Genomic DNA, 288,358 nt, shown 5'->3' on the forward strand with positions numbered 1-288,358 from the left:
CTCTACTCACATCAAAACTGCCCTTTCAATCATCCCAATACACATGTAACCCAATTGTTGTCTCCACCCTCAAAATTTGGTCCCAATTTAGATGTTCTTTTGGACTCAAAGGATTGTCAAATCACAGCCCCATACATAATAACCATCTTTTCCTCCCCCCCAGCATTGATAATGCCTTTTCTCTATGGCAGAGTTCAGGCCTTGTCAGGCTAAGTGACCTTTATATAAATAATGTCTTCGCTAGCTTCAGCTAATTATGTGATAAATTTAACCTTCCCAAGTCTCACCTATTCCGATATTTCCAGGTTCGTGACTTTGTTAAATCAAACAGCTCCTGTTTCCCCAATATTCCACCTAACTCAGTAATTGACTCAATTTTGGACATTCCCACAAATCAGAAAGGCCTTATTTCAAAAATTTACACCTTAATATCCCATCTCAAAGAGACATCTCTTGATAAAATTAAGAAAGATTGGGAACAAGAACTTGGCAGGGTTATCGATGACGGGGACTGGGACTCAGCATTAATTCGTGTAAATAACAGTACATCTTGCTCCAGGCTTAATCTGATACAATATAAGGTTGTCCATCGTATCTATTTTACCAATTCCAAACTCTCCAAACTTTATCCCAATATCACGGACACATGCAATAGATGTCACTTGTCACCAGCAAACATGACCCACATGTTTTGGTCCTGTCCCCGTCTGCAAGCTTACTGGACGGCCGTTGTTAAACATCTTGCAGATGCACTAAATATGAAATTGATGCCTTGTCCAGAACTGGCTATTTTTGAAGTATTATCAGACCGTTTAACTATTAGGAAAAAGGTTAAAGATTGTGTCGCTTTTGCTTCTTTATTAGCACGCAGAAGAATTTTGTTCAAAGTCAAAGTCAAAGTCAAAGTAGCTTTATTGTCAATTTCTTCACATGTTAAGACATACAAAGGAATCGAAAGGACGTTTACCTCTCCAGCGGTGAAACATATAAAGTGCACACTGCTCAGGCACGACAGATAAGACAAGACAAGACATTTCCTAATGCTAAGTATACATTCAATTCTACATAAATAGGATGTTTCCTAATACTAAAGAAATAAATAAAAATAACTAAATGAGATACGTATAACTGGGAGTAGCAGCAGGAGTTTCTGTGCAAGTTAGGTTATTGTAGTGCAAAGGTGATTCAGTAAAGGCAGCAATTTGACATTAATAGTGCAAGTAGAAAGTGGATAGCAGCCAGTTTCAGTTCGTGTGGTAAGTGGTCATATAAACGGAATACAGGTAACGGAAGTGCAGGGGACAGAGTCCTGAGTGATTTTTCCTTTCGGGGAGGGGGGGGTGTCAGCTTCCTGTCAGTCTGGGGGGTATGGCTGGGGGGAGTGAGGGGAGAGAGTTTAGCTTCTTGATAGCTTGGTGTATGAGGCTGTTGCTGAGTCTGGTGGTGCGGCAGCGAAGGCTCCTATACCTTCTTCCAGAGGGTAGGAGGCTGAACAGTCTGTATGCAGGGTGGTTGGTGTCGCTCGCCATCGAGATGGCTTTCCGGGTGAGGCGGGTGGTATAGATGTCTTCCAAGGAAGGGAGTGTGGCACCAATGATCCTGCCAGCTGTGTTCACTATGCGTTGCAGTGACTTCCTGCTGTAATCAGTGCAGCCACCGCCCCACACAGTGATGCAGCTGGACAGGATGCTTTCAATGGTGCCCCTGTAGAATGTGTTCAGGATGGGTATGGGAGCTTTCGCTTTCTTCAGCTTGCGGAGGAAGTAGAGGCGCCGCTGGGCTTTCCTCGCCAGTGATGCAGAGTTGGTGGCCCAGGAGGCCCCCAGGAATTTGGCGCTGCCCACTCTCTCCACAGCAGCACCATCGATGGTCAGTGGTAGGTGTTCAGTGTGGCTCTTCCTGAAGTCCACCACAATCTCCTTTGTTTTGCTGACATTGGAATGGAAGTCACCAGCTGCTCCCAAAGCTTCCCTGTGGCTTAAGGACCTCATGCTGTACTTAGACCTGGAGAAAATTAAATACAATCTGAGGGGGACACCTGGTAAATTTGATTCAGTATGGGGCTGCATGATTAGTTACATAGCTAAATTAAAGACACTACAGGACAAATGAGAAAATATTACTTCTCAGTTGGTGTTGTTTTAATTTTTTTTTTTTTAATATCTTCTGTTATCTGTTATTTTTTATTTATCTTTATTCTCTCTGCGTACTAATGTAGTTGCTTGTCTGTTTACAGTAAGAAGGAAGGATGTGTGTTAATAATCTGTAACTAAATTTTGTAGGACTGGGAGGGGTAGAGGGTGGGAGGGAATACGTGGTTGTTTTTGAAAAAGGAAAAAATCCTTATTTCTCAATGTCTGTACTTTTGCCTGTCAAATGAATAAAAACATAAATTATAAAATTGTTTTAGACAGTTGATTCCATTGTCTGATCATTTTAGAGGATGTAGTGTGAGGAGCTATATTAGATTATAAAGATAACTGTTTCTGTTCTTTAGCCTGCCTTCATGGGTATAAATGAGGACAAAATAATAAACACCTCAATGCCACGGGGAGTGTCCTTTTGTAGCAGTAATGTTGTGTTGGCATATTGGTTCCAAATATCAGTTATCAATTGTCTTGACTATGTGACGAGGTTTTATTGTGCATGTTTTGTTTACCAAATTGTTTTGCATGTTGTGTTGTTTTGTGTGTTTGTTTATAGAGTTTTATTATTTTGGGTTATATTGAGTTGCATGTAGTGTTTCGTTTTTTCCAACTGACCATGAACTGCAATGAGCCACAGGTGGTGGCGATCGCATTTTGCAGCCCTTTTATATAGGAAGCAGCCGTAAAGAAGAGCGAGGGAGCAAGAGAGAAACGGAAAAGGACCCGAGCCAACAGCAGGCAGGAGACGCCATCGCTGCGAGAGCCGCCTGAAACGCAGTAGCCGCGTCGGTTAGGCGGGATGACTCCAGCCGGGAAAAGGGCTGATCGAGCGCCGGATCGTGGGACCCGAGGAACGGAGTACGGACTGCAGGTGGAGAGGAGGGTGACTTCCAGCACCGGTCAGAGTCGAGGGGAAGCGCCGTGGGCTTGTAGAGGGGTGCTGTCGCGACACACCCCTCTTTCAGCTAAGTACCCTTTCGATCTCTTTTAAGGATTTTAAATAAGACTCGCCTCTGGTTTTAGCCTATTTTATTCTGACAACTGATGTGTTTCTTCTTCTTCTTCTGTCTCCTGTGCATGTGCTCTGGAGGACTGAGGCCTGTTCCACCCTCTGCCTGTCGCTTCAGCTATTTGGAGAGGGAGAGGACCCAAAGACTGTGGGATCCTTGGGCGAAACTTTGGGCTGGGGTTATTTATTTTTTAAACAATAAATTTTATGTACACTGTTGGTTGGACTCTTGGTTTCTACCTCTGCTCAACCCTGATTTTAAATTAAGAACCTGCGTGTCTAGAGTCCGAGGCTCTCAAACCTAGGTGGCGTTTTTTTTTTTTTTGTTTTTTTTAAATTACTAAATCTTTTAATATTAGACGTTCTTTTAGCCTCGCCACAACTACAAATTATCAGCGTCAAATGTCTGCACTGCAGCTGGGCAGAGCTGAAGTATCCACTTTGACTGCTTTTTGGCCCAGATGTGACAAATCAGACAGCGCCCTAACACACAGAGTGTTTAACAACCTTAACCGTCATACTGTTTTTAATTCTGACTGACATCTGTCTCAGCACTACCCCACTCCTGTCCACAATGATGAACATCTCTCTCTGAGTCCTGCGGAACACTACTCCCACAAACAATGTACCTATTAGGATCACATTAAACTGCACCACTTACACACTCAGCTGGTCTCCTAAGTTGACAATAAGAGCAAACTTAGTTCCCATTCCACTCACTCCTGCTTTTATTATGACAAATTTCATATTAATGTCACTGTATAACAGTAAGATGTGTGGTTATCTGTTACGTCCCTGAGGCCAGGGGATGTGGGGAGTAACAACCATTCAAACCCCGGGCGAAAAAGGAGAAAATCGGAGATATACAAAAAGAAATAATTTATTTACAATCATCAACACAAAAGGAACACCAACAGAAAATGGACTTCCTCGGAAGGAAGACGCCAATCTACCTGCAAAGAAACAAAAGGTTAAGCCAAAATCAAACACTACTGAATCCAGTACACAATTGCTGCTCACAGCACGCGCACACACAGCACTCAAGGCTGCCCAATGCCCCACTGGCACTGACTGGGTTCCTCCTCCAGCTTTAAGCCACCCGATTACTAGAGTGAACACTGGTGTGTTCACTTACCATGAGAACGGGGGAAGGGAAAAAGAAGGCGGATACCTGGGACGAAAGGAGGGAAACACACAACCACACCTATACATGGCCCAACAGCCATAACACCCTCTACCATAAGAGTAAACGTTCCGTTTGCTAAAACTACAGATGGATCATCACCATAGTGGCACCCCACAATACATAGCTAACACATCATGTTACCACTCACCACCAGATTTCAGGAAGGACAAAGTAACACGGTCCCCTTACCCCTAGGACAGCGTGTCAGCCACTACATTGTCTGACCCCTTTTTGTGTCAGATCTCGAAGTTGAACCCCTATGCCAGCAGAGCCCAATGCATCAACCGCTGGTTGTGGTTGTACATTTGAGACAGAAAAACCAGAGGATTATGGTCAGTATATACGATCACCGGGGAAGGGCTGGAGCCAATATACACATCAAAGTGTTGGAGAGCAAGGAGCATGGCCAGCGTCACCTTCTCGATGGTGTAATAATTTAACTGATGTTGTTTGAACTTGACGGAATGGTAACACACAGGCTGGTTTATCTCATCTTCGCGATCTTGCAGCAGCACTGCACCAGCTCCGGAAGCACTGGCATCCACTTCTAGTTTAAAGGGGAGAGAGAATTTAGGAGCAGCCAAGACAGGAACACTGCAGAGTAGGGACTTAGCAACATCAAAGGCATGTTGACATTCTTCATCCCACATGAATGGAACAGCCGGACTACACAGTTTAGTGAGTGGAGCCACCACCACTGAGAAGTTTTTACAAAAACACAGATAGTACCCTCGTTAAGGGTCAATGAGGTCTCTGCCAGCCGCCTGAAAACTTCTGCCAGACTAGAAAGATGATCTTCCCAGGTGTGGGAGTACACCACTACATCATCGATATACACATTACACTGGGGCACATTCCCCAACACCAAATGCATCAGGTGCTTAAAAGTAGCCGGTGCATTTCTGTTACCAAAGGCCATCACTGTGTACTGTAAAAAAATGGTCAGGTGTTACAAATGCAGAGATGTCCGAAGCTCTGGGGGTTAAAGGAACCTGCCAGTACCCCTTTAGCAAATCTAGCTTTGTGATGAATACTGCTGGACAAATGCTGTTAATACAGTCCTCTATGCAGGGCAAAGGAAAAGAGTCTGGTACTGTCACTGTATTAACCTTACGGAGGTCCATAGAGAAGCGGGGAGTGCCATCAGATTTAAGAGCTAGAAGACACGGGGAGCTCCAAGGACTATGACTGGGCTTGGCTAAACCGTTTTCTAACAAGTACTCAACCTCTTTTTTCATTACTTCTCTTTTTTCTACTGGACAACGATAGGCATGCTGTTTAATGGGCGTGGCTGAGCCAACATCAATGTCATGCTGTAACACACTGGTACGAGACGGCACATCACAGAATGTTGATTCCTGGGGCAGGAACGGAGCAACTGAACTATATTTTCCTGCTGATGCTTGGGCAGGTAGGACAGTTGTGACTCAAAAGTGGACAGAAACTCACTCAACTTGGACAACCTACCACACAGCTGACTCTCACAGAGCTCAGTCAGACAATCATCCTCAGGCCAGGATTCAATGCAAACCAAAGAAGAATGCCTCACTGGGAGGAGCAGTGTCTGGAGTTTTTTCCTGCTTCCCCTGAGCAGCCTCTCTGGAATGGTTCGGCGTTAACATGGCACAAACGTGTCTTCCTTCTCTGCTTGGGAGTGTGGACAACATAATCAGTTTCAGACGCTTTGCTTTTCACTACATAAGGGCCTGAAAAATGGGCAGTGAAGGCAGAGCCAGGGACGGGTAATAAAACCAATACCTGGTCTCCAGGTTGAAAATGGTGGGCCACTGCTTTTCTGTCAGTGTTTTTTTCATGCCAGCCTGGGAGGAAGAGAGGGCTTCTTTTGCTAGGGTAGAGGCATAATGTAACCATTCCCTACACTGAGAGACAATCCAAAACAATAGTCTCTGAAAGAGAATCAGACATGAACTGTTCCTTTAGCACTTTCATAGGGCCACGCACATTGTGACCAAACACCAGCTCAACCGGGCTAAACCCCAGAGACTCCTGCTTAGCATCTCGGATAGCAAAAAGAACAAAAGGTACTCCCTCATCCCAGTCTTGTCCTGTATCATAGCAGTATTTTCTCAGGATTGATTTTAGAGTCTGATGCCAACGCTCTAGTGCGCCTTGTGATTCAGGGTGGTATGCACTGGAGACTGAGTGAGTGACACCAAGGGACTGCAAGGTTTTCTGTAAAGTTTTAGAGAAAAAGTTAGTTCCCTAATCAGTTTGGTAGCCCAAAGGTTGTAAAGAACTTGATTAAAGCCCTAATGACCGCTTGTGCACTGATTTTCCGCAATGGAATGGCTTCAGGGAACCGGGTGGTCAGTCTCTACATGCACACGGTGGAGAGGCGCAGGCACAAAACTCATCCTGATACCTCTAATCACAGTGCTTACATCACAGGCAGACTCCACGCTCAAGGGCAGGACGCTGGAAAAGGATGAAAGACTGTGAGCCCCCAGTGTCCCGCAACACAGTGACTGGGCGCCAGTCCTCTGGCTTACCTGTGGGAGATAAAGGGTTTAAAACATTCGTCTGGCACCTTAAGAGCAGTGGTCTGACCATAGGAAGATTCTGTTTTAATTAACCCAACCCCTTGGCCGCTCACTGCTTGTGTTTCAAAGTTAGACAGTCAGCCACTAAATGACCAGGCTTGTGATAACAAAATGTTTTTCAGCCTTCACACCAGACCTGGGTGAGGTGGCATAAGAGACATCCCCAGGATGCTGAGAAGAATCACAGGTAGTAGAATTGCGTTTGGTAAACACAGCTTTGTGTGTAAGGGCAAACTCATCAGCCAGAGAGGCAGCCTGCTGCAGGGTGGTTACCTTCTGCTTATTTAAATAAACCACAGTGCGCTCAGGTTCGCAGTTCTTGAACTCTTCAAGCAGCATAAGCTCACGCACTGAAGCAAGGTCATCAGCCTTACACACTGAACGCCAGTGGCCAAACAGTAGCTCTTTCTCCCTAGCAAAGTCAGCAAATGTCTGGCCCGACGTTTTCCTAAGACTCTGAAAACGCTGCCTATAAGCTTCGGGCACTAACTCATACACTCTTAAGATTACACTTTTCACCTTATCGTACACAAGGCTGTCTTCTACAGAAAGAACAAGCTTCCTGAGCCTTACCAGATAACTTACACTGTAAAAGTATTGCCCACACATCTTTTGGCCAGTGTTAAGTGTAGCACCGGTATCACACCACTTACTGCACCACTGGACCAGTTCTAGGTTCTAAGGAGTGGGGAGCAAGAATAATTACACCAGAGACTGTTGCTTTAAATTCAAAAGGCCGGCAATTTACTGAATGCAAAACACACATAAAATACTGTACACAAAACAAAAAATATCCTGCAGGTTCCTAATATTGAGGTAAGTATTATTATGAAAAGGTATTTCAGTCTCTTTGTTCTTTAGTTCACACAGTTTATTTCAGTAAAGCTAATCTAAGTTAAGTTAGACCAGTCTCTTTTCTCCTAGGTTGCATCTATTTTAGAATTGTAAGTCCAAATGTGAGTTCAAGTGTTCAGTTCAATGAAAAGTTTCAGTTCGATGCAGTCCCAAAATAATAATTCAATCAGTTCTCAGTTCAGTTCAGTTCAGTTCAAACTAATTCCTGATACTTCTACCACTCTGGCAGTGAGTCACCATACGCAGAGGATTTCCTCACGGATGTAATGGAGAAGAGTTGAAGGTCTGGGTCTGGCTCGCCATCTTGAATCCTGCCTGTGCATGTGCACGCCCGCACACGGCAGACCAATCCTCACTCCGACCGAGCTTCAAACCAAGCAAAAAATCTGACCTGTGTAACAGACACAATAAATCTCTTTTTAAATCCTCAAATTACACAAATGTTTCACAGTCTTCATAAACCCAAAATATTAACTGGTAAACAGTTTATGACGGAGCATTTCCTTGTAAACAGCTACGTTTTTAGTGTTGGCTCTCCGCCAGAGAAAAAAAATACAACACGGTAAAAATGCAAGAAAATAAACACAAAACTCACCAAAACCGGTGTGGCTTAGTTCTCATAAAATCCCCGTCAGTTCCCGACCAGGTAAGTTATGTTTTTCAACTGCAAAATCAACTTTTTTCACACTCTGCTTATTAATCGCCGCTCGTTTTCTCCAATTTCTCCTCTGCTCTCTCCCTCAGGTCTCTGCTGCAGTGTCACAAGGTGCTGCATCTAGCATCACTAGTCCCTTAAAGGGGCAGCGACATGAATTTTCTGTTAGCTTACTTTTAATCTTCAGCATTAAATTATTGTTGTATTAACATTTAATTAACTTTGATGAATTAATTTACACTAAATAGATCACTTTTAACTTTTAAACTTATTTAAGCAGCTTTTAAACTATTCATTCTTATTTATGTCATATTTTAACATGGGTTACAAAAGCATTAGCAATGCGCTCAAATGCACCAAAATAGGATTCCCCCTCAGATTCGTGAAAAATAGGTACCAGGAACATATATTTACTCACATCAAAGGTGGGAGCTGAATCTGGGACAGATCGTGCACTAACAGGAGAGCCTGCCTCGGCCCTTCCATAGCTCTAACTCAGGTATCCTAATCGCAGTTTCTGCCTCCAACCTTTTTAACTCCAACTCCCTCCTGAGCTGGAACTCACACTCCTCTCTTTCTCCATGTTCAGACGAGCAATACGCAGTGTCACCCAGGCCCCTAACCTGGAGCCAGGAGATGACTCAGCAGAGTCTGGATCGAACTGTGGCAACTTGACCGGCTTTTTCCCTAAACCAGCCCCCTGCACATCGGGAGTAACAGCAACACGCTGCAGTTGGGTCACTTCCCCCACTGGGGAATCAGAGTGGCCAGCACCTGAAAATACTGTGGCTATACCCTCGACAGCTGTACCAAGATTTTCAACATCCAAAGGCAAAATTAAAACACCTTTACTGGTTAAACCGTTTAAGAGTATGGTTTTCAGGTCACTTTTACGTAGAAAAGTGAAGACAGGAATGCCATAGAAGTCAGCAATAACGCCATACTCATCTTGAAACAAAAAAATAGGCTACCATACACATGAACGCCACCGCAGGGTCCACCACGTCAAACAAACAAGACTAGGCTAGGCTAACACAATAGCCTGACTACAGCAACTCGCCATACACACCACACCACGACCAGCAGGTGACACAATGATCCTGATGCCGGATTCCACACACAAAATGCCCAGCCTTAGAAAAACAAACTTCCCCAGATCCTGCATATCTTCTGAGGTGTACTGGGCCCGAGGTGACTTGAAAGGCAAAAACTTCAACGTCTGAAACCCTGAAATGCCTACTCCCACCAGGGAACTGGATCCCCGCCCAGGATTACCTCAACAATAAAAAAGGAAAAATAATAAACGAGGGTCTGAAGGAAAGGCTGACACCGCCCAGCTGGACGCTCATCTGTCTAACTGAGGAAGCTGTCAACGTTAGGTAAGGCCAGAGAACAGACACCAAACATCAAAACTCACTGCAACAGCCACCAAAGATAAAATACAAAGACTCAAACTTAACAATGACAATAATTCAGGCTTTCCAGCCTTCCTTTTTCAGATCCCAGCTGGGCCCCCAATTATGTTATGTCCCTATGAGGCCAGGGGATGTGGGGAATAACACAACCATTCAAACCCTGGGGAGAAAGAGGAGAAAATCGGAGATATAGAAAAAGAAATAGATCATTTATTCACAACCATCAACACAAAAGGAACACCAACAGAAAATGGGCTTCCTCAGAAGGAAGAAGCCGATTTACCTGCAAAGAGATAACAAAATGTTAATTGAGAACTAAGGTCAAGGTTAAGCCAAAATCACAAACTACTGAATCCAGTACACAATTGCTGCTCACAGCACACACTGACTGGGTTCCTCCTCCAGCTTTTAATTCCCAAGCCACCCGATTACTAGAGTGAACACTGGTGTGTTTTTCATATCCATATCTCCTCACATCTTCAGACCTGCACAGTAAAGCCAGATAAATGGAGACAATGAGGAATGGCAACCAGGTGGCAAATTGCGAGTGTGAGTCCAATAAACAGCACAGATCTTATTTATTTATTTATTTATTTATTTTACAAGATGTGCCAAGCAGATTACAAATCTCGAAACCATCCACATACAAACTCAGTAACACTCGCAACTCACCTCCCGTTTCCTTGAAAAACAAACCATCTCTAAAACACCTGTATACCACTTCTTCTCCTCTTTCCTCTGATATGAGACTACTATCTAACACTTTATTCAGAGGTTGACGATCAGTGAAAAGCTGCTGCAAAACCTTTAATACTAGAACATATTGCAGTGTTCTTCTGCCTTTTTCATCCAAAATATTTTCTCTGGGTTCTGTGCTTCATACTTTTGTGTGACTTGACGGTACTGTATACGTTGAATTTGTATTCACAGCCTTTAAACATACAAGTAACTGTCTCATTGTTTTTCAGACGATGGGTTATGTGTGCAAAATGATCACACTCTGTTCCATGTTCACTAAAACCACATAACTGACGGTAAAATGTAAATTTGTCTGAGTGTATAGAATTTTGAAGGTGGGTATTCTAGGTGGAGACTGTCCTTTAACTCAGTGGCTAGTCGGTTAGGACAAAGAGCATGAGGGCCACTGCATTTCATTCCTTTGTTTAATAAGGTGTTTGGATAGGTACAAATATAATACAAAATGATACATAATATCAGTTCATATAAGGTACATTTCCACATTTCAATAAAGGATATCCTACAGGAAATAAATATATTTTTTTAGGTTTCTATAACTATTACCATTAAATAATAAAACTAACTAAGGCAAACACACATTGTTTCATGAACTCAATCCAAACTGGTAGGATGGGGCCTCCACCATGAGGCTGGCCAGGTTCTTTGTTCCGGGAGAAAGGGATGACTCAGGTGTACTGGCTGCTTATAAGGCCTCTGTGGGTGGAGCTACAGGCAGCAGTAAGCCAAGTGAGGGGGTGGGAGTAGGAAACCTGGGGGGTAGAAAAAGGATTTATTAGATGGTTGCAAGTATGAAGATACTGAGCTGTCTCCAGATGAAGATTATTAGATTATTTTAATGTTATTATTATTTTAATTATTAAAATGATACCATCCCTTTCATCCATTACTCCATGTGCAAGTTATCAGGGCTTTATGTCAGTTCCAGGAATTGACTCAAAACCCCACAGGTTATCCTGCTGTGTTTAGTGATCTAACTCCTATGCACAGAAAAAAAATTCAAAATCAGTCAAGAGATAAAAAAGGCATTAAATTAATAAGGTCTTTGTGACTATGTGCATGTGTGGTAGCTGCACCACCAGGCATCCATTTGCAGTAGAAAAAAAATAGCAATATTAAAAACACTGACAATTTCACAGGCTATGGTTGTAAATAACCATTAATATAAGTTCTTAGTGAGGACATGCAGAGTTACAGATGCAAAACACTTTCCTGCTCTCCCCATCATCACACTGTCAAACTGATGAGAAACAAACAGACACAGGGTTTACTCCAAAAAGCAGGTTTAACAAACTGTCTCTGACCCTGAACTCTGAGTGGATGAACCCTGAGATAGGAAAGTTTTCAGTTCCAGAACAGCTGATCTGAGTCAGTTCATGTGGTTAACTCGGAGTGAAGTATGTTCACTCCGAGTTAACCACGTGCATGAGGAATATAAAAAGCCATTATAAAAAATATATATATAAATACATGAAAAGCCTCCAATTTAATCCACTGGAGCCAGAAAGATTAATGTGTGACGTTAAAGCATGTTTCTCTTTCAGAAACCAACATCAGCAGTGAAAGGGTCTGAGCTGGAGAAAAGAGTCAATAAGTTCAAACTTATTCAGCGACATCCACTAGATCACATTATTTAGCAGTTTTTTATTTCTGGATATTGTGCTGGATTGTACTGCTTTGTTAGATTAATATTTAAATATATTTATTCAGCTGTGACCTAATCAGACAGAAGTTTATAAATCTGTGATATCCTCTGATTTCTGACCCATGAACAGCTTCATGATTTTGGTGATTTTCAGTTGAAAAAGCATTGAGGTAAAAGCTGAGTGTAAATTTTCATTTGTGTATTTTACCTTTAAAAATCTTTGCTCAACAGCATCCATGAATACATTTATATACAGTAACTGAAATGCTGTTAAAATAGTTTCAGACTATGTGCAGCCTATATTGAAACGCTCACTTTTAAACTACATTTAGTCCAGTTTTTAAATGTTAAAGTATTTTCAGCTGCACTACTGTCATGCTCACTCAGAAATAACACATCATCTACAATATGACATGACAGCTATGACAGAACTGCTCATCAGTGAAACCAATCAGAACAGGAGAAATGATTATTCATAGATCAGAGTCTGAGTCTAAAGCTTCATACAGATCGTTTTTTTATTATTTTATTTTTTTATTTACAGCAACGAATGTATAGTAAATGTTTCAGTGCAGAGGAACTGACTGACAATCTGACAAGTGTCTTAATGTCCACAGAGTCTCAGTGTTACAAAGACAGACAGTGCAAATTTAAATCTGAGTTGAGGATGAAGCCTCCATGTGTAATATCTGAATGTCAAAGATCTGTCTCTGTCCTCACACTGACTGATCCATCATAAAAGAGGTCATGTTCGTACAGACAGGACTCAGGTAACAAGCTAAAGTCTAATCAGGATTTTAATCTCCTCCCAACATAAATTCATTAAATGAATGCGCTCCGATCTGCACTTTGATACAGACAGTATGAATGAAGAAATTAGGTGCCAGAGGCTTCTGAAAGTGCGACAGGACAGGCAGAGACAGGCAGAAACTCAGGGTTTGTTGAGTGGCAGGTTGACTTGACAGAGTAAGTTACTGCAGGAACTGACTCAGAGTTAAAAGCTCAGCCTCACAGAGCCGTTAGCACAGCACCAGATGGCTCCACCTTGATCGATGATGCATTTAATGTGACTTTGAATGACTTATCGCATGCCTTCTGTTAACCCCCCTCCTTTCATTCCTTGGCTGGGTTCAGTCATTAAGTTACACCATTGGTTTTTCTACTGGCCGTTGCTCTTTCAAAATGATTAGGCACAAACACTTTCTGTTATGTCATCAGGAGGCATTTACAGCGCATGCACAACAGGTTTCAACTACTGTATTTTTTTCAAAAAGTGAACTTTATTTATCTGACCTTCAGAAGGTAACAGGCCTTTATTAGAGGCAGACATGTATTAGAGGCAGGTCATTATTTGTAATTACGTCTGATTGATATGCATAATTGGTTTACTATACTATACTATACTTTGCAGCAAGAAAGAGAAAACAGGAAGATCTAATGGTAGTGCTAATATTAGTGCTATAAGTTCTGTAGCTATCTGCAACATAATGTAGCTGCCGCTAACCTCCATTTCTCATTGTAAAATGGACAGACCTTATTGTCCACGTCTTCCCAGCCAAATGCGTGTCCATATATGCCACTGCCTCCTTTTTTTTGGACATTTCTGCACAGAGAATGGCACAAATGACCAAGGCAGAGCGTTTCTCGTTGGTGAGCACCTCTGAAATCACCAGTTCCCGTGTTCTGGGTTTGAGAGTCCAACGTTTTCGCACATACAGTGAGAGCAGTCAAGTCGCAGTCGACCATTGGACTGTACAGTGTGAGCGCTTAAATTGTGAGCTTTGGCTTTTCATCACATGCAATTTACTTGTACAGTTTGAGTTGGAATTTTAAAAAACGATATAATCACACAGTGTATGTTCAGCCTTGCACATTAATACAAACTCTACACTTCCTGTAACCATTTCAAACTAAATTAAAAGCCCTCTTGTGTTTTAGTTTTAATTCCTAATTACTATTTCAATAAGAAATACTGTACTGTCCAACACTGCAAATGCCCACGTTTCAAACTCTTAATGTTCCCCAGCTTGTAACAACAGAAATGTGTAGTCTGAAAAAAAAGCAAGAAAATTAGAGGCACTCATCCGATCTGGTCAGTATTTGTTTATTGAGGCTTACAAATGTGTGCAAATGCTTTTTCTATCATTATACATTGTAAATATATAAAATTAAGTTCCTTTGTATTATTCAAGTGATAAAAATTTTGATTTGTACTGATAAAACTTTACGTCCACTAAGCATTTGGATAATATCAAAGTGAAGTCATCAGTCTTAGCCAATCAGAGTACCTCACTTAGTTTTTTGGTGTTCTGACAATCTTTTAATGGATGGGGGGACCAGGCAGGCTGCAGGGGAAAAGCTTCTCCCAAGTGGGAACTGATGTTCTTGGATGCAGATGGCGTGCTGCCAAAGGCGCATGATGTTCTTTTCGAATTGAATTCATATTTCTGCAGGCCCTGAATTTCCTCTCATATCTTGTATTATTTTGTCATCTCCCTCCAGTTTGTTTTACACAATTGATTAAAATGGTCATGTTCACTTAATCCATGGCAACACACACACACACTATAATAATGCTACAACAGCTAATACTGTAAGTAAATCTAATACTCAGTTGAAGATACTTACACAATTACATTAATTTAAAGATAATCCCATTGTATCATTTTTATGATCATTATCATAAACTGTTATGGTTTTGGATGAGGAGGCAAGGAGTGGTGAGCTCTAGCGGTCCAGATGAAGCTGAGCGATGCTGACTGGAGAGGAAACTGATATGCCCTGAAGGTCTTTGATGGAGCTGTGTGAAATCCTGTGTCCAGAATATCTCACTGATGCTGCTGATCATTTTCACTTTGTGCATTTGGATGCTGTGTGGAATACCAAGTTTGATGTTTGAAAATGCACAGAAGTTATTTTGTGGACCCTGCTTGTTTCACCCTCATGGATGAGAATCGTGCATCTGTTGAAGGGATTACATAAATCTAAACAATTGTGGTGTTTGTTGTCAGTGTTTGATGATCAAACTCTAATGTTACTCTATGTTTTTGCCCAAAAATTTATGCGTAGATTTATTTCTGGCGTTTTATCTTTTGACAATTTTTTTTATCATCTCCATTGAGAGGAGAGAAGATCATGGCAAAAACAAATAAATAACTCTTGGTAGACCTGTGATTATGCAGCTACCTGCTATTCATCTTTGAAGCTTTTTCAAAGACTGAATTAAGCCAATTTATAAAACAGATGAAGCTTTGCAGCAAATGCTACAATGACAGTCCTATTATTAAAGCAGCAGTCGGCAGGCTTGCGAAAATCCAGGCATGGGCAGAAAATTTGAACAGACACAAGTTTCAGGTCCCTCCCCCACTTTTCGCCGAGCTCCAAAACTATCTTCCAAGTCCCTCCCCCGACTACACATCAGGTAGTGCAAGTGTGGCCGGAGCACGGCTTACTCCTCCTCACAGTGGGGCGCTGTGTCACCCTGTGGCACTGATTTGTGGGCGGGGAGCGCACCTTTATATATAGGGGCCTGGGTACACCTGGCACGCTCTCTCTCTTCCTGTTCCGCTCGTCCGTGGTGGTGGCTGTGGCCTGGAGTGGCGTGGTGAAGCCATGTGGCGTGCTGGCACCAGAGCGTCTTCAGCGTTTTGCCATAATAACGCACGCTCTGCCCTTCAGCGCAGTGCGCGTGCCCAGCATCAGTGTTGCTTTGGCGTGTCGCCAGAACGACGCGCGCTCTCCTTCGGCGCACGGGTAAGGGGCATTGGCGCCCACTGCTGCTTTCTCTCCCACTCACGTGTTGACTGTTTGGTGATATGGCTGTTTCTGCTGCAGTGTGGCGGACTGCTGGAGTCACGGGGCTGAGCTGCCCTGCTGGGGGCCGGTCGGCGTTGTGGCACGGTCTCCACGTGGTAAGTCGGCGTTGTCCGCCTCTCGTTTCAGCCTGTTATGCTGCTCCCGACTGATTGTTTTGTCCTGCTCTGTTGTCCTAGACCTCTCGGCGCTCTGTAATGCCCTGCTGGTGAGGCCCAGAAACTATTAAAGCCACCATTTCCTGGACCCACTGCTGTTTTGGCTGCGTTTGGTTCACCCTGACTGTTTTGGCTCACTGAAGCCGTTTTGACTCCTCGGCTCTTCTGAGCTGTGGGGAAGCGACGTACTAAGGCTCTTCACAGAGCTGGTGTCAGGGCCTATTGCTACTTTAAGGATTCTGTTTAGTTCATTAATCAACCTTGAAAAGATTTATTTTGGATTCATTTGTTTAATTTGTTGAACATTATTGACTGTTTGTTGTTTAAGGAACATTATTTACCTTTGTTTGATGGTTTGTTTCGTTGTTTTTAATTACTTAAAGTATATTGTGTGTGTGTGCGTGTGTGTTTGTGTGTGCGTGTGTGTGTGTGTGTTAGGTAGCAATCAAGGGCCATATTAACTGGGAGGCCAGTTTTATAACTTGCTTTCTTGTCTTTGCGGACAGGTGCGGAGGGCCAGGCGGCGACCCAATTCCTGGTGGTGGTATTTTCTTCACGAACCCCTTGTGGGTGTGTGTGTTTGCAATGTCACGGGTGTTTTTGGTTAGTTATTCCTCCCCCTTGATTTGATTTTGGGCCACCGTAGCCTCCACAGCCCTGTTCATTCTGCTCTGTGGCCCCAGTACGTAATTACGAGCCAGTACTGTTCAAGTGATATTTTAATTGGTTGTAAAATAAATCATTTTTCTACTTTTCCAAATACGTCTCTGCCCGTGGTATCCGGACCTGTGTAGACCTGTGTATAGTAAATTTAACCATCTAACCATCTCATATAAACTATCTCCTGTGGCGAAATTCCCCAGGTGGCGTTGTCGGTACACCCTTTTCCACCCCTCCACTCGCCACACAAGTCAAAGAGCGTGCGAGAACTAGTCTATTCTACTCTCAGATAACGTCAGATATTGACTTTATACTTTAAGTAAGACTCAGCGTTTCTGTTTATTCAGCAATAGTCAACTTTGGGATAAAAGTAAGGTTGTGATGTTTCTGAAAGTACAGCTTGTTCACAGAGCCTAGGTTACCGATAAGTAACAGTCAGCGTTCACTGCAGCGTTTTACTCACTGGCACTTTGATAAATGGGACATTTTTACCTGTTGATGTGGACAGAGGTTTGAGACCGAGGCACAGGCCTCAGAGGAAGAGTAACATCCCCTCAGCTGCTTCGACATGCTGACGGACGGGTACAAGCCAGAGCCGTGTAGCAGGCGCATCTGGCAGCGTGCACCAGGGAGGTGGGGGGTAAACCTGTCTGCAGCGTGTGCACGAGCTGTGATTGACAGTCAGCCAACACTCCCCTTCGGTCTGATTGGTGGTATCAAACCAGGAGCGACTTGCATAACAAGCTGTAGGTGGAGCCAGAGGAGCCAAAATGACCTGCTTCATGTACAACTGTCAGAATATAGTGACAGGTTCAGCAAATAAGACAAAAACCGGTTAGTGTTATTTTGCTCAGATGGGTTCTTATTGGCTGTGTCAGGAAATTAAGACTTGCAAGTGGAGAGAGGGAATAGGTCCCACCCCTTCTAGCTGGAAGCTTGATGGTACAGCGTAAGAGAAGCAACACAGATGAGCAGTACTGAATAACTTGGCCATAAACCCTCTTTTATCTGACCATTTTCTGTTAACATTTGAGTTTTCAGTCAGGACTACACAGCATCTGGGGAAAAAGTCCATTACAGCAGGGGTCTCTCTGACAATACCATTAGCAAATTTAAAGAAAGAATCCCATCAGTACTTAGCCCACTGCCATGTATCAATACAGTAGGGAACAGCTCTCTTAACTTCACATCCACACAGGTTGATGATCTTGTTGACAGTACTGTAGCCTCACTGCGTGTAACTCTAGATACAGTAGCCCCTCTGAGGAAGAAGGTAGTGAGTCAGAGAAGGCTAGCTCCATGGCACAACTCAGAAACATGAGCTTTAAAGCAAAGTTCAAGGAAACTAGAAAGAAGGTGGCGTTCTACTAACCTGGAAGAATCTCTAAAGGCTTGGAAAAACAGCCTATTGGCATATAAAAAAAAGCCTCCGAAAAGCCAGAACATCCTATTATTCATCATTGATAGAAGAAAACAAGAACAATCCCAGGTTTCTGTTCAGCACTGTAGCCAGGCTGACAGACAGCCACAGCTCTGTTGATCCATCTATTCCTTTAGCCCTCAGTTGCAATGACTTTATGAGCTTCTTTACAAATAAAATTGTCTCTGTTAGAGAAAAAATTCACCATCTCCTCCCCACAGCTGGCTCAGATGTACTGTCCAGTTCAGCAGCCTCAGAGTCCACTGTAACTGGCTTATATTTTGACTGTTTTTCTCCTGTACATCTCTCTGAGCTCGCTTCAACAGTTTCGTCATCTAAACCATCGACTTGTCTTCTAGACCCCGTTCCAACAAGGCTGTTCAAAGAAGTTTTTCCTTTAATCGACACCTCTATATCAAGTCTGATTAACTTATCTTTATCAACTGGTTATGTACCGCAGGCTTTTAAAGTTGCAGTAATTAAAACTCTACTTAAAAAGCCTACTCTTGATCCAGATGTTTTAGCCAATTATAGACCTATATCCAACCTCCCCTTTATTTCCAAAATCCTTGAGAAGGTCGTTGCAAACCAGTTATGTGATTATCTGCACAGAAATGGTTTGTTTGAAGATTTTCAGTCAGGTTTTAGAGTCCATCATAGCACAGAAACAGCTCTGGTTAAGGTTACCAATGATCTCCTCATAGCCTCAGACAATGGACTTGTCTCTATACTTGTCCTGCTAGATCTTAGTGCTGCATTTGACACCATCGATCATAAGATTCTATTACAGAGACTAGAACATATGGTCGGCATTAAAGGAACTGCACTAAACTGGTTTAAGTCATATCTGTCAGATAGACTCCAGTTTGTTCATGTTAATAATGACTCTTCTATCATCACTAAAGTCAGTCATGGAGTTCCACAAGGTTCTGTGCTAGGACCAATACTTTTCAGTCTATATATGCTTCCTCTAGGAAACATTATTAGGAGGCACCAGATAAATGTCCATTGTTACGCAGATGACACCCAGTTGTACTTATCCATGAAGCCTGGTGAGACTAACCAGTTAGCCAAGCTTCAGGTGGACCTGAGTAATCTCTTACCTGAGTAAGAGATTACTGGATGACCAGTAATCTCTTACTCTTAAACTCAGACAAAACTGAAGTTATTGTAATTGGCCCAAAACACCTCAGAGATACACTATGTGATAATATACTGAGTCTGGATGACATTACCTTGGCCTCCAGTGCTACAGTCAGAAACCTTGGTGTCATTTTTGACCAGGACTTGTCCTTTACTTCACATATAAAGCAAGTCTCTAGGACAGCCTTCTTCCACCTGCGCAATATTGCAAAAATCAGACCCATTCTCTGTCTAAAAGAAGCTGAAAAACTAGTTCATGCATTTGTTACCTCAAGACTGGACTACTGTAATTCTTTATTGTCAGGATGTCCCAAAAATTCAGTAAAAAGCCTCCAATTGAAATGCGGCAGCACGAGTACTGACAGGAACTAGGAAACGAGATCCCATCTCTCCTGTGTTAGCTTCTCTGCATTGGCTCCCTGTAAACTCCAGGATAGAATTTAAAATCCTCCTCCTCACCTACAAAGCCATTAATGGTCAGGCATTAAAGGTTTAGTAAAGCTTATAGTTAGGGCTGGCTCGGGTATGTCCTGACCCATCCCTTAGTTATGCTGCTATAGAGCTAGACTGCTGGGGGATTCCCATGATTCACTGGGCTCTCTCTCTCTCTCTCTCTCTCGACTACTTTATGCCATTAACTTTGTATTTTTTTCTCTCCCGTAGTTTGTGCTTCTCCTCTCTCTCCCTCTCTCTGTCCTCATTCTGCAGGTATCTCTGCCTCTGGAGCAGCAGGATCCAGATCCACCACTACTCATCATTACTATTAACCACTGTCAATAGTTTTTCCTCCCCCCTGTCGCCAAGCGCTTGCTCTTTGTGGGAACTGTTGGGTTTTTCTCTGTAACAAAGTAAGGTCTTGACCTCACCCTGTTAAGTGCCTTGAGATAATGTATATTATGATTTGCCGCTATACAAATAAAATTGAATTGAATTGAATTGGTCCTAAATATATAATTTTGTAAACACTAGTTTGGTTACAATAGCATTTGATCTTTTCCCCAAAAACAATTCTTTGACTGTCAGGCCATTCCAAATTAAACACCATGTTCAACCCTGTTTGGATTTCTCCTCAATTTTCAATTTTTGTCATATTCCTGTTCATCCGTTTCAATTTTTGTCAGTTTCCAGCAGTGCTGAGTTTCTTGTGTCATACGTGTCTTTCTCTGAAGTTCTCTCAGTTCAGGATGCGTAAGCACTCTCCCACTTCATCACCAACCTAATCCACTGGTATCCCTTTGATCATTCAGAACTTTGTTCTCTTGAGAGAAATCAACACGCACTGTGACAGTCACATTTAGGTTCCCATTGCTTCCATTGCTTTCTCGCACCAAAGCAGGCGAGAAAAGATACGTTTTGTTTTTGTGTTTGTTTGTGATGTGTTACAAAGCAAGGCTCCTTTCAGCTTTATAAGGCTGTAACTGTTGTGTAAGGTGGCTTCTTATTTGTGTCTCAACACACACAGTCTATTCAGAGAGTCTTCAGACCACTTTTTTCACATTTTGTTATGCAAAAAAAAGTATATGCAGCCATGTACTAAAATCATTTCTCATCAATCTACAATCAGTAGACCACAATGACAAAGCAAAAACACAATTTTAGAATTATTCAAAAGGAAAAACTGAAATATCACATTGATATAAATCAGACGCTTTGCTGTGGCACTTGAAATTTAGCTCAGGTGCCTCCCATTTCACTTTCTACAACTTGGTTGGAGTCCATCTATGGTAAACTGAATTGATTGGACATGATTTGGAAAGACACTTACCCATTTATATAAGGTCTCACAGCTGACAATGCATATCAGCCATCAAACCGTGAGAAGAACTGCAGACAGGATTGTGTACAGAAGCATTTCTGCTGCCTTCAGGGTTTCCAAGAGCACAGAGGCCTCCGAGCTCAGCACACAGATCTCCTTAATGAAAACCTGCTCCAGAGAACTCAGGACCTCAGACTCGGCTTGAGATTCACCTTGGACACTTCTCTCTGAGCTTACTCTTCACCTGGTGGCTAAAGTGGTTCGAGCTATTTCCCCTTTGCACCTTTACTATCACTCCAAAAGGGCACACCCAAATGTGGCTCATACGCAGGCAAGGCAAGACATATGCAATCACACTGATCTGGCTAAACTGAGACATAAATGTGTCAATGTAGATGACGGTGTATCGGATTATATCAGGACTAAATGTGGATATGAGATGCTTGAAATAACAAGTGTAACTGGGTCCTCTGGTTATACTTTATGTCCACTTTGTTCCTAAATGTTTTTATTAATGTTAGTCATTGACTACTGCATGGAGGCTTTCTGATCTCTCCATCCTCCTCTGCCTGAACCTTCTGAAAGCTCCAGATGGAAGCAGAGACTCGAACCATGTCAGTGAAGTCACTAACAGCATCAAACAGCTGGTGGACATGTGCATTAGAATCTGTACTGTAATTACAGCCCCACAACACCGTGCGAAACGAGAAGAGGTTTCATCTTAAAAACTCACAGTTCAGAGGATTTTATGACAAAAGGCACCTCTTATTTCATGACTCAGCTGTACTAAGGATGCAAATTTGTCTCACCAGTATTTGAAATTGTACAGCCTGTGAATTTTTTTATTTTTGGCATTGAAATTATGTATCTGAATTTTTTTTTACTGAAATTTGACTGGCCAAATTCAGACACAGAGACAAATTCGAATTTTAAATCTGAAATTGGCCTATTGAATTTGAGCAACTTGAATATATATGATTTGAATTTTATAAATCTTGAATTTTTCATTCTGAATTTGTGAACATTGAAAAATTAGTTCTTGAAAAATTCACAAGTTAAATTCACACAAATTCAGATACATCATTTCAATGCAAATATATATATATATATATATATATATATATATATATATATATATATGTTATAAAAATGTCACACCTTACTGTAAAAAATGTATTTTGTAAAAAATGTATTGGAAAAGTGTGAATATGTGATGGATTTAGTGCCTTAGAACATTGTCTGGATTTCTCTTTCATTTCAGCCCATGTTTGCTGATCTGCAAAAGATGAATCCAAAGGTCAAGTTTGTTCACTGTTTACTTGGTTCTTTTGAAAGTCAAAAATCGAATCATCAAGTGCACTTGCTTATTCTGGACAATGTTATTCCTCAATTGGCCGACTATTCTGAAATTATGAGAATCTGTACACAGCACAGACATCATAGACATATAGGCACCATGTTTCTAATGCAGAATATCTGCCACTGAGGTAAATACAGCCACATCATCAGCAGTAATTACCTCATCTGGTTTAAAAATGCTTGTAAAGTTAATCAGGCATTTCCTGGACACAAACAATGTGAGGACACTACCAGAAACACCCTCAGTTATTTAATGAAAGACTTGTCTGTCCGGGTGAGTTTTAGACAAAGAATGGGGATTCTACTGAGAGAGACATCCTGTGTGTATTTACTTCGGAAAAACTAACACGTCTAAACATTTGGCGACGCAAAGCCGTCTTGGAAGGATGCTCTGCTGATTTCTCTGTTGTATGAATCTTTTGAAAGGAAACATCCCTGTTACTGTCTGTCAATACAAAAATCTAAAACACTAAAAGAAAAGAACAAAAAACAAACCCCGGCATAACCAAGACATGAGTTTTAGTTACTCAAAAAGGTGAATTTTTTTGTTGCCTCTGCTCACTTCTGTTTTGCCCTTTGTGGGCCAACTTGTCAGCACATTCCCTCCTAAGTAAATTTGATAAAATGGTCTGTCCACAACTGCCTACAGGAGGAAATATAGACAGAAGGCATAACCTGGATGACAAAATGAGATAGACTCTTAATCAAAAAGGATTATCACCTGTTGAGAAAATCAGACTGAAACAAAAGGATGCTCTTCCTAAGGAGTCTGTAATGAAAGAGGAGAGGAAACAAGGAGAGGAAGAAGAAGAAGAAAATGTTATCTTTGACAAACTAGAGAGGAACGTTGATCCTTATGTTAACAAGGATTCAGGTTATATTGTGTGTGAAATATCAGGCTACAAAGGTGCGAGTAGATGGAACACGGACAATGAGGTGCTCTTGGGAATCTCTGGGGGGAAGTTCAGAAAAATAATTAAAAAGAACTAAATTCTTTCTCTAAGTTGTTTTCACACTTAAGGGCAGCTGGACAAGCTGTAAACACAACATTGACAAATGATAACTATATATAGTGGTTAGAGTTGCCTATTTACATGGCAAGCGGATACAGAGCAATATTACCATTCATTTGGAGTCATGTTTGTTTCCACTTTATGAATGTAAGACCACTATTCTCTCCTCTTTTTTGCTCTGTTTTGGTCTCCACCAACTTGTGAAAAAAAAAAATCTGCCTCTTAAGCTGCTGAATTCTCCACTATGTTAACTTTATCTGTCTGTGTTGTTTCTTTTCCAGCAGCAGAAGGCAGCTGTATTCAGTGAGAAACCTCTGATAAACTGACTGCAAGCTTCCTGCTCAGCATCAGAGGTGACCAAAAAAGAAAACAGAAATAAAAAAGACTAAGAGGCTCCATCAAGCTGAGAGGGTCGGCTGATAATTCTCCATAGGAGAAATTCTACATTGGAAACCTTTCGCATTACATACACACAAAAATTGTGTGTATGTAATGTATGTAACAAAAATATTACACAAAAAAAAAATGGCCAAATTGCATTATCCTGTATCCTCTGCCTATCTTGTTCTGTTGATATTCAAAATTCATAATCATGTGGTCTTATGTAGCTCAAAAAGGACAGCGTGGCTGTAATCCTAGAGAGTTAGACACTAAAAATATTACGAGAAGTTGTAGTGGTGAGAGACAGTGTATATAAAAGGGTCTACCAAACGGCATACAGTCTGTTTAAGTCCTGCTGATGAACGTACAGTAAAGCATGAAGAACAAAGAAAAAAGAATTAAAAATTATAACTATAACTGTACACTCACATATCCTTCCTTTCTCATGTTTTCTCATCATGACCTGTGTGTAGCCGGCTTAGTGACAACTGAAGTCTCCACATGAGGTAGTAATTATTTTTCAGTGCCAGTATGGCAGACTCACACTCATTCAGCACTTTGTTAGGAACACTTTATTCACCAACACCAACACTAACACTGGGTAGTTCCCCCCTTTGCTCTGAAATAGCCTCAGTTCTTCATGCCACTGATTCCACAAGATGTTGAAAACTTTTCCTCTGAGACTCTGCTCCGTGTTGACATGACTGCATCACATCATTTCTGCAGATTTGTCAGCTGCACATTCAAGCTGCTGATCTCCTGTTCTAACACATCTTAAAGGTTCTACTGGATTCATGTCTGGAGACTGCAGAGGCAGCTGAAGTTCAATGAACACTGAACAGTGAGGGCACCAAATACATCCAGGCCATCAGTGCTGCTGGCAGTCTTGGGAACACAATGGATTTGTTGGGGCTGCTGTCGTCGATCTGCTGCATGTGTGGTCACACTGGCTGCACGTCAGCTGCTACTGCCAGCTCTATACTACTCTATACTTGAATGTTGGATTTCTCTTCATTGTAAATTAATTTCAGATTTATTTTTGATACAAAATGCCACTGTCTCCACATTCAGCTGCTAAAATGGTTAAATAATTAATTCTATTTTTTCTCATATCTATGACATGTTCAGATTCAGCCTAGACATAGTGACTATAGTGAAATTGCTGGTATGGCATCAAAATGACTGTCAACAGCTATTTTCTCTGTCTAATTTTGCTGCCTGACATCTCGTCACACGTGAAAAATAGGCAAGCCACTGAATCTCTAGATCACATGACGCAGCTGCCTCTCACGCAGGCAATGCCATACTGGCATTGCTCTGATCTCTGTCAAAGTACAGTCTGGAAACTGCAACGTGATGCTGAGTCAGTGTCAATCCACAAACATAAAAGAGTTCAGTTGATCAGAGCCAGCAAAGAAAGGTATCACTGGTGACATGATGCCTCCCGGCAGCGTGAACTTGACACACAGACACACAAACATGCGAAAGGAGAACAATCCGACACTCACAAACCAGCATGCTTCGGTTAAAGAACGGTGACATTTTGTCATATTGAAGTGACATCCCCTTCCTCCATCAGAAAGACTCTCGTCTCTCCTCAGTGGGCATCATTAGTTCAACACATGCACAATCAAATGCTGCATACCATTCCTCCTCAGATGAGTATTGAGTATTTAATTTATTTGCCTCAGCCTCAGCTACTGACAACATTAAAATGCTGCTTGCACATTATTGCATTAGTCATGAAAATACAACAAAATATGTGATAATATAACAGAGGCTATTCTGCATAAAGGGTACTTTACTTCTGATTGTCTGAATGTTGAGCCAACACAGTGATTTTCTGTATAGGTTTGCCATCTAGTGGTCTAGGTCTGAAATGACTAGTAATCTGCACAGTTGTTGGCCCTGTTTGAATTACAAAACTAGTGGATGCTGGGAAGTCCGGTGTGCTAGTTTTGTTTCTTTAAAACTACTACTACTTTAAAAACTTCATTTAAATTACACTTTCATTCAACTCATTTTAAATCAAAATTTCAATTTCAAAAAGATTTCATTCTCAAATTAGAACAACTAATTTTTACAAGTTTGAAAAGAAAAATTAGACATTTTAAGTTTAATTCATGGAAAATAACAGAACGTTATTTAAATTTAGATTAAGTTAATGAGAAAAGACTGATTCCAATTCATTCTTGTATGATGTTTGACAGCGTAGGACTTGGAGAATGCTAACATGATGACGTACTAACCTCAAATCTGCACAGCTTTCTCAGTGTAGCACTGCTTGTGCTTTTTAACTATTTTTTATGAAAGACTTGTCTACCATCCCAACTGGCTGCCTGTAGATTGCTGTCACAAACCAGCTGGCCAAAAATATAGTTTCTCATGCATGTTATTAACTACATATTTTTGGTAAAGTGACGTATGTTTGGATACTGGTGTTTGCTCCCTCTTTTATAAAAGCAACATGTTTTTTTCTCTTTTGCCTATCTACAGATGCAGGTGTGTTTAGGGGTGAATTATGAAGGGACTGTTTAAGACAAAAAAAAAAAAAAAAAACTCTACCGGTTATTACAAAACTTATGTAGGGCCATAAATCCGTTTTGAATAAGGAAGCGATAAGAGACAAGAAAGACTCTTCCCCAAACTGTTGCCACAAATTTGGAGCCATACTGTTGTCTAAAATATCATTGTGTCCTGGAGCAGACAGATCTCCTTTAACTGGTATAGTATCAGCTGGAAAAAACAGACTTTGGCCAGAAGTACACAGAGGTGGACATCCCTGTCTGGATACTTTTGGCCACTGTATTTATGGCTGTATTATCTTGCTGTGACCAGAAGAGAGCACACAAGCTGTACCAGCAGTCTTAAGGCAACTACTTCTTTGCTGGCTCAGACAGATACTACCAATACTGACACTAACCAGTATCAGTCTGCTAATGATTGGTATGATGGCAAAATGTCTCTTTGAAAATAACATAATGTCTATAATGTTGCTATAATATACAACACAAAAGCCATTTGATCAACACCATGTTTCTCTTGCATGTGTCCAGTCACCAACTGTTGTCATGGAAGGAAGCATGATCTGATACTAATCAGGATTGCTGTGTATGGGCCCAAGAGACTCTGTTTGAAGTGGCTGTTATTAACAGCTCTTGATGTAAAAAGTTCAGTTCATTTTTTTTTGCCCTTTTCCATCACACATCCTTAATGTTCAAACCAAATCTGATTCTGTATTAAATTTTGATGCATTTTTGTCTTGTCCTATAAAAATGCAGGAACACAGGGCCACAGTAAGCCTTTCTTACTATAATGTGATATAGTATTTTGCATAACACTTGCATGCAGCAGTGTCAATATGGATCTGCTATATGGCAGGCTGCTTTCGAAAGGAGCTAAACTCCCCTCTTGAATGAAGCAGAGCTTTTATTTTTCTTTATATCATGGCCACTGAGAAATCTCGATTCTGACTGGCCTCTTATGATGCTGGTGTTTGCTTGCAGTTCAAACTGTGGATAAAAATGGCAACAGTGAGGCTTAGGTAAACAGCTTTGGAGTTGGGGTTATTTGTGTCATTTCTCAGTCAAAAAACCACATTGAATTTAAAATGATTTCAATAGTTGTGTAAATCAGTGCAAAGCACCAATTTGCATCAGAGTTTAGGCTCTGTGTCATAAATTACAATCATGTATAACAGGGGTTCTCAAATTTGATATTCAAATCTGAATACGAGATAGGGTCAAAGGTCCGGAACAACTAATTATAAGCAAATCCCTTTTATTACATTTTCTCACAACTTCAAACCAAAAGAAATGGCACCGTTTGCCTACAACTGTTTGCTTTTGAACCTAAGCTGCTCTAACTTTTGACAGAAAAGCCTAATGTGCACTGTAGTTTTATAAGAAATTTCAACTTAAACTTGATTAACTTCATTACTTTTCATGCTTCAACAAACAAGAATAAATATATGAAACAGTGCAACAAAATAAGACATGTTGACATGAAGCCTGATAACTGAAGCGCATCAGATTGACTTGCCTTTCAGTCCGGATCCAGATCGGAGTCTGGACTTTGAGAATTGCTGATGTACAGCTTGTCATATATTATCCTTTATGTGCCCCGGAGCTCATTATCTCATAATCTACTTTACTTACTTTGTTCTCAATTCAAGCTGTTAATTTAAAAATTGTGTTGAACAGTCTTCAGTTGACCATGGTAGGCTCATGTACAAATTAACTTCCTACATAGTGGTAGATTTTATGGTAACATGAAACAGAGTATAATTAATTAACTCCACAGTCAGAGGTTTGGACCTCAATGAAGTCATAAGTGATACTGAAAATAAGATTTAACAGGATATTATTCAAATTATTCAAAGATCATCTAGAGGGTTATTAGTTTTTGTAGCACGTAGCATTTTATTATACTAATTAACATGTAAATGTGAATAATAAAAGAAAACTTTTAAAAGAAAAAAAAAAAAGAAAAAAGAAAAAAGTTTCCAACATATCTACCACTCCACCCAAGATCTCAACACTGGTAGGGACACAAAACCCCCCTCACCCCTTCAAAACAAAGAGGACCTTTTCATGCTGTCAACAGAATGGTTAATTATCTTATACAATCTGTACTTACATTAAATAAACAATAACAGATCAGAGACTAAATGAAAGTAAACTGTAGGAAATTAAATGTTTCAGAGAAGACAGAAAAAACAAACTATATTTTTGCATCCACATTAACATTTTTACAGCAAAATCTTGCTAACAATCTGATGATGTAAAATGGAACAGAATATCAGTCACAAACACTGCAGGCATTTTCACAGTGGCCATGACAACCATAATGCAGAAGTGTGCTGAAAATGACCTGGATCTGAATGGTTGCCTGACTGCAACAGTAGTGGAGGGAGCAACCATCAGCTTTGGAAGGACAAATGGTGTCTTCACCAAACTAACAGAATCTGAGCCACAGATGTTGAAAATGCATTGCTTTGCCCACACACTGGAACTGCGTCTGAAGGATGTCTTCAAGGGTACATACTTTGAACAGGTACATTATTGTTGCTTCTGCAAACAAACTATTTCAATTTAAGCTTTTTTTTAATTTTTTTTTCCTTTACATGTTTTGCAAGCAGGGTGTGGAGTTTGTCATGTCCAAGTGTGGCCGGAACACGGCTTACTCCTCCTCACAGTGGGGCGCTGTGTCACCCTGTGGCACTGATTTGTGGGCGGGGAGCGCACCTTTATATATAGGGGCCTGGGTACACCTGGCACGCTCTCTCTCTTCCTGTTCCGCTCGTCCGTGGTGGTGGCTGTGGCCTGGAGTGGCGTGGTGAAGCCATGTGGCGTGCTGGCACCAGAGCGTCTTCAGCGTTTTGCCATAATAACGCACGCTCTGCCCTTCAGCGCAGTGCGCGTGCCCAGCATCGGTGTTGCTTTGGCGTGTCGCCAGAACGACGCGCGCTCTCCTTCGGCGCACGGGTAAGGGGCATTGGCGCCCACTGCTGCTTTCTCTCCCACTCACGTGTTGACTGTTTGGTGATATGGCTGTTTCTGCTGCAGTGTGGCGGACTGCTGGAGTCACGGGGCTGAGCTGCCCTGCTGGGGGCCGGTCGGCGTTGTGGTGCGGTCTCCACGTGGTAAGTCGGCGTTGTCCGCCTCTCGTTTCAGCCTGTTATGCTGCTCCCGACTGATTGTTTTGTCCTGCTCTGTTGTCCTAGACCTCTCGGCGCTCTGTAATGCCCTGCTGGTGAGGCCCAGAAACTATTAAAGCCACCATTTCCTGGACCCACTGCTGTTTTGGCTGCGTTTGGTTCACCCTGACTGTTTTGGCTCACTGAAGCCGTTTTGACTCCTCGGCTCTTCTGAGCTGTGGGGAAGCGACGTACTAAGGCTCTTCACAGAGCTGGTGTCAGGGCCTATTGCTACTTTACGGATTCTGTTTAGTTCATTAATCAACCTTGAAAAGATTTATTTTGGATTCATTTGTTTAATTTGTTGAACATTATTGACTGTTTGTTGTTTAAGGAATATTATTTACCTTTGTTTGATGGTTTGTTTCGTTGTTTTTAATTACTTAAAGGTGTGCGTGTGTGTTTGTGTGTGCGTGTGTGTGTTAGAGTGTTAGGTAGCAATCAGGGGCCATATTAACTGGGAGGCCAGTTTTATAACTTGCTTTCTTGTCTTTGTGGACAGGTGCGGAGGGCCAGGCGGCGACCCAATTCCTGGTGGTGGTATTTTCATCCCGAACCCCTTGCGGGTCTGTGTGTTTGCAGTGTCACGGGTGCTTTTGGTTAGTTATTCCTCCCCCTTGATTTGATTTTGGGCCGCCGTAGCCTCCACAGCCCTGTTCATTCTGCTCTGTGGCCCCAGTACGTAATTACGAGCCAGTATTGTTCAAGTGATGTGTTAATTGGTTGTAAAATAAACTATTTCTATTTTTCCAAATACATCTCTGCCCGTGGTATACGGACCTGTGTAGACCTGTGTATAGTAAATTTAACCATCTAACCATATAATCATCGCATTTAAACTATTTCCGGGGGCGAAACTCCCCAGGTGGCGTTGTCGGTACACCCCTTTCCCACCCCTCCACTCGCCACACAAGGAAACATAACTTGAAATCTGAAATTTGTTTAGCAGCATAATTATCCTCCCAAAAGGATAAACCCTTAGGTTAAAAAATGTTTTATTAAAATCATGAATTTTCCTTTAGTGCCACCATCAGGCCAAAAGTCAACCTTGCATGTGATAAATATAATCTCAATCTGCTAAGAGTTGGGTGCAGTCATACTACTGAAAACATATGTAGGGAGAAATTCAAGAAAATCCTTCTACAAACCTGTCTCAAGTTTTGTAGAGAACAAAAAAAAACCCCAAACAAACTATTAAAACACAAAAAAATTTTGCCCACCATTTATATCTTTCACTTTCAACTGGAGTTAAACTCGCTATCATTTACTTTCCCCATTTATCCTTTTGTTGTTTCTCTCTTTATATTTTACTGCTGTCCTTTTTGCCATTTTATTACTCTTTTTTGTCAACTTCCATCTCAACATGTGTACAAGCTCTCCAAAATAAACTTCCATCCCAACATGAAACACCAAAATAAAAGCAACACGAACAGTAAAAACAAAAATCCCAATCTACACATGCAAAACATAATGCACTGGGGTGTCATTTATGTCTTTACTTTTTAAACATGTATTTAAGCATTGTCTCATCTTTGTCTTTAAACACTTTTCACCATCTTTGAGTACAAATCACAACATACATTGTAGGGCCTTTTTGAGCAATTTGACCTACTTACAAATTATTATTGAACACAAAGTAAATTGGACAACAAATGAAATCATTACTGCACACCATTCACAGTTCTGCTTTTCATATCGGCTCCTATTGTGCGTAAATTCTTTCCATGTAGGTATTTTGTTTGCTGACTCCTACCTTGGTGGGAACAATGGACCTGCATTTTTGATGCGCATAGACGGTTGATGCTTGGATGCACTGTAGAAAGGCATAAACGTAGATCATCCTCTACTTTTAATCAAAGTCAAGGAGGAAAGCCTGCACTCACACAGGTATGTGGTTCACTTTTATAGCCTTTTTGGACAGGTGGAGGAACTCAGTCTCCACAGACACCCAGAAGTGTGCAAGTGACACTTCACACATCTTTTGTTTTAAGCCCATATTAGAGTTCAGCTCGACTAAGACCTCTTCAGTTCATGTCCTCCATGTGCTTCACCAGTGGGGAGGTGATGTGCATGAGGAAGCGCCTCCCCTGGACATTGCCCCAGGACAGCCACCGCACCTCGGAGTGCGGGAGAAGCTGCTGGAAGTGAGCGCCCATCTCACTGCAGAGGATGGAGAAGAGACAGGCATTCATGCTGCGTGATTTAATCAGGTTTACTGAATTTTTTCTTCCTCGTCCAGGACCATGTGCAGCTCTCTGGGCATCTTCTTGGTCACCGAGCCCTGGTGATGAATGATACAGTGCTTGCAACTGCTTGCACCTGTTTCACCAGACCACTGTCACACCTTGTCATTGCCCTGGCGCCACCAGTACATATCCCACAACAGCAGCCCCAATCAATATGAGTATCCTGAATAAAATCATTCAAAGCCTTGAATATTTCTTCTGCTGTGGTGCAAGCTGGAAGAGAATGAAAAAAACCAAACCTCATCCTGGACACTGAGCTCTTTAACATAGTGCACATACCATTAGCTGAGCACAGTGTCTGGCTGAACAGAGAAGAATGGGCTCTCAACAATACTGTCAAGCACCTGTTCCTTCATATCAGATGCCATGTCTGAGATGCGGCACTGGATGCTATTGTCAGACACTGGGATCGCATTTAGCTTGGCAACAAAACCCAGAGTTTCCTTCATCTCAGGCTTAGGAAACTCAGAGTTTTCACTAAACCCACTTTCTAGAATAGACTCTCAAACAATCTGGTGACAAGTGGCTGGAGAGCTGGGGTTCTAATGCTGAGCTTGATGAGTAATGACAAACAGGTGAGTCAGGTAGCCAGTCCTGCGCCACGCCCCTGCTGAGAAACACACACGTACACACACAGACAAGTGGGAGGAGACACAGGGAAAACAAACATCAGCAGTCACAGAGCTGTTGGGATTTGCACCATTGCTGACCATTACATCAAAATAAAATCCATTGTTTACAGTAATACATTAGATTCAGCTAATTTTTTAGGAACTATATGCTGATGATTTGTATCTGATTTTCAATTTACCAATTTGTAATCCTCTTGGTCCCAAAGGCTAATGAAACTCAGTGTTCCTACTATTTTTTACCACACTGTACTATTATGTATCTACTTTATGGATACCCTTCTGTCCAGACTAACTTATTAATATTTGTTTTAGCTAAATACTTTTAAACATGGCTGTAGCAAGGATTTTAGAAAGTCATGAGTCAGTGTCTCCCCAACAGCCCCAATTACAGACCTATAAAGTAAAGTATTACCATTTCACCCTCCCAGGAATAAAACTAATGGAGAAGAATAGTCTGAGTCCAAAAAATGCTTCAACTGTTCAACATAGATGCTTCCAACGTTCCACATATTGATTTATAAAATACATTGGGTATTACGTCAATGCCCCCACTGATAGCCTTGGACCTGCTTTCAAAACAGTTGGGTTTTCCCATTTTGCTATTCTGCCCAGATCTTCCAGCTGGACTGAAAATTAGAACCAGTGATATTATTGTTCTTCAACCTGCCGCTAATTGATGACCTTGTAATGCTAAAGAAACACTGGTAGCAACATGAAGTAATTAGTTGCACCCCACGGTTTATTCTGTTGTCATGAATGCAAGAAAAACCTAGTGAAATGGAATGACCAGTCTCCCCTACTTTGGTATTGGACAGAATTCAGCTAGCCGTCGCAGCCGTCAGTCTGCTCTCACATAGGCAGCCAAGTTCATTTGTTAAATGAGGTGTTCTTACAGCCAGCAGCAGAGAAAATATCAGCATTTATGTGGTCTACTTGTTTTATAATCATTATTGACTTTATAGTTTGTACTGTATATTTCAAGTAACAACTGCAAATTTAAGTCAATTTTGGTTGTTGCTGATGTACCATGATACAGCAGTTGTTCAGTTGTTCAGCCAGCTCAACCATGTTCATGAGCTCTCTTTTGAAGGGGAAGTGATGTTTATTAGGTTTCCAGTTTAGCAGTTTGCTTGGAACATATACACAAAGTGGTACTCAGCATGAGGGTCAGTAAACTATGGGAGCCTTTTGGAAAGATTTCTATTGATATGATACAAATATGCTTATTTCTTGCAGGACCACCACAACAGGGCCAACCCTGTTGTTGCAAATTTATGTGATAATTGTTCCACCACTGGTCAGCTGAATGCCACCAGAGTGAGTTTGAGTTTGGCAGTGTTGCCAAATTAGTGTGCTTGTGGTATGAGTCGATCAGCAGATGTTTCTACCTGGAGTCCACTTTGATCTAGAGCCAGACATCTTGTCAAATAACTGCGAAAACTGATGCTAATGAGGAGATTTTCCGATCATCAGGTCAAATATCTGTTGTACATGAGAAACATAACTCTAAATAGCAGGTTGTGTTAACTGAGCACATTTTCACTCCCCTGAGGATGAACACTTTTCATTTTGGACACTATGAGCTTCCATCTAACACACAGAGCCAACCGTCAAGTATACACACAAAATATTTAACAGCTAAATTATGTAGTAGACAGATTGCTGTAAAATTTCTTGGGTACATTGATGTTCCCAAGGAGATTCATTTTGACACAAACACATGCCTTTCCTCTCGTGCCATCTTCAGGATAAAGATTACATTTGTAACCCCAATACTGGCAAGGCTCAAAGAAAAGCAAGGCAAGCTTGAGCAGTGTTTTTTTTTTTTTTGTTTTTGTTTTTTTTTTACAGTGTTTTCTTGTTGATTTCTTTGAATAACACACAGTGGACCAAAGTATGGACCAAAGTATGACAAGTAGATCATGGCATGACAAGCAGAAACTAATCATGAGACATGTCAGGATAGACCACAGAGTGGAGTTAATCAAGAAAGACGGAGCAGACCATGGTGTCATAAGAGGATCAAAGAAATCAACAACAAAAGAAATAGCAGGTAGACCAGATGGACCAAAGTATGACAGAGTATCAAGTATGACCCAAGTATAGCAAGAGGACCACAGTGTGACAGCTGGACCAAAGTATGTCAAATTAACTAACTCTTAACTGGTTAATCAAAGTAAAACAGGTTGACTGAAGCATTCCAGGATGGACCAAAATATGTCATGTTGTCTAAAATCTTAAAGGTGAAGCAAAGTGTCACAGATGGCTTCAAGAAACTGGGCCAGAAGAGAGGTCACTTAGCTATATCACTGATTGAAAATTAATTACACAAATTGATAAACAATAGGATGGAAGTACAGTGCAAGACGACCACACCCATAACCACCTAGAGACGGGTGACAAAATAAGGAAAAACCAGAAAAATAAGTGGAGAAACAGGATGACAATGCTTCCATTCACAGGACATGAGAGGTCACTGAATGTTTTGTTGAGTATGAAAATGATCTCAACATTCATAACCCCACTGTTTTTTAAACTGTTTTTTATATCATTTGTCACCAGTGTGTAGTTGTAAAGACAAAACAAAAAATAACTGGATATCCTGGGAATTTAATTGTCTCACAGCAGCATTTTCCTTCTTTTTAACTGTATGCTACAAAATCCAGAAACAGGCTGATCCAATGACATGCCCAGATTAGTAATGGAGGAAGTGAGTGGGTCGGTGCTGGGGGGTGAAAGAGCACAGAAAGGACAAGCAAATAATACATTTCTGTATTTGTCCTCTTTGGCTTGGGCTGAACCTTTGATACGGTTTACAGGGTGGATCAAAGAGGGGAAATCAATACCAATATTTCTGCAGCCTGACCAGCTGAACATCTGTTTAATCACGTGAATGCCTGATCATCCACCTTTCTTTTAACTCTCCTGTCTGTCTGGTGGCCTAATTGAATGTATGTTTATTTACATACCTGTTTGTCTGATGGCCTCATTTACTTGTTATCTGTTTTTTTCCCTATCCAGCATGTTTGGTTTGGGTCTGTTCTATTGGATGTCTGGTTTGCTTATGTGTTGTTTTTTATGTGGCTGGATCTTTGATTTGCCTCTAGCGTGCTGGGTAACCATGCTTTCTTCAAATTATCTTCAAATCCTACCATCTGCATTAGTAATTATACTAAAAGGTTTTGTTAGATACATAATGTTGTTGGGATTATATTTTTTATCAACACAATACAGAAACATTTCATACTGCAGTTATGGTTGGCAGAGTTTAATTCTGATACCCCTGGAACATTTAGGTAATTAGTTTGTATATGTAAGGATGACAGTGGGGTTATGAATGTTGAAGGGCATTCACAATGAAGTAGGAGTAAAACTTTTTATCCAGTGCATAACTGGATTTAATGAAAAAGTGAGTTAAAGAGAGGGACAAGGAGAATCAGGCTGTAACAAATGTTGAGTTACAACTGGGTGGGGCAGGAATTACCTGGTCAAAGCTGTCAAATAATCACAGAATACACATCTAACAAAAAATGGGGGGGCAAGACCACAACAGGGGTTTCCCACTCTGTTCCAAAACACCAAAAGGGCTCCCACTATTATCCACGGCAAACAGTTTAATTTATCCACTGCAACAGTAAAACCCAGGGCTAGACGCTCACGCTGACACCCTCGACTGGAGGCACCACAGGCGTGGACTAACTTCCCTGCTGTGCTCCCACCCCGCACTGCCACAACATTAAAAATACACAAGGTAAGAATATAAAAAAAAAAATTTACAGAGTGGGCTACTCAGCTCATCCGGTCGCCCGTCTTCACTGGACTGTGTAGATGGAGCCTGGCTGGATGGGGCCCGAGACAAGGAGTGATGGCAGCACAGCACTCACTATAGCCCGGCCCTGACTATCTACAGGAGGCATCTGACCTCCCCTCCTCACACAGAAAAGACCTTCTTTTCCCCTTCAAGGCAATCTCCTGCTGGCCTGTCTGCAGAAAGGAGCCTGATTGTGCTTCAGTATGTAGCAGTGTTTACAGTTCTACAGCAGCATGAGGGAACCAGAGCACTGTGAAAACAAAAGAAGCAGATGGAGGGCTGTAAATGAAATGTTAATGTCGCTCTATTGTTCTTTCTCATCTAATTGTTCTCTCTCAATCTAAAGGGGACACAAGATCAAGACAACATCTGACTAACTAAACTCTCCTACAAGCAAAATCAAAAGAGGGTGAGCCTGTAATTTTTATGTAAGGTTCCATCAGCACCGTTTCTTAAAGGCTGGTGCTAATATCAATCCACCAAAGTGTTTGATATGCTCAGTAAGAATATTTGGGCATAAACGGACACTGAGACAAATATAATGAGCCAGTTTATGGGTTTTTAGATTTTCTATTGAAATGCTGATTAATAGATGAATAGTGTGAAGAATATATACAAACAACAAAAACCAAACCAAACAATAAAAAAAAATTTGGAAAAAAAGAAATTGGAAAAAAAATTACTTATCAAGTGTTTAACCTTGTTAACATGTCCATATGATGTTTTTTATATAATACAAGACATCATGAGTGAAATAACCAGTCAACGCTATTCAAGTATTTCAACGTTGAATCTGCAGTGAACTGATGACAGTCTCATAAAATCGGATTCAGAAAGCCAGTCAAATAACCTATGGAGCCAATCCTTGCAGAAATGGGGAGGGCAAACAAAACCTGAAAACTTGTCAGTACAGAGATTGAGAGTTTGTACATTAACCATTTGTGTGAAATTTTGTCATAACTTTTTTGTGAAATCTTGATTGAATGCTAATAAGTGTTTTGTGCAGTCACACTGACCTTGACCTTTTATTGCCAAAATCTAATTAGTTCAGGCTTGAGTCCAAGTGAACATTTGTGCCAAATTTGAAGAAAATTTCACTAGGTCTTACTGAGATACCACGTTTGTGAGAGTGGGACAATGATGTATGGACAAATGGACAGAAAACCCCAAAACCTAAAGCAGTGGCACAAGGCCTGATCCAGGATCTCTCAATGAGGAAGTAATTGTAGATGTGCTTTCTCTCTATTTTTATGAGACATTGGAATAAATTGTTAATATTAATCATAGCAGGAGATTTTTACAAAGTTTGAAACATGTCTAGAAATGAACTTTAGATGAACTTTGCCCTAGTGAAATCAGCATAAATGACAAAGTAATGCATTGGCCAATCACTGTAAGTATATTTCAAATGAAATGGTTGGATGGTCAAACAGTGTTTGGAACCCTCTCCTCCTATGCCTACACTGTCTGATGTCAGAATTGAAGACCTGAACTCCATTACTGAACCCAGTAATGACATGAATGCCTTTGAGGAGAGACTATTTGAAAGCGTCCGTTGTTATCTCAATTTAGAAAATAATGGCAACTCACTTTTCTCTGACCCTTTCTTTGATGCTGAAGACCTAGAATCATTCGCTGTCAGACATGTTCGAACAGCATGATGTACAAACTACATTTTTTCAAGTCTATCTCTGCTTAACATCTACACCTTGTCTTCAGTTTACTCCAGTCAGATTTGTAAACTCCTGACTCAGCATTAGACACTGCGCTACCTTTCTAGATTGTATTTAATCTTTACACTATTCATGCCCCCTCCAACACAAACTCATGCATTCTTTGAACATGAACAACTATTTTCCTGAGCTTTTACGAGTTAGTAAATTATGTGCTCTTTCACTTTAGGCCAGGATCAATTGATATATTAATAAAATGCTCATTACAATGGAAGTTCTTCACCTTTTTTGAGAGAAATCTAGGAATTCTGTAGAAGAAAAATCTACCTTACCAAGGTTGTTCTGTTGTTACAAGTACAAGGTAAAATCAAGAGTTGTTGATGAATGATTGCTGATAGCTTATGTCTTTGCCAAAGTCAAAGGAATATTTGGCTTGTGTCCCATTAATGCATTAACTTATTAATATTATTATTATTTTATTATTTGAAGTCTTAAAGTAGTCTCTTGCTTGTTTTACATAATTATGTCTCTGGGCTGTCGATAGCCAGGGAGCTGATTAAATTTTGGTGGTCAAAGGTCAAAGGTCAAGGTCAGTTTGACTTCAAAAAACACTTATTACCCATTACAAGACTTCACACAGCAATTATGACAAAGTTTCACACAAATTATTATTAGGTTATTATGCTATGTGACTCTGGATAAACAGGGATTTGATCTGAAACTAGTCTGAGTTGCGGAGGCATATAACTGTGAGGCGGTAATTCTACTGCTAAATATAATTTTTTGCTTTAACGAGAGAGAGAGAGAGAGAGAGAGAGAACTGCAAGCCCTAAATTATGAGGGGCTGTGAGGGACATTATCTAGAATCACCATGCATATGCACATATGACATACTACATTGACATACTACACTGAAAACCTCACAGACATACAAGTGAAAAGGTTTAACACACACTACTGAAGCCTTCTAACACGAACAACTGAAACATTATCCTCTCTCACACAAACAACTGAAAACCTCTCATAAAAAGACATTTTAAGATGACATTTTTAGCGAGAGGTTTCTCTGTCCAGTGCATAGAGGTTGTTATTCATGGTTGCAGCGTTTCTACAATAAGAGAAGATTCTTTAAAGCAAAGCAGTAGAAACAGCATCCCAATAATGTATTACTATTTTAATTCCCCACCATGACACTATAGAAAATATCATAGTGCAACTGTAGAATTTTAGATGCCTCTCTTCACCACACATTTAAAGACCTACCTCGTCCTTGTTTATAGGGGAGATTTAAATCTCAGAGCCAAGCTGGTACAAGCTCTTACTCCCAGTCTAAGACATGTTGCTGGCTCCACTATGAGGCGATTTTGTTCCAGGGGACAACTGTGCCAACTGTTCGTTTCATCATAGAGCTAGAGACTTCTTCCTTCCTTGTGTGAGAGGCAATGCTGTGCATGTTTGGCATGTCTCATGGTCTTATGAACCTTCTTTGAGCTTAAATATAAACTGAATGTTTAGAATAAAGTATGTGGGTATGGTCAGTAGGACTCAGTTTTACACATAAATGATGCTGAGGATGATTTCTGCAGTGTACTTGAAAAAGAATGGCAACCTTGTTTAAATGATGTTTGTCTATGGTTCAACCAATATGAAATCAAATTAAAGCATTATTCATTTTGTCAGGGACTACTGAATACAATTCGAGGCCCGTACAGCTCAGATTCCAACTACTACTGTAACACAAAAATTGTGTTCTGAAAATATCAAATATACTGACTTCTTTTGAACTTAAAAAGTATGATGATTTGACTTGGCTCTCTGAACAATGATACCTCCTTTCAGGCAAATAGTAAAAAATAAAATAAGACATACAATACATAGACTAAGAAACAACACCATGACAATAGACTGCAGTTTTTTTCCCAGGTGACTCTGCAATACTTTCCCTAAACAGACAGTTCACTTACATTAAGTTGCATCCCATATTTTGACTTTGACAGTTCAATTTACCATGGTTTCTCTTTGAGATTATTCCCTCCTCTGTGTGATCGCTAAACATGCCTTTCTGAACGATTGCCCTGTGAAAGCCAAAAGTATAAATCCCCCCTAAAGAAGCCTCACTGAGCAATTCATTGTGCAGCTGATACGAGGTAGAAATGTACTGTCTCACAGTCTGAAGATGGATCTCTGTAACAGAAGGCTGTGTTGGAGGAGGCTGCCTTGTTATTGATTATCCACATCACTATGAAAATGGAAAGTTCACAGATTCACTAAAATAGGCTGAGGTGAAATGTCACTGTCATGAATGTATTTTCTAGATTATTAAGATTTTTCTTTCTCATTTCTGCTTTATATAAGGATTAAGGCTGTCAAAGTTAGCGCGTTATTAACGCGTTAACGCAACATGCCTTTAACAGGATTAATTTTTTTAACGTGATTAGCGCTTGTGACATTTGAACCTCGGGCCACTCCGTAGCTCGGGAAATCAGGAAGCAATGACCGAGATCGATGCCGTCGTGAGCAGTAATGGATGAAAAAGATGTTTTGAATGGCAAGTTCAGCTTCAAAGTCTTGCCAGATGGCTCTCTTGACAGGACAAAAGTCATTTGTATTTATTGTCGCGGTGAATTTACGTACCAGCGGAGTAGGGTGACCAGGCGTCCGGCTTTAGGCCGGACAGTCCGGATTTTCAATGCCCTGTCCGGCCGCTGTGTGTTTGTGTAGCCTATTCAGCGACACAAACATCATCTTTAAACCACTCACAATTGTACTATAAATGAGAGTATACTAGAGTCCTATGTACACCATAGTAATTTACTGATATGCCGCATAATGTCCTCCTTTTTGGTGTTATGGAAATGGTCACCTTACACCGGAGTACGTCTAGTCTCGAATACCACCTGTCGGCCAAGCACACAGCGGATGCACAGAGCCCGGCGCCCCCTCCTCGCATGAAGCAAACCATATTTATTTCAGCATCTTGTTTTACAATGCAGTTTGCACATGTTAGTTACTTGAACTGAGAGTATTTCTCATTGTAGCAATAAATAAACATGACTTTTTTTGCATAAAGCAAGCATTTGTCTATTCTCATGTTGAAAAGAGTATTACAATCAGTTTAAGATACATTTAGAACAGATTAAAAATATGCGATTAATCATGATTAACTGTGATCACTCATGCGATTAAATATTGTAATCATTGACAGCCCTAATAAGGATTCCATATGCTGGTTCTAAAAAACCTGACTTGCATCGCTTTATTAAAAACTGAATAAGTCATCAAATTTCTGATGTTTGATTCAGCCTACAGTAGATAGATGTCCATTGTCATTGGTGTGTAAATGTAAGTGTACTGTGTAGCAGGTAGTGACAGATAACTGTAGAAAATAACAAAAACATTTAACTTGGGTGTTTCTAGTCTGTCCCTGTCCTTGTTTTCAATTTGGAAGAACCCAGATTTGCACATAAATGGAACCTATTTTTAACAGAATATGGCAGCATAAAATTATCACTGAATTGATCCACACACAGTGTCACAGTGTCTCTGTGTAACCTCACTACTGATATAATTTATTCACAATATCTTTTTATTCTACAAATGTTTTTGATACATGCAAAAAAAAAAAAAAAAAAAAATCTAGATATACAGATCTTTTCTACAAATGTAAACACTGGAGCCAATCTCAGCTGACATCCGGCTCAGTCACAGGGCTGACATAGAGAATAAGCATTCATGCTCACATTCACACCTATGGACAATTTAGAGTCACTGATTAACCAGTATGACTTTAGATTATGAGAGGACACTGGAGCACCTGCAGGAAACCCATGCAGGCACCAGGAGAAGATGAAACTACTTTAAACTTCAAACGTTCTTGCTGTAAGCCTTTCATTCCATCATTGAGCAACGGTTGCTTTTTTAGTCTTAGGTTACATAATTAGGCTGCTGTGTAAAGTCTACTCTGTGCACTGGACTTGATGGATACTTGCTGAGGTGACAGATTGCACACAGATTACACAATGCAGAGAAGCCCGGAGGTGGGTGTTCAATAAGGAAGTATAAGAACCAAAATGACCAAATCAGTATGCATGTGATTCAATAACCATGAACAGGAGGAAGGATGCTGAATATGTCTGCTGAAAAAAGACAGCATATATTCAACCTGTTCTCAAGATATTGTTTTTGTACAGAAGACCATGCAAATTAAGATTTAGCTTGATCCACAAAAACCAACAGCAAGACAGAAAAAGAATGCAGAGGGTTTTCTATTCTAGTATCTCCCATCATTCCAATTATAAAGGGACTGTAGGGCACAGGGTTCAGCCTGTTGGATTATATTTACAGCTGAAGCAGGTTGTGTGTGTGTGAGAAGGGATGAAGAGACTATTTTCCCTACACATACTTCAATTTTAAAGTTATATTTAGTTTGTCTCTTAAAGACAAAGATCTTCTGTCCGTTGGCACTGAATCACCATATGTATAGCTGACCCAACACAACAACAACAAAAGGAAGCTGCTGCTCAGGACCCAATAACCAGCAAATAACAAGCATGAAGTCGTTGTTCATTCTTTGTCATTTTGCCAAATATATAACTTCAAGATTTGTTTAGGTGCATGTTTTTTAGATTTGTGCTTTCTATTTGTGTGATTGTTGTTTTGCATATTTGTACATTGTGAAGGTAAATAGAAACTTGAAAATATAAAATATGATTAGTCTCCCACCTTTAGTACCTAGTTTACCGTGTTCCTATTCGCTATTCACTATCACTCAGACTTATGTTGAGGTTTCAAGTTACTGGTGCTTCTTAAATGTGCGTGTGTGTGTGTTCACCTCCTCTTAAGGGACTGTATATGTGTTACAGTATGATATCAGTAGGGGTTGCTCATTCTAGATACAGCTTTGCACAAGTGAATAGATGTGGCTTGAGATGTGATGTGAGATGTGCTTGTGATGTCACACCAATTGCTTTGAGCCCGATGATCATGGTTCATAATGGTTTTATGCTTTTGTATCACCAATCTATGTAAAGAATATAGTGTTCTGCTTGCAGTATGAGAGGAGGGAAGGCAGAGCTGGCAGCTTATTCTACCAGTTGCTCAAAGTCTGATGAACTGCTGTGAAACAATGTGCACCAGGAAATAAAAACCACAAGTCATTAAAATGCCCAGGCCACATGTAACAAGTCAAGCCTTAATATTTTTATCAACAGCTCATCACTGTGATGTGTGTGTGTGTGTGTGTGTGTGTGTGTGTGTGTGTGTGTGTGTGTAAGTGTGTCTGACTGTGCTGTCTCTACACTGACAAAGTCCAAAACACTCCCATGACACTGAGTACAATATTTTGAACTATGCGCCTTTTTGAACTATGCACTTTAAACCACACACTTTGGACCATTAAAATAGAGTCGCAAATCACCAGCTCCACAGCTCACCATCCCTCTGCTTACAAATTTGGAACAACCCAGACGTCTCGCTCATTAAAAAAATTTAAAAAAATTAAGTTTCATACCTGGAAGCATAAAAGAATCACACATCTTCACCATAACATTCAAAAAAATACCATTGTCAATTGTCAACATTTATTCCAGAGGTTTGGCATTGAGAACAGGGAACAGTTTGTACAATACCTGCAATTAAAATCAACCATCCTATCATCCAATCCCAATAGAGAAAACGCTTAATCTCACAGGACCAAAAAAATCCTATCAAGAATCTATATAACTCAGCAACCCAGAAACCTCTGTATCTCTCCAAGTCTCCTAGTGTGAATGAGACCTGTCCATGAGTATCAATGCTGACTTCTGTGTCCAAATCTGCCAAAATAACTTCAACAAGAGCAATGAACCAACTTACAACTCACACAGTACAAAGTTATTCATAGACTATATTACATTAGTTATTATAGAAATTACACAAAATTGGATTTACTGAATTAGACAGATGCACACACTGTTCACAAAGCACAGCTAACTCTTATTGGCACAGCTCATCAATCAGGCAGTTGTGGCTTCAATCCAGAGATCAATGGACTCACTTACAGGACTGCCACATTCCTTTTTCCCCAGATGTTTGCATCCTGGGTGACCTATCAGAAATACAATTACACAACACTGCTTCTAGTACTCTCCTCACAGCTGTACTTAGTGCCGAGAAGACCATCCTTTTAAAATGGAAATCAAAAAATAACAGAAACATCACACTAATAGATCACTTATCCTTGGAAAGAAAAAACAAAACCCTAAGCCTATCTCCCTGAACCATAGAACAAGTGATTTTTAATAAAACTCACCCCACAGTCATCAATAAATTAATTTCCACCATTGCCTGATCTCCAAGCCACAATGCAAAGATGAACACATCCTTATATATTAATACATGAATACACATTAACACACATGCTCTCTCAAACACGATTGATTCTGCCTCACTTAGCCCAATTTTCGCTCAGGGGTCACATTTTCCTACACTTCCTAAATTCAGTGGCTTGTTTTCCGTCATTTTTTCCCCAGATAGCATATCCCACAAATTTCCTTTCAGACCACACACCTGGGGCCGGATGCATAAATGATGTATATACATAAATTGGCATTGATGAACACAGAAAGTTTAAGATGTCTCTAATACAGACAAACAAAGTTCAGAGTAAAACAGGACTTTACAGTTGCAGTTATTGCACTAAAGTGAACTGATGCGCTCCCATTTGTAATCCAACCAACAAAAGTTCTACTCTTTTGTCATTCTTTTCTGTGCCATGCCTGATAACTTGTGGCACAGACAGTGTTTCTGTTATGTAAACTGATCAATTAAAAGGAGTTTCTTCATCAATTCATGGATAACTGTGGGAATGGAAATGAGGCTCGTTGGGCCCCTGATCGGTGTTCATCACTGGCATTTGTCTGCTGTAAGACGTGAAATTGTAATGCCTTGACAATAACGGCTCCTGTGACAAAACTTATGCAGGGTTCAGATTGTGCTATATGTTACAAATAACTCACAACAGTCGGTTTGCTTTTTTAGGCATGGTATTCAAATGAACTCTTCAATTCCCTTGAATGATCCATTAGTACAACAGGGGAATACAATTTTACGAGATTGTGGTTTTATTTGTTTTGATCTACACACTTCTACTGAACAGTGTGATAGCCTAAAAATACAGCTTGAATGGACAAGAACCTTGTGTGTACAGTAGACAATTATGATTTTGTACGTTGTGCATTACTGCCCCTGTGGGATATGATAGTGACTGGCAATGTGTGATGCTGAATTTGAATTATGGGCTAGCACTGTCTAACTTAGTATATGCTGTTTTCATTTTACTGCAGGTTTGCTTTTCTGTTAAGATGTAATTCATGCCCTGAGACTCATCTTGACTCAGACCACTGTCACTGCAGGTATCAAGACCTTGTTAATATCATAAGTAACACCTGTGTTGATCTGCTTTAACATTGCTGTATGATATGTCCTGCTAGGAGAGGACACCATGGCTGACAGAATCTGCTGGGTCACTAGCCGCTGTTGAGATGCTGGTTGCTATGGTGACTTGGACCCCCAAGTGGGAAGAGGGAAACAAAAGCATGGTCTCTGTATCTTTGAGAGGAAGGAAAGACTGCCTTTCAAAATATTTCTAAGATGGTAAAAACATGATTGAACCAGCTGCGTAATATTCTGACCAAAACAAATTACCATTAAATACAGCACCAACATTTCTTGAAACAGGCTTGAAAAATATTGAACCAGCAGATGGCAGAATTTCTCTTGTTATGTGTTGGGAGTCAAACACGAGGATCATTGTTTTCCTGGTGTTAAGCTGGAGAAAATTTTCTGACATCCACTTTTTGACATTGCATAGTCAGTCCTGCGAGGAACTGAGCAAGCCAGGGAGATAGATCTGAGTGTCATCTGCATAGCAAGGAAAAGAAACCCCATACTGTATCTACAATCATCTGTTCCAGCTCTAACATGTATAGAGGAAATAAAATTGATGTACCCCTGAAGCACACTGGGCATAATGTAATCCTGTTTGGAACCAGGAAAAGACTGTGGTCAGTTGTGTCAAAGGCTGCACTTAGGCCCAGCAATACCAGAGTGGAGCACATGTCTGCATCAGAAGCCATTAGGAGATCATTAGTAACCTTCAGAAGAGCTGTGGTGTTTGTAAATGCCAAACTGACATTTTTTCCATTGAATTATTTTCCACAGCAGCTTAGTCAACATTTTTTTCAAATTATTTTTCTGACTTTTTAGGCCTTTATTTTATAGGTACAGTGAGAGAGAGACAGGAAAGTCGGGGAGAGAGAGAGGGGGGATGACACGCAGCGAAAGGGTCGGATCCGAACCCCGGTCAGGACCAAGCCTCAATGGTATGCGCTCCTCCAGGTGAGCCACTGAGGGGCCCCACTTAGTCATAATTTTTGTATAATTTTTGCAATAAAAGGCAGCTTGGAGACTTATCTCCATCCTACGAGAGAATTCCAGCGCAGTTTTTTTAAGCGGTGGCAGACTAGCCGTTAACTGTTAAAATGTTAAAAACAGAAAATAAATGGCTCAAAAGATTCCAAGACTTAATGGCATTACATCCAGAGGGGTGGAGGACATTCTCATTTGCAATACTATATCTAAGAGTTCAGGGAAGGTGATAAGAGAACAGGCTCTTTTGCCCTTTTGGTCTTTTTGCAATCAGAACCATATTCAGCAGGGGCAGTAGGTAGTGTTGAATCCACCAGTAAATCAACTGTCTTAAAAAAAATTGTTTTGGGTGGTGTCGGTAGGCAGAAATAAGTGTAAGTAAGAAATAACTAGGAAATAAGATTATGCAAATGTTATTATTTGTCATATTTCTCATGTGCTGTCCTATTGAGGCCACAGCTTTCTGTGTGATGCAGAATGATATGCAGCAAAGGACCAGTCAGGTCAGGAGTCAAACCAGGGACTCGCTGCTCAGAGCATCAGCGTCCAGGTTTGAGCCACATCGCTTCATCATACTTTATTGCAGGAAAATGGATGAAAAGGCTCTGGAGTGATCTGCCTGATAAAAGCAGGTTGGCTGAGTCAGTGACATCCTTTAAATTCCTTCCCAATCCTTTCTGCAATATCTGCAAATGGCAAATAGCCAATGGCTCATGTTTCGGGTTAGGTTTCATTAAAAAGGTCTGTGATGGGACAGACCTGCGGACGCTCATCCACCACCCAGACCTCCACACCCTTAGTTTTCCACCTGGCTACTTTGTGCATTGGCACTCAACGTAGGGACTGGATGTAAATTGTGAGATGTACTGTGTTTATATGGACTTCAGTCCTTAAGATACTGAGCTTGGTGGATGGTGATTGTGATGAACATTTTGATAGTGGCCACATACTACGGATTCATGTGGACACACCATTTGTTTCATGGTGTGAGAACTCATTATTTAGGTATGTAGGCAAAAAGACACAGACTTTACATCTCAAATAGCTCTTAAAGACCAAAACAGAGCTTCAGGCTACAGCACAGAGAGAATATTTTCCTTTTTTCTTATTTTTTTCCCCCCGGATTGACGTGCAACTCATACAGCCTCTTTGTCATATCTAGTCATATCTAGATTTCACTAGAATTAACCCTTTCATGAAAGCTTCCACAGCTGAGATTGCTGTTCCATTTTCCCCAATGACTTGGGTCACTCGTGGCCAAATTTCCTCTCGAATCACTCTGTAGACTCTCTAAATGAAGAAAATTCAATTCATATGACGTTTGTGTATTTTCTTTATACCTCTGTACAGCTGTCAAATAAAAAAAAACCCAATTCTGAGCACCTCTTTTCCTGCTTCTCTGCGGACATTATCTTTTAAACTGTAAAAAAATCAACCTGTTTCGATGAAACTGCAGCAGCTGTATACAGGACAAATATTACAATCCTCCTCAAAACTGTTTGGCCAAAATCACATTCTCACTTGGAGTCCCTGCTTTTGATTCTGATTCTCCATAGCAACAAACATTACTGCATCTAATCATCTGTCACTGCACAACACTCTGGTCACCAGGCAGACACGCTGTGTGTGTGTGTGTGTGTGTGTGTGTCTCCGTCTGCGTGTACAGCTTTGCATGTATGTGTTTGCATGTGCTGGGTGTGAGTGATGATGGCTGGCTGAGGAATTCTGGCTGTCTGACTCTGACAGTCCAGACAGACTGAAGAGTAATTGTGATCAGTCCTTCAGCATCTTTCAGCGGGGCATCAGGTGAGGACAGAAGGCTTTAATAGACAGGATGATACGACAAGTGAGTCCAACAGCTGAGTCCCCTGCCTCAGATGCTCATGCGAGTAATACTGAGAGGTGGCATGACTGTCATAGAGTCAGAAGAAGTAGAATGTAAATATCTTGATTTTGGCTGTGCACCAGCAGAAATGCTGTCCTGTCACGTCAGAGTTGTCTAAACTTGTCTTAATGCTGATTTGTGAAGATGTTCTCATGCAAGTGCTTGCTGCATAGACACATGGCTGTCTGTTCTGTTAATGTCTGTGCAGTCTTGAACAGGACTCCGCTCAGCTGTCAGGAGGCAGCAGCTATCAAGGAATTACAATGAGAACACTGTCATTTTCTTACTAGAGTGTCAGGAAACATCAAGGTGTGTGTGAGGTGCAGCAGTGCTTAGGGGAGTTTGAGTTGCAATGCTGAGACCTGCATGAGGAAAGTAATATTGTGCCCTTCTGCAACTGTCTTTCCTGGCCTCTGAACATTTCTGATTCTAAGCTGCTAAATCAAAACCTGAAGTCTTTAACTCTGGTGTGATCACCTGTGTGGGAAGAACCTCTGTCTCCTTCACACTACAGGACTGTGATAGTAATGCTGAATTTTAGCATGATTTTTTAAGACTGAACTACTGATTACCTTAATCCATCCATGCTGATCTTGGTCACTGTCAAGGGAGGAGTGATATGTAAAATTATGCAAGATAATTTGGTAACCATGGTAACACATATTTGTGTCAGCTTGTGTGTGCTGGAATTTCCCTTGATGCATAAGAAATTCTTACAGTGCAATAAGCCTCTTTTTTGTCCTTTTTCTACCTGTCTGTCATGATTTATGAGATATGAGGTCCAGTTTCAGTTTTGAATAACAATGCTCATAAAAACTGCACATAACCATTTATTCCTTAGAATGCTCTCTGTGACACCTGAGAAGATAAATAAACACACCTGGGATCCCCGAACAAACAACTAAATTCAACTAGTGAACAAATATTACCAACTGCACAGAAAACAACCAGGAGAGTGACAACCAGGAAACTAGCATAATGGCAGCAGCACAGGAACACCTGGGGCCAGATGCATAAAACTCTGTGTAGAGTCATGACTAAAATTATCCACAAAACCAGAAATATGCATTACATGTTGTTTTCGTCAAAGTAGTGTGATTCCACATGATTCCATTTTATAAATCTCACTCGGGCGCACGTGGACAACCCTCGTATCCACTCCCACAGTCAGCCATGGTTAGGTGAAGATTCTCCCTTAATCCATCAGTTTGCCAGTTTGTCAGGCATGGCACAGAAAAAAAAAAGATGAGAGAGAAGCGCAATTTCACCTATTGTTGTTCAAATTACAAATGGGAGCTCATCAGTTTACTTTAAGTAAAAGAAGAATTCCAAGAATTCCAAGAATTCCAACTGTGAAGTCCTTAGCTTCATTTGTCGGAACTAGAGACTTAGGCTCCAGACAGGCTTCAGAAATTGTGATGTTCTGTTTGAATACTATTTTAATATTTTTATTAAATAGATATAATAATATAATTATATTAAGATAATATTATAATATATTGAATAGTATTGGTTTACAGTTTACAACAGTTAGTGTTTTGTACACCGTTGACACTCTTAAACCTATATGCACCTAATTATGATGATGAATCCTTTATTTAGGATAGCTTTCACACCAGATTGACAAAAAATGTACTCGCAGGGGGTGACTTTAATTTTTGCTTGGACTCTACTCTAGGTATGTCAACCATGAGAATATCCAAAACTACACTGGCTTTTATGAAACAACTAAATTTGGCAGAAGTGTGTAGAAATGCACCCCCAAATCAGAGAGTACTCCTTCTACTCCAGCACTCACTATTCCCACACTAGAATTGACCCTTTTCTGCTCATTCATAGAACATTAGACTGAATATTTATCTAGAATCTTTTCTGATTACCTTTGACACTCTCTATCCTGATGCCAGAAAAATCTGCTAATTCATATTGTTGGAATTTGAACCCCACCCTTCTTCTAAAACCAGATTTCTGCAAGTTTATTAAGGAACCAATTTCGCTATTCTTTGAGACACACTGTACCGTTTTTTGTGCCATTTTCTATTACTTTACACGCTTAAAACTTACTTAAGGGGACAAATGATTTCTTATACAAAAAGTATTAAAAAGAAATACATGGCAGAGATTGAAGAATTGGAAGCAGAGATCTTGGAATTGGAGAAGGAGTTCCAACGGTCTGGGTCCAAAATATTACACCAATTGCTTGTAAATAAAAAGCTGAAATACAATACATTACACACTTGTAAAATTGAAAAAAAAAACATTTCAAGAATCAAACAAAGATATTATCAACTGGCATGGCAACTGAGAACAGAGGAAAGCTCAAGGACAATAAAGGCAATTCAACCTAAAATGTGAATGGCTTTATTTTGAAACATTCATCAGCTAACAATCTGTGTAGGCTCTTTAATATTACTGACTTAACAAAATCTAAAGCCGAGCCTATATTGCAGTAGCTTTAGATACTGAGAAGGCATTTGACAGGCTGCTCTTGGCCAGGTGTGGGTTTGGCCAGTTGTTCATTAATTGGGCAAAAACCACAATAAAATTAGTGCCCTGTTTCTACATTCATGTGGGTCTAATCCAGACTGTCAATTATCCAAAGACAATCGGGGGGTCACCTTTTTCTCGGGGGGAGGTGGGGTGTCAGCGTAACCATAGTAACCCACTCACACACCTTCCTGCATGCACACAGCATGAGAGGAGCAGCAGCATGGAATCAATGACAATAACAGATTTGTGGATATTTCTGACTTTGCTCTGATGGTCTGAAGAACTCTCTGCTGCTCTGTCACATCTGTCTGTGCGGTGTCAGCGACCTTAAACTTACCGCGGACCAAAATCACTTTACCGAGTGTCTAATTGTGCTACTCGCGTCGTTAGAGACTGTATAAGCTGCACAGATCAACTCCATTGGGCTTAGGCCCAATTTAACCCCTGTGAGCCACTGATGGAGTGAGGCAGGTAGACAAGACGTTTCCATAACCTAACGTAAGAAATGGTATGGTCCACTTTAGGCGGGGTCTGAAATCGTATTGCAAGATTCTTCCAGGCATTAATATGAGAAATGTAATATTCACAATAACAGGTAAGAAGGATATATAAACCCAAACTGTTGTTTTTACCTCTTATGGGGGAAGGGTCTAAGCCTTAATCAGGGGGTCAGACCCCCCCAGACCCCTCCATAATTCAAACCCTGGTCTAAACTATGATGGTGCGTTGCTTTAAATGTTGCCCTTTGTAAAAAATGGTTCAGTGTATCCTTTGTTAAAAGAAGACAAGATAGGGAGCATTGAAGCTCCTTTCCTCAGCATTTAGAGAATTCTACCAGTTTTTATCATGGCTGCCACTGAGATACTTGCGGGTCATTTCACTCAGTTAGGAACCTTCCTAAGCAAAAAAGACTTTCAACCTACAGCCCATGACATACTGTCAGTCCCCATGACTTCAAGCTTCCTCCTCTTGGTTCGTTAGGAATAACACTGACTCCTAAGTAGGCATGATGTAGCCGAGGCTATTCCAGTGTTTCAGAATGAAGATGTCCTGACCTGCTCCATGCACCAGTGAAGAGGCTGAGCGACCCTGGCTCGATTTCTGCAAAAGTTTCACACACTTGTGGCACCTTTTTCAACAAAGTCATATCATGTTTTAGATTTAAATCTATGAATTTACACATGGCTATAGGTGCTAACTAGATTGTAAGACAATGACAATGAGCCTACAGTAAATATAATGCTGTACAAATGATAGATAGATAAGATTCTTTATTAATCCCTTGGAGAGATTCAGATTGTCAAGCAGCTCACTAATGTATTCAGTTAATATTTAAGTCTGTGTCATTATCCACTGCCTTTGTCTGAGGTATTGAACAGTCTAATGGCAGTGGGTACAAAGGATTTACTGAAACACTCAGTGTTGAAGCGCAGCAAAAGGAGAGTGGCTGCTGCTGTAGCTGCTTCTCTGGCCTGCAAGGATGATATGGAGAGGGTGGTTGGTGCATCTTACAGAGCATGTGTCTCTCCACAACAGTCCTGAGTGAGTCCAGACTCCTACCAAGCACAGACCCAGCATTTTTAAAGGTTGTCCAGTCTCCTTGTGCTCTTGTTTGACATGCTACTGCCCCAGCAGACTCCAGCATAGAAGAGGACACTCTCCACCACTTACTGATAAAAAATGTGCAGCATTGGACACAAACTCTTTGAGTCACTCCCCTCTGGCAGGAGGCTGCGGTCCTTCAGGACCAAAACCTCTTGCCACAAAAACAGCTTCTTCCCGTCTGCTATCAGTCTTATCAACAAGGCTAGAGAGCCCCACTGTTGCTGATCCCCCCGATCCCCAATTGCACCAATCACCAGCACAAATTCCTTGTATGTGGAAACATACTTGGTAATAAAATTGATTCTGATTCTGATTCTGATTTTCACTGCAGACATCAAAGGACTTGAGCTTCCTGAGGAAAAAGAGCAGACTCTTCCTCTTCTGGTAGATGGTGTCTGTGTTCAGGGACCAGTCCAGTTTACTGTCCATGTGCACACCTAGTTATGCACCACGTAAACGTCCTTCCCTCGAACATTGACTAGTGGAAGGTTGGCCCTAGCCTCTTAAGATTCACCTGTTTTTAACCTAATTTCCACAAAGTTGCCTCTGTAAATGTTATAAGCTTGTAACAGATGACCTGTAAGGCTGAAATGTATTTATGATACATCATTTGCAAGGTAACATCTTGTAGTTTCTGAAAATGTGCTTGCTATGCATCTGAATAAAACCCAAACTACACTACATCAGCTCATACATGGTATTTTTAGTCCTCGCCTGAAATGTGATATTTGATAACTCAGTTCTCAGGTTTCAGACCTCTGGGCCTAATGTTATGGTTTCAGTGGGAGTTTTAGTTCATTTTTTCACAGGTGCCAATAAAACCTCTCTAAAAGAAAAAAACGGGGGGAAATGTGCTTTAACTCTTTAAAAAGAAACAGTAGAAAACATTCTGAAGCATTTTGATACCTAAAAAAAACATTCAAAAAACAGCAGATCCTAGGCCCTGATCAGACCTGGTATTAACATGAATCTTCAGTGTGGTCAGCTCTGAGTATGTCTGTTCACATCTGTTCATCTCCTGTGGAGATGCTTTGAAAAGCATCTCCACTTGTGATTGGATCTCACTTCTCCTCTTCATACAGGTAAGCAGTGTTGTTTTTAGCCAATCCAGCAGATGGATCAGTTGTCAGGCGCCTCTGTGTGTCTGTGTGTGTGTGTGTGTGTGTGTGTGTGTGTGTGTGTGTGTGTGTGTGTGTGAGAGAGAGAGAGAGAGAGAGAGAGAGAGAGAGAGAGTACGGTACGGAGGGGTTGAGCGAGTCAATGCGCTGCTCACAGCTCTACAGTGCCATAGTTTAGCCATATAATATTTTCAGTTTATTATGAAACTGTGACGGGACTAATTAGACTGTGGCAGAGGACATCAGTTGCGGGGGCGGTCCTTCAATGTGGCCCCCCATTGTGTTTGTTTAAACTTGTAACTTAGATGACAATCAGATCACATTTTGTGACCAGTTATTGCAGAAAACCAGGGGGTTTACATATTTTTTCTAATGAAAGGGAATACTTTGTTCATACCAGCGAACATCTGAATAGAACTGAAAATGTCTATTGCACACTTTTGGCAGTTGTTTTGAAACCAGTAATTATGGAAACTTCAGATTACAAGAATCGCAAGGACAAGAGTCCTAACTAATTTTAGGCAAGGATGAAGAGTGTGTGGGAGAGTAGAGGGGAGAGTATAAGTGAGGAGGAGAGATGGGGGATAGGAGGCAGTGGGAGCCCGAGACAGTAAGGCCCTGTTCAGATCTGGTATTAACAGCCATCCTGAGTGATCCGATCGCAAGTGGTCAGCTCTAAGTACAGGTGTGAAGGTATGAGGGGCCGTGAGGGACATTATCCAGAATCACCACGCATATACACATATGAAACCATACTCACATACTATACTGAAAACCTCTCACACAAACAACTGAAAAAGTATGTGCTCACAAACACAACTGAAAACCTCTCACACACACAAATAAAAAGCTTGCACACATGCTCGTAGATTTAAGGTAAAATGGAAGGAATTTCGGTTGAAACAGAAGGTGGTTCACTATAGACTACGCACGTTTCGTTAAATAAATGCCAAACTAATGTCTGCTCAGCACCATTCAGACGGCCTAGGTGACATGGAGTAATTAGCCTATAACAACGAACTGAACTTAATTTATCCTGTACATAGCTCTATTTTATATATAATGAATGTGTATACTGCACGATGTTGAGTCCAAGAGAAGTTGAATCAAGGGCAACTGGACTTGGTTGCAGATACTTGAGGTTTTTGATGTAGTCATAGGAAGCCTTATCCTTTCATTTTGCACTGAGAATCAATTAGCAGAAAACTTGGCTGTAGAGCAGATTGTGGAGGACTTTTGTGGTGCACCACACTCACACAGTGAAGTTCAGACAGGTTAGTGCAGCAAATGACTGATTGACTCGCTGTGCAGAGGAGAGCATAAACAACTGCTGTGTTGCCTAGCAACATATTTTGTCTTTTTGTAGGCAGCTGCCCTGTGGAGTCATTTTCTAACCTCCGTACTTTCAGCTGCTTTTTTCCTGTTGTTAATTCAGTAAGAAGTGGCAGCTGCCTGGTTTATGAAGCTTGATATGACTATATAAAGTAAATGGACACCTGTGTGGTGTCCTACTGTTTTAATTGTTTTGTCCCTTTATATTAATGATGGTACGCCACATAAGAGAGACACCTCTCTATACAATGTAATAAAGTTCAACAGCACCACACACAGTTGAATCAACTCACTACAACAATTGTAATGAAAAGTGGACAGGAAGTTTTACTGCATGACTGTTGTATAAGAGTGAAATAGTTTTAGCCAGGTGTTCCTAATAAATTGCATGACTTGGTTTATATTTTTAATTACAGTTGTATGCACAGGCTGAAGTGTCTGACTGGAATTTATTGGTTGCTTCCACTGCTATTCTCACCTGGGAACAGTGTATATGCATTGAAATACCGTACATCTGCATAGGCAGCCTTACCCCTCTTCTTCCCCCTCTTAAAAATGCATTGCAGTAAAACGTTCACATTTAAACTGATTGTCTTTGTAGTTTTATCTAAGTACATTTACATCTACATCTAGTTAAGTTAAATTTATTTAAAGTAGCACTACTTTTCCTTGAGTATGACATTCCAGGACATTTCTTGTTCCTCTATCACAAATAGTGATGTACTGATGGATGATGATCTTGGAGACTGACAATCACCAGAGTGATTGCTGATAGCTTATGTCTTTACCAATGTCAAGATGACATTTGTCTCCTTCTCCCATTAATGTAGTAACTTGTTGTCATTGTTTGTAGTATCAAGTTAATATTACATTTAATTTGCCCTGCCACATTTTAAGTATATAACCGATGCTTTCAATGCCAACAATAGGTGCTGCGCTGTGATCAAACAGTGGAGGAGATTGACAGACAGGACACATCACTTAGTTCGGTTTCTTAGCTGCGGCTTTTCATGGTTGACAGTTGTAAACAGAACTTTTGGACAGTCAAGGAGAGAGAACTGAAAGCCATAAACAGCTGTTTCTATGCACCTCCCCCTGTTGTCTTAGAGTGAATATTGTAAATGCTCTGCAACATAAATAATATTTACATTGCTAAAATGCTGAATATAAAAAAAACATTTTTAATTGAGAACAGCCTTGAGTATTTAAACATCTAAAATGTTATATACACAGTATGTCAGAATCCACAAAGTGCTTGAATCTGGCCCTAGACCCCAAAAGGTTAACTGGTGATACTTCTGTCCATGAAGCTCCTGTTACCATGACCCATCACCCATTATCGACTCCTTTCTGGCAGGTCTCTGAACCAACCCTCCTCCTACCTAACGTAATGTATGTATTTCCTCTTATGTCCTGCCAAGATATAAAAAAGAACAACAATGAAAAAAAGTAAATCTCTGCAGGTTGGAGAGAAAATGCGTAATATGAATATAATATATAATTTTAGACAGTAGAAGGGTCAGTTCCCAGCCAGTGCAGGCTTGATAAGGGATCATGGTCAGTATTTTGGTCTCAGTATTTGGTCAGTATTTTTAATATTGCCATAGTTAAGATGTAAATGTTTGTATGATGTTCTGCTGCTGTGGTCCCTGTAGCATATTATTATGTACGTATTATTACCTAGATTCATATATGTAGGTATGTATGCTGTGCATATACACAATGTGTGTGTATATATATATATATATATATATATATATATATATATGTATGTGTGTGTGTGTGTGTGTGTGTGTGTGTACTTTAACTTTTACTTCCCTCCACTATTAGACAAACCATGCTTGAGTGAATACAAATACAAATACAAATACATCTGTCCTACACGCACTCAAACCATTATACGGCAAGAGACTTGTGATCAGGTCAAGCTGCAGCACATGCTTTGATGTTCAGCCTTAGATGACTGTCTGCCTAAACAGCTCCTCCCTGGTGGCTTTTAACAATTTGAAGGGATAACAGGATAGCAGCATCTGTGGCCTAGATTCCCCACAATGCTGTGCTTGGCCTTGAAAACAGTTCTGTCTCACACCTGGGAGCAGGACATTATGAGACATATGAAGAGGTCTGAGGATGAAGCATTTAGCTTTACTGCAGAACTTTTCTTATTACTGTCATTATTTTTCTTTTTTGGGTTATTGTTTGAATAGAACAGAATAGAAATAGAACAATTCTAATGTTCAGTCTCTATACAGGATCTCAAATCTCATTTTAATACAGCTCATAATTTTCACAGTTGCAGGGGTGCATCAGGGTTCCACTGCTGTGTCGATCCAATTAATGACTGGGTTTATTATTTAAGCAGTAAATAAATAAGATGCAATTTTACATTTATCTAGAACAAATACTTTGCTGTGTGGTGTGATTGGTTATGATCCTGAAAACAGAGCAAGACCTCTAGTCAACCTCTATGCTAGTGGCTCTTTAAGGCTGTAGCTACAGCAGTGCTAAATGCTACCATCAGCATGCTAACATGCTCACAATGCTGATGTTTAGGAGGTGCAGGTTTCAGCGTTCACCATCTTGGTTCAGTGTGAGCTTGCTGGCATTGCAGCTAAGGCTGGGAATGTCATTAATTATCATTTATGCTGAGTGGCACGGCCATATCCACATATCTTTAGGTGTGGTTCTGTGAGGAAGTTATAGTCATTTAGCTATAGTCAGTGTATGACCTGCAGATTCAGATCAGCACACTGCCTGTTTAGAGAAGCAGCTGGGAGCACAGGCACAGGAGCTAAGTGATGTGCTGCTGTGGATGGGACCATCTACAAAAGCATGTTTTAGCTTCTCAGCCAATATAAGTTTAAGTGTATGTTTTATTTAGAATATTTCCACTTCTTTATCTTTCCGTAAAACAGCCTGTTGAACTCCCATATTACGATGCACTCTCTGGAAGCTAACTGGACCGTTGTATTTATCATTTATGTGTAAATAATAATATAATTTCCGTGGGCGTGACCTCATTCCTGTTGACAAAAGCTGGGGCTTGTCAAGCAGAGAGGAAAGCAACATTATTCTGAGGTTTGTGCATTGAGGATAATCCTGGGATCTGTGATGGGTGACTAACTACAGCTTGTCAAGCTGTCCTTGACTCAGCTTCTGCTGTTTTGAAGCATTTATGATATTGCAGCATTATACGTGCGGATGTGTGTGGGAACTAAATTTGCACATTCACCATAAACTGGCAGCAACAAGCAAGTTAGACTAATTTATCATCTCTGTACAAAATCTGCAGTAAGTTTGAGAATTTGAGACAGAATATTGTTACACTAGTGCAGCTCCTTTCAGGAATAGGTAGAGTGTGTAATGAGAGAGAGAGAGAGAGATAGAGAGAGAGAGAGAGAGAGAGAGAGAGAGAGAGAGAGAGAGAGGGGCAGAGAGCGGTGATGCTGGTGACTGGGGGTTAATTGGCTGCTCAGCTCTGTATGCCTATCTGTAAAAATCACTGTACACTGCCTCACACAGCGCTACGTCAAATAACCCCAAATATCATTTCAATACATCCGTAGTACAGCCTCACAGAGCTGCTGGCATTGGGGTAGACTTTTTAATCCATGCTCTTACTCTTTCAGTCAAACTGTGACTTTGGAATATCACTTCCAGATCAACCACAAACCAGACAACCAAACATTTTTCTTCAGATTTTATAATGAGTTTTTTCACTTTTGGTTCTCTATGTTCTTTCTGGGGCTGTCTCACTGCCTCCCACCCAGCTCCTCCATTTCCTCTGTGGCATGATTTATTTTTATTGGTTTGAGTAGCCTACTTTTTGTGTGAACACACTATAGACCCAAGAGCAGATTGGAATCACTTTGTTGAATGGCTTTAGAAAACTCTTTTATGAGCTATGAGATTTTTTCTCTATTATCTGCCTCAGTGAAATACATAATTTTGTCTCTGATGATAAGCTAAAGTACTGGTGAGTCATTTCATTCATTTGCAGGTAACTTGCAGTTACTTGGCAGCAGTTGGCAAATAAATGCTTTATATAATGCTTTATTCTATTTTATTTCTAATTATGGTTTTTTGTAAATTGTGTTTTGCACGCACAGTACAGCACAGTTTCCACATATAACTTCACATTCGTGTTTGAGTACTACACCGCAGATTTTATATTATAAGGTTTTGAAGAACAAACATTTTGCATATTCAAAAAACATTTCATCTTGTGGTGTTGAGATTAACAAGGTTCTGGCCTACTGCAGGGATTAAAAGGATTATGTGGTCTTCACAATACCATGATGGGTAAAACAGGCATTATAATAACCTTGTTGTTATGCATGAGTTTTGAAAAGGATATTTTTGATTCAAGGACATCGTCTTGCTCTTGAATTTACCACATTTGAAATTCTGATGCATTAGCTGTCAGTGGGAAAGCATTGTCTTCTGTGTTTCTATACATTTGGACAGCCAGAGTGCTCCAGGCTAAAATAGAGGATCATTTTAGAAAAATAAATTCTATCCCATATTCAGAGACAGAAAAATACAGATTTTCTAAGATTGAGAATCTACAGGTTTATTAAGATCTGATGTCTTTTACACATCTGAATTCAATTTTCAAAGTTACTTGAATTCAGGAAAAATAAAGTAAAACATTTTTAGATCCTTGAAATTGGAAATGTGTTTAATAACAGGTGTATAAATTGTAAAGTGAATCCAGGTCTATCCCAACCAGAAGCCCTGGATGACAAAAGAGGTCCAGAGCCTGCTGAAGGAGAGAAACACCTAGTTCAGGTCTGGTGATGGGGGAAAATACAGTGCTGCCAGAGCCAACCTGAAAAGAGGCATCAGAAAGGCCAAGGCAGAATATAGGAGGAAAATACAGGACCACCTTAGAGGCAACAACACTAGGCAAATGTGGCACGGGGTTCAGCACATCACCAGCAACAAGTCCAGCAACCTCTCAGATGCTGAGGGGGACGTCTCACTGAACCTCTTCGAGGTGGAGCTACTGGAGGCTGCTGCATCACACCAGCCCACATACTCACAGTGGAGGAGCATGAGGTGAGGCACACACTGAGGGCTGTAAACCTGAAGAAAGCTGTGGGACCTGACATGTGCTGAAGGACTGTGCGGAGCAGCTGGCTGGCGTCTTCACTAGGATCTTCAACCAGTCCCTATCCCAGTCCACCTTCCCACCTTACCTGAAATCCTCTATTATAGTCCCACTGCCAAAAAAGTCCACCGTCAGCGGTCTGAATGACTACCAACCAATGGTACTTACATCAATAGCTATGAAGTGCTTTGAGAAACTGGTACGGAGTCACATCATTTCAAGCCTGCCGCCTGCATTGGATACACACCAATTTGCCTACAGAGCAGATAGATCTACAGAGGATTCCATGCTGCTCTGACCCACCTAGAGCAGCAGGGGAGCTATGCAAGGCTGCTCTTTGTGGACTTTAGCTGGACATTCAAGACCACCACAGATTGGTGTCCAAACTGGCAGACCTGGGACTCCCCTCATCCATCTGCCGCTGCATTTTGGACTTCCTGTCGGATCACTCTCAGAGGGTTAGAGTTGGCCCCCATACCACTACAGCTATCAGCCTCAGCACTGGCTCCCCACAGGGCTGTATGCTGAGCTTCCTACTTTATACCTTCTACACCTATGACTGCACCCCAGCAACACCATCATAAAATTTGCAGACGACACAACAGTGGTGGGACTCATCTCTTGGGGGGATGAGTCGGCATACAGGGACAAGGTGGAGCGGCTGACTGGGTGGTGCAGAGACAATAACCTGGTCCTAAACACCATCAAGACCAAGAAGTGGATTGTGAATTACAGGAGGAACAAAACAGACATCCAGCCATTATACATCAGCAGGGACTGTGTGGAGAGGGTCTAAGATTTTACGGTGTCTGGGCGTCCAGATTGAGGAGAACCTGACCTGGAGCACAAACACCACAGTGCTAATCAAGAAGCCACAGCAGAGACTTTACTTCCTGAAACTCCTCAGGAAGAACCACCTCAACCAGAAACTGCTTGTGGCCTTCTACCACTGCCTCATAGAGAGTGTGCTAACGTACTGTATATGTGTGTGGTATGCCAGCTGCACAGTGGCAGAAAGAAGAGCACCCCAGAGGGTTGTCACCACCGCGGCTGCCCTCTCCCCTCCTTGGAAGAGCTATACAGTTCCTGCTGCCTCAAAAAAGCTCAAAACATCCTCAAGGACCCATCCCACCCAGGACACCACCTGTTTTAACTACTGCCTTCGGGCAGAAGATACAGGACGATTAAAACAAAGACAAACAGGTTAAAAAACAGCTTTTATCCAAAAGCAATAACTGCAATCGACAACACGAACTGAGAAATATGCTAAGTGCAATAGAAGAATTGTGCAATCGGTGGAATGCCCTGTGTTTACAGTGTCTGTTAATGTTTAAGTGTGTCTGTTCTACCTGTTTTATGTTGTGGTTATGTTGTGCATATATGGCTTTTTTTTAAACTTATTTATAGGCTCTTTTTTAATTCTTACCTTTTTTACTCACTTCCTGCACTGAGACGAGTTGCATTAAATTTAGATGTACAATGACATAATAAAGATTCTATTTTATTCTATTCTATTCTAAAGTGTTACAGTCAAATAACTTGGTGCCTGTCTTTTATGTCTGTCCAATGTCCAATATCTATGTCTGTGCCTCCACCCACTTGCCTTGCCACCACATCCAGCTGCTCACCAGACATCCGCACCGGCCTTTTATATAAGGCAATATTCATCAGAAACAAATATCTTTTTCTCCTAAATGCTTTCACTTAATTTGGTTTTTTGGGGACAACTGTGGGAAAGCAGGAGAGTGATGCAAACAGGAGCAACATCGTGTGTGTCGTGAGCTGCCGTCAGCACAAGTCTCCAAGGACTCTGGAGCAGAGGCAGGGCGTGTCCGGTCCAATGCGTCCAAATTTTAAAAACAGCTCAGATCAGATGTACAACACCACTAGAAAGATCATTCAGTTTTGAATAGCCAAAGAAATATCAAGTACTCACATTTGTGTTTAAAGGATAATTAATATTTTTCACCTCCCTTTGAACGCAGCACAGGCCTTAAATTACAAAATAAAAAAAGCATAACACATCCACAAACATCTGCCCTTGTATTACACTTGCACATAGTAATTTTGCAATTCTAAACTTCAGTACTTCGGTGTACAGGATATTTAATTGCACAGCATTTTGAGAGGTACACATCAAGATGAAGCCCTCAACTGTTTTAGGGGCACTGCGAGTCATAAGACGATTGTCTGAGGGTATTTCACACGCTTGTTGTTCCACACACGTGGAATTGTTATGTTGATTTCATTAAGTCACAAAGTTTCATATGTCACAATATGACACAAATACAGTGCTTTGGTAGAAGACAAAGAGTCTCTCACCGTGTGAATATTGTTGTTTTTTGCTGTGCTGAGCTGCAGATTTCAGCTCTGGCACACACTATTACTCAGCCCAGAGCAAGAACAGTTTGATGCCCATTCTTTCTGACATATATCATGTCATAATGACACAGTGTCAGCCTCATACCAAGCAATGGTACCTTTGTTTACCCTCTCCAAACATTAAGCTGGCACAGATCAGCATCAAAGACTGCAAAATAAGCAATTAAGGAGAACTGGGTGGCAGGTCACTTAATCACTCTGTTAAACATCCATCTTGTCTCTCTCACCCATCCACACTTACACCTGCCAAATAAACAGTCCTCATCTGCGTGTGATAAAGTGTGAGGTAGGAAATGGAAAGTGAGTATGTGCCAATGATGTTGGCACAAAGGAACCTGGCAAACATCAAGGTATTAGGTCACATTATTGGGTCCTACATCAGGACTAATATTGCCCTGACTTTAGTATCATGGCACCTCTCTAGAACATTTTTGCATTCACTATCTGATCTTGTTGGTGGGCTTGATTTAGGTCAGAGAGCCATGGTGGATGGAGAACACATGCCAGAGCTGCAGACACTTCACAGAGTTCACAAACAGAGAAACTCTAAAACAGCAGCAAGAGGTCATGTTAAACTGGGGTTTATTGCTACTTTACTGCATATTTGTTTTGAGGCATAAGCAAAGTATGGCTGCATTTTGACAGTATTAGTTGTAGATCATTGTTCACTGTTCACAGTCCGAAGATCCACCGGTCGAATGCACGAGGGGGATCCCCTGGGAACTGAGAATAAGGAGACGAGGAACATGAGCAGGAGTCATGGAGAGAAACAAGAAGATGGAGAGGAGAGGGAGGTTTGACTCATCAGCACAGAACAACCCTCCCTCCACCTACTCCTCCATGTCCCCACTTAGGCTACATCCACACCACTACGGTTGGGGGCAGGGGGCAGTCTGTCCTCTGCCGTACCCCCAACTACCCTGAAATAAAGACCAGCCAGACAAGTGTTTTTACTCCATGTCAGAAACGATCTGCGTCCCTGCTAACACACCTTAAAACACATGCATGTGTGGCCGTTCAGGGACACTGGGCATGTGCAAGCTGGTGTAAACAGGAAGCAGATTGTCCACTCTCAGGTGTGCTCAGCTGATTAGTTGCAGCAAATATTACAAACAAGGAAAGCAAAGGCAGTTGTCGTGTTAACATGAAGAATTTTACTGAACAACAGCTGATAGCAAAGACAACAAGGTCAGTAACACTTGTTATTCATGTTTTCACTGCTGGTTGTCATGGCTGATAAGACCCAGTCAGGGAGTGATCCATTGTGTCTACATCATCATTCCCAAAGGTCTCCATTTTCGCCTGTCCAGACTACAAGTTTGACCCTAGAGTTTTCAAACTAAAACGGGGCCAGCAGTGTTTCCAAAATGCTCAATTTTTAAGGCTTGAAACTCAGAAATAGTATGGATTGGAGTTGAAAATGTAGCAAAAGAGATTCCCATCTCGCCCTGGCTGATGACAGGACTCCACAGCCCCTGGAGAACAACTTCACTACCTACGCCTCCAACCACCCAGAGGCATATCATCAACTCATCACCATAACCCAACTACCCAGATAATAAAGACCAGCCAGGTGAGACGGCAGAACCAGAACCAATAAGGCCAGAGGTCCTGACAACATAAACCCAAACGTACTCAAGGTGTGTGCAGAGCAGCTGGCAGGAGTGTTCAGGCACCTCTTCAACCTCTCATTGACATCCTGCATTGTCCCCTTGGCCGAAAAGGGACATCCCAGCACTACCAATGACGTCAGACGTGTGGCCTTAACGTCACACGTCATGAAAACTTTGGAGAGGCTGGTCCTTCAGCACCTCATAGCCTGGTATGTGACCACCTGGATCTGCTACAGTTAGCTTACCAGGCTGGCATTGGTGTAGATGATTCCATCATCTACCTGCTTCACAGAGCATACACACACCTGGAGAAGCCACAAAGGACCGTGAGGATCATGTTCTAGGATTTCTCCAGTGTGTTTGACATTGTTTAACCACAGTTGGCTGAGAAGCTCTCTGTGATGCAGGTGGACCCGGACCTTGTGACATAGATCATCAACTACCTCACTGAGAGGCTGCAGTATGTCAGGCTGCATGGCAGCTTGTCAGATGTCGTGGTGAGCAACACTGGGACACCCCAGGGAACTCTCCTGTCACTGTTTCTGTTCACCCTTTACACCTCTGACTTCTGCTTCAACTTGGGAACATGCCATCTACAGATGTTTTCAGACAACTCCTCCATTGTCAGCTGGTTGAGAGCTTTGTGGGATGGTCTGACAGAAACCACATGCAGCTCAACATCGGGAAAACCAAGGAGCTGGTGGTGGACTTCCAACACATAAGGAGACCCCCCACCCCTGTTGGATGGTGGATAGCTACAAGTTCCTGGGAGTGCAATTCACTAACAAACTGGACTAGTTGGACAACACTGAGGCCCGCTACAGGAAAGGACAGAGCAGGCTGTTTTTTCTGAGGAGGCTCAGGTCTTTCAAAGTGTGCACTAGACTGCTGCGCATATCTTACCAGTCTGCCAGTGTCATCTTCTTTGCTGTGGTGTGCTGGGGAGGAGGCAGGTACAGTGGCCCTGAAGGTCAAAACACAACATTTGACAAAACACAACAACTATTCACAAAACAAAATAACGTTTCACACTGAAATCCTACAAGTTGGCCCAAAATCAAAAAGAGAAATAATATTTAATAATCTGGGGAAATTAACTCCCTGGATTAAATCTAAAAATATAATGAGGACGATATTGAGGTGGAAGAAATATCTTATATCTCAGAACAGCTTTCTGTCCCATAAAGGATCTGATGCCTGTCCTTCATCATGTTATTTATCGCCCACTCGTGGTGGCAAACTAGCTTGACTTCCAGCAGTTGTAACTATCATTTCTGTCATTTTCATGGGTGTGACTTTGTCCGGTTGACAAAGGCTGGAGCTTGTAAAGCATAGAGGACAGCAGCACTGAGGATAATTCTGGGATCTTTGACTGGTGATTAGCAAATAGCCAAAGTGTGCTTGTCAAGCTGTCCTTGACTGCAGCTCTGCTTGCCTGTCTGTGAAAGTTGGGTCTGCCATTGGAGAGGGATACAGAGACAGCAGTGAGAAGAGGATCAATATAGTGAAGTGAACAGCATGAATTAGTCGGTTTTGCAGTATTATGTTTTTATACAATACTTTGCAATGCTGAGGTTCACCATAGAAAAGGCTCTGGATTTCATCATTGCCTCGTCTGCAGACAGTGAAAACAGTGAGTATACCACAGCTCATGTGGTAGAAAATGTGTTTCCTATGCCAGTAAAGCCCTTTCAATTGAACTGTATATTTTGCTAACTGTGCATTACATTTTTTTTGCAGGCTGGTAGAAGATAGCAGTGAGAACTGAGAGCCTGACACAGAGCTCACTTCATCTAAGAGAGATCAGGGGACACTGCTGCCACCACACCCACCACTGGACAGGCCTGTGGTACCAGAGGTGCTTGGGGTAAAGGTAGAGACGGAGGCGGAAGAGGAAGGTTGCAGACAGCTGCTGACTCTCCTCATGCCCCCCAGACCAGCAGTGGCAGACTGGTAAGAATGAGGACGAGGAGCCTGTCCCACTAACATTCACACCAGCAAGGCAGCCAGGACTGCAGAAAGCCGCCAGGGCTGCTCAGACACCCCTTGACTTTTTAAAACTTTTTTTTACTGATGCTGTGCAGGGGTGTTTGTTGGCAAACACAAATGCATAGAGTGCCAGGAAGCAGCAGGGGAAAAACCCCATGGCGTGACCTTACCATCAAGGACCTTCTGTCGTTCCTGAGCCTCAAAATGTACATGGGATTGGTGAAGTGCACGTCACTTGGAAGAAGCATTAGCAATGACTCTATGATGTCGCTCATGGACTTTGACAGCCTGGGTACTGGTTATCATCTTTATGTTGACAACTTTTACACCAGTCCAGCTGTTCTAGGACCTACTGGCAAAGCAGAAAGCCTGTGGCACTATCCCTTCCAACCGAGCTGGTTTCCTTAGATCCCAAGCCAACAACTTCACCAGGGGTACTTCCCAGATCCATCAGGTGGATCTGTTGTGATGTGATCCACCATTTACAAAGCTTTCTGTGGTGACACAGCCAGGAGGAGGGTGAAGACGGCTGGACACTGTTCTTAAGGTGATGACATGTAAGAGCCAAGCTCAATTTCATAATGTTGAAGCTGCCCATGAAACATTTAGTAGATGAGTGCCCAATTACTTTTGTACCTCTGTTTTGTAGTAGTAAGAATCTGAAAAGTAACTAAAGCTGTAAGAATAATGTAATGAAGTACAAAGTATAAAGTAGTATAAAATGGAAATATTTAGTCAAGTATAAATGCCTCAATTGTACTTAAGTAGAGGACTTTAGGAAAAGTACTTAGTTACAATCTACCACTGCCTTAAAGATTAGTCTTACCTGTAACAGTACACTACAGTGGATACAGTATACAAGTCTAACACAAAAAAAAAAAAAAAAAAATAATAATAATATTATGATGAATGATGACTTGGAAATTGTTGGAACTACTGTTATGATGTTTTAGGGAATTTTTTGTTGTAAATTTGTTGTATTTGTTATTTAGTTCTGCCAAATCAATGTGTTTTCATTGCACAATAAAAACAAGCAAAGCGTATCATTAGCTTAATCATTAGTATTCATTCTGTGAAGACCCTAAATCAATTTAATCAGTTGTTTAACTGTCAAGCTTTGTTGAAAACATTTCTGGAAATAAATTGGCAGACTGTGTTTGCTATGTTTTTTTTTTTTTTCCTGGGATGGTATAGTCACAATTAAGGACTATTTAGAATTGAATTGCACACTTGGTTGCCAATCCCATTTGAGATTGGGCAAGAGGCAGGGTACACCCTGGGCTAAATACAGTAATTGCAAAGTAAGTGTTGACAATTTTTCTCCCCACAGGCACATAGATAGAAACTATAAACTGCTGAGGTGGAGAATGGTCTTCCATGGATGCATTGAAAGCTTTAGTTGGACCATCACATACTTGTCATGCCTAAATAACAATAAGGCCTTAAGTGTACTGGTACTGTTTTGTACTGGTGTATGGAGCTTTGGCCTTCCCTTAAGGGTACGCTGTGACCATGGTAATGAGAAGACAGGGGTTGCCAGGTATATACTGGAGAGAAGGGGGTTAAACAGAGGCAGTGTCATTATCGAACACAATGTCCACAATCAGAGGATTGAACAGCTGAAATCAAGTATGAATTATCTCTAAAGGGGCCTCCCGTAACAAACTGAATTGATCAGACAGTCTAGAAAGACACATGTCTGTGTATGTTGAAGGTCCCACAATTCACAGTACATGTCAGGATAAAGATGGCCAATGACCACTCCATAGACCTCCATTATAAAATCATGGATAACAATCGAAAAGGGCAATGGTATAAAACAATTTCTAAAGCTTTTGAGTGTTCCACCAAACTAAGAAACTGGGCAGACGGATGAGCATCTCAGCAGCATTCCATCAATCAGGCCTAACAGTAGAGTGGACAGACAGAAGCCACTTTGAGTGGCTACAGTAAAAAAAAAAAGATTCTCTGAAAAATTGCGCTGTTCTTCACCTGGATATTACTATCCCTATGATGAAGCAGGGTGAAGTGTGACATTTTGCTGTTATTTCTGTTTGGGCCCTTAGCAGATTCATATACAAACAAGGTGAATTGACAAAAAAAATGAAAGAGTTTATTGTCACAAGCCTTGATAATCGTGAGTCAATATGAGTTCTGTGGGGGGGATGCCGAAGTGCGAGGGTTACAGAGGTTAATGGAGGGGATCCGCAGGCGAGTGGCATCGTTGGTTATGGTGGAGGGGCGTGGAGGAAGCAGGTGAGTGGCCTGGCAGGTTATGGTAGAGTTTTCCCAACAGGAGCAGGCTGCAGCACTGGAGCAGGGAGGGACACTGGTCAGGAGTAATCCAAAAACAGAGACAAATGATCAATCTAACTTGCAAGAAGCACTGGAGAGGTTAAGTGGCCTGGAGAGTTACCACATGAAGAGCAGAAAACAATCTGGTGATGACTGAGTGAGGGTTTTTCTACTGAGCTTGATGAGAGATGAATTGCAGGTATGTCCGCTAGCCAGTGCTGTGCCATGCCCCTGTTGGAAAGCACACATACACACACACATATACACAGTCTCTACAATCTTTGCAAACCTGCATTTGGGCAGTTTATCCCATTCTTCCAGCCAGATCCTCTCAAGCTCCGTCAGATTGGATGGAAAGTCTCTGAATTGCCATCCTAAGGTCTCTCCTCAGATGTTCGATGGGGTTTAAGTCTGGGCCTTAGCTGGGCCGCTGAAGGACAGTCAGAGACTAGTCCCGAAGACGCTCCAGCGTATGCCTTCAGTCATGCTTTTTTGTGCTACCAACAGTCTCAAAAATAAATTTAACTGAAAGTCTAATAATTTTTGTGCAAAATATTTAAACAATTTTTGGCTTAAACTAAGTTATCTAAACACGATCAGCTATCAGTTAACTTTGTGGGACAAAAAGTGACTTAAATATAAATAAATGAATAAACCAATAAATGCAGAAATAAATAATTAAATACATAAATAAATGCAAAATAAAAACATTTTGGTAATGAAAAAAAATCTATATCTGTATTTCAATATTTATTTATTTATTTCTGCATTTCGAGATTTATTTATTTATTCATTTCTGCATTTCTGTGTTTCCACATTTTATTTATTTCTGTATTTCTGTGTCCGTATGTTAATTAGGTGGGTGTTCCTACTTCAGTCTGAAGCCAGATTGGTTATAGGTGTGATGATCGGATGGGCCTGCTGCTAGTTCCGCCAACTGACACTGGATCTAACGACTCTTTAGACCTCTTTAGTGATGTTTTATTCATAAAGTGACAAAATCTAGTGAGTTTTGAGACAAAACTTAAATTCTTTCCATAAAAGAGAGTCACAGTAGTGCCCTGCGAGAGGCACCTCTCTCTGCGTCTTCCGTGCTGAGTGACAGGCAGTGCAGCACTTTCATTCTATACAGCAGCTGACACCGACGTGGAAAGTCTTTTATGTATTCATGTCGTAATTGTATATAATTCATCCATTTTCTTCTACCATAGACTGTAAATAAAAACACTTAACACAGCCAAATTCCCACTACAGCTCTTCTCCTTTACATGCTTTTCTGTTTCGGCTCTCAGACAACTGAACAAGTATGAAATACTGAAACACAGCCCATATGATCTACTTTACAGATGAATTGTACAGATCGCGTCATTAAAAGCTGCCACATGTCGATATTTGACTTTAAAGGTTCAGTCGCTGCTAACCAGCCTGTTGTTAACTGCTAACCTGCCACTGCAGCTGGAGACAGCCGTCCTAGTTTTGCAAGTCTCCACCACAGCAGAACGAGAACCACCATTGCCAGCTGCAGGTGGAGTTACAGCGCGGCTACAGCCAAGAGACCAGGACAAATGGAGGTGGGACAAGCTGGAACAACGGCTGAGCATTCAGATCAAAACACATATATATGGTATCCAAACTCATAAAAAAATGAGGGAAACCGTGTGAGTGGTTGTGACAGAGCAGGGGTGAATAGGGGTGAGCAGACAAACAACCGTAAGAAACGTTAGAAGGTGTCTCTGTCAGCTGTAGTGTGGACTGTGCTGCTCTGCCTCTCACTCAGCACAGCTGCCGCAGAGAGAGGTGCAGTGGTGCACTAGTGCGATTCTCCTTTATAGAAAATAGTTTAGGTTTGTCCCAAAAGTCACTAGAATTGTCGCTAAGTGCTTTATGAATAAAACGACTCTGAAGAGGTGTCAAAAGTAACTAAATCAAGTCTCATACTCTCTGAATTGGCAACACCGGAAAGGCAAAGCTTCTATGAACAAATCAAGGCAGTAGTTCCATCCAATCACTATGACCCATCCAGCTTTAGACTGAGGTAGGACTGCCCACCTAATTAACATAAAGACACAGAAATACAAAAACAAATAAATATAGAAATACATAAATAAATTAATGTAGAAATGCAGAAATAAATAATTGAATAAATATATAAATAAAAAGTAAACAAATAAATTGCATTTTTAATTTATTTTTCATTTACTGATGTATATAATCATTTATTTCTGCATTTATTTATTCATTTTGTTAATACTTATGTCATTTTTTATCCCTCATAGTTAATAACAGTCAGTTTGATAAACCTAAATAGTTGGTTTGTTAGCCTTACATTTCTGACGGTAGCTAGCTGGCTAATGACATAAACACATGGATGACTTACAGGAAATTGAGAACACTTGAGAAAAAAGCTTTAATTGTCACATAGCTGTCCAATAAGACTTTAGCTTCCCATTGTCTTGCTAATACATAACAAGAAACAACTTATTTACAAGGGTGCAGACTGCAGAAGTGTCTATGCAAATGTTGCTTACTGCTATTTCTTTATGTAGTTTTCATTTGGAGGAGTAAAGATTATGAATGTCTCCAATGTTTTTTCATTTGCACTTGGTGTGATGTTATTTGAAGTATGTGTGTGATCTGTTCAAGTCGTGTGAAGTGGTTACGTGTAAGGGCTTTTAGGCGGTTTTCCTTAGACCCAAGTTTTTTGTGGCTGTTTGGTCTTTACCTGGCACCAAAAGTACTTTGCATTTAATTGTACCTTGCTCTGATCAGGCCAGATCTTTTTGCAGACACATGGCAATTTTCCTGTGAGTTTTTAAGGGGACGAGAGTTGTTGTTTTGATTGGCTTATTTATTATTAAAAGCCTGCACAACTCCACCTTTGCATAATGTATTCTTCCCACTAATAATGTAGTCAGCTCCAGCCTCTTTCCCAATTTGCACCCAGCTGTGCCTGGCTGGTGCCTGAACATGTGGTCACCAAAATTTCAAACTAATTGCTTGTTCCTATTCATGTTTGCGCCTGGAGATTTTGCTTGCCTTTGTGTCTGCACCTTATTTCAGGAAAACAGAGGCCAAAACACTGACTAAATGTTTTTTCTTGCAATGACAGCAGATTTTCTGTCCATCAGTAACTTTGTATTTCAACCTTGATATTCTCTTACAGATGCAGAAAAAAAGGAAAAACCTGAAAAAACGGCAGTAAAATATATAGTATAAACTTGATCTGTATGAAAATAAATCATATGTCATGGCTTTCACAGTCACCAGATCTCAACCCACCTGAAACACCTGGGAGATTTCAGACCATTGTATTAGACAGTGCTCTACACCACCTTCACCAAAACACCAGATTAGAAAATGTGTTTTGGTGGAATGTTGCTCACCTGTCCTGTGGAGAAACACACACGTGGAGAACCAATGACAAATAACACTTGTTATTGTCTTTGTTATGTCACCCATCACCAGCAATGTAATCTGGTGTCTACAGTGAGGTTATGGATAACACATACTTCCTTGCAGCTGGTTCCATCACAGATGTTGGGGAAAGTGCTACATGTTTTTATGAATGACTGCAGGAGCATTTCACTCTGAAACCTGCTTTGAAATCATCAGTTAGGTTGTGTCCCTCCCAGTAGCCCCTTTCATGTTAGTACTAATGCAGAGTGTTGAGACATTTCTTTTAGTGCTCTTGTCAAACATGCACACACACACACACACACACACACACACACACACACACACACACTCACCCTCTCAGTTTGATACTTGCATGACAGGATAATTAATTATTAGTGCTCCCACAGCACCATGCCATTTCCCCCCAGGAGAATGTTCATTATTGACTGAGTAATTGCAAATATTTGAATCTCAAAGCTGAGTGCTCAGGTGACTGCTATTAATGGCTTCAAACAGGAACAGGAAGCACTTTAACAACAGTTTATCCACTTGCCTGTTGCCACATGGAACATTAAAACAACTGTTAATTTCCTTCACATCGTCAGTTTAAATCATTAATTTGCAACCGTGAAACTGTGGACAAATTTACTCTCGGTGATGAATGGGAAACACTGTGGTGGATTTACCAGGTAGTAACATCTCTGCAGAGCCTCATTTACGTCCAAGACACATCCATGATGCATGACAATGTTGTGCAATATGCAATATGCCACAAAGCATGCTCTGAACTTCTCTGACTCTCTTTATACTGTACCCTTAAAATAACAGTGAAATATGCCGCTGACTTCAGACCAAGCTTTTGTTGGTCAATTGCAAGTTTGCTTTCTGCTGTCTCAACAATGCACCCGGCCACGCCACAGTTTTAGGCTACATCCACACTACTTTGTTTACGTTTTAAAATGGTGTTTTAGAATGAAAATGATCTCTGCCCACACAAACATTTTAGCTCCATCAGAAACGATTTGCATCCATGCTACATACAGTGGTATGAAAAAGTTTAGGCACGCCTTTGAGGCTGCATAATAATTTACTCTGTCTTCACAGAAAATGATCACATTGGCATGCCATTCATTTTCTAATAAAAGCTGAGTACTGGGGTATTTTCCAGACAAAGATTTTTAGTGTAGCAATATTAAGTTGTATGAAATTAAATCAGATGTGAAAAATAGGCTGTGCAAAAATTTGGGCACCCTTGTCATTGTGTTGATCTGAACACCTGTAACTACTTAGTTTTTTTAGTTTTTAGTTTTTTAGATTGGTTTGGTGAGATCATTAAGCCTTGAACTTCATAGTCAGGTGAAATTCAAGGCCAGGTGAGAAAAGGTATTTAAGGTGGCCAATTGCAAGTTGTTCTTCTCTTTGACTCTCCTCTGAAGAGTGGCAACATGGGGGCCTCAAAACAACTCTCAAATGACCTGAAAACAAAGATTGTTCAACATTATGGTTTAGGGGAAGGCTACAAAAAGCTATCTCAGAGATTTCAGCTGTCAGTTTCCACTGTGAGGAACATAGTGAGGAAATGGAAGACCACAGGCACGGTTCTTGTTAAGGCCAGAAGTGGCAGGCCAAGAAAAATAACGGAGAGGCAAAGGCGAAGGATGGTGAGAATGGTCAAAGACAACCCACAGACCACCTCCAAAGACCTACAACATCATCTTGCTGCAGATGGTGTCACTGTGCATCGTTCAACAATTCAGCGCACTTTGCACAGGGAGAAGCTGTATGGGAGAGTGATGCGGAAGAAGCCTTTTCTGCACACACACCACATACAGAGTTGCTTGAGGTATGCAAAGGCACATTTGAACAAGCCAGCTTCATTTTGGAATAAGGTCCTGTGGACTGATGAAACAAAGATTGAGTTATTTGGTCATAACAAGGGGCGTTATGCGTGGCGGCGAAAGAACACAGCATTCCAAGAAAAACACTTGCTACCCACAGTAAAATTTGGTGGAGGCTGCATCATGCTGTGGGGCTGTGTGGCCAGTGCCGGTACTGGGAATCTTGTTAAAGTTGAGGGTCGCATGGATTCCACTCAATATCAGCAGATTCTTGAGAATAATGTTCAAGAGTCAGTCACAAAGTTGAAGTTACGCAGGGGCTGGATATTTCAACAAGACAACGACCCAAAACACTGCTCAAAATCTACTCAGGCATTCATGCAGAGGAACAAGTACAATGTTCTGGAATGGCCATCCCAGTCCCCAGACCTGAATATCATTGAAAATCTGTGGGATGATTTGAAGCGCGCTGTCCATGCTCGGCAACCATCAAACCTAAGTGAACTGGAGATGTTTTGTAAGGAGGAATGGTCCAAAATACTTTCATCCAGAATCCAGACACTCATTAGAGGCTATAGGAAGCGTCTAGAGGCTGTTATTTTTGCAAAAGGAGGCTCGACTAAATATTGATGTGATTTTTCTGTTGGAGTGCCCAAATTTATGCACCTGTCTAATTTTGTTTTGATGCATATTGAACATTTTCTGTTAATCCAATAAACCTCATTTCACGACTGAAATAATGGTGTGCCCATCAGTTATTTGACTGATCAAAATGAAATTGCTGATCCAAGCACCCAATGATTTATAAATGAAAATAATGGAAATTGTCAGGGGTGCCTAAACTTTTTCATACTACTGTATGTGACCATTCACGGACACTGGGCATGCGCGAACTGGTGTAAACAGGAAGATGATTGTTGACTCTCAGGTGTGCTCAGCTGATTAGTTGCAGAAAATACTACGAATCAGGAACAGCAAAGGTAGATGTAGCGTTAACATGCAGGATTTCAATGTACAACAGCTGATGGCAAAGACAACAAGGTCAGTAATACTTGTAATTCATGTTTTCACTACTGGTAGGGGAGGGTGAAAAGACCCAATCAGGGAAAGACTGGGTGTGTCTACGTCATCATTTCCAAAGGTCTCTGTTTTTGCCCTGTCTAGACTACAACGCAGCCCTGGGGTTTTCAAAATAAAATGGGGCAAGCAGCATATCTGAAACTCTCTGTTTTCAGGGCTCGAAAACTGCGGAGCAGTGTGGACAGGAGATGGAAATGTAGCAAAAGAGATGCGTTTAGAAATGAATGACGTTGTAGTGTGGATGTAGCCTTAGATCAACAGGCCAATGAGGGGTCAGATGGGCGCAAGTATACTCGCTATTTCATAAAAATAGCACACTTGTAGCATCAAGGTAATAATCACAGTAAGTTAGGTAAAACATTCTCAAGATTTTAGCTTTATGCTGCCCACAGCTTCATATTTTAGGAGAATAATGACACACAGTTAGTGTGTCCTGCACCCTTGTGGCCTGAAAGATGAACACACAATACTTGACACAGTTATACTGACATAATATAATACTCAAATCTCCCGGCACTAAAACGCTCCACTTTTGCAATCCAAACAATAATTGGAGTAGACTGTTGTGGTTCTTCCACCCTTACCTAAAGTTAGAATTATAATATGTAACTTTTCCAAATTCTAAAAAGAGGGAAAGTGATTTTAATCATGGTAACTCTACATTTCATTTGGTCGCCTGACAATGAAGTCATATCCCCCAGGCACATGCATCAGCGTGGTGGTTCTCCTGCATGTTTTTCAATAAAGATTTTTTTTTAAGCATGTTGCAGTTTTTATCCTGTTTTAAGGCACATTTCCAGATACACTTTTTACACCTTGGTTGTTTTCAACTATATATTTTAACTGGATGAAGGATTTTAGTCACCGGATGTCTAGATCTTCAGTAATCAGAGAAAACAGCCAGGCAAATGACAGCTCGGGTCCCATCCACTCATGGATGTCCATACATCAACTCCGAAGAAGGTCGACGAATCGCTGATTTCTAAAGTGAAACTGCTTAATTTGTTGTTTCTTTTAATCCCCTGGTGTGTTATGGCGAGGAGGAACCTCTGCTGAGTGACAGAAACACGGGGAATGACATGCAGTAAAGAGTTCCAGCCTGCTTGGTGGATTAGTGGCTATGTGGTGTGTCTGTAAAAATATCCTGAATGTCTGGGTTCACAAGTTATCAAAGAAACAAAGGTAAGGAGTCTCCAGCCATTCCAAGATGTCTGCCGAAAATGACTGATTTTTAGAGTGACACTGCTTTATTCTGTGTTTTCACCGGTATTAAATTCCCGGGTTCATTTGATATGGAGGGGAGTACACCAGATAATTTAGCTGCTGGTAAGAAAAACTCCAGAACATCTGGTTCATAAATTAGCAGTTACTTAGATTGGCAGTTTTAGCCCCCAACTCTTTCCTGATGTCTTGTTTCTGCCGTACAATGTCGGTGAATCACTGATTTTTAAAGTGACACTGGTTTATTTGGTGTTTCCACAGGATTTAATGCACTTGTTACAGAAAAGAGGGCACTTCTGCGGGTAATTCAACTGCCGGTAAAAACCTCTTGAACATCTGGTTCATAAATTAGTTGTTAGTTAGTTGGATTAGCAGTCTAAGCTCCTAACCCTTCCGTGATGTCCTGTGTCTGCCATAAAGCCCTGGCAAAACACTTTAAACGTGAAACTGCTTTCAGTGCTCAGTTATCATCAGCGACCGTTAGAATCACCATCTGTTTATTTTGGAGAGGAGAGATCTAAAGAGAGACCTCTATAGATAATTTGGCTCCAGGTGAAAACCCCCTGTACCACTGACACTGAAGAAATTAAAACCAGGAGAAGCTTACGGCAGTGATGGTGAAGACAACAACTCCCATGATCCCACACTATTTCATGACGTCACCAAAGCTGTCTTTTGTTATTGTTTTGATTCGACAAAATAAAAAAAGAGACAAAATAAAAAATGCAATATTTGTTCTACAAGACCCACATGCTCAAGGGTCACTGATGCAGACTCAGCTTCAGATATGTCTTCCCAAAGATGTGTTTTCCCAAAGACACATCTGACTAATAATTAGGTGTATTTTGGGAAATGTGTCACAGGGGCAAGGATTAGGATTAGAGAGTAGCTTCACCGTGATTGAGGTGTGTCTGCCAATGTGTCACCAGGCTATTGCTATGCTTGAAAACACACAGCCTCAGTCTTAAAATAGCTCAAGCCTCTGGCATTTATGTAGTCGAGGTGTGGGGCCTTTTCTTTGCTCGCTAGTGACATTGTGACACTTTGTGCTCCCTTCAGCATGGAAAGCTTCTCCTCAAGAGTGTAACTTGTTTTTGTATAGCTTTAAATTGATTGTAAATGTAAGTGCAGCAATGCCATGCAGCAATTTGATTTGTCATGATTTTGTTGAAGGTGATTTAGAAGAGAAAAATGTATCAGAGAGCTACACGGTCTGACTTCATGCAACATTTCCTTTCAATTAAAGAGAACAAAAGTGGAAGTAACATGTAAATTTGTTCTGCTCTGAATGCAGTACAGTTATCTCCACAAATGGAGTAATGAATTAAAGATACCACAATCCAGTTCATTGGCTACACACACACACACACACACACACACACACACACACAATCTTTGCTCTAACATAGGATTTAACTGTTTTCACTACTCCGAGTAACCCCTCTACCGTCCAAGAGGGGAGGGCACAACTCCTTCTAGTCTACCTGAGCTCTTTGTTCATTAAAAAGTTTCAACTGAAACTAAAGGACAAGGTTTTTCTTTTCCCAGAGGGAACAGCAAGAGCCCCCAGATCAATGTGACACTACAGTTCATTAAGAATGCTGACAGGCCCACTGCCATTTTATTACCAGCCATTTTCTATCTTTGGCTGTACCAGCCTGACACGTTAACAGAATAAGAATGTGTGTAAATGCAAGTGTGTTTGAGAGTAACAAGACATAGAGGAAGAGGGCTAAAGAGTAACCAAGGAAGAGAGATACAAAGACAGTCAAGAAAAACCTCTGTGAATTCTCATTAAGTCAACTTTAGCTTAATCAGTATCTGCCTTTAGAAAAAAAACAGCCTCAAGCTTAGAGTGTATATAAAAATGGACACAGACTCTGGGTCTAAAAAAGTGAAACCAATGCAGAGAAACCATACACCTGCATTATTTCTAATGGCCAGCAGGGGTAGACTCCACTGGTTCCAGAAAGTGTGATCACAGAGGTAACTGTGAGAAAATGTCCCAACTTCTTAGAGGAGATAGATACTGTGAATCATTTTTCATTGCTTTCTCACAAAATGCATTCACTGACCACATTTTCCAAAATCTTTTCCCATTCATAGCAAAACACTATGTATTTACGGTACATTTTTTCAAATGCTAACAAACCATTTTAGAACTATTAAAAACACATGCAAAACAAAAGACTGATGGCAAATTTCATACACTTCTGCAGTAACCATATTGAAATATATAAAAAATCTTTGTGGAATACTGTGTTAAAAAAAAAGACATCATAATCATTCCAAACACGCATGAGTGCAATTTTAGCATTTTAGGAATGTGAATATGGTCAGCAAAATGACAACAGCCAGAGTACTAGAGAAACATAAAATAAGGATGAGGAAAATGGTGAACGTGTGAACGAACTCCGGTATCGATATGTTCAGAGAAGATGTCAGTTCAGTAACCAAACAGGATACTTACACAGCTCTGCATAATGTAGAGTACTGTTAAACTATGGATTTGACAGACTGAGCATACATTCATCTTTGTGGCTGAAGCTGGAAGCTTTATGACCACCATCCACTTAACCAGATGTCCTTACTGGATGCCGTGAATGTGGGCTGTGGAGACACTTCTCCTGAAGACTGCCAGGGTTGGATTAGACATAAAATGTGATGATGATGAGAACTTGTGTCCAAATACAGGAGAAAGGGAGGACTAGAACCCTCACAGTACTGAATAGTATGAGTTATTGTGCTATAGGTGTTGTTGAAGTTTTTTTTGTAATTATTATTGCAGCCCTGGAAGTTCAAGGATTAGTTTTTCTTTCAAATTTTTACAGTATTTTGCTCAAATAAATTACTATATGCAATGATATACAAAAAATATTGATAGCAAATTGCTGCATTTCTGGTTCATTCTTGTTACATATATTTTAGTGCAGTCAATAAAGTGAAAAGGTGTTATTATTCTATAATGAAAACTGATTTATGTGGAAAATGATTAAAACTTCAATGATGAAAGTTAATTTATGTGATACAGCATGACCTTGACTTTGACTGCACTGTCAAAATAAAACATCACATAAAGCTCAGTGACAAAACGCCAATTCTCTTCACCGATTGTTGTTGTCAGGAAGAAGACTCTGCATAGACTAGAAAAGGCTCAACCTCCAAACACTGAAAGATCATATGCCTTACAAAACCTGGAGGAATCTTTTTCAGCATTGAACGGATCAAAGTGGTTTTCTGTGTTGGATCTGAAGTCTGGCTTTTATCAGATTGAGATGGAAGAGTCAGACAAACATGACTGGATTCATCTGCCCACTTTGGTTCTTTGAGTTTAAGAGGATGCCACAAGACATTACAAATGCCCCTAGCACATTCCAAAGGCTCATGGAGCGTTGTATAGGAGAAATGAACTTGAAACAAGCCCTTGTTTTCATGGACAACCTGATAGTTTTCTCCTCGATGCTCGAGGAACATGAGGGAAGGCTGCTAAATGTGCTCAACACATTGAGGGAGTATGGCCTGAAACTGTCTCCTGACAAATGCAAGTTCTTCCAAAAATCTGTTAAGTATCTTGGTCACATTGTGTCTGAAAAAGGCATTAAGACAGATCCTGAAAAGATTACCACCCTCAAGACCTGGCCAAACCCAAACAACCTGAAAGAGCTAAGAACCCTCTTAGGGTTCTGTAGCTATTACCACCAGTTTATGAAGGACTACTCAAAGATCATGAAACCTCTAAAAGTACTCAGTGCTGGATACCAACCACTGTGGAAGCACAGTAACTCCAAAGTGAACAGGGAGAAGTACGATAATCCTAAAGATGTCTTCAGAGACAGATGGACGACAGAATGCCATGTAGCATTTGAAACTGTTATCGACAAGTTGACAACTGCTCCTGTTCTTGGGTTCGCTAACCCCAACATTTGATTGGGACTGACCAATGACTTTACACCACAGAAAGAGATGGAATGAAGAGACAGTTTGCACAAAGGCACTTGTCTGAACCTGAACACCCAAACCCGATGACTGAGAGCACAGTCAGAGCCATCGGTGAGACACTTGGTGAAACACTTGGTCCATTATGATGTTGATGATGAGCCTACAGCCACATCGCCTGATACCAGCTTGGTAAAACAAGCCAAACCAGTAAGCTTCACAGATGAAGATCAGTTTGGCAGACTACCTGTCATCCCCCATCTCAAAGTTGCTGAGCTAATGGAAAAACAAAGAGTTGATGCCGGTATCCTAAGAGTGATCAGCTAGATAGAGTCTGGAGAAAACCACCACCATCTGTTAGGAAGGAACTCCGTGAACTTTGCCTGCTTGTAAGGGAGTGGAGTTTTGATGGCATATTGTACCAAAAATAACAGGGCGGTGCACGGATGACTTACCAGCTTGTGCTACCAGAGGCACTTGCAGGTTTTAATTTGGAAACTGAAATTATTTTCTTCCCTGTGTTAGGAAAAAAATGGGAAAAGGAGTTAACTCAAGGAAATATTGAAACCGAAAGAGGGACCTGTTAATCTAAATTAAGTAATTATTCATTGACTGCTTGATCTGAAATAGAATGAAATGAAATGAACCATTCAACCTAGATGGATTATCCAAACTAAACTATTCCTGAACTGAAAGAAAAAAACGGAAAAAAGAGAGGAAAGTTTATTTTACTTACCTCATATTTGCTGTTTTGTTACCTGCAGGATTGTTCATTGAATTTAATGTGTACCCTTTTTTTGTCTCTGTCTACCCTCAGCAAAGTGCCAGCTTTTGTATTTAAAGTGCACGGTCTCTGGTTTAATTTTATACTGTTACCCCACTCCAGGAGAGTCTAGAACTGGTCCAGTAGCTTAATTAGTGTGTCTGGTGGACACAAGTGCTACATAAAGCAAAGGTCTTTTATTTTCAACAGGTTGGTGGTGAGCGGTGGGGGAGGCATAAATCTTTAGGTTGCAGGCAGCTTTAATGATTATGACTATGATTGTGACTAAGACTGAAGTGAAAGTGTGGCACACTCACAAACAATTTGGTGGTTAATAATGTGAGCAGGTGATTGCTTGATGGCAGACCAGCGTGCTGTGATTGCAGATGCTTTGCATGCGTGCAGATGGAGAGAGCGAGAGAGAGAGAGAGGAAGCAGACAGACAAAAAACACACACCCCACTTGTACAAAAGGCAGAAAAATTATAAAAAACACATTCACAACAAGCAGACAGAAGATTTTACTACATGATTTGAGGTTAGTGGGGTAACTTCATGGGTAAGTCTGGGTTTTCAATCCTATGATGGTGATTTTCTTACTGCAGTAAATCACCATGGTAACTTATAGCAAACTTTTAACCTGCTCCAGAGTAGGATACCCAGGATAACTTTATATTATCTGGCTTGACTTAACCTGAAAATTGCTATCAGGCTAAGTGGTCAACTTCATAACCAACCCAGGTCTTCCTGATCAAGACATGAGTGCATTCACATAAAAGGGGCGGTGTTTGCAGCATATGAACAATCAATAACATGTACAAGACTGAAGACCAAACCATTATATCACCTCCTCCTTTGCTACCATCATAATTACTTCTCTTATCATAAAACGTAACTATGGGTGGTAACAAGCTGCTTGCACAAAGGGTAATTTTTTTATGGGATCTCCAAACTCCTGATTTTATCAAGGTATCTGACACAAGTTTCTCAGAAACTCTCTTCCCCCACTATTCAGTACCACTCCCTCTCTTCAAACCAACAGAGTGGTGGCAGTGCTGATTTCTTCCTCATAAGGCAAATGTGACTCTTCATTCTGAGTGTGCAGTAGAGAGCAGAAATTACAGAGTCCTTAGGTTTGAGTTCAGATAATGATGCATCTCTCTCTTTATCTTCAGCTCCCTGTCTTTCTGTTTGTGTTATTACATCAGTTAGATTCTCTAAAGCCACATGACTCACAGTACAAAATAACAGCAACAACTAGCTAGAGAAAGTGCAGCATTTTTGAATTTTGAAGGGCTCATGGTCTCCTCACATAAGCAGGAAACAGTAAGGCATGATGGAAGTTAATGAGCTCTTGTGCTCTGTTCTCTGCAGGGCTTCAGGACAGGGTTTTAAAATGGGGAACTGCACTTCTTTCTATCTGCCAGTCTTTAGAATAATCTCTTGCTCTTTCCTTGTGCCTTTCACTTTCATACTCCATTCATAAGGCCACTCTCCTCTCTCATTCTCTCTCCCAATCTAATTTGTTGCTGTCTCCCTCTCCCTCCCCTGTGTTAAGCACTCAAACTTCCCAGCTCTTTTCCTCTCTGACCTTCTCCCTCCACCCTCAGCATCATTTATCTTGTTTGATGAGAGTTTGCAGACTGGATCACGATAGAAAGCAGCTGCCAAAGCACCACTTTTCACTTCCCAAGGATAAAGGGGAAATTGGTTTCTGCAGATGGGGCACCAAAATTAGCTAGCAAGTGCACTAATCACATTTGCCAGTTAGTTTTCCCACTTTGTTATAATCTCTTCAAGAAACTGTAATTTGTCTTAAAACATGAAGCTTTTTTATTCATGTGACAGAACACTTCCAGGGTGAGAGTCTAACTGTGATCATTAGAAAAGAAAAATGAAAAAAACAAGCTGTAAAGCTTCACTAATCAATGCTTTATTATTAACAGTAGGTCAAATAACTGTGTTATACAGAGAATTATCAAATCAGCAGCTCCCTTCAGCCCTATGGAGTCTTTTCATGTGTTTCACTCAGTTTTGGTTTGACAGCTCACAGCTTTACTGCTCGGTCTCTCCATTCTAATCAACCGAGAAAAAAAAGAAAAAAAGAAAAAAAAAGAATCCCCAAGACCACATTCGGCAGCTTTCTCGGCTGCATGTGGCCACAGTGTGAACGCAAATGTGTCCTGGGCCACACTGAAGAATCACATACTCAAGTGATGTCCTTTGCCGGAGTCTAATTTGCCCCGCACAGTTTCATAATGAATAGAAAATATTTTTTCGCTTATCACAGTGAAACACATACATTGATTTATTTGTGGCGGTCCATCACAATATTAACAGTGATCACCACATTGATTTTCTTTCTTTTTTTTTAGCAGCAGTCAGCTGCTTGGTGGAGAAGTATAGTCTGGCACTGGGTGAACTGGTTGGGTACCGCAGTATAAAATCAGCCTCTTGAACAGCGCAGTGGTTATTTTTCTTGACAGCAGTGAGATAGGATTTCTGTCTGTCTAACCGTTGAATGACTAACTTTTCAGTGATAAACTCCTATTGGTGTTGAAATCAGTGTTAGCAGATTCACTCAGTCTCTTTCTGTCACAACTCAACAGGCTTCTCTAGTGGTAATATTATATCATATTGTCATTTCATGGGAAATTAACTTATTAACTTAACTGATCCATAACTTGTGAACTATAAATTAAACAAATGCTTTGACATTCAAAAAAATCCCATTTAAAAAAAATAGTGCAGGAGAACAGATGGACTTTTACAAAGGAATAATCATAAAAAATAACAATAATTACATCTCAGGATGGTGATGCTCCTTGTGCCACCACACATGACTTTTCATGTCAACATTTTTAGGGCCTTTATGTGTCCTTATTTTTTTCCTGTGGGGAGCAGTAGACCATGTCAACAAGTCAACAGCTCTCTCCCTTTCTCACTGTGTGTGGGTTACTTCCTTTTCCCGGTGTGTTTCTTATCAATCCTTGCAGCACTGAGTAGCTGTTTGTCTTTCAAAACACTGCAGTAAAACTGTGAACAGGACTGCTCAAAGTTGAGAGTGATCACGAGCTCAGTCCTCATGAGCTCCACAGAGCACCTGTTCCTGCCGTCTCTCCATTTGTTGGTACATTCTGGAAAAGATCCGTTCAAGATATGATGCTGGGATGCTCAGGATGTGGCTGACGATGGGCAGCGTGCAAGGCAGGTCAGCCACTTGAAAGAGAGCCACCCACCTGGCAGCCATGTCTTTGGACTCCCATCCATCTTCTGCACCTTCTCTGAGCCCCTTCAGAGTGGTATTTGCTATGGTGCAGTCATCATAGAGTTCATCCATGTTGACTTTTTGGATGAGGTTGAGCTTATTAGTGACCCTCTCAGTGTTGCTGAAGGAAAGCATGCCATGTTGTTTTCAAGGCAAACAGCCAGTTGTCCTCTAAAAAATTCAAAATATTTCTCAATGTATGAGATTGCTGTCATGAGAAATGCATTTCTCATGACAGCAATCTACCTCTTTTGTTAAGTAGCCATAAAACTGGTCATCTCGTCTCTGTGTGAGTTTTTGCTTAAAGGTAGACATGATGGAACATACACAAAACAGGTGGTTGAATCGCTTTCCAGCTTCTGAACAACTTCTTCAAAGAGAGGGAGGATGTTACTGAAGAACAGGAGGTAAACCTCCACATCGTCAGCATCTTCCTCAGTTTGAGTCTTGACTGGGCTTTAACAAATCTCTGATCTGTCTGGAACACTCTTCCCCCAGGCTGATGAAATAAGACCTGAGAGCAGTCCAGGTTTGCATAAGCTGGGAGATGGCTGGATTGAGGGACAGCCACCTTGTTGAAATGTGTCACAGAATCTCCTGGAACTCCACATCACAAAATTGGCAAAACTCTTTGAGGGATTCCCTTTGTTTGGCAGATGTGGAGAAGTTGCCATAGACCTTCAGCACATTTTCCACACTTACAGTGAGCTAGTCGAGGTCCAGAGCATGCTTCACTGAGTTGTGCATAGCAGTTCCCTTGCAGCAGATCTTTCTGCTTTTTCCTCAGGTTGGTGAAGACAGAGGTGTGGATTCCGTCATTTACAGTTGTATTGTCCGCACTGTGCTGTAACTTGATCTAATGATGAGTCATGAGTCATGCAGAATCTTTTGGTTGAGCTTGTGTCCACAGTCAGTGTCAACTCAGCTGGTAGGAGTAGGATGAGAACTTGTGAACACAGATTCTGGCTGAAGTATTAGTCATTGTTTGCAGTCACACCATCCAAACAGTGAAACCACACAGAAATATCTACAAACATTTTTAAATCTAAGAAAACTATTTAAGTGAAACACACTTTTTATTAATGGTAAGTAACTCTATTCAATTATTTATTTATTCAAGTTTATAGCCTACTGTTTATCCTATAGTATTGAAGGATGCAATTTATATGCCTACTGTTGTTGTAGCCGAGTTCATTGCACGCCCACCTCATTTAGAAAGAAAATCAGTCCCTAAGTTATGGGATGTGATTCACTAACATCTAACATTATTTGCTAACAAATAGGCAACTACATATGAAATCTGACATAATCAATCAGAAAATCATAGAGGAGGTTAAAAACTGTCTAAAACTAACCAATCACACCAATGATGGCAATGAGTATTGACCAGTCAGGGGCAGAGTGGGACATGTCTGCTGCGGGACAAACCCTGTCCTGTATTGATTCAAAATGGGACGCACCATTTAATTGTCAAATTTAAAATTTAAAATAGAAATTTGAAGAGACAGATGGCAACCCTAATACAGGAGGTGAATAAAGTTGTAGAGAGTGGGATGGGGATTCAGGGAATTTTCACCCTCGTGAAAAAAGTCGTCATCTCAAATGTCCCTAAATCTGGCATTCAAATTTAAGGTGGACAACTGGGACGCACAGTGCATGTAACTTCAGAGACTATGAAGTGCTTTAGATGTGGAATGGAGGGACATCTCATTCAGCCTTGCCCAGAGAGGGGGATCTATCTTTGCTCTATACGTTCCTCCCCTCTCCTTTTCTCTACTCCTTCATCATTTTATTTTCTATTAACTGCATCATCTTTTTGATCCCCCAAATGCTCCTGCACGGTGCTGGAAGTACTATAGCAGGTGAAGAAGGTCACGGTACCACCCACAGAGTGAGAGTGAGAGTGTGTGTGTGAGTGTGTGGGTTGAATAAGTGCAAGGGAGAAGAGAGTGAAAGACAGAGCAATAACAGGGAAGCAGAAAAGCACAACACTGATTGCATGTAATGGAATTTAAGGGCTTTGAATGAAGGTGTCACACATGACAGGTATGTTTTACCAAGGCGACTGGGTGTAACCTGTGTAATGTGAGTCTGTGACAGCTTTTATGGTATATGTTTTCTACTTTCTATTATTAGAAGATTTTCATAATTTAATAGAAGTGACTGGAGAAAGGGTCCAGAAAAATGTAAAAAGTCTGAATGCATGCAGATTTCTGAGGTTGTTAGAAGCTACCAGGTTGGTAACTAATTTCAAAGTCAAAAATTCAATAATTTTTTTTCAGATTGCATTTTTCATTTGACAACATCAAAAGATATTTTTCATTGTTTTTTCATTTCTACTTGTCAACACATTGGTTGATCTTCTGACGTTTCCTGTACCACCATCAAAAAGTGTTAATTAACCACGATACTCAACAGGAGACTGTAACCAAGACATGTTTTCTGCACCCTGTTGTATGCAGAGGGTGGTGTAGTGGCACAGTGGTTAGCTGTCGCCTCACAGGGCCAGGGCCTTTCTGTGTGGAGTTTGCATGTTATGGTTTTTTGTCTCTATATTTCACCCCTGTGATAGACTGGTGACATGTCCAGGGTTTACCTGGCCTCTCGCCCAATGCTACACTTGCCATCTACTTTGTTGTTGTGGTTTGTCACAGGAAACAACTGTTTTTATGAATAAAAATAATGTTTATGAGCTGTACTACACTGACAACTGCTTTAAAATCTTGTTGTCAAATCTGCAACACACACTAGAGAGAGTTTGTTTGGCTAACATGTATTTAAAAGTAGGAACAGCAGCACACAGTTACAGGAGTCACATTCCTTGTACCCAGGAGGACCCTGTAGGAACCCTGACTCTATTTTTGCAGAGTCAGTAGGTGGTCTGCTCACACATTGTGATCCGGTCCAGTGAATTGGACCTGCTTATTGGACTGGTTACCATGGTGATGTACTCCGGGTTAAAGTGAACCAGCTTTGTGGGTTAAGCGAGGTATAAGATGAACTGTGGCTACAATCGAGAGTCATGAGGGCCACAACACAGATAACAATGGCCACTCTGACAGAACTGATTCTTTGAGTGAATAAGATGGAAGTGAACTCCTTGGACTCCTTGGCTTTGAAGAGCTGTGGAAACCAATTGAAATGAAAAGATTAGGCACATCATCTCACTGTGTCATTCTCTGCTCCTCCATTTGAGGACAGTGTTGAGCTGAAGGCTTTCACAGCCAAATCATTTCATCACCACCTCTCCGTCTCCCTCCACTCTGACCTGTGCACACCCAACACCCACACACATGCTGCTGGTGCCGATGTGTCCAGCCTTTGGTCATCAGAGAAGTGCATGTTGATGTGTGTGTGTGTGTGTGTGTGTGTGTGTGTATGTGTGTGTGTGTGTGTGTGTGTGTGTGTGTGTTATCAAAAATCCTCATCTTTGGCCGGCTAACCTCCACAGCCACCGCCCCCTTCCCCCCGACGGCACTGCTACATCACCCTATCCATCACTGTGCTAGAAAACAGGCTGGTCTCTTCCTTTAACAAACCCTCTTTGTGGTCCATAAACACTAGGGTTGTGTCTGTCTAGCAGCTTAATGGGTTTTTTTGTCCTGCATCTGCTACACACACACCCCAACACATAGAGTGTTACATGCATTAGAGTCTGATAGCAGGGATGGAATGGGAAGAGCACACGTAGAGCAGCACAAATAATCCCACATGACAACAGTAGTTGATCACTTGAATTAACATAATAAATTGTAGAACAATATATGAAATCAAAACCACTGCAAAATATTGTATGATTATTATAGTATGATTATAGGATATAATCACTTGTATGGAAATGTTATGGCTGTAGTACGTTGAGTTGTGAGGCGGAGAAAATATTTGAAGCACCTTTTCAGTTTAATACATTCTGATACAGAACTAACATAACAAATATATTTTCAAAATTTATTATCTAACTGAATCGACCCCTCAAACAATTAAAGTAGGAGTTTTAACAAAAACTGAACATTAAAGGAATAGTTTGTCATTTTAGGAAAAGTCATTCACTTTCATTCTGAGAGTAGGAGGAGATCAATGCTGCTGCACAGATCGATGTCTCATGTCTGTAAGTAATGTATTCACTGTACAGAAATCTGTATCAATTTTCTCATCCAGCAAATATGTGTAATTTCCAAATTGTTGGAGTATTCCTTTGATGTTATATTTTGTCGATGCTCCTACTCTTGTGTGCTGACTCAGTTACGTGGTTATTTTTGAACATGACCTTTCTTGTGTTGCTGCTCCAGAGAGCTGCTTCGAATATTTTCGTCACCTCACGTCTTAAGAGGCTGCGGCCGTAGTGTTACTTCCTACAGGCCTTTGTATTTTCATAGCATTCTATTCACTGTATATTGACTATCACATTACTACAAGTTTTAACATAAGATTAAAACAACACTGGGCAGTAAATGGAGGTCAAGATGGGTAATACAGTAAATACAGGAACAACATATCTGTCTTCATTGGTTTTTCTTCCTTTGTTGAATCTGTGTGACGGAAAGACATTCGAGCTCAGCACAAGACAAAGTGTGTACTTTGATAAGTCAGTGTTTCTCATGAAAAATGAGCAAATTAAAGTTACTCTGGGAACCAAACCTACTTCATTTTATTCCTGGTGACTTCTACCCACTGCTTTATCTGCAGAGACTTTAATTAGTGTTTTCACTGGACTGAATCCACTGTGCTGCTCTGGTCCTCCTCACTGGCTGGGGTCAGCGGGCTTCTGCTGCTGTCACTAAATGCCATATTTAGATGCTTCTGTTTGCAGGTTTTGAACTTATTTTCTGCTGGTCCTTTACGTTATTGGGTTTTTCTTTTCATGTCGGCAGCAGTCAGTTAGTGGCAACATCAAGTAAATGATGCTTCCACAGACACCAATGCTGTGAGTAACTTCCCTGGATAAGTGCAGAGTGCAATAGACAATAAAATTTTACCAACTAGAAAATGTTCTACATTTCCATTAATCAACATGATGCCTCTTGTTTTTTGTCTTCCTTGTGTCCTATTTCTCGTTTCATTCCTAACCTTCTCACTTTTTTTTTGTTTCAGGTCAGGAAACAGACAGTTTCCTGGGAGCCTCAGTGTCCAAACTGTCCTTGAAGCTAACATTGTGAGAGCCAGAACAGGATGTGAAGAGGGAGTGATGTCACATGCGGGGCAGGAAGTGGTGAAAATATGAGCAAGGCCAGCTTTTGGTTCACAGGTGTGGTTTCATATTAAATCCATCATCACCATCATGTGCAACCTCAAACAGCCCTCTGTGTCATGGAAGCTCTTCCTGTGGGAACGGCTGATGAGGCATCACATCCTGTTTGTCAGGCTGGCAGGTGATGGGGTGATCATCTCTGTTATGAACAGGCAAATAATATATATATATATATATATATATATATATATATGCCTTGGAGAACCACAAAACATAAAAGAGATAGACAATTTATCCAAAAAAGTACAGTGGAGCAATAAGAGGCGATAAGAGAAGAGAAGAACAGAAGAGATTTTGCTGACTTTTTTCCACCCGTTTTTCAGGGTTGTGTCCAGTTTGAAAAGTCATTGTAGCTTACTGTAGTCTGCTTGTCAACATTGGAAAGCCATCATAATCTTTACATACCCTGGTGTAGTGGAGTCACTGGAGCATCCCAGAATGCATCGGGTGAGACGTGGAAATCAACCAGAAGAAGTTGCAGTGTTAACACATACACAGTTCATGTAGACAGAAAAGCACTATTGTCACAGGGTGTGATATGTTTAATTTGTTCAGAACACATAAAAAACGACTTTGTTCTCCAAATGACCTCTATCATTTAGCCATGTGAATAACGCCTCTTGTCTGTTAGGAACAAAAATGAAAGTACAGTCATGTTGCAATCCTTATTAGAGTAGAAAAAAACAATCAGAAACAGTGTAGCGTACCACACATCCTTTTTGCTAGTCAAATCCTGGCGCATACAATACTTATAATACAACTTAACTGCTGAGAATTCAGTCAGAGATTCGAGTGTGTGATGCAGCTCTGAGCAGAGATGAGGAATGGATCACAGAGGTCACCTGCTCCTCAGCACCTGCAGGCACGGATATGAAAGAGAGAGGTCAGAGGGGGCAGATTGAAGTGTGTGACTCAGAAAATGAAAGACAACTGTTCATTTCTTGTTTTCTGCTGTCAGTTGATGGTGGTTTCTCCCAAGATCAACTTAACATGCCATTTTAGTTTGAATGCCCCGCCCGGAATAGTAGAAGATCTATATAAAGCCCAGAGGCCTGACTCAGGGTTTCCAGAAATATCTGCGACCGTTAGTTGAAACAGCAACCTCAACGGTGTTAAGCTTGGCTTTAATTCAACGCAGGCCATCTACTGGATAAAACTCATCAGAATCTATAAGTTTCATGTGAGGTGGCTGTGACATCACCCAATAACACCTGACCTGCTCTGCTCCTCTCTGCTATTCCCCGTGTGCCGTTGTTGCTGCAAAAGCCTCTCCAGGCTGTGTCCTCAGTTGCTGTAGGGGAGCGTCTTGCTCACAAGTTTGAACTTAACTTTAGACACAGGCCACAAATCTTTAACTCGCATGTCGAGTTAACAGACCGTTACTGAGCACAGCGGACAGATCTACACACACTTTATCTGCTTTCTGAAGCAACTGAAAGTAAATGGCTGTAGTCATTAGTAGTGTGTATTGTAAGCTTTATTGTTGTGAAGAATGGACCAGTGTGCTACTTGTTTTGATGGTGCTTAGTGTGTCACCACAAGTAAAGTCAATGAGCTATCATTTTACCTGTTTGAAGACAAGTGCCAGGCCTGACAAAGACTAGTTTGACATCCCGATTTGTCCAGGTTTGTCCTGGTTTCAAGCTTGGTGTCCTGAGTCCCAGCAAATCTGTGAAATATCAAAATGTCCAAGGTTTTCACCACAATTAAAATAATAATTATAATATTGTACTGGCCATTTGTCTCTATATGTCAGCCTTGTGACAGACTGGTGACCTGTCCAGGGTCTACCCCACCCTTGCCAAATGTCAGCTGGGATTGGCTCCAGCACCCCCACGAGACTGCATTTACAGTTTGTATGAATTTATAATTATCCTTGATAATTATAAATAATTTGCCAATAACCAAACCTGCTCCTGCTCCAGTAGACAACACTCTTCTCTCACATAAAAGAAAAAAACCCTGTTGGTTAAATAATGACAAGTGAAATGAGATTTGAAGATTTGGTGCAACATCGGATGAGACTGCATTAATGCAACTTGTGATTTATTAGTCCAGAAAGAAATTGGTGAACAAAAAAGGTGTTGGTCTCATAAACCATCTGTGCCTTTTAACTCTACCAGTTTCCCTTAAATAATGAATATGAAGAAAGTAAGCTCATAAGGTTTACGGTCCGGCTAAGACCTGAGACCTGTACTAAAGAGCAAGTTCAACATACCCAAGATTTTTTTTTTTGAAGTCCTTCACTTGTAAGTTGCTTTGTATAAAAGCATCTAACAAATAAGTAAATGTAAAAGTTAATGTAAACACAAATACAGCAAAAACAGTGAAAGGAGCCCAAAACAAGAGACAGCATACTGCATGATGTCATATCACACAGGCATTAAGCAGCACAGGTCTACACAGCACTCACCTGCAGTGTATGGCCATACGTTAGTTACACTTAATAACAGAGTTACCAAGCTGAAACACTCAATATATAATTTCTAAGTGACTGAATTATTACACTGTACAGGACTGTTGGAATTTTACAAAAGGAACAAAATTGTTTGCCAAGTTATTAAAAAAGGTAAAAAGAAGTCATAGTCTGTAGCAATTTGAAAAAAATACATTGTACAAACAGAAACTGTAAATTTGAAGAAAGGTGCCACAACAGGCTATGGAGTCCCAGAAAACAGCAGTAGTCTTGTAGTCTAGTCTAGTCAGCATTGTAAGTGATTGGAAATAGAAACTGAAGTGTATTTATTCCTTCTCTGAGCTCTGGATCAGCCTGTCAAAAAGTTCCTGCTGCACCACACTAAAGTAAATGTGTCTTTATGTTTGGTCATCTAAGCAGTGTAAAGAGAGTGGTGATGCTGTTATGATTTTCCCAAAAAACAAGTGATGAATGTTAATGTTAATATTAATGAATCATACTTCCAGCAGAATTATTGTCTTCACCTTGTGAGTCTTTGAGTGTGTGTGTGTGTGTGTGTGTGTGTGTGTATGCCATCTTTTTTTTTTTTAATCTATTTTAAATACTTGGTTAGTCCTTTAATATACAAATTATTTATTTGAATTTGTTACTCAAGGCATTAGATGCCTGGAAAAAGCTGAACTGCATGTGCATGTACTTGAACGTAACACTGTGCAATTGTTGAACCAGCCTATCAGGTGACCGTGTGTCAGGCTGCAGGGGTGGGACTGGGATTGTCCAATGAGGGTGGGATATGCTACTCTATGTCAAGTTGGGACTGTGTTCATAACAATGCAGACTTTCTCCTGTGTCTGTTGTGTCCATCCGCTCTGTTCTGTATTGTTGCTCTTATATGTTCAATTTTATGATGGAAAGTTGCAGCGTGCTGGCTCTATTTGCTCAAGACAAATTTCCTTCTCCTGGGACAATAAAGTTCATCTCATCTCATCATCTCCCATGACAAACTGTACTCCTGCAGTTCTATTGTTGTAGTAGGAGCAATCACACAGGTGGTTTGAATGATTTCACAGGTGTTTTGCTTGTGGACAGGGGTAATGCCAACATGTTGATGGGCATCACGGTGCTTGTGAACCCATCAAACCATGGTCTCTAGTGTCTGAATTCTATTTGCACATTTAAACATTTTAATTTGCAAATATTTACATTTAATATTTCATCTTTGTATTTAACTAAGTTTCTCTGAACAGTGTGTGTGTGTGTGTGTGTGTGTGTTTCCATGGTGTAAAAGAAAAAAAGAAGGATGTGTGTTTGAAGTTCACTGTGTTTGAGTGGTTATGTTCATCTGTGGAGTGGGATACCTGACAGGCTGCTTGTGCATATGTTTTGTATGTGTGTATGTGTGTGTGTGTGTGTGTGTGTGTGTGTGTGTGTGTGTGTGTGTGTGCATCTGTTGTGTCTCCCCTCCTTATATTGTTTCTGTCTGGACAAAATCATCCAGAGAAATTCGTCTGACATCGGGCTTTGCCATGCCTAATTTCTGTTAATCCACAGAGACACGCACACACACAAACTGTCTCTCTTCCTTTATTTCACACACACTGACACACACACACGCACACACACAAATAATGGAATCGTATCAAGGAGCTGCATGCATTGCAAAGAGACAGAGCAGAACAAGTTAATTTGTACAGTGACAAGAAACACTAATTCCTTGTAGCGTTTGTTAATTTCCATCACGGGAGCAGAAGCAGCTCCTCTGTGAATAACAGCTTGGAGCTGTGACAGGCCGTCAGCTGTGTGTGTGCATGTCCCTGTTTTTATTTGTGCGCTTATTGCTGCTGCAGTGGGACTCAGCATTGGAGTTAGAAAGATCATGAATAATGAATAAATACAATGAAAAATACTCAACTACAGCAGATGAGTTTAGAGCTGTGTTTGTGTGTGTGTGTGTGTCACACAATAGTGTCACATATCAAGTGGTGCTTCTATTTAGGCAGAACAATTCAGTTGCCGATGCCAATTTTTAAAAATGAAAAAAAAACAAAACAGAAAAAACAAAAAACCTTCCTGTTGTTTTGTTGACACTGTAAATAGGTTTACAGAATAATTAATGTTTAATGTTTAAAACTTTTGTAAGTGATAAAAATTTCCCTTTTTACATTGGATCCCATTGTAAAAAGGGAAAAATACCACTCAGTATTGTAAATGCCTAATTGTAATATGTATATACATATATATATATATATATATATATATATGTATATACATTTTCTTTTTTTTCTCAGAAGATGTTAATAACGTAGTGTCTAATGCAGTATTAATGATGCCTACCACAGTCTTGTCTCAGTCCTGTACCCAGTCCCATTTGGTTTTTGTTCCGGTTCCTCCTAGATGAGTGATTTTCTGTTGTAAGTTTCATAGCGTAGTGCCTCCAGTTTTCAGTTAGTTGAAGAGGTATACGAGATAAAACATATCTTAAATATGTTTTCACTGTATGGCAGAACATTATTTCTCACTATACAGTAGCCCTGGATTTAGATTTTTGGCTGGACTGCAAGAGTGGGTCCAGCCTTGTAATCTGAAATGTCCCTGACTGACTGACTGACTGACTGACTGATCACATTTCCACCATTGGTCAGCTGAATGCACGTCACTGAGTTGAAGGTTTTATTAGGGGGTGTTTACAGTGTTGCTAACTTAGCATGCTATCGAGACTTTATTTGTCAAATAAGACTGAGTATAAACCTGGTACATGTATGGATGCCAACTGGCGCATATTTTGAATGATGTGCCGGCGGAGAGGCAGCAACTCCTCATAGCTCCTACTTTTTTGCAGTGTATTAGTGAGTTTTTGTCAGTGGCCATCTTTACTCTGCGGTGTTGGCCATTCTATCCCCTGGCTTTTATTTTTGAAATATTTACCTTTATCCCCATGCCACCTGACCAGCTTTCTTCATTCTTCAGTTTAACAAGGAAAATTAAAAAAGGAACTTGCAAACAACAAAATTTGGCCATTTTTCCAATTTAATGTTCTTTTTTGTTTTGCATTGTTTTGCTGTTTTTTCGTTTTTGGGTTAAAACCAAAAAGATGAACATACTTTGACCCTTGTGGCACAGACAGTGTTTTTGTATGCAAACTTAGTGATTAAGGGAGTCTCTCCATTCATTCATGGCCAATTATGGGAGTGGAAATCAGGCCCAATTTCTCAACGAGTGACATTTAGAAAATGGAATCATGTGAACGCATGCTTCTATAATTCAGCATATCTCTTATTTTGTGCACACACATAGTTTTAGTCACAAATCTACACAGTTTAATGCATCTGGCCCAGGGTGTAGAAAACATAGTCGAGTTAGTGAGAATATCAAAGTTGGGACACACAGTGTCTGATGTGATTGAAAGCTGCATTCGGCCCTGTTCAGACCTGATATTAACATGTCATGTCCCCACTTCATATACAAATAAACAGGTATACGGTGTTGATTTTAGCCAATCAGATGGATGGGGTCCGTTATCAATACGCTTCTGTATATGTATGTGTGTGAGTTTGTGAGTGAGAGAGAGGGTGAGAGAGAGCAGTATGAGGGGTTTAGTGAATCAATGCCCTGTGCACAGCTCTACAGCTCTACAGTGAAATAAGGTTTTAGCCATTAGGAATAGTAAAATACTGTATTGTCGGTTCATTGTGAAATTGTGACCGGACTCACTAGACTGTGGCAGATGATGTAGGTAGAGGAGGAGGTGGTCCTTCACTGTGACCAGGACGCATTTGCGTTGACACCACTAAAAGAATGTGGTCACATGTGGCCCAGACCACCCCCTGAATGTAATCTGAGTGATCGGATCTGAAATGCGTCCTGAATGCCTCCTTGTAACCTAGAGCTGTCTACTTGTGATCGGATCACTCAGGAAGGAGTTAATACCAGGTCTGAAAAGGGCCTTAGATGATGGCGGTGAGGGGTCAGCAGGTCATGGATAATAATCCCTCTATGATTGCATTTTGCTTCTGTGATAAAAAGAAGAAATGGTACTCAAGTCTGATGTGTACCGTTTGTGTTGGATTATTGTATTATTCTCTTTCCTGTCCTTTTCTGTTCTCATCATATCTCAGTGGTTTGTCACATCTCCCTGTTCTTCCTGTGCACTTTTCTGACTCACTTTGGCTTTGATCGCTTTAGTTTCCTGCCTGTCTCTGTCTGTCCTTGTTCACTGTTTTCTGTCTTGTTCTGTGTTGTTGTCTGTTGCATTGCCTAGGTTTTTACTTCAAGCCCACACCTCAAACTGCTATAAATATTTCTTTCTGTCCAAGGGCATAAAATCACACATTGTGTCATTGGCCTTTTCTACACAACTGTGCACTGATTCCACACTGAAAGGTCACATGCAAAGAAAACCTTCGAACGTCAAAGCAGCACCCTGTTAACTTGGATAATTTATAAGATTATATCAGCTTTTTAAGTTAAGTTTAATCCTTTTGCTCCAACTTACAAAGTATGTGAGGAAATTATTGGTCACTAGCACTGATATGAAACTGTAAATTTCTGGAAAAAAATTATTTTTAGGAAATGACAACTTAAATCTCTTTAAGTTTCTGTGTTGTATTATTATTTTTGAGGATTGTCATTAATTAATACAGTTTTCTGAATAAGTCATTATGTTCTGAAATTTCTGGATTTTAAAATAAAAGTACTGGTGTGTTCTGGGACTAAAATGTCCCATCCATTGGAATTTATAGACAAATCTAAGAAGGAGAGGATGCCTAGAAGCCTGATGTGAGACACTAGTGATGTGTGATACCACTGATTTCCGATCTGATACCAAGTAATACCCATGCTGGTGTCGCCGATACCGATACAATATTGATACTTTGTACAAAAGCTTAATATGTTCAGAGAAGGGAAATAAAAGGTAGGCTACACAGTAAATTTGCCAGTGTAAAAAATGCAGTGTCAAAGTATTTTAATTCTTATGGAGTTCTTCCAACAATGGACAGAGTAAAACTGAACCAGAAAACTTCCAGTGTTGGTGAAAATAATCAGAGTTAACAGAGGTTTTACTGTGTCAGTGTCATCGACTCTCTCAGAGTTAATTCAACACCGATTAGAACAAGTTACCTTCCAGTGTTAAAAAAAAATACTCTGACAAGCCCCGCCCACCAACTTCCCCGGTCAAACTGAAAACGTGGACTCTGGCATCGCCATCTTCCTCGCATCGAAATACTGTGGTACGTTTTTCTAGATATAACTATTGCTGTTGTTTTTTTTTTCTTAATTCAAGTAGAATCTGTAAAGGGACGTCGTCATTCACCACACTAGTCAATGGGTACGTCTTCAAATACCGAATTTCAATGTCGGCGAGGACGAGCTGTTGTGGTGTGTAATGTGTCATGCTTGCACATTTATTTCAGTAAAATGACGATAAAAATTCGGTGAGGCAGTTGTATTTACTATTTATTTTTAGCCGGAGCAAATCGCTCTAGCCTCAGCTCACTATTTGGTCGAGCATACCGGGACATGTCACGGACATGCGGACATGCTCGTGGACCCGCTGCACCGAGTTGACCCCCGTTAACGTGAACCGAGCCGCGGCTTCAAGAGGCTCAGTCAGCTGCTGCAGCTGCTGTTAGCTGTTAGCCGTTAGCTGTTAGGCGTTAGCTGTTAACCAGAGCAGCTGGCTGGTTTCAGCTGCTGCAGCTGCTGTTAGCTGTTAGCCGTTAGCTGTTAACCAGAGCAGCTGGCTGGTTTCAGCTGCTGCAGCTGCTGTTAGCTGTTAGCCGTTAGCTGTTAACCAGAGCAGCTGGCTGGTTTCAGCTGCTGCAGCTGCTGTTAGCCGTTAGCTGTTAGGCGTTAGCTGTTAACCAGAGCAGCTGGCTGGTTTCAGCTGCTGCAGCTGCTGTTAGCTGTTAGCCGTTAGCTGTTAACCAGAGCAGCTGGCTGGTTTCAGCTGCTGCAGCTGCTGTTAGCTGTTAGCCGTTAGCTGTTAGGCGTTAGCTGTTAACCAGAGCAGCTGGCTGGTTTCAGCTGCTGCAGCTGCTGTTAGCTGTTAGCCGTTAGCTGTTAGCTGTTAACCAGAGCAGCTGGCTGGTTTCAGCTGCTGCAGCTGCTGTTAGCTGTTAGCTGTTAGCCGTTAGCTGTTAGCTGTTAACCAGAGCAGCTGGCTGGTTTCAGCTGCTGCAGCTGCTGTTAGCTGTTAGCCGTTAGCTGTTAGCTGTTAACCAGAGCAGCTGGCTGGTTTCAGCTGCTGCAGCTGCTGTTAGCTGTTAGCCGTTAGCTGTTAGCTGTTAACCAGAGCAGCTGGCTGGTTTCAGCTGCTGCAGCTGCTTTCGCTCGGTTCTGTTCAGACACGTGTGTTTTCACTCTGGTCCAAACAGTAACGAGTGACATGTTTCCATGACGACACGTTTACAGTTAGGCTCTGTTACAAATACATTTTTCATGGGTTTTAATTTGCTCTGAGAATATTAGGTTTACTTAATAGGCATATTTTCTTTTCTTATTTCTTCCAGATTGTTCTGTAATGTAGTGTGGTGCTCTGGTGGTAAGTATTAAGTTTATGAAAATTGCATTGTGTTTGTGATTTTTAAAGCCAAAATAGGCAATTTTCAGGTTCTTAGCTTGTACTGGTGTTGTGGATCATAATGTTGATTTCAGTTTGCTGTCTTTGCAGATACCATCATGTTGATCAAAACCAGAATCTACAATACACAGAAATATGTCAAGATAAAAGAGCCAAGCCTTGAGGAATTCTTAAATTCTGGTAAGTCGTACCCAGAATGACACTGTCAGTTACACGCTGTTGGTAAAACTAAAGGAACTAAGTGTGTTTTGGCAATCTTTTTGGTTAAGCAAAACATTTGTACTGATTGAAATCTTGATTTTATTTTTATTTTATTTTTTTTGTCATAGCTTTCTTGAAGTTGTCAGTGCCGCCAGTCAATGAAGGTGTCAAGGTTTTTGATGAAACAGGAACTGAGGTGGATGCAGAGGTCTTCTCTGAGATAGCGCAGCAGCCCAACACCGGCATACTAACCATCAAGTTTGAGGACGGTATAGTTGCTCACTATAATCCATGGAGTGTGATGATGAACTCAACTTTTTTATTATTACAAAATAAAACAAATATGTATTAATCTGTCCTGTCTCTTTTTCCTGAACTACAGATTTCAAGGAAACTTTGTCCAGCAGTTCCCAGGAAGCAAATTCCAGTGCACTGTCTGCTGGTAGTAGTGATGACACAGTCATCCTCGAAATCCTGCAACTCAGATGACACAATCATACTGGAGGAGAGTGACAGTCCAGAAAGCGACAGAGGCCAGATGAAGAGGCCAAACGTGTAAGTTGGTGTAGGAAATTCATTACTCTGGAAGTTACCATGTTTTGTTAGATTTTTAGGTGTATGTATTGTCATTTGTGAAAGGCTTGTCCACTTCACAGGTGGTTGAATTGGCGCTAACAAGGAGACCTGGGGGCGACCGTGTCATCAAAGAGTACCACCGCACTAAAAGTCTGACCGACTCCTCACGCCGACAAATGGTCAACATACTTGTGGCTGATGTGACTGAAGCGCATGGGTAATTTGGTTGTCTCAGTAAGAACTTTTTTGTGCTGATAACATTTATTATGATGTTATTGTTATTGGCTTTGCTGTGAAATCATTGGAAGTATGTCATTTAACAGTCTTGAGTTTACTCTTGTCAGGACGGCCCCGCCACGGAATGTGAGAGAGAGATGTACGCTCAAGGCATAGCTGATCTCTTCCCGTACTTGATGGATCCCTACTCTAAAAATGGATATGTAAGCCTTTTAAAGGGTTTGCAGACTGAGAGCAAATTATTGTGTGCGTGTGCTAGTAAAATAGTTTAGAGACCTGATTTTAAAAATGAAAATGGTGCATTTATATTTCCACACCAATGATCCAGTTTTACATTAATTTAACTTCCTAATTTCAACAATCTTGCTGTTGTTGAAACTAATCAACTTTTTGTATTTTTGAAGGAACATTTCTATGATGGTGAAAGTGTCAGTGGCTATCTGGCATGGCGGCTTAAAACTATACAGAGGAGAAGTGCTTCATCAGAAAGCAGAGGATCATCACGTCAGCTGAGTGGAGGACCAGCAGCCAGAAGAGAGGCTTCCTTTAGTCCTGAGATGACCTTAAGTGAAGAGCAGTGCAAGGAGGCCATGGCCTTAATGAGATACTGTACTGACGAGGCTACTATCAAGCAGAAGATGAAAATGACATTTCAACATCGTCGCAGTATGGTCCTCGATGGAGAGAAATCCTCAGATGTCTTGACTGAATTTCCCCGCTTCAAAGATGTCAAAGACCTGGTAATTGAATTTTTTGTATTAAAACATGTAATTGTCCTTTCAGTATGAATTACTGTTAACAGCAACATTTCTCTCTCTCTCTCTCAGTCTCTTGAATTGAATAAATATACTTTCAAACTGTTTGCACATCCATACATTTAGGTGTATGTATACATACTGTATCTGCTCAACTGCTAAATATAAAATGTAATATTTTTCCAGTCAGTCCCAATTAAACAAGCTTTTGGTATTTCATTTTTCTGTTGCAGATTGAGCAAGACTTCATCCTGCAGTTTGGAGAAGGTGTAGCTGCGAGATTTATGGAAAGGTTAGTCACAACCGTGGTGGTTTCAGCTGAGGGTTTATGATGAGGTCTTCCAAATGGCCAGTATTTTCATTCTGTGTCACATCTACACTTACCTTACGGTGGGGAATTATGGGATTTGGCATTGCCATGTTAGTATGCCAATGGCAAAATGGCTCCTTGATATTTGTGGCACTCAGTTTTTATTATTATAAATTAACATGGATCTTCTCTGTTTCTCACTATCTGTGGGTGTTTGAATTTCTTGATCATAAATAACTTTTTTCACTATCTAGGTGGCCAACAGCATTCAAGCAAAAGGTCATTCAGCAGTGTAAGGCTCTCCCTTCTACAAGTGGCCTTGAAGATCTTATCCATTGTGCTGAAGCTACACCGGATGAAGAGGAAATTGATGACACTCTTGCCCTTGGTAGTGTGGTTTATTTTTTTTTTTTTTAGGGGGTTGATTTCTTTTCCTGCTTTATTTCCTCATCTTTTTTTGGTACAGCTGTTCAAAATAATGATGTTTTTAAATTACTGCCTGAAACATTTTGCTGTTATTTCCAAATCCAGGCTGGGACAGTGATCTTTCATCCATTATCCTCCTCCTCCACCTGATACCTCCTTCAGCCCAAGGCCGGAGAAGACCAGGCAAGGTTTCTGCAGCCCAAGCTGAGAAACATCTTGTCGTGTTCAAGAAGGTTTGTGTTGTTGCTTATGAGGATTATCTTTACAGATGACAATAAGAGATTGGGACTGTTTTAATCTGTGATTTTCAACTTTTAATTTTGACTTATTCTTTATCCTCAGAGTGGAACAAGTATTCAAGAACATGTTGATGCCATCAAATGCACCACTCAACCGTATCTTCTTGCTGTTGGGATGAAGAGGAGCACCATCCATGAGTTCTTCATTATTCTGGACAAGCAGGTCATACCGTGCAAGTCAACCAGTACCCTAGGAGCTTTTGACGAACACTTTAAAGCACACTTTGTATTTGGTACCATGTACAACCAGATGCTCCACAACATGTACACCTTCATTCAGACAACCATTTACAACATAGACATTGGTCAAGTCCAGGAGAGCCCACGTGTTGCTGAGGTTAGGGCCAGGCTGCTTCACTAGTTAATAGGTGACTCAGGGTCGGCAACATATTTGTCACTTTTCACTAAAAGCTCTTGTATCTGTTTTTTGAGGGATTTTCCCATGTCACTCAGTCTTAATCGATATCATGGGCCTGATTTGTTTTGTTTGCCACTCTCATTTTGTGGGAACCAATGACCTTGTGAGGCATTTGAGGTTGATTCATGGTTTATATCCAGGCAAATCACTTCGCCTAAAATGTGCTCAGGGAGGATGTTGTCGTGTTCTTAGTACCTTTTCAGGTTTCAGGAAACATTTAAACTCTAAACATGCTGAGAACATTGAGAGTGAAGCTGAAACTGATAACATTGTAGACACTTATGATGCTGCAGATGATACTCGGCCACAACATTTTGAAGGAGCGGCCAGTAGCTCTAATGTCCTGCCAGCTACCAACATCAGTACTCGTGATATGTGTGCATCTGCTATTGCGCAGCTTCAAGTTGTTGGTGTAGGCCAGTCCACTTTAAACAATTTTGTATCATCCATGGAAGAAGTTATAATGGAGGTACAGAGTCAAACTAAAGATGCAGCTTTGAAATGTTTATCTTCTCAGGATACAGATGTGAAAGCTAAAATTGAACAAACTTTTAAAACACTTGAAAACCCTTTCACTGCATTGAACACAGAATCAAAACGTAATGCATATTTTGAACAAAAATGGAAAACTGTTGAACCTGTTGAAAAAATACTTGGTGTCAGATTTGAAAATAGAAGAAACAGAAGCACTGGAACTTATGATCAAGTAGTTGTAACTGACAAATTTGCCTATGTTCCAATTCTAGAAACATTACAATCTATTCTCAGAAATCCAAACCTCAGTGATATGTTTATGTCCAGCCACACTCCCAAGGACAGTGTGTATTTTGACATAAATGATGGGTTGCATGTGAAGAGACATCCTCTTTTTTCTCAAAAAAAGAATGCATTTCAAATTCAGCTATTTTTTGATGAGTTCAAGACTGCTAATCCATTAGGCTCCAAAAAGGGTATAGATAAATTGGGGGGTATATATTTTACACTGAGAAATTTTCCGCCAAAGTTAAATTCATGTTTAATCAACATACATTTGTGTGCACTTTTTCATGCCCAGGACATTGAAACTTATGGTTTTGACACTATCCTTGAGCCAATCATAAATGACTTGAAAGTGCTTGAAACTGATGGGATCAAAGTTCCCTTGTTCAAAGATGCAGTTTATGGCAGTATTGTGCAGGTTACCGGCGATAATCTTGGTATACATGGACTGTTTGGGTTTGTGGAATCGTTCAGTGCCCGGAATTGCTGTCGTTTTTGTATCATTGAGAAGAGTGAATTTCAAACTGTGTTCTGTGAAGATGACCAAAGCGTGATATTACGGACTAAAGACATGCATGCCCAACATTATCATACTGTACAAACAAATCCACAGCGTTCATGTTTGTTAAACACTCTGCAATATTTCAACACAGCTGATAATTTTTCCGTAGACATTATGCATGACATTTTAGAGGGTGTTGCACAGTTAGAAGTGAAACTCGTATTGGAGTATTTCCAGGAAAACTTCTTAACAGCTGAAGAACTGGCCAGTAGAATAGAGTCATTCAACTATGGATACACTGAGAGGAGAAATCACCCCCCTGCAGTCAAGTTACTTGATGGAAGCAACGATTTGGGCCTGAACGCCATTCAGTCCTGGTGTTTACTGCGAAACATGCCGTTGATATTTGGTGATCTAGTGCAGAGAGACAATGAGTACTGGCATCTGTTAATGTTGTTGCTGCAGATAGTAAATATTGTGTTTTCTCCCATCCTAACAACTGGTATGACCATCTTTCTGAAGCACATCCTTATTGACCATCATCAGCTTTTTAAACGCCTGTTTCCTACAAGAAATCTCCTGCCTAAGCATAATTTCATGATTCATTATCCTCGATGTATAAGAAATATAGGACCACTCCTGCACATGTGGTGTATGCGTTATGAGGCAAAGCATAACTTTTTCAAAACTCAACTCAAAAGTTTCAAAAATATCACAAAGACGTTGGCCAGAAAACACCAGAAATACATGGCCTTGCATTGGGAATCTTTCAGCCAGAGCAGAGTAACTATTGGTCCAGGAAAGATGTTGCAGATTACAGATTTGCAAGAAGGTCCTGAAATTGCTGCCAAACTAAATGTAGACACATGTGCCAATGTTCTTTTGGTGAAATGGGTAAAGCATTATGGTTCTGAATATCGCCCTGGTTTGGTAGTGTGTCTTGAGATTAATGAGGAGTTGCCAGTATTTTGTAAGATCAGCACTATTGTAGTGAAAGATGAGCAAGTTGTACTTATTGGCTCCAGTGTGGAAACTATTTGTTTTGACAAACATTTCCATGCATTTAAAGTTTTGTACAAGCCATCCCAGGCACCTAAGGTGTTCAGTGTTCAAGAGTTGCTCTATTTTAAACCAATGGATGTCCAAATGGCATATGGTTCAACAGATGTTTCCCTGTTTGTAGTACCATATTGCCATATGATGCAGCCTTAACCAGAGTTTTTGGTTTTGACTGTGTATTCCCTCTCACTGAAAATCATTGACTCATCATTGTTTCCTGAGGGTGGATTATTTTATTAAAGCAAAAGTTATTTATTGTTATTCAACCTTAGATACATTTCTGTCATCTAGCACCATACTGATAGATTCCAACCAAGATCTTTGCCACTAACAATGAAGGGTAGTTTTTGTAAAGGAGAGTTTTGCAGACCTCCATTTTGTCTGTATTTGTTGTGAAAAACACCTGTACACATACACTGTACTCACATATTTCATTCAGTGACCTATTTGGAAGATTTTGGTTTGACTTGGTTGAACACTGCTGAAATTATTCAGTGTGTAGCGTTATAAATGCACTTTAAAGACAATTTCACGGCTGTGACAAATGTTAATACAGTACAATGCAGTGCAACATGTACCAAGGGATTTTCTCCAGCGTTCAACTGAAAATATGTTTTTATAATGGAGACTGTGATAAGATTTGAACTTTTACATGTTATTTTATGTTTACTTTTAATGCCAATATTTCATGTTTACTTGGAATAAATATGTATTAAGATATGGATACAATTGTGTGTTTGTGTGTTTTTTCCCCCTGCAGATATTAAGTTTTGTGTCATATCACTGGGACTGCAAGATCATATGTAACACTGGTAGGAGTTGGTTAAAAATCAACACTCTTTGGAGTCATTTCATAATCAACATAGTGTAAAGTAGGTTTAACACTGGAAAAGTTATTCCTTAACACTTAACTCTTTAGTGTTACATGTGAATAACACTATGGGTGTTACTTCTTACATAGTGTAAAACTTGATTGACACTCATTAGTGTAGTGTAGGGTAAAATATTAACTCTTACCAGAGTAAAATTGACTCCGGAAATTTAACTCTGTGTTCAGTGTACATTTAACACTCTGTAGATAGGGACCATATGTTCACTGTGGTAGTGTTAAAATTAACTCTTTAAGTGTTATATTTACACTGGCGATTTTACTGTGTATAAACCTTTCAAACAAGACACTCTGAGTTGAATTTGAAAGTTGCAGCTTTATATACCTATTTGTAGCATATATTTATTTCATTAGTTACTTCATAACCATGTTCATTTATTTAGCTGGCATATTTCTATCAATTTAATTCAACTTCGTGGTTTTAAGAATGAGGGGAACTCCCATTGTTCGCACATCAACACACAAACTGAAGCCTAGACAGACGTCAATCACTTTCCCACAGTCATTGACAGTGATCACACTGATCGCTACATAGCTACACTCTCTCTGTCTGTACCTGGATAATGCCTGTCACTGCCAAAGGACTCGGTCAGTGAAGTCTGTCTGGTCCTTGCAGCACCTCTGTTCTCCTCTTCTTCAGACCGCTACTGCACAACCTCATCATAGTGTGTCCTGTGATTAGATCTAAGGTGTTTGACGAGGTTTGTGGTGTTGCCACAGCACCTCACAGTCTTCCCACACACACTGCGTTGTTATTCCACACACGACTTTGTTTGCGTCAATCTGTTCAGTGGCTCATGTATTTATAGAGCCGTAGTTCATATGACTATGACAGGTGGATGGAGAAACAGTTCCTATCAAAGAGGTTTTATTTAGACCCAATTATTGAGTTAAGGTATTGATCTTTTAATGTGAGAATCGATCCTTGAGCAGAAACCTTTTGAATCGGATGTATCGATATCAGGGCCATCAGCATTAACACTTTAATCACCATGATATTAAGGACAGAGCATAATGCGTTACTTTTTAAATTTTGTTAATCGCGTGCCGCCTAAGATTCTTTATTTTACACTGTCACTGGTGCTGTTATCAGAGATTCTAGAGCGCTACATTCTAGAAAGAGAGAAGAGAGAACAGTTCTGAAATGCAAAATGATGTGATAAAACATGCCATTAATTACGATTAACTATTGAGATTCAACGATAAATTGCAATTAAGAAAAAATGAATCGTTTGACAGCCCTAATCAATAATTCCGTATCGATCTGCACACCAGTAATGCACAGTTCATTGACATTTTCATCAGGATTTTCAGCACTTAGCACATCTAGCACATCTACATGGAACGCAGCATTTTCGTTGTCGGGTAGTCTATGACTTACAGGCTGGCAACAGCCTTGGCAATACATTAACTGATTGACGCACATACAGAATAATCAGTGTTGAATGCTGCATGCTGCAATGTTTGTTTTATACTGGGTTGGGTACTAATGACAGACAGACCACGATGAACATCTGTGTGAGAGCCGAAAACAAGTATAATTATAATTATTTAAATTGTGGTGAAAACTGGGACAATTGGTAGAGAATGTAGTGAACTGGGACATTTTAGTGTTTTACAGATATTCATGGCGACTTAGGACTTCTAGCCTGAAACCAGGACAATCCCAGACAAACCAAGATGACTCGTCATGGTGACGAGTCATCTTGGTTTGTGGTTGCCTGGTGTCATATCATTGCATTTATTTATTTATTTACTTATTTATTTATTTAGCCAGGGACAGCACACATTTAAACATTAACCTTGTATAAACAAGGAGAGATGCATTGTACCAAGTTATAGCAAAAAAATTGCTAATTTCCATCTGTTTTTCCGCAGGCAAAGATTAGAATGCATTATCAGATTAGGAAAAACAGAACCACACTACTTCACAACATCACCGAACGCCTTCTTTTGTTATTTTTTTTCTTCTGCTAGTAGCAGAAGTTTCATACTGTGTTTTTAAACCGCAATCTTTTTCATCTCAATTTTGCTGAGATATTGGGATGCAGCAAGCCCCCCCTGCCTAGCACAGGGAAACCACGAGGACACACCACTTCAATCTACAATAGATAAATAAATAGAAAGCAATTGATCTCTCTCTCTCTCTCACTCTCTCTCTCTCTCTCTGTCCCTGCAGTCAGCAAATAATAATCCAGCCAGATCATCCAAAGAAGACAGTGTTTCCTTCAATAGATTAAAATGTCACCGTTCTAAATGAATTGGTCTATGTATTGATCATAGCAGGCCTGAATCACATGATTTGAGCAATATACCTGGATGTGCAGCTTGTAATAAATACAAAGTAACTGTCGCGGGTATAAAATAATCTATCTCGCCACTGAAAATATTAAAAAGATTTTAAAAGTGTCACAATCAACCTAGTCCCCCCCTCCACTGCAGCATATCAGTCATTTCTGTTTAAACTAATAAACTAAAGTTTGAAACGTCAAAGGATGAAAAACAATATTCACTTCTGTAATTACAAGAGCCACCCAAAATTGAAATCCTCGCACAAAGCCTTGTTCCTGATGAGTTCTGTTTCTCCCTCCCTCTTATGTTTAGTTATTCCTCTACCTCCCTTAGCAGTGATGATACATGTCATGAAAGTAATTAATTTGTCGTAATGGAGGCAAGGCTCAGTGTTTTGGAAGCGGTCCTCCGCTACCCTGCAGTTCCCAGTGTTTTCCGTGTGCCTTTTAACTGTTTTCTCCTGTCACTTTATTTCGGCCGCTGGGGATTTTAGGGGTGAGAAAGACCACATGGATATTAAAATCATCTCTGAATTAAATGAATTTATTTTAAAAGAGTGGTTTGTGTTTACATTTTTCATTCTGGCATCTTATACATTGTTTTTCCCATTCCAGAGACCTTGAAGCAGGAATTGGGGTTAGCCAGGTAACTTCAGGTTTAACTCTGGATTTTCATGCTAATGACAATGGTTCACCTCTTCCTGGGACAAATCACCATGGTAACTTATGCTGAACACCTGACCTGCTCTGCCGCATGTTAACTTCAGAGGATCAGATCAAAAATTACATAATACTTCATCAAACAAGTGAGTCTGTCATTTCTAACCCGATTCCAATTCCAAAACAATTTAAAATCTAAACCAACACTTAACCAATGCACCCCTCTAACAATCAAACAACCCCCTTCAACTTCAGCTGTTTCACAAAACGAAATAGTAATAATAACAGAAAGAGCAATACTAAGATGGTAAATAGCCATATATATATATATATATATATATATATATATATATATATATATATATATATATAATTTATATATATATAAATATATATAATTTATATATATAAACAAAAAAAAAACAGGAATGGTGGTCAGATTTTTTTCCTCCTTTCTATTGACATCAGGTACTTTTCCGCTGGCACCCAAATTTCATCATTTTCTGCCTCATTATTTTGCGGTCTAAAAGCTGCCTTTTCCAACTTAATCATTTCTATTGCTTCAGTGATCCATTCTGTTAGTCTGTTTGAAGCAATCCTGTTATTTATAATTACCTTCTTCATTATTTCCTCCAAACATAACGAGAGATAGACATGTTTATTCTTTGAAGGAACTCTGCTGAATTTATCCAAATTTCCCAGTATACATGTTTGAGGTGTGAGTGGAATGGGTATGTGTTCATCATCACTTACTTTGTTATGCCAAACCAGAGATCTTTCATATTAATGCATTCCCACAGCATATGGAGCAGAGTTCCTTCAGCAGCACCGCACTTAATGCATTTACCATTATCCCGTATTCCCATTATGTACAGCTGTGATGGGGTGTAATATAGTCTATTTAGTATTCTAAGTTGCCTTTGTTTTTTGTACAACGGAAGAGCTGTCTGGAGTTGTTCAGTATGTAATTCCAGGAAATATAAATATTTGAAGGAGGTTGTTGCAGTTCATACATGGTAGGAATTACTTTATGAAATCATCATCTCTACTACATCTTGTCAAAAACAAGAAAATTCAGGCCTCTAGGTGCAACCTTAAGGGAGTTATGGACTTTTTTCACTAGCATCCTCAAACCTCTCTAAAAAGGTCTCCAAATGGAATATTGTGCTTTTACTCTTTAAACAGTGAAAAAATCATACTGAAGCATATGTCTAAAAAACCTTTTAACATCATCTCAAAAAGTATTGATCTCCTCCTGCACTCTTTCACATTTCACACTTTTCACAGCCAAATGACATTGGCTGAGAAGGGCCCAACCCCCTTTGCTTGGTCTCATTGGACGGGGCAAATGCCTGTTTTCAAGCAAGAATGATTGACAAATGCCCTGTTCAGACCTGGCATTAACACGCGTCTTCAGTGATCTGATGTGGTCAGCTAAGTATATCAGTTCACACCTTGCATTAACATACATTTCCACATGCGCCTCGAGTGACCACTTGTGGTTAGATCTCACTCCCGTGCTCACTATGCAGATAAACATGTATGCATTGTTGTTTTTAGCCAGTCCGATGGGTCTGTTGTCAAAGTGTGTGTCTGTCTGAGAGGGAGAGTTGGGCAAGGGAGGGTTCAGTAAATCAATGTACTGTGCACAGCTCTACAGTGAAATAAGGTTTTAGCCATTTGAGATAGCTAAATATTTTTTTGTTCATTATGAAACTGATTAATGGGAGTTGAAAATGTGGCCCAGGGTGCATTTGTGTTCACACTGGTAAAGGAATGTTGAATATCAATGTTGAATAGCATCAATAGTTTTCTCTGACTGGCAGAAGCGCGTCATTGCTTCTTTGTCTAAGTACACTCCCTGTCTTCACCTGAGCCTCGCGGAGTGAAATCTGAATGAGATTTTGAAGGGAGACCTCCAATTTATAGGCAGTAAGTTAAGAAAATCAAGCATGACCCACTGCCACGCAGTCTGAAGAAAAGAAATTCTCAACCCTAAATTCTGTTGTTCTGTTGGTTTCCATTTAATTTGTGTACTTTGTTTGTTTAAAGAGAGTGAGTCACATTTTCCCCAATTTACTTACTTACTTCACATGAATCAGACCATTATTCGATATGGCTCACTCTTATGATACAAAGTTGTCATATTGATCCAATTGCAAATTGAGATATAATATAATTGAACATAATATAATTGAATGCACAGCTGTGTACAGTGTTGAGTGAAAAGGAAACTCAAGCTCAAAACTTCCTGATGCAATCAAGCATCATCAAGGTCTTTTCTAGTCAAATTTTGAGGTGGGGGTTCACCACAATGACCCAGGACGCATCCTGATCAGATGCAGCACATGCAACATTCAGAAAAATTAAAGGGACATAACTTCAATTCACTCGGTGTGAGTAAACTGTGCATCATGGGTGTGTATGTTCGTATGTATGTGTGGAACAATAGTGTGTCTCATGCACATTCAGACCATCATGGATGTGTGTTTATCTGATTTCAATAAGTTGAATTATAGTGTGGCTCTGCTCAAATTAACTCAGGAAGCAAACTACCAGATGAACAAATGGTACAAGATGTCAATTGTTGAAAACTGCATGTGGCAGACACAAACATTTGAATAACACTTTTAATGTCTTGCATTACATTTGTCTGTTTAACATAAACTGACTAATATTATGAGATTATCATCGGACGCTGTTATGTCAGAGTTGTCTGTTTCCAAGGAGCTCTGTAGAATATTTTTCAGATCAGCGCACACTTGAAATTTTAATCATTAATCATTGTGTCACAGTTATGTATAAGCTCAGTTAAGTGACTGTGCACCACAGACCAGACAGTCCTAGCATTTTACATCAGTTTACATCTGATGTGGTCTGTTCCTCATCCCTTCTGCCCTCTCTGTCGATGTGGAACACAGAGCATCCAAAGACAATCTGGGACAATCCAGAAATTTTCAGTTATTATCTTCCTGTATCTTTCTGTCTTCTCACTACGTGTGAAACCATCAACAGTTTTGTATTTTTGACAGCTATCTTTTAGGCTTGGGCTGGATTAGCGTTTTGCACTCCTAAATGCTATAATTGTCATCACACATTACAATAGCCTACTACTTAAACTACTCCCCTGGTTGAAAAGTCAAATCTACGGTGGCCCCCAAAGGACAAGCACATACAAGAGAAGAAATGTGAACATTAAGGGAAATGCAGCCCAAAAATACAAATATGCTACATATGACTACATGCTACATATAAACTCATGCACAAAGACTTCCTATGTCAGAAGTGCTCCAGGACACCAGGGGCAGTGGTGGGCTTGATTTGGATAAGCAGCAACACTACAGATGAGGTGATGTTTTTTTCAGGTGACAGTAAACATAGGTTTACACATACACATTTACAGGGATGTGAAGACCTGCCTGCAGGTGAGACCAGCAGTCAGCTCAGCTGTTGGCATCCTGCTCCTAAGGTGCCTGGTCAGTAGAGAGAAGTGTTACTTTGGCAGACCCTGCCAGCCTTGACGTTTTTAGCATTTTCATATGTCATAGACTAATTCATTTCAGAGGATAAAGAGTCAGAATGTGATACTTGCTGCTGCTCGTTCGTCTAAAGGTAAGGATGAACATTTAGCTAACAGGGTTTCCAACTTTCAACAGCAGAGTTTCCCACTATAATGTGCACTGAGTTTGGGAAGAGATCTGACATTCAAATGCTTTTTAAAAAATGCTGTGAACATCACAAATGAACTTTCAATCATGTACAACCACAAAACACATGACCAAGTTAAACCTTGCATAAGACTTCATTAGGTGCCACTTTACCATAAGACTACTCCCCTTATAAAGGATTTATAAATGGTTTATAATTAGGTTATAATTCTGTTGTTAACACTAATAAATCATTAAATAACTATTATAAACAAGTTATAACAGTTTTCATACATTGATTCTGGCTCACTATTTGCCAAGCTCAAGTTAATGCTTACTACTCATTAATCTTAGTAATGAGTTACTACCATTTGTAACTGCTGAAAGGGAGCCTTATTTTAAAGTATAATTAACATAAACATTTATCAATGAGTTGCTAACATTCACATTTACCTAATATCAATTTTTCACACAAAATGCAAAGTAACAGGCAACAAAAACAAAGGAAGAAATATTCACACATTGCCAGCTGCAGTCTGCAGGCTAGCTGTTTAACACTCAACAGTGAGCTGGTTGGCAGCGACTTGCTGTAAGTTTTAAAATTAAATATCTAAATATGGCACTCAGGGTTGTGCTGATGGACGAGGATCTTTGTGATCGACCGTCCTTAGAGCAATCACAGAGTTTATGCCCTCGTCAGTGTCAAGACTATATTTGTGTTGTTTTCCCATGAATGTATTAACTTATGTCTATTATATTGTAGTGTGAAATTAATATTAAATTTAATTTGCCCTGCCATAGTCTCATAACTGCACATAACCGATGCGTGTGCAGGCACACTTTCCGACCAGCTGATTGTCATTTAAACACTGTTAGCTGTGTGTAGGTGCTGCACTGTGATAAAACAGAGTGGGGGAGATGATAGACAACATGTCCCTTGGTTTAGTTTCTTAGCTGCTGCTTTTCATGGTGGTAAATAGAAAGAGAGAGAGAGAGAGAAACAACAACTAACATGCAACTAATACGCAGCAATATCACGGTAAACACGGTATACACATGTATTAATACTTACACTGTGCAGTGTTTAGCTGCTTGTGCTAATCACATAACGTTAATTGTTAGCTGATATGCGGTGTGTTTTTTTTTTTTTTTCATATTTGCGGGAGTGGGAGAAATTTTGCGCTACAGTCAGCGTGATGAAGCAGACACTTGGAAATGTGAGTTTTTTTATTTGCTGTGTTGCATGTAAATGCATGAAAATCCGTAACTTTCTTGTGGTATAATTCCCACCATGTTTATAGAATATAAATCAATTGTTACTGTGTTAAATAAGTGCACATATAACATATATATAGCACATTTATTCTTTATTTCTATTTTTCAGTGCAACCAAAGGAAGAACATGGATGATCCAGTTGTGAATGATTCTGAAACCTCTGATTCATTATCCATATCTTCATCCTCATCTTCCTCATCCTCAAAGAAGCGCAAGCACAAATCCTAGGTTGTGGAGTGGTAAATGATATGCTAATGCGTTGGCATATAATTTAGTTTGTGGCCACACTGTGCAGTGATACATATTCAAGCTTTGTATAATTTTGTTTTATTTCCTCACCAGTACAAACCCAGAGTAACATCGTACAGCGGTTACAAATCCATCCTCAAAATGCTCCCAAAGGCAAAAGCTATGACCAGGGCCTCCCACAAGCATGCCACTGACAGGAATACTGTGGTGTTGACTTCACCAATTAGAGAGCGAGCTATTGCAAGGTGTATCAGGAGCTACTCTCCAAAAGGCCCAGTGAGGAGGCAGTACTGGCCTCTGCAAAGCGGTGTGAGGCTGCAATTCAAGGAGATGTAGATGTGAAAGAAAAAAAAACTGAAAGCATGAAAGCACTGCTCCCCATTGGAAGAGGCAAGCCTGTCTGAGGGTGCACTTGATTTAAATACATTTTGGCTTGTCCAAGTTAGAGTGAAGTAAAAGCCCTAAAGATATATCTTTTTTTTTTTTTTTAAAAAGACCCAAGGAGTTAAGACGGATTTAGGAATGTTTCCAGATAATTGAGATCTTTTTTTTACCCATGTACAGAGTAAATCACAATAAAGAATGGGGCTACACTGCTCCCCATTAGGAGAGGCAAGCCTTTCTGAGGGCGTACTTGATTTTAAATATATTTTGGTTTGTTTATTCAAGAGTAAATGACCACAAAGAATTATGGCTACACAGTTTAAGTGAAGACAGTTTGAGTATCAGTTGTACTCAGTTGTTTACTATTTTTTTTATTTTTCAAATAAACATGTTATTATTTCTGTTGTCACACTGTGCATTTTGTGCATGTGTTTTGAGGGCAGTGTAAATGTTAACAGTGACGCTTTCTTTTGACAGTTCTAAACGTTAATATTTCATCAGTAGAAGGTGATGTGTTTTACACTCCTGTTCACTTCTTGTTTACACTTCCTGTCATCATCTCAAATTTAAAGCCCTCTGGTGCTTCAGTGGACAGAAAGCCTTTATTTCTTAACAGGAATTTTATTGCTGTGCTGCAGTAGGCGTATTGCCTCATGTTTAGTTGCTCGTATTCCTGTTGTTTACATGCTATTCAGAACTGCTAGTTTCTTTAGCAGTTACCGACAACTTCTCTCTCTCCGTTCCCCTCTCCAGCTCTCTCTTGCTTAGTGTGTCTTATATTTAGTTATTCTTCTGCCTCCTTTAGTGACAAGGATACTTGTAATAAATGCAGTTTCTTTGCCATAATGGAGGCAAGGCTCAGTGAACTGGAAGCACCACTCTGCCTCCCTGCAGCTCCTGGGAAAGCAGGGTGGCTGGGTGACTGCCAACGGATCACACACATACACGGTCCAGTCTTTTTATGGTTATGTTTAGGTACTGACAGCACTTTGTAAATGTTAGGGGAAGAATTTAGTAATATATGAACCTAATTTCTTGGAGACACGGTTGGTTTTGGAAGGTTATAACAACCTATTTTGTTGTTCAGGTACGAGAACATGTGGTTATGGAAATGACAACAATTTTCATATAGTCACAGCTGACAGTTTGATCGTCAGCTATGATTCTCAGGTGGCCCAGCTCCATAGAGAATCACAGAAACAGCCACAGCAACAGCCTCATTGTCAACACAAGCAAAAAACAAATCTCTCTCTTTCACATTTCCTCTGAGTCTTTAAAGTACTGCTGCTATTATGGGAATCACGCAAAACTTTGGCCCTCTATTAGCCATCGAGACCCACTCCTCTCAAAATCCATTTTCTGCCACATACTGACATTACTAGTTCACCTTTTTGTTCCTCACAGTACAATACACTCACAATACAGTCACTCCTCTGCAACAAAGCCCAGCTCTTACCTTTACTTAAGTACAACACTATGAATTAAAAGGTACTTCCGGTAATGAGTCCAAATGGGGGCCATTATAAAACAGCACTCTTGAGTGGACTCTCAATGGCTGGGCTGTGCGGGGTGTCTCTATTAAAGCCTCTAAAGCCATTTATTTAAGAGCATTGAAACAGAGTGTGGAGAGGCCCACTGAGGAAAATGCAGCCCTTTAGCTAATGAGCTCACTTGCATTACTTATAGGATACACAATTGGCCAAAGCACATTTCTCTTAATTTCTCATCTTGCTATGAGTAAATTGAGTCTGTCTCTGTTCGTCTTTTCAATCAGTTCGACCCTCTCATCTGCTTTTCCCAACTCGTACCTTCTTTCTGCTCCCCTCCCTCTCCCTCCACTTCTAATTACTTATTTTTACATTCTAAAATGAATGACTGAAGGGTGCATGAGCTTTACCTCGCGCACCCTGAAGAGCCCCCAATTCCAGTCTGAAGGGTTAGTAAAAGTGAACCACCCCAGGATTGTCTGAACTATTGCAGAGAAAACAATGTTAACATGTTCTGTTCTTCTCCTTTATTGATGTGTTGTACCGCAATAATAATAACACTAACAAGTTTTATTTTTGAATAGAGGCCTGTACTACAAAGCAGGATTTGAGGTTACACAGGTAACTCAAGGGTTACCTGTCAAACCCATGGGTTACCATGTCTTAACATGCTCTGGAGCAGGTTAACTTCAGAGGAAATCTGTCAACAGCCCAACTACTGACGACTCAAGCTACATCTGTTTTAAAATGAAAACATCTCTGTCCATACGAACACACCTGTCTACTCTGCAGTTGCACTGCAAAGACAGGTGCAGTGTTAAAATGCAGAATTAAACTGAACACAAGCTGCTTGCAAAGACAACAAGGTCAATAACACTTGTAATTCATTATCTATGTTGCTTTCACCACTGGTAGCTGCGGCTAATAAGACTCAATTAGGGAGTGACGGTGGATGTTGTCGTTCCCAAAGGTCCCCAAACTACGACACAACCCTGGAGATTTCAAACTAAAACGGGTCCAGCTGCGTTTCCAAAAGTCTCTGTTTCAGGTGCTTGAAAACTCCAGAGTATAGTGTGGATAGCAGGTGTAAATGTAGCAAAAGGGATACGTTTTAAAATTAAACTCCAGCAGTGTGGATGCAGCCCCAGATTAGTGAAAAACAGACTGATCATTTCTACAGGGAAGGGAACAAAAGGGAACAAAAGAGTTTACAATGAAGTGATAAATAGTAGTTGCAGTGTATAAATCAGTGGAATCATTTTGCTGCTCCAGACCAGCACATGTCCACTCTTTTAAAATCAAGGTTTTAACAAACAGAGGAAGGTTCATCACACTAAATAACTACATCATAACCATTATAGCTTAATTTTAATTTAACAAGGATTTAAAACAAAAAAACACAGTCTGGCAGGATTCATGGCAGTGTTGATGCTTTGACTCTCCCTCATCGCTGCAGCTCAGAATAACACGAGGAGACCCTGACGACAACTGGAAATAATAACTAAATCCTCTGATGTCTTTGATTAGAAAAATGATCCGCACACTGTTCAGTATTAATCATAATTTCAGTCAGGTTCAGTCACATATTAAGTATGTCTTCTTTGCAGAAACAGGCTGACATTAACTTTTTTTTTATCTTCATCACAGATATATTAATAATAGTTTGATCATCAGACAAAGACCAAAAATACTCACTCAGTAAGAAACTTAAGGATAATTGATGCACTTAGATACAGTATATCCTTAGTCTGACTTTAATATTGTTTATTTCTTTTCTAGTCATGTGATCATATTGTTTACATTTCACCTTGTTGAATATAACTTTTGGAATTTTTTTTGGAGGTATCAGTGTTTCTTCTCATATCATATTAAATACTTTATTCATGGTTCTGATGATGAATATGATGATGTGGAGATGGACCTTCCATTATCTGTCTCAAAAAAACAAAAACAATCTTGACTCAAACACAGTCTATATGGCCTTTAATATAGGTCAAACTTTGGAATGTAACTTAAGAAAATGTAGCTAATGTAGTCGTCATTTGTCATTTGTTTAAACTCAGAGATGGAAAATTGTGTAACTCAACAGATCAGAACTTAAACTGAACTCTGCTGATGAAAAAATGTACATACTTGTAATTAGTTGGAAGGAAAACTGGAACCAAATGCAGACAACACAAAAGCTGGTCAGTTAATAATGCAAACCGACGTACAAAAAAGTCAAAGCAGTACCAAGAAATAACCAAAAATCTAGTGATGTTAGGTGTGACACCGAAGCTGCGAGGCATGTCACATGACCAGTGACGTCCGTTGCGTTGCATCATTCACACCCACATTTAAAAAAGCATGAAACACAGCACAAGCTAAGTGGGTGGTTAGGGTGTATTGTACGTGTGGTATTATGGTATTCAATCTGTTTTGCACTTTGTCTTTAGTATTGTTTTGAGAATCTAATAGGCCCACACATATCATGTCATGTTTTGTGCAGTAATTGTCCATTAAATATTATGTTATGAGTTTGTGTTTTTTTTTCACCCACCTCCACACCCCACCAGTCAAATCAGCAGGATAAATGGCCTTGTTTTGCCTGCTCTGTGTAGTCCAGCCCTGTGATGTTCCCTTTATTATCCAGCTGCCCAGTAACAACACTTAGACTCCAGGGAATCCACTTCAGAGTCCTTTGTGAAAAGTTTTTGGCTTTCAACAACAACCACTGCAGGCTCCAATCAGGAAAAATCTCCTGCCAACTCACAGTAGGCGAGAGTTTACTATTTCACTTTATAGATTTTACTATTCTTATTTTACTGTTCTTCTCATGACTTGGTTGATGTCAAGATAAAATAATATCTTTATCATCAAACTTCATTTATAGACATCTCAATATCAATTCATAGCCATATATGAAACAGCCTAATCATATTCCACCGCACCTAACTCATTAGACAGTTCACCAGCTATTTATTAACACTCTTCTTTTGCTCCATTTTTTATCTCACTGATGACTAAACATTACATTTACTCTGTATCAGTAATTAGCAGTTGATAAATTTCTGTATTAAGACTTAGTCGTTGTCCTGCTAGGTTTCTTTGAAGTAGAAATTAGAGATCAATTGACTCGAGAAGTCATGCCTTCTGAAATGAAACTGATTGGAATCATTGTATTAATTAATTCATTATTTATTAATCATTAAATAATGTTCCTTCCTGGAGGTGGTAGGTGGTGTTTTGTTTTCTGTTTTTTTTTTTTTAAGCATAGCCTTTGTTACACTACGACACAGAGAGGGGCCCAAGAGACAAATAATCAGAGTCCCCTGCACCTACAGTGCCTTTGTAGGATTATCTAATGGTTCATCTGCGGAATGAAGCAAAGGCAGAGCAGCAGTGCAGCAAAATCAAGTCTGTTCGTAAAACATGTACTAACATGTACTTTGAATTGTTGCCTCTTTGAGCCCTTAGAGTCCTTAGAGGGACAAGGGCCAGCAAATGAAGAGCGTTATTAAATCCACAATCATACACAAGAAGAGGAGCACGGGGAGCATGGGCAGTCATTGTTTGGTTCAGTGTCTGTTGGAGCCTGCTGACTGGAGGATGTCAGCGCTGCAGGGAGTCTGCTGTTTGACTGCCTGCAGGGCTGTCAGCTGTCACTCTGTCTTGTCTTTCCCTCTGTCTCTTTCATACACACATATAGCAACAAACACACACACACACACACACATACCTCAAGGTCGAATGTCAAAGCACATCAGGAGGTTGTTGCAGACATGTGGACTAACTAACATTTTCTGCTGTGCACTGGGACGGCTGAATACACCAGGAGCTCATCAGACATCTGCCTGGTGTTTATTTATAGAACTGTTTTAACTCCCAATTATTCAAGTATAAAATGTATCAAGCTTGTTGCCATACACTATGAAACTGCAGTCCATTATTTTTTACTTTAAAATTTTATTAGTGTTACCTCAATCATGTGATTTTAATGGATAATTAATGGATAAATTAATAGACAATAGAATATTGTCTTTTAATTAATTTCCTACACAGTTTAAAGGAACTGTTTGCAAGTTTTGCTACATTGCCAACATTAACATTAACAGCTGTTTATTTACTAGTATAAAAGTAACTAACATGATCTGCCACAGTGCGACTTCCTACCTAGACTCTGTGTAGTTTTTTTTTTGTGCCCACTGTTTTTACTTCCTGCCTCTGTGGTCTTCTGCCATTTTTTCTGTGCCACCTGTGCCTCAGTTAGTCTTAGTGTATTCATAGCCTTGTCCATCCATCCATCTTTTATACCCCATATCCGAAAACGGGTCACGGGGGGTCAATCCCAGCTGACATTGGGCGAGGGCAGGGTACACCCAGGTCACCATTCCCTCGTGGGGCTGACAAATAGAGACATGTTTCTATGGGCAATTTAGAGTCACTGTGTCACCAATCAACCTAACGTGCATGTCTTGAACCACAGACATGGGGAGAACATGCAAACTCCACATAGAAAGGGCCCGAGTTCCAACCCAGAATCTTCTTGCTGTGAGGTGACAGCACTAACCACTGCAGCACCATGCCGCCCACTTAATAGCCTTGTGTTACCGCTTTTCTGTTGTCAGAACATCAGCGTATGTTAAGATACTGTATGTCCTGGTTCCTAGTGTTGTGCCTGTCCTTCCTGGATTTTGACACTTTTACCAGATTTCTGTATTTTGGATTCTTACCTCTGCTTCTACTTAGTCTGGTTTGCCCGTTTAGACTGTTTTCTCTGGTTCTGACCCTGCCTCAACCCTCTGTAAGCCATCGCTTACCTTCCTCTTTTTTCTTGTTAAAATATATGCACTGTGTGCTCTAAACAAGATTGCATTCAATACTCAGATAGAAGACACTTTGAGTGTATATTTGTGGGTCTGACTTTATTTTTGTGAAAACTCTTCAGCAGGAGTAGCCCTTAAAAAGAAGTGAGCTTGTATTGAGTCATTCTCGTACTCAGTCAATGAAACTGTATAACAAAGTAAAATCCTTACATCATCTTTTTCACATTTCTGGCTGTCACAGTGGTAGCTGAGTTGGAAAAGCCATCTGTCCAAGCCTAGAGGAATAGAACGGAACTTTTTCTTTGGCAGATCCTCGATACAATATTGACCCCAGTGATGTTTCCAATTAGACGCTGGTTTGCTTTAAAAAGGGACGTCTCTCTTGGGAGTCAGAATGGTTTCTTTTAGCCTCCAGGCAACAACTTCTCCTCAAACAGTCACTATTGTCAACCACTGTTTTTTTCAAACCTCGCCTTCCCCCTTTTTTCTTTTCAAGTGTCTAACAAAGAGACACCATGCAAAATGAAAGAGTGGCCTGAGCAGACCATTCATACAAGTGGCCACACACTGTGTGTGTGTGTGTGTGTGTGTGTGTGTGTGTGTGTGTGTGTGTGTGTGTGCGTGTGCGTGTGTGTGTCTGAGTGCACATGCACCAATTATTTTGGTCACATCATAACAACCTGGCAGCTGTAAAACAGTTACATTCCTTACCACAGAGGCATATTGTAAAAGCTTAAAACACCTAAAGTCATAGCTGTACTGATGTTCTGCACAGTGGTTTGAAGACTTTATTGATTCTCTGGAGTGAACAAAAATAATGGGCCTAGCGGTGCAACTCCAAAATCCTTAGTGAGGTTGGTTACTGAACATGTGATGTAGAAATATGAAGTAGTATAGTACAGTACATGATTAGTCATACAATGAATGCAGATATATGCAATAGTTTTATTATTATGGAATACATATGTCAAGATAAAATGAATGTGTATAAAAAAAAAAGTCTGAAATAGGCTAAAATGCTCTATGGAGCTGCAAAGTTCCATAATTCTCTGCGACTTCAGATGCCTCTTACTATTTAAATAGAATCCATTGTTGTTGTCTTTTGTGTGTTTTATCATATATTTTTGGGCCATTTTACTGCTACTGTAAAAACATACTAATTATTGCATCTTTTAAATCAGCATTTTGCCAATATCCAAATATGGTAACTGGCAGCTCCAGCTCCAGTTCTCAGCCAATGACTCTGCTTCTGTCTGGAAAGGGCTCAGAAAGATCACAAACTACAAACCTAAACCCCCCGACTCCATTAATGACTTCCGTCTGGCCAACGATCTGAATGAGTTCTACTGCCGCTTTGAAAGACAGTGGGACAAGCCTGACACTAACCTCCACATCAGAGCCACATCAGAACCCCCCTCCTCCTCCCCTACCAAAGGAACATCTGTCTCTATCCTGGAGAGAGATGTCAACAGGCTTTTTAAGAAGCAGAACCCCCGCAAAGCAGCCGGTCCTGACTCTGTCTCTCCATCATCCCTGAAGCACTGTGCTGATCAGCTGTCTCCAGTGTTCACGGACATCTTCAACACCTCACTGGAGACCTGCCACGTGCCAGCCTGCTTCAAATCCTCCACCATCATCCCTGTCCCCAAAAAACCAAGGCCCACAGGTCTAAATGACTATAGACCCATTGCCCTGACCTCTGTGGTCATGAAATCATTTGAGCGCCTTGTCCTGTCCCATCTCAAATCCATCACTGACCCACTCCTGGACCCCCTGCAGTTCGCCTACAGAGCCAACAGGTCTGTAGATGACGCCGTCAACATGGCTCTCCACTTCATCCTCCAGCACCTGGACTCCTCAGGGACCTATGCCAGGATCCTGTTTGTGGACTTCAGCTCTGCCTTCAACACCATCATCCCGGCTCTGCTGCAGGACAAGCTCTCCCAGCTGAGCGTGCCTGACTCCACCTGCAGGTGGATCACCGACTTCCTGTCTGACAGGAGGCAGCACGTGAAGCTAGGAAAGCACGTGTCTGACTCCCAGACCATCAGCACTGGATCCCCACAAGGCTGCGTTCTTTCTCCTCTGCTCTTCTCCCTGTACACTAACACCTGCACCTCCAGCCATCAGTCTGTCAAGCTCCTGAAGTTTGCAGACGACACCACTCTCATTGGACTCATCTCTGATGGCGATGAGTCTGCCTACAGGTGGGAGACTGAGCGTCTGGTGACCTGGTGCAGGCAGAACAACCTAGAGCTAAACGCTCTGAAGACAGTGGAAATGATAGTGGACTTCAGGAAGAGCCCAGCCCCACCCACCCCCATCACCCTGTGTGACTCCCCCGTGGCTACCGTGGAGCATTTTCGCTTCTTGGGAACCACCATCACACAGGATCTCAAATGGGAGCTAAACATCAGCTCCCTCATAAAAAAAAGCTCAGCAGAGGATGTATTTCCTGAGGCAGTTGAAGAAGATCCACCTGCCAAGGACTATGATGGTGAACTTCTACACCTCCATCATTGAGTCCATCCTCACCTCCTCCATCACCATCTGGTACGCTGCTGCCACAGAGAGGGACAATAACAGACTGCAGCGTATCATCCACTCTGCTGAGAAGGTGATTGGCTGCAATCTTCCGTCCCTCCAGGACCTGTACACCTCAAGGACTCTGAGGCGTGCAGGGAAGATTGTAGCTGACTCCTCCCACCCTGGACACAAACTCTTTGAGTCACTCCCCTCTGGCAGGAGGCTGCGGTCCTTCAGGACCAAAACCTCTCGCCACAAAAATAGCTTCTTCCCATCTGCTATTAGCCTCATCAACAAGGCTAGAGAGCCCCACTGTTGCTGATCAATTGCACCAATCACCAGAAAAAATTCCTTGTATGTGAAAACATACTTGGCAATAAAACTGATTCTGATTCTGATTCTGATTCTGATATGACTATGAATAAATATATGACCACATATAAATATATAAATGTAAATGTTACAGAAATATCTATTTCTAGGATTGATGTATAGGTGAGAGAGCAATGTGACTTAGAGCCTGTGAAGAAAAGGTCTTGCTTGTAGTTTATGGATACACTTAATCTGTGCTTTTGTTCGTTTGTTTGTTCAGCTAGTTGTTAGCTATCAAGCTAAACAGTGTTTGTTGTAACCAAACTGCTTAAGTTTAGAGGTTATTCTTTTATTCTTTATTGCTGGCAGTTACCAAACAGCTTCAAGTACATTACCATAACCACTGACACTTTTGGTCTTTAACACAACTAGTTATTTTGAACTTTGACTTCTTCTTATGTCTGATTTACGTCAACACGCATTTCCCAATCCCCGGCTATATTCAGCAAGCATGAGTTGGGAGGTGAATGCTTGGTCCGCTGTTTCTCCCCTTCCCAGATGAAGGATGTTGCAGGAAGGTGGTCTGGGCATTTAGGGGGATGATGTTGGTTGACACTCTCTTGTGCTCTAGCACCTCTTTTGTGGTTGTATCTTCCTTGCATTAAACTGTTCTTCTACTGTTGGAGAGGACAGCACATCATATGTGGCTTTGACAATGAAACTTAGCCTGTTTGTTTCCAAGTTCCACAGCTCGCTCCATGTGATTTTTTTTTGTCACTCTATGCCATCCCACCTCTTCCAGCAGCCTTGTTGGGCTTGGGAGACTGCTCTGGCACATCTGGCTGGTTCCTCCAGGCTGCACACCCCCTCCACCACCAGATGCCGGCGTTCATTTGGTGTAGCCTTTTGCCATATGGGTGTTGTTGCTCCCAAGTCCCCCTCTGCCATGTTGGATTTGCCCCACAGTGTCCTGGTTTCTGAGGGCAGCCTTTGCTTCAGCTACTGCCGAAGCTGGCTCCCATTTCCTCCCTGTTGCTAAGGTTAGCGCAGCGTCTCTTATGAAGAGGTTGAGGGACTTTTTCAGTGTCATATCCAGTCTTGCTTTGGCACATATATACTCCTCCACAAGGCTTGATATAGGCAGAGAGACGGCTCCATTGCCATACAGACCCATGCTGCTGAGGCCTCTTGGTAGCCTGAGGCACTTCCTCACTCGTTCGCTCACCAGTCTCCAGCCCATTTTCCAAACGTTCCCCTCCAAATACCTACCATGATGCTTGAATAATGAACTGCATCACCATAGTAAAGACCAGGGGAGAGATGGTGCAGCCTGCCATTATGCCAATCTCAAGCTGCTGCCAGGTGATAGTACTGTCCTGTGTTGTGATATAGAACTGGAGGTCCTGGAAGAAGGATTTCACCAGCTTTGTCATGCCCTCTGGGATATGGAAAAGTTGAATGCTGCCCACAGTATCCCATGCACAACTGACCCGAAGGCCCAAGATCTAAGGCTGTCTGGACCTGGTGCCAGATGATGTTAGCATGTTCCAAACATCTGAAAAGCCACCTATCTCTGCCTTCTGCATCGTGGTGTCAACAAAGTTGTTATTCTGCAAGAATGCCTTGGCCATAACACTGAAGAAAATCTTTGCTTACACATTCAGGAGACTGATCTGGTGGAACTGGTTCATGGTTGAGGAGTTTTTCTCCTTGGGAATTGGGATCCCTCCTGCCCTTTGCCATACCTTTGGTATGATTTGCCTTTTCCATGCCACCTTCATTAGCTTCCAGAGGTGATTCAGGATGCCGGTGGTCTTCTTATAGAGCATGTATGGAACTCCGTTGGGCCCAGGGCCTTATGCTGATCTTACCTGCTTTACAGTGCTCTCAATGTCGCTACGTGTAGGGGGCCTTGTGTCCATCTGGTGCTCTGGTGGTTGAATTGGTGGGATGTCGTCTGGAATGATGGTTGGCAAATGCCTCTGATTGTCAGAATAGGTCTTCGTCAGGTTAGGTTAGGTTTGTTTATTTGTCATTCCAGCCATATCCATAAAAACACATACAGGGGAATAAAATTACATTTCTAGCACCAGTATGAAAAAGGAGACACAAATACAAAGAAGAGACACACATACAAACAGTTGCAAATGCTCATGAAGTGCAATCAAATACTTAAGTTAAAATACTCTTAAATACTGGTTTAAAAGAAAAAAATAACAGTTGACATAATAAATAGATAATTAAAATAAATTGCTTGACTGTGCAGGCTACAGAGAATAAAGCAGTTATATGGCCTGGGGGAAGAAGCTATTGCACAGACTGGCAGTCCTTGTTTTAACAGAGCGATACCTCCTGCCAGATGGCAAGAGATAGAACAGACCCTCATGCTCAGTGTGATGGTATGGGATGTCTTGTTGCCAACACGGACTGTCTGTGGTCTTTCTGTCAACAAGTCCAAAATCCAGTTGCAGAGGGAGATGTTCAGTCCGAGCAGAGAGAGCTAAAGGCCAAACTGAATCCAATGAAAAGTAACCTGGCGTACCTGTTCTTTTTCTCCAGGTGGGTTAGGATGGTGTGTAAGGCAAATGAGACGGCATCATCTGTGGAGCTGCTGGCACGGTATACAAACTGGAAGGGATCCAGTGAGGGTGGGAGGCTGGCTTTAATGTGACCCCTGACTAGGTATTCAAAACAGTTTTGTCATTATGACAGAGGTCAGTGCTACAGGCCGATAGTCACTGAGGCAGGTTACAGTGGGTCTCTTTGGCACTGTGATGATGGTGGCAGACTTGAATCTTGTTGGCACGACACCCTGCTTGAGAGAAATGTCAAATATGTCTGTGAAGACATCTGCTAGCTCAGCAGCACAGTTTTTTAACACCTGTCCAGGGATATTATCAGGCCCTGCAGCTTTCCGTGGGTTGAACCCCAGTTCCTCAAATTCCTCACAGGTACTTTGAGGGCTCCGGTTTTCTCCTTGACAAAGAGACTTTTGACAAACCTGTAAGGATCTCTGTAGAAGGCGGTCCTGGTTCACTCTTTCTTCTAGGTGTTACAAGCCCTGACAGTTCAGCACAGCACTTGCTTTGAGTGGGGTTGGAGATGTCTTTTTTGATGGAGTGACCTTGATGATGACGATTTAGTGATGTTTCCACCAGTACAACACATCATCAGTGTTCATAGACATTAGAGACATAAGAATGGTATCAATCTTCCCAGGCAACCCTGAGCATAAAAGCAAATGAGCATATTTCCAAAAATGTGGAGCTATTCATTTCAAGGCCTACCCTGACTTTAAACTTTTCTAAACCAATTTGTTGTCAACTCACCATTTAATTTTATAATCATTCATGTGGTGTTTTGTGGTTTCCACTGACAGTTGATATCAGAATCAGAATCAGAATCAGAATCAGTTTTATTGCCAAGTATGTTTTCACATACAAGGAATTTTTTCTGGTGATTGGTGCAATTGATCAGCAACAGTGGGGCTCTCTAGCCTTGTTGATGAGGCTAATAGCAGATGGGAAGAAGCTATTTTTGTGGCGAGAGGTTTTGGTCCTGAAGGACCGCAGCCTCCTGCCAGAGGGGAGTGTCTCAAAGAGTTTGTGTCCAGGGTGGCAGGAGTCAGCTACAATCTTCCCTGCACGCCTCAGAGTCCTTGAGGCGTACAGGTCCTGGAGGGACGGAAGATTGCAGCCAATCACCTTCTCAGCAGAGTGGATGATACGCTGCAGTCTGTTATTGTCCCTCTCCGTGGCAGCAGCATACCAGATGGTGATGGAGGAGGTGAGGATGGACTCAATGATGGAGGTGTAGAAGTTCACCATCATAGTCCTTGGTAGGTTGAACTTCTTCAATTGCCTCAGGAAATACATCCTCTGCTGAGCTTTTTTGATGAGGGAGCTGATGTTTAGCTCCCATTTGAGATCCTGTGTGATGGTGGTTCCCAAGAAGCGAAAATGCTCCACGGTAGCCACGGGGGAGTCACACAGGGTGATGGGGGTGGGTGGGGCTGGGCTCTTCCTGAAGTCCACTATCATTTCCACTGTCTTCAGAGCGTTTAGCTCTAGGTTGTTCTGCCTGGACCAGGTCACCAGACGCTCAGTCTCCCACCTGTAGGCAGACTCATCGCCATCAGAGATGAGTCCAATGAGAGTGGTGTCGTCTGCAAACTTCAGGAGCTTGACAGACTGATGGCTGGAGGTGCAGGTGTTGGTGTACAGGGAGAAGAGCAGAGGAGAAAGAACGCAGCCTTGCGGGGATCCAGTGCTGATGGTCTGGGAGTCAGACACGTGCTTTCCTAGCTTCACGTGCTGCCTCCTGTCAGACAGGAAGTCGGTGATCCACCTGCAGGTGGAGTCAGGCACGCTCAGCTGGGAGAGCTTGTCCTGCAGCAGAGCCGGGATGATGGTGTTGAAGGCAGAGCTGAAGTCCACAAACAGGATCCTGGCATAGGTCCCTGAGGAGTCCAGGTGCTGGAGGATGAAGTGGAGAGCCATGTTGACAGCGTCGTCTACAGACCTGTTGGCTCTGTAGGCGAACTGCAGGGGGTCCAGGAGTGGGTCAGTGATGGATTTGAGATGGGACAGGACAAGGCGCTCAAATGATTTCATGACCACAGAGGTCAGGGCAATGGGTCTGTAGTCATTTAGTCCTGTGGGCCTTGGTTTTTTGGGGACAGGGATGATGGTGGAGGATTTGAAGCAGACTGGCACGTGGCAGGTCTCCAGTGAGGTGTTGAAGATGTCTGTGAACACTGGAGACAGCTGATCAGCACAGTGCTTCAGGGATGATGGAGAGACAGAGTCAGGACCGGCTGCTTTGCGGGGGTTCTGCTTCTTAAAAAGCCTGTTGACATCTCTCTCCAGGATAGAGAGAGACGTTCCTTTGGTAGGGGAGGAGGGGGGTTCTGATGTGGCTCTGATGTGGAGGTTAGTGTCAGGCTTGTCCCACTGTCTTTCAAAGCGGCAGTAGAACTCATTCAGATCGTTGGCCAGACGGAAGTCATTAATGGAGTGGGGGGGTTTAGGTTTGTAGTTTGTGATCTTTCTGAGCCCTTTCCAGAAGAAGAGTCATTGGCTGAGAACTGGAGCTGAAGTTTCTCAGAGTACAGTCGTTTAGCTTCTCTCACCGCTTTGCTAAACCTGTACTTGGACTCTTTAAACTTGTCCCTGTCCCCACTCCTGAAAGCTTCCTCCTTTTGCCTCCTGAGCTGACTGAGCTTAGCTGTGAACCAGGGTTTGTCATTGTTATAACTCACCCTGGTGCATGATGGGATACAGCAGTCCTCACAGAAGCTGATGTATGACGTCACAGCCTCTGTGAACTCATCCAGACTGTTGGAAGCAGTCCTGAACACTTCCCAGTTAGTGCAGTCCAAACATGCCCGCAGATCCTCTATGGCTTCACTGCTCCACTGCTTCGATGTCTTCACAACAGGTTTACACAGTTTTAGTTTATGCCTGTATGTGGGAATCAGGTGGACCATGACATGGTCAGAGTGGCCCAGTGCAGCCCGGGGGACGGCGTGATAAGCACCACTGATTGTGGTGTAACAGTGGTCCAGAGTGTTCCCCTCTCTGGTCGGGCAATTAACAAACTGTCTGTATTTGGGCAGTTCATGACTGAGGTCACCTTTGTTAAAGTCACCAAGGACAATAACTACGGAGTCCGGGTTGGTCCGCTCCACACACAGTATCTGGTCTGCGAGCGCCAGCTGTGCCTCCTGCACGTTGGCCTGTGGTGGGATGTAAACACCGACCAGGATGATTGAGGTGAATTCACGGGGGGAGTAGAAGGGCCTGCAGTTTATGATGAAAGTCTCCAGGTCAGGAGAACAGTGCTGCAGGATCACTGTCACGTCTTTGCACCAGCCACTGTTTGCATAAAAGCAGATTCCTCCACCTTTGGTTTTGCCGGACAGCTCTATGTCGCGCAAGCGCACCGGCACGTTTTCCTCTCCTCCGGCGTTTCACTGCGAGAGCAACGGTCAGTGACCTCTGACCAAAATGTCCAATAATCCCACAGATGAGTCGAGAAAAGTAGGAAAAAAATCCACTGGAGTTGTTTCTCTGATATTAATGAGCTCTTCTCTGGTGAAAGAGCTCCGGAAACCAAAGCAGAAAACTGGATTTATAAAGAAAATAAGGCAAAAAAATGCGCACCAAAACACCGAGGCAGCCATCCGCGGCGCCATGGCAATAGAAAAAAAAAATTGACAAAAATATATTGACAAAATAAGTATGCATTATGATATAACATAACAAAAGTTAGAACAAAAGTACTAGGTTAGGTGAGGTTAAGGGACTTACATCGTCATGGTATACTAGGAAATTATTGTAGTTATGGTTAAAAGGAACATGTTTACTGTTGGTGAGAAACAGTCGTCTTCTTTGTTAAGGTCCGATTTTATGTTTACCAGTCCATCCACACTGACCTCCTCCCTCTGCAAACTTTATGGCTCTGAATCTATTCCTAATCATCAACAATTAACTGTCTCTGTTTAGCTTGTCTGATATTTAAAACTGCAGATCTAAAAGAGCAAAAGAAAATTCTCACCCACTGTTTCCCATGAGCTGAATGAGGACTTCCATTATGGCTGTGTGAGTGTTCACACATGAATAATGCAGACATGCTTGTTGACACCTCATTAATTGATAGGATCCGCCTGGCTTGGTACCTTCAACCTTCTTGGCATGGATAAATGGGAGGATGAGGTGCAGTGTGTTGAAATGAGGCTACTTAAATTGCATTAACACACACACACACACACATATCTTTGTGCTACCTTTGTGGGGACTTGTCATTGACATAATGCATTCCCTAGCCCATTAACCATAACCAGACCCCATGAATATAGTAAAACAAGCCCAAAGACACACACAAACATAGAGTTGTAATCTGTTTGTGCTGATGGATTGTTCATAATGCAGTACTGCTTTGTGGTTGTGTCTCAGATGTATCGAAGGTATTTATCCTCTTATGGGGGGGTTGGCAGGTAGATCAGTTTGCTGAATGATTTACTGCTCCAGTGTTAAACTAAACCATTTACTCCATCTGCCTTTCAACAGTTGGATCAACCAAGTGCTTGATATATAGGAATATGTTTATTTCAAATAATAAATGGATGTGTTTGCGTGTCTGTGTGTGTTTGGATTTGGTTCATCCTCGTGACTGAAAAACACAAGAATCTTTCACCCTAAGGTTCTGATATACATGGAGAAGGAGATAATTTTGGATGCCAAAAATGCAAGTGAAAAATAATGCCTGCAGTGAACAACTTTGTTTAAGAAATGTCAGCATTTTTTTAAAAATAATGAAATTTGGCTCAAAACCAATTTCCCTCAACAAGAACATCAGCTTTGGGAAGTGAAATGTTTGTATCAAGGTTCACATCCTAATATTATGATTTGAGAAATTTGGAAAAGATGGTTAGGGTACATGAATTTTCATGAAGGCATGCATGAGTCAATGCATTACTTCATGCATTAATATCTCATGAATCATCAGAGATGCTAGATCAATATATCAGTTAATGTTAACTCTTATTCCATTATCATGGGCATCTGTGAGCCCTTATAAACACAAACATGTTCTATAAAACATGTAATAAGTTTTGATCTGTTGATGATAGAGACAAGCTAGCTGTGAGACTGTCCGCTTTCCGATGCAACATGGATGGTGGCTTTATGATAACCAGGGCTAATTTATGGCTTACTGATTTACAGGAGCTTACTGGAGGGGAAGTTTCCACACACTGACGCATGCTTTGGTTGGAGCATGCTGCTCATCTGCTGAATTACTCAGGTGAAAGTGCTCCAAAATTAAACTAGAATTACTGCCTCGTGACTCAGACTAGTTTCAGATGTTTATCCAGAGTCATATATAATATTAACCATTTGTGTGAAATTCCCTCAAGGCATTACAGAGTTATTACTTTCACAAGGCCAAAACCACGTTTCGTGAGGTCACCGTGACCTTGACCACCAAAATCTAATCAGTTCATCCTTGAGTCCAAGTGGACATTTGTGCTAAAGTTCTAGAATTTCCTTCAAGGCATGACTGAGATATCACATTCACAAGGCCAAAACTGCTTTTTTAGAGGCCACCATGACCTTGACCTTTGACCTTTGACCACCACAATATAATAAGTTAAGCCTTGAGTCCAAGTGAATGTTTGTGCCAAATTTGAAGAAGTTTTGTCAAGGCATTACTGAGATGTCATGTCCAGGAGAATGGGACAGATGTACGGACAGACAACACGAAAACAAATAGCCTCTGGCCCTTGCTGTCGCCGAACACAAGTTTTTTTATTTGGCATTTTTATTTTATGTCAAATATTGTGTGCTCATACAAAGGTAATGAATGATGGTTACTAAACATTGCACTAGAAAGACAGTGCAGGTTCTCCTGAATTGTATCATGTACAACACTTGGTGCTGACTGAAAGAATAGGAAATACAAAAATACAAAACTATGCCCAGGAATTTCTTTGTCTATGTAGGCCTGTTATGGGTAAATTACCACATATAGTATGAAAAGGTGTAAACATTTTAATAATAAGCCAGTTTTGATGTTAAATGTGGGAAACTCAAGCGCTTAAACATTCAAAGCATGGCTGTAATGCATGATTTCTGTCAGACAAAGCTAACACCAAAGCCAACCCCTTTGTCTACATGAATACCCTTCCTACATGAATTGCATCCACAGTGCATTGTGTGTAAGGATTTGAACTGTCCTGTTCATGTTATGCCATCATTAGTAATAGATCGTTCATCAGTGTTAGAGAAGGACCCATCCCACTTTTGTTGAAGGGCCACAAACATGAAGAAATCACAAGAAATTAATGATCAGTTAATGATGAGTACAGTGTTAGTATACAGTAATATACAGTAGTAGCACTGCTGTCCATTTACTTGCAGGCTACTGTGAAGAAGATATGAACATGCTTAATGAATCACAGATCATGATAATAGAATAACGTCAGGTGTTGCATCAATTGATATATTGGTGTAGCGTGTATGCATGTATGGGATAATGTGGATTCCTGTATATTTCTTGAATAAATCAAGAAGTCGGACATGACTTTTTTTCATGCATGAAGTCGTGTATGAATTTTATAGTTTTACCCACAATGTGGTAAAGACCACATTTTAAATACATCATAATTGTGCTTAATAAATCATAATTCACGATGATGTTCTTACCTTAGTTTAATGCTTTAATTAATGTATTGTTCATGTATGAGATCATGAAAGACTTTGAACTTATGGTAACTCCTAATGATTCATGAGAGGTTAGTGCATGAGGTAATGCATTGACTCATGCGTGAATTTGTGATAATTCATGTACACTTACATTAAAATGTTACCATCATTTCATTTCGAACAACAGAGATCTCAAGAAATTAAAAGTTAACAGCTTTATTAAAACTCACCCACACAATGTGACAGTAATTACATCCCACTGTGCAAGATGAATCTAGTAAATTGCAGCACTATCTTATAAACCCAATATATATATATATATATATATATATATATATATATATATAATAACATTATCAGTCTCATCTAATGAAACAAAACAAACACATTACACAAATTTGTTCCTAAATTTCTGACACTTTCAGAATTTTGACTCAGGCTGTGTTGGACTCCAAAGCTCTTAGTCAGCAGTGGGTAGAGGTGTCTTACAATGTGACCTAACACTACTGCTGGATGAACCCTCTAGGAGGCCAAAATGGCAAAAATGAGTCATGGACAGTTATTGTAATTTGGTAATTTGGGCCCATTTACAAATTCATTCAAAGTGTCTCATATATTGATAAAACCAGTTGAAAACCAAAAGGATGATCTGTGACCCAGTCACATCAGTCAGTGGTTGAACAGATCAGGGATCAGATTAATGCTACAGCAGCTCAGTGCTCCTTGTACTTGATTGTATATGTAAATCACTGAAGCTGTTCCAGAGTGGGTATTTCCACAGACTGTTCACTGACATAGTTGCACTATAGGAGGAGTATTTTTTTTTTTTTTTTTTTGCGTATGTGTCTTCAGAGGACAGATTTACACGTTTACATCATCTGGCTAGAAACTTTCAATCCATGTTGAAATCTTCTTGGATGCATTTAGACTGAGCATTTTTTGATATTTAAAACCAACCTGATACACCCAAGATGCAGGATGTGACAAAATGTAAATGAGGTCTGGTTAAACTCATATTTATTAGGGAACTTGTACACAGTAAATTTAGACAGCAGGTCCCACTAGTTGATATAGTGCTTTAGTGGTGCATATTCACAAACAAATATGCAATTAATCAAGGTACCACAAACCAGCTGACACAATAAATATCACAACTGCTCACAGCATGATGGAAAAAGGCCTTTTACTGCCTGATTTTATTAAAATGACAATAGTTTGTTTTGCTGTAGTATTAAACCACATTTTCTGTCACCACCAGTGATTTCAGGTGTTGCAGAATGAACCAGGACTGAAATCTTCAAGACTGCCACTTTAAGTTTAGATGAGACTAATATGAAGCTTCAGCAGTCTGAAATCACCAAGTAAAGTGCATATCTCTCCCCTGACGCAGTGTGGAGTAATCCAGCTGTAATAAGTCTCAAGATACAGGTGAACTGCACACGCTCACCATGACAGTCACGATCTGGGACTTATTTGCAGGCATATAGCATTGTGATCAGTCCAAAGGGTACCCAGTCAGGCAGTCATACAAAGAAGAAGGTGAGGGATGATTGTGTAAAATCAACACGAGAGGTGTTTGTTGAGAAAAAGCTTGAGTACCGTGTGTTAGAGCAGACTGGAGGAGTGAGGCGACTAAAAATCTCATCCTGCTCCAGCCAGTGGCTGGCAGCTGTCAGCGTGCAAGAGGTCAGATAAAACTTAAATATTTAAACCATATGATGAACAGGAAGTACCACACAATCTTTAAATGAGGTCAGTATTTTTTATTACTAGCATGTAGCTTGTTAGCTCAGCTGTTTCTCATAGAGATAAAGAAGGTAAAAGAAACCAGAGGGGATAATCTACCCTTGCTCACTGTATGTATATGTGTGTATGTGTGTGTGTGTGTGTGTGTGTGTGTGTAAAATCTATGAATATACAATGTTTGTAGATACTGTATGACTATATGAGGATGGGGAGCTTGTAGACCATAAACTCTCATACTGCTGTTTCATTTTTTATAATGTAATTGTATTTTCTACTCCCCTTCTGATTATTAACACCTATGCAATTATGTTGTGTGTTCAATCATAGAGTACAGTGGCTCCAGAAAATATTTGGACCCCATAATTATTTTGCACACTTAACAGTTTTGCGCATCAATCTACATTCAATAACCTTTAACGACAAAGTGAAAACATGTTCATATACATTTTTGGAAATTCATTGAAATCAGTTTATTATTATATAGCATTTAGACCCTTAATTCAGTATTTTGTGGAAGCCTCTTTGGCAGCAAAGCATTTAAGTCTTCTTGGGTAAATCTCTACAACCTAACAGACATAGTGTTTAGTGTTCTTAGAGTCCTTTAAGTCCTCCAAGCCAACTGTTATATGCTTTTTATTTAAACTGGCTTTTGTCTCTCCACTCTATTCTAAAGGCCTGATGGACCCAGTACTGCTGAGGTGGTCCTCAACGATCACTCTGTTAGAGTGATCGTTGGGGTCTTGATCACCTCCTTGACCTCGGCCCTTCTTGGCCAACCCTGGAGGAGTCATGGTGGGTTCAAATTCCTTCCATTTCACAGTTATTGAATCCACAGTGCTCCTGGGAACACAGGCTTAAAAAAAAAAAATCCCTGCTGCAGTTTTATCAGCAACAGAGAGTTCCTTGGACTTCATTGCCTTTTGTGCTGACATGCAGTGTGGGAGCAAACAGGATGCACCTGACAACAATGTGTAGTGCCACAGCAAAGACTAAATACTTTTGTAAATAAGACATTTTAATGAATAAACCAAGATTTAAAAGTTTTATTCATATATTTAAAGGAAAAAACAGATACAGAAATATTACAAGTTACAATAGAAATATTGAATAGTATTGTGATTTAAGAAATTGGAATAGAAAGAGGAATAGGAATAGAAAATAAGAATTTAAAATATGTTTTTGCAGGTGAAAAGTTACTAATTCTTCCAGATACTTAGATAGATATATATTATATAGTTAAGATGGTAAACTGCATGAGCAGAGCTCCACATGTTTCTTATATTCATATAGTTCATTTTTTACTTGTCTGATGACATTGATATGATACAGTTCATGCTATAGTTCATGCTGTCTGTTGAAAGAATTCATCAGCTCAACCTAAACTACACAGAATCCTGCTTTATTCTGGTTACACAATAGGGGCTCAGTCGCACTAGCACTTAGAAAATCCAAATTGTATGTCAGTATCCATGGGGTCCTGTCTTTTGCCTTTCTCCATGAGGTTCTGTGCAGACCATCCGTGTAAAGCTCACAGTGTATTTAGATAGCCAGCATATAAACAGAGCTGTTTGTCTGTTGTCTGGTTCTGGATTATATCCAACATTTTATTATTCAATTGTATTACAAGAAAAAAAAAAAAGCTTTGATTTGATGTAGTACCTGTGGCGAGCATTTTCCTGTGTGCACTCTGAGTATAAAAGACAAAGATGATGAAAGTGATGTTTATGATGGACCAATTTTCCATAATAACTCCTCAGCTGACACTCCTCCTTGCTTGAAGTTTTTAGAATGAGAGTGAGAGAGAGAGAGAGAGAGAGAGAGAGATTTTCAGAATGCGCTAACCACTTCATCTTCATTCATGTTTTGGTTGGGTGTTGGAGTGAGATCACCTTTTGGCACATGTAGCCTGGTTTTAGGGCACATTACCCTGGTTTTTAGGCCAATTTACCCTGTGTTAGCTGGAAGCCAAAGAAGCAGCTGCCACTGTGTCAGAATGTGATTCCAGAGATTCCACTCAAGTAGCTGTTTCATTGTGCCATCTGCTCAGTCTGCTCCAGTCTCTCTGTTTCTGCTTTAAATGTCCATCTGTCTCTCTTGGACAGACGATTGGTTTCTCTTAAATGCAGTATGTAACAGTAAAGTAGCTTACTGTAAGATATAAGCACAGCCATGTACGCATGATTCTTTGTCGGGGGGGACTTAAAGGTTGGAAATATGTCAGTAAGATGTGAAGATCAGTACTGCTCTCATGTTTGTATGCTCAATATAAAGCTAAAGCCAGTGAACAATTAACTTTAGCCAGACTCTGTCCAAATGTAGAAATAATTCATCTATCAGCACCTTCAGAGCTCATTAATGAAAATCTCATATCCCATTTGTCAGGTAATACAAATAGAAAAGGAACAGATTTTTAAGGGTGGTGTAATGAAAACCTGATATTTCCTTTTTGCTTATATAAGTCTCCATAATCTATTTAATCTTTCAAGACCTCATGATCTGATTTTGTGTCAGATTAGTCATGGACTTTGACAAATGACCATGCAGTAACATGAAGAGAAACACAAGTGTTTCTCCCTGTTCTCTTAAGTAACTCACTAGTTGTGAAACCTGTAATCAGTGTTAAAGATTGTTCAAAGACAAAGAAAGTCTATTATCCTTTGTAATTATGCTTCCTGTACCAAAGACATGATGACGTGGACGTGTAACCCACAAACTGGTGTAAAAAAACGACATAGACTGATCTCATATGCATCTCTGTGCTGTGAGTCTGTCTCAAGAGGCTCAATTAAACTTGCAGGAAAACAAGAGTTGACTTCGTGCTTTCCTTAACAAAAAATTGCCGCTACAGCTGATACATATTTCAAATAAATGAAGTCACTTCCTTGTTTTTTCCATTGGTCAATGTAAACATTTGGCACAGGTCATCAGCCATCTTTGTCTTTAATACATGCTGGTGAAGGACTCAGTGTGCCTGCACAATGGGCCTAAGAACACAGATGCCTTGGTAACTTGAACAACAGTTTTGCATATCTGCCCAACTTGGAACGTAGTATCCGGTCCATGGTCAGGACACTGCTGATGTGCTGGCTAACAGTACAAATAAAAACAGTGGTGAAGGTGTTTTGACATGTTTCCTGCGCTGCTGCTGTGTATTGATATCACATCACATGTCACACATGCAGAGAGAGGTGTACTTTTAATGTGTGAAAAAAGACAATTTTCAGCTGTTCAGAACAAAAAGTGAATCAGGAAATAAAGAGATACATTCAAGTATGAGATCAGCAGAGAAGCAATGAACAGTAACTACAGACATTTGGAAAAAAAATATGGCACCATCATCATGATGGTTAAAACTTTTGTCTTTTTTGCAGACATGTGGCCATGCACTGCAACTTATCAGTGGATAGTCAGTGGACACCCATGGATCTGTTGAAATAAATGAATGAAAAAATTTAGAAGTGAGACAGTGTTTAAGAATTTAAAAGTAAAATTGTAAATGAGCATTAAAAAAGAAAAGTATCACCTCAGATCACTGGGGCATCTGAAACATCTTAGTAGCCACCATGTGTTTTGAGACTGTGTGACAGAATTGGATTTTTGTTTTTTTTTTCTTTTGTCTATATTTTAAATATAGGATTTGTTTTTTTTGAGTGTTTCAAAAGACTGAAAAAACATGTTCATCATATTGTAGATCAGAGGATAGGAAAGCAGCAGATACTCAGAGAAATCAGTAATAATTCCCTATGTAACACATTCAAATCTTCTGTTTGGCTAACCTGCAGGAACTGTAGCCTGAAGAGCACCAAGTCCCTCCTCATATGACACGACCAGAATTATACATGTTTTTAAAACTCTTTGCCTATTTAAGAAAAGGCAGAATTTGCATATGTTACAGGCATAAAGAAAAGATCTGCCATGGTTATGAGCCATCAAAGGCTCTGACCCACATGACACCCACATTCAACCCTTCAGTTATGCATATGTTCCTCCAGTGAAAATCTGCATTGACTTCTATCTTTCAAAGCAGAGATTTATGCTGACATTATATGTATCACACAGCACATGAAAACACTGTAATATTCTGTCATTTCAAAGTGTAATGCATGGAAGTAACTCTTTGGAATGAGCATACGCAATTATAGGTAGAATAAGCTGAGGCCTGTAACAAAGGTAAAAACAAGCATGTACGATAATTACATAGTGAATTTGTGCAGGCTTTCTCTGTGTACTGGGGTTTCCTGTTTAAGTCCAGAGATGTGCAGGTTAGGTTCATTTATGACCCTAAATTTCCTGTGAGTGTGAATGTGAGAGAAATCGGTCAGCAGTCTCCAAGTGTCAGTCCCGTAAATGCCTAGCAATCTGTCCAGGGTGGATCCCGCCTGTTGCCCAGTGTCAGCTGGGATTGGCTTCAGTCCCCTTTGACCATCAAGAATAAGTGGGTACAGCTAATGGATGCCATAGATGGATTCCATAGATTACCATGAAATTCAGTAGTGATATCCATACATTCCTACCAGCCTCAGCTTAACAGGTCAGTGTTTAATGTTAATTGGCAAATGTTAGCATGCTAGCACACTCACTAAAGTAAAGAAAATAGTAAATATTATAATTGCTAAACATCAGCATATTATCATCGTCAGGGTGTAGGTGTGCATGTTTGCATGCTGTTTGTAGCATTTAGCTCAAAACACCGCTGTGCCTCAGTATGAACTCACACAGCTGCTAGATTGGCTGTAGATGTCTTAATTACATTAAAGTTGCTGTTAGTGTCCCAATTTCCTCTCTCTGCAGCACTTTAGAATGGATGACACTGAAACTCTCTTCGACTAGTGCAAAACACACTGCTGTTAGTATGGTATTGAAGACGTCAAGGTCCAGTAGTTTGGTTGTATGTGGGATTTTTACATTAAAAAAAAAAAAAAAACAGAAGGTGCAGGTGTTCTGATGTGCATTGTGTGCTGCCAGCTACTTTACCTTAAGAAGCTAAGATGTCCTAAACAAATGAATAGGACTGAACATTGCTTTGCATATGATTGCGTTCAGATAGTGCTATTGCCACCCTGACTGTGTGACACATGGTGGATTCAGATCCAGTATGTTGGGGTTAGACAGTGAGGCATCAGCTATTCCAGTGTAAACCAATGGAGTGAAGGGTGAGATGACATTGTGGTGGCTTTATGAAGATTTTTTTCCGTAGTGCAGAATTATTACACCATTAGGAACTCACTTATTCGTGTAATTTTTCATTTCATGGTGCTGTCAAAGTAACTCTCTGATTAGTCATGGATGCAGTCAACATGGAATACACATGGAATTCATGTCCACTTAGTTGATGTATAACTTTAAACTCGAACATAATTCAGACCGTACTAGATAAAACATGTATCCAGCTGGTGATTATCAGAACAGCTTAAGTTTAGTGTGTGACTTACAGTCCCTGCTTTACCTGCACACCCAACACGTCCTCACCTAGCTGTGAGTGGTCAGGTTCTTTCCTCCATATTCTCTAACTCGTGACAGCTGCTCTGATCAGCGGCTGTGGAGCACACGTGTGACTTGACTGATCACTGAGTTCACTCAGACAGGATTACTCTGATGCATCTTGTGATCATTTTGCTTAGATGACAACGCAAGTGATTGCCTCACTCATTCAACATACTGTATGGCCTTTCCTGTATGATGCAACACCTCTGCCTTTTCCCTGAGGGTGCTTATATTTCACAAAAGTGCAATAATTTCTCCTGACATTAGCTGGAGTGGTCTTTATTTCAGCTGAGCTAACCCACCTCTGCTATTATACAATCTGTGAATCCCTCTAGTTCGCTTTCTCCTCCTACCGCCCACTTTGTCTAGTCCACCCAATCACAGCCTGAGTTCCTGGCCCCCTTTAATTCTCTTCCCATTCTTGAACCAGCCTGTTCTCTTATTCTCTTTGTTGCTCATCTCACAGGCCCCCACCACCACAGCTCCTACTTCCACCGGATAACTCAAGACTCCCTGCGGGGGTCAGGCTCATGCTCCCTCCTGCTCAGCGCTCTGCCACTATCTGCCCGACAACTTGGACATAAGGAGCTGTGGAGTCTGAGACTGAAGTAGAATTCTCAACAAAATCATGCTGCATTTTAATTCATGGTGGCAAAATCTCTTAAATATGAACATCTATGTAAAGTATGTTATTAAAATTAATGAGATAATAAAGGTAATATTTATAGGAAATCTATTCCAAATCTTGATTGATGCGATTGTCCATAAAGAACTGAGGTAATCCATCCATTCCACTAGCATAGCTACAACTGGAAAACCTGAACATCATATGTTAACTTTCATCTCAAGAGTGTACCATGATGTTCATTTACATGTTCAGTTGTACAAAACCTTCTCAAATGTGAGTCTGGTTTGACTGTGGTACATTGTGGCAATTGGAAACAACTAAATTGCTAAGAAAAAAAAGGGGAAAGGACACAAAAAAGGCTGTTGTCTGATACCAGGACCGTGTTTTAACTGCAAAATGCTCTCGGTAACAGCGAGGACACCAACTCAGCTTTGCCACGCTGCCAGTGAGGCATGACGATGGGCTGATAAAGCTTTCAGCGGCAGAGACAAATACAAAGGAAACGACAAATGATAGATGTTTTACCCAAAGTGAGTGACCTGTATGTGAAGAGTGATGGGACAGAAAAAGACCAGCAGACAAACTGTGTCTCAGCTCAGAAGTATTCAGACATATTCAGCACTCCACACCCCTTTACCTCCCCGTGAAATGCTGTCATCAACAACAAACTACATGCTCTGCAAGCCATGTGCTTCAGTCAAGACGCCACCTGCTGCATCCTTCTCCCAGAGATACGAGGAATAAAAATATGCCGGCTCTCTTCACAGCTGCACCTCAGAGATAAGTCGCACACGCAATTGTGAGAGGAAGAAAAGAAGCCATTTATTTAAATTTGAAATGTGGAGTTTCACAGGTGAAGAGAGGAAAATTGAAAGCCAAAGACACGACACAGTTTGAAGATGTGTGACGCAGCACTTTTCGCATTTCACTGAGCAGATAATTAAGCTTTCAGCATAAACATTCAGAGTTAATTTTAGGTCATGCTTTAAGAAAAAATAAAATAAACAAGAGTTGTCTTCATTTACCTGAGTGAACATTTGGTGTGTCTCAACTTTGAGCTGTGATTAACCAGGAAAGCTTTTCTAAAATTGGAGGTATCCAATTTATTTTTTCCTCATTGTGTCATCCTTGGTCTGAGTGTGACTCTTTATCCACAATCCCTGCAAATCCTGATGAAATTCAGAGTTCAGATGTCAGGTTTGGTATTAACCTGATTTGAATAATTTCTTCTCTTAAGAAGACAGACTTAACTTTAGAACACTGCCATATAATGCATCCACTCAACGGGGTTGTGAAAAAATGTTTTTGTATTAGTGTTTGTGTGATAGATGGACCTTTGCTTTTACTAAGAACTGATTTGATTAACTTATTATTTAGAGAAAAAAAGTAGAATCCTGGTTGGGTGATGTCATGAAATACCATGGGATCATGGGAGTTGTTGTCTTCACCACCATTGCCTTAAGCTTCCCCTGCCTTGAATTTCCTCGGTGTCAATCGTTCAGAGGTTTTTACCTGGCGCTGAATTATATGCACAGGTCTCCTCCTCTCTAAGATAAACAGACTTGGTGATTATAACCATTAAAAGCACTGGACCAGTGGATTAAAACCATTAGAAACACCAAATAAGGCAATGTAACTTTAAAAATCAGTGATTCATCAGTGCTGTAAAGCGGACACAGGACATCAGGGAAGTGTTTGGGGGCTAAAACTGCTAATCTACCTAACTAACTGCTAATTTATGAACCAGATTTTCTGAGTTTGTTTTACCTGCAGCTGAATTACCCGCAGAGGTGTCCTCCCCTCTGTAACAAATGGACCAGGTGCTCAAAATCGGTAGAAGCACCAAATCAAGCAGTGTCACTCTAAAAATAAATAATTTGCTGAAGCTTCTTGGCAGAAATGACATCTTGGAATGGCTGGAAACTAAGACTCCTTACCTTTGTGTCTTTGATAACTTATGAACCAGAAGTTCAGGATGTTTTTAGAGAAACACCACATAGCCACTAATCCACCAAGCAGGCAAGTTCCGTCTGAGACTCTTCACTGCAGGTCATTCTTCATTGAAAATAAGCAAGGTTTAAGATGTGACTGAAAATAGGATAAAAAATTTCGAGCTTCTGGCAAGAAACCGCAACACATTTTTTTTTTAATCTTTATTGAAAAGTATTCAGATGAACCACAACACTGATGCATGCGCAAAGGGGATATGACTTCATTGACTGGCGACCAAATAAAACGTGCGTTACCATGTTTAAAATCATAATTTCTCTGGTATGGGAATTCCTTGAAATATTTTGGATAATGTAAGTGCATAACTCAAAAAAATATATAGCATAGGTGTAGTCTTTTGTAGACATTTGTATGTGGAAACCTTACATAGTATAACTTTAAGTGACGTAGAGAATTATATGTTTCATATGCAAAGGACATTTAAAGACAACTGAAACCATTTGTAACAGGCTTGCACGTGTTCACCTGCAAAAGAAACACTATACAACAGGCAGTTGCAATGAAAACAGACTATTGTAAATATGGTTGTTGTTGTGTTGTATCGTTCAAAAACTCTCAATTCAGATTCCAGAGAGTAGGTATCATGTCAGGACATCTAGATGACTCTCTTCTCAATCCTGATGTAGCATTTTGCTCTATAAATCTACATTTGGTGTATGATAACCGAAGATGTTGAGTCTCACAGTGAAATAAGAAGACACAGAATGGCACAGATTTATTTTTCCCGTTATTGTTATCATGAGATCAAATCCAATGTAATAGATAGGCTGGGAAATTTGATTCAGGCTGTTTTCATGTTTTTTTTTCTCTTCCCAGCCCACCCAGTGTAATAAATAGCTTTATAATAAATCAATCCCTCCCTATTCTAGTGGGCCACTCAATATGTATGTGGTGTGACAGGCTGGGGTGAGACTCAGATCATATATCTGCTGAGATGATGGCAGAATAAATCACAGCTTTTATAGTAGCAGGCTGGCTAAGGCTAGAGAGGCGGTCACTCTTTAGCCCTCTTTTTCTCTCCCTCTGCTTCAGTGAGGATTTTTCCCACACGATTCTCTCTCTCAGGATCACTCCCCCAGGGTGGCCTATTTGTAACGCAGAAATAAAGTCCTTTCAGGTGTGTACCTGGTTGTACTGGTTGAACGTGAATGAATGACTGTAACAATAATTTCTACGTGAATTTGAGACATTAGCATAATTGCCATGGCAAACAAAACTGACACATAAAAGACTAAGCTGCTGTTGCTTCTGTTGAGGAATTCTGCTAATTTGGTGATTTAGAGTCAAGTCATGTACATTTTATTTATATAGCAATCATAACAGATGTTATGAAGGCTCAGGGCACTTTTCATATATAGCAGGTATGGACTGTACTCTTTATAAATACAAAATAGTAAAAAATATGTGTTAATATTAACAGTGAAACATTCTGCCAATCCATACTGGCCATGAAGTGATCCTTTCCTAAAGATATTTTAATGTAAGAGGACAAAATCTACTGTCCAAGTTAACGCAAGGCTAAAAGTGAGACATCGTCTTCTTAGGAGGGCGAATCAAGTATCAAGTAGAATGCAATCAGGTATTTCAAACTTAGAGTCTTTTAGCTATGGTTCTGTCGTGTTTCCCCAGACAGTGTTTTTCTTGCTATCCTTATGTAGAAGGACAGTAATACAAAGGAAATGTATTAAAAACCTGTAACTGGTGGATTGTTGAAAGCTGATGCTGACTTTATTCAGTCAATTTAACATGACTTTTAGAGGCAAAACAATGAATGAAACAAGGTTGAATTAATATAAAATTCAGGGCTTTAGTAGATCCTTACCACAGTTTTATTCTTGGCAGTGTGGAAATTATCTGTCACAGCATTTAGACCAAAAGATAAAAATTATGAAAAATATAATTGAACAGCTACATGATACTAAAAATAATACTATGTGAAAGAAAGAAATAAAAAAAAATGGCAGCACAAACAGGCATATCAGCCTGGGTGTAGTTACTCTTTAACCTGAACAAACTTTTACAATGAGCCTATTTTTTTTGATTAATTAACTAATTAATTGGCTCGTGTCTCCTACATAAATAAAATAAAGCTGCATCATGGATGGATGGATGGATGGTGGTAAGGCACAAGGTGGTTTAGCTACTCATCAGAGGGGCTGTAGGAAGAGTTGCCACCTGTCCAAATATCACAAAGGATCGTCCTGTATTTGAATATAAAATGCTGCAATTTGTTCTACACATGTCATTTGATAGAAACTGTCTCCAAAGTACTGTGAATAATATAATATCAATTAAAACCAACCTAAAAATGGATGGGACAAGTTTATCAGTGAGCAGTAGACTGACAGGCTCAGTGAGCTGTGAGAAAATAAACAACACATGACCTTTTATTGCCAAGTATGTTTCCACATAAAAGGAATTTGTGCTGGTGATTGGTGCAATTGGGGATCAGGGGGACCAGTGACAGTGGGGCTCTCTAGCCTTGTTGATAAGGCTGATAGCAGACGGGAAGAAGCTGTTTTTGTGGCGAGAGGTTTTGGTCCTGAAGGACCGCAGCCTCCTGCCAGAGGGGAGTGTCACAAAAAGTTTGTGTCCAGGGTGGGAGGGGTCAGCTAACCCTAACCCTAACCCTAACCCTGGAGGGACGGAAGATTGCAGCCAATCACCTTCCCAGCAGAGTGGATGATACGCTGCAGTCTCTCCGTGGCAGCAGCGTACCAGATGGTGATGGAGGAGGTGAGGATGGACTCAATGATGGAGGTGTAGAAGTTCACCATCACAGTCCTTGGAAGGTTGAACTTCTTCAACTGCCTCAGGAAATACATCATCCGCTGAGCTTTTTTGATACTTAATGTCCTGTGTAATGGTGGTTCCCAAGAAGTGGAAATGGCCACGGGGGAGTCGCACAGGGTGATGGGGGTGGGTGGGGCTGTGTTTTTCCTGAAGTCCACTATCATCTCCACTGTCTTCAGAGCGTTAAGCTCTAGGTTGTTCTGCCTGCACCAGGTCACCAGACGGTCAGTCTCCCACCTGTAGGCAGACTCATCGCCATCAGAGATGATAATGGTTTCCTTCTGCAGGTAAAGATAGGGGTCTCAGTCGCTATCATTAACACGTGTGATACTCTGCAAGGCAAATGTTAGAAGCTGTTGAGATACAGGGCTGAATGGGAGACAGAATATCAGTGGGTCAGCCTTGTCCCTGGCGACAAACACAAGGCAAACTCTACAGTCAATACATATCTATGGTCTATGCCTTAAGTACGTCTGTTAATACAGAGGCAGCCCCCTTCAACATTTCCATTTTGGTTTTGTTTACCAGGGCCATGGACAGTCCTAACATCCTGAAAGTATTACAACCACCTTTCTAGTGTACAGTTTGTGTGTAGCTGTAGCTACTTAGCCGTCGCTAGTTTTTTGGCATCATTGAGTATGAGTAAGAGTAAGAGTAAGAATTGATTCAGGCACTAAAGGCTTGCCAATTATGTCAGACACAGTTAATGTTAAGGTTAAGATATGTATTTTATATTTCATAAATATGATTGATAACCAACATTATGAATATGACATGTTTTTTTTTTTTTATAGCTAAGGATTTTATAAAATATCCAAATCTAATCTAAATGTAATTACTCCTTTGCAGGTAACAGCAGAGATGACTCATGTTGACTCATGTTTTATGTACTTTGTCATGTCCTTCTCTGTAATTGTAATATGAGACCATAGGCATAGCACAAGTAATGTCCTTGGTTTAACATTTTGATGTTAATCATTTTGAAGTGTGAATGCCTGTGGGCATGGCTCATCCAATGGTCTGACCCAAGTTTCTTTCCAATTCCTTGCGTCCTCATCTTCTCTGTCCTCTGTCCTCTGTCCTCTGGTCTATGACCTGCAAATGGACTGCAGTCTGCTGTTTTCCAGTGGAAGCTGCAGGACACAAAATTTAAAGGAAATCATGACAGAGTCCTATTAATTCTCCCCCTTCATGTTACACATCATGGGTTACACATTATGTTTTGAAAACTACCTAGCAATCCGGCCCGGGGGCGGTATTGAGTACCGCTGATCTAGAGGGAATAACATTAGTCTGGAAAGAAAATAGTAGTTACTTGGTTGTATCCAGCTGTTTAAATTGGCTAGGAATTCCAGTGAGTGAGTTTTGCAGTGTTGTTTTTCATGTTGACAGCAAAAATAATGAAAATATTTTAATATAATTTTCTGGAATACTACATCCAAATCCCATAATAACCACTGAAATCCTACCACCATGTGCATACAAAACCAAACCACTTAACACTTAATGCTAAACAGTGATGGATAGAGTGAGACAATTCATTAGATAAATTGTGTCATATTCAAACATTTTTCTCCACAAAAGCCATTAACTGCTGCCATGTCACTGTAAAATCTTGACTTGAGCCCTTTAAATCATACAAGCAAAATCAGTTCCACCATTTTCAAACCATGGCCCAGCCTGAGATTAAATTAGCATAGTCCTGAGACGAATAAATGATATGATATGATATGATATGATATGATGTTGTCTTTAACAATGGCTCCTCTAGAATTCTTACGTATTGATGTTTTGACCCCCTGCAAAAATATGACAATATGTGACTGCCTGTAACAAGAGGTGTAGCCCTAAGCCCACGGTTGGCACCCATACATGGTTTAGCCATATATAAGCTTTATACCCAGTCTTGTTTAAAAAAAAGTCTTTAAATCTAGTGACGAATGTGCTAAGTTGGCAACAATGCCCCCTAATAGAAACAGTTTGCACCAAATCATGTTGAAAGAGCAACAGTCAACAGGGAAACATATTGCAAACATGTGGCATTCAGCTGACCAATGGTGGAAATATGATCAGTCAGTCAGGGACATTTGGGCCAACCACAGTGGTTGCAGGGACAGATGGCAAACTGGTACACACAGCATAATGGGCAGTGTTAATTCAACACCAGTAGAGCTAAATTCAACACTCTGAAAGTGTCTATATTGGTCCACACAAAATTAAAGGCAAAGACTGAGCTGTGAGTTCGGCTATACCCACTTATAAAATGCTCGCTCAGAGAGAAAGTTAAGAGACAGAATATCTTTCTTATTGTGTTTCTCACACAGAGCACAGCCTCTGTCTGGATCCACAACAGTTTCCAACAACTGTTTTACCTCTGAAAATATCAGAGGCCTTTATTTACTCCAGCATGGATCTTTCGCAGAGACGGCTCTTTATTTCGCCTGATGCTGGGCATGACATGTCCCTAGTTCCATTTCTTTATTAGACTATGTAGACAGGATTGACAATGGCTGGCCCACAGGTAGACTTTGATTTCAGGTCCAGATGAAAGGCAGAAGAGAAACTACCCAGCACCTGTGAAGAATTTAAGGACTTACATGTGCCTCTTGGAGCTTACCCGACATATCAGGCTGCCATGGTAACTGCATCACTACAACACTGTGGCAGTTACCAATGTGACCAATATGAACAACTGCAACAACTGCAAGCATCATATAATCCCTATGCAATCCCTGTATTGTTTTACCCAACTTCAAGGTAAAATTGTTAGCTTTGTTTTACTGGAATACAATTTATACAGTTGTTCGCCAATTTTTGTATCATTTCTGCAAGAGAACACGTGAATACCTATTTTCACAGTATTCTGCCAGGACTAAATATCTTCCTGTGCTCTGCCTCTGACTCTCTCCCACCCACAGTTCTGACCGATGAGATGGACGAGGATTTCTCTCTGGAGAAAAACAGATTTCTTATCAGCTGAAGATTGTCAGGTAAGAGCAATAAATGGAGAAGATGGATAGACCTACTGGACAGTATGGTGAGGATAATGGTTTGTGTGTACTGTGTGTGTGTGTGTGTGTGTGTGTGAGAGAGAGAGAGAGAGAGAGAGAGAGAGAGAGCAAGAGAGAGAGAGAGAGTCTTGGTAATAAATTCCCTGATAACTTCCACAAGTTATTCCCTCCTCTGCTGGGCAATAATTTTAATCAGACACCACATATGTGGTTTGTGTGTTTGTGAGTATGTAAGGTTTGTTTCTTTTTTCTTTTTTTCATTTTGAAACAGCAAAACAGAACATTTCAGGAGAGCAAGATACACATATGGTCAAATTCAATAAAAACCTTTCTTATTATGTTGTCTCAGTATAATACCATACACAAAAAACAAAAACAGACAAACAATCAAACAACCCACATAAAAAAATAACAGCTATACTTAATGAAAAAGTCAAGCTCAGTCTACTCCAGTACAAATTACTGCTGGCCACTCACAAGTAACTGGGACCGTCCTGTAATATGATATATATAACAGAATGATGATGACACACTGAATGTAAAACGCAAGTACCAGTGATCCCTGGCTAAATACCAGTCTGATAAAGACAATCATAAAGAGCCACATCTTACCCTAAGACTGAGACTGTCTGTCATTCAAGTGTAGAACACAATATAAATTCCTTCTTCAACTTGATAAACTAGGAAGAATTTATATTTCACATTCTTTTTTTTTAACCAGCATACTAAAGTGTTAAATTATTTTGATTTGTCTGACATAGGAAGAGAATGAGAGAACAGTATATGCATGTATTGGCCAAAGCTGTCTCTAATGACAAAAATTGAATAGCATCTCTACATGAGATGGATATTACCACAACACTATTCTCCAAAATCTTTTCCTTCCTCAGTTACAGTAGCAGTCTTTCCAGCATTTACTCTTAATGAATTGTTTCTCTGAAAGTCATTTCATAGGAGATTCTTCACTACATCCAAGCCATGAAGAAAATCCTGGGCAGCAGGCGAGTGAAATCTCATTGTGGAGCCCAAGTAATTAACAGAGAAAGGAAAGGAAATGCCAGCAACATGGAGCTACTTTCTCAGCAAAGCAAGTAGTTTGCACTTCTTCTGAACAGCTGTGCTGAGGGTGGGATATAGCGATCCTCCTGCCATTGAAAAGAAGCTGTTCTTGCTCCTTTTGTAGTCTGTTGATAACTCCCTAACTTCAGTTTTAGGCCTTGCTCTTGAAGATGTGTTGATATGGCGCGCTATTTAAAGAGGATCTATTATGCTTTTCCAAGTGTATAGCTTTTTGTCCATGTAAATGGTCTATAAAGTCATATGGCTCAAGGTACACACCAAAGGGAGTACCTTTGTCATGATGAAACCCACTTTTCTCATTTGCACGTAATGCAAATTGGGGGTCCAGGTCTTACTTCTTTGACCTTTTGCCATCAGTGTGTCCCTCAGTGCCACCCACCTGCAAGCTGGACACTCCCTGCAAGCTTGACACGTAGCACAGCGCACAACTACTTCAAAAACTGTACAGTTTAACACTGGATTTTTGCAATGGTTATTTCTGATGGATGGGGCAGTTCCCACCTTATGTCGCAAGCCACAGATCAACATTATGTACATAACCCAGTCTCCAAGAATTATACAGAGCATATTCTTTCAATGATAGTGATATGTCTGTGTATGACTCACTAATGGATCTTTTTCAGGAACAAAGTGCTTATCAAAGTGCCTATCAGACTCTCTCTGTTAAACTCATTTTTCACTCTCTAGAAAGCTACTTCTTTGAAGGTAAGACTGTCGTAGTATCTCCATCTGGACAATCCATAGAGTTCGGCCCTGTCCATGATGGAAGGCCTTTTACCCCTTCTTTTGAGTGTGGCCATTTATAACAGTTATGAACACTTTTGCCTTTTGATGTGGTCAGACAACACTTTGTACTATTAACTAGTTTTAATCAGCCTTTAGGGACGCAGTAAGAATAACCACATATCCCAGCTGGCCTGGACCTTGATCTAACTCAGCCCAACGCTGCTGTAACCTCTGACAACTCTCTCTACTAGAAATTACTTTTCTATTAAACTGAACAAAAAATATAATACAAATAAATAAATGAAGAATCTTTGGATGGATTATGTTCAGAGGCAATATACAATAATGTAATTAAGCTGTAGCCACTACAAGTGGATACTGCATCCAAGGTTGCATATTTCAGTGAAAATTCATTTGACTTTACAAGTTCAGCATCAAGATATTTGCAACTTGCCAATAATGTCAATTAATATGGTTTTATATTTATATTAATAGAAAACTTAATCCTGTTCCCACAAAATGTATTTGCTGTTGCATTTTAGTCATATAGAAATGTAATTTTTAGGAGACTGGGTTGCCTCTGAGTAAATGTATGATAACAGATATGGAAGCACTGGATGAACAAAGTCCAAATATAAAACAGTAGGATACCCTATATGCTTGCACAGTAATTTAAATCCAGTCACACTTGTATACTGGAGAGACACTGCTGCTATACTCCAAACCATCTTGGAAATTATCATATTGTAATGAAACACACAGATGTGATTTAATTGTGGGGTATTTCTTTTTTTTCTTTTTGCATTTTCTCTCCATGTTTTTTTCAGTTATTGCATATGTGTGAGTGTATGCAACCATGCATAACATCAGATTATATGACACACTGGCCTTTACTGATAAGAGAGAATGGCTTCACCTCAACCCACAGATCAAGATGGAGGAGGAGATGACAGAAACAGAGTAAATATCAGGAATGTGAGAGAGAAGAGAGGAATTTTCATTAAAGGAATAGTACATCCAGTAACTTTTCTCACATACCATTTGGTGATAGGCTTTTAACACTCTTAAGGTTCCAACTTAGCAGAAACAAAATCTACGGGACTGCACTTCCATGTTGAACTCAGATTTTCCTTTTTCTTTTTTTTTGTCTGCATGTTTCTGGGAAGTCTCAAGTTCTTACCATGTTGGCTATAATATAATCTTCTATTATAATATACACGGTCCAAAATCTATGAATACCTGCGGCTACAGCTGCATGTTTTATTTGCAGGACAATAAAACGATTATTTAATTTCCATTTCTAGCGCTAAAAATGTCCAGATAAAGAATTAGCTTTAGCTTTTATCAGCCCCTTCAACGTGTTTAAAAAAATTGAGTTTGTTTTGCATTTGGGGACTAGACTATAACATGTCCACAAGATCAGTGACTGTGGTTGAACGGACAGAGGCCCAGTGTGTGGCACTGTAGTGTTAATGTTACTGTTGTAGGCTGGCAAGAATCTTCAAGTGTGTTTAGAGACTGTTGTTGTGGATATGATCCTCTCTTGTTGCTTTGGGTAAGATACTGAACACACAGCTTGTTCTCCTTGTCATGATTTCAATCACAATTTACAATGGAACCTGCTCATAGCAGCTAATAGTGGTAGTGTATCCCAAAGGAATACACCACTCAGTGTCTGTATTGGGGGCAGACTGACATGGCAGACTGGGAATTCAACCCCATCTCAGGCCACCCTGTTCACCCAAACCACCAGACCACTAATCCTGTAGGCCAACTGTGTCTGTTAACGCAACAGGTACCAGAGTAGATGTAAATTTGGTCACTTGCAGAAACAAGTAGTCTATCTGAAAACTGAGTTAAGAATACACCAATAGGGGCGTTTCGGTGGCTCACCTGGTAGAATGTGTACCATTAACTGGAGTGGCCAGGGGTTTGAGTCCGACCCATGTTATCCCCTCTCTCGCTCTCTCTCTCTCTCTTCCCAACTTTCCTGGCTCTCTATCTCTCACTGTAACAATAATAAAGGCATAAAAAACCTTTACAAAAATAATAGTAGTACCAAATAGTACTACCTTGTACTGATATAGAGAGAATAAGATACAGAGTAAAGATTATCTTCATATTCAAGCATCAAGCATAAAAAGTAACATCTGGCTGTTGTGTCACAATGCCATTAGCTACTTAGCTAGCCATACTGAGTATGTTGTATATGTGTGTGTTTTAGCTTGCTTAGCTTTTTGGACTGACCTGGCACTCCTACATTTAGCTGCGTCTATGGCAAGGGCCTCGGTCTTTGTCATTCTCTCCCTCTCTACTCGTGTTCTTCTGCCCATTTCACCAGGTGACTGGTCTAAAATGTTATTGGTGGGGAAGCAGATAGACGCTTGCCGTGTGCGTCACCGAGAGACGTGCTGATGTCATTTTTGACACTGATGTGTGGATTCTGAGACGTCTGTCAACTCATTCCTGCTTGCTATAATAACGCTTGTCAAGTTGACCATTCACGGCGCAGGCCAAGACAACCACAGTGCTCCCAACGGGCTCTCTGCATGTGATCTGTATCAAGTACCTAATACTTGCTGACTGTAAACTGTAAAACCTGTCTCAAATACTCTGTACACACACTGCCTCCATGTTGGACTATCACCACCTCACAGTTTGATTACTCCATAGGAAATAGCATTAAGCAATTTATCAAGGTTAGGCAAGGAAACTTCCCTTGGTATAGCACCTTTCAACAACAAGGCAATTCAAAGTGTTTCACATAAAACACATTAAGAAGACCATATAAAAACACAATATAACAGCTAAAAGACAGGACACATTTAAATAGAATTCACAAGGCCAAAGATAAAAACAAGCTTATACCAAACAAAACAGACAAAACAGGACCATGTCAGTGTGCTTCCCTTTATGCTGTTCATGTTGTGAACGCTTGTTCCTGTTACTTTGCCTGCTACCTGCTACCTGTATTTAAATACCTGTAGCATGCCTGCCTGTCTGTCCCCCCTGTCTATCTGTAAACCTGGTGTTCATCAGTTATTTTATTTTAAGTGACATCACTGTACCAGCCTGCCCGTTTATTCAAGGTTGATTCCACATCTGCATTTATGACAGAGGACAAGGCAGTAGAGTCGTCATCTCCTGTGGACGATCAGCACATGGTCTGTCTGAGAAGATGGCGTCATGTTAATGTTACCCAGTTGTACTGGGGAGATTTCTACTGGTAAATAAATCATAAAAATAGCAACGAGTCACTGAATAAAAACATGGTGAATTCACTCTAAGACAAATAATATCCAACCCAATTAAGCCAGCTCAGCTTTTCAAGTTACTTAAAATTATTTTGGCCACGAAAATTAACAGACATCTTACCTAGTGGCAAATATGTTGCTTTGAGGATTACCCATAATCCTTTGCTATTATTACTCAATGCAGATGATATAATTGTCCTATTTAGTGGGATTATCCTGAACCGTATCAACTATGTCACACTTGCATAGTACTCATACACAATGACATATACACATACACATTTTAGCAGAAGAAAACTCAGTAAAAGAGCGAAAGCAAAGACAGCTGGATTATACTTCTGTGTAGGATCAACGCAGAGCCTCGGCCATTACCTACACAAGTGGCCTACACTATGTTAAATATTTATACTTGTGCATCTGCGTGTGTCTGCATTGCTCTACTTTTACACCACCAAAACACCTAGTTGCCCTTTTGTGGCTGTGAGCCCAGGTCAGTGCAGTTGTTGAGATGTGGTGGAAACATAGACTTTTAGTTTGTGGGTTTTAGTTTGTCTGATGACATAGCTCCTGGTCAAAAGGGGCTAAATGAAGCAGCAAGTTACAAAAATGCATGTACAGATAGACTATGGAGAGGTGACAAGAAATGAGGGAAGAGTGATAAAGACTAACATGCAGCAAAAAGCTCTGACCGATATCATACCGGGGACATGCACAGTCAGCAGGTATTTGATGGCCAAAAGACAGACTTTCAGGCTGCTCACCTAAGTGGTCGCAGGTAAAACATTCTCAGCAGATTTGTATGACATGTTGTCCACTGGCTTAGAAAAGCCAGACTGTGCGCTTTACCATGAAAGTGGGGTGAGAAGCTGGTCATTAAGGAGACGGGGGATGGAAGAAGTGGTTGTCTACACAACAAAACAAAAACAGAGTGAAGGTGGAGGGGCCTGTCGGTGCCGATCTGCAGGGCCTTTGTTCAAAGCTGATCCAGATTATAGTCCCACTCCTCCATCTCTTCTCTGAAGACAGCGTGAAGGAATTTGATGAATACACCAAAAATATCTTATATTTTAATGGAAACCTGGAAATAATCAGAAAGTTTGCAGATTTAGAAACTGTTAAAAAAGAAAAGAGGTGATCAAGAGGTGAAATAATAAAGATATAAGGCCTCTAGACCTTTGTACAAAGGTGAGATTTCCTTGAGTTGTACCTTTTTCATTGAAGCAGGTGTTCAGATGACATTGAATTGGGGGCTCGTTCCAGTAAGACAATTTAGAGCCTGTGTTCACTTGGTGCAAAAACAGCTGTGCCTGAAGTCTCCAGCACATCAGTGCTGATTATATAGCACTGCGATGGTGGGAAAATGGCATCAGAACTAAGTGAAAGTGTTAGAAGTTGAATTATTTTGACCTGTTATTCTAATTCTATTATTCTAAGCAAAGAGGGGTTTTCTCAGCGTTAGGTCATGGCTGGACTAAAGCTTTCTAAATGTAGCAGGACGCAGTCATTGGCCCAGTGACGTCACTTAGGAGGCGGCCCCAGCCAATTGCGGGGGCTGAATGCCGCATAAAGGTGGGCATAGAACACCTGTCTGTCGTGTGGTCACCGGAGGCTAGGCTCCGTCATTTCCTGGCGTCCGTCACTTCCGCCCCTCTAGTAGCAGGTGGGCTGCTGGCTGCATGCTGCTCACCGTTGCTCACCGCTTCTTACCGCTCTGCACGTCCCTCGCTGCTCGCTGCCGGTAGGTGAGCCTTCTGTCTCAGTGTCTTCCCCTGTGGTGTTGCACCTGTAGCGATCTGTGTTTGTTTACAGGTCGCTCGTGTATAGTGCCGACCCTCCGCTCCATGCCGTGTGGGCCCGGACTGCCTGACCGGGTAAGGATGTCCATGTAGCGGCTCAGCGCCAGCTAATCTACCACTGAACCACTGCTGCTTTGTCTCGCTGGAGCTTCCTGGCGGTCAGACACCACTTGCTGCAGACTGACTGCTTGCCTATTATTACTATTACTTACTATTACTATTACTACTATCTTTATTCATTTCTTTTCTTTTTGCTATTAGTTATTATTTTTGCTTGCCTCCGTTCCTAAACTGTCTCTCTCTGGTCTCCCCCCCCTTCAGATGCTGAGCCTACGGTGGTGGATTGGTGTCCAGTGGTGGTGCCCCTCTTTTGTGCTGTGTCTCCACTGGTTTGAGTTTTCACTTTATTCTTATTTTGTTGCACGTGTGGTGTTCTTGGTATCCCCTTTTTGTTGACCCATCCGTCACTAGTAGGCCTCAGCCCTCGTGCCGCCACATAAAGGGCAGTACATAGAGCTGTAAACTGCTCTGGAGGAAAGTCCTGTTTACTGATGAATCCAGGTTCGAGGTTCATGGCAGTAACAGAATGTAAGGAGACGAACAAGAGTATCAAACTGTGAAACAGGGTCGTGGCAGTATCCAAGTCTGGGGCCGTTTACTTTTCCATTCTTCAGAGACATGAAACACCCCCTGGTTTGCATCTTAGTGGAGAAGGATACTGCAGCAGGGCAATGACCCAAACACACCTCAAAGATTTACAAGAACTACTTGAAGACCAAAGCAGACCCAGAAGTTCTGACTGTCATGGACCTGACTTCAACCCCATTCAACATTTATGAGGGTACTTTAAGATGGAGAAAGACAAGCTCTTTGGAAACACTGTGGAAAGGTAACAAACACCTAGGGTTGTAGTGAGGTGCCGATCACTGTATGCAGTCCTGAGAGGAGGAAAACAGTGACACACTGGCTCCATTTGCATTTTTCATTTATTATGACAGATGAGGTTTTGGCTGAAGCCTGCAGGTGATGCCTCTGGGTCTGAGCAGAGTTTAGCTTCAGCTTCCAGTAAGTCAGCATAGGTCTTCATCACCTGGGAGACCAGTGATATTAACACAACCATGACAGTAAAGCTGCTGCTGAGTTCAAGAAAGTTTTAATTGATAGTTGGAGATCAAAAGTGACCTTTTCAACACACTGTCAGCAGGCAGGCTTGGTCCTCATCCCCAAAATGTTTCACAATATCCACAATCATATATTTTGTCGCTACAGTGATACAAGCACACATTTGAACAGGCACACCCACACTACCTTTTCCACAGTTCGTTTCTTCTTCACTTCACTCAGTCATACACTAAGCTTATCACTTTACACACACACACACACACACACACACACACACACCGTAACTCATCTGCAACTGTCATCCACCCAGGGATTTATATCTTAAGAGAAGAGGAGATTGAAAAGGTGAGATCAGTCGAGCATGATGAGGGAGACAGCTCGAATGGGAGCGAGGGATGATGCACGATCCGTGTCATTCCTCCCACTATTTTCCTCATCTTACATCAGAAACCATGACATCCTGCCCATATGACTTTCAAATCCAAGTTGTGCTTCACTGAATAGTTTGAATTAGCACGAGTCTTCCGTTCAGTTGCAGTTAATTGCATCCCATAACGCATGTATGCAGGCACGATAAAGGGCACTCCCCTGTTTTATTCATGTGACGCACCTTAGCCCCTTTGATAATTTTTTTTTTTTTAAGTTATTTTTTTGGCCTTTTAGTGCCTTTTAGTGCCTTTATTGGATAGGTCAGTGAGAGAGTGACAGGAAAGTCGGGGAGAGAGAGGGGATGACATGCAGCAAAGGGCCATGGGTCGGATTCGAACCTGCGGCCCGCTGCCTTAATGGTATGCGCTCTACCAGGTGAGCCACCAAGGCGCCCCCACCCCTTTGATAATTTGAGACAAAGTGAATCTGGCACACAAGTGTTTGGATTTAATATGTGACTATTATCTGCTACCTTTTCACACTTAATTGCAAAATGTAATGTCACATGTTTTCCATCACAGTTTTATTTTTACTGTAATTGCAGATAGCAACATAAATCCTGATATCAGAGGTAAAGCAGAAGTAAGAGGAGACCTAGATCTAAATGAATGATTAAAAAGAACCTATATCTCCCTCTCAAATCATTGGTAAAAAAAACAAACTTAAAACCCAAAAACACTGTTTTAAATGAGCTGTTTAAGCAGTTCAACATTTTGGAAATGTACTCATTGGCATTTTTGAGTGTGAGATTAAAAGATCCATACCATACGTGTGCTTATTATGGAGCTGGAATTAGGAATTAGCTGACATTATGTATTTTGTTGGGTTTATTTGTTTATTAACAAACGTGTATGTAAAAAAAAAAAAAAAAAAAAAAAAAAAAAAAAGTTTTAAAAGTGTGGTTTTAGGGAGAGTTTCCTGACCAAGAGTTTCACCCAGTGCTTCTGTTCTGTTCTCTTACAGCGCAGTTTGCCAAATTAGAGTTGTGCATGGCCTGGTTCTCTTGTGTGCAAGAAAACTTTTTTTCAGCCAATTTCTGCTGGCCGTTAAAGAGAATGCAGGTTTAAGGCACTTCAGTGTTGGCTTCACTTTTCAGACATGGAGTCATTTTTATATACAGTCTATAGTCATCACATGCAGGTACAGAGCGTGGACACAGACACAGTTGAGGGGAGGAATTATCTTCACAGATTCAAACAGTGAGCTGCTAGCTACCATGCAGACTGGTAAAATGGACAGGTCACATCTCATCCCCGGCTGGTGCTCCTACATCTGTCAGGGACTATATTTGATGGTTTGATCAGTAATTGTACATTTTTAAAATGTATTATTATAGCGCAGCACAGTCTCAGTGGAAGGTGTAGCCACGGTGTTTCTGGCTTAACAGCACTGTACCGGGCAGGTGGCAGGTCCATTTACAGGAGCCACATTTCCATTAACCTGCATAATGTGCAATTTAAAACTGCAACCTAAAAAACACACAACAGAAACACGTGAATTTAGCAAAACAATGCAAAAATGCCAAAAATGCCAACCACATGAGGTGGTTTTTAAGACTATTTGACATATTAATATTTCACAGGAGTGAAATGGAAACACTTTCTGCACTTAAGTCACATGACACGAGTTGTCACATGACATCTAAAAACATTTCAGACTATTATCTTCCAAAAATCCCTGATACATGGCCTCTGCCAGATAATATAAGTTTGCCTTAATGTCAGTAAGTGCACCAGATGCCCTCGTTGCCTTGGATTAAGTGCTATAACGCAGTGGATGCAGTTGAAATCACTGTTCCAACACTTAGCAGATGCTGGAAATCCATTGCCATGTTTAATTGGAATGATACTGCAACAGGAGACAATCCAGCTTTATTTGCATAATATCACTCAATGGAAATGCAGACTATTCACAATTGTGTTTTGTCGACTTTCCTATAGAACAAAGCTTATATTTTAAGCTTATATTTTATTCAAAACTGCAGTTAAAACGTGTGTTCACATCACTGTCAACTGGAGCCAGAGCCAATAAAACCCCAATAAAACTACTGCTGAGTCATTTCACCTGGAAGTGAATGCTGATTGTTCCCTTACAGTCAGATGTTAGCGGGTGTTAGCAGCTCAGTGAAAATGAAAATCTGGGTGATTGTCTAATTTTTTGTTGAGAGTTTGTTGCCTGACCTCTGGCTAAGTTAGGTAAAGAGACAACATACTGACTCAATCTCAGTTTTTTCTATTGACAGATGTGGAGTGTGCAAGCACAAAGCACACTGTTTACAGGTGTTTGGAAGTCTTTATCATCAGCTTTATAGCAAACATGTATAATAGTTTATTTGTTAGAAATAATTTTCACAGACACTTCATAGTGTCTGAGTATCATCTGGGTCTTTGTGTGATCATGTGTCTCGATTTCAAGTTCATTCAAACACAGGCATGTAAGGTACGAAAACCTGAATCAAACTAATCATTAATCAGTTTTATTATGGCTTCAAATAGTGGTGAAAAAGATTTTGAGCTTGAGTTAGTGGTTATAAATCAGCTTTTGTAAACCTGTAGAATAAATCTTTATAAGAAATCTTGTGTACACTGTATAGAAAAAAAAAGAGATTTGTATTTGTTAAAAAAAGAGACTGTGAATAAAATCTGTGAACACATGATATCAGTGGTGAAGCTACACAGTGATAAAACAAGTGCTGCTGTGAACATCTGCACAAATACCAAGTAGAGACTGAATGTAAAATTCAGTGATCAAAGTTCCCACACTGTGTGTGACACTGAAGTGTGATATGTATATTATTGTTTTTCTGTTGTTGAAAGTGCTACTGTGGCTCACACTGTAACAGGCATGTAAATGAAATCGTCAGAGCTTCAGATCTGTGTATGGTGGATGAACCTCCAGCAAGACTCTGGAGACATTTATTGTGGATATCAGCAATTATTTATTATGGTTAAGTAAGTTGTGGAGAACCATCATTACAAAAATCACAGTACATGCATTTTAAGGATTTATTTCATGTATGGACTTTGCTTAAGGTGTAGTTTCACAGTGCCATATTTTGTTTGCATCATGTATGAATTAGTAAAATTGGTTACTGTAAATATAAATGTATCCAGTCTTATAGATTTTGCCAATTGTATCCCTCAGTGCACAGAGACATACTCAAGTCAGAGTATGAGAGCAGTAAAATAAATGAAAGTTTCCTTCATAAAACTTTCAATTTTAAGGTGGAAACACAACCAACCTTCACCACCTTCATCTTCTCCAGTCCACCTCCTTACTCGACACTGTTGAAAGAGCTGACTTTGATCCTGTGTGTGTAGATCTTATGATTGGACTGCAGGCAGAACATTTGATCTCTCTACTGTGGGAAAGAGGGGGACTATGTGAATTTAAACAGGAATACAAGATCTGACTCAAAACCTTTGTGCTCATATCTGATATGTTCATTGTCCATATAGGAAGAAAAATCAAGTTTGCATATGGTTTAAATTGGCATGATGTAGGTGATATCTACATCCATCTGACCCAAATACATTCTAACTTAACGTTTATGTAGACGGAAGCAGTTCTTTGAACTGGCGTAACTTTAACTCCACTAGATCAACCATGGCAGTCAGCTTAAGATCATAATTGTTAGAATAAAGAATAACATGTCAGTGAAACACTGAGCAGTTATGACAGCTTAAGAGCCAACAGATGAAATATTTTGACATCTTACTGTATGTGTGCACTATCCCAGAATCTGATAACATGTTACCTATCAGGCCATAGCTCCATTGAGTCCCATCTGGGCCCCATTAGCAAGTTGGCCCACTTTTGGCTGTAAATGAGGTGAAAATTGACACCCAGAGGACGACACTAAGCTTTGAGTCGGTGGATAGCCTCATACTGGAAGGGTCTGGCCATAGGAGGTTCACCCCAGACATCTTACACCCTGTGACAAGTTGATTGTTTGGGTTTTAATCAAAAAAGCTTTTAAATGATTTTTGCTTTAGCAGCTGGGATTACACCCACAAGTCCAAGGCATTATTTAGACACAGATGGTCTGACTTAAAGGACCCAGTTTTTCCTCTTGTCAAGTGTGTATGGGGACAACAGTAACACAGCTTGTGATAATGAAAATCACATGGCAGAGAGACAGGATCATATGTATTAGACCTCTGTCTAATGATACAATCAGAATCAGAATCAGAATCAGTTTTATTGCCAAGTATGTTTTCACATACAAGGATTTTTTTCTGGTGATTGGTGCAATTGATATATATACCAAATATATACCAATATACCAAACAGTAATATAACCCTTTAACACCTACTGTGCTACCACCCACTGATCTGGTCATTATGTTGGTAGTTGCTAGGTTCCAAAACTTTATTTAAAACATCAGCTAAACTAGCAACCATGCAGATGATATTGATAAATTATGCCTTGGATACCTTATCATCATTAAGCTATGACTTTGGAGGGAGATGTTAAGTAGCCTAGGTGGCCAATTAACTCAAAAGCAAGATAATGCTACTATATGAATAACTTACCACAATTGCTAACAAAAACACTTAGTTGCCCATGTGGTAATAACTGAGCCAGCTTAGGTTAGTTAGCTTGCGTCCAAGCATTTCAATCCACCATTGGTGGACTCCAGTCAATGTATAGAAACATCTCAGTGATGATTTCAAGTTACAGAGTACATGTCAGAATACTTATGCCAATGTGATATTTCAGTTTTTCCTTTTAATTTGCAAAAAAATATAAAATTCTTTGTTGTATTAACTGTAGATTTACGAGGGATTTTTTTTTCTTCATTTTAGCATAAGGCTGCAATATAACTTGAATATGGTGATGGGGTCTGAAGACTTTCTGAATGCACTGTGTGTGGACTGAAGTACACTGAATGAGTTCATCATGGATCAATTTCCATATTCAGATATTTTCATTAGCTACATTAGTGTCCCAGTAATTTGATTTGAAAAATTCAAAATCAGTCCAAGGGAGTTTTAGAAAGATTTAAATGATGATGAATGCCAATGAACATTTACCACACTGTATACTGTGCAAACACTACAGCGGCATGGGGAGTAAGGCCTGGAACACACTGCCTGGGACGTGTGCTTGGTGGCTGTGGAGCACCTTGATTTCGGTGCCAGTGTTCGTGGGTTAAAGTGGATGTCTGTTGCTCCGTGGCTGCGTGACATGATTGTCACATAGGATTCAGCATTTCGCCTATTTTTTTATGCATCTGTTGATAGTGATGTCATCATACTAGCAACATTACGTAAAACTGAAACCTATCAGTATAGTTTCAATGTCTGGGCTGAATCTGAATATGACACAATCAAAAATTTTTTTTAACCATTTTAGCAGCAGCAATGCGGAGACAGTGGAGGCCACAAGTCTGTATAGTCATAGTGGAAACCCGATGTAGGCTATAATAATATTACATCAATAATTTAACAGGTGAGGGACAGTAGTTTTCGGGTGCTCTCTCTCTCTCTCTCTTTCTGTGTGCTCTCCATTAGGGTAAATAAGGTTTATAATAAAAAGAAATCCAACATTCGAGTATATCAAACTCAAACATAGAAAGATAGCTGGGAGAAACAGCAGCAGCCATGCACACACAAGGCATTCTGAGCAAGAGACGATGATGAGGATGTCCAGGTTGTTCTTCACCTCAAATGGTAAATGGACTGCACTTCTATAGGGCTTTTCTAGTCTTATCGACCACTCAGAGGACAGAAGCCACATTCAATCATTCACACACACACACACACACACACAGTCCTACGATGCTTCCTATGGACACATGGACTGCTCACACACACTTGTGCACTGATGGAACAGCCATCAGAGGCAATGTGGGGGTTCTTGCACAAGCCACAGCCTCTGTAGTAATATTAACCTGGAAAATTTACCCCACTCAAAATTAGTTTGGAAGATTTTTATAGTGTGGAGAACACAGGATTATAGGTTGCTATACATGTACAACAATGTATGGTTAAAGGAACCAGTAACTGAGAAAAACATTGTCAAGAAGTCTTGCACTTTCAGATGTGGCATCCATTGCTGTAATTATGAAACAAATCGAATATGATGAAGATGAGTTGTCAACGTTCTTTTTATATTTCGTCATGGTAGAAAGCTAAGAAAAATGTTGTCTAAAAATTATGATGGCAACAGGAGTGGTGAAAACAGCTCATCTTTAATCAGCTCCAAAAGAAGCTCAGAAATAGCTCTTTATCTAAAAAGCACTGGATAGCTCCATCTATGTACTAAATAGCTAATGACATTTATGTTAAATCCTGGTAATAGAACTGATTAAGTCCTAAAGAGCTGTAACACCCACGCCACATAAAGCAGCTAGTTATCTTTTCTGTGTTACACACAACATCCCACTGGGTGCTTGACTTGCATGGATATGGGCATGATGTGGTTTGCTGCCAACTGATCCTACAGTCTGGATGATGCATTGGCCCTGTCAACAGCATTATCTCCTTCATCAGTATGGTTCACTGCTGCACCACAGGTGCTAGAAGATGGAAAGATTCCAGACAGACCATTTCAAATCTTGCCAAGTGCACTGACAGTGTAACATCAATGAGACTGACACAGCAAAGTGTTTATTCATGAAGCTCTGTTCATGTCCAACTTTGCACCACATGCCACAGGATGTAAAAAATTATGGGTTTGCTTCTTCACATTGGATATTTTAACAAAAAAACAAAGCACTTCATGTCCCATGAAAAAAATATCAATTTTCCCAGAGATCTACCACGATGTCATATTGATAGTATATACTTATTTTCTTTTTCCCTAAGATTGGTGACAATTGTGTCACCACCTGCACTGCAGTCAACACTCCACTCTCTGAGTGACCACCCTGCAAGAAGATTCTTGAAGGAAGTGCAGAGGAGTGCAACCATTCTACTGTGTCGGTGGCTGTGGTCATGTGTCTGCAAGAATACTGCATAGCCAATGAGGATGTCATCATGTTTGACACAGACAATGCAGCATGCATGAAGAAAGCATATAAAACTGCACTGCAGTCTTTATCCACCAACTCACAATGCAGAACTCTCATGGCACACATAATGATCCTCATTAGCAGTTTCTCATAGATGTTCTACCAAACTGGATGCTGCAAGGGAAGGTACCTTCAGTTCATGACAAAAGATCTGCCATCAGGAAGTAGGCGGGGTCCTCCTACCTGTAAAACCACAAAGGTTGTTTTTTTTTTTCATTTAAAATTATATTTTGACATTACTCACAGATTTACTATTTAGACCCTATTAGCTTGGTCCTTCTTGCTCTGTACAGTTTCTACAGCCTGACCTCTATCTGCTCCACAACAGCTCTGGACCACATAGCAGTCAGTGATTGCTCCTGGAGGCTTCGAATAATGTCTTCACCTATTGTTTTTACTACTTGCTCACTTTGCTGCCCTGAGGTCAGAAGTCTGATCCATTTTTGTGAAACTCCACCAGGTAACTATAAATGACAGCCAGCCTATCAATGCATTCACAGACTTAATTTCCATAACCTGATGACGGTTCTGACTGTTTGCTTGACACAGAAGGAATAAAATGAGGAAAGGATCGTGAACATGAATTCAAAACAAAAAACGACAATATGTTCTATTAGGGCTCAAATAATAGGGCGGGCCATATATTAAGAGGGGTGTTCAAATCATGTATTATGGTGTGTAGTAATTTTTAAATCTGATAACCCTAACCTACATCAATTGTTGATTATTTTTAAATTTCGGGTTATTTTGCTATTCTTCTGGAATGATTTGAATTGTATTTGTGATACCATCTAGCTCAGAAATGGTAAGAAAAATACTATTTTGAGGAGGTTTATCAAGTGAAACATTAAATTTTATATGATTAGAGGATATTCTGGAGTGAAAGTCTTCTACCTCATAAGAGCCACCTGACAGTTAAGGCTCCCACATAGTCGGGTGGACTGTGCGCGTACTGCGCGCGTACTGCGTGGACTCCACACGCACTGTCCACGGAAGTTTGAGGTTTCATAGTCGAGCATACGGTGTCACATTAAAAACAGGTCGATGTGAAGGTTTCTCACAGAGTAGTAGTATGCGGAGTCCGCGCGGTCGTAAAAATTGAGCTTTGCGCAGACGGGTCCGGGTTTCATATTGTGTTGAGTTGTGCAGCAGTGAAATGGCTCATGTTAAGACAAGGATGAAATCAAGCTCACATTTGAGTATTCTTGTTGGCAACGGCCAGGAGCTGTTGGTGTCTGAACTGCCAACTGTGAGGGATATCCTGAGTTATGGCATCTACTTGAGGGAACAAAGTGAAGATGACCGGAGGAACTACCCAGTGGATCAGCTGGTGGGTGACATCCATGATGGAGTGCTTCCTGCAAGGATGGCTCTGTTGGAGATAGGACCAGTGAACCACAGCCGTTGGCTCACCACAGTGAACAGACTTCTCAGGCTCTGGGTGTCAAAGCACGGACTTAAAGGAAAGAACCTGAAGAATCTGTGATTCATTGTGGAATTTATCATTGGAGTGTACTATCCATGTTGGTTCAATGTGAAGGTCAATCACTCCTGGATCGAAGGGCCTAGGCACATCCTGTTTCAGCTGGACTGCCTCAAGTCCCAGAGGAAGGAGGTGCTGGACATTGTGATGCCAACTGTGAAAAGATCTGCTTGGTATGCCCACAGCGAAGCCCTCATCCAGACACTGTTGTGCTCTGAGGATCAGAAGGAGAGGATTGAGGGGGTGGAGAGAATCCTGGCTATTAGGGGAGACAGGGACCCAGACACTCAGTTGGGGGACTCCTCTGTCAGGACCAGAAGGACACTGGACATCAACTGTGATGCTTCCACCATTGGTGACTTGATTAGCTGGTCAGAGAACCACTTCTCACTTGCTCCCTAAGCACTTCAGAGGTGAAGAACTTCATCAACATCCCCATGAAGGTGCCCAACTGGCCTTGCCACACACAGAGCATTGAGAGGGTTGTGAAAATGGTGACTGAGGCTTCTGCCAAATACTTCTCACAGGAAAAGAAGGATGGAGGGATCAGGGCCCAAGAGACCAGCAGGAGACTGATGTCCAAAAATGAATCAAAGCAGGACTTGTGAAACCTGACAATGTTCATGCATTAACCTGTTAATAAATATGGAAATCTGAATTGGATTTGTCCATTAATTTCCCTAACATCTTCTTATATCTTACAAAGGGTTTCGAAAGGGTAGAATTACCGAATTTTCCGCACTATAGGGCGCACTGGATTATAAGGCGCACTGTCAATGAATGGTCTATTTTCAAACTTTTTTCATATACAAAGCGCACCGGACTATAAGGCGCACATACACACACACTGTAATATTATGGTGAAGCACAGTATGTATTACTCCGCAACACTCCTGACTACGATAGCCGTAATGCTGCAAGCGGTGCGGCTTTGTAGTTTACCAAAGTCGTACTAAAACATTTTGACAGAGCGCCGTGAGCGCCGTGTACCACACAAAATCACTTCGAGGTCAGTAAGCACAACCAGAATTAATCCATATATAAGGCGCTCCGGATTATAAGGCACACTGTCGTTTTTTGAGAAAATTAAAGGCTTTTAAGTGCGCCTTATAGTCCGGAAAATACGGTAGTTGTTTAAATACAAAATTGATGTAAGTTAGAGTCATCCAATTAAAAAAATAAACTCATATTTGAATTCCTCATTAAAAAATACATAATTTAGACACCCCTCATGTTAGGATTGCCTTTAGATTCAAGTTTTCACATGAGTATGGCCCGCCCTGCTCAAATAAGGAGGAAACTCATATTCTGATTTTAACATGCAGAGTTTTTTGAATCGCAAAGGCATAGGAATTATTCATATTCATGTGTGTAGTTTATTATATGAATTATATTAAAGTCTGGGTGCAACAATCTGACAAGGACTTTTTTTTTCTGAAACGTGGTTGTCAAACAAACTTATATGCAGATGATGCTATTGTCTACACTGTACAATGGCACCCTCTGCTACCCAGGCTGTTCAAAATTTGAGTCCTGAAGAGTTTGTGGTACAGCAAATACTAATCTGAAATTACTACTAAACTCAGATAAAACAAAATAGATGCTGTTTATAGTAAATTGTATGGCAGTACTTTGATGGTAAATATTACTACACTAAATGGACTGGACAGATGACAAGCTGTGGAAAGAAAAACTTGCATTCTTTTGTAGAAATAAGACGCATATTACACAAAATTACAGACAGCAAAAGTTTAGTCAACCTTTGCATTGGTTATGGACTATGGTGATTTATATGCACTCTCTTGCTTCTGCTCTTAAACCTCTAGATGATTTATCGCTCCGCTCTTCGATTCATTACAAGGGATTGCTCTAGGCCTCATGATTGCATTCTGTATGAGTAAGTGGGGTGGGAGCTGTTGGAAGAAGAGAACAACGCTGCATTATTTTTTATCTAGAAAGCACTTATTGGCAAATGTCCTGGGCACCTGACTGCTTGAATATTTCTTAACTATAGCTCAACTTCACATTGCACTATGTCCAAAGACTATTTGGTCCTTGAGAACCAAACATGTTTTTAAACGTTCTTAATCTGTTTTACATTTTATACCTTGTGTGTACAGGTTTTATTTATTGCATGTTTAATATCTTGTGTGTTAATGCTGTGAGTGTTTTATATCTTGGACTTTTTTTTTTTTTAATCCTCAGCATTGTTGACTTCCTGCTGCTGGGACTAATTGTTGATTGCCTGCACCTGTGAGTACTGTGACTTAAGGAAAAAAACATGGAGCTGCTGAATGGGAGTGAGTCGTCTCTGGAGGGGGAAGCTGTGAAGGAAGTGGATGGAAGGAGAGCGCAGTCAAGGCATAGCAGTGATCAACAGACAGACAGCCACTGTTGGTGCCTGGTAGATGACAATGCAAGTGAGTGGTAGAGGCAGCAAAGTGGTGACCTCTACCACTCGAGGGGACTGGAAGCTAGTGGTTGACCCCACCTGAAAAAGACCTACAATACTGACTGTATAAGTTCAGTGACTGCCAGCCTTCAGTGTCACACTGACCACTGCCTAAGATGTCAGCATGCCAGCAGGAAAAGGCCTTCAGCCGCTGGCAAGTGGGCCACAGTCCACTTCTCCTATAGACAGCTGCAACCTCTGCAAGCGACCAGTCCTCCTCTTTAAACCCCACATTGAACCTAAGAGACTTGTTGGGACTGTGTTTTTGAACGGACTTCTAGTTTTTTGAATGTTATTTTGTTTCATTTGGACCTATTGTAGTTTTATTCATTTACCGTATTTTCCGGACTATAAGGCGCACTTAAAAGCCTTTAATTTTCTCAAAAAACGACAGTGCGCCTTATAATCCGGAGCGCCTTATATATGGATTAATTCTGGTTGTGCTTACTGACCTCGAAGCGATTTTGTGTGGTACAGGGCGCTCACGGCGCTCTGTCAAAATGTTTTCGTACGACTTTGTTAAACTACAAAGCCACACCGCTTGCAGCATTACGGCTATCGTAGTCAGGAGCGTCGCGGAGTAATACATGCTGTGCTTCACCATAATATTACAGTGTGCGTGTATAAGGACCTATAAGGAGTTAATGTGAATACGCTAACGTTTCATTTAGCGGTATCAGACTGTGTTTTTTTTTTTACGTGTTACAACTGAACAATGTTGAGAGTTATTGTGAACGTGTTTAATAAAGTTTGACTGACTTATCTGACTGTTTTGTTTTGCTTAATGCGCCTTATAGTCCGGTGCGCCTTATATATGAAAAAAGTTTGAAAATAGACCATTCATTGACAGTGCGCCTTATAATCCAGTGTGCCCTATAGTGCGGAAAATACGGTAGTACTTCAGCTTGCTTTATCTAAGCCTGGCCTCTGGCTTTAAATCCCAGTAATAAATATTGTTAATACAAACTTACTTCCTGATCCTGGCTCCTTTGGTTGCTGCAGTATTTGCTCTTGTGCCTGATTTTAACTTTTAAGGACAGTTTTTAGAAGCAGCTGGGAAAACCCAGCACATCTGCAAAAAAGAGCCTTTTCTTTTGGAACTACAGTTTGTGAACAGTTGAAATATTGTATTACTACACATAAGCTCAGCTGACTCAAACAGCTGATCTGTGGAGTAATACAGCGCACACTGTAGTTGTGCTTGTGTATAGTTATATAATAGTTCTCAAGGGTTTCCCCACCTTTGAATTGTTAGTATTAAGGTCATGAGCTGTATTATTGTCATCACTGTGTTCATTCTCACATTCCCAACAATCTGTTCTTCAGTGTAGTATTCACAGTGACTGCATTATCTTCTAAAAATTATTCTCAGGATCAGTGTTTTTCTTCATATCTTGTAATTATTGTTCTGTGTAAGTCTAATGTTCCCAGTCCCAGGTTTTCTAGTTTGGGGTGCTGATCTTCACCTCCAGGTGAAGGTAAATAATATCTGCTAGAGCTTGTCAGAGATTGTATTTAATGTCCAATTTTGTGATGTCATATTTAATTTTAATGTCACTGCGGGCACACTAAGGTTGTCATCGTTCAGTATGTCTCTGTTTGTCCGTACATCCCATTAACCACTCAGAACAGGGAGGATTTGATCAATATTTGCCTAGGCCAGCAAGTTTTTTTTTTTTCATAATTATTGCTTTTCCTCCCTCAGGTTCATTCAGGTTTATCTGCACTGTGAAGTTCCTCGTCCATGTTGCTTGTATTTAGTTTGGCTTGTTTAGGATGTGTCTGATGTCTGTCTTGCTATATCAACTTTCATTTTCTTTAGATATTCATTCATTCATGTTCACCTCCTGCAGCTTTCTGGCTCAGTATTTCAGTTTTAGCCTTTCTGTTCACAAAGCGTGTTACAGTTTGTTGTTGTTTTACTGTCCTTCCTAGTGCATAGCAGGCTGTTCATATATTTAGAGAATTGCAGAAAGACCTGAAGCACCTCCTTTTCCAAAGAAAGTAACTGACTCTGTTTGTCGTCCTCACCCTTTCCACCTCCTTTAGCTCAACCGCATGTGTGATGTCTTGTCTTGAGTTCACTTTTTGACAATATTGTTCCAGATCATCAATGTGTCCCTTCAGATCTACAATTTTTTTCCATCCTTCTCCTTGATCAATAACTTGTTGTGCTTCTGGATCGCCTCCATTAGTCCAGGCGGTCCAGCATGTTGCCACCTCACTGAGGTCTGTCAACATGAAGATGTGAGACTTTCTGATCTCTTCCATGTTGCCCTCATTCTCATTCTCATACTACTTTCCCAAGAGGTCTTCCACCCTCCTCCCCTCTTTCTGTCCAGTCTAAGAACCTGCCTCCTACATCGTACTGTCAGAGCTGGAGGGCATTTTGGGTTCTTCGTCCATTCGTCATCCATCTTCGTCCATTCATCGTCCATCAGTCCATCCTATTCTTGTAAACATGATATCTCAGTAATGCCTTGAGGGATTTTATTCAAATTTGGCACAAATGTCCACTTGGACTCACTGGACTAAAATGATTAAATTGGTCGGCAAAGGTCAAGGTCACTGTGTACTCACAAAACACAGTTGTGGCCTCTTGAATGTGATATCTCAAGACCACATTGAGGGAATTTCTTTAGATTTGGCACAAACATTCACTTGAACTAAAATATATACTGATTACTTTTTAGTGGACAAAGGTCAAAGTTCTAGGTCATGGTGACCTCACGTTCTTATGGAACCTATATTTTAGGAAGGCCCAGAGGGAATTTCATTATTTGTGGCACAAATATTCACTTGGACTCAAAGTTGAACTGCATAGATTTTGGTGGTCAAACTTCAAGGTCACTGTGATCTCACAAAACAAAATGTTTTTGGCCGTAACTCCAAACTTATAAACTACTCCAGATTTATGCAGTAATTATGACACAATCTCACTCAAATGTCTATAAGGATAAAATTAAGTGATGACATTTTATATCCAAATGGTCAAAGATCAACTTCACTGTGACATCATAGTGTCCTCAGGAACACCTTTGGTCATTATTCAATGCTGTAACTCAGAAAAGGGAGATTGTGAGCATATGTCCTATAACATTTCTGGTTGGCGGAGGCATACAACTGCCAGGTGGTAACTTTAGTTTGCAAAGGCAGAAGAAGAAGAATCAGCTGAAGCTGGTTTATCTGCTGGATCAAGAACTAGATCTATTCCTCTGTTTTCCTTGCTTTCCTCCTCCACCACATCTCTGGCCTCCAGCTGTTACTTTTTTAATTCAAGCTCCGCCACTCTCCTCTACTAGTGCTGGATCACAGACAGTTCCTCATGGAAGCACTCTTCCAGAGCGTCACATTGGGTTTTCCACTACTTCTCACTCTGGATCTTTATCCTTAACTCAACTTCTTTTTCTTTCGCTGCCTCAAGCTGGCTCGCCTTCCTTATTCACTTTTTTACCTTGTGTTCAGCCCAGTGTGGCCCATTCTGTCCTGTCATCTTTTAGGTCTTTTTCAAGCCCAGGTGTTATTTTTTGTCCTCACTCTTTGATCCTCCCATTCTGTCATTTCCAGAACAAGGTGGAACACAGAATCTTTTTTCTCTCCTTTTCTGTGCAGACATCCTTGAAGGCAGCTTTCAACTGCCCTTCTCCTCAGCATGCTTTCCTATAGAGGAAGGTCATGTGAAACTTTTTCGTACTTGGTGGCCCTTTTCTATGAATACCATCTGGCCAACGCTTTCTACTCGTAACTTTTATTTGTTTGCTGTTTGTTGAAAGAAATGTATTTCAAAGTTTGTGAACATCTTGGCTGCTGGTCTGAGGGATAGCTGCGAGAGGAGAGAGGTTGTAGGTAAGTGGAAAAAACACACAGTGACAGAGAGTTAACTAATTATCGGGCCTGTGTATGTCTGTGATAGAAGAAAAGAGAGAGAGAGAGAGAGAGGGATGAGTAACATTATCTCCAATGGAAGGATAGTGTTAATGATTTTGCGTAGCAGGATGCACATTTTCTTTTCCTGTAGATTAAGTGTGTTCACAATTTGAGAGCATAGTTGTCAGGTGCTAATAGCCATGGTTTTGCTAATGTAACATGCCGGCTGAGAGTCCTAACAGCATGTTATTTTTGGTCACATTTAAGATTAAAACATTTATTTTCCAGCAACCATGTATCAGTTTAATTTTCAGTAAGATCAGGCTGCTCCTCATCTCAACTCAACTTCCTGTGCTTCCATTTCACTGACAGACAGACCCACGGCACCAGTGTCTCAATTAGAATCTGAATAACTTTATATTTTAGGATTAGGTCCTTTTTGGCCCTATATTCCCTGTGTTCTCCTCTGTTCCCCTTCCCTCATATGTTTGTTTGTCCCCAGTCTACTCTCTGGTCCAATCGTGTGTGTGTGTGTGTAGCTGGTTCTGCCTCCGCACCTGTTTGCAATCCAGTCTTTACCTCCACTACCTGCCACAGTATATATGACTGGTTAAGACCGGTTCAGCTCTCCACTCATCACCAGATTGTTCTGTCACATTCAGCGGTATCTTGCTCAGCCAACACCTTTTGTTGTGCTTGTGTGTTTTTTTTAACTCTGTGGGAACTAGTCTCCTCCGTGTGCTTCAGGTCTGCCTTGCCTGTTCACCTGCCTGCCAGCTCCATTTTTACCTGCCTGCCTCCTGTGGATTTCCTGGATCACCGCCAGAAAGATCGCCACACTTTAGCCCCTCTTCTTGGACATCCACCCAACACTCACGCCAGCCACCACGCCAGTCCCCCTCCACCACCAGAGACTACACCAAAGACTCTTCCCACATCTACAAATTGCCAATAAAGAACTTTACCTGTTTTCCACCTCAGTATTTGTGTTCTGCCTTGTGGGTCCTCACCAAAACTAACATTAAAAACCTTACATTATTGGTCCCCACAGGGAAATGGCTTTGTGAAATCTCCAGGCGTCAACAACAAAGCTAATGTGAGAACTCCCTGGGAACATAGTATGGATGTAGATAACAGCTGCAGAAATGTTTCATCCTGTCTGAAAACATGTTGATGGTAACAATGGGAGCATCTTCCTATGGCCATGTCTTTCTGAAAAACACAATACTACACTCTCTAGGGCTGCTAGCTTGTCAATCTTATTGTCCAGTGATCCCACGTTGTTCATGATGATAGAAGAGAGATACAGTCTTTTGTCTGGACACATCTGTCTTCCCTCATTGCTTGGTTCCTCCTCTGCATCTTCAGTGTGTCCTTCTGATTTCTGCAGGGATGTCTGTTGTTCTGGGTGGCATGATGGTGCAGTGGTTAGCACTGTCTCCTCAGAGCAAGAAGGTCTTGGGTTTTAACCACAGAGAGTGTATAATAATGGATGAAGACTTGAGGTCTGAAAAGTGAAGCCAAACCTGCATTCTATCTAACGACCATCAGGGGGCAACTCCACTGGTTGCAAAAAGAAGTCAGATTATGTTAAAGTCTCACTTGATTTATTACCTCAGTAAACATTTTCCTGATGAGTTTATGGTCTCTGTCTCTAGTTTCAAGTCTTCTTCAATACAACATGATGTTCATTTTTTAAATTATGGTCCATTTAGAGGAAAATAGACCATAAAGCAGGTATGCATTAGGGCGGGGCTACTGTGTGATTGACAGACTGTACCACACACAGCGACCTGCCTGACAATCAGGATAGAGGACAGAGCAGGTCAGATCAACCCCTCACTCCTCCTCAGCTCCACCTTCTCCTCCATATATGGTTTCTTCTGGTTTCAAAAAACCAAGATGGTGACAGCCAAATCACAAACTCAAGGCTTCAAAACAGCAGCTAACAAACCAATGGGTGACGTCACGGTCGGTTGCCACTTGGTTTGAACCTTGCTGAGGCCTTTCTGTGTGGAGTTTGCATGTTCATGTGCCTCTGTGGGTGCCCTCCCAGTACTATGGGTCCTCTCACAGTTCAAAGATGTGTGTTAGGCTAATTGGCGGCTCTAAATTGCCTGTAGGTGTGAATGTGAGCTAGTCTCTCTCCTGTGACTCCATAAGGATAAGCAGTGCAGCTAATGATCTGCTGTACTGGTTTCCATGCTGGCCAGCCTGCTGTAAGCAATGCGACTGTGGAGTTGCTGTGCAGTGGTAGTGTAGCTGAGCGGTAATATTCAAAAAGGTAACTGAACGAAAGAAATAATTCCATGATAAAAAAAAAAAAAACAGAACATAACTTCCTATGCTAGTATGTCTGTAGGGGTTCGGCTTAAATAAGTTACTAGTAAAAATTTAAACAAAAGAAAGTTGGAAAAAATAAGAAACAGGCAGCAGCAACTGCAACAGGCTGCATGCACGTTGGCATATGCTTACAAATAATAATAATAAGAGTCAATACATCAGTCAATGTTAAAAATGCCCAGTTGCAAATATTCACTCATTTATTCAGCAAGTCTGACCAGAGCAAGGAAAATAATAATGCTGTAACAGTAAATGCATCTATCTTGTACACTGGGGTGTTTCTCTTGTCCCAAATGTTTTTCTCAGTGATAGTGGTATTTTCCATTTTCATTGTTTGTATAATATTCTTTTTATTATCTAAAAATGCTCAACTGTAAAAGGTATTCAGCTGTTTCAGAGATGTGTGTTCATGACATTTTTTCAGCTTTAGTTTCTTAATCATGTGATTTCATATTGGTGCTTTTATCCCACGTTATTATACACTGATCTTAATACACTGATCTGCTTTTAATGGCTCCTCTGAAATATCCTCATTCAGACACCTGCTACTATATGTTCATAAAAATACCACTGGTGTGCTTTGAAGTCACGTATGCTACTGTGCATTGATATTTAACTATTTGATTTCGTCAGTTTGAGTGAAATTCAGTTAAGAAGTGAGGGACTCTCAGAGGAGGTTCTGTACTTAGTCAACAGAATCTAAAAAGATATTTCAGCCTTCACTTGAGCCACATTCCTTTACACTGTGTGTAGATTTGGTCTGGGACAAAATTTGAAAGGGCAAACATCCAGTCCTGGAGTTTTTTTAGGCAATGACCAGCCTCACATTAATCTCAGTTTGATGAGTAAAAAGTGTGTTCAAGTACTGTCGGTTTGAAGCAATAGCAGTTGTGTTCTTTTTGTGTTTGTTCAGCCAGTTCAGGATTAAGTGACATTTTGGTCTCAGGTTTGCCCCTGGCTCCTTCTCTGAAGATATCTCAGACATTAGATGATTATGATTGTTTCTTCCACCCACTCTCTGTACCATATAAACCATCTGCTGCAGGCTGACCGAGGAATCAAGAGGTTATCGGATTTAAGATGAAAGTGATTGCTTTATGACTCATATTGTGTGCACTTCATACAATTCTGGATTTCTTGTTATATCTTGGCATGTACCATCTGAAGAATCTGATGAGCTTGTCTGTCATGGAAAAAGTCTTGTGTGTATTCCCTCATTACAAGCTGGTGGGTCACAGTTCTAACTTTCATGCTGTTGTTTTTATGGCAGAAATGAAAATCAACTACACTTACTGTAATTCATCCACAAGAGTGGATTGTTAATTACCTATCAAAATACTAATGACTCTCAGTAATTTTGTGTTTCACACCTGTAGGCTGTAATGATTTCACTTTGAAATTGGAGGGCATAGTTTAATTGCATTTTGATCATTTAAACAAACTAACATCTGCGCTCTTACTACAGATAATAGCAGTAAAGACAGATAAACTGGTTGCTGAACATTTAGTTCACAGGCAACACTTTCAGAGATCCAAGTCCAAAAACAAGCAAAAAGCAGCCATGGACATTGTCAGAGGGTTAATTTGAATGCATGGGATAAAAACTGTCTATCAGAACTTAATGTTCTTCTCCAGACATGTTTTAATGTAAAAATACTCTCCTATGATTAATTATTATTTAATATGGTTTACATGTTAAAAGGTTGAAAAAGGGAAAACTTGGGCTGAAGCTCATCTACACTCACTTCAAACATTTCAGAGACTCAGCCACATGTTTGAGCCTCAGTCAGACCCAGACTCTGTAGTTTTTGAGGAGTTTGTTGTGACTAGAAATCAGTGACTAGAAGACATAGCAGTTTGTGTAGTTATTTGTTTATGTTGTTAGATTGTAACTGGCAGTGGCTGACACAGCGTTAGTGATAATACTAATGCAAACTCTGTGCTGACAATGTTTTGGTGACAGGTGAAAAAGACGAGAATATCAAGATGGTTAGAGGAGGAAACATCATGTTTGAGCCTCAGTCAGACCCAGACTCAGATGAGGAGTCTGAGACCAGAATCAGAGACTAGCAGACCGACCAGAACAGTTAGCGTAATTAGCACCTTTTATTTGTTTATGTTTTTGTTAGCTTATAACCGGCAGTGGCTGACACAGCGTTAGTGGTTGTGCTCATGCTCCCTCTGGCTCTCTGTACTGACAAGGTTTCAGGTTTATTTACCCTTTTTCACGTTTTTGCAAATTGATAGCAGTAGTTGCTTAAGTTTGTGACATATGAATCCCTGGCTGTCTGAATCTGTTTTTATGAGACTGTCATTGGTTCACTGCAGTTCAAGGAACTACACGGTCATGGCATTGCCTCATATGGACTTGTTAATAAGATTTAACAATTCATTTTTATCGGAGAGGGTCTTTAAATGAAAGATATACACTCACCAAGCACTTTAGTAACACCTGTACATCTGCTTAATCATGAAATTATTCAATCATCTAACAGCAGTGCAATGAATAAAATCAGGCAGATACAGGACAGAGAGAGAGAGTACTGTGCGAAAGTTTTATACACTTTAAGTATGACTGTCCTGCAAAAAGCAGCCCATGGGTCATCTGTGCACGGAGTTTATTATGACCCATAAGGATGTTTATTTTTAGCTCTAGCAGCTGTAGTAATTATAATGAGAGGAGGAAATTAGGTGATGTAGTTTATAGAGCAACAGTGTCCACATCAGGAAGTGGGTTAAGGTGGGTAGATGATATGACAAAACACAGGACTTTCACACATGACGCTGCTGTTCATTTCCCATGTGAATGTTTGTCTGAACCTAAACAAATTATGACTATGATAATTATGACTATTTCACTCTGTGATTAGGTGCCACAGAGCTCTGATTTCAGCAGCAAGTCAGTCTGGGATCACATGAGGAGACAGAAGACACTGAGGCTGCCTAAATCAACAGGCAAGTTCTAGATGCTGGAACAACCTACCTGAAAAACTGTGGACAAATGTACTAAGGAGAACTAGTGCTGTTTTAAAGGCAATGGTGGTCAGCTAATATCGGTTTGATTTAGTTTTTTCCTGCTTACAGTACTTTATATAAAGTAAATTGATGGATGAAAACTAAACATGCCATTATTTCTGAAGCCATTCCCACTTTACTTTTTTAGCATTTTGGAGGCAGTTAAACACTGAATACTAGTGGGAACAAAATGCATGCCTCGTCCATTGAAAATATACTCATGTAAACCGAGACAGACCTCACTGTCCAGCATCACTTCCCCTGATATGCAGATAAGTCACAGGAGATTTCTAAATGTATTATTGTTTGACATGTTTGTGTTTGCAAAAACACAATTAAAGTGCATTACATGCTCCGTAGGATTGATTTGGAACTGTCACTAAGAGATTTGTGCTACTCAAAGTCAGACACAGTAATTACTGGGAGCTGAAGATAATTTGGGCACTGAAAAAATAAGTCATTTTGTCCTTTTACATTACAATAAAGTCAACAGAGTCAAAGTAAAATGGCCTTTTAGTAAACCTGCAGTGTACCTCAATGAAGTGAATGAGAGGCTTTCGGATGAGTGGACTATTTCCATGACAGTGTTTAGTTTTCAAACCAAACCTAGATGGTATTTGGTCAGAAGCCCCAGTATAGGGAAGCTAACATTGTAGCAGTCTAAAGATAAATATGAGCTAAGCTGCTATTTGGCCCTCTCCCAACAGTGCAGTGAAGTGACTTAAAAGCACCAGGATTTAAGTAATAGCTGTGCTTTATGCCTCATGATCATGATCCCACCAGTACAGTGGCCTATTCTCAGGCTCTTTTGCCATGTGTCATATGCTGAGATATTTAACCGCATAAGTGTATAACTCATTGGATTCATCATAGCAACTGAAAATATCTGTCTTAAATTTCATGGCAATCCATCCCAAAGTATTTTTTTTTCCACTCACAACCACAAATGTCAACCTCATGGCACCAGATGAAAAGGCAGAGGACCTCTGGAGTCAGTTGGATTCAACTGCAGGGGACCATGAATGTCTATACAAAATTTGAAGAATTTGAAGAAATGACTTGGATGGAGACACACAACACTATTCCAGTCAGTCAGCAACAGTGGGTGTTTGTGCTCGTTAAGTGGACTCCCATGTTAAAATACCAAACTTTACAGCAGAAAAAAACATGTTTACAGCCTGATACAAAAAACAGTTTTGGTCTCTATATTTTCCCTTTGATGACATTGTACTTAAAACCACAAATATGATCTTCAAACTTCATGTACAACACTAGAAAAGTGTAAAATATGGGACCCTTTTTTTTAACAAGTCTTCAATCCATTTGTCATGTTGGGGTTGGAATTCTTTCATTTTTGTTGTCTTGTATTATATTATCAGTCATTATCTTGACATAAACTAGTACCTTACAATAAACACCAGTGTCACAAACGAATGTGATGAAACAGGCCAGATTTACCAGTTTGTCAAGACTATTTTGAAAAATCTGTACATCTTCAACCAAATCAAACAAGCATATTGATGAGCAAAATATTATGACCTTTTCCCATTATGGTCCAACACAGCTCTGACCTGCCAAGACGTGGACTACAAAACCTCTGAAGGTGTCCTGTGGTATCTGGCATGTTGGTAGTAGATCCTATTAGTCCATTAAGCTGTGAGGTGGAGCCACCATTGACCACAGTCATTAGATACTCCGCACTGCTCCGCCCCATCCAACCCAGTTATCAGTCCATAGCAATTTGGCCCTTGTCAAAAATTGATTAGGTCTTTACACATGCACATTTCTCCTGCATCCAACATGTACAAAAACTGACATTTCACTCAGCAGCTAATATATCCCAGAGCTTGACATTCACCGTTGTTAGGAGATAATCTTGCTTCATCTTCATCTGCTTCAGCCCACTGAGGTAAAGACTCAAAAGACATGGTACTCTCTCCACTTGGTGAGCTACCAGGGCCCTCCCTATAACACATTTTTAATCTCTCATTTATGTCTGGTAAAATCCCAAAAACCTGGGATTTTCTTCCGGCTCTCAACGAAGGCGGACGCATCTTCCCCCCTCTCTCCTCTCCCTTTTTTTCCCTGCTTTGCATCTCACGTCTCGTCCTGTCTTGTCTAAACCTTGGAAGCCTCTCTCCGCACTGCTCTCTAAATCTAAAATCATGGAATTGGTCAACTGGTCTCTCAACGCAATTGACAGGATCTTCTCGACGAGAAGCCCGGGTTCGGGGGAACCTGTCTGCCCTGGCGGAACGTACGCCGCTGGTTACATGAGGGACTCCTGGGAGGAGTGGAGGGTCGTGTGCCTGGCGATTCTTTCCGTTGAGGACATCGAAGATCTCTACGTATTCGGAACTGTGATATCAGGCTTTCTGCTGATTGGATTAGGCATTGCCCTGGTGTATCGGAAAATTCGGAAGACGGTGACAGCAGTCCAAATCCCCATGCTGCCCGACATAATTGATGGAGTGAGTAAAGCTGTAAGCACTCAGACTGTGATTGTGAACCGCAACTTGGGAACCACCTTAGAAGGAGCTGTCAACACCCTGTCTGTGGTAATAGACAGAGCTGTTAACGCTCAGACTGTGGTCATAAATCGCAACATGGGTCACATCTTGGAGAAGCTTTCAGCTTTGGAAAGGAGAAAGGATGAAGATGACCAGAATGGACAAACAGAGTAAGCCGTGTCTATTGAAATACGACTGCTCACCCTAACCCAAACAATCATAATCTAATCTGCGTTCCGGCCCCCGCAGTACCAGCCTTGGCCAAGGCCGGTGCTGGAACAACTCCCCCACGAGATCTCTGCAGTGAGACGCTTCTACTCCTACCCCCCCCCCTCCTCCACGGACACCTGTTGATTGTTGACTCCGTCCGGGACCCGATCAAGGATGTCTCCATGGCAACTTGCTGTGTTATCGCGATGACACCCTGCGAACTGAGGCACTGATTGTGAACTAGACGAAGCGGCTCTCCAGGCCTATGCACACACACACATTCACGGACACCTCTTACATGTATATATGCAACTCACACCAACCCCCAACCCCATCCCACGCCTTCGCCACTTCCCCCCCCCAGGAGTATAGTTTGGGTTCTGTTATTTTTTTCTCCTCTCCTCTCCACTTGTTCCCCCCCCCCCCCCCTCCCCCCCCCCCTTTTTTAATGGCGCCGCAGATGGCTGCCTCGGTGTTTTGGTGCGCTCTGCACCAATAACCAGAAAAAATTCCTTGTACGTGAAAACATACTTGGCAATAAACCTGATTCTGATTCTGAAGACTGCAGAGGTCATTCCTTTATATAAAGGTGGTGATCCCAGCGACTCTAATAATTCCAAAAACCTTTGAGTCCCCAGGAAGTGTGGCTGTTTCATTTGGATCATGGCACAGAACAACAGCTCCATTATGTGTACTGAATGACATTGTTAATACCCTGGGCAATCATCACTACTGTGCTGCACTTTTAACAGACTTATCTAAAGCATTTTATTCAGCTGATCATAATTTTACTCGAATAACTGTCCTTGTTAGGGCTAGATGAACATCCACTAAATGATTTTATGAATATCTCTCTGTTCGAACTCAGCAGGGGCAGACTGTGGCAAAAAGTGGTCCAGGTATTTGGTCTGCCCACTCTCTGGACAAAACATTGGTTATTCTTGCATACTTAAGAATATGATGTAAGTGCTTTAATGAGCCAAATGAGCCATTACAATTACATTACATTCACAACTAGAACATCTATTTAGCTCTCAAGTAAATGTATCACCTTGCCCGAACCCTTGATTTACAACAAGTAAAGTAAGTAGCCTGGTGGCAGATTTTTCTTCTTGAGGAAGGGAAAATTAGGCTTTTTCATTCATACATATGTAAACAGTCCGGTAGCACTGAAGTCAGCTGCGAACAGATATTTGAATTGACACATTTTCAGTGATCATGCAGTTCAAGCGGATGATGTATATTAAAATATGTCAGAACATCTGTGAGAATATGATGAAACTGCTTTCATAGAAAAAACAAGTTTTTATTTAGAAAGAACTGAGCACAACTAAACACCATTATCTCAGTTTCTCCTCTCTTATGTTACATATTCTACCTGTTTTACAAAAGAAGAATGTAAGTTTCCATGCACAAGTAGTATGAACATAGTGCATAACCACATGCTCTTATACAAGGCGAAGCTTGTATAAGAGCAGTGGAGGTTTTAATCAGTACTGTAATTTTTTTTATTTCAAACATGGTGTGTTGGCTGATGCTGGTGTGGATCAATCAGTTCAGGCTGTCCAGCACTGCTAAATATCTAATGACAAAATATAATCTGTACAGTGAGAGCTGCTGCTGCTGCTGGACCGGTCAGACAGGATGATGACAGCTGCATCAGCTGATCACATGTGCCTCACACAGTACATCCCAGAACCATCATTAAACAGCTTGTTCTTATGGTTTACAGACTTTACACACATTAAACTCACCAATATACATACAATATGTATTACATGGGGTCACTGAATGGTTTGATGAATATGTAAATGGTGTGAATCATATTCTATTCCTGTCACAGTCACCAGACCTCAATGCAGTTGAATGACCATGGCTCAACACCTTACTACACTTTATCTTGGTTTTTCCCTTTAATTTGTCAACCGTCTGGTATATTATACATTAAGGAGGTGTTTGACATTTGTTAGGCTGCCACATTATTTATAAAGACCGGCCATCATCCAGGCTGTGCAGCATCCCCTAAACCTTTTCTCCAGTATTCTTCCAACTGGATATTGAATTGACCCCCCCTCACCTCTCTTTCTCCCCACCATCTTTATAGAGAAGAATGAACAGTAGCCTGTTCATTAAAGTCAGCAATAAATCAACTCTTTCCACCAGTCAGGCAGAGTCATCACAGGTCACAACACAAGTTGTGTGTGCATCAGTAGTGGGATAGTGGAAAAAAAGTTTATAGCAATTATGAATTATGTTCTTCACTTGACATTTGTTTATTTGTTTAGTTTAGCGCTCCTTAAATTTACCACTGCAGCCAGCACATTTTTTCAAAATGCACAACTTTTACTTTGAAGGCGAGCTGTCTCTATTTCCAGTTCTTGACTGCCTTGTTCAATTTTTATTGTACAAGTTGGATAATAGAACAAGCTGATGCTTTGATGTACTGAAGTGACTTGCATGTCTTCATCCAATGTGACAATGACACATGATTAGCATTAACAGTCTTTATGCAGCATTGGCTAATGAAGAACAAGCTCACAAACATCATCATACATTTGCACTGGTGCAAGTAGGACAATGAAATTAGACAATATCCCCTAAACCGGCGTTTTTCATTATTTAATGTGAACAACTGAAAAAGAATTATACTTCATGCACAGACCAAGAGCAGCAAGGTGACATCCAGACTAGCTAGACTGTAAGCCTTTTTTTTTTTTTTTTAATCTGGAGCATCAGACATTTTTCATGGATTATATATATATATATAATCACACACATACACACACACACACACACACACACACACATACATATAAACAGAGAGACTTACCTGGAGCTGATCAGCACTGTGTGACCTTGTTCAGCGAGGGCTTGAACGTAAGTGACATTCAGAGAGTACATGTTCACAGCCTGCTCTTTGGAAATATATGGGCGAAAACTAAATGACCTCTGGAGTATAAAGGCAGACATTCTGTGTCTGCAAATACAACAGAGTAACCCCTAAACTCCAGAAGTAGGGCACTGATGATGCTTTTCATCATTTCAGTCCGAAGGAATGAGGACAGTATTCATTTTATATCTCTGTCCTCTGTATTTGCTCTCTCTGTTCTCTGACCCGGACTACATAAATGACATAAGCAGCAAATGTAGAACACTGAGATTTTCTGCAATTGAATTAAAAATGTATGCATAGGGAGTTCAAAGCTTATGGATGTAGAAACACAGGAACTTAAAATTCACAAATACTATACCTGCTAGATTATGCTGCTCAGCATTTTTGGCTCAGCTGCAACAATTTCATAAAAGATGTTGATGATTTTATGTTTGAGATGTAGCATTTGTTACCTTTATCACCAGCTTTTGTGCAGAAACTCATATATGATAATAAATGATGACTAAACTGTCATATTCAGTGGACAGATTGTGAGATCATTCTTATTGTTTCATTCTGAACAAGAAAGGGAATAAATGAACCTCCCAAGACGATGAACCATTCCTTTAGGTTTGCTTCCTGATATTAAATTAGTGCTCACGAGTGTTCCACGAGTTCCCCTAAGTCACACAGTTCTCTCCCACACTTTAGTTCACAGTTGTGCTGAGTGGTACACCCCTAAACAAAACTGTAAAGATAGCAGTTCGGTTCAAGTGTAGCTATCAGCAGCAATAATCCCACGTCTCTAGCTGTTTCCACTGAAGTGATTCAGCAGTGTTTTTTTAGTTGCTTCTCCATACTGCCCAAAACCACAGTTTGATGGTGACTCTAGAGGAAGAGCTGAAGGATCAGCAAAGCCAGTAGGATTCATCTTTATGTTGAGTTATTTTACGTGTCTTATTACTATGAAATATCACTGTGTCCCTGGTCGAGTAAACTTTTCAAGCACAAGCTGAATTGTTTTTTCAACTGAATTACATCCATGCTTGGATACTCTCTCTGTTAGCTGATCAAAGGTGTGTGTGTGGGATGAGTGAAAGTCAGTCGCCTTGTCTCCTAGAGCAACTACAGGCTAAACTTTGGTCCAGTGAAGGGAGAAGGACCGGCGCTCCTGAACCCCTGGCCTTTTAAATATGTTCAGCTCAGCACTGCATTTTCCAGCTCACCACAAGGTCAACAGTCTTCAAGTGTGTTTAAGAGCCTGTGGGGTTTTCATTACATCTTTGTTGAACTGCGCTGCCATCAGTGGTAACATTCATACATTAGCCGCTGAAGTTCACTGTATGCTGCAGTATTGATTTTTCCATTTCGCATTTGACTTCAAATTGGTTGCAGAAAATTTGTCATTCAAACTGCCACTCTTTTTTTAGTTGTCTGCTTTTCTGTTTTCTTTATAATATTTTACAACTGCAGATTGTGCAGACAAACACAAAGTCAGGTAGGTGCGGCGAAAGAGTTTTAATAACAGATGCCCAAGACGTAAAGGCTGGAAGCTGAAAGCAGGTGATCCAAACTCAAGTGCCAGACTGGAACATTCACAGGAACGGCAACAGCAACTGAGAGTCCAGATGTAGGTATTGCTGGCAAACACGCAGGAATACAGCAAAAACCAAACAGACAAACTGACAAGGGAGGAAAGGGATAAATACCCAGAAATAAGTTAACATTTAATTCTTCCTGTTTCCTCATTAAATCTATGGATTTCTGGTTAGATGGCTGAAAAAAGGTCTGTGATAAACACAAACTGAGGACATTGTCACATTTTATTCTACAACATAAAATATGTCTGTAAATACCCCGGTTGTGATTTCTTTAAGCTTTTACATTTCTTCAAAAAAAGGTTGGTCGCTAACAAGTGTCTAAATGAGACAACAGAGGTTGTCGAGGATGTTACATGTTATCACAACGAACACGAAAACCTTTATGGCCTCATTGTGTTTATACTAATGCTTATTCAAACTATCACCACCTTTGTAAGAGAACAGGCTTTTAAAGAAGAGCTCAGAGCTAAATCAAACTACAAGTTGGGAGCTCAGTGGTGGTGACATTGAAGTCATGTGACCGTGGTGTAGTTGGTTTATGGCCAAACATTAGCCTTTTACTGCTGTATTTGGGCTTCAAACATCATAAGTGATGTTCATTAGCTGAACAAAATGTGTCAGTATCATAAACCGTTGTTTGAGACAGAGGTAATTTTCTAAAGTAATCCAAATGACAGCCAATGTAAAAATCCCATCGACTTTTTTGTCGAGGGAAGCATGGTGACGCTAACATCCAGGTTGGCCTGCAAAAAGTAAGTCAGTCCTGCGGCACTGTATGGACACTGGTTAAACACATCAGGGTGGGGCAGACAATCACAAAAGCAGGGAAGTATACAAAGGCAGGAAATACAACGGCCAGCAGAGACACAAGGTAAGTAATATCAAAATAAAATGGGAAATGATAAACAGAGGGTCCAAACAAAGAATCACTCAAAGTGGCAGCTGTGATACAGGTGTGACATATAATAAAGAAGACCCAGCTAAACAAGTTTTGCCCTTATTCAAATGTTGGTTCAACTTAATTTCTCTGTTGTCCTCACTTAAGGCTGTGAATCTACCGTCTTCCTAAAATCATCCTATCTCTCTGTCCATGTAGGCTTGAGTGTAAAAAGTTTCTAATTAGCTTTTTTTTTTACAAAATATACAAAAAAAACCATCCAAAACTTCTCAAACCATCCTTGCAGCATCATCTACTCCTCCACTGCCTCCACATATTGTATTTTCCAGTTACACTTCAATCGTTTATGCCAAACAGGCCTGCAGGAAGGAAGTAATTGATAGCAATAAAACTGATGGGGTGTACTTTCAGTGAGCCAGCTTCTACAAAGTGTGGACAACAACATGTAAATACAGGCAGCACCTACTTTGTCTATGTTGTTTATTAAACAGCGATGATGTGATGATGATGACGAAAACTCCGCTGACACCGTCTTGCTTGTATATAAAGAGGTTTATTACAAAGAAGTCCAGCATCAAATCAAGCACCATGGATTGCCTGTGAGAGGAGTCAAAGCCAATACGAATCTCCTCTGAGTAACTGCTCTAACTCACCGTCTATATAGGTTGGTTGTCTTCATGAACCTAAGACAACGTATATGATCCATACCATACCATCTCCCAGTGCATCCTTTGACCTGGGGCCCCCATCTAAACATACCAAACCCATAAAGTCATATATCCTATAGAACTTACTTAACTGAATTTCACAGGTTTTCATTGCAATGTATAGTAGTGTAAAAGTCAGATTTCAGAGTGATTAGTCAGATGTTGAATCAAGTCAAAATAATCCAAACATTTGCAGGGGAACAGGTTCTGAAATATAATGAGCTGTTTGCTTTTCTGTGTAAAATAAATAGCTTTCATATTTCTGCTGCCTGTTCTGCCAGCTCTTGGAAACATTTGTCATTATCTTTCTGCTCAAATAACTTAATTCAGGCTCTTGTATTAAAAATGTGTGCATGTGAGGAAACAGAACAACTCTCAATGTTTAACATACAGCACAGCAAAGACGACACTGGGCCTCATGAAAGGACAGGTTCATTCTTAAGTGGCACTTACAGTATTTGTGGCATTCATCAATTTTGTTTTCCTTAAAGCTGCAGTAGGCAACCACTTTTTTGTCTTATTTGCTGAATCTGTCACTATATTCTGACAGTTGTACATGAAGCAGGTCATTTTGGAAAACATCCGGCTCCTCTGGCTCCACCTACAGCTCGTTATGCAATTTGCAAAAATCCACCGCTCCCGGTTCAATACCACCAATCAGACCCAGGGGGAGCGTTGGCTGACTGTCAATCACAGCTCGTGCACACGCTGCAGACAGGTTTACCCCCCACCTCCCTCGCGCACGCTGCCAGATGCACCTGCTACACGGCTCTGGCTTGTACCCGTCCGTCAGCGTGTAGAAGCAGCTGAGGGGATGTTACTCTTCCTCTGAGGCCTGTGCCTCGGTCTCAAACCTCTGTCCACATCAACAGGTAAAAATGTCCCATTTATCAAAGTGCCAGTGAGTAAAACGCTGCAGTGAACGCTGACTGTTACTTATCGGTAACCTAGGCTCTGTGAACAAGCTGTACTTTCAGAAACATCACAACCTTACTTTTATCCCAAAGTTGACTATTGCTGAATAAACAGAAACGCTGAGTCTTACCTAAAGTATAAAGTCAATATCTGACGTTATCTGAGAGTAGAATAGGATCGTTCTTACTTCCGTGTTTTCCATACTTTCTGGCGTCTCCGGTTGCTGTGGATACCTTGCTCATGCACCCGGGCTAAGATACATGCACGCACTGTGGCGTGCGCTACCTCCTCTGTAGCCAGGACACAGATTTGGAGCTAAGCGGAAAGTGGGGGAGGGACCTGAAACTTGTGTCTGTTCAAATTTTCTGCCTAAGTCCCAGATTTTCGTAAGCGCGTCAGCGTTCTGGTGTTGGATAGTATGTAGGTAAAAAGCCCAGATATATATTAGAGCTGTGAAAAATGGAAGACACTGAGAAATGACATTTCTGTGCTCATCTATGTTGCACAGGATGTCACAGGCATGAATGCAGGACCCTCTTCCCGTGTTTACTGTCCTGCTCTGACCAATAAGCAGAGTGAATGTTCTCATGTGGTTTGACGCATCTGTGTTCACTTTTGGTTCAATTTTTCTCCATGTGAAAGCCAACCGAAGGGGAAAATGCTACAAGTTTAGAAACATCAGCTCAGTCAGACCAGGGGTCTGTTCCAGAAAGCAGGTTTAGTGAAAACTCTAAGTTTTTGTTAGATGCAGGAAAACTCTGTGTTTTCCTTTCCAGAAACTCAGATCACTTGAACTTTGAGTCAGTTGCCGTGGTAACTTACTCTGTGAAGCTAACCTACTCGCTGGCAGGTTTTCTTCAACAAACCCTGAGTTTCTGCTGGGCTCCACCCCTTCCAGCTTCTGACACGGCGCCTCATTTCCTCATTCATACTGTCTGTATCAAAGTGCAGATCGGAGTACATTCATATGAAGAATTTACATCGGGAGAAAATTAAAATCCTGATTAGACATTAGCTTGTTACCTGAGATCTGTCTTTATGAACATGGCCTCTTTCATAATCAGTCAGTGTGAGGACAGAGACAGATCTTTGACATTCAGATATTACACATGGAGGCTTCATCCTCAACTCAAATTTAAATCTGCACTGTCTGTCTTTGTAACACTGAGACTGTGTACTTTAAGACACCTGTCAGATTGTCAGTCAGTTCCTCTGCACTGAAACATTTACTACACATTCATCGCTGTTAATTAAAAAAAAAAAACCTGTGTGAAGCTTTAGACATGCAAGACTTTGATCTATGAATAATCATTTCTCCTGTTCTGATTGGTTTCACTGATGAGCAGTTCTGTCATAGCTGTCATGTCATATTGTAGATGATGTGTTATTTCTGAGTGAGCATGACAGTAGTGCAGCTGAAAATACTTTAACATTTAAAAACTGGACTAAATGTAGTTTAAAAGTGAGCATTTCAATATAGGCTGCACATAGTCTGAAACTATTTTAACAGCATTTCAGTTACTGTATATACATGTATTCATGGATGCTGTTGAGCAAAGATTTTTAAAGGTAAAATACACAAATAAAAAAATTTACACTCAGCTTTTACCTCAATGCTTTTTCAACTGAAAATCACCAAAATCATGAAGCTGTTCATGGGTCAGAATCTGAGGTTACAATCATGGTTTTGTCTGATCTGTTTCACATATATCTATGAACTTCTATCTGATCTATAGACATGGAAATCTCACCTTTAAAACCAGTCTAGACACTAGTTGGGTTCCACAGATAAGCAGCTAAAACTGCTATTCTAGCTTTGTTGTGAGGTAGAAGTATTATGAATGTATCGACATTAGCTGTGGCAGCAGGTCTCCCAGGATCAGCCGCAGTCACACTGTGAGGCAAAGTTTTGCTTGCATGCACCTCATACATACAGTTATATTATGAATTTCGAGGAAAACCACATCTCCCAAAGTAAAAAAGTCTGTAATCAAAGCTGTGATTCACAGGATCAAAGCTTGGCCACCCGCTTGCGTTTGGTTTGGCGGTAAATCAGTTGGTAAAATCATTCGCTTTCTTTCCCTGCTGCATGATAATTGACCACTGATTCCTATTCATACTCTCTCTCTCTCTCTCTCTCTCTGTGTGTGTGTGTGTGTGTGTGTGTGTGTGTGTGTGTGTGTGGAGGGGGAGTGGGAGGCGGAGGGGTTTATGCAAGTATACATTCTGTGAACTTGCATGTGACCAGATCAAAGATCAAATAATAGGACCGAGGAGATGCAGCTATTTGATCTCCTGCCTGGTGGGCTCCACAATTAAACCAGGGATGTTTAATGTGAACAGTTCTTCATTATTTCATTTTGACCCTATACAGTCTTTGAAACTCACAGCTCATTCTTCTTTCTGAGCCTGAAGTTGGACTCTGGGCGGAGAGAAACCTGAAGTAGTTTGTTGTTACAGTAAAGCAAAGTCTAACTCATGATTATCACTAATTGCCTGTAATCAGAAAAGACATCATACAATGAAGCTTTTTTTTTCTTAATAAAACTGTTTCTTAAGAAGTGAATGGACAATGGACAAAAATAACAAGCCAAATCAAAGAGAATGATTTACACCAGAAACCTCATGCTAGAAGACAACAGCAATTCAAAAACAAGGGAAATGAAATATGTAGAGGTTAAAAATCCTCATGGAGCATGTGAATGTGAGTGATTGTATGCGTATTCAAGGAGAGAGGAAAACATGGAGAAAGTGTGGATATCGAAAAGTAAAGGAAAACTCCAGGACAATGTGTCCTGCTGTACCTTAACTCATGTGTCATGGTTGTTCTACAGATCAGTCACATGCTAAAAAAAAGAAACAGAGAAAACTGAGATATGCTTATAGGTTGCTTGTTGATAAAACATATATTAGATTAGATTAGATTTTTTTGGTTTTTTTTGTGGCAATCACCTTCTTGGATCAATGCCTGATTATGGGGATGAGCTGCAGTCAGCAGCAGAACCCTTCTAACCATCAGCACTGTCATTCTTAATGGAGTCTGGCAGCTGGTGATGGAGGTGATTTGACATGAATTGGAAGCAGTGTATGAGTAACAAAGTAAGTAAAATGAGTGTTTTTTTTCCTCTTTGGTCAGAAAGTCAGCATGTGTGAATGAGCATCTGTATGCTAATAGATATGGACAAGACAAGGAGGTGACTGTCAGATGACAACAATATTTTATATCTTGGCTTTCTGGACAATGCATTTACTAATTATTTCACTGCAAGACATTGCACAATAATATCTAACTATAATACAGCACCTCTGAATAAAAGTGTTATCAATTTAATAATAACATGCAGGAACTTTTATTAGATTTACTATTAGTGCAAATCTTGGAAAAATATTAATACACCACACAGACAGACAGACAGACAACTGTAGGCTTCACTTTGCAGCTTGTGGCGGGTGAGAGTTCCCATGAGTCACAACAATTCTTTGATAGGAGAGAGAAAGGTACCCAGTTGATTTTGGCTCCAGACTTTCAGATTCTGTGTCGACCAGGTCTGGAACCTGGCGAGGTTGTCCCTGGAATTAACTGTACAAAACATTCTCAGAGGATGGAAGCATTATTGATGTCAAAATAAGAGTTTGGAATAATTATGAGCAGCATGGCAGTATCTCTCCTGGATGCACCCATGTTGCATCTATCATTACGCTGTTGTTGAGCTCAGGAACGCATTATGGTATAAAATGAGAAACAATCTTCAAGTGTATCCAAATGTTAAATGACTCACCTTAGCAATGAAGATGGAGTTGAATCTCAGTTTGTTCTTTGATGCCTATCACTATGGTGTGTCTGATCTTATAAAAGATGAGCTGCCATCTGATCATAATTCTCTGACCACTTTAATGGTTTGACCTGACAAAGGTAGAACACAAAGGTCAAAGATATCCCACTACTTTCTGTATTAAGAACTCCACCTCTATGCACTCCAGTCTGTCTAACAGATCTCATCCATCTTGCCCCATACCTTGGATAAACACAATGAGAATGCCCTGTCAGGACCCATACAGCAATGAGGTTCATCATCAGAAAAGCATCACAAGTAGCTGAAGGAAAACAGTGCTTGGTCTTTTACTGCAAGTAGTGCAGCCATGCGTCCCCCACATTCAGTGCCAGCATTAAGTGACAGTGTGTGGTTTAGTGGGCCAAACTCAGTCCACCAGCTTGGCATCTTCATAGAGCTTCTGGGCTCTTCAAGTGTAGGCCAGTGATCCTGGCATCTCTTTTGGTGGGTGACTCACATTATAGTTCCCCTTCTTGTCAGACTAATGATTTGTGCAAGCCTTCATGAGATTATCAAATTTCACCTACTCCTGTCCCCTCAATTCTCAATTCTAATATTATGCTACCCCTAGTGGGAGAAACATAACCCCTGCTTAGATTAGATCAGAGGATTGGATCATTTTGCTATGCCAATCTCAGATCTTCTGCCTTGTACCCTACTGGTCTCTTGTATTTGCATTGGTGCCAGTTGCCAGTTTAGTAGATAGATTTGAAGAAGTTCTTTATAAGTCCACGCTAATTGTCCTTTGACTGTGTTGGAGGTTTCCTGCTCTGAAAAATGTTGGAGATTATTCGTCCTCAGTGTTCCTGAAACCAAGGCTTTGGAGTATAACTTTAAAGAAAGATATGACACCCTTTGTCTTTCACTCCTTATATGCCATTATTGATTGTCGAGTACTAGTGCTAACAATTTCCTTCACATTTGAATAGCAGTAGAGGGCCACCATTTTCACCTTTGACTTGAATTGCCAACTCTGACAATCTGGTGTACATGTGAAAAGGGGTTCAGTGGAAGACCATGCTATGCCACCATGAATCTTTAGTTCTGTACCTCCACTTTACCAATTCCAAGCCATCTCTGAACAGAGAACCCAGCTACCTCAGCATTCTAGTTGTACCCTGTTTTTTTCATGCGCTTGCTTGATACCTTATTGTTCCTGGTAGCTTCTGTCTTGCCTGTCAATAATTCTGGTCACTTATTGTCTTATATTGCCTTGCCACTGTTAACCACAAACCCATCTGAATTGTCAGGTCTCGAGACCCACTCCCATGTCTTCATTCAAGTTCTGATTCCTGGATTATATGTCACACAAAAGGTTTTAGTATGCTATGTCAACAACCTCTTGCACCATTATGACTACCTTTGGGGATATACTGTTCCAAAAGTGTGTTGTGATAATTGTCCAATGGCCAATCTCAAGTCAGCTTTAAACACTTTATTTCCATGTGGTTGGACAGCACTTTGTTTCAACTAATTTGTTTCAAGCTTACTCCAATTGTTCTGAAAAGGGGTGGCCTTTTATTTCATGATCCTTTCATTGAACATCCAAAACTAGGGGTAAATCAAGAAACTGTATTCACTTCAAGCCAAACTGTGGTACAGTCATGTGCCCCGCAGGAACAGTAAAGATTAACCTTCAAGTCATGATGTGATCAAAACTGGTGGTTTAAAACATTGTGTCTTGCCAAAAGTTTTAAACACCTGAACTTTGATGAGGAAAGTATTATGCAAATTTAAGGACTGGAAGAACAGCCAGTAAGTATGAACAAATAACATAAACAAATAAAAGATGCTAAGTACGCTTAACAATTGATACATCTGCTAGTTGCCGACTTGTTGCAGAACTGGCCGAGTTGAACTGAGGCTCAAACATTTCTTGCTGCATGTCTCCGATGTTTCTGTAAGCTAACCCTCCTGATACGCTCTGCTCTAGTGTAATCTGTTGTGGTGGATGGGGCTCGAGGCTTGATCAAGAATTTCTTAATAAGGAAGCAAGCCAGACAATAGATGTGTTCTAGCCCCTTTTCAGGGTTTTTTTATTTGTTTTTTTAATTTTTCATCTGGGGAAACCATTTATATTTTGTCCTACTTTAAAACCATCAGGAGGGAAACTTAAGTAGTTTGACTACACATTACAGAATAATGGGTTTCCTGCAACAAAGCCACTGATCTGATACGACAACCACTGTTTAAATATTAATAGGATGTTCCGTCTAAGGTTACTGATCCATCTGGATTTCATCACTAGTCAATACTTAGGAGACAGGTTGGTTTTGCTTTCATGTTTATCTGTATGTGTGTTCACTGCTCTGAAGGATGATTCATTCAACATGCTAGTCTCAGCTTCCACTGTGTATAGAATAGATAAGGTGGAATGTGGCAAAGTTTTCATATACTATATTGCCAACACTGTTTTCACCGTTGTACTCTTAGTGTTGGGAAGAATAATTTCTGTGTTTCAATTCTTAGGACATCTGACAAAAGTCCTATTTGTAGCCAGCAGCACTTTGGACTAAAACTGGGACCAGCTTGAATCTTGACTGACCTCTCTGATTTAGTCACACACACCCCTTTTCTTCAGAATGTTGTAATTTCTATCCAATGTTTGAGATTTTTGACCATTTGGCCATCATCACCATCACCATCATCATCATCCCCTTTGTTAAACTTATTACTACATACAGCCAGGGGCATAGCACCCAGTTCTTGACCCTGTGTGTAAGCAGTCTCAGTGGGTCCCCAATATCTTTTACTTAACACATTCATTTTTATTGGTTATTTAGGTAATTGGTAATGAACTGTTATATATCATTTCAACATTATATAAACAATGCTAAGAAGTTGTGTTCACTTACTATTACATTACTATTATTAGTATGTACAGTAGTATGAAAAAGTTTAGGCACCCCTGACAATTTCCATTATTTTCATTGGGTGCTTGGATCAGCAATTTCATTTTGATCAGTCAAATAACTGATGGGCACAGCATTATTTCAGTAGTGAAATGAGGTTTATTGGATTAACAGAAAATGCTGATAGGAAGGCAACAGTAACTGAAATTACCACTCAGTACAACCAAGGTTTGCAGTAGAGCATCTCTGAACGCACAACATATCAAACCTTGAAGCAGATAGGCTACAGACCACACTCGGTGCCTCGCCTGTCAGCTACAAACAGGAAACTGAGGCACAGACTCACCAAAACTGGGCAATAGAAGATTGGAAAAACGTTGCCTGGTCTGATGAGTCTCGATTTCTGCTGCAACATCAGATGGTAGGGTCAGAGGTCAACAACATGAAAGCATGGATCCATCCTGCCCTGTATCAATGGTTCAGGCTGCTGGTGGTGGTGTAATGGTGTGGGGGAAATTTTCTTGGCACACTTTGGGCCCCTTAGTACCAACTGACCATCGTTTAAACCCCACAGCCTACCTGAGTATGTTGCTGACCATGTCCATCCCTTTATGACCACAGTGAACCATCTTCTGATGCTGCTTCCAGCAGGATAACGCACCATGTCACAAAGCTCAGATCATCTCAAACTGGTTTCTTGAACATGACATGAGTTCACTGTACTCAGATGACCTCCAGAGTCACCAGATCTCAGCCCAATAGAGAACCTTTGGGATGTGGTGGAACAGGAGATTCACATCATGGATGTGCATCTGACAAATCTGCAGCACAATGTGATGCTATCATGTCAATATGGACCAAAATATCTTGTTGAATCTATGCCACGAAGAATTAAGGCAGTTCTGAAAGCAAAAGGGGTCCAACCTGGTACTAGCAAGGTGTACCTAATAAAGTAGCTGGTGAGTGTATATATATACATGCTCACACTGCCCTTATATATATAAACAAGTGCTGTCCATTTACCAACAATCACCTGCACATTTTCAGTTAGCCAGTGCTGGAACTTCAATGTATACATCTTTATCTGTGCATGGCTAAAGAGTCTGATTCTGTATGCTCAGTGCTGTACAGCTGAGTTGCCTCTTCTCACCAAGCACTAATACAGTATCATTGAAGTCAACTTTGTTTTATTCTTTTGCTTGACTACTGTTTATGCCAATCTGTGTTTAAAAGTGGAAAGTTTGATAGTAAAGCAATGAAATGTTTTATCCTGTTGACCTCTATCACTTCTGCAGTAACTGACACTTCTTATCTATGAAGCACTGCCAGACAAAAAGTTTTGAATATTTCTGTTGTGAGTGGGTAACTACACCAGAGTTCCTCCCTTGCCCTTGCACTTGAAATATCCCTTCATGGAGCTATCTTCCTGTCACTAGTTTTGGAGCAAATTCAACAGATTTTCATTTTGATTTAGTTTCTCTCTCCTACAAGAGGAGGGGTATTTAAGTTGATCCTGTTCCTACCCAAATTATTTATTCTTTTGCTCTGTATTTGCTTTACCAGAATGCGCTTACCCATGATTTGACTCTCATGCTTGAGTCTTTTTCTCCCTCCTCTCCTCTTATGTATTTTTTTAGATCTTGAATCCATCCTCCACCTTACCTTCCTACACATTTTGCATTTTTCTGGCCCTTGCATATTTGTATCTCACCCTTCCATCTGTCTCTCACTCCTTTACTGCATCCGTGTTGAACATTTAAAGTTGGATCTTGCGTGCAGATTGGAAAATGATAGTAACAGCTTGTTTTGCAGTGAGATGTATGGAGCAATCCAAATATACTGTCAAAACTGTTTTTATCAGCCTGAGTTTGCTTGATTCAACTGAACAGCTTGTGAAAACATACAGTAGTTACATATAAGGGCGATCTAACCATATTTTTATGATCTATTATTCAACCGTTTATTAATGATGCAGCACATTTTGAAGCCCCTTTGTGAAGGACTGAATCATTTCACTTTGGTGAGTCTGGGTAATAGTTTAATAAGACACTTATGCAGACCTTCCCTCTACACATGCACACAAGGAACAATAAGATTAATGGGTGAGAGCAGCACATTAGAGTACTCCAACTTTAACCAGGTGTCTTCCATGTTATTACAAACATTATGTTATCATATGACTTCAAATAAGCAATAACACATACAAAGCTGACACATATAGGCTTTAAATGCAGTTGTTTTACATCATACTCACCTTTTTGCAGGTTAATTTGTTTGTTACTCCTGCATAACACAACTTTGCATTGTGAATTGTTATGTGTGGCATTTGTTTCTGATACTCATATGTTTTTGCATGCATGTTCACACATCTATATTAACCAGGGATATCTGGAAACACACATTTCAGCACATATGTACCATCACACTTCATCATCACAAATCTATATGTGAAGAAGCTCAAACATTCTAAAAGGATATAGAATACATGCTAATATGCTGTATGTCTGTGAATATGTGGTATCTGTAGACAGTTGATTTCTAGTTTTAGGAAATGTGGGACGAACAATAATCGGATACATACAGACAAGCTCTCATGCAGTTTCTGGCTGGCGACTGTCACCAGATACTGTATGCATGCTGATGGGAAAGGCCCACCATATTTGACATATCTCATGAAAAGATAGAAACAATCTCTCAGTCTGCCTGTAAATGGGTCACATACACTAAAAGGTTTGTTTTAAAAACGTACTTAAACAGCTTGTCGCTGTAGTTTTTAGCAAACGTCACACAAACAGGAGGAACTACTGTATTGTTTTGGGGACTATTTCCAGTGGTGGTTTAATACAGTCTTGGTACTCTAGTGGGATTGAGTCAAAACAAACTATAGTGAGTCTGTTCATGGTAACAAAGGAACGTGTCACTTAGTGGAAGAGTGTGTTCCTCATTGGGGAGTTTTTAATATTTTTGGTCAACAGTGAAGCTCTCTGGCACAGAGGCATCAGATCTATCAGTCTTTGGATACACAGACAGTACTGGGTAGTAGGAAAGATTCAGTGCTGGTTTTTGGACTATTTCAGGGATTTGTTGACAGTAAGAAAAATATAGACAATCACCAGACTTGTCCTGCTACTTACTGTGTATGTTATGTATGGCGACCTTTTATCTATAAAACCAGCCTGCAGCACAGCAAGGCATGAAAATATTTCCATGTATAAATCGGCTGGAGTATTTATGAAAACATACAGTTTTGCTCAAGCATCTCTGACAGGTCACAGAATGATGAAACTGATGAATGATGAAACAGCCATGTCAGCCTTAAAGTTAGGAGGTTTTCAGATAAGAGTGGTGATAGGCCAAACCCAATCCCCACTGGCTGTTTGATGAAACTGTCTATTTGAAAAGCCAAGCCCTCAGGTCAGATACAAGGCAACAGATGGACAGCTAAACTGCACAAAGCATTAGAACAGCGCGCGTGCGCGCGCATGCGCGCACACACACACACACACACACACACACACACACACACACACACACACACACACACACACACAGCAGCCCTTGCAGGCTAACTAAGTGGTCTTTCTTCCTCTCTAGGGGCTCTCTATCCCTGCTGTTTCACCCCTCTGGCATGTACACCCCCCCAGCTCCCCACCAGCCCAACCCCCACCCAGTCACACACTCACACACACACACAACTCACCAAATGGCTATCAGATTTAAGATCAGCCATTTCCAAAGTCAACAGATGTGAACCAATTGAGGATGGATTGCAGATACACTCCTGCTCTTTCACATGTAATGCAATAAGAGAAGCAGGGCTGCACACAGGGGGATAGACAGGCACATTAGTGTTTTTGTGTTTATAGTAATCTGCCCATACACACACTCACATGCACACACACACTTTCCCCATTAGTTGCAATTGTTTTTCTCATACCACTTATGGCATAACTGTCAATTTTATCCCAAAAATAATTCCCTTTTCATCACTGGAATGAAAACAACTATGTTCTCTGTAACAGGACTGGCATCAACACAGCATAAAAAATATCACATCAAAAGATTTAAAGTGTTAAGTCAAGAAGGGTCTTTACTGTGATCATGGACGGTATTTTGCTAAAGCTAATACAAAAAAAGCTTTAATACTGTCTGTACAAGTTCTCATCAGACAAATCACAAAAAAACATAAGTCTAACCATGCAGAGAGAGTCAGTTTGGTTTGAAGAGGGTTTTGAGATAGAGAGAGTCACCAAAACTAATGTCACCACCCAGTGAAGGTGGGTTGCATTTTGTTTGTGGTGCTCAGAGCGATGGAATATGACAGTGTGTGTTTTTTGTATTTACAGCACGTCTGTTTTCGCTGGGCATTTGTATTCATGTCTCTCTGAATTTGCAGCACACTGAGCTCTTACACCATTAAATCTTACACAAGATCCAATCCAACAATATATTCTCCTGATAAAAGTGTGTGTCTCCAAGGCCTGATATATATTATTCCTCTGTGCCATACAGCTCCACTGTTGTCCAAAAACTCCTCAAAACACCACACTGTTGCACTGGGTGACATGTTTAATATGAACACATATATTATAGTTTATTTTGAGTGCCGCATGTTCTGCTGCCCCAAATACTTACTCGAGCACCAAATGTGGATTAATCTTGAAAATAGTCCCCAACAAATCACCGTTTCCTCTTGATTGAGTTGCATTTGTAGTGTCCAAGTATTTTAAATGAAATACTGAGCCTTTTTTTTTTTTTTAAAAAAAAAAAAAAGGAAACTGTATTTTGGACTTGTTTCTGAAGATTTGCATCTGCAGTATGGACCAATAGTCTTGGGGCTGAGTGACACAGATTATTGAGAAATGGACTAATGCATTAATGATTTTGGTCTTTAGAAAGCCAGCCTCCTCTTTTTAGTTTGAATGTAAATGATTTGGGTATAGTTTGATGTGAATACTACTGCATATATCAGAACAACAAATAAATGTGATGTAGAAGTTGAGGTACACGTCCACTCAGGTTTGGATTTTACAAGAGAAAAACACAACAAGATTTATTAACACTAGGCTGGCATGGGGTTGCAGATTTTCATTATTGACGTCTATTTAAGGCTTTTATCTCCTCACTGTCTCTCCCAACACTTTCTCTTTTAATTCCCCAGCATTATCGTTCGAGCAGATTCCACCCCTGCCGTACTTGACTCCAGGGTCAAGGTCTAATTAAGAAACCATTTAAAATGAATCACAGACTGAAACATTGATCACATCAGCAGTAACACAAATGGGCCTGAAAGTGCCTGCTAATGGATTTGATCCATATGGTGCTAAACCCCTGAGGCCCCTGAGAGGAAAGGGAGTGTATATATATGTTGAGTGGGACTTGGCGAGGGTCTACATGTGTTAGACAGCAGGCTACTAGGCTTTGTTAAAGCTCCCACTGATTTGACCTATAGTGGAAGAAACACTGTCCTGTGTGTTTCAGCAGCTATAGAGTGACCAACACTGTTCTTGGTCAGTTTGTGGGTAAAAACCCTGAAGGTGAGAATATCATGAATTTTAACCTAATTTACCACATTATCCTCAGAATTGTAATCTGGGCACTAGTTTGGGAGGAAACTTCAAGTGGCTGTACAATAAGTGGCTGAAGCTGAATCCAACTGTCTGGACTTAAAGCTGCTCATCAGACTGTAGAATAGCATTGGAAACCCCTCAGATAAGTGGCATTTGTGTCTGACCATTTGTTTAACTTTCTGAAACCAATGACCCAACATTAAGAGCGACTGCTCATCATGACTGACCACCAGCAGCTGAAACACTGGATAACACACTCAAATAAAAGATATGTTGGATTTACTTAAAAATGTTGTTTCAAGTGGTTCCACATAACTTTGTCAAGTAGATGTTAATAAACCAGTTTTCATACCAATTACTCAATATATTAAAGTACTGTTGAAGTATTGAAGACTTAAGTGACTTTAACTTAATGGGGTTTCTTTCTTTTTATGTATGAAGTCTAAATTAAACTTATGTGATATGGTTAAGTTCAGCAAATGAACTGGATATACATTACTGCAATACATGGTTATTGAGTAAGAGTAACTTGATGTGGTTAAGTTAGTCTTAATTGAGTTTAGTTTGTCCAATTAAAATGATAAAAATAGAAAAAAGCTATTAACAGAGGGGGAAATAATCACAACTTTTTAACCAAACGGCACTTTTATTAACCGCTCAAAGCAGCCTGTTATACAAAAACACCTTTGCAACACTTGGCATAAAAATGCTACTTGCACATGTATGAACATTACATGTTTACCAATTAGTTTAATGTATTGTTATTAGCTGAAATTTAAAGAGCACCCATATCTACATTTTAACATAACATTGTTAAGTGCCACGATATATTTTTTAATTTCAATAAACATATTGCCAATGAATTCAAACTCGCCATGGCAAGGGCTATGCCTCTTGGGCAGGGGTCACAAGTTTTTTTAACAGCATGAGGTTGCCAGAACTGCTGCACATGTAATTTGACAATCAATTATGACACAAATTGACACATAATCATGTCACAGAAAAATCATGACCAGAACGCTCAATCAATCTTATGTCTGTGGGCCAACAAAATCTCCACAGAGGACTTTACATCATCAACAAGCAGTATTTGGTCCCCGGTCAATAGTTTAATACCGCTGCTTTAGAGTCCCATTTGAAATTCTACCTTTCAGGCACAACAGTAACAGTAAGAACTTACAAAAAATGTTAACAGTCATTCAGAACTATAGCTGAAGTAGTCAAAATAACAAAACCATTCAGCACAATGAATAGCCTCCATGTCACAACAATGCATGCATTCATTCCAGCAGTTTGTATTTGAGTACCTGGGTTTTGGTTGAAAGCCTGTGTGTATCAAGTTCCATCAGGATCTTTTGAATGAATTTGAACATGTACCTGAGGTCAGTTGGATAGCTCAGGTTCAGGTCGTAAATGATGCCAAACAGTAAGGCACAAGCAGTGGCGACATCTTTGATTCCAGAGAGCACCTGTACACCTTCAATGATGATGCCCACATCTTCTGGAAGTTGATCAACATCTGCACCTGGATGTTTAATCACATAGATGCCGATGACCGTCTGGTCCAACTCTCTCTGGGTCTCATCTCGGGTCTCGCTCTAAAAAACAGACAAAAAGGGACAAGATAATTTAATTTAAAAAATCTCCCACTGAAAGCACATGATTCACATGAAATTTGCGCTGTTTTAATGGAGGGTATGCACATGACGTTACGGTACTCAGAAGTCACCGCAGAACGCTCACTGAGTTTTAAAATGACAAAAGTAACGAGCCGATTTTCTCTGAGCCCATACCAGTCTGACATGTCTAACTTTGTCAGCATGTAGCCTACATCATGCCTGACCTAACAGAACTGCAAAACATTGTGAGGATATGTCTGACTTTGACCGAGTTACGTTCAAGAACCTGCTTTCAATCACGGAAAGTAAATTCACGAGCGCTTTTTTTTTTTTGATCGATCAGCTGTGTTTACAGTTTCAGGTGTCATTGTTATGATGGCATAACTGGCATGAATTAGTCTTCTAACACATCCTAAAGTTTGACATGTCAGATTTTTTCAGGAGAGGAACAAGTCAGGTTTAAGTGTTGGGAGTCACTGTCAGGACGAGAGTAACAGCTGTAATCTCGTCCCTCTGTACATTAACAACGCGCCTGTCTGTCACTCTGCTGGTGCCGCGGTCACACTGTTAGAGGATTTATTAAAACACACAACGTAATGTCGTCGAGTCCTTCTGACCTCAATTGTTTTGATACTACATGTTTTACCCGGTTTCTCTGTGCCCACCGCTATCCTTCACCACGTTGAGGGATGTTTGATTTGCCACTCAGTCCGAATGAAAAGGGCGTTGCCCAGGGCAACGTGACGTAAAGGCATACCCTCTATATTCTCCTTGATAACCGACTCTACTAGTAAGTGAAGTCAGTTAAATAAAAATAGATAAAAAAATAAAAACATTGATGAGAGCATATTTAGTGCTCTATTCAATGTTGAATGAAAATATCACTTTAAAACGACTGATAACACTTACTCCGTATTCCTTCACTAGCTCTTCAGGGTCTTCATTGCTACTGCTTGGAGGCTGCAAGCTCTCCTTGTTTCGATGGAGTCGTTCTGGAAACACAACAGGAAATACACTGTATAAACAAGTCACTGACATCAGATATCAGTTGGCCAGCCAGTCTTCATGCAGAGGTCACTCAGACATTCATAAAATAGTTAACTACAGGTGCACTTGCCAATGAGCAACAAGGGCAGAGCAAATAAAAGTGTGTGTGTGTGTGTGTTGCAGGTAATTATACACAAACCTGGTCAATAACAGCCATAATGTTTGTGATTTTGCGACCTGCTGCTCCTCCTTTCTTACGAAGCACTCTAGTCAACTTGTCATAGTAGTGGTCCAGCTGCGACATAAACTTTGGGATGAGTGGGATGGTGGTTATCCACGTGAACTCAGCGCTTACCTAGGTACATGTTTCAACAAGACAAAAACACAAAGTACAGAAAATTAACACACAACTTAAAATTTACAAATGTATAATTCTAAACAGGTGTAGGTACTTTATGCAGAATCTAGCTTTAAAGTTTACTCAGAACTAGGCAATAAGTACAAAATCAAATGTCAAAATATTTTTGACCAATTACCAGAAATATAAAAGTTGTGATACCTCTTTCACTAAAACTCTAGATTTGGGTTGGGGGGGGGGGGGGGGGTCTAGTTTGACAGTCAAACACAACTAAAAAATAACAAATATAAATATATGAATAATTGATTTGCAAACTGCCTAGATGCAGCCACAGTTGCTGTTTTCACACATACTGGTATACAGTAATATGTTCATTTTTTCAGCTGATAAGTTACACAAGTTGTTTTCACTCTGGTCCAAACACTGCACCACTGGCAGAGCGTCATGTTAGCATGGCGACTGACCGGAAAAAGACGCGGGTAACGTCAGAGTCGCGATTATAAAAAAAGAAAAAATGTGTCTGTACACAGAGCTGCTCATTTTGTTTAATAAACGGCCGCTCAAGTTCGACTGTAGCCGCGCTAACCGAGCTAACGACGCTAACGATGCTAACCGAGCTAACCGAGCTAAATGGTAAACAGATGTGGTAACTTAGCCTATCGGTGCCATGACTACTGGCAGTAAAATGCCGTGACTTACTGGCAGTAAAAATGTGTTTACTTACCTCTATTTCGAGAATGGCTGGCTGTGGATTTGTCCAGGGCGCGTTTCTCCATGTGCAACGAAAAGGATAATGGCGGATGTAACAGAAACCCGCGTGATTGTGAACGAGATTAGAGGGGATGAGTGGTGTCCTCAAAGGGACAAACTACTGCTGCTTTCGGTTTTACATAATTTCTACATGACAGAGTTGAGAAGGGGTAACTAACACAGCCAAGTAAACATGACATTGCATATTTTTGCTTTCAACCACCACAAGCAACTTAGGTTGACATAACAAACTTGTGGTTTTTGAGTAATTGCAACATAATACTATGTTTTATAGCTAACAACAGTGACATTTCCTTTTTTTGAGTGCAGAGTGATATTTCTCAGTCAACTTCTAGAGAAAGATTTTGTTGGTTTATCTCCATTATTAACTCTGGAACTTCCTCGTTCCTTTCGACATCAATACAAAAATGAGCCAACTGAAAGTATGATACATCCACATTCACAGCACCTGATAATGTTATGTTAGCTCACTGTTTTTTTTCTTTTAAGACTTATTTATTTTATTTTATTGTTTGTCTGTTATTAGGTTATAATTATGTTTGTATTGTGTACTTTGTTTTCTAAAGAGCCCAACACTGAGGATGTATTAATTGCCATATATCATTGTGCAAAAAAAAAAAAAAAACATATATATTAAAAGGGAGATGGGGAGAGAGGAGCTTGGTGCATTGTGGGAAGTCCCCTGGCAGTCTAGGCCTAATAGCAACTTAAAGATGAGATGGTTCAAGGCCAGCCTGATCCAGCCCTAACTACACTTTATCAAAGAGAAAAGTTTTAAGTCTTCTCTTAAATGTAGAGAGGGGTCTGCCTCCTGGACCCAGACTGGACTGGAGCTGGTTCCACAGGAGAGGAGCCTGATGGCTGAGGGCTCTGCCTCCCATTCTGCTCTTAGAGATTCTCAGAGTAAGCCTGCATTCTGGGAGCACAGTGTTTTAGCGGGGTAATAGGGTACAATAAGCTCTTTAAGATATGATTGTGTCCAACCATTTAAGGGCTTTGTTGGTGAGGGGGAGGATTTTACATTCTACTCTGGATTTTACAGGGAGACTGTGCAGAGAGGCTAATATGGGAGAAATATGATCTCTTCTCCCAGTTCTTGCCTGTGCACATGCAGCAGCATTCTGGATCAGCTGGAGTCTTTAGAGACTTGTTGGGGCAGCCAGATAATAAGAAATTACAATAACAGTCAAAAGTTTTTCTTAAGTTAATATGAGGTCTGAGTCATATTAATCAAGTGGGAATCTTCCTTTCAGAGTTTCCCTGTAGTGGAGTGATAGTGGGACAAAAAGGGAATTAAGTACTAAAAAGGGTATAACTTTGGGATATATCCGGTTAATTAGTATGACACAGACTGAAGTATCACATTAACTTCAGATAAACTTTGCAACACATTTTTTGCACAAAACAAGCACTGTGAAGTTTGTAGGGTTGAAATGATTCCTAATGAAAGTCATCGAGGCAAATTCTTTGCATCAAAGCTTCATTTAATCCACATGATAACTCAGTAGTCACAGTTACAGATGAAACGGTTTCAGGTTTCATGCTAAATCACAGTTAAAATGCCAGATGGTTAGTATTACTGTTCACATTTTAATCACTACAACTGTTGTCAATCACCGTGGTTAATTAATGTGGTTAATTTAACTCACATTAGGTACTGTAGCATCACCCAGCAACAGTCTCCCAGACGCGTGTGGCAAACAACATGGGTTTGTCTTGTGTCAGTCAAAACATGGGGGAAGGCAGTGACAGTGCTCCTCTGGAGAGTTTTTCAGACTCTAACACCCTTTTACACCAAAGATAGCAAGTTAAGTAAAAAAAAAAAAAACAACAAAAAAAAACGGATTGTCTCCTTTAACACTGCCAGATGAGTTTGCCCTTCTGTTTGGAGCGATGTCATCACATGCACACAGAGCACACACACACCCAGGGGAGAGAGATGGAGCTGGGTTTAGCTTTGACATATAATATTGTAGCATTCTAAGCAAGAAAAATATTGATTTTTCTTAAAAAGAAATCAATTAGTTGTTCATTTTAAGAGACCTGTGTTCCTTTCTCCTTATATTTTATGTATTTTTTATATACAACGTATTCTATTGTTTTCTTATGTCTCATTATTTAACTAATACTTAGATTACTTGATTACATAATCAATGGAAAAATAGGTAGAATGCTCAATTACTAAAATAATCAATAGTTACAGCCCTAGAAGTTTGTCCCCCACTGGTTTCATTGGAAGCACTTGAGGGAGCCGATCCTTCAAGTACTGCCTCAGTTCCACGCTTGCCTGCAGTTTAAAGGCAGATTGGAATAAATATGGAAATAAAAGCTAATTAACAGCAATAGCTCATTCCTGAGCTACTGAACTGTCAAATATCTTTTTTTTTTTATTATTATAAAATGATACAGTGTACAGCTAAACAGGAATCTAGTAAATTAGAAGTCAGAATTACCTGTCAAACATTCCACACATGGCAAAGACACACAAAAATTAAATTCAATCTTTCAATTAGATTACAGTGAAAACAATGCAATAATTTATAGGAAACTGGCCATATGGTAAATGTTATGATCCATGTGAACATCTAATGGAACCCAAAGGGAATGAATGTGTACTCTGTGTGTATTTGTGTTCATGGATGTGCATACATGTCAGCATGCATCTACAAATATATTTCTGTGTGCATGCACTTCGTCGATGTGTGTCATGTCATGTGTATTGGGTGCATGCATGCATGCATGTGTGTGTGTGTGTGAGAGAGAGAGAGAGAGAGAGAGGACCTCCTGATGAACCCTAACAACCCTGACAGTCACATTAAACATGGATGGTGTGCACCTAGTGTTCACTGACCACCTCTCACAATAACATAGCAGAGTTAAGAAAGAGTCACACCAGGACACACAAGTTAAACCATTTATCACTCTGTGTGTGTGTGTGTGTGTGTGTGTGGTCCACATATTACTTATTACTCATGTTGTAAGGACCTAAATTTGTTTACATAGTCACATTATTTTGACTTCATTAAGGACACAGTCTGCCTTCAGAAACTGAGCCTTAAAACGAGCCATCAGGACTTCTGTAACTTTGTGACATCACAACAAAACAGTCACAGCCCTCAGCCATGTCCCAAGCCAAAACTACATTGAACTGGTTGTTGGTTCTTGAAACCACAAATATACTGTATATTCTTATGGATGAATGAAACACAGGAGAAGTGTATGATATGGGATCTTTAAGGTTAGGGGAAGTTTAAGCTTTTTATATGTCACTATTCTTTTTGTCCAGTATTCTTACTGGTGTGTAGTGTTAGGGTCAGGGTTGTTGTTCATAAAATCCTGCTCCACAAACTAACACACACTCTATTGGTCTAGAATGACCCTTAAGTGGTTTCACTCTTACCTCACAGGGAGAACTCAGACTGTTGCTGATGGTTTTCAGTCAAGTCATCATACTATCAGAAATGGGTTGACACAGGGGTCTATCCTTGGTCTATTGATGTTAACATTGTGCATAAATAACATAATTGTTCCTAATCAATACTTCAATGTCCACTTTTTTGCTGATGACACAATCTTATTTGCTCCAGGCTCACTCCCCAGCACAAGCCCTGTCTCGACTTCAGTCTGCTTTTGACAACTTATGTTGTCTGTCTCTCATTAATTACAGATTAATTTTAAATGCAGAAAAAAATAAACAAGTGTATGGTTTTCTCCACTTCCGGCAGTGACTCAACTTAAATGGCATTCATATCACTCTTACTGATTCATACAAATACCTAGGAATTTGGCTTGACAATAGATTATCTTTCAAGTTTCATATTAATCATTTGATTCAAAAATTGAAAATCAAACTAAGTTCCCTATACAGAATTAAAGTATGTCTGTCCATAGAACTATTGTGCAGTCAACCTTCATGTCCATCCTTCATGTCCTGCCCCATCAACACTCCAGCAGTTAAACCCTGTGTATCATAGTGCTCTACGCTTTATCACAAATGACAAATACTGTACTTATCATTGTTCTCTGAGAAGTCATTGGTAACAAGGTTTCATACTGCTATGACCAATTCTAATATCGCAGAGAGAGAGAGAATTAGGCATAAAGACCTGCCTCTAATCGAAGTCTGTTACATTCCGGAGATGAAAGTAAATAAAAGCTTTTGTGGATTCCACACAGAGGCTGCGAGCTGTGTGACAGACAAGATAAATGTAAATATAGTCTTTCTCAGAGCAGGTGCCCCAGTGGCTCATATAGTAGAGCTTGTGCCATTTGCCTTGGCAGCCTGAGTTTCAGTCCAGCCTGTGGCCATTTGCTGTGTTTCTTACTCTCTAACTCTAATTCTCTCTAACTCTAATTTTCCCATCTCTCTCACACTATGAATGTAGTGAGACTGAAAAAATGACTTACATAAAAGAAAGATAGTCTGTCTCTCCTAACTTTATCTCTGAGTGATCAGTTTTTAAGTAAATACAGCCAAAATCACAGGTTGTCTTTCATTTATATGTTTGGAGATTGTGTCAGATGACATTGCAGTTATAAAACCAGGATTTGACCATAGGTAGTCCAGACATATACTAGGTTTCGACCTAGTCTTGTTTAATGTGTCATGTTTTCAACATTCAGGTCAAGTCTGATGTCTTTACAAGGGTGTGCAGCAGTGTTTCTGTGTTGTTTGTAGTTCCAATTATTCCAATTATTGACTAAGATATTACATTTATTAGTATAATCAATTATACATTTACAGTATACGCTCAAACACACGTGTAGTGTTATTGGCAGGAAAATGTTCTATTTGACTGAACAGCTTCAGGTTTTCTTTGTGGTTATATGACACATGTAACAGACCTGGTGGTAATGACTTATTGAAAATTACACAGAACTTTCTCATTTCTAACATGCTGGCAAGGCATGGTGTGTTTGCTGCCGGTTCATTCAGGAAAACATAATTCTTCCTTTGGGAGTCTCAATTAGCCAGCCTGGCATGCTGCCACTAAACATACCACCTTCTAACTTAGCTGCTAGCATGAGCTGCCTCAGGAGCTGTGCTGAGTGTTGTTAACTGTGCCAGCAAAAACATTTCAAGGCATCATCCCTAGTGTCAGGCGTTCCACTCCTGGCCACTCCACTAGCCCCACCCATGCACATTTTCCTCAATTTAGGTGATTTCTTATCCCCATGATTCTATCACTTCAGCAAACAAAAAGCTGACCACCTCTGGTCAGGTTGCATCTGGCAGCATTTTAGTTTTGTTATCTATTGTTTGATGATTTCGTCACCCTCTGGGTTGTACATGAACCAGAACAGCATTAACCTTTTGCAAAAACAATTAGGCTCACACTTACTCAATTAAATTTTCTTAAGTCTAGTTTTTTAGTATTGGTTGCATAATAGCTCTGATTGAGTTTCTAGTTGAATCTGATGAAATAGATGAAGCTGGTGATGCTGGGGGCTGTGGCAATACTGATGACTTTGAATTGTCTACTATGAATTGGTCTCAAGTTCTAAAGATTGGTCCATGGAGGAATAAAAACAATATTTATATAATAATTAGTGTAAAGATTCCTAACAACATAACAGATGATTTAGTTGATAACCCTCTGTGAGACCACATCAAATCAATAATATCTCCAGGAATCATTATGGAAAATCACTAACTTCTTTAAAAATATTCCTAAAAATAAATTTGTGTGAGATGGTATCAGTTTAACAGAATAAATACTGAAGTATGCATATTAGACCAAGAGTGAATCTATTTTCTTTTTTTTTAATTTAATAATGGACAAGAACATCTTCAATTAGAAACTGATTAAATTTGTTTCTAACCACACGAAATGAGTAAAAAGAAATTACCTTAAATTACCAGATCAACCTAAATATGTCATTTAGACTTGTAAACTCCTTTCAGTGATTCTTGTTTTTTGGTTAAAATGTAAACTCCATATGGAAAAAAACCCTGAGGAAACTAGAGGAAATCAAAGTATTCATCACTTTGGGGAACTTTCATGTATTTTTGCTCTTGTCCATATTCCACTTTTGGCAGCATTTTTAGTAAATTAAGAGGTTAAGAGAGGTTAGCTTTCTGCACAGTTTATCTGGCCAAATGTACTTTTCTTTCTCCACTATTATTTAGGATTTGGCTACTGTGTGGTGGAATAAATTCAATGGCCAAGATGTTGGACCATCAATTCCAGACACAGGAAAATATGGGTCATGTCATGGTTTGCTCTGATGGATACTTTATGTTTTGACTTTTGATTCCCGTCCTGTTTTATTTTGAAATCACTCCCCTTGTGTGTCTCTGGTCAATTTACTTCCTGTCTTTGTCTGGTTTTCCCTCCTTTGTGATTGTTGCCCTGTCCTGATGTGTTTTCACCTGTGTTCAATTACCCTGGCCCCCTAGTGTATTTAACAATCCAAAGCACACAGTCTGAAGTGCATAGTGCAAGTGCATTTAGGGCATGTCCACATCACCTTTGCTATTTTAACAGCAGAAAAAACAGTTGCTGCTGCAGGCACATGGTTAAAAAGGGTTGTTCTAAGTCTCTTAATTATTCCTGGGAGTGTTTTGGGTTTAACATACAACAAACCAATCACAGTGCTATTGCCTACAAAAGCCAGGCGTTCTTGCACCTTGGTGGATTGCCATTATAATGATGCAGTGTTTCACACAGAGTTAGATTCTATTTGCAGTCAGTTGATCACATATTGTGACTAACCAGTGATCCCAGTCCTGACACACGCACACAGCAGCTCAACAGTGAAGTAATGGCACAAATCGCAACTTTAGAAATATTTAATATTATACGATGAGAAGTGTAAATAAATATATGGTTTGTTATGAGAAGTCTTAACTCCTTAACTAGTTACTGCGTTTTGGCTTTGTAGGGCACCATCAACCCTGAAGGAAACATCTATTACCACAAAGCTGCTCAGCACAGTGGAAGCAATCTCAATTCAATTCAATTCAATTCAATTCAATTCAATTCAATTCAATTTTATTTGTATAGCGCCAAATCATAATATACATTATCTCAAGGCACTTTACAGGGTCAGGTCAAGACCTTACTTTGTTACAGAGAAAAACCCAACTGTTCCCACAAAGAGCAAGCACTTGGTGACAGGGGGGAGGAAAAACTCCCTTTTAACAGGAAGAAACCTCCAACAGAACCGGGCTCAGGGTGGGGGGCCGTCTGCCTCGACCGGTTGGGTTTAGGAGAAGATAGAAAGAGGGGGAGGGGGAGGAGAGGGGAGAGAAGAGAGAGAGAGAGAGAGACCAGGAACAGCTGTGTCGGTAATGGTGTTATCAATAATAATGACAGGTAACAGTGGTTAATTAAAATCTCCTGTTGAACCAATCAATTTTATAGTAAGAGCCAAAAAAAAGAGCTTTGCATCACACACATACACCTTTTAGTTGACTGAATGTTACTGCTGTCATTTAACAAAGTAAGAGAGAAAGTAAGAAAGAACTTGCCTACACACCATCATGTTCCAATAGGGTGCCCTTTTCATTCTTATCAGGGTGGCTTGCTGGGCGCATAGGGCAAAGAAGTTTGTCAGCCTTCTGCAGGCTTCTATATTTTGGGCCCATTGTTAAGTTTGTTGTATTAGTATCTTCTTCTGAATTCTGTTATTTATTCAGCTCCTTGATTTTACAGTGAAACACAAGTGTACGGTCATGAGTACTGAGTGTACCAATACCATCTACCACACCATATAATATCATAATGCAGCACAGCAGTAATGTACTACATTTGCCACAATACAAACCCATTACAAATGGAACTTTAGCAAAATTAGCACTGCCAGCTGCAGTACACATAATAACAAATAAGAAGGATTCAAGTCACTATATTAGAGCAACAAGATAAGAGTAAATACTGTACGATCAGACTTGCTGAACGGCACATACTCTTTAGTGTAACAAAACCCATACCTGTCAAACCTGTGTAGCAGCTTTAAATGTATTTTAGGAGGACTTGCCTCATTTAAAGGCACTTCAAGTCACTGATTGATTTGTGTGTCTCTTGACAGGTTCCTGACACACCAGAGAGCTGACTGCATTTCTAAAAACACACTTACACATAAGAACGTGTAAAATTAAGAAACTGAAAAGCAACAAAGTAACCTAGTAACCTTATAGTCACTTAGCAACAGCAGTGGCCACAATCAGCGTTTCCAACCAATCATTTTTTGCTTGACTAACTAAAAATACACTTACAATTAATGTTTATTGATAGAAATCATCCACTGTAGCCCTGATCCATGACTGCAGTGCTATGGATCACTGTCCTCCAGAACTGAGACATTTCATTTGCTCAGCTGTTCATAAAAAACGTATGTGAAGAAGTTTGAAAGCATAATCTCACTGCATAGTTAGCAGTCTCATCAGCAATTCATAAGGTGTGGAGAAACATCACTGGGTAGGTACAAAGTCACAAAAAATATGAATTATTTCCACTGTTGGCAACATACATAAAGAAGACTACTGCTTAATTCAGAGGTGCTGCTGTAATAAAGCTCCTGGTCACCAATGGCAGCACTGACATTCCCACTAAGAAGCAGTCCAACCAGAATATATGCCATGTTTGCTTTTATGCAGTTTACTGAATTTAATGAAGCAGATCTGTCTCCATCAGGGTGATGTGTCTTTCACACCTGCTTGATGTTGGTTTTTTACACCTCATAAGTTGCTACCACGTTACCATCTACTGTAGTTTCAATATTCCTGAACAAATTTTACTGGCTGCTAAGTGACTGAATTGTCTGTCCATCGACCACAGCGATGTCAGCCAATTCCTTATGTCCTAAAGTGGACTGATGCCACTTCATAATGTAGCCGCTGTTCACCAAACAAGGACACTGTGACTTGATAATCGACCTTTGCTTCAACTGTGACAAAACTTCCATGATGAACCAGGACTGACTTGTGGTTGACACGTCAGGGGCATCACTCTCTTTTCCCCTTTTAACACTTTGCTGTGTTAACCAAGCAATGATCAATACTGAAGGTGCAATAGTGGTTCTCACATCAGGGTCATAAAAATGATTAAACCTTACAATTTTTTAATGATTAAAATCACCAAAATAAATGAAAAATTGAGTAAAAGTCATTAGTCTTTGCAATGAAGTTATATTTATATAACAACTCCATCTACAACAACAATGACACAGCAATGTAATGAAAGTAATCCAACCAACTCAAAAAATTAAAGTATTAACCAAGTATTAATACAGCCAATACTGTTCAAGCATTAGGAGCACATACACAGTTAGCTAACCTCACTTTTGCCCAGATGTCCGCTTGAGTTGATGACCTCACTTGCAAGTGACCAGATGTGTGTCTGTTGTGTTTTCTGAACTGGTGGAAATGTGCATTATTATTGTTAATAATTTAGTTTGACCACAGGTTTTATGAATAAAAGAGTGCCAGAGTTCACTGAGTTATAGCACAAATTACACTGTAAATGCTGTATGTGTGTGTGGCTTGAGTTCAGGCAGGAAGCTGATAAGGAGTGGACTGTGGGAAACTGAGTCCATGCAAAGCCCCTATAATAGTGCATGAGCACAAGCACTCAGAAGCTCAGACAGGTTTCAAATAAACCCTGCGGTCTTAGAAACTTATTTGGTAATGCTACATTTATTAACAGCAGTAGAGTCACTGTGGAGGCGGGTGGGGTGGATGCAGGGGTGTACAAAGCACTCCACTGTATCCCCTGAGGTTTGTATCCACTGTCCGATCTGTGGTTAGGTTTAGGCAACAACTGCACTCTGGTTAAGATTATAGAAAGTCTTTGTTAAATGTAAATAAACATGCTTCATTGACCTTAACTGAGTTCTGAGTGGCCAAACATAACCACAAACAAGTTTAATAATGCTGTAGATATTGTTCTGAAAAATTGGATATTTTGGTTCTGCACTCACAGCACTATTTATTGATCATTAAATTATGATTAAACTTTCTGTGTGGAGTTTGCATTTTCTCCCCATGCCTGCGTGGGCTCCCTCTGGGTTCTCCAGCTTCCTCCCACAGACCAAACACATGCACATTAGGTTTATGGGTGACTCTTAATTGTAGGTGTGACTGTGAGTGTGGTTTTTTGTCTCTATATGTCAGCCCTGTGATAGACTGCCATCCTGTCCAAGGTATCCCCCGCCCTCAACCAATGTCAGCTGGGATTGGCTCCAGCCCCCCCAAAAAGAACCAAAAAGAACAACATATGTAAGCACAGAGAATTTTATGAATGCTGTTTTAATAAACTTGCATATATAAATTTAATATATAGTATATTATTAACATATTTGGTTGCAACATGTTATACCACATAAAAATTCATCATATTGATATTTTTCATATATGTACATATACAAATTTTAGTATGAGTCTTTCATATATCTGACAAAGGTATATCTTCATATATCCAGAGGATGTATATATGTGGTAATAACATATCCCCTCATAGATAGCTCATATTGCAACATCACTCTTGATAGACGGACATTTATCTCATATATTACATCTCTATATGGGCTTCTCTGTTTTTCATGACAGATACATTGGAGCTGCAGTATGAACCAAGATCTACGTTCATGAGGAAACTTATTGAGCCACAACATAACAAGGTGAAACTTAACAAGATATAACATCACATAACAGCAAACAACACTTTCTTCTCATCATGAACTTAATTCTCAGAGTATTAACTGGAGCACACACAGAAGAACATCGATCATTGCAGGTGAATCTGATCTGACCTTTAAGGCACACTAACTTAAAGCATCTCTCATATTCCACACACAACCGCGATAAGATGCTTGGGAGGTTGATACGTCATTTCCTGCAGCTAAATAACGTGATTTCTATGTCAGAGCCTTTTATACAATAATGGAGACTAGTGCCAAGTCCCAGCTTTAATGTGAATACATTTACATCAATATAGAAAGAAGTGTGGGGCATACCTGAAACTCTTTAAACACAGAGTTATTCAAAAGTAATTGGATAGATATATATGATGTCAAACATGTATGTCAGTCAACTCCATTGTAAACCACACAATAACCCAAAAAACATTTGGAGCCACGTGTTAGATTACTTTAGAACCCCTCAAATCTGGGATTATGTGTTTTTAAAGTGTTATATCTACCACACAGTTCTTTCCATATAGATGTAAACTTACTCAAATTTAAGCTGAGACTTGTCATTAGTGTAGTATCCATTATTTTATTTCAAATAGAATGTGCTGAAGCTCTGTGTAACTGCCCAGACGCTCCCGGTCTTGATGACGATTTATTATGGTAAAGAACACATGTGTTTCTTTGCAGGATACGGTGAGAGATGAGGCCTTAGCATCCGTCACAGTTGGTGTGAAGTGAAGTGAAGATTGTTCCTGAGCAGGGTCCAAGCTCAATACACCTCCAGCCCATTTCCACCGCTATCATCCTTGTGGGAGGTACTGTCATGGACAATATTAAGGACTTACCTCAGACAGTTTGCCTGTCATTCGGGCTTACGTATGCTCTGCATATGGATCACTGAAATGCAGGGCAAATACACTCAAATTTATTCAAGCAGGAATGCTTGGGTTGCAAAACAAAACCTTCTCACCAAAACTGGTAACTCTGAAAAAAAGTCTACTGTGTTAGACCAGTGAAGAGTCACCAGCTATTAGCTAGGCTAGCTTGGTAAACTTTGCAATCATTATTGCTCTCTTATTATTAGAGAAAGGGACAACACTTTTGTGAAACAGCATTCTTAATGTTATTGTAGAGAGAGTTTAGAGCATTTGTGTGCATGGTTGTTTGTGTTTATATTCATGCTTTGAAAACTTTTAATTCTAATAGGTCATAAAAATACTCAATATTTGTGGAGGAGTGATGTTTTTCTGTGGTTTGGTTTGGTTGACTGACTTTTTTTGTCGTTGAAAATAAATGAAATGCAGCTGAATCAACCCAATGAGTGTTTTCATTGTGCTGCTTGCAATTTAAGTGACAATAAACAAGTTCATCTAAGTATTGCACACTCACAATAAACAAGTTATTGTTTTTCTCCATCTCAAGTTTACTTTACTTTACTTTTCTGAGGCAATGAGTTTGCATAATTTTTTTAAGCCAACTATTTGTATTTTACAGTGTGTCATTGTGAACTCTCAGCTATGTACAGTGTGCGACATGATTTGCAGTCAGTTAACAGTCAAAAATAGTAAAGTGATTTTGTTTTCCTCTGTGGATCCACGTGTGTCACCTGTACTGTCCACTCGTTTCATTTGTGATTAGATAGATAAATAAATACTTTATTAATCCCTTTGGGGAAATTCAACATTGGCTGTATTCACCTCAAACAGAACAGCACTAACATCCAACAGTCATTTTTTTGATTTCGCTCAGAACCCTGTGTCAGAATGAGTCAGCTGATAGCAGCCCGTCCGCAACCATCCTCACGTCTCAATCTGGTGATCTGACAGCTTATATGCTGCATTTTCCTCCTTTTTGTATTTACCTGCTATTTATTTACTGTAACACTAATTAGGGCACTCCTTCTATGCTAGTCATAGCTTTGAACCATTCTGTTGAGGCTTTCAGCAAAACGTCAGAACATTTTTGGAGAACATTGCTTTGTGTTTAACTCACAGCTTTTATTGCACACGTTTTGAATTTAAATCTACTTCCTTTCTGAATGTGCAAAAGTTAGAAATGACATTTGTGTGTATGTGTCTGCAGCTTTACTTGTCTTCTCATTATCTGCCTGTTAAAACTGCATTTGCATGGCTGAGTTGCCTTTTCAGACATTTGTTTTGTTCTGTCCTTTAAAAGGCCATTACAAAGAAATGGATTTGCCCCTGACTGAACCATTATCTTGACATGGTTTGATGTCTATACGCTTCACTTAAACCTTTACTTATCCTCTATAATTATATATTATTAGGACATTTCACAGGACAAATTAATTTCAACATCTTCCCCACTGCTGTTTTTTGGTTTGTATTGTCACGTATATTTGTATTGTATTGCATACCTGTTCATTCGGTAAGAATGCAGGAGCTCTGCTGTGTGAGAAGATGAAGGAGCAGTGGGGTGGCATTCAGCAGTCAGTGTTCAGTCATTGTAACCCACTAGAATGCAGACAGCCACACCTACTTTGTATTTAACCAGGCACCTCCTGTCTCCCTTCATTGCCCAGCTGTGACTTAAACACCTCAGTGTGCTTCAGATGTTTGAACAAAGTCGCACAACGAGACATTCATCCACATCTAAGTGTTTATTCTAATTATTATTTTTATTTATTCGGCTCTTTATCTGTTTGCCTCTCTCCTCCTCTCTGTGCTCACATGTACAGTGTTTTAATACAGCTGAATTCACAATAAAGCTGCTCTCATTTATATGTTTTTCTGTTTCTTTTGTGAGACAACAGGATAAGTATGGTAGTGGCTGAAACGTGGCCCACTGAGAGATGTTAACCAGCAGTAGCTTCCAAACTGCTGCTAAAATCTTAATGAACCACGGTGTCGTCTGACATGTCACCAAACACAGATGTTAAAGACAAAGACTCTGCTGTGATTTCAGCTACAGTATATTTACTTGTAAAACAATCACTCAGAGAGTTAGAAGCTCATTCACATCGATGACAGCTGCCGTGTGGTCAACTGAACGAAAAGCATGGAGACTTCCTGTGGAGGGAAAGCTTGCACACGCGGCAGCACTGGTGACTTTCTTCTACAGGAAGTAACTAAGGCTTGTCCAAAAAGTTGCTTTTATGAAAAGAAAATCATTAAAGGGCTCCGAAAAGTTGGTGACGCAATGAGGGTGCTAAACTGGCAACACAGTGGTGAAACTCCAACACTAACTTCATCACTCAGTCACATGACATTCAGCTGACCAGATGTTGTAATTTAGTCAGTCACGGACACTTGTGTTTGTTGGTCTGGCCTCACTGCCGTGGTCCATCCAAAAAATGTCACAAGTAATCACTACTTCAGTTTAAGGGGTCACAGATGTGTTGATGCATGTGGAGCCCCTGATCCTGATCACCTGCAGCAGTAATTCAAGCCAAAGAAATCAAGCCAGTGTCTTCATGAGAAAAGGGTTTATCCAATAATGTGGTGTTGTGTGAAGGAGTCCCATTACGTTTTAGTAACTAAAGTTGTCATAGTGAATTAGTAAATCAAATGAACTCATCGTAAGATTGTTCTCAAACTTAAAGCTGAACCATTATGTTCTTATGTTCACCTGAACAGTGAGATCTCAACTCTGCTGTTCACTTCAGCTCTCCTGACTGTTTCCTTCTGTTCGCTCTTTTTTATGTTTATGCAACATTTTATGTAACATTTACTGGTTAAGTCAGTAATGTAGCAGCAGGGTTCTAGCAATGGTTTTTCAGTTGGTCCAGCATTTTGGTCTCTTTCTCAAAACAGGATTGTCCTTAAATTTGTTCATATCAAGACTGTTCAACACTTTCACATCAAGCTCCACTGTCAGTTCAAAATTTTAAATTCTCTGATATTATTTGGTGTAATACTAATTTAAGATAATTCATGATATTCCCATCAGCTTCAGTTATACTTTATATTCAGTGGTATTTAGCAAAGGCAAGAAGGCTCCCATTACACAGACATTAAGACATGTTTCTACATGTCTTAATGTCTGTGAAATGATGCACATTCATACAGACCACAGGTGTGTAGTTTCCTAAAATACTGACAAGTTCTATCTAATGGCTAGCACTGTGCACTCACTGCAACAAGTTCCTGTTCGCACCCATCATGGTCAGCTGGGGCCTTTCTGTGTAGAGTAACATGTTCTCCCTGTGCCTGTGTGGGTTTCCTCCCACAGTCCAAACACATGCAGGTTTAGGTGAATTGGAAACTATCCTGTCTGTAGGTGGGAATGTGTTGGTCTGTTTGTGTTTCCCAGTCTTTGACTAGCAGTCATTAGACATTGGGCTCTAACCACCCACAACCACGAGAAAGAGATGCAGGTGTAGAAAAATGACAGGGATGTAGCAAGCCTGACTACATGTTTTCTCACGTGTGGACTGTTGCTTCTCCATGTTGCATTTTGTGCATGAGCAGAAGTGGCTGGTTGTGCGGTTGCTGCTGGATATCAGCAATTAGCATGACGCCTGTCAATTTTAAAAGTAAAACAAGGCGCAATGAATATACAGCAGCACATAGATGTGAATTAAACCAAAATCCAAAAAGGACCCTTTCAGCTAAATGAATGGAACCTACTCAGAATATTTAAAAAAATAAAACATATTTGACCACACACACAATAGAGTCCATTGGACAGCATTGAGATGTTTGACAGGTCTAACAGATTGTAAAAAAGGGGTAAAAAGTTTCAGAGGTGTGTGTGTGTGTGTGTGTGTGCGCAGAGGCAGGCAGTGTGAGAGGCAGCCGGAGGAAGGAAGCAGTGTGTGCATTGTCAGCACTGGGTGCCCCTTCACATGCTCTGCCTGAGGGCCATGCATCTCTCAGAGGTGAAAGGGAAACCTCGGGCAGCTGACCTCCTTATCTGACTCTGCTTTCATCGCATTTCCCCTCCCCTTCAAACAGAACCAGCCATTCAGCATCAGCTATCCACTCATCAGTGTTGTAGCTAAAAAAAACCTGAATTAACTATGATCTTTTTTCTCTACAATTGGATGTTAAACAGCTACAGTACTGTTTTGTCTTGGGTTTTATCTTGATGTACCTTAAACTTTTTGCTGACTGCTGCCAGTCATGGCATTGATGTTACATCTGCAGTGCACCCCTTGTTTGCATTCATGTATGTGCAGCCTGGAAAAGTGTAATGCAAATCAATAGCTTCCCATGTTTTGGACCATGCATCAAATTTGAACAAAGATGAACATGATGCAAAAGATTTGTAGATTTGTAGTCTGAGACTGATCGTAGCTGAACTCATTGAAAACCAGCCTTTTCTGATCACCAACCAATCGATCAGTGAATCGCCAGTGGCTGGTGTGAGTGTCTCTCTTCAGGTCGTTCCGCAGCATCTCTCCTGGATTAAGGTCTGAGCTCTGACTGGACTCCAGGAGGTGGATTTTCATTGTCTGAAGTCATCCTGTACAGAATTCTGTATAGATTTGTAATTTGTAATAATTGTAATTTGTCTTGCCATTATATATTAATCATGAAGTTCACATTCTGTTTACTTATCTTTCAGGAAATAGACAGGGACGTGCTGACTGCAACAGTCTGTGATTTCCTGAAAGATCCTGAAAGAGAGCTTGATAAACTTGGAAATTCATTTTGTTTCATTGGCTGTCCAGACCCAGAGGCAGTCGAGATGCCTCCACCCCATGCCACATTTTGAATGATGTCGGTGTGCAGTTCCCCTTTTACACCATACATAATTATTGTGACTCAGTCCCACCTTCATTGTCCTGCTGCTGGAAATGAAGACTACAGCAACAAATATGTATTAATGGACTATTCCCCCTGTTCAAATGATGTTTGTAAAAAAACTACTTCTCTCAGAAATTATTCAGCTGGAATTTGTATATTTGTCACCAGTTTTCAAAGGTTTACATTGTGAGAATGCAGAGGTGGACTACCACATTGTTGGCTTGAAAGACTGTGGTCCTGTGTAAAAAATGATAGGTAGGTTGGTAGGTTGTCTGTGTAAGCTGCTAATTATCACCCATAGTTAGATTTTATTGTTAGGTGGCCTTAAACTGTCATAACAGTAATGATGGGAGCAAAGGAGAAAAAGTCCATGGTAGGAGGACGGTTGGGGAGGATGTACAGGTCGACATAATACACAAGTTTGACACAGGAGACTGCTGTTCATTTCCTCTGTGAAACCAATAATCAGCATTGTTTCATCTATCCATCTATCCATTTCATCTATTGCCATGTTTATCATCAAAACCATGACAACCAAGGTCCTCTGAACTTTAAGGAAGTATTTATTTTACCACAATCTTTTCCTTACCGTAACCTAGGTTACTGCCTGAACCTTGTCCTTTAAAATGATAATAATTGCACACTCACACTTTTTTCAGCTACATTTATTATATATGTTATTTTAAGTATTTGCTATGATTATTTCTATTGATCCATCTCAACCAGGTTAGACTCCTATAGTGCTCTCTTTGCTAAGTTACCCAAACAAACAGTTGCTGAGTGAACAATAATTGTACAATTTCCCAGAACATTTCTTAACTGCACACTAACTACAGTCCAGTCAGATGTCCCTGGTGCAAGTCTCTGAATTAGATCTAGAATATGTTTCTCATAAATTGTGGTTTTGGTTCATTTAGGCTCTCACTTGGTCAGGATTAGGGAAAGATTTCAGTGTGGTTTGATACAGAAAAAGTTCACTGTGATGGTGAAAACCATGTGGTCTTGCCCTATTTACATCAGCAGACAACAATCTATTGGACTACCCTGCATCTTGAAAAATGATGTTAAATGGGGGGGCACTGAGCATTAAAAAAATTATACCAAGGGATCCTGTGGGAGGAACCAACTGTCTGACCTGAGATCTGTCAAAACTGTGTCTGCATTCAAATGCAAACTGCATAGATTGCTTTCTTTTTTTTTTTTTAGAAATCTACAATATAATTGTCTTTAATCTTTACATTATTTACCGCCCTAAGTTTGCTAAACAGAAAATGTGCTTTGCATTTTAATGGAATTTAGTGTAATTTTTCTTGCATTATATATTAATCATGAATTTCACATTCTGTTTACTTATCCTTCAGGAAATTGACAGGGACGTGCTGACTGCAACAGTCTGTAAATCTTATTATTATTATTGTTATTATTATCCTGGAGGAAACCTTGATAAATTTGGAAATTCATTTCCCCCTCAACAACATGGAGCTATCCAGACCTAGAGGCAGCCAACATGATGTTTTCATGTTGGTGTGCAGTTCCTTTTTTACACCATACATAGTGCTGCATGTTCTTCCCAACAATCCAACCTTTGTTTCATCAATCTGTAAAACATCTTCCCAGTAGTGCTGTGGAGCTTCGAGGTTCTCTTTGGCAAACGTCGGGGCGTGCAGCAGCTTCCTAATGCTTTGTCATTTATTTAAGCATCAATAAGCATAAATCACAGCACAATAGTACATTGCTGCTTTATTTTATAATCCAAGGAGAGAATGTATATCTTCTGATCTCCTCTCTCGGCTTCTTTTGTGACAGTTCCATTAACATGATCAATATAAAAGAACATTCTATCTCTGCTGAGCTCATCAACTGACCAACATATACTCCAGCAATTCAAGCTTTTTGGCAGCTAAAAGGTGTTTTTTTTTTACAGTAGAGCTGCAGAGCTGCAATAACACAATACTAAAAGATGATGGTGTAAATAAGATATCATGTGCTACTGTAACTTTTTTTTTTTTTTTTCGAAGTTAAGACTTTAGTCTGTGCTGGAGTCCAGGCTTTTTGCCTCCTGTGGTGGTAAGTGTCAGAAGTTGTCAATCCATCCAACTACTGTATGTTAAGTGTGAACACGCTGTAGTGATGCAATATTCACATAATGTGTGTGTGTGTGTGTGTGTGTGTGGGGAGAGAGCCTCCACTGAGGCCACAGGGCCACTTCTTCAAAGGCTTTACTGCAGGGTACTAGACAAAGGCTCCTAACACATGTTGGTAGCATTTCCTTTGCAGTATGCACACACACACACACACACACACATACACATACACTAGCAGACACCCGGTCTTCTGGTGGATAGCGACTAGAGACGTGAGGAAGAGGGAAAGTTTCAAATTTTTACAACTTTCTCAATTACTTCTGTGCGTTGGTCACAATAATGACAAGACACAGAAATAGAAGTGCACACACTGCCACAACCATCCATTCTACCTTCAATCCATTTTACCTATTCTAATATCCAAGATCATTACAGCAAATGCCTTGAGTATTGCTCGATCCTCTAAAAGGATCGCTGGTTTTTCTTGCTGCCTCTCGCCCTGTGTTTGCATCATCGGGTGTTAGAGCTGACAGCATGAAGAGAATCTTCCTGAGAGATACTAAGAACTTTAATAAGTGTAGGGGGGGCTTTACGACCACCTAATTTGGGTCCAACAATGATTAATATCTGAGTCAAGACCAAAACTTCTTTCCTAGACCAAGCTTAAACTATTATTAAACTAAAGTGTTAGATTCAGCTCTTATATTCCATCATGATTAACTCAGGACAATCCACTAAGAAATTTAAAAAGTCTGGAGGATGACACATTCATGTATTCATTCACTCATTCTTTTACCATCGTTCCCATCATTCGCTAGTTGTCTTTTCATCCCACACCATGATTTTTCTCTAATCCTTACAGGACCCAAACATGAGCAAACCTTGACCATAGTGGTGTGAGATCAGAATCATCTTTGTAATGGACTTCAGAGGTACTGACCAGGGCTGGAATACTAATTGCACAACACAGTCAACTGCCCTGGAGTCATGGCAGTTGGTCTGAGTTAATTTGATTAACTGCAAAGTTGAATAATTGCAGATGGGTTCTGGGGTGTCTTCTCCAGCTTTTTCATACTTACTCCTAAATGTGTGTGTTTCTGAATAAATTTACACAAACACAGGGTCAATAAGGGTCACAGCTTTTGTCAGAGAGCCTTTGGTGAGTAATCTAGCACTGGCACTGACAAACAACATCCCACTGATAAACTGTCAGCTCAGGAAATGCTAAATTTGGTCTTTTTTGTAAGATGATGACAATATAATGTATTTGGCATTTTGTCATAGGCTCATGATGTCTGTCCACGGGTTTGTAGAGTTATAAAATTAAGACCCTTAAAACCACATAGAATGCAATTGAATGCCTGTTTCTCAACTGGTATAAAGGTATGAGAGATGAGAGATCTCAGTGAAAAGCATAGACTGTATATAAAAACGGACATAGACTGAAAAGTGAAAAGTGAAGCCAATGCTGAAGAGCCTTAAAGCTGCATCTATCTAATGACCATCAGGGGCGACTCAACTGGTTGTAAAAAGAAGATTGTATTGAAGTCTATGGGAAAATCTGTAAATGTTTTTCTGAGGAGTTTCTGGTCTCAGTCTCTAGTTTCAAGTCTTCTTCAATACAACATGATGCTCCTTTATTTAAATTATGGTCCATTTAGAGGAAAATAGATGATAAAGCAGGTATGCATTAGGACGGGGCTACCACAGGATTGACAGACTGTTCCACACACACTGTAAACCCGAACACTACCACTAACTCAAAAGTATTGTGAAACAACAATCAAAATCCGCTATCAAGTCAACCCAACTTTAAGTTACTAAGTGTTCCGAAGGAGGAATGCAGTTATAATTTTGTGCTACTTAAATTGTCTGAGTGATCATCACTATCTTACTCAAAACCTTTGAATGCACGGAGGCGTGCAACGTAATGACGTCATTACGTTGGCAGGACCGAACAAGGCAAAATCAAACCAACATGGCGGTCGTGAAGCGAGGGGAGTGCATCGGTTTCTGAAGTTAAGAAAACTTGTAAGTATAAGGGTAAAGTCTTCCAAAACTCACCTGCATGATATCTAATTGCATAAATGCCACAACGAAATCGTACTTTTGTGTTTGTCTGCAGGTTTTTTTTACACATTCAGCGTAACACGCAGTCACAGTACCGGTCTTTGGCGAGGACGTGTAGCGTGAACTGAGTGCAGTAATCATAATGACGATTAATATTTTCAGTCAACGGTATTGCTATTCTTTATAAATGTGTTTCTGCTGGTAAAGTTAACATTTGGTTGAAAATAAGTCGGTACGATCCGGTAGAGCCGCCTCCCCCTCCCCCTTGAAGTAAGAAGAAGGGGTGTGTGTGTGTGTGTGTGTGTGTGGTGTGTGGGGTGCGGGGGTCAAAATGTGTACTTTATTTTGAAAATAAAGCAGTATTCCTGTTCCTTGTTTCTCACATACCAGTAGCTGTGGTTGAGAGAGAGAAAGAACAAACTGGTGACTAATTAATTGTCTTTCCCTGTAAGCTGAAGTTGGCACCCAGCACAAGGCGTCCTTGGCAAACAAGGTAATGCTTAAGTTCATTTTTAATGTAAAGATGTATCAATTAAATTTAATGTTGATGATAATTGTCTCTGCTTTTAACTGTATTTTTTGGTGAGCCCGATGATGCAGTTTCCTATGTTTAAAGGGATAAAATAAATAACTATGAAGGCAAATGTCATTCTTAATTGTTAAGAGATTAGATAAACTATAGGCTATATTGCACAGTTGTTTAGTCTTTTTCGTCAGAAAAATTGCTTAGTCCACAGCATTTAACAAAGATAGGAAAGTGTTCAAAATCTGTGTTTTAAAATTTATGAATTACTTTATTTATTTAACTAAAATATTCTAATTAGAAATTTGGACTGCATTGTTTGAGTGGTTTCAGAGTACTATTTTATGTCATCCCACAGGATCAAACACCTGAGACCAGTGAAGAGCACTGAGAGCAGTGAATGGCACAGAACCTCTATGGTAAACATTGATCTTGAAAGACACTGAAGACGACTTTTGAGTAATGGAGTGGAAGTGCAAATTGTGTACTGTGTCTGCAGACACCCGGGCACAGTTATTCCGGCACTATGGCTTGAAACACAGTCATTATTCTAGAGTTAGCCCTCTATTTTAAGATGCCATTTTTGATCTTGACCACTGAAGATCCTGGTGCTCTTGTTCTTATCTGTAATGTTCTTATCTGTAATACACGTTTGCAAAGATTTATGCACACACACCTATACAGATGTGTATGTGTTGTTTGTATACTTACAGTTCTGTTGCTGTTACCAAAATGGTTTGTAGAAAAAACATCTGAATAAAAACATTGAAATATTCTACATTTGTTGTGTGAAGAAGTTTAGTTGAATATTCTGAACTTAAAAAAATAGTTTATGAGCTGTGTAAATGTATCTTTTTGGTTACTAACCAGTATATTTTTTGAGTTTAAAGATGTTGATCAATTAAGTACCATATCATCATAACAAGTCATTACAAATAAATTAAAAAATATATACAAATTAAAACAAATGTTTTAAGTGCAGTACACTCTCAATTTTTTTTGTAATAAGTACTATTTGAGTATAAATTATGTAAAAAATGTAAGTACTCTAAACTTAAATATTCTAACTTACTTACTCAAAAACTTTGAGGTAATCGGTTTCCACAAAAGTTTAGAGTATTCTGAACTTATTCGGGTTTACAGTGCACAGTGACCTGCCTGACAATCAGGATAGAGGACAGAGCAGGTCAGAGCCACCCCTCACTCCTCCTCAGCTCCACCTTCTCATCCGAATATGGTTTCTTCTGGTTTCAGAAAACCAAGATGGCGACGGACAAATCACAAACTTGAGGCATCAAACCAGCAGTTCACAAATCAAAGGGGGACATCATGGTGGGTTGCCTCTTTTCCACATACATAATTTCACTGACATTTTATTAGTACTTCCCAGCTGTAATAACTAAAATTCACTTTCGTGCTGCTTCCTGTGACATTGTGAACATTGTGATTCTCCATGAGGTTGACAACTGCACAGCTCGTTCTCCTTTCTACTTAAATCTAATGATTTATTCTATTACTTGTCTTCTGCTATTTGCCGTGTGATAGATTCCTCTCATTTTGTGTTCCTTGCACCTCAAAGTTTGTGTTAGATGGTAGCTTGTTTGCTGGCCTTAGATTAAGCTAGCTGTTTACTGCCCTGCTAGGCTAGTCTGTCTTAAATTACAGCTAACACTACCTCAGCTACACTTTTATGATGGCTTGTGCTATTTGTTCTGATCGTGTAGACCAGGCCGCTCTCCTGGGGAGATGTGTTTGTCAGGTAGAACAGCCCCTTTATCCTTAGATACCTCTCCTACCTTAGATATGACAGCCAGTCCAGATAGCATTAGTCAGGCCTGACAGTGAGCCTGTTAACACCAGCACAGCCTCACTGGCAGATGGTGTGGAGTTCATCCCTGTTCACAAGTGTGGAAAGGCTTGTGAGAGCAGGTTAGGCGTGGTCTGCAGTCACCTCTCCTGAGTGCAAACTGATTTTCAACCCTTGCAAGGGCTCTTGGTAGTCCTGTCTCCTCCTCCTCCACTGACAGGGTGGACAACAATGCACATTAGTTATCATGGTCCCCATCACCTGCAGGTCTAGATTACCCATCTACCTGGGGCCGGAGCATCCAGCACTTAGGGCGCTGGCATCATGGAGGGAGAAACAGTGAACCCAGGCACACTCCACCACTAGCACTAATGATAGCAACAAAGTCATCCATGTCGGCACCAATGACACGAGGATAAAGTGAGAGATCACAAAAGCGAGTCTAGCCAGGATGTTTGAATTTGCCAGAAAGATCAGTCAGCATCGATTAACTGTCTCTGGTCTCGTACCTGTGCGGGGTAATGATGAGATCTAGAGCAGCCTCACTCCTCTGAACCGCTGGCTGGCTCATCATTGTAGTGAACAGGGATTTGGTCCATTAGTCCATTAGTTAAGAAATGAAGTCTATTCAGGAAAATCGAGTAGTTATCAGCCGGATTACAACACCAAAACATTTGATACATTTTGCCAAAACAGAATCACAGTTGTGTCTCCACATTGTCACAGGATGCCTTATCCCTATTAATACTTCATCTTCCAATCCCTATAAATACTTCATCTTCCAGCAGCTTTACAGATCAACCTACTGACAACTCCAGCCTCAACAAGACCCTCAAATTTGGTTTCAAAAGCCTCAGATCCCTGTCTGCTAAATTACTGATGAATGACTTGATGCTTCAGCCTAAGCTAGATAAGCATATGTAAACTTTCTGAAAACCACTGCATCGTTCTGTTTATTTGATCCTATCTTATTTAATCTCAGCACCAGCTGCTGCAACTATTATTATTGTTATTATTATTATTATTATTATGTCGTTTCATCTTGTTGAACTTGCATTGTTCTCCCTTCTCCTGTTCTCTGTCTCTGTCTCTGTGTCTGTCTCTCTCTCTATCTGTCAACCCACCCAGTCGAGGCAGACCCTAAGTCTGGTTGTGCTTGAGGTTTCTGCCTCTTTAAAGAACGTTTTTTTCTTGCTTTTCTTGCTTTTTCAGGTTTTTCAATAGCTGCAGATATGTTGCTTAATGATGCTAGTCTAGCAATGTCCCTCTACGGTGCGTAGGCCAAAGAGTGACTGGTGTCAATGGATGTCATCAAAATAGATGGCCAGCACACGGTGTGTATAACGCTCACAGATAGCTCGACCTGTTCAGGCTGTATGAGTTTATGACAGAATGTCTGTTAGCTGCACTTAGACGAGGTCCACAAAGGTGAGATTTGTGCTTTGTGTTTCATGTAGATATACTGTGTTTCATCTTTCACTGATACTGGAGGAAATGTCTTAAAGATTTTGTAAAGCAGAAAAACATATTTATATATATATATATATATATAGTTCTTAGTTTGCCACACCACAGAAAAATGGCATATCAAACCCCCTGCCAAATTTGAATGAATAAAAATATTGCCAAATATATAAAATTAGGTTTCAAACTGAAAAAATGAGCAGTATTATCAACACCGGAACGCTGGGGGTGTGTCCGCTGAGGCACTGAAACCACGCCCACCGTCGGGAGACCTTCTGCATCACTTAACGGATTTCACAGATTTATACTGAAAGGAAACATGGCTGTGTCCAACAGCTATATTGATTGTACACACACACACACACACACACACATGTTGTACATATTTTCACATCACAAATTGCTCTAAATTGTCCGATGACCTGGCTTTATTTATTTCAATGCCGGCATTGGTAAGAGAACTAGCTTATAAGCTACACACGGAGCTAACTTAGCCCGTTTTCCACTTTTTGTTGGCAGTGATGAAGGGTTTAATCGGCATATACAGCCGGGGTAAATGAATTTGCAGTAGACACGGGTATCTATTGGCTCCTGCTCCGATCGGCTCCGATCAGCATTGATCTAAACACAAAACCCGGGTAAACCTGCTAATTTTCACCTCTTTTCCTGCTGTAACGTCTCAGAGGACACAGACACACACCTGTCACCTGTTCGGCACGGTGCCATTACACCAGAAACACTGATGGTGGGGATGACAGAGTGAGCTGCAGCTCTGAAAGCTTTAAAAACACAATCACAGACCGAAACATCTCATACGGAGGCTCCGACACTTTGACAGACTTTCACCAGTTTGCAGGGCGGCTAGCAGCTCACTCTCCCTCCACTGTGTGTGTGTGTGTGTGTGTGTGTGTGTGTGTGTGTGTGTGTGTGTGTGTGTGTGTGTTCTAAGTGCAGAGGTGACATCGCTCCCTGCAGTTGTGTGTCCTGAGTCCGAACAGAAAGACAAACTCGACTGGCGGTGGAAAAGAAGTGTATCGGCTTTTGATAGCGCGTTTACCCGCTATTTCATGAGAGGATGAAGTGGAACTATCCCTCTGGTCATGAAAAGAAGGGAAATGTCATGAGTGAATAGCTAATTATCTATTCATACATTATTCTCTAATTACTAATAACACCACACCTTTGGTATTGCAGCCTCTAGGAAAGACACATTTTGGGAGGGAAGGCTCAGCTAACCAGCAATAACACTGAGCAGGAGAACCACTGATGCTGGTACATTTCATACCTTTATGCCGTTACAGCTTTAGGGGCGGGGTATGCTAAGTGGGGTCCAAGTGCGTCACCAGTACCCCGTTTAGGCCCCGCCCGAAAAAACGGTCAATGCAAAAATGATGAAACACAGTTTAAGGTATAACTGCACAATTCAATCCCACACAAGTTTCACATGTTTCACACGTTTTCAGGAATAGTTCTCCAACATATATATTGATTTTATAAACAAATATGTGAATTTGCTTTACAGGATCTTTAAGGACTGAGACTAAATAAACACTCTGATGTATCTGACCAAACGACTGCTGGTTAGTGCCGATTCTCTTTGAAATGATAATGTAATTCAGAAGACTACTTCTTTAGTTTGGTAAGCTTGTTGGTAATTTTGATAATATTTTGAAGATGTTAAATATGAAAAAATCTGCCTACCTTGTTGTGTGTGTGTTTTTTTTTTTTTAATATTCTTACATTCAGTCCTATCAGTATTTCAAAATTCCTTTTCCAAATGTATGAATTTGTGCAGTTCTCCCCAAGCGACCCTCACACTGCTATGATAGAAGCAAATACTAGAATCTTATAACACAGGAAGAAGAAACCAGCTGTCTGAGCCTGTGCAATGACAGTCCAGATTCTCTTTTGCACTCTGTTCATGTCATTCACAAGTTGTCACTCTATAAGTCAATAAAAGGATGCTGTCAACATGAACATCAAGAAATTGCACTCATGACTGACAAATGCCTTTCCTGTCTTTGGAGTGCATCAGCTTTTTACTGACAACAGTCATCAATAGGACATGTAGCAGACCACAGATTTCAGTCTCAGTGATTCTGGGCCCTGCTGTAGTGTAGCTGTACAAGGACAGTTCCTGGATGACTGCAATGCATCACATTAAAATAAAGACACTTTAGAAGCAGAGCAAGTGTGTTCGCACCATTGATGACAGAAAGTTCAGCGCGAGTGTTCATTTCAGATGGATGCTGGAAGATGAGGAGTGACAGCGAGCAGAGCAAAGGCTGGTCGAGAGATGTCACTGAGAGGAGAGAGTTTGGCAGAGTTCAACCTCATGTAATGGCAGGGCGTAGCAGCTGAAGGCTGGATTCAGTTCAGTTCAATTCTATTTACATAGCACCAAATCATAACATACATTATTTCAAGGCACTTTACAGAGTCAGGTCAAGACCTTACAATTTAGAGACTAATCAAACAGTGCCCATCATGCAGCAGCTCTTGGCAACAGTGGAGACAAAAACTCTCTTTTAACTGGAAGAAACCTCCAACACAACAACACTCAGAGAGCAGAGAGGAGAAAGAGGGGGTGTCATAATAATAATAATAATAATAATAATAAGAAGAAGAAGAAGAAGAAGAAGAAGAAGAAGAATGTTGAGTAGTAGGACTCGGGATCCTGGATCCTGCAGCTCCAGTGTCAGAAACACCTGCAGAGTGAGGACAGAGAGGAGAGGCACAGACTACAGGGGAGAGAAGACATAAAGTTAATGACATGCAGTAATGTGTATGGAGGGACAGAGAGCAAGAGAGAGACAGAGTGCTCAGTGCATCATGGGAGTTCCCCCCGCAGACTTGACCTATAGCAGCATAACTAAGAGAAGGTTCAGTGATGTGTTCATGTAATATTTCTCTGCTGTAAAACTGAGTTTAGTTTCTGTCTGCTGCAGGACTAACAGGAATGTTGCAGTCAGCAGCTCCCTGTCTATTTCCTGACAGATAAGTCAACAGAATGTGAACTTCACGATAAATATATATAACAGCCAGACAAATTACAAATCTATATACAAAAGTGCTTTACATTAAAATGCAAAGCATATTTTTGTTAAGCCAACGTGGGACAGTAAATAATATAATTAATGTAATGAAAAGAAGAGCTACAACAAACAGGAAAGAAAACAATCTATCCAGTGTGTGTTTCAATGCAGACAGGGTGATTTATACAGAGATGGATCTATAGAAATAATCATAGCAACTACTTAATATAACATATAGAATAAATGTAGCTGAAAATAGTGTGAGTGTGCAGTTATTACCATTTTAAAGGACAAGGTTCAGGAAGTAACCTTGGTTACGTTTAGGAAAAGATTGTGGTAAAAATAAATACTTCTTTAAGGTTAGAGGACTTTGGTTGTCATGGTTATGATAATAAACATAGTAATGGATACAATGGAAACAATGAAAATAATGTTGATTAGTTGTTTCACAGAGGAAATGAACAGCAGTCTCCTGTGTCAAATTTATGTGTCATGTCCACTCATCCATCCTCCCCAACGGGCCTCCTACCATGGACCTTTGCTCCCATCCGTACTGCTATGACAGCTTGAGGCCACCTAACAATAAAACCTGATTATGGGTGATAATTATCCGCGTACGTAGATATCCTACTGAGTGGTTTTTTTTACAGGGCACAGTCTCCCAAGCCAATGATGTGGTAGTCCTCCTCTGCATTCTTACAGTGTAAACCTTTGAAAACTGGTGACAAATATATAAATTCCAGCTGAATAATCTCAGGAAGCAGTAGTTTTTTGTTTTGTTTTTTTACAAACTTTATTTAAACAGGGGGAATAGTGCATTAAAATACATCAGTGTAGTGAGCATTTCCAGCAGCAGCAGGACAATGAATGTGGGAGTCAAAAAAAAAAATGGTGATGAATGAATATGTCAGTAGGTGCATTTCCATTAACCTGCTGTTTTGTCGACTTGTTTAAAAAAAAAAAAGCTACTATTTTACACACAACTGCAGTGGAAACCCGGCTAATGTAATGTTGCATTACTACTACTTGTCAGTAGTGAAGCCTTAACTTGTCATCTAGTGACATCATCAGGTCAACATATTAATTCAGTCCTTTAACGCTACAACTGGCTATGGCTGCTGAGCTCAATATATTTTTTACTGAATAACAACAGAATATTATGGAATTTGATGTTGTCTGAAGGAAGTGGTTTCCACAGGCAGTAATGCATTAGTGATCAAAGCTGTGCAGGTTGAGCTCACAATTTAAGATTTTGTCTGCACAAGGTTTCAAGTCTGAAGGAAAAATCATGACAAGAATTTATAAAATCACTTGACTAACATGTCGCTGGTAAGTAACTACTTAACCAATGACTCATCAGCAGAGGTATTTCTTACAAAGGCACCTTCCAACACCTTCAAACACTCCACATCGCAACACTCCCATTTAACCTCTGTGGAAAATGAGACATGTTGGGTTAACAAGCAGGCACCTCTGAAGTTTAGAGCTATTTTCTGTCAACAGCTAGCTTAGCTATATTGAATGCAGATGCCAGATGCTCCCAGAGTATCATCATGAACTTCTGCATGGACCTAAACCTGAGCCCTGAACCTGGCCTGAAGCTGAACCCAGCTCGTTCTGCCAAATTTTTAAACACAAACTAAAGTTCTGTTTTTGATTTACATAATCCACTGATGACAGCTGAAGCATTGTGTTTGTCCTTGAGTATATCAGCATGTGACACATGACTTGTATTGACACAGAAAGTGTGGACACTGCCAAGAGACAAAAAAAAACTGAACCTGACTCAAACCAGAAGCTTCATGCAACAGCCCAAAATTGAAAATCAAATCTTCTGTCAGGATCCATCCAATCTGTGTATTTGATATTTACTAAGGATCCTTGACACGTTTTCAGGCACTAACCAGATAAAGATCTAACACACTCAGGTTTGAACAGTGAAATTATAGAGAGTAAAATTTGCACGCTATTGCTGAAGATTGTGTCCTTGGTCTCATGAAATATCTTCACTTATCACAATTCAATCTATTCAGTCTAATACATTGGGAAAGTCTCGAGGAGCAGTATGACTGAATTATTTCATCCCCTTCATATGTGCGAGGCACATTCAGACAGTCAACTGGCTTGGCCACCCACCACCCGCCTATATGAATTATTTCCATTTTCTCCATGGGATATTATACATGATGATATGGTAACTTATTACACTGAGGTAGGCTGGTTTTACAATAACATTTAAGTTATTGTCATGAGGAGTTCATGAGGAGTTCAGGGGTCTAATTCCTGCCTGATGAAAAATAAAGCTGAAGATATAATCAAATGCAAGATAATTAATAATTAGTAATTAATATTTTCGTCATACATTTTATGTTATTTTACCAACCTGATGCCAATCAGTATGTTAATTTTTATGACTCAGCCCAGTCCATCAATGAACCACACACACTGCCCCTGGATATAACTGCGATTCCACGCATCACTAACGGGCGTGCCCTCAGCCGACTCGACTGCTGCCCAGTGTTCCACTTTCACAGGACAGCACGGAGAACCATCATTTTAATCATTTTCTTCCACCTGAGAAATATTGCCAGAGTGTGCTCATTCATGCTTTTATCTCCAGTAGATTATCGTACTGTAATGCACTTCTCACTGGTCTTCCAAAAAAAAGTAGATTGAGAAATTACAGCTAATTCAGAACTCTGCTGCTAGACTCTTAAGAAAAACAAGGGAGAGCGAACACATTACTTCTGTACTTTCCACATTACATTGGCTCCCTGTGTCTTTTAGAATTGATTTTAAAGTTCTTTTACTTGACACAAAGCTCTTAATAGTTTCTCACCCTCTTACATCACTGATTGTCTATCATTTTATGTTCCTCAACGAGTCCTAAGATCCTCTACAGCAGGGCTTCTAAATATTCCAAATGTACCCCAAAATAAAACTGCAGAAGGGGCCTTCATCCTTTATGCCCCTAAATTGTGGAACACCCTGCCAAGAAATTTTAGAGGGGTTAGATTCAGTGGACATTTTCAAACGACAACTGAAAACATACCTGTTCAATTCAGCATTCAATTAGCTCCGAGAATTGTTTATTTATTCAATATATATTATATTTATATATTATATAATATTTATATTTGTCAAAGCACTTTGAGCTGCATTTTGTGTGTGAAAAGTGCTATATAAATAAAGTTTATTGTTATCATTATTATCATGCTATCAATTCATCTTAACACATCCATGTTTCTCTTTCCACCACACTGGCAGCCTGCTATTTTTTCCTGACATTAATGTTTGACCTTAAAGTGTTTTATGACTGAAGCAGCCAGTAAGACTTCTCTATATTTTCTATCTGTTTACAGAAATAAAAGGATTTTCAAAACTTTTTATCAAAATACTTATTTACTGTTCATATCTTATTCAGTTACTTTCTGCTGAACTGACATCAGGCTATTTGACAGCATATAGACACATGAATGTCAGTATCCAGGTTCAGCTCTAGGAAACACTCCATTTTTAAAATGCAAATCAGATGAGCTGCAGTTACGCTTACTTACATCTGCAGACTCTGTAAATACCTCTCTGGCTTTAAAATTTAAATTGTGTCTAAGTTTACAGCCTGGTGTGCTGTGTTACTGTGTTACGCTGTGAACAATGACAGTGGGAAAACAGGACGATCAACATGATGTTTGAATCTGATTTTTCAAATTATGCAATATATGATATTTATGGGGCTGCCCTCACATTTACTGAATTTCACATTTTAATCCTGTGCACTGTTTGTTATTAAATAGTAAAGAGTAAAATCGTTGTTAAATGTTGCACTGTGGGTCCTAAAGTGACATTTCAAATTGGTGTCTTTTATCCTCTCCTCAACTATCTACTCTATTCAACATGCACTTATATTTTTTTTTATAATTAATATGACTTTGTCTCAAAGTGAAAGTAGGTTACAGTTGTTTTTACACACATTGGTTGTGAGGCTAAACAGCTGAGGTGGAGGAACTATTCTTCTGCTGCGACAAAACAGAAAGAGAGCGAGAGAGAGACAGAGAGACAGAGAAGGACAGGAGAGAGAGAGAGAGAGAGAGAGAGAGAGAGAGAGAGAGAGAGAGGAGGAGGAGGAATTTTCTGTCATGTCATCTGTCATGGCAGGCTATCCTGAGCCCAGTCTGACAAAATCGAAGTGTTAATATAAATGTTTGAAAGTACATCGTTGTTCCCCATTCCTGTGTATCTCAGTCTTAATGACATTGTCTCTGTTGAGAGCTATTTCTCCCACACACATCTACTCACTCACACACACACACACACACTTTTGGATGCGGGCCAGTCCATGTCAAAAAAAATAAAAAATAAAAATTGTTCCCATGTATGCTGAAAAAAGAAAAAAAGGCTTGTTGAAGTGGAGGCTCATGAAAGGCTGCTGTATGTTTTGTTTTCCACCAGAGTGCTCTCAACCAGAGGGCTCGGAGCGCGCTCGAGTGCTGGGACACCAGCACAAAGGGAAAGAGAGATGGGATGAAGGACAAGAAAAAAGCAGGAGGGAAACAAAGGAGGGGAAGATTTGAGCGTAAGGAGCAGGTTGATAAAAGGTTTCCTCTGGACTTGGACTGGCAGCACTTGAATGCACACACAGTGGGCTGTTGCCTATATAGCCTTAAAGCACAGAATTCTGCTATTTATTTTGAAACAACTTTTGTTGTTGACTTGCAAGGGATGCTGGCTGCTTGGTTATCTACCAAAGAGAATGAAGAAACACTCGAGTGGGGCTTGCTCCACTGTTCCCACTTCCTTTTTTTGTGAATATCAGCAAATGGCTTAAGTAGAAAAACACAATTTTGATCCACAATCCCACAACAATAACCACAAATAGCTGATGAGCACTTATTTAAGTTGGCGCTGAGTTTGAGGACACTTTGTGGCAGCCTCTGCACTCTTTTATGCCTTTTCTTCAGATTCTTTTTTTTTGCCTGATCTTTTCTTTAAACTGGCAGCTTCAAATGAGGCGCTGAGAGGTAAGTGTTTAAATATAGTTTTCCTTAGTGCCCACAAATGCTGTAGGATGAAGATGATACCCAAAGAGACAAAAGTATATTTGGAGATGTGAGTGTTGGCTCATGCTTGGGTTTGTTTTTTGTTTTTTAGGGATTATTGATAAATTATCTCATGGAGATTGTTCAACTCCCAAATAGCAGATCACATATTATGTCATCAAGAATATGCAGATGACACTAAACTGAACTAAACATATTTCTCAGGATGTAACTAAGGCGTATGCAGAGAAATGATGGAACCCTTAGCACTGGGTTCATAAGGCTCAGAGGTAACAGATCGGCACATTCACAACTCTTAGGTCCATTGCCTGCACATGTAATAGCATAGACGAGGACACAAAAAAAAGTCTTGTACCTGTCTGTGATATCAATGTTACATAAACCAAACAAACTTAAATTTGGCTAATTTTCCAGCACATTTCATAAGTGGCCTTCTTCATGACCACAAAAGTCACAGAGCATTGAGCAAGTTTGCATCCATGCAAGTGCGTCCTGGCTGCGTTCATCGCTTTTTTTGTGTGTGTGTGTCTGGAAACACTTCCTCTGTCATCTGCAGCTACCTGCAGCGCTTTTCTGTATTTGGTTGTTGGCGTGTATTCGCAGTGCATGTGCAGTCAAATTGATGTAGATGTTTTCTGAATGTGCCTGTGTTTTGCCTATTTGCATGTGTTTTCTTGCACTGCAGTGTGCCGAGCTTTCAGGGCCACTGTAGAGAGAAGTTAAAATCCAGCTACTTCAAACAGCTGTGCATCAAACCGCAGTAACTGTGCAACAGACAACAGACAGGAGCAGAGCAGCAGGGTGAGCTAACAATGCTAACAGCTAACAATGAGTCCAGTTTTTTGCTCCATCAGAAACCACTTACACACAAAGCTTTTAGTTCAGTGCAATAAAATGTTGTGTCATGCGTGGATCGGGGTTTCAAAGTGGGCAAATATTATTAATTTATCTCCTGTTTACTTAATGTTATTGATAGTGTTTCCACGTGGGTCCACTCTGTCCCTGGTTTACAGCATAGCTTTCTGGTGAGCGGCATGCAGCAGGTATGCAGGAGCATAATAGTTGCAGAGCGCTGACACCTTAAGTACACGCAGCCAGGGTAGAATGCCATTTTGCCAAGTATAGTGGTGGATTTGAGATGTTGCCTGTGAACATTTTTCTTTCTGCTTGTAAAATCTAATTGGAAATCACATCGCAAGGCCATGGTTTGATTGTTGTCTCACAGTGAGTGTTTTACATTGTTTCCTGGTACAAAATGGTAAAATTACTGTAGGTAGTAAAGCACCTCAGATATGAAATGGTTAGATATATTCACTGAGATGTATTTGGATAGAATAGCACCAGGGAGCCCAGAACTACAGACTCCTGGAAAAATGGACAGAGAGAGAGAGAGAGAGGGAGAGAAGATTGACTTGTATCAGAACAAGGAGTTCAGAAATATGATTCAAAGATGGATAATGGGAGACACTTGCTTGATCTTGTGTCTTAACTTCTGCTTTCTTGAAATACTATTGTTTTTCACATTTTTACATCACTGCTATACCATTTGTATTTGTGCTCCGAAACTCAGCCTCTGCAGCACCAGGGCTGGATCCACACACAGTAAACACTCAGCCCTGTGGTGGGGTATCAGTATTGATTGAATATATTCTTTCAGGTCAAGGAGGCCTGCACAGAGTGCAACCAGAGGAGGGTGAAAAGAGAGGACAAACAAAGGCCAGCAGCAGAGAGCATGTCAAACAGCAGGGGAGAGACAGCAGACGCAGGCACAAGTGTTTGAGGAGCTCAGGCCGACTGGAGAGGCCGAGACAGCAGTGGATAGTGGGAGATGATGTAAGTGGCCACAGCAGCACAACATTTATTTAACAATGTCAGAAAAAAATGACTGGACGGGATTGTTGTCACCTTTCTTCTATAAGTGGTGATTCACTGATTCACAATGTGGACCATAAACGTTCCATCAAGCATTATTTAAGATATGAGAAATATATTGTAATAATAATGATCTCTAATGTCCACGGATCTGGAAATTTGCCTTTGGCTTCACTGGCTGGTTAAAACACATCGCTGTAGCTCACAATCAATAAATGCACTGATAAATCAAGCAGCGTTGAGTGGGCCCTCGCACTGCTGCACACCTCAGATGCCGGTTGGCACAACCATGCATTGTCACAACCATCAGACACCTCGCTTACAGCAGCAGACACGATGTATTGCATGTTTTGTATTACTGCTTGTGTCTATCATGTGGCAGTAGAGGACACGCACCAAACATGGTGTTATGTTGCATTATCAAGTGTCGACCAGGCCATGAAAATGGCATGAAAACCAAATGATGATGGGCACTCACGGGTTACTTCCTGTTTTCAGTAGGTGACGCTATGTCTATGATGTCATTTCAGTATGCAGATGTCTTCAGGGATGGACTGTCATCAAACCTGTGAAGTTTGGAGCAGATTGGACAATGTATATTTGAGTTATAAGAACTTCCTGTTTCTTGACGAAATGTCGAAATTAGCCACGCCACCACAGCCATGCCGTTCCACAAAAATTCACAACTGTCACAGTGAAGCATCATCAATGTCCTAAGCATTTTCTGACCAAGTTTGAGGTGGATGTGGTCAACCCCCTAGGAGGAACAATTCATTTCCTGTTGCCGATATGTGGCTCTACAATTATAACTGAATATTGGCATGTAGATGTCTTCAGACCAGAACTCTTATCAAACATATAAAGTTTGGGGCAGATTGGACAATGTATATCTGAGTTACAATGCTTCACCACGCCACCACAGCCACAGAAAATTCACATTTTTCATGTTTTTGTTGCGACGTCCACCTCATCCATCTCTACCCCATTTCACCACACCAACATTTTCTAAAGTTATTATTTTGGACATTTTTATGCCTTTGTTTTCCAGAAACAGTAGAGACTGTCTGTGTGAATTCATGGCGGGGTTGTGGATGTGGATGCACGTGGCATAGTGAAGACGTGCATTTTCACAAAAAATGGGACAAATTCATGTCCGGGGAAAGAATGTTGATCTCCCAGGACAGTCGCTCAAAAAAAGAGAACAATCCCAAACACCGGGACAGGCGGCAACTCTATATCAGGACAGACAAAACAAGTATAAATCTGCAGTTTAAAAGAACGCACCAGTTAGAATCACACATTACATAAAAACCTATACAGTCCTCTGTGTCTACAGATTGTTTTTTGTCCATCCACCTCAAAGTTGGGCGTGTTGTTCACTCTGAAGCTTCTCTGCTCACCACAGCTGTGAAGGGTGGTTATTTGAGTGACCGTAACCTTTCTGTCCATTCTCCTCTGACCTCAATTTGACCGTATTCAATGTTTAACGTCTCTAAATATATGGTTGACATAATTTTTTTTTTTTGCATCATATTTAAAGACTTTTCCCAAAATAATGGGAACTACACGGTAAATATGTAATAATATGTTTTCAATGTCCTGTACACATTTTGTACACATCAGTGTTCAGCTGTTTTACCTGTATAAAACATATGAAAGGAATCAGGATTTTACACACATTTGTTTTGGTTGTCTCAGATGATATAGAGGTCACTCTAACATGAAATTTTATGATCTTCAAATAACTTTCCTCTGCTTTAGGGCCCTTATCTACTTAACCTTACCTGTAGCAGGACAAGAAGACATAATACCCACGAGGGGTGAGGAAATGCTCTCTCCCAATTGAAAATGACCTCTAAATGACCTCTTGACCTCCAACAAAAGGTTTTTGTAACAGCTATTTGACAATGAAAGTGACATAGAGGAGAATGTGTCTGAGACAGAGGATAATGCTGCGGAGGACCCTGATTATGAGGTATTCCCTCTAATGAGAATGGACGTGGACTTAGTTCTGCTAATGTCATCAAAGTGGGTCCAGGCCCCACCAGATTTGATGTCAGCCATGTCCAAGACCCAATTTTAGGACAATCGGTGAGATTTTATGTTAATGTGTGTCTTTTTCCATAATAGCTATTCTGGATGGATAATGAGGTGGGTGGGAGGATTGTGTTTTATTTAACAGGGAGATCCAGAAACACTCAGACCAGCCGCCTGACACCAACAATCATGTCACAGTCAAAGTCACTGAGGTTATATTTTCCTCATTCTGTTATTTGATGTGAACATTAACTGAAACTAACTGAGCTGTATTTGCACGATTTTGTGCGTCAAACTTCTGCCACATGATTGGCTGATTGGATAGTTATTATCATGTCATGAAAAGCCAGTTTTTAATATTAGCAATTAAATCATAGCAGTTGGAGTGAAGCTAAAAATAGAAAAAAGACCCATATGATTTAACTGGTTTAGATTGAACATGCCCCTTTCACAGATATTTTTTTGAAAGCATTTTGAAAGCATTTAAATCAACCCACAGAGGTTTACAGTGTCGGAGCATTGGCTCAGGTTTCACTCAAGCAGAACTGCGACCCAGCTACTGTTGACATGCTCTCCAATGTAAACCCCAAACAAAAGTTGTAAAGTTGTAGAACTCTCTGCACGACCACAGGCTGATTTCTGTTCTCATATGTCCACATGGTGTGTTTTTTTAAATATATAATACAAGAAATATCGTCAGCGAAATAAGCCGTGCAAATTTCCACCTTGGGACTGCAGTGAACCAGCAGTCTGATAAAAACAGATAACTGTTTACTGTCCTTACCCTTGCTGTGGCTCAGACGGTAGAGTGTGTTGTGCACTATAGGGTCCAATAAAATATGGGATCATCCCATATAATGCAGGATGTGTATTTTTATACACATAAATTTAATTTATAAACTATGTCCTCAAAGTGCCATGAATAATGGGATGTCAAGTAAAACCAAGCCAACAAGTAAAACTGTAGCCTATATAATAATCTATGTTGGCCTATATTATACAATAACCAATATAGGAAACCCTTGATTCCTCTAGTCCACATTTTGAAGTGCATTTTGAAGATTTGAAGATACTGGACCCCAAATTGCCCCCAGTATAGCATTGGTGTGTGTGTGTGTGTGTGTGTGTGTGTGTGTGTGTGTGTGTGTGTGTGTGTGTGTGTGTGTGTGGTGGAAAAATGCTTAATGAATATGTGTGTGTGAATGGGTGAAAGTGGTTTCCATTTACGGTGGCCCTGAGAGCTCACCACGCTGCAAATTCACGTGAGCTCATTTGTTGTCTAATTAATGAAGATGTTCTTTTGATTTGCTTGTGTTTGTCTGTTGCATGTGTTTTCCTCAGCTGCAGTGCATTGAGCTCTCAGGACAACCGTACCCATCACTTACACTGAAATTGCTTTAAAGGAGGGATGGACTGTTTCATTGCACATAGGACATGTGAGTATTGTTTTGACATGGACTGAATGAAAAAAGTGAACCCATCAGTGTAATCACAGTGACAAATACAGGGCTTTTTCTGTAACTGTTTCACAATAAAAGCGTCTCACCAATTTAATGCTTTTAGTGTGAAATAGCAAAGGGAAATGTAATTTAATCCAGCTCTAACATGGCTGTATAGGAGAGGGAGGGTTAAGCAGTGAGGCTGATAACAATGATATGAAATTACAAACACTTAGCTGGATTATATGTTGCATCCTTTCCTTCAAATCCCTTGTGTGTATGGAGGCAAGTTATATCCACAACTCAATCCATTAACACTGAAGACTGCTGTATAAAGAGGTAAATATTAAATCAAATACACTTCATAGCTTCTGCTGAAAAAAGGCAAATATAAATACTTCCAGGAAGGTGATAAACTACCAGTACAATGAAAACCATATACTGTGCATATTATGAATTATCAAATGATATGAAAGGGGCTGTGGGTTTTATAAACTCAAAAAAGTAAATGCAGTGTTACACTCTTCAATACGTACAACTTCAACAGATATATTTATTGACACGTAGGTGTGGAACATGTAGAGGAAATGAGGCTGGCAGATGTTAAAATATCCAGGCCATGAAATATGAGTGTGTTCTCACTTTAACATGGGCCAGCTCATAACTCGCTCTGATTTCAGAGTCAAGGATTATATTTAATTTTGGAGTCAGTCCAGCGGCTTCAATGGGCCAGGGGTTGACCTACATCCTATGTGGTTTTGATATCTGATCTGTAATCCAGAATAAAAATTACCCAGCATACCCAGGAGGGGGAAAAAAGTGATCAAAAGAATGATCTATGACTTACCTGGCTTATTGCCTCACATACCCAGGCTGTGTCATCAACTACACCCAGTTGAAATGCTGTTTAATGTTGTTGTTGGATGCTCCTGCACGCAGAACTGCACCCTGTTTTAAACTTCACATTACACTAATTCCTTTTAAAGATGGTAGGAAACAGTAATTACAACTAAGCTACTTTATCCAAACAAATTAAGCCCTAACATCTGCGCCTACGCCGAAGTGTCTGTCAGTAATGATGTGTTTTTGTTATTTCCACAGCACATGTTTCTTGCACCATTAAAGTTAAACTAAAGACAACAGTGATGGGCAAAGAGGAGGAGAGAGGAGAGAATCAGAAAACAAGAGAACAGATGTGTGAAACCTGAGAGCACACATAAACAGAAATTTGATGAATTAAACAAACACAGATTATTGATTACAGATCAGTCACATTATGCTGTTCATCACTGCCACAGGCGTCTCCAACAGTCCTGATGCACAACAAAATAATGACTGACAACCAACTGGTTTGAAGTGTACAAAAGCCCGGTTATTTGGCAACAAGCTGATACTGGTTACAAGATTTAATTACGGTAACCAGCAGCTCTGGCATGAATAATTAGAGTCTGACAATGACGCTAATTAGGGAGCCCAGATGAAAAGCATCCTGACCACCTCTGGATGATCGTTAGAGTGAAGACCTTTGCATACCCACATTGTTGTTGATGACAGGATGCATGGTTAGAATCACACATGACATCAAAACTGATACAGTCCTCAGTGTCTACAGATACTTCGAGAAAGCAACTCTGTGTGTGTGTGTGTGTGTGTGTGTGTGTGTGTGTGTGTGTGTGTGTGTGTGTGTGTGTGTGTGTGTGTGTGTGTGTGTCTGTCTGTCTGTATAACAGACGAATCAGTCTCTTCAACAAAAGAGAAAATTGAAAATAACGGGAGTAAAGCCTCGCTGTTACAGTGCTCAGCAGCTTCTATGACCGGCTGCAATTTTCCACTAACAGCCTTCAACTTGTGTACACTTTTTCCTTCTCTGTCTGAAGTCTGATGTTTTACCGGCACCTTTGTTCTGCAGCAGGTTTGAAGTTTCCTTATGGAAATGGAGTCATTTCTAAAGTTTCAAATTGGATACTGCCTTGTTGGTGTCTGCTCTGTTAAATAAAGCAAAGAGGGCCTGTTTAATCTCTGAACTGCTTCACATAGGGTTAAAAAAATAAATAAATAAATAAAAAGTCAAAAGGTGAAGAACAGTGAAGCAGCAAAGAGAATTTGAATCTTATTTTCCCTCAGGAGGATTTGTGTGGAATAAGAAAAATTGGATATTAGAGAAAACATGACAAACAAAAGGCCAAATGGAAGATGCTACTTGAAATATCAATTTGGTGTATTAATGTGAAAGTATAAATCCCTGTTCTGAATTTCTGAAGAAAAAGAAAATCTAATTTTATCTAATAAAAGATGTAATGCAGAGTCCCTGCAAAGAGAAAACAATCACGTCTAGAAGCTTTCGTTGCATTTTCTGACCTGCTCTGATTCTGTTAAAAGCCATTGTTTAGATTGCAAGTGAGGAACAAATGAATAGAAGTGCAGCCAGCCTCATTCTGAACTAACGAGGGCGGCTTCAACACGTGTGTTTTACACGCCCACTGCAGACTCAGCCTATTTTACTACATTAAATGTGAGTTAGGAAGAATGGTTACATGAAACATTTCCACCCTCTGATTGGATTATGAAAGTTTTATCCAACCAGAACAAGCCTAGTTCCTGCTTTTTTTTTTAATGAAGTGTTTAGCAGGACGCTGTTTTTTGTCAGCTTATAAGTGGAATCAAAGGTTCCATGTAACATGTGTGGTGAACACCAGGGCGGTGGCCCAAGTGTGTTTTTATCCAGACAGGTAGGATTAGTGCAGCCAGGCAGCCTATTACCTTAGTTTGGTTTTAGCTGTGGTAGTGAGTTAGTGGGGATTCAGTGGCTTAGGAAGGAAGTAGATTTTTGTTTTGTTTGTTTCATGACTTGTTTCTCGCCTCACTAAACTTTTAGTTTTTCTGTTGTATATAATTGTGGATGGACAGTGTCTATATTTGTAACTTTAAGTTTGTCAGTTCACTAAACAATAAGCGGCACTGCCTGCCAGACGATGTCAGCAGTTGCTGCTTCCCATATTCCTCGACACCTGCAGGGTTGTAACACATGATTACAGGAAAACATCGCGCTGAAGATGATTTTCCAGGTGATGATTCAATTTGGCTGCAGATCAGAAGAGCTGCTCTGCTGTATTCTGCTACCTCAGTTAGGCACTGAATATTTAATCTTTCTCTTTACGATTCCACTTCCCCTCCTTATCCTCCCTCTCTCCTAATCTCTCGCCTTTTCTCTTTGATGCCATTAAAGGCAGCTCTGCTGAGACTTGTAGGTCTGTCAATAGAAACGCTGCCAAATCAGATGTACCCAGGGACTCTGGGAATTTCTCTGTGATCTCGTGCTTTACATCAAGCCTCTGCTGTGAAACGGCACAATAAACAGTGAATGGGATCCAAATCCTACATACTGTAACTGTAGTTTGATCACAGAATAAAGAGACAGCAACATTCTGAAATTTTCCTTCAGTTATTCTGACATAAATATTGATTTGATTTTTCCCTCATAAAGTAAAATGCTTCATTTCAGACACGTGGAGGAAGTGTGGGCTGCAGATGACTGGAGTTCACCTCAATCTAACATGCTCTTTGTTCTTCCACTCCCGCCTTGAGCTGCAGAAGCTGAAGGTTGATCTTTGCCGCCTCATCAAAGATACAAACTGGGTGACACAATTCAGCCTTTTCCTGACGACAAAAGCGACATTTTTGCTGCGAATGGCATTTGATAACTGACAGCATGGCCATCACTGTGTTAAAACATTAATGACCTTTTCCAATTGTCACTCAAGTGTTACAACAGTGACTCACGAGTTTCTGTGGTGAAACACAGTGGAGGTAGGCACAGCAGACATTTCACAGACATTCAAGCAAAAACAGACTCAGAGATCTAAGACAAACCTGTCATAACAGCAACACACAGCACTTTGGACTGATTTACTGACACTCAACAGAGACCGTTACGTCCACTCTGTGAAAATGGAGATGAAATCACAACAACCAAGGGATTTGAAGAAATGAGCATAGAATGGACAATGAAGGTGACTTATTTTCAGCCCATCTTGATTCTTACAAACCTAAGGTCCTCAAAATGTGGTGGAGGATGGGACAAGGTGGTCATTCCAAACAAACAGAAATCAATATAATAATCCCTATCTCTGAAAACAAAACACAAGTGATTCCTACCAAAAACTTAACCAAAACAAATACAGCGCCAACCAATAATCATAATGTCTCCAGACAAAAGTTAACTACGTGTGTGTAAAGTGTAAAGGACACTTAAAGTCACATATTGTCTTCAACATCATCTTCACAAGCTTTTTTTTTTTTTTTTCATTGTTTGCTCAGTCCAACAAGAGCTCAGGCAAAAGCAGAAGAGGACCCCAAATTATAAAGGTCCGCTCAAAGTCTAATGGGCAGCATGTCCAGACTGCACAGGCAGAAAACAATCACGCCGTTAACGCCAGGGAAGAAAACGGGGGGGGGGGGGGGTGGCAGGAGGGAAGAAAAACACACAACAGGTACTTTGGGCACATAACACCCCTGGCCAGCTGCAAACATAATGTTTGGAACTAGTTTTTACAAATGACTTAACATCTAACTACATAGCAAGCCATCAAGAACATTTTCAGACCCTTTTTTAATGACTGAATTAAAAGCTGTAGCCTTGAACAATCGGGGACCAACCCATAAAACGTTGGTTGTGGTTCCGCATTATGGAGAGGATTATATAAGACCTGAATCGGTTTAAAACTTAACCCAACATTGACCTCAAAATGTTGCAAATAACAGAGCCTCCTGCTCCACGGTGGAATACCTAAAGAAACATCATGTAAAAATTTTACCTTAAAATAAAAGCTTCAAAATCATTTTGATAGTACACGAGAAACGGGAAAAACTCAGCCCCCCTAATGCCTGTTTTTGCCTGATGCACTGTAACTTGGCTTGAGCAGGTATGACCCCCCGCAAGAGGTGCGTAACATGTTATGGCACTATTCTAAAGTTTGGGTTATTTGACGTGGGTTGTGTGAGGTACTTATCCATACTCAGTGTATTAGCTCCAGTAGATTCAGATCAGAGTTTGGAGACCACACAGACTCGCTGCAGATTCCTCCTTGGTGAAAGATCTTGTAATTTGTGAGTCATGTAGTGTCCAAACCACAACGACTTCAAGATACCTGATGATAAGACAAGTTGGGTAGTGTTAACAGTACAATCTGATGGCTTTGAAAGTCATGTGGTCTGTTCAAACATCAAGAAGAACTTTACCAGACCCATGGAGCTGTGATTTCTTGTGGCTTCTGGGAGGCGAGTGGAAGTAAACTGATTCCCAGCTTTAGTCTTTGGCTGCAGTTCCACACAATCAACGATCACTCCCCCATAACTAAGATGGAGCAGGTGCAATAACATGATTTGGTTTGCCAGAGACTTGACACACCTGGCAATGATGATCAGATTTGAGTCCTGGCGAACAGAAATGTTTGAGGACTTGTGTCCAGACCATAGGTGTTCACGAGTTAAGGACAGTACCTGAGAACGACTGGTACTGTTGGTACAACAACCTAAAAAGTCACATTTCAATCCACATCCTCTGAGACATCACTAATCCAGTGACCTATCAACAGGAAGTCATCATCAAGAACATAGGCCATTTCCTTCTTCTTGGCTTCTTCCTGGCTAAGAACAGATGAGTGACATTTGAAAGGGGTTTTAAATCGAAAGCAACTGGACTTGGTTATTTGTCTAGGAAGACGTTTCACCTCTCATCCAAGAGGCTTCATCAGTTCTTTCTCGCACCTGACCAGGCTGGGACTGGTCCAACTATCTGGTGTGGAGACCCAGGTATTTAACCTCTGGGAGGGGCTTTCACAAGGCTGATGACGTCATTGGTTCCCTTTGTGCTCCATGTGCCAACGACAGTCGTTAGAGTGACTGTCTTGGTGGAGAGTTGGTTTCGACTTCGTTAGAGCCCTATTGTGTTATAACGACAGTTGTTGGAGTCACATGCCACTTGTCAACAGTTGTTTTTCTTAGAGGTTAAATTGTTGAATCTCCTGGGAAGGGATGAAAGGGCAGCATTGTAAATTGGAGATAGGTGGTGTCTGAGGCCTCCTCCCCTGTTGAGGGATGGTTTCCAGTTGTCCAGTTGCTTTCGATTTAAAACTCCTTTGAGATACTATGACCTGGACAAATGAGAATATACACAGGCTCATTTGAAAGGGGACAATTTTTAGTTTTATAACCTTTGTACTGGAGAGATGATACAGTGTCATCAGGTTGGAGTCATGACCCTGACTCTTGGATCTAGTTGTAACAGCCTCAGGAAACTGCTCTGTTATCAGAAAAGAGTCACAAAAGTCAAGACCACACAAGCAGAAAAGATGTCAGGAAGCATTTGTGCTCTGCTGTCAGACTCAGAGTTTGAACCAGAGTTGTCTCATACCTCAGGGACTGGCGTAACCTTGCCCCCAGCTAGGACCTTACTCAAAATGAAATCGACTACTTTAATGGGCAAGGCAGGGCAAACAGCGACTACAAAGAATCCCCTGATCAGGAAAGACTGAACATGACTATTAACCGACAAAGGAATTCAAAATGTATCTTGACCTCATTAGCAGCACACCATTTGTCAGAGAAGTCCTCGTGCAAACTCGACTTAGGTTTGAACACTGCACTTTTAGTTCCCCAATTTCTGGTCCAGCAAAAGGAACATCATCAAGAGAAACACTGGCCCATAACTTGACATGAAGGACTAAAGGAACCTTTAACTCAATTAGTTTGTTTTAATACCTGATTTCTGACATTTTTACTAAAGAAATGTGAGTACACAGTAAAAGGAAACAGCAGTATACAATAAATCATCCTTGTGGCATGAAGCAACCTTATCAAAACTAGGATTGTCATAAAGCCAACGAAGTCATGTTAATCAAAACTCATTCTTACACCTAGTGACAAAGTCTCATCAATACTGTTTGTGTATATGTATCTAAATAGGGAGAAATGGAGATGATAACCTGACAACCAAGGAATTTGAAGGAGTTGAAGGTGATTTATTTTCATCTCATCTCGATACTTATCAACAGGACAGGAGGATGGGACAAGGTGGTCGTGCCAAACAAATAGAAGTCAATAAAACTAGGCTAGACTGATCCATAACTCTGACTGACTTGCTTATCTAAAATAAATGATTACAGAGGCGGGCACCAACCAATAATCCTTATGTGTAAAGGTCACTAATCGCCCTCAACCTCATACCTTTTTTCCATTATTCTTAACAAGTTTGCTCAAACAGTGCAATAGCAGCTCATGCAGGCTAAGCCCCCCCCCCCCCCATCCTTACTTTGCCTAAGTTTACCTAAGTCAAAGATTAAACCTTGTAGTTATTAAAGGAAAACAGTATTTTTTTTTTTTTTTTTTTTAATCTTTGAAGATGTGGCAATTGGTTCTATCAATTATGGCGTACAGTGGTCAGTTAAGTAATTGCTGAAATCTCGGCATACCAGCCAGGTGTGGCTGGAGTGCCGACTTTATTTGGAGTGACAACTGAGAATGAGTAAAATACCCTGTGAAATCTCACTAATAACGGCTCATGTCACAGGAAAGCAGAGCGTGCATGACAACCTCATAGTATGTTTGACCAAGTAGGTCAAAGCTGAACAAAGATGTCTGTCTGTAAGCTTTAAAGGTCCCATATTATAGAAATTGTCTTTTCTTACTAGAAAGCAGTATTGTGAAAGTATCAAAGCAATGCATGCAACCCATATTCAGAGACTGGTCCTTAAAACGAGCAGCTAGGACTTCTGTAACTTTGTGATGTCACAACTATACAATCACTGACCTCAGCCATGCAAGCATTTTTGATGTTGTTTTTCAACACAGCACCAAACGGTCATCATGTTGCTGTTTTATTAAGCTGCAAGACAGGAAGTAAAAATACAATTCCACAACCTTCCCAAGGATAGTAATATTAGAGAATAGTTAATTCTTCTGTTCTCATTCCATTTCCAACTGTCCATCACTGTTTGCATTTACCAGTAGTTTTACTAAGCTACAGTTGTAGGCTAATCTGTCACCTGTGATTGGCCTGGCTGTGCGTCACTCGGACAACAGTCAGCCAATCAGAGGATCCAACATCCATTTAAATGTTTGCTTTATTTAGAATATTTTCAGGGCTTTATCTTCCTGTCAAAACAAAGTGAAGTTTAGCTCTTTTAACTTTCTGCTTGACTCAGCTGACCTGTGGCTGCAGCATAACACAGTGAGCCCTGTTGGTGCGCTTATTTGTAGGACAATGATAGTGAAGAGGTTGAAAAAAAATTAGCACTAAAGGAAAGTGCTGTTTTGATGGGAAAATAAAGTGCTGAAAATTTTCAAAATGAAATGTACATTCAAAAAGTTGCTTTGGTGTGCGTCTTTTAAGTGTCTAAAACATGTTTTTTCTGCTGGCCCCACCCACAGCAGCTCTTGTTGTTAACAAGGGCCTAGACCATGAATTGGTAAGTTAGTTTGGCCTTGGGCCATTTTTTTTCTATGCCATCTAATGATGGGCCAGAGCATAATCAAAGGCTAATTTAAGGAATTGATTGAACAAAATGCAACTGCCGTTCACTATGTTACTGTTCATATGTGACACCATGGCCCACAGTAACATATTATAGTTTGACTAATTTACAGAACTGATGTTATTTTTTTTCATACTGCACATTGTGTGTCAGCTATTTTAGGGGTCTGTCAAGCGAGTAACACAATCTTTTGAACTTCGGTCAGAACTTTTCAGACCAAATGGACTGAGAGGGGGGTGGAGGCTGATAGAGAGTTGGGTTATGTTAGGTTTATTCTTTAGGTGTGGTAAAGTAGTCTGAGCAAAATATTCGTCTGGTATTTTGTATTGTACCCTTTGCTGTAGAAACTATCACTTCTTGTATCTGCAGTGGTTGATTTTAGAACTTTTATATACTGTGTGGATCATAGTCCACAGTCTGTTTATAATGGAATAAGTCAGTAAAAGTCAGAGCTCTACCATAATTTGGATGCTGTGCTTCTTCCAGCTGGTTATCTATCTCAGTAGACATTGCGATCCTCAGATAAGGGACATTCCACCATCAGGACCTCAGGAGGGTGGAGGGAATTCAGTAAGCTACTGTATCTAGACTAGCCAAATATAGGGCTGTCAACATTAACACGTAATCACGATGAGGTTAAGGACCAAGTATAACACGTTTGTTTTTTTTTTTGTTTTTTTTTAAATCGTGTTAATCGCGTGGTGCCAAAGATTCTTTATATTACATTGTCACTGGTGCCGTTACCAAAGAAAGAGCGTTACGTTCTAAAATCTTTGGCTGCTACTATTTTGACCCTTTGAGGCACCATCCTAGGGGAGTGGTTCCGGTCTGCATAAAGGGGCGTGTCAGGAGACCTAAAGTGTTTAAATCCAACGCCTGAATCATCGTTGATGAAGATCGAATGAGTTGGAAAATAAAAATATAACTTACCCAGAGCTCGTCTACGGATAAATAAATTATCAGACTTTATTATTACACATCAGACAGGATAATGTTAGCTTCTAGTTCAGACAGACTGACAGTTATGTGTTGTCAAGCAAGAGAAAACAGTTCTGAAATGCAAAATAATAGAATTTTAATCATGTGTCAGTGTCAGACTTTTACATGGGGATCAATGAGGATCACATTTTGTTCTCCTCTTAAAGTTACTTATATCTTCTTGCTTCCAGTTATTAGCTGTTAGAAAATAGGCTGTCGTGTCGTAGGCTGTATACAAGTATGAATTGACAGACTACACGATATTCAAAATCATTTAGAGTAATGCATATGGGGAGATAAATGCTCTTCATTTTTGCTACATGACATGTAATGACTCTAAGGAAACAGCACAGGGTGGGATTAACAGTGCAATAAGGATAGCTTACAACTAGAAATTGTTGTTACTAAGCAACTGTACAGTATAGCAAGTCTAATTTACAGTATGGACTGTTTTCAATCAATACAGATTAACAGCAAGAGTGTAAATCTTTTTGAAATGTGAAAAATGAAATACACACCTTTGGAAAGTATCTGCAACTGCACCATCACTGCTGCTTCTGTTCACATGACAACAGCTCAGGGTGTTTTCATAGCTGAGGCATCAATGTTGACAACATCCGCCTCTTGCTGGACCACCATGACCTCCTCTGAACTCCTCCTCAGCGCGCTCTTGCTCGCCTCCTGCCACTGCTTCCTCCGCCACCACTGCTCCTCCTCATGCATCAGGGAGAGGGTTGTTATCACTGAAGTTCAGTGACACAACAACACTGCTGTGGTGTAAATATTTGATAAAAAAAAGTAGGATGCTCATAAAGAATACTGATGGTCAGCTTGTCATAGAGGGCTGTGCAGCGTGACTGACATACTAACAACATTATTAAGAAAAGACTTCACATTTTACATCAATGGGTTTAGTGCAAGAGTATTTTGTATATAACACAGTAATGCTGTCTTATCCCCTGACTATGCTACTCAACCATTCCTCCAGCCTGAACAACCATATAGGTTATTTGTTCCAACCCTTTGATATGACACATAGGAGTGTCTCCCGAGACCTTGGTTGTCATGGTTACAATAATAAACATGTGGACTGTACTGACAGGGGTGGACCAGACCTTCGTTGCCATGGTTACAATAATAAATTGTGATGGTTTGGATACACTTGATGCAGGAGGGCGGTACCTGGAGGGGCAGCAGACAAAAAACACACAACACTCAGCTCAGCATTCAACACAATCATCCCCCAACAGCTCATTCACAAACTAGATCAGCTGGGGCTGAATACTTCAATGTGCAACTGGCTGCTGTACAGGCTGGCAGCAACACCTCCAGCACCATCACTCTGAACACGGGAGCCCCCCAAGGATGTGTGCTGAGCCCCCTCCTCTTCATTCTGCTGACCCACGACTACACACCGAAAGAGAGCTCCAACATCTTCATCAAGTTTGCGGGCGACACGACTGTGGTAGGTCTCATCAACAACAACGAGACCACCTACAGGAAGGGGGTGAGCCGACTGGCCGCGTGGTGCAAATGTGGCGAGTGGAGGGGTGGGAAAGGGGTGTACCGACAACGCCACCTGGGGAGTTTCGCCCCAGGAGATAGTTTATGAGATGGATAGATGTTAGATGGTTAAATTTACTATACACAGGTCTACACAGGTCCGTATACCACGGGCAGAGACGTATTTAGAAAAGTAGAAAAATAGTTTATTTTACAACCAATTAAAATATCACTTGAACAATACTGGCTCGTAATTACGTACTGGGGCCACAGAGCAGAATGAACAGGGCTGTGGAGGCTACGGCGGCCCAAAATCAAATCAAGGGGGAGGAATAACTAACCAAAAACACCCGTGACACTGCAAACACACAGACCCGCAAGGGGTTCGTGAAGAAAATACCACCACCAGGAATTGGGTCGCCGCCTGGCCCTCCGCACCTGTCCACAAAGACAAGAAAGCAAGTTATAAAACTGGCCTCCCAGTTAATATGGCCTTTGATTGCTACCTAACACACACACACACACACACTATACTTTCAGTAATTAAGAACAACGAAACAAACCATCAACAAGGTAAATAATATTCCTTAAACAACAAACAAACAGTCAATAATGTTCAACAAATTAAACAAATGAATACAAAATAAATCTTTTCAAGGTTGATTAATGAACTTAACAGAATCCTTAAAAGTAGCAATAGGCCCTGACACAAACTCTGCAAAGAGCCTTAGTACGTCACTTCCCCACAGCTCAGAAGAGCTGAGGAGTCAAAACGGCTTCAGTGAGCCAAAACAGTCAGGATGAACCAACGCAGCCAAAACAGCAGTGGGTCCAGGAAATGGTGGCTTTAATAGTTTCTGGGCCTCACCAGCAGGGCATTACAGAGCGCCGAGAGGTCTAGGACAACAGAGCAGGACAAAACAATCAGTCGGGAGCAGCATAACAGGCTGAAACGAGAGGCGGACAACGCCGACTTACCACGTGGAGACCGCACCACAACGCCGACCGGCCCCCAGCAGGGCAGCCTAGCCCCGTGACTCCAGCAGTCCGCCACACTGTAGCAGAAACAGCCATATCACCAAACAGTCAACACGTGAGTGGGAGAGAAAGCAGCAGTGTGCGCCAATGCCCCTTACCCGTGCGCCGAAGGAGAGCGCGCGTCGTTCTGGCGACACGCCAAAGCAACACCGATGCTGGGCACGCTACACTGCGCTGAAGGGCAGAGCGTGCGTTATTATGGCAAAACGCTGAAGACGCTCTGGTGCCAGCACGCCACACGGCTTCACCACGCCACTCCAGGCTACAGCCACCACCACGGACGAGCGGAACAGGAAGAGAGAGAGCGTGCCAGGTGTACCCAGGCCCCTATATATAAAGGTGCGCTCCCCGCCCACAAATCAGTGCCACAGGGTGACACAGCGCCCCACTGTGAGGAGGAGTAAGCCGTGCTCCGGCCACACAAAGACAACAATCTCTGTCTGAACGTGGAGAAGACAAAGGAGATTGTTGTGGACTTCAGGAGAGTGCACACCCAGCATGCTCTTCTAACTATCGACAGTGCTGCAGTGGAGAGAGTGAGCAGCACCAAGTTCCTGGGTGTGCACATCTCTGAAGACCTTACTTGGAGCAAGAACACTGCATCACTGGCCAAAAAAGACCAACAACGCCTGTACTTCCTCTGTAAACTGAAAAGAGCCAGTGCCCCAGCCCTCATCATGCTCACCTTCTACAGGAGCACCAATGAGTCCATCCTGACTAGCTGCATCACTGTGTGGTACGGAGCCTGCACCGTGTCCTGCTGCAGGACCCTGCAGCGCATAGTGAGAGCAGCTGAGAAGATCATCAGTGCCTCTCTCCCCTCCATTCTGGACATCTACAACACCCGCCTCACCCACAAAGCCCTCTGGATTGCAGGTGACCCCACCCACCCATCCCACTGTCTCTTCAGCCTGCTTCCGGGCCAAAACCAGCAAGCTAAAGGACAGCTTCATTCACCAGGCTGTCAGGAGGCTCAACTCCCTCCCTCAGTGTGCCCGCTGTCTGTCGGTTTGGCTGGGGTGGAAAGGCTCTCTTCCCTTTTTCCACTCCCTGCAAGGAGGAGCAGGAGCAGTATCAGACATCCTGTACCAGCTTCACCTCCAGCACCCGTCATGTTTTTTTCTCTGACCCATAGGTGACCTGGTGTCACTGCTTTTGAATTTGGCCTTTAGGACCCATTTTGTTAGACCTGAACACATCCCTGACTGTCACGGCTAATAAAACATTAAGCATTAATACTCTTGTGAAAATACTCCCTCACGTTTCAGTCTCCTGACTTTTCTCAAGTCTTGAGAGAGATCAGGAGAACATTGACAAATAATTATGTTTTCACTGTTTCTACCTGAAGATAACTAAGGAGCCTTACACCCAGCACCACAGCCTGAGAGGGTTTTGGAGAGAGCCTTTGGTTTGCTGCTGTAATAGAAGTCTCCTTTAAACACAGAAGAATGTGCACATTCAAAACATGGGGTTCAGTTGTGGATAAAAGGGCTCAAAGTGGAAAACAAAGAATTATCTGCTTACTTAAAAGTCCTAAAGCCCCAAAAAAGAAAAAGCAAAAGGAATTTTTTTTTCATTAATTTTTTACTTCATGCTAAGATCTATGCAAAATTCTGTACACATATAACAATCAACTATGATATCTTGTCAAAAGTTCCACAATAGATCACCACTCAAATTCAGAAAAAATCTTCATCAATTTAAAAGTAATGGACGTGTTTCCAGGGGACAATAAACAGTGATAAACCTGACTGGGACACAATGTTGTTCAATGTTTTTAATTTCTAAAGTCACAAATCCGCCTGGATGTATTACAATACACACAGTTGTATTGTAATCTGCAGTGTAATGAACCTGTGAATATTCTCATTTGTCCAGGTCATAGTATCTCAAAGCCTCTTGGATGAGAGGTGAAACGTCTTCCTAGACAAATAACCAAGTCCAGTTGCTTTCGATTTAAAACTCCTTTGAGATACTATGACCTGGACAAATGAGAATATTCACAGGCTCATTGCACAACAATTTGGGTTGGCAACCCTTAAATTGGTGTGGGAACATGAAAGGTTGGCTCGGAAAATTGCAGATTACAGAAACCACCTAAGGTTCAGTCTGAGATGCAGACAACAAAGGCTTACACCAACTAGCCTATGCTTAAACTCCACTATGAGAGGGCATAGAGTGGAGGAAATCATAGAGAAGGCTCAAAACCAACTCCTCAACAAACGAATAAGACAGGTCAATTTCACTATAGAAGGGCTAAAAGAGAAAGCTGACCATTCATTACAGAAACTGAAATCACTCCTACCTGGTTCCATCATGGAGAAAGTTGTGGACTTCACCCAAAAAGCACAACTATCTCAACACAACAAAAGCAAAGAGAGACAAACCAAGAAATTTCTCAACTTACAATCGCAGCATATTGACAATAACACAGAAATACTCACTTGGAGGCAAAAAACTGACACCCCAGCACGAAAAGAAATGCAAAACAGATGGGTTAAGAATTTGTCTGACAGAGAACTCACCCACCCTGAGTAAGAGGTCCTAGCCAAGGGCCTAAATTTCGCCATGACACCGAAAGAGTTACCCATAGTGGATTTGATTACAGCTACAGAATCTGCTATAAAGAAAAACAACCTAATCGAAACTGAGGCCGAACAGCTAAGGTTAAAAGTGTCAGCGGCGTTGTCCGAGGCCAAGGTCCCCCCCTCCAACCTCACGTTTGAGGAGAGGAAAGCAGTGACAGCATTGGGCAAAGGCCAAAACATCACAATCCTCCCAGCAGACAAGGGTAGATGCACAGCTGTGCTCAATACAACCAATTACCAGGCCAAGATCTCTGCACTACTCAGCGACTCTAACACCTATGAAACCCTGAAACGAGACCCGGCCAGTGGTTATAAAAAGAAGGTGATAGAATGTCTACAACAACTGCAAAAAGAAGGGGTCATTGACAAAACACAATATTACCGGCTTTATCCCCAGGACTCCACCCCCTGCCTATATGGACTCCCCAAAATCCATAAAGAAGGGGCCCCGCTCAGGCCTATTGTCAGCAGCATAAACTCGGTCACATACAACATAGCCAAATACATAGCCAATATCCTGGCACCTTTGGTGGGCAACACCCCACACCACATCCAAAACTCCATAGACTTTGTGAGTAAAGTCCGGAACTTAAAAATGGAGCCAGATGAAACCATGGTTTCCTATGATGTGACTTCTCTTTTCACCTGCATTCTAACCGTGGAGGCTTCGGCCACAGTAAGAGAACGACTCACACAGGACAACTCCCTGCAAAACCGAACAAATCTCAAACCCGGACACATTTGCCAGCTTCTGGATTTATGCCTAAACACTACATATTTCCAGTTTGACGGCAGATTTTACAGACAAAAATATGGCTGTGCCATGGGTTCACCAGTATCCCCCATTGTGACAAATCTATACACGGAGGAGGTAGAGAACAGGGCTCTGAACTCCTTTGAAGGAATTACACCGAGCCACTGGTTCAGATATGTGGACGACACATGGGTTAAAATCAAAACCAAAGAGGTGCAAGCTTTTACTGAACACATTAACTCAGTGGACAAAAACATCAAGTTCACTAGAGAGGATGTCAAGGACAATAGTCTGCCCTTCTTAGATTGTGACGTCCATATGAAAAAGGACAGGAGCCTCCACATTGGGGTATACAGAAAACCCACACATACAGACCAATATCTACTTTTCGACTCACACCACCCTCTGGAACATCAGCTTGGTGTTATCAGAACCCTGCAACACAGAGCTGATAACGTACCCACCAGCTCACAGGCCCAAAGGGTAGAACACAAGCACCTGAGAGGCGCCCTCACAACTTGTGGTTACCCTAACTGGACCTTTGGGAAAACTGCTTCTGCTTCCAGAAAGAAAAGTAGCAAAATGGTTGAGAAAGAAAAACCAAACAAGAGAAACAACATAGTCATCCCATATGTGTCTGGGATATCAGAAAAACTCAGGAGGATCTTTAACAAACACCATATCTCTGTGTATTTCAAACCCACCAACACACTAGAGACTGGTACACCCCAAGGACAGAACACCACACACCCGAAAAAGCAATCTGGTGTATGCAGTCCAATGCAATGAGGAATGCAAAGACCTCTACATTGGAGAAACAAAACAACCACTGCATAAACGCATGGCCCAACACAGGAGAGCTAACTCCTCGGGTTTGGACTCTGCTGTCCACTTACATCTTAAGGAGAAAGCCCACTCCTTTGAGGACAGCAAGGTTCACATCCTGGACAGAGAGGACAGGTGGTTCGAAAGAGGAGTGAAAGAAGCCATCTATGTGAAAGTAGAGAAACCATCCCTAAACAGGGGAGGAGGCCTCAGACACCACCTATCTCCAATTTACAATGCTGCCCTTTCATCCCTTCCCAGGAGATTCAACAATTTAACCTCAAAGAAAAACAACTGTTCACAAGTGGCATGTGACTCCAACGACTGTCGTTATAACACAATAGGGCTCTAATGAAATCGAAACCAACTCTCCACCAAGACAGTCTCTCTAACGACTGTCGTTGGCACATGGAGCACAAAGGGAACCACTGACATCAGCCTTGTGAAAGCCCCTCCCAGAGGTTAAAAATACCTGGGTCTCCACACCAGATAGTTGGACCAGTCCCAGCCTGGTCAGGTGCGAGAAAGAACTGATGAAGCCTCTTGGATGAGAGGTGAAATGTCTTCCTAGACAAATAACCAAGTCCAGTTGCTTTCGATTTAAAACTCCTTTGAGATAATCTGCAGTGCGTTTTGTATTTGCAGCACATGTTGTGAAATTGATGGTGTTTTCTTGTTTGTGTGTTTTGTCTATTTGCATGTGTTTTCCTAAGCTGCAGTGCATTGAGCTGTCAGAGCCACTGTAGGAGACTGATGAATGACGCTTTTAATGATTTACATTTAGTCATTTAGCAGACGCTTTTTTCCAAAGCGACTTACAGAAAGGGGAACAATCAAGGTTAAGTGCGATAAGAAGTGTTAGCGCAGCATTAAGTGCTAGTGACGATTCTTTAAGTGTGGATTTGCTATGTAGTGCTAGGAGAGAAGGTGCTCTCTGAAGAGCTGGGTCTTCAGGAGTCTTTTAAAGGTAGAGAGGGACGCCCCTGCTCTGGTAGAAAGTGGTAGTGCCTTCCACCAACGGGGGACAACGTGAGAGAAGAGTTTGGATTGCCTTGAACGAATGGGCGTCGTTCGTTAGAGGAGCGCAGCGGGCGCGAGGAAGCATATTCCTGTACCAGGGCGTTCAGGTAGGTAGGTGCAGTACCAGAGACAACTTTGTAGGCAAGCGTTAGAGATTTGAACTTAATGCGGGCTGCAACAGGTAGCCAGTGGAGCTCGATGAGCAGCAGGGTGACATGTGACCTTTTGGGTTGGTTGTAGACCAGGCGCGCCACCGCGTTCTGGATCATCGGAAGTGGTTGCACTGAGCGGGCTGGGAGGCCCGTCAGGAGGGCATTACAGTGGTCTAGTTTTGAGATGACCACAGCTTGTGTCAGGAGTTGAGTAGTGTGTTGAGTTAGGTAAGGTCAGATTTTTCTGATGTTGTAAAGTGCATAGTGGCATGACCGGGCAACTGAGGCGACATGATTGGAAAAGGTTAGTTGGTCATCAATCATAACCCCTAAGTTTCTCACCACCTTGGTGGGGGTGAGCCATAGGGAATCAGTTTTGATGTTGATGTCATGGTGTATTGTGGGTTTAGCTGGGAGAACCAGTAGTTCAGTTTTTGAAAGATTCAGCTGGAGGTGATGTGCCTTCATCCATGTGGCAATGTCTGAGAGGCAATCAGAGACCTGTGCAGAGATCGAGGGGTCATCAGGAGGAAATGACAGATACAGCTGAGTGTCATCTGCGTAGCAGTGATAGGAAAAGCCATGTGAGCGAATGATCGGGCCCAGGGAGGTGGTGTAGATAGCAAATAGTAGGGGCCCTAGCACTGAGCCTTGGGGGACCCCTGTGGTGGGATTCAAACCAGGAAAGAGCCAAGCCAGAGATGCCCATGTTAGAGAGAGTAAAGAGGAGGATGCGATGGTTAACTGTGTCAAAGGCAGCTGATAAGTCAAGTAGAATGAGGACAGAGGACTTTGCAGCTGCTCTTGCTTCTTTTAAGGCTTCCGTCACAGACAACAGGGCAGTTTCAGTTGAATGACCGCTCTTGAAACCAGATTGATTTGGATCAAGAAGATTGTTCTGTAGGAGGAATTCTGAGAGTTGTTTAGCCGCTGCCCGTTCAATAGTTTTTGATAGGAATGGAAGAAGCGAGACCAGGCGATAATTCTTGACCTCAGCAGGGTTGAGAGAGGGTTTCTTGAGTAGAGGTGTTACCCGAGCTGCTTTGAATGCAGTGGGAAAAGTGCCGGAGGTCAGTGATTCATTTATCACATGTGTGATAGCTGGTGTGATGGTTGGGCTAATGGTTTGGAGGAGGTTTGTTGGTATAGGGTCCAATGAGCATGTAGTAGGACGGCTACATGTCAACAGTTTGGATACCATACTCTCAGAGAGGGGTGTAAAGCCAGAAAAAGAGGTGCTAGCAACTGTGCTTGGTTGCGAAAGTGCAGTAGCTGATTCAGTGCCACCCAGCTGAGGTACAGAGAGACATGTAGTAGGACTGCTACATGTTACAGTGCTAGGAGTTGGGTGGAGAGCAGGCTGGACTGAGAATTGGCTGCTGATTGCTGCCATTTTGCCTGTAAAGAATGATGCAAATGTATTGGCAGTAAGGCAGGTAGGAGGAGGAGGAGGCGGAGGGTTGAGTAGTGATTTGAAGGTGGAGAAAAGTTTCCAGGTGTCAGCGACACTGTTGACTTTGTCATTGTAAAAAGCAGTCTTTGCAGCAGAAACGCTGGTTGAGAAGGAGGATAAGAGTGTGTGGTAGCTTTTGAGATCATCGGCTAGTTTGGATTTGAGCCATTTTCTTTCAGCAGCTCTGAGTTTGGTGCGCTGTGAACGGAGGGTGTCATTCAACCATGGTTGGGATTGGTTGGATCGAGCAGGCCTCGTAGATAAAGGACACAGTCTGTTCAGGCATGAGTTCAGAGTAGAGATGAGTGAATCAGTGGCATCATTAACCTTCAGAGAGGAGAATGTGCTGAGTGGAGGTAAAGCAGAGGCAACAGTAGAGGAGAAGTGGGTTGGTGATAGGTTATGGAGGTTAACCATAGATGGAGGAGCAGAGGGTTGCTCTGATAGAGTGACATTAAACTGGATAAAAAAGTGATCTGATAGGTGGAGAGGCGTTACCACCAGTGCATCTGCAGCACAGTTTTGGGTGAGAATCAGGTCAAGCTTTGTGAGTAGGAGGGCTCTGGACCAGCTGGAGGTCGAATTAATGTATTAATGACATAAAGTCTGGACTGTCTAAGTGGATGTTCACGTGTTCTCTGGTTTGATCCATGTCTCAGTGAGAGCAAGGAGCATAAGAGAAAGGTGGTTGGCATAAGCCGTAATAAAATCGGTTTTGTTAACTGCAGATTGGCAGTTCCATAAGCCCATGGAAAATGAGGCAACAGTGTGTGAGGATTGTTTTAGAGGCCGGAGGTTACCTGGATTTCTGCGTCTTTTGACAGAGTGTTTTCTGTGCGGACCGGAGACCACGATAGGTATGGAGATGCACATACTGTACTATTAAGACTGTGGAGGGAATAGGACTGGTTCGCTTTGCTCGGTGAACTTGCACAGGTAAACTTGCTTGTCTTAGCCTCATCCGTCTTCACCAAGGACGGCTGAACGCTACGGCTGACGCTTCAGGGACCAGCCCTGTTTATATAGTTTCATGGAATTGAACGTGGCTGTTCCCGCGTATAGGCTGGTTGCGACCGGCGTAGACCTCCCTCAGTCGTTGCCGTGAATGGTTTTTCAATTGAGGTGCAAATTGCTCATACCTGAGTGTTCTGATCACCCGTAGATGACCGCAACTTGCAGCTCTTATTGTTCGCTTGGCCTCAGTTGTTTACAACGCACAGAGTTGAATTCTGAATGATTCCAGAATTCAGAAGGATTCAGATTTAGACTGCCACAGAAATATTCAGAGATATTCAGACTGCCCCAGTAGTGTAATGCTTACACTATGCTGAATACTCTGACCGCCCCAGTCAGTATAGTGTGATGCTTACACTTTCACTCACTCAGCGCACCAGAAGGACCTTGTCCGAATTAGATGGAGGTATGCTCTGATATTTAAGGAGCGGTGTTCGTCTGAATCCCGCCCTCTGTCGTTGCCGTGAATGGTTTTTCAATTGAGGTGCAAATTGCTCATACCTGAGTGTTCTGATCACCCGTAGATGACCGCAACTTGCAGCTCTTATTGTTCGCTTGGCCTCAGTTGTTTACAACGCACAGAGTTGAATTCTGAATGATTCCAGAATTCAGAAGGATTCAGATTTAGACTGCCACAGAAATATTCAGAGATATTCAGACTGCCCCAGTAGTGTAATGCTTACACTATGCTGAATACTCTGACCGCCCCAGTCAGTATAGTGTGATGTTTACACTTTCACTCACTCAGCGCACCAGAAGGACCTTGTCCTTGATGTGCCATTTAAAAATATGTTTAGTCTAATCCATTTTATATAACATTATTTGCCACAGCACAAGCAACAGCGCAACAAATTAATGTCAGATCATGCATTTGCGAAGACATCACCAAGGTTACAAACTGAAGAGTTGTTTTTGTAAGATTTTAGATTTTTTTACATTTGAAATAAATGAAAAGATGTGTAATAGTTTTAACAGTCATTGACAGAACGAATAAGAACCATGTGTCATAGTTTCTCTTCTTTGCCCTTGGAGGAGGAGGAAATGGTGGGCACAGCCATGTCCTTTAGGGGTGTCCTTCGCTACTAAAAATTCCAAGAAACATAAAAAATATGACAATATTGCAGTTGTTTAAGTTCTGCAGCTATTCAACTTTGTATCCAAATGTGATTTTTTTTACTTGAGATTTTTGTGATTGAGATTTTTTTTTATAACTGTTGTCAAAGCTTCAACTGCTGCTCAAACAGAATCTTGCTGTGTTCAACTGTCTCACTTGGAGAAGAATTTTCCCCTTAGGTTTAATTCACAGACAGAAATTGGAGAAGTGTTGTATGTGGTTTGGAAAGGGAACAAGATTGTCTCTACCTGGAGAGAACTGTATGGACCTGTACTGGGTTGCAGCCCAAGTCATGGAAAGTCACCTCTGTATACCTGAATCAGCTTGTTTCATGAAGGATATAGCATATGATGCTTCCAATATTCAAACCCAAGACACCATTGTGATGCTCCATGACAGTTAAGGGAAAAAAAAAAGTTATTGACACATTGTGCTTCTTTTTATACACAGTCCAAAATCCAGCTTGACATATTGGCATTTTTGAAAACTTTGATATTATCATGACTAGAATCAGAAATAAGTAAAGCTGGTCAGCATACATTTTTAAGGACGGACCCGCTGGTGGTTTGGGCAGGGTTACAGAGGTTAAGGGATTCAGTTTCCTTTTGGGCAGCACAGCATAATTTCAAATTTGGTTTAATGCAGACGTGGACTCACAGAGCAATGCAGATGCATTTCTTTGATCAGTAAAAACATGACTGTTATCTGGTTTATTTATGGTGTAATGGACTTTGAATCATGGGCTATCAAAGGTTCATTTCATTCAGACTCTAAGAAGTAGTCAGGTTACCCCCTTAATATAAGAATGATTATTTACTGTAACAAATATAATAACCAACCATTCACCAGCAGATCTTTTTCTGCTCAGAAATATGTATATTTGTGTCATAGGTTTTATACTGTTCTCTGATTTCCCTTCCCCTCCACCCAACTCAATCACCTGACTGTGGATACTCACTTATGAGCTCACCATCCTGTTGCTGTCAGAATTTCTCCTCCTCAGGTCAGAACTCTACAGACCCAGCTACATCTGCTCCAGCAGCTGGTCCTTCCACCCATGCCTGCTCATGGCCACAGAGGAACCAATAAATATGCATGTTCGAACCTTCTCCATTCAGGTGATCTTATGCACAGCTTCAGTTCCTCTACCACCCAAGTCTCCATGCTGCAGCCTGCCTCAGTGTTCAACCAGCCCTGCTCATCCGTGTCGACTCAAGGGAAAAGACAATCAATATTCTTTGGCTTGTGCCATCTCAGCCCCTTCACTTGGTAGGTCATGCATCCCTCAAGCAGCAAATAAAAAAATATTCAATATAGATATATTGAATTTAGCAAGCCTCATCCAACCATTTGTGACAAAAACATCACCACTGAAGAATATGTCATCGTGGTCAAGAGTGCCAGTTGGGTAGGGACGTGTCCATCAGTGGGTAGCTACCATGATGTCATCTGGCCTGTTTATCTAGACAGAAGAAAAAACTTGGAAGGAACTTTTTTTTTTTTTTTTTTATCAGTACCACAAATCATTCTCCAGCAAAGCTGCACTACCTCTACCAGTCAAAACTGAATTACTAGACATGCTTGTAGGGGGTTTCCAAGCATTTCCTGCACTAATTGTGGGAATACAGCCTAGTTGCACTGCTCCCCTTATTGGCCTGCTACCATTTCAGTCCAATAGGGCATGACACCTCTAAACCTCCCCAGGAAAGCTTATGCCAGGCTGTTGGAGAGGAAGATCCAACCGATTGTTGAACCTCAGATCCAGGAGGAGCAATGTGGATTTTGACCTGGGCATGGAACAGTGGAGCAACTTTTTACCATTGGTTACTGGAGGGGTCATGGGGAGTTTGCTCATCCACTCTGCATGTGTTCTGTTGACTTGAAAAAATCTTATGGCCATGTCCTTTGGGAGGTCTTGTAGAGTTTATGTTGGCCTCTGCCATTATTGTCAATCCTATTGGCGGCACACCAAAAATTGTGCAACCATTTTTGTTTTTCTTTAACAAGCATAATGGTCTTTTTTTTTTTTTTGATTTTCAGATCCTGATGTTATGCCCAGTAACATAAATTACTGCACACTATATTATTTTTCATACTTGTAATGAAGAGAAATGGTAAAAGTAAGGAGCACTCAAGTGGAACTTTTGACACAGGAACAGGTTGTTTCAGGGGGGGAACACTAGCCCTCACCCCAGATGCAACCTGGATGATGAAAGATAAACACTGTGTCCTGGTTGCTGCTCAATTTTCTCTGTATTTTACAGATTTCTATTTTGTCACTTCGGTACTAACCCTGGGAACCATAACATATTTGTGATCGTAATGGACAGCATCTAATGGTGCAGCCAGGGCAAAAAGAGTATCTAGTTTGGGGACCTAGTTTGAATGACCCCGCTGCTTTTTGCAGACTATGTGGCTCTGTTGACTTCATCAACCCGTAACCTCCGGGATGGACTGGACAGTTTGCAACTGAGGGTGAAGTGGCTGGGATTAAAGTCACTACCTCCAAGTCAGAGGCCGCGGTTCTCTGCCGGAAAATGGTAGATGTCCTACTAGTTGGTGTCTCTACTAGAACTGCCTCATATGTGCTATATTTAGTCAGTCACACCCACATTTGCACTTCATTTGTGGCCATAAGTAGGAAGTTAAGTTTACTTTTGAGTTTTGCCTGAATGCTGTGTCACCTCACTTGGCTATGACTTTGACACGGGTGCCTATGAGCACCGTTAAACCACTGTGTAAAATATAACCGTATGCTGCACCATTAAAATGTAGCTCAACCTGGCCCAGGACAGAGGTGTCCACATACTGTTTTTTGTGCCTCTCGGAAGACAAATGAAAAACACAGGATTGGCTTTAAGCTGCAGAGATCAGCTTAGACAACATAGGAGTATGGAATTGGCAAAGTCCTCTGACATGACAGTACAGACAGGAAAACATTCATAGAACAAGGTACTTCAAAATTGAATCCCACCTGGAGAGACTTTAATCTGCAGAATGGCTGATCTTCCTGCCGCTCCACTTGTTTCCTCAGCTCGGGTACATCATTTAAGGGTTTAAAGCTTTTTCCCTTTATCTTAATCTGTTTATCCACTTGTTTCATTTTTGTCTTTTTGTGTCATTTTAATACCCAAGGGAGCTGTGTGGCTGTTTTTCATAATAACATTGAGGCATTATGTGGATGATTTCTCTGTCTCTCTCTCTCTCCCTCTCTCTCTCTCTCATACCCACATTTCACTCTCTCACTTTCTTTCTTGCTCATTCTCAATGTCCTAATCCATCTTTCTAAGTTACAATGGAGCTGCTTAAAGCTTCTGAAATGCTGAGCAGGCCTTGAAACTGTCCGTTGAAAAGTGGGCAACAGATGGACACTGAGAAAAGAAGGCAGGGAGGGAAAGAGAGAGAGAGAGAGAGAGACCTTAAAAGAGAGAGGGGAAAGAGAGTCAGAGGTTGGTCTGAAAGCTTCAAAGTGCCGCAAGCAATGTTGGATTAAGGTCACAGCAGAGTTTCATAATGACAACACACAGCACAATGTCATTTAATATCACAATCACTCACTCTTACACTTCCCTCAACAATCACTGTTCTGTGCTTCCAGTGGGCAGCTCCCACCAGCCATGGTGGATCTCAGTTGTGTGGTAGGCTTTGGTGTGTGGGTTTTAAGTGAGTGTGGGCTTCTAAAAATTCTTTTTTTTTTTTTTTTCGTTTTCCACCAGCAGCACTCCCAGAAGAGTCAAAAGAAATCCCTGCTAATCCCTGAATCCCCACCAGTTTCTACTGAATGATTCAATTTCCCTCTCATTGTGTCACACTCAGCCTGCCTTTGTGTGTGTGTGTGTGTGTGTGTGTGTGTTGCTGTGCATCAGGAGTGAGCGTATAAAGGGAATGCACTTGCATGTGGTGAGTGTGTGAGTGTGTTTGTACTCATTCTCAGGTCACCAGTCTTGAGTGTGTTGCAATGAAGCTTTCTGCCATGGGTGTCAAGGCATGGACAATAACAGCTAAGGAGCATGCTCAGTGGCCTTTTGACTGACAGCCAGGAGCAGTGGTCTGTGTGTTTGTGTGGGTGAGGGGGAAGGACGCTGAGTGGAAAGTGAAATAATGACTCTTACGACTCCCATTTTCTCTGCTCGCTGCGGTGAAGGTCTGACTTGATTACCAGCATATATTTGAAACATGTTTTGTTCCACTGCAGACAGATACCTGCTTCAACCTACAGGCTTTTAATTGTTGTGATAAACCTTTATAAGGAGTCCCTGTCTCTCTCAACCAGTGACACAAACATATTTTGTATGAAGCAAGAACACTTCTTTTGCATTTTTTCATGTGTCTCTTCTGTTTGACTGAACAATAATCACATTCATAATCAGATTTACCCAGACAACTTTGACCTACATAATAAATGAGGAAATGGTCACAGTTACAATAATGAGCATCTTATGGATCAAAAACAAAATCATTCCTATACAAATGCTGTTACAGTAATCATGTTGTCTGATTACAGGGTCAATTTTGAGTCTTTTAAGAATCAAAAATCTAAATCAAAAATCTAGATTGACATATTTTACAGTGACATGCTTGTAGTGATCAGTTTGACCTGGACAGATGTGATCACTGTGAGCGTTTCCTCTGTAAAACAATATTACAAACGCAGCTATTGAATTGGTCATGGGAGGTTTTAAGATTGGTGAAGTTTTTACTTATAGTCAGCAAATAAACCAATGAATGAATCCTATTAACAAATATTGTGTGTGGATCCTGATATACTGTATATGATTCCTCTGTGGCATTTAGCTCATTGTCCAAAAACTATTAGAAACACATCTATGACCACATTGTTACACTGGGTGACATGTTCCACCATGACCACGAACACACAATCTATGTACTGTAGACTGAGTTGGGCAAACAGACAACCCAAAAAACACTCACAAATAAATGTAAATTTTCCGCTTGTTTGAAAATGCACATTTGTTTTCTGTTTTTAAAGATTTACATCTTAGTAGAAACCTCAGGGCTCATGACTTGCCACTTATTTATTAGGACAGATACTTTTGGAAATCATTCACATTCTGTGTGGTGGACCTCAGTCTGAAAGGAGAGTGGCATTGTTTGAAGTAGAGCTTTTTACTAAAGCCTCATTGTTGCTTTTTCTCAGATATGTATTTCAGTAATTATTAGGGATGATGCTGTAAGTTACCAAAAAAATTAAAATAAAAATAAAAAAATCACAGAACTGTTCATATCAGAGATCCTGTATGTTTCTTGGTAAACCTAAATCTCATTGTGTGTATAATTAATCATCAATGTTAAATGCAACTACATACATTTTTTTTCACACTTTTGAGTCATACCAATGATGACCAAAGTTTTTTTTTAATAAAAGACACTTTGAGTTCCATTTGAAATGAAAGAAGTAGTAGCAACAAAATATATGCCAGGTTCAAATTTGCCTGAAAATGGGACGAGACGTTCAGCCTCACACATACTGTGCTCACTGTGAGCATATAGTGCTCATCATCTGCCTTATTTTGCCTATAATGCAGCTGTCATAGATGACCAAACTGGCCAGTAACATATACAGTACATTGCAAATTTACTGAAAACAAAAACCTTTGAGTTAGCGTCACATTTCTTTTATCGGAGCTTTAAACAAGCTGGACTCATAGACTGAATGTGTGTTCTACAAACACTCGGGACGCAGTTCATCCAAACTGCATTTCTGATATTAGGAAAATATCACAGCTGACAGTTATTTAAAAGGCGTCATCTAATGCTCAGAGTTTTGTTGCATTGCCTCAAGTATGAGCTTGTGGACTGAGAACTTTCCATCAGTCAACCTGGTGCTTCAATGAATCACACTCAACAAAAGCTACAATATAACGCTCTACATAAACCAAACACATTTCAAATAACAGAAAACCTTAACATTAAATCAAACTACATTCATCATGTGTTTTTTTTCAGTCCTGAAATCTAAATCTATAGTCATTGCCTGTTGACTTGTGAGGAAAAACTCAGCCCTATCGAGGTTGGACGGCGCCTCTTCTGTTTCATTTCCTCTTCTCAGGCCTCTGTACTCAGACACCTGCTGCTCTGAAAGGACTCCACTCAACTGTTAAGAGGCCTACTTGTGAGGCTGCTTGAACCAGTTGGAAAGCGGTATTGATTTTCCTGAATGTAGCGTCATGTTTGGACTCACGAGGGATCCTTACCCGACAAATTAAAAGAACTCAGTTGGGCTCCCTTTGTACAGTTTCAAGTAGAAGACAAAAGGATAGACAGGATATTCTTTGCTCTTCTCATCTGTTACATCTGTTTGCCTTGGTATCAGGTATGTCTTGGTATTCAATATCCTCTCATCAATCACTACCCAGTTTGCTGACAGCGGCTACAGCTAACTGCATGTAATAAAGAGTAATTGATGCCACTTAAGGTCAAATCTGGGTAATTTGGCACTGATGAGCAGCTGACACAAGAAGCTCCTCCTGCCCAACCACAGTGCCCGCAGTGACTGAATGACTGAGGGAATCAATAGCAGACATATGGCTGTAGTGAGAAATGATTCTCTGATCAATACCAGCAGTGTAACCAGAGAGGGGGAGACAGATGTAAACTTGAGAGGCAGAGCGCCCACAGGTGAAGCAGATGCTGCTCAACCAGAGGGTGTTGACATGAAGCTTTTAAGTAAAATGTCATTGGAAGAAGAGGAAGAAGAGGGGTTTCTGGGATGGTTTGAGGCAGAGATGTTGAATTTTTAAACACCGCAGTCATATAATCTTGATCAACCCTTCACGTGACTGTGACCTGTTAAACTGCTTTACTCGGTTGTTACACATGGTTGTGAAGTCTGAGCTTGAATCCAACCACATCTCTGATGATAGAGGAGATTCTGTGGAAGGCAGGAATGGTGCTCATTTCGTTTGACTAAAATAGGCAAAAAATATATTCATGAATGAATGAATGAATGAATGAATGAATGAAGGCTTTATTTCAAACATGTGAACCTAATCCATTAAAGTGCAAAAGAAAAGAAAACAGAAAAGAAAGAAAGAAAAAACAAAAAAAAGAAAAGAAAAATAATAACTTAACATGTTCAAAAAGGAGTAGGATGAAGCATAAGCTTATTTAATCCTACCCCTTCTCCACGACTCAGAATTTAATAATCATCATCAGTTGACTTCCAATTTATATCTTTTCCTGTCTTAACACATTATACACATTTGCTACATATAGAATAAAAACATACATATCTACGTATATATATATATATATATATATATATATATATATATATATATATATATATATATACACACACACACACACATACACATCAATTCATATACATACATATATACATACAAACACATACATACACATACACATACACATACACATACATACATATCAAAATTGGAGAATAAATAATGTGAATAAACAAGTAAGTAGGTTCATCAAGAACCTTTGTCCCCTGACAATGACGGCGCGTTGGCAAGACAATGACATTAAACAATGACTGTGGTTAAACCTCCACACTACAACAACAATCACTGATGAGAGAAGAGGTGACAGCAATGGAGTTTCAAAATAAAACCTTTCACCATGTTTTTGTTGATGAACAGTAGTGCTAGCCTGGACCCAGCGACTGTGTGTACTTTAATGCTACTGCTGTAGAACTTGGACAAGATACAGTGACAGGAAAAGAACAGTGGACCTTGGCTGGAAAAAAAACAGTTGACATTTGGGCCCACTTCAGTTATAATACTGCAGAGAGAAAAAGTGGGAGTGTCGTGTTGTCAGGAGAAAGTCCTGCAGCTATGAAATCCCTGGGAAGAAAACCACACAGAGACAGCTCGTGGTGCACCACACACAACAGATTTCTTATTGCCTGTAGCTTATGCTGTATCCAAAGAGGTTCCAAATATTTTTCTACAAATGTATTTAACATGGGCAGAAATTTTATTTCACTATTGGGGGATACAATGAAAGAAAAAAATTCTCAAGACCAGTTCCTGAGACAGACACAAAGGTTGAAATCAACAGCTTTCTGGCACAGTCCTTACATAACTCAGCATGATAAGGGTAGATTCTTAGGTTGGTTCTTTTCAGTAGTGTAGGGTTTTCTTTTTTTCTGTTATTTTATTGATAACACCATTACCTATACAGCTGTTCCTAGTCTCTCTCTCTCTCTCTTTTCTCCTCTCTCCTCCCCCCACCCCCCCTTTTCTCCTCCTAAACCCAACCGGTCGAGGCAGACCCCCCCCACCCTGAGCCCGGTTCTGTTGGAGGTTTCTTCCTGTTAAAGGGAGTTTTTCCTCCCCCCTGTCGCCAAGCGCTTGCTCTTTGTGGGAACTGTTGGGTTTTTTCTCTGTAACAAAGTAAGGTCTTGACCTTACCCTGTAAAGAGCCTTGAGATAATGTATATTATGATTTGGCGCTATACAAATAAAATTGAATTGAATTGAAAGTGTTTGTGTTTTCAAACAGAAAGTTAAGATTGAAATAATAAATGGCTCATTGCAAGAGTTTGTACAAATATGTGGTAACTTTTTGCACTTTATCTAAACTAGGCCTTTCGTGAAGTATTGTATAACTTGACCTCTTTGTGCTTTCAACCATTATTTCAATAAAAAAAAAACACCCAATGCAAAAGGTTTTTTTTACGGAACCACTAACAACATGAAAAGAGGACCCATGAAAAACTGATTTACTGTAAAAAGTCATAAGCCAAAAAGTTTGGGAACAACTCTTGCATAATAATTTTTAAACTAAATGTTTTCATGCAAAACATCATTTGAAAAGTAACTAGTAACTACAAGTACCTCAAAATTAAACTTAAGAACAGAACTTGAGTAAATGTACAACAAACCAAGAGAATGAAGGACACTCGCCATGATCAGCAGCAGGAAAAAGGTCCTCTCTGACTTCTGTGAGCAGCAGGTGGTTTTAGATTAAAAAGCATTAAAATCTTTATATTTTTAGACAGAATCATAACGATCATCCACCAAGCGGCTAAGTTGCAGGGAACATGGTCACAGTCTCACACTCGAGACGGACAGATGGACAACCCAACAACAAAAAGTACAACGCTAAAAATTTAAAAAAATGTTTCAGACTAGATCCACACGAAAAGAGAAACTGGGTGGACATCAACTCTACGTATAATAATACACAGCCCATAATACTCAAACTCCATTTCACTCTTCACACTATACTCATTCATTTCATTAATTTCAAGTGCCTGAGCTTTCACACTAACCTCACCTACATACAGCAGATTTGCTCTTTGGAAACTGTAGGGAAACAAGCAGACAGAGCCAGAGGAGAAGAGAAGACAGAGAGGAGAGAGTTGAACAGACCGACTCCAGAAAACTAGAGAGGCCAAAGAAGGGTCAATTAAAGAGATGAGAGAGACGGATGTGGAGCGAGGTGGAGTGGGTGGGCTGCGTGATGTTTTGTGACGGTTTGTACAGTACAGCCTTATGCTCGTGACAACTGCCTCTGCCTCTGTGTTACACCAGCCTCGACAACATGAAACCTGAGAAGACGAGGGAATAAGAAATACTGAAGAAGCAGCAACATTGATCACTATGTCTGTGTGTGTGTGTGTGTGTGTGTGTGTATGTGTGTGTGTGTGTGTGTGTGTGTGTGTGTGTATGTACCATCTGCTCCACCAGATGTTTTACCTGGCAGTTGCAGAGTATGTGAACACAGTTAGTGAAGACACTCCTGCTCATCTAATCCAAAGATATAAAAACTTTGAATCATTCCACACTTAAAGTCCAGGTTATTTCTGGAGAGCACTTCGCTCTGTATCTGCTGGAAACGTGTAAAGACCATTGTCTCATTGATGTTCTCATCACCGTGACCCACACCTTATGCTTAACACTGAGAAATACTTCTGACCACAGCCAGCTGAGATTTAGCTTGGAGCTATGGATGAATCTAGCAGCTGATTTTTTTTTTTTTTTTTGTGCACTGCTACCATTCTCACTGTGCCTGAACACATTTTATAAGGGTGACAGTAACAGCGGAAGCAGAGATGTTTGCTTTCATCACAGTCTGCAGTCGCCCCTTCCGACAGATGAGGGAAGTCTGCATGAACACAGAGCATATCCTGTCTCGGAGCACCATCCTGAAGCTGGTCTTGATGCAGGCCTTGGGGAAAAAAAAAATTCACTGGAAGTCTGGAGGTGAAAGCACAGAGGAGCAGCCTGTTAAATCACAGCAGGATTGACTTGGTATATTATGAATTAAATCATCAAACTCTTGTATTTCTTACCTCACAATCACAAGAAATCCTGCATTTAATAAAAATCTGCAAAACGTAATACTGTAAAAGTAGAAATTCAGCCAAAAAACAAAACCATCAATATGCAGCATCACTCAGCTTTTCCACATCCATGTCCGCAGGAAGCTGTGGAAATTTCACTGATGGTGAAGTTTCCAGGTTCCATGTATACTTCAACAGAGTGTCCACATTAGTCGGCATTGGTCTGGCCGTCTTTGCATGTGCATTTCCCGATTCCACACATTCCAGGTGGAATCTATTTATAATAATAATGTATGATGCACCACAATGTTGTTTGCAGATTCCAAACATCAAAATCAAAAAAATAATAAAAAGAAAATTAAAAAAAAGAGGTAGAAGACAGGAGTTCAACACCGTTTCATTCTTTGTATCGTTTTAAAGGAGAATCTCAGAAATGCAGATAACGCATGATAACCTCACACCAGCTCTCTTCAAAAGCAAGAACCCATTTTGTGATCTGGAGCATGCACAGTCGGCGCACCTTCTTTTTGTAAAGTATGAATGTTAATTTTTGAATGCACATGGATGTGCACAGGGGTCCATGCTGACCCTCACAGACAGTATGTATTGGTGTGTATGTAAGTGTGAATTGGCCTTTCGTTGCTCAGAAAGGAGATTTAGAAAAGTGAAATTAATTTTACAGAGCAGAGGGTGGTGGATTTTTCTTTCTGTTTTCTCTTTGTTGGAGCTGCTGCTAATGGCACACCTGGACTAAAAGTTTTGTAGTTTACAACCTTTATTTCAATGACATTTGTTAATTATATTTTATATTTTCTAGATCTGCTTGCAAAAGCTCTTAAAGTCTGGAATTTGTTTTGCACACATTACAGTGCTATTTGCAAGTTTACATGAGATGACAGATGACTTTTCTATTTCTGCATACAATCTAGATGTGTATATAATCACGCGCTACATCACTGCTGTGCAAGATGTGGAAAAGCATGCTGTCACACTATTCACCACACACCCTCAAAAATCAACAGCTAAAAATCACTTTGCCAGACATTAAATACAACCACACTGATTCTGCAGGGCTTGTTCTCTGAATGAAAGTAGACTGTGGCTTACAGCATGCAAAGTTACCATGACTATAGAGGTAAGATGGCCACATTTACAGGTTGAAAGACACTGGAATTGGCAGGGCCAGCTAATCCACACACCTGCTTATATAAGGTCTCACAGCTGACAATGCATATCACGGCAAAATTCAACCTAAAAGTACAGAGGCACTGCCTGCGGAGCTCAGAGGCAGGATTGTGTCAGGGCACAGATCTGGGGAAGGCTACACAACTGTTCTGTTGTATTGAGGGTGGCCGCCATCATTCTGAAATGGAAGAAGTGTGTGACAACCATGAGTCTTCCTAGAGCTGGCCACCCAAACTGAGCTATCAGGAGAGAAGCGCCTTGGTGAGAGAGGTGACCAAGAACCTGATGGTGTGGCAGTGGGAGAAAGACCGGTCCAATCTACAGATTAGTTTTTTTTCTAAATCCTGATTAAAGGCTATCAACCTTTCATGTTTTCACAATAAGTAATACAACATACACAGTTTAAACTCAAATGATGTACTTCAATAGTATGATAAACAGAGGAAAATGTGCCTTATGCATCCTCCTCCGTCAAACTTTGCATTTTTGCCCCGTTAGTGGTACAAATAGCAAAGTTGTGACTTTATTTAACATCCATCCGGCAATTTTGTCTTTCAGTGTGTAATTACTTTACATCTTGTAATGGGAAATTTTGGTATAACTCATGTGTGCCTATTCAAAACTGTGTAACCAATGACTGTGTGGATAGTTCTAATGAAGTTTTTGAACCTAACCTTTGCACATCCTTTATGGTTGTGTGAAAGACCTCTGTGTGAACTAATGAAGAACACATGTAGACAATATATGTGGATGTCTTTTCCCTTCTTGTTGTGATAAGTGTGTTGTTCATACATTGCGTTGGGGGAGAGGCAAGCAGGTGAAGGCTCAGCACAGAGACAATCCCGTGAGAGAGAGTCGCGTATTCTGTCTTTTTCCCATGAGAGAGAGTATCGTATTTTGTCTTTGTGGAATGTGTTTTTGGAACTATAAGACTGTGGCATCTATAACATCTTGAGGCCACTCACTCACTGAATGTACTACTGTTCGGTTGTGTTTGTGTGACTCCATTCATGAATGTTTATTAAACTCAAGAAAGACAGCTGACGCGTGAAGATCTTCTTTTTCAATTATTGAACAAGGTAAAACATTTTTGCCACCACAATCTCCACCAGGCTGCTCTATAAATGACAATGAGTGACTTCCAGGAGAGCCTGAAAACATTTGCTGTTATCCCCATATTTAAAAGATGTCACGTTTCCCCACTGTGGAGTGCGGCCATTTAGATCAGCTGTTCATACTTCTCCAACATGTTGTGTGACCCAGCCCTTACACTTTTAGTTTGTTTACTCTGAAGATAGACGAGAACTGAAAATCTTTTTATTCCGTGTCTAGACTATAATAGCTAACAGTCATATGGGCAGCACTGCAGCATGCGTTTCTCATGATACAGTCACAAATGTGACTGAATACTGGCCAGTTATCTTGTAATGTGAAATAGGGTCAGTCAGTGACTCAGAAATCATGTGGCTCACTGTATTTTGTTCTCTGGTCTCTATGTATAGCTGGGCTGGGGCTCAGTAAAGCCACAGTTTGGCACCATGACTCATTATTTAGATTGGACGGTGTCAGTCATCCAGATGGTACTGTGATGAGGCAGGAAACAGAACTTTCATATCCTGCCTCCTGATCATCCAAGTCTATTACAATCATTTTAAACATTACAACTTTTATGAACTGACATCAAGACGTCAGGTCTTTCTTCCTGCGGTGGGAGAAAACCAACAGACTAAACCTGGATGGAAAATAGTGACCGCCAGTGACGTTAGCACCAAAGAAAGAAACATATTCCACCCACATATTTTGTGTGTATTGTGTGTTTCAGTCAGAATTTAAAGGGTGATCTTGGTTTATTACACCTTGGGTCTTGCTTGTGGTAAAATGTGCTGAACTCAAGGTTCAGTTATGAGCATTCACAGATTTACTTTCTTTCCTGACCAAATACCTGCAAATCTAATGAAATTCCCTTCAGCCTCAGCTGTACTTTATGTTTAGTGTTCAGTGCTAATTAGTTAATCTAGACCTTAATTAATTAATATAAGCTGCTAACATGCAAAAACTAAGATGGGGAACAAGTTAAACATTATACCTGCAAAACATCAGTAGCCTGTGCTGATATTGTCGTTGTGAGCACGTTAGCATTCTGCTGTTAGCATTTAGCTCAACACACCACATTGCTAAGGTGCAGTCTCACAGAGTTGCTAGCATGGCTGTAGACTCTTCTCTTTGTCCTGTTAATATTAACATTAGATATGTTGATTGAGCTGGTTGTACCTTGTGTGTCCTCTAAAGCTGTGTAACTGAGGGTGTGTGCTCTTGTAAGACAACAAAAACCCCTGAATGCCACAGTGCTACCTATTCCTACCCAAGCCAGACCATGTCTCCAGACAGTGACGGAACTCTTCCTCTACCTCCTGCATGACAGTTCAGCTGTTGTAATGCATAGTGAAGGAGTGTTTTCTTTGTTTCCTTTATTGTCATCTGTTTATCCTCAGCATGGCTTCTTCTGCTGGTGGGGTTAGGACCATGTGATTTTCCTGAACTTTCTACCACTACCACACTTGATTGAAGGTTTCAGTCTTAATTCAACCTTTGTGGCTTTAACCTTGCATAGTGGAGAAAGTAAATGACTCAATCAGCTAGTGTCAAGGTGCCCTTTAGCAAGGCACTGAGCCCTCCAGCTGCTGCTGAGGAGTCGCCCAATGGTTGGACCAGGCAGTGATCGTGTGCTGGGCAGAATGTAAAGTGGTGTTTAGCTGGAACAGAGCAGTGACATTATACACTTGAAAACAAAAAATTGAAACAGTAAGAGAAATGGGGTATAGAAAGTGTAATAATTGAAAATGGCAGCTCAAAACTGGCTGTGTTCCTGTGTGTTCCTGCTGTGTGTGTGTGTGTGTGTGTGTGTGTACTTGTGCTTGCTACATAGTAAGGACCAAAAAGAGTATTTTACTAACAGAGTGAGGACATTTTGGGAAAGTGAAGACATTTTGGCCAGTCCTCACTTTTTGAGACACCTTCAGATCACATTTTGAGGGTTAAGACTTGGTTTCAGAGTTATGGTTAGAATCAGGTTTAGGTTAAGGTTAGGGTCAGGGTTAGGGTTAGGCTCTCAGTTGTGATGGTTAAGGTTAGGGTAAGGGGCTGGGGAATGCATTATGTCAATGAGTGTCCTCACAAAGATAGAAGTACAAGTATTTGTGTGTGTGTGTGTGTGTGTGTGTGTGTGTGTGTGTGTGAGAGAGAGATTGTTAATTGTAGCCTTCACTGTTGGCTACTTATTAATACCAAATCATGCTCCATTGTTGTTGCCCAGTGACAAGAGCTCAATGGATTGTTAAAGGAGTAGTAAAATTATGTAGTTACTATGTAGTGTGTGTGTGTGTGTGTGTGTGTGTGTGTGTGTGTGTGTGTGTGTGTGTGTGTGTGTGTGTAAAGTGACGATTTCATATATTTTAATCTTCATTAACCTTTTAAAAGAAACACCAGATTCTGTGGCATGTCAGTGACATATATGATCAACACAGACAACATTCAGTATCACAGAAACAATGTACGTACAATATTTATATTAACAATGTAGCATTGTGACATTAGTAAAGGCTTACTACATACATTTTGTATTATATTTCCATGAAGTTGGTGGGACTGTTCAAAATCAAAGCGTCAGATGTTGAGATCAGTGGTATGGGCCATACTCCAAAGACACGAGTATGGCACACTATTCATTTCTTTATTTAACCACGTAAAAGTGTAGTTGAGATTAAAATCTCTTTTTCACATGAGACCTGGCCTGGGGGCACTATTGAAACACTGTATTGAAAAGTATTGAAAATGTTACAATACAAGCAACATAAACACACTGCAGCTGCCACACGGTGAAAGAGAGTTCACATTATATTCAGTTAAGATGCATAAACATGATCTTTCAAGGAACGATGAGTAATGCAATCAATACCATCACTGAATCTGACCCTCGCTGCCTGCTAAATTGCCACATCTTTCACGTTATCTGTTCCCATTTTGTAACACACATTTTCTGATGAAGGTTTTTTTTTTTTAAGTCTCTAAGCCCAAACTCGTCAGAGAGTGAGGTTAATGTGCTGTTCCGTACTTGTCTTCACCAAGATGACAGAGTGTGAGAGATGAATCACTGCTGATGATGAATCAAAGAAGCCAGGTTCACATTCATGCAATGCAACCTGTTCAATGCATTTACAGCACAGCTGTGTGCAGAGGTGTTGTGTTGAGCTAGAGAATAATGTCTCAAAGCTTGGCACTCAAACAAGTTAAAGGATTCTGTGCTTTTTTTTTTGTAAGGTACACAGGACCTTCACTGAATTAGCTCAAAGATGATTGGCTACCAAAGTCAACAAAGGTCATTTTTATTGGTTCTGCAAACACTGGAGAAATCAGAGACCAACCATTTCTTCCTCCATGCAGGAAAAGGTTTAAATAACATTATTTATGAGATACAATTAGAAATAAAGATAAAGATTTATTATAGGAATATTATTCTGGCTTTATATTAATAAAACCTACTGCAGCTACAGAGTGAACTGTGGGGGATGTCTCTCAGGGGCCTTGATGTATCCTGTGAAGGTCATTAGTTGATTGTACATGAGTTACATCCATATTTTACCCTCAGTTCTCCAAGAATTGCATCATGGCGCTTCGAGATTCTTTTTCAGGGATGTGAAGTGTGAGCAGGGCGGAGCTTGTGCTCTGTCTCAAGGGCAGTCATGACAGACGATGAGTTCCCAGGAGCCACTGATGCTGCATATCAGGGGGAAAAAAAGGCTTTCTCTAAATATGTTCTCTTTCTGATGAATATAAATCTCCTATCTGTCCATTTAGCGCAGAAATGCAATGTCTCCAGCTATGACTCGTGTTGCTGGAAACAGTCAGTGAGCTGTTGTTGTTGTTGTTGTTGGAAACGGAGCCAAAATGCTGCGTTCATGCAGCTTCAGGAGAACGGACAAGACAAGGAAGACACCCTGGTGTTTACGCATCATTCAAAGGTAATTAGCCAACCCTGTAGTCACACCAGATAAACACACTAAATAAGCTACTTTTCTTGTGTTATAAATTTGAAGCATTTTGTAAGCAAGTGAAACAACAGATAGAAACAAACAAACAGTGTATATCTGTATAAAATGAGTTAAATTGGTTGTATTAGTGTTGATATTGGATTGAGGTGCCAGTGCTGGTGCATTCGCAGCCATCCTATCTGCAGCTGTGTATTTCTTTTCTATATGTGGGAGATATCATCAGCGGCAGAAAGTCCTGAAATCTCTATATCAGAGGTGAATGGTTTCACCCATGGATTTGCATCCAAACACTACAGCACTCATGAATGTTTACTTGTGTAGCAGCATGAAACAGAGATCATCGTTGTTGTTGGTTTCTCTCTTTTCCAGAATACAATATCCACCAACACTCCTCGAATGACACCTTTCTAAGTTTCCTCTCTTTGGTGATCTCTGCTGTCCAAACCATATCAGTGTTTCAGCCCTCCCTGCATGCTGTTGCATAGCCACAGCTACATGACTTAAAGGTCACTTTAACCCTGGCGTGCATCCCTTAGCAACATAATCTAATGAGCTTTGATCAGGGAAGATACCTGAGATTTTGCGGCTGTGTATCCTACTGTCGAGCTCCCGCTGGTCCTCTCTAACCGCCGTCTGGATTTCATCGGCCCCAGTCCCACATGCTCTTGGACTGTCTCCAGTCTGCCGTCCTCTAATGATGATACAGTTATGTTCACCAGCTGCATTTCCATTGTAAATCTGTGCAAAATGGAAGCAAAACACCTTTGAGAATGGTCCGTGTTTCCATGGAGAGATAGTATGTGAATAAAGCTGGGTTTTCTCCTCTTAAATATGGCAGCAGATTTCCAGCATCTGCTAAATGATGGGATGGGGAATTTGATTGCGTCCACTGCAATAGTTGTTTTTGGGAAATAATAGTCTGCGATGTTTTTGGATTTGATGTGACAAGTCATGTCATGTCACCTGACTCAAATGTTTCCATTTCACTTTTGCAAAACATTGCTTTGTCGCAATGCATTCCTCTGCCTAAGTTACCCTCTGCCAAAAAGACTGAACTATGAAACGTGTTTTTTTTGTTTTGTTTTTTTTTTACTGCATTGGAGCCACAGAGACATTTCAGTCAGGAGAGACTTCATCCTCAGTTAACAAATACATTTTTATTGTCATGTGCAAAACGAGAGGAAAAGTGAGAGATGTGAGAGTCTTTGGTGACTAGACCCCATCGTGACGTCTTCATATGTGAAAAGGGGGTGAGGCTGTGCGAAGTAAAGGAAACTCCCCGGGTTTAACAACTGAAGTCAGGTCATTAGAGAGAAAGTGGGGTGGCATATGTCCCACCATGCTGTCTCTTCCTTTTACACAGACACTGATCTGGTTTCCGCTGCCAGAATAAAGGCGGAGCAACAACGTCCCCCCATTCTGTGTTGTTTTATAGAGAATAAAGGCACGACATTCCCATCATGAACAGGCTGTGTAAAAGGGGCTACTGTCTCTGACCAGGGCCCTCAGGTCATCTCTCATTTCTGGAAGGAATTCACTGATCTGCAGCCATCAGCTTCTCAGTCCAACAGCCCGACCAAATGCATAAATGAGACTGTCATTGCAGATTTAGCCACTCTCCCGCTCCCTGCAGTAAACCTCAGTGTTCCTGCCATTCCCCGTCACCTGATCTCCCCCACCCACTCACTCACCTTTTCCCATTTCCCTCATTTACATATTACATAGTACATAAAGCGTCCCCCTGAAGCCACCAGTTGCCAGAATGTCTTATGTGTGTGTGCTATAGCTTTGTTTTGCCGGCCTGATCTCAGGCTGTTTGACCCCCTGCCTGTCCTCTGGACCCAGATCTCCAGTTTGCTCCTTTTGGATTTGTTTTGCCATCTTTTGCTTGGCTGCCCGGCACTGACCTGCCGCCTGAGCTCACTTTGAGTTTTTAAATTTGAATGGCTAATTCACCTGTTTGTCCTTCAACCACGCTTTTGGGTTCAGTCTGCGTTTACTGAGCCACTGTACAGTTTGTCCTCAGTCTGGATGTCCATACACACCAGTGAATGAGCTTAAGCCTGTCCTGATCCAATTAACATGACAGGTGTAGCAGCTGGCACAGTGAGGACCTATGCACCACCAGCCAGTGGTTGAAGCTCACCCACCCGGGCTGCATAGTGTCAGCCAGCAGGTGGATTTTGCATCTGTCCCGAAATAATCAACCTGCTACTCAGTCGTGCTGCTACCATCACGACCACTGTAACCCCATATGAAGATTTAACCCAGACCTTCACACATCAGATTTCTCACACCTCTATACCATTTCATTTCTCCCCTTGTTTTAAATTTATTTTCATTTAGAATCAAGACAAAAATTCACAACCAATGTTTTTTGCTGCCATCAGTTCTTCAGATCCGCCAGCGTAAGTTTTACCATAGTGGAAATGTGAAATTCTCTCAGCTTGGGCTCCTTTCCTTTCACTCTCTGTCTTTGCTCATTGCAACAATTGTACAAGTTTTCTGGAAACAACTATGTATTGTGATACCAATTAAGGCAAATAATAAAATGAAATAATTTCAACCTATGCAAATATTCAGTCTTCATCATTTATTATTAGGGCCTGAGTACTGAGGACAAGGACCTATTGGAATTGCTCTGTTCATTAGAAACTTTCTCCATCCACACTGAATTTTATGCTTCTTTTTTTTTCATGTTCAACAGACAAACAAAAATGTTCTCCAGGTAACCCAGCTAATTTATTATTTGGAATAAATGATGTACCAATTCAACAGTCTTTGTGTTCATCACATATGTTCCAACAACTATGTGAAAATTTTAATTAATTCAACTTAAAGGATTTAATTTCAGAGCAGGTTTCCCTCTTTCTTTTCTCTCTCTTTCTTTTCTGGCCAAAGAAACAGAAACTTTTGAAAACAGACCTCAGGATGCAAAAACCAACTCGTGTTTTATTGTAGCAAAACCCACCAACCAAACAATGAAACATTTTGAATTAAAAAACTAAAAAAAAAATCTGAATCAGTCTTTAAAAGAACAACATGTATATACTCACCCAGTCGTCAGAGTGGCCCAGACTTGAGCTCCACAGAACACCCGTGGAGAGACCTGAGGATGGCCGTTCACACACACTTCCCAACCAGTCCCACAGAGCTTGAGAGGATCTGCCAGGAGGAGTAAGACAAACTGCTGAAATCCAGCTTGTACAGACTTCATCGAAAAGGCAGTTTTTGATTTTTAATAAATGTTGTCGTTCTCTCTGTTTTCACTTGGTTGTTATGGGTCACCGGGTGCACATGTCTGGGCAACAATAGGAATTTTATCCTTTTAATATTAAACCTATGAGTCGACTCCCAAGACACTGAAGCCACTGTATATATTCTCCTTCAACATCTGTGAACTTTGTCAGAAGTTCATATGATATTAAGATATTATGCTCCCTATGTTTTGCATCTCCCCCCAGTTGGATTTCATAACCCAACAAGTCCAGAAAACAGCAGCAGAGGCTGAGGAGAAACATACAGGCATAATGCATAATTAACACTGATTAAATGAGCTGGTTTCGACCGATGCATGCTGGGATATGCTTCAGACCCCTGGGACCCCGAACAGGAGAAGCAGTAATAAAATGGATGGATGATTGAATTAGTTTAATTTACTTCATTTAAACTTATTAAGTAATTACCAAGGATGCAGTCTGCAGAGCAGCAATCAGGACTTTGGGAGATATGCATATGGATGATAAAATCTGATAAAGTCTGTTATGATTGCAATTTCCTACACTTGAGCCAATCACATACAAGAGAATGGATTGCCTTTTTAAAAAGTGTTTCTTTTTCATCAACCTTGAAAGCATAATTGAGTCCCTGAGGCAGTGAACCTGAAGTCCATTCGGGTTTTGGATGAGTGCTGTTTACTAATCTCATCTGTGAGTGGGTGTTCTGTGCTGTCATATTTCAATAACAGTCCCGTACATCGCGGCCATTCACAACATTTGTGCAGCTTTTTTTTTTGCTTTTAAATATGGGGAACTCTATTTCTTTTCAGTGCTGCTTGGTGCTATTTAAAAAAACCAGACTAAATGAACACAACAGAGAAAATATCAGAGAATAGCGGGAGAACGCCTGTCCTCAGTGTGAGCCAAACACTGGCAGCCAACCTTGAAAAGGTCAGTTTTTGCTCTCACAAAGAAGAAAAAAAAATACATTTCAGGAAGTTACACCTCTTGCATGTTGTCAAAGCATATTCACATCTGAATTTAATTCAGACACGGTTCCATAAAAATACAGTAGTTACTGTGCAGTTGAAGTGAAGCTGGACTTACCAAACTGAATAACACATTCTGTCATCCATGAATACATTATTCACACAGGTACAAAACGTTACAGATATCAGTAATCACACAACTTACATGACACGCAATGATGACATGTCTGTGGTAACATGACAAAAAGTGCAGAGGCTCTTCAGATGCAAACTTATTTCACATCCAAACAGTGACAAAGTCTTTATTTTTCTTTTATTTCTTAAAGTTTATTCTTATTTTTCTATTTTTCTGTTGTTTTGCTGTATTTGTTACTCAGGATCTGCAACCTTGCATTTGAGGACCGGTTGTATCACAGTGGCATGACTGAACCATCCCATTTCAAAGGCTCCTTCAGATGGGGCTGAGAAATGCATCCTTCTTTTCCTGGGCAACACAGGCTCCAGTGGGTGGATCCTTATTGCGCTCTGTAATGAAAATAATATGGCAGCAAAGAATGTTGATAGAAAGTCTGAAGGTTATAGTCCGGGGTTTCAGCTCAGTTCAAGAGCTAACAGTACAACTTTAAAACCAAGGGCCTTAAAACCTCACCAAGAAAAAAAAAAACAAGTTAAAGAGTGTGATGTAATGGTAAGGGCAGGCCCAGCCGGCGACGCAAAACGACAATCCTCCGCAGCCAAGGCCACCATCGCAGTCTTCAATGGCGACTGAGGCCACACCTTCATGGACTGTGCCCTCTGTAGGACATGAATTGGGCCACAGTTACTCTGGTTTGGGTTTAAATATAGACTTCCTCAAGGTTAGATGATCTTCATCATTGTGGTTACAATAATAAACACTCATAACTGTTACAACTGTTGCAACGGTTCAGTTTTGGACCCAAGGAGGGGGGGACGGAGCAGGCAGAGAGGCTGAAGGCAGGGTGGACTGTGGATCAGCAATCCACAGTGAAGCAGCAGACGAGGACCTGGGCGTGGCAGGGAGTAAGGAAAGGAGGCAGAGTCAACCTGAGGAGAACGTGGCTGTGGCATCTGTACGTCGTGGTGACTGAGTCTGAAGGAATGAGCCCGGCTTAAGGTGTTCAGGGAGAATGGCGGGAGAGGGAAACCAAGGGACCACACCCAGTATACACACACACACACACATATGCACATACAAACACAAAGGGGAACAAACAGGGGACAAACTTGAAACACTACGAAGGGGGAACGAGGGGAAAATATGGGAAGAGGGCGAGGCAAAGCTGAGGAGTTGGAGAAAAGAAAGAATATACAGAGTGATGGATGGATGGATGGATTTTTCCTGTGTTCTCACACAGGAAAAATCCATCCACTGCACTTTGTCACTCTGTATATTCTGTCACCTAGACCGGCTGGAGGTCACCTAACAATAAAATGTAACTATAGCTCCAAAAAACCTGCCAACAAATGATAACATTGGGCTTTTTTTCCAAAAAAAGTTGTTGTTTGGGTGGATTATATGTCTTTATTTGGAAAGTGGAGGGGGGCAGGAAACAGCGGGGAGAGCTCTGTTGCTCAGGTTTCATAATGCCTATGTGGTATGGACTCTAACCACTCCGCCATCGGGACACCCCTAACATTGGGCTTTAGTCGTCACTGTGAAAGGGTACAATCAGGATTCACTCCCAGGTAAATTATGATACAGTAGTTGTTAGTATTAATGGGCTCCAGCTCCATTCGGCAGTGATATGAACATAACACCCAAGGGAACACATTAATTTTCGACCCTTTCCCATGTTGTGATGTCTTTCAGACCTGTCACCTGCCCCACACACAGCTGTTGAACCAGAGACACTGCAGCTACAGTTTCACATAAGCTTCAAAAAGACACAATTACCAACCAGAGCGTCTCACACAGACGTGCCAACACTGACAGGAGCACCAACATGATGAGACACGACGGATCCATTTTACCAGTCTGCATGACAGCTAGCAGCTCACTGTTTCTGCCCTTCGTCTCTGTCTGTGTGTGTGTGTGTGTGTGTGTGTCCTCTCAGTCCTCACAGGAAGGCAAACTTGTCTGGCAGTGTGAAAGGAGTCAATCACCTTTTTACTGGGTTTACCCACATTTAAAACACCTGCTCCAGATGACCTCTTGTTATTTACAGGAGGACAGTCTCTGTCTTATCGTCTCCTTTACTGCCCATCCAGACTCCAGGAGAGGGGTGGATGTGGCTGTGTTGTGGTGCTCGGCCCACTCTGCTTCTCTGTGGCCATCGTCTCATGTCTGTGTCCTTCTCCAGGGATCCACCTTCTGTTTCAGTCGCACAGCTACACCCACGCGCTTTACCATCAAAGGCGGAGCTGAAAAGTTCAAATAGTTGCACATCTAGCAACGACAACGCTGCAGACAGCAGACAGGAAGAGCAGGGCAGCAGAGTGAGCTCAGGGCCACAGGAAGTGGAGTTTATTTATGTGGCACTTCTCACAGACATGAGTCGCAAAGTGCTTCACAGAGCCACGAAAAGTTAAAATCAGAATTGCATGTGTTTATGCAAAACACAGAAAACACATAACACAGGAATACAGTGCAGTGTCCAGTGAAACACATAAGAAATGGACTTGGTACACACAGATGACCTGTTTCCTGTTCAGAAATGTTTGTTCTTGCCACTGATAACCAGTCTGGTTTTAAAAGAAAACATGGCACTGATATGTGCATGTATGCCCTAAAAGAAATAGTTACTAAGTATTGCAGTTAGAATTCCCACTGTGCTCATGTGTTTTATTGATGCATCGAAGGCATTCAACAGAATCAATCATGAGAAAGATTTTAGAAATTGGTTGCTGGAGGTGTGTCAAGGCACATCATAAGAATTCTGGCGTTTTGGTATGAACATCAAAAAATGCAGGTGAAATGGGGCAATGTTGTATCTGCCTCTTTTCCTGTAAGTAATGCTGTGTATCAAGAAGCTTGAATTCCTGTAAAAAAAAAAAAAAGGCCATATTGTAGGAAACACTGTTGTCAGTCATCTCATGTATGCTGATGACCTGGAGCCCATACAGTGCTGGGCTGCAGTGTGTTCACAGTATGGCAAAAACTATGATTTAAAATATAACACTGTAAAGAGTAAGGTCATGATAGTCAGAAGCAGAGAGGACAGGAGATTAGATTCCCCTGCTTTTTATTTGTGTGATACTGTTAGGTTCCCCATAAGGTTAGGACCCCGGAGCAGAGACGTACAGAGACAGGAGAACGGGAACTGAAGACTTCTTTAATAATACGAGCAAAAACAGTCCAAAACAAAGCAGGCAAAAGGAGGCAGGAGGCTGGCTGGCAGGAGAAACAGAGCGACGGAGAACCTGGAGACTGGGTAGCCGGGGAACAGCATGCAGGAAGAGAGCATGGAATAATCTGGCAGAGAGTGGGTGATGAACCGGGTGTTTTAAACTGGCTTAATGACTAATGGGCTGCAGGTGGGTCAGGCTGCCAGTGCTGCACCACGCCCCTGCCACACACAAGCTCTGCAGGGAAAAAACAGAAAAGGGAGGGGGAACAGAAAGAGAACAAAAAGTGCAACAAACAAAACATACAATTCAAAACCGTAACAGATACTCCTCGTCTAATATGCAAGGATATAAAATACCTTGGTCATTACATCACTGATGAGCTGAATGTCAGTAGAGACATCGATCGACAATGTTGCAAGCTTTACGCTCAGACAGATATGTTGCTCTGTAAATTTTGTGCTCTGACAATGTAAAATGTTTGTTATGTAGAGCTTTCTGCACACCTGTGTACACAGCAGGTCTTTGGTGCAGCTACAGGAAAAGCAGTAGAAGGAAGCTCATAGTGGCTTATAATGATGCAGTGAGGCTGCAGCTTCTTGTTCCCAGGTCGCAAAGTGCCAGTCAGCTGTTTGTGTCCACTGGTGTCCCTTCATGTGAGGCACTTCTGCGTAATCTGATGTACAGTTTTATGTGTCGCTTCGAGGAATCTGAAAACAGCATCACTGAGGCTTTAACAAGCCAGAGGAAGAGCTGCTCAAGGCTGCTCAAGGCTCAGAAAACACTGGCAAGAGAACTTATTTATGAAGTATTTTTAATTAATGATGTAACACATTCTACTTATTATCATTATTTTTATTGCTATTTTATTAATATTTTTTTCTTACTTGCTATGGACCCTTTTGTGTGTCTTTAATAAAGTTTGAATGGATGAATGAATGAAAATCAAATATACCAATGAAGGTTCTCAAGGACTGTGATCGGCTCAGATCTGAATTTTATTGCAAAAAATTCAGATACGTCAGATGCTGCATTTACTGACCTCTCTCTGTACTAACCTGTAGTTATTGAGTTAAATGGTCATGTTTGACACTGTAGCTACTTTTTTGTTGTAGTGGTGCACTGTCATATGAAAAGGTGCTTCTGATACAGTTTATCTGCACAAACTACAATAATAAAATCATCATTTAATCTACTTGCCAGGTCTGAAAAGGGCTTTAGTCCTCTCAGCTCTCAGTTTTGTTTAAAAATGGGGACATTCTGACAATGAAGATGTCTGTTGAGAGCCCAACAATATCTATATTCCTTAATATAAGGTAGTAATTACAACAAAGTCTACTAAAAAAAACACATTTTACAAAAGGTAACCATACATTTAAAGTAAAGTTTGTGCATTTGCTCAGTTGTTAGGTGGTGTTGTTTCATATTTATAAATCAAAATACTTTTGACAACTAGAGACAAGCGATCAATAAAGAGGCAGCAGCAGTTCTTTACCTCCCCACTTCAAACTTCATCTGAATGTTGCTTTAACCTTATTAACACTGCACTGAAGTTCCAGCATGAGCACAGAGTCACAATCCTCTGTGTCACTGTCCGAATAATGATGGAGCTGCTCGCAGCCAAGCAAAATGACTATGGATTTATATCTGCTAATAAACACAGACAGGATAATAGTATTGATTTATGGCTGGTTTAATGACACAATGGAACAGAGCCTAGAGGCTTGTGGAGGATTTGGCAGTGACTTGTGTTTGTTGCTGTGTTACAATAATTTGTAGTGTGTTCATGCTGTCGGACAGGTCCTCTGCCATTAAGACACCGAGCTGAAGATGACTGATTAACGAGGCCTGAAACCAATAAACTACCAGCGTCTCTGAGAAAAACAAGAGGTGGACTAAGACGGGTCACTTCAATTCTCTTAGTGTGTGTCTGTGGGGGTGTATGTGTGTGTGTGCATGTTGTCCAGCGTTACCACAAAAGAAGTTCATTAACTTGTAATCCACTCTGTGTTTCCTGTGTGTGTGTCTGTGAGATTATTCTTGTGTCACCCCTATTGTGGACCTACAGGAGCTCTAAGACATCAATAGACCCAGTCAATAGACCTAACCCGTCAATAGAATGACTAGACCAGAATGCTTCAGTAAATAGTTATATAAGACTGTTTGTGTGCTTCTGTATCTGTGTGTGCATCTTATTCTGTGTGAACCTGTCACACCCCCCCGCCCACACCCCCGCCCACATCCCGTTCAGCAGCAGTGGAGGAACATGTTATATAAAATCCTGCTTCCTCTGACAAAAGCAACTGCTAATCCCCAGAAAACCACCCCATCTTCAGAAACATCTCATACACCAGGGTAACTCGAAAGTGATAATGATTCACTCGTGTCGTCAATATTCACTGGATTTGACTTGAGTGAAGCTTGAACGTAGAAAAACTTTTCAGAACCACTGAGCCCCCCTAAAAAATAACCCTGGGTGAAAAGACTAATCATGTCTTAAAACAATTTGCAGAAAATTCCATTGACCAAAATAATTTCCAAATCTTACTTTAACCGAGACTCAAATCTGGTGCCTCAGTATCTTCACAGTTAGATATATACACCACAGCATCCACGGTTCTCCTCCTGGGTGGGGGAATGTCGTACTTCTTTCTTTCAGACTACATGCGCACACAGAGGAGGTTAAAGTTGTGTGTAAATGGTGATGGGACCTCTGAGATAAAGTTTGTTTAAAATCTGTCCTGCATAAAGTGTTATTATTAGATAGAAATGACCATTATAGAAACAAATCCCCAAAACTGATTCTAAGATTCATCTTAATCTAATTTTAACCACAACATAAAAGATATACCAGTTTTCACAAAAGCTGATATATGTGAAATCATTTTTGCACTAATTACCCCTCAAGATCTCAATCAATTTTTTTTCATTTTTAAATTAACTTGAGATAAGTGATACATAAGTGGTAACCAATCATATCATTTGATGTCATCAGCAATTATATTATTTCATGATAAAGTAGATCACGGAAGAAACTGAAGTCTTATCTTGTACACTCACAGTTGAACACGGATGCCATCTACTAGAAAAGGGCAGAGCCAGCTCTTTTTCCTCAGCAAGCTCGGGTCCTTTGACATCTGCAGTGAAATGCTGCACATGTCTTCTCTGCTGTGGTCTGCTGGGGCAGAACACAAGGAGACTGGACCAGCTGGTTAACCAGGCTGGGTCTGTGCTTGGAAGGAGTCTGGACTCACTCGGGACTGACATGGAGAGACGCATTCACTGTCAGATGCAGGTCATCGTGGACAATATCAACCACTCCTCTCCACAACATCCTTGCAGGCCAGAGAAGCAGCAACAGCAGAAGTCAATTTCTCATCTCTCTGCACTGCAGGACTGAGCGGTTCAGGAAATCCTTTGTTCCCACTGCCATCAGACTATCTAACAACTCAGACAAAGGCAGAGGATCATCACACAGACTTAAATATTAACTGAATACATTAATGAGCTGGACAGAGATGGACAATCTGAATTTCCCAATGGGAATAATACAGTATTTTATCTATCTATCTATCTATCACTACTGAAACGTGTTATCGCGAAAAGAAATCACTTTCAGAAAATGTAATCATTGGATGCCTCCTGTTGCACTGAACTGAAGATCAGCCTCTGTCTCATTCATCAGCCTGACGGTTATCTGTCATTACAAACACCAACTATACAAACTCAAGTAAGCAAGTGTGACTTTGTGCATCCTTTGGGCTGCATTGTAGTAAGTGATACCCACCGTTTTAGACCTGATTCAGATCTGCCAAAGCCACCGGCAGGTGCCTTGTAATCAGAGCTTCAACATCATAAATCCAAAATGAAATTCTGCACAGTGTTGGAGATGCTGTCATTGGGGCTGGCAGCAGTTTTACTGCTGCAGTTCTGTTCTGACCTTCATTTGACACATAGAAGTGGTTTGCTGATTTTCTTTGTCAGTTATGATGAAGCACATTGTTCTCATGCAGTGTTTCTGATGCAAGTGTAGATGTCAGCATCTTTTAAGGAACGACTAGCTGCTGGTGGTTTAGAACTTCCTGCAGCTGCTTCACAATAAAGGTTGCAGAAACTTCAATAGCAGTTTCCATCCAAGCTTCCCATTTATTTCAGAGCTCATATCTGACTCCCCAGAGTTCAGATGCCTCTCAGATCTTTCCTGATGTAGTCGCATAAGTTGCAAGAACTTGTTTTTATGATGCACTTGGGGTCGGCTGAGAAATTAAGAACAAATGATCAGTATTTTGTCATGGTGTTTCTTTACTTTATGCTTGACCTGACATAAACCTGTCCTCAGTCTCATTTTAACCCAGGACACAAGTCTTAATCCTAAACTACTCCTTAAAGAAAAATGGGGGCGGTCTAAAATGTCCTCATGCTAAGGGTCTAA

At 40.7% G+C, this 288,358-nt stretch overlaps 1 protein-coding gene, 2 long non-coding RNA genes and 3 pseudogenes across 6 annotated transcripts; 5 read left to right on the forward strand and 1 right to left on the reverse strand.

The window, feature by feature from the left end:
* Positions 1 to 18,863: 18,863 nt before the first annotated feature.
* LOC139628719 (uncharacterized) lies at positions 18,864 to 231,605 on the forward strand (annotated as a pseudogene).
* LOC139628717 (uncharacterized) lies at positions 93,974 to 106,192 on the forward strand. Of its 4 annotated transcripts, none has more exons than XM_071490704.1 (12): positions 93,974 to 96,613; positions 97,895 to 97,926; positions 98,056 to 98,145; positions 98,295 to 98,435; positions 98,549 to 98,721; positions 98,823 to 98,976; positions 99,087 to 99,182; positions 99,384 to 99,719; positions 99,968 to 100,026; positions 100,299 to 100,432; positions 100,576 to 100,703; positions 100,813 to 106,192. In XM_071490704.1, the coding sequence occupies exons 6-12, from the start codon at positions 98,956 to 98,958 to the stop codon at positions 101,128 to 101,130; spliced, it is 1,092 nt and encodes a 363-aa protein (XP_071346805.1). In that variant the 5' UTR covers positions 93,974 to 96,613; positions 97,895 to 97,926; positions 98,056 to 98,145; positions 98,295 to 98,435; positions 98,549 to 98,721; positions 98,823 to 98,955; the 3' UTR covers positions 101,131 to 106,192. The 4 variants fall into 4 exon arrangements, with proteins under 4 accessions (XP_071346805.1, XP_071346809.1, XP_071346807.1 ...); XM_071490708.1 differs by having other exon boundaries at positions 93,975 to 96,613; positions 98,823 to 98,959; XM_071490706.1 differs by lacking the exon at positions 93,974 to 96,613 and adding an exon at positions 96,944 to 97,795.
* Positions 112,171 to 113,599, forward strand: LOC139628722 (coiled-coil domain-containing protein 106-like; annotated as a pseudogene).
* LOC139628724 (uncharacterized) lies at positions 221,130 to 225,515 on the forward strand. Its single transcript, XR_011692851.1, has 4 exons — positions 221,130 to 222,193; positions 222,582 to 222,642; positions 223,478 to 223,555; positions 224,819 to 225,515. It is a non-coding gene; the product is annotated as an uncharacterized lncRNA (long non-coding RNA).
* An 18,790-nt stretch (positions 231,606 to 250,395) lies between the features above and the next one.
* On the reverse strand, positions 250,396 to 251,344 carry LOC139628723 (uncharacterized). The gene is made up of 3 exons (XR_011692850.1): positions 251,083 to 251,344; positions 250,925 to 251,001; positions 250,396 to 250,843 (listed from the first exon to the last, which is right to left on the reverse strand). It is a non-coding gene; the product is annotated as an uncharacterized lncRNA (long non-coding RNA).
* A 600-nt stretch (positions 251,345 to 251,944) lies between these two features.
* On the forward strand, positions 251,945 to 256,003 carry LOC139628716 (uncharacterized; annotated as a pseudogene).
* The last annotated feature ends 32,355 nt before the right edge of the window (positions 256,004 to 288,358 follow it).

The sequence above is a fragment of the Trachinotus anak genome, unplaced genomic scaffold (assembly GCF_046630095.1).
Source record: "Trachinotus anak isolate AG129_WGS33_773 ecotype Australia unplaced genomic scaffold, CSIRO_AGI_Tana_v1 ptg000012l, whole genome shotgun sequence".
Classification (NCBI taxonomy): domain Eukaryota; kingdom Metazoa; phylum Chordata; class Actinopteri; order Carangiformes; family Carangidae; genus Trachinotus; species Trachinotus anak.

Coding starts and splice junctions, on each gene's coding strand:
- LOC139628717 (XM_071490704.1), top strand. CDS start 98,956: ATGGGTAATTTGGTTGTCTCA. Junction 98,977..99,086: donor TGGGTAATTTGGTTGTCTCA/GTAAGAACTTTT, acceptor TACTCTTGTCAG/GACGGCCCCGCCACGGAATG. Junction 100,704..100,812: donor ATCTTGTCGTGTTCAAGAAG/GTTTGTGTTGTT, acceptor CTTTATCCTCAG/AGTGGAACAAGTATTCAAGA.